The sequence below is a fragment of the Camelus dromedarius genome, chromosome 16 (assembly GCF_036321535.1).
Source record: "Camelus dromedarius isolate mCamDro1 chromosome 16, mCamDro1.pat, whole genome shotgun sequence".
Lineage (NCBI taxonomy): Eukaryota > Metazoa > Chordata > Mammalia > Artiodactyla > Camelidae > Camelus > Camelus dromedarius.
This window is the reverse complement of record NC_087451.1, coordinates 15719639-15939873: the sequence shown is the minus strand read 5'-3', so window position 1 is coordinate 15939873 and position 220235 is coordinate 15719639. Positions and strand designations below refer to the sequence as shown.

The 220235-nt window shown below is 52.3% G+C and overlaps 7 protein-coding genes and 2 non-coding genes across 19 annotated transcripts; 7 read left to right on the top strand and 2 right to left on the bottom strand.

Annotated features, from left to right (window-relative positions):
- The first annotated feature begins 14647 nt into the window (after window positions 1-14647).
- On the top strand, window positions 14648-53912 carry ATP2A3 (ATPase sarcoplasmic/endoplasmic reticulum Ca2+ transporting 3). Of its 3 annotated transcripts, none has more exons than XM_064495045.1 (21): window positions 14648-14942; window positions 24139-24156; window positions 24416-24498; window positions 25995-26099; window positions 26287-26425; window positions 26709-26789; window positions 26879-26964; window positions 28443-28907; window positions 30482-30570; window positions 30731-30833; window positions 32051-32182; window positions 32562-32687; window positions 33807-34025; window positions 34136-34471; window positions 36209-36429; window positions 37308-37510; window positions 38106-38191; window positions 42753-42886; window positions 43343-43460; window positions 43984-44101; window positions 53776-53912. In XM_064495045.1, exons 1-21 carry the CDS (start codon window positions 14825-14827, stop codon window positions 53802-53804), a joined length of 3009 nt encoding a protein of 1002 aa, XP_064351115.1. In that variant the 5' UTR covers window positions 14648-14824; the 3' UTR covers window positions 53805-53912. The 3 variants fall into 3 exon arrangements, with proteins under 3 accessions (XP_064351115.1, XP_031325357.1, XP_031325356.1); XM_031469497.2 differs by lacking the exon at window positions 53776-53912 and adding an exon at window positions 47159-48580; XM_031469496.2 differs by lacking the exon at window positions 53776-53912 and adding an exon at window positions 47156-48580 and having other exon boundaries at window positions 14649-14942.
- A 119-nt stretch (window positions 53913-54031) lies between these two features.
- P2RX1 (purinergic receptor P2X 1) lies at window positions 54032-69031 on the top strand. 2 transcript variants are annotated; one of them, XM_010987926.3, is made up of 12 exons: window positions 54032-54168; window positions 62362-62509; window positions 62815-62886; window positions 63230-63299; window positions 63641-63737; window positions 64060-64140; window positions 64407-64548; window positions 66273-66400; window positions 66826-66916; window positions 67334-67399; window positions 67699-67800; window positions 67917-69031. In XM_010987926.3, the coding sequence occupies exons 1-12, from the start codon at window positions 54032-54034 to the stop codon at window positions 67980-67982; spliced, it is 1200 nt and encodes a 399-aa protein (XP_010986228.3). In that variant the 3' UTR covers window positions 67983-69031. The 2 variants fall into 2 exon arrangements, with proteins under 2 accessions (XP_010986228.3, XP_064351117.1); XM_064495047.1 differs by lacking the exon at window positions 54032-54168 and adding an exon at window positions 54609-54710.
- Window positions 69032-72596: 3565 nt separating this feature from the next.
- On the top strand, window positions 72597-99807 carry CAMKK1 (calcium/calmodulin dependent protein kinase kinase 1). Of its 3 annotated transcripts, none has more exons than XM_010987928.3 (16): window positions 72597-72712; window positions 79327-79726; window positions 80622-80669; window positions 81105-81158; window positions 81526-81577; window positions 81831-81964; window positions 82390-82426; window positions 83266-83287; window positions 84529-84617; window positions 87696-87895; window positions 90195-90248; window positions 91110-91183; window positions 92940-93027; window positions 93237-93365; window positions 95476-95579; window positions 97823-99807. In XM_010987928.3, the coding sequence occupies exons 2-16, from the start codon at window positions 79367-79369 to the stop codon at window positions 97893-97895; spliced, it is 1518 nt and encodes a 505-aa protein (XP_010986230.2). In that variant the 5' UTR covers window positions 72597-72712; window positions 79327-79366; the 3' UTR covers window positions 97896-99807. The 3 variants fall into 3 exon arrangements, with proteins under 3 accessions (XP_010986230.2, XP_031325364.2, XP_064351114.1); XM_064495044.1 differs by lacking the exon at window positions 72597-72712 and adding an exon at window positions 78463-78553; XM_031469504.2 differs by lacking the exon at window positions 95476-95579.
- TRNAG-ACC (transfer RNA glycine (anticodon ACC)) lies at window positions 96419-96491 on the top strand. Its single transcript has one exon. It is a non-coding gene; the product is annotated as a tRNA-Gly (tRNA).
- Window positions 99808-104150: 4343 nt separating the features above from the next.
- NCBP3 (nuclear cap binding subunit 3) lies at window positions 104151-137377 on the top strand. 4 transcript variants are annotated; one of them, XR_004142135.2, is made up of 16 exons: window positions 104151-104382; window positions 106270-106335; window positions 108259-108364; window positions 116021-116146; window positions 117997-118125; window positions 118346-118422; window positions 119124-119232; window positions 121528-121627; window positions 121914-122017; window positions 124018-124309; window positions 125664-125818; window positions 127323-127484; window positions 128276-128438; window positions 128899-129061; window positions 135825-135896; window positions 136340-137377. XR_004142135.2 is itself a non-coding variant. In XM_064495043.1 (14 exons), exons 1-14 carry the CDS (start codon window positions 104200-104202, stop codon window positions 129005-129007), a joined length of 1881 nt encoding a protein of 626 aa, XP_064351113.1. In that variant the 5' UTR covers window positions 104152-104199; the 3' UTR covers window positions 129008-129302. The 4 variants fall into 4 exon arrangements, 1 of the variants encoding a protein (XP_064351113.1); XR_010384462.1 differs by lacking the exon at window positions 135825-135896 and adding an exon at window positions 129589-129628; XR_004142134.2 differs by lacking the exon at window positions 135825-135896.
- Window positions 137378-138393: 1016 nt separating this feature from the next.
- ITGAE (integrin subunit alpha E) lies at window positions 138394-188719 on the top strand. 2 transcript variants are annotated; one of them, XM_031469536.2, is made up of 31 exons: window positions 138397-138543; window positions 147626-147746; window positions 154873-154964; window positions 156143-156210; window positions 156566-156683; window positions 156910-157062; window positions 157445-157560; window positions 158153-158304; window positions 159067-159220; window positions 159812-159962; window positions 160445-160512; window positions 161256-161391; window positions 162183-162322; window positions 162627-162767; window positions 163443-163679; window positions 164648-164778; window positions 166143-166273; window positions 167453-167616; window positions 169066-169194; window positions 171049-171122; window positions 174478-174610; window positions 175950-176048; window positions 176563-176642; window positions 177276-177353; window positions 177828-177891; window positions 177975-178082; window positions 181516-181572; window positions 181871-181966; window positions 183032-183127; window positions 187353-187463; window positions 188378-188719. In XM_031469536.2, the coding sequence occupies exons 1-31, from the start codon at window positions 138510-138512 to the stop codon at window positions 188471-188473; spliced, it is 3528 nt and encodes a 1175-aa protein (XP_031325396.2). In that variant the 5' UTR covers window positions 138397-138509; the 3' UTR covers window positions 188474-188719. The 2 variants fall into 2 exon arrangements, with proteins under 2 accessions (XP_064351112.1, XP_031325396.2); XM_064495042.1 differs by lacking the exon at window positions 187353-187463 and having other exon boundaries at window positions 138394-138543.
- On the bottom strand, window positions 178317-181342 carry HASPIN (histone H3 associated protein kinase). The gene has a single exon (XM_031469500.2). The coding sequence runs from the start codon at window positions 181301-181303 to the stop codon at window positions 178943-178945; it is 2361 nt and encodes a 786-aa protein (XP_031325360.1). The 5' UTR covers window positions 181304-181342; the 3' UTR covers window positions 178317-178942.
- TRNAA-UGC (transfer RNA alanine (anticodon UGC)) lies at window positions 185721-185794 on the bottom strand. The gene has a single exon. It is a non-coding gene; the product is annotated as a tRNA-Ala (tRNA).
- Window positions 188720-200450: 11731 nt separating the features above from the next.
- Window positions 200451-217100, top strand: P2RX5 (purinergic receptor P2X 5). Of its 2 annotated transcripts, XM_031469508.2 has the most exons (13): window positions 200451-200685; window positions 203837-203987; window positions 204553-204624; window positions 204868-204943; window positions 205029-205125; window positions 205404-205484; window positions 205733-205871; window positions 206399-206535; window positions 206970-207063; window positions 207195-207260; window positions 209826-209908; window positions 210797-210955; window positions 212336-217100. In XM_031469508.2, the coding sequence occupies exons 1-13, from the start codon at window positions 200549-200551 to the stop codon at window positions 212403-212405; spliced, it is 1362 nt and encodes a 453-aa protein (XP_031325368.2). In that variant the 5' UTR covers window positions 200451-200548; the 3' UTR covers window positions 212406-217100. The 2 variants fall into 2 exon arrangements, with proteins under 2 accessions (XP_031325368.2, XP_010986232.3); XM_010987930.3 differs by lacking the exon at window positions 210797-210955.
- Window positions 217101-220235: the final 3135 nt, after the last annotated feature.

The window sequence follows — 220235 nt, the reverse complement described above, 5'->3', positions numbered from 1 at the left end:
AACCGCCGGGCGTAGGTGGCAGTGGAGGCCGGTGGAGGGAGGCTGTGGCATGGCCCAGGCTCACCTTGGAGCCGGGAATCTGCCAGCACAGATCCAAAGGGCCTAAGAGGTGGCTCGAGGAGGTCTGAAGCCCAAGGAGTTCTCCAAGGTCACCCAGTGAGCCAGGGGCAGCATCTGGGCCTCTCTGCGCCCTGCTCTCCCAGCCAGAGAGGCTGGCAGAGGAATGGCAGGAATTTCTTTCTGAGCTATCATTTCCAAGAGACTTTGGGGACAGGCCCTATTCTTCATATTCCAGGCTCGGACCTTGACTGATGCTCAGGGCAAGGAGCCATCAATAACCCAGTGACACTGAGTGTGGTTCCAAGTACTGCTTTGTGCTGTTTAGTTAAAGCCCTTCAGCGTCCCCAGAAAGATGGTAATACGTGGAAGACCCTGGCACATAGGATGTGTGAGCTCATGGGAGGCAGGCACACTTGGAAGGAAAGTATTAGAATCAGAAAGATTCAGGGGATGAATCAAACCCACGAAAGGCCACCTGTGCTCCTTTACTAAGGGTCCCTTTATTTAAGTGGATGATGATTCACTTTGAGACTAGAAGTAGAAAGAGTGGCAAGATGTGGATTTATTAATTATACTTCCTTGTGTGACTTGTAACCACATGCCTTTGGAAGTAGCTGGACCCCGGAGCCATCTCGGGGACTGGGGATGAGGTCGGTGTGCTCTCAGGAAGCTCCTGCTTCCTGTTTCTAAGAATAAGGATCAAACAGCATTTCCCTCAAGAGTCTCCCAGCCTCTCAGGAGAGAGACTTGTCCATCAAAGCCATGGACACCCCCTCAGCCCTCCGTCATCTCTTCCTCCAGCTTCAGTGAGTTGACTGTCCTTTGGGGAACCCCCCTCAGCCCTTGTGTTGACCTTTCCCCTCTCCCTGCTCCCCGCTGTCTCCCAGTTCAGAGCATATGACCGCATAGAGCCAGTTGGAGCGTGACAAAGTTTGGTTCAGGAATGGGAACGGGACTCATGGCCCGTGGGAGCACAGGATATGAGACTCAAGTCAGGGGCTTTTGATGAAGCTGTTGGCAAAGAGAATCTCCTTTCTCTGGGGTGGCCACACAAGTGAGATGTTAAAGAGAGCTCCTTGCAGCCATTTTACCACCATAAGGGGAGGACCCTCTTGAAAACAGAGCCACCAGAGAGGAAACAGCCCAGAGGCAGAGAAAGACAAATTCTTAAATTCAGAATTTGAAAACCCTCTACACTCCTGACGCCCTCTCATCCCCTGGACTTTTCAGAGAAATGAGCGAGTGATTTCCCATTTGTCCTTCAGCGCGCTTAGCTTGGGCTCATGTCCTCTGCAACTGAAAGAGACCACATCCATTTCAGGCTCTGCTGGCCCCGTGGGACCTTTCGGACGCCCCTTTCCTTTTCTCTGGAAGATCCCAGGCATATGACTGGCTTTCTGCCTGCCTACATCACTCACTCTCACTTAGACCACACAGGCTGAGGGCACCCAGGAGGCCCGGCCGGGGAGTGAGGAGCCATCAGGAGAGACCCCGGCGGGCGAGGGCGGGTGGGGTGTGGACCCAGGGTAGAGCAGGCGCCTGGTGCAGCTGGAGAGGCTTTGTGAGGCCCTGACGTACGTGAGAGTCAAAGGGCTGGTGCGACCATCCTGTCCAACCCCCACTCTCCTGGCAAGGTGACTGAGGCCATAGGGGCAGGGACTGCCCAGGGCCCAGCAGCTGGGCATGGCTCTGTCCACTCGGCGACTGTCGGGGAGCAAGTGAGACTCCACCCCAGCGCCCACCCCACTACCACCCTCACCCCATGCCCACACTGCAGACTCTTTGTGGACAGTATCCTTTGAGCAAAAACTTTTTCCTCAAACACCACAGGCCTGAAACTGGAAGGGGAGAGCCTTAGAAGACCATCTGGCCCCTGCGATACATCCCCATCCACCAGCCACTGTGCAAGAGGGGAAACTGAGGTCCAGAGAGGGGCTGGGGTCTGCCAGAATTTGCACAGCAGGTGCGGGTCCCGGGTGCAGCTGGAATGGGGACCTTCTGGCTCCCAGGCCAGGTGCATCCACTCTCTAGGCCTGGCGGGAAGGGCAGGCAGCTGGGAGTGTGAGGGTGGGCGGCCCCAAAGGCAGCAGAGCCGCTGTCTGATCACGTGTCTGTGTGTCTGTCCCTGCGTTGGGCAGAGGTTTGAACATTCTATAGCAAGTTCTCCTAGTTCCCTTGGAGAAAGAGGGGCCTCAGAAAAGAAGACAGGTCAAAGACAGGAAGGACTTGCCAAAGGTCACCCAGCAAATGGGAAGCTGGCTGAGACCTGAGCCTGCAGCCGTGCAGCTGTGCTCGGGGGAGCCCTGGCTCCCACTTCCCCTTCCAGCTCCCTCCTTCCTCCATATCGCTTCCTCCGTTCATCCGGTCCCCCTAAGGTCCCTGGGAGGACCTTGTTCAACCTCTCCTCCCAGGGGGTGCAGCCTTACAGAGGAAACCAAAGTAGGACCCTAATGGTGGGTGAACGGTCATTAGCAGGCTGCACACTGCCAGCCTGGGGCAAGGGTGCTGCTGCCCCTGCTTAGGACCACAGCTAGAATTTGCCCCTAGGGAGGCCAGGTATGTTCTCTGGCAGCTGGCAGAAGCTTCCCCAGCCACTCACCTGCCCCTCCAAGCTCTGCTATGTTCTAGAGAAGCCACCCTCCACCCCTGCAGCTGACAGGGGCCTCCCTTCCAGAGGGCAGACCGGCCCTTCTCTCCCAAGTGGAGGAGGCAGCACAAGAAGTTCCCAGGCAGGGATGTTCTGTGATGGCCCAGTTCACTGAAGAGGCAGCAGAAGCACCTGGTGGCTTCCCAGGCATCCAGGGTCCCCCTGTCCCCAGGGACTCTGTGTTTGGGCTGGCTGGGGTTTGACTGGGCATATGGTTCCTCCGGCTGCTTCCATGGGCTAGGCTGATGGGCAGGGTCCATAGTGTCCAGACTTGGAGTAAGGAGACCTTACTGTTCAACCCTGGGGCTGATATCAGGGCGTGATGCTGAGAATCCACTGAGATCTGGGCTGGGCCCGGGGTTAGATGGGAGGGTCCAGAGCAGACAGCTCAGGAAGACAAAGGAGGACCCACCCACACAGCCTGGTGTGGGGGCTGGGAATTGTCCCAGCATCCTCCTGGGCTGCAAACAGGTGGAGGTGGTTGTGGCGGGTGGGACAGGGAGAATTTATATTCTCTCAGGTTAGAAAGGCCAGATCAAAGGGTATAGACCTGGGGCTAGCTTGCTTTCCAGAAAGACAAGACCATGGTTGTTTTTTCAATTTTGTTATTGAAGTATAGTTGATTTACAATGTTGTGTTTGTTTCTGGTGTATAGCAAAGTGATTAAGATATATATATATATATATATATATATATATATATATATATATATATATTTTTAAATTTGTTTTCAGACTCTTTTCCATTATGATTTATTATAGTGTATTGAATATAGTTCCCTATGCTATATACCGTAGGTCCTTGCTGTTTATTTTATTTACAGTAGTGTGTATCTGCTAATCCCAAACTCCTAATTTATCCCTCCCCCTCTTTCCACTTTGGTAACCATAAGTTTGTTTTTTGTGTCTGTGAATCTATTTCTGTTTTGTAAATAAGTTCATTTGTCTCATTTTCTTCATATAAGTGATATAAGATATTTGCCATTGTCTGACTTACTTTCCTTAGTATGATAATCTCTAGGTCTATCCACATTGCTGCAAATGGCATTATTTCATTATTTTTCATGGCTGAATAATATTCTATCACACACACACACACACACACACACACACACACACACACACACACACACACACACATTACATCTTCTTTACCCATTCGTCTGTCAATGGACACTTAGGTTGGACAGGACCACGTTTTAATGAGCACATTCAAGAGCTTACCAGGGGCCCTGTTTCCTCCGGCCCCTGACAGGACTTGGCTTCATTACTCTCGTCAAATCTGTGTTAGTTTACTAGGCATGTAAGGGTCCCCTCGGGCTGCATGATTTGCATTATTTCAATGCAAGGAGCAGTCTCAGCTCTCTCCAGCACAGCCTGCTGCATGTGCACCTGGGACACAAGTTGTCCCTCCGCTGTGGGTGCTGGTGGAGCCGGTGCCAGGTTCCAGCACTGTCATCCACGAACAAGAGTGTGTGGCTGCTGCCACCGGCATCACCATCCCACGTGGTCCCTGTTCTGTGGCTGTTCTCTTGACATTTATGGCAGAAAATGTCATCACACAAATGTGTATTGTTTTTGTTGGCCCTCATGTATCTTCTTGCTGATAGCGTCCCCTCTTTCTCTGATATTCGGACTCCTTTCCCCCGGCGAGGCCTCGCTGTTTCCCCTAGGGACAGTCCCTGGCCTCTCTGGGCTTCAGGTCCCACCTGTGCAAAGGGAGGTGGGAGAAGATGACTCAAAGGCTCTTTTCAGATCAGATGCCCTGGGTTCTACTATTTTGTCATTTTTAGGGTGAGGGATGGAGCCACAGCCTCCTTCCCCATGGCTCCCCCAGGCAGCACCTCATTGGGCACTGGGTCCATTAAGCCCTTCTTAGTCTGTGCTTGGAATGCCTTTCTCTGCCTGGTGACTGAGCGACACCACTAAGGCTGAAGCCACTGGGAGCTGTCCTTTAGGGCAGGCCCTATGCTCAGTGCTGACACCGCCCCTCACAGAGCCACGGGACATCATGGCGTGGATTCTAGTGTTATTTCCATTTCTCAGATAGCAAAATGGGGCACAGAGCCCGTGCTCTTAACCTCCATACTACACTGCCTCCTGTTAAAACAACAACAACCACCAAAAAACCCAGTGGAGAAAACTTACAACCCAGGAAGCTAACAAGAAAGCCTCGGGGGCCGAGACTCCATGGATTCTTCCTGGTTGGGCACCATTCCTCATCACAAGTCCCAGGCCCTCCCTGTCTCCACTGACATTTAAAGTCAGATGCAGCCAGCGCTTGAGAGGTCAAGTTGTTCACCCCAGAACCTGTGTTAACTCTAGGCTGGACTCGCATGAGATCACAGGCAGACTGTTGTAGGAACAGCCTTGGCTCATGAATTAATACTGTCATTGGGGGAGGGTACAGCTCAAGTGGTAGAGTATGTGCTTAGTATGCACAAGGTCCTGGGTTCAATCCCCAGTACCTCCACTAAAAAAATACATCTACATATAAATAAATAAAATAAGTAAATTACCTCCCCCAAATAAATTAAAAAAAAAAAAGGACTGTCATTAATCACTGAGGTTCTAAATGAGCTGTGTTTTTCCCTTTTCCTCCTTTTGTTCTCCCTGGGAAACCTCTGGTGGGAGGTCAGCCCCACAGTCTGCTGGCTTCCCTCCAGCTGTTCCATCCAGCTGGGGTAATGGGCACCTCTAGCAGTTCTGATTCAAATACACAGCCCAGGTGCATAAGGCAAAAACTAAGGATGGGTGAAATTACCCTTGAAACCCTCCAGGAAGGGGTGGGGAGCCAGATGTCATTGCCTGCCGCTGGTTCCAGCCTGCTGGCTTTCCTGCCAGGCTTGGGGCAGTCTTGGTTTGTCCAGTGGAGCCCACACCCAAGGCCATCTTTGCACACTGAACTCCTGAGAGACTCAGGCCCAGCAGACTCATGGCTCTGTCTTGCTCACCCATTGAGTGGAAACGCAAGTGAAGTGACCCACACCTTGGCTTAAATTACTCATGATTCATGTACTGGGCTGGGTTAAAGTCTTTGCTACCTGGAGTGAAGTCAGGGTTCTGTTAACAAAAAGGGGGCACCTTTGTTGGGTAGCCTGCTAACAATGCCATGTATTTTCTCAGTTAAACTCACAACAGTCCATTGAGGAGGGCCTTGTTATTATTTCCATTTTACAGATGATGAAACTGAGACTAATTTAGTAACTTGCCCAAGATCACATAACTAGTAACTAGTAGCATTTTAGTCCCAGGTCTGTCTTCTGAGAGCACACTCAACTACCATCTACCAACTACCTGCTTGGGTATGTTCCAGCCGGGCCATGACCCTCTTGAGGGAAGGGACCACATTTTCCTCATCTTTGAATGCTGGCAGCATCTTGCAATTGACGAAGCCCAGTTGGATTGATTTAAACACAAAATCATTTGGTTTTGATACTTGCTGCTTTGTAATGTGTTTTATAACCAAGAGAGTAAAACTTGCCAACACTACCTTTAAAAAAAATACACCTATCTCTTTTTTTGTATTGTTTTCCACTTGCCCATGCTGGGTTCCTGAAGTCCTGGGAAGAATTCCAATGTAAATATCACCAATGATGGAAATCTGAGGGAAGGAGAGGAGGATGAAAGACTAATTGAGGCCCCGAAGAGTGTCGGTTCCTCATTAACTGTGGAGCCATGGAAAATTCTTTGTTCCCGCCTGTTGGCCTCTTGCCTCCAGGATCTGGGTGGGTATTGCCCTTGGCCAGCTTCCTGGTCAGATCACAGACAGTTTGAACAGAGGAAGGGTGTCCTGGGGAATAGAAGCAGAACCAATCTGGGCTGTTAGAAGTGGATGCAAGAAAGAGAAGGGCCCTGAACGTCCATGGCCCAGTAGACCCACACTGGCCACTGTAGAAACACAAGCTCACTTAGAACTCAGAATGATCTGTGGGATTAGGACTATCATGTTGCCCATTTTACAGCTGGGGCTCAGAGAGGTGAAGTCACTTGTCCCAGGCCACACAGCAGAGCTAAGTTAAAAACTAAATCCTAGAGGCTTCTCAGGTGGGATTCTTTCCCTAGTCAAGAGTGACTGCCATCTCAGGAACTTTGAAGAAGATTTTGATGGCACAATGGGGGCTTTGAGTCAGAGTCAGGAAGCAAAGCCCTGCACTGCTTGGGGACCCAGCACAAGCGGTATGGCACGGGGTTCAAAACCCTGTTCTTCTGTGTACCAGTTGTGTGGTTCTTACCTCATCACGCAGCTCTATAAAGTAGGGGCGTCCGGACCTGCTCTGAAGGCTGCCGGTAAAGATTAAATAGTGCACTCAGCCCCGCGCCTGGCTCTCGTTATTTTATACCCCCAGAGCAGGCCTTGCTGTGAGCTCCCATCCTTCCCTCCACCCCAGCAGCTGGCTTTGGGAATGCCCCACCCAGGAGGGCCTGGGCTGATTTGGGTACACAAATGAGGGGGGTATGATGCCAGGGAATTCAAGGCAAATGGAACCCAACTTGCAAATTTGGCATTTTCATGGAGTGTGGTTGTTGGAGGGCGGGGGATGGAGACCCTGCCCCCCTACCGCGATCCAGAGGGCCAGCCCGAGCCCGGGGAGCACACCCAGCACACCCAGCCGCTCTGGGAGTGACCACACTCGCCGTCACAAGGATTCCCCTGGTCCGCTGGGCCTGGACTGGGTCTGCCGTAAGTTATGGCCTTGGGGAGGGAGACCAGAGAAGTAGAGGACGTGCCAAGGTCACCCGCAGGGCCATGGTGAAGGGACAGAGAGCCCCGCCCGTGTGTCTGCCCAGAAGCTGGCCACGACCCAGGCGTCAGGTGTCTTGGGCACCATGCCCGGCCTGCCACGCTGGGGATCTGGGTGCCTTTGCCAACTTCCCTGAACGCTCTGGGCTCCTGGGCCCCACCTGGGGACCTGGAAGGGACCCAGAGCACTGGGGCTGATCTGGCAAGAGGCAGCGCCTAGGCTCTGGGCCACAATGACAGGATATCCCCAGGGAGTTGGGCTGGCCGCCACGCAGGGAACACCGGGGTGGAGACTGGCCCTGCTGATGAGAGGCCCAAGAGGGCACTGAGGAGGGAAAGTCAGGACAGCTGGGCCCTGAGAGCGAGGAACAGACCAGGACTGGCATGGAAACTGTGACCACAGGCAGTGAGGGGCCCACAAATAGAGACCTGAGTTTCTCCTCTGCCCCCAGCCTGGGCGCCGAGGGCAGGCCTGGGTCTCCTGCCACTTTGTCCTGACTTTGCTCCTGGGTGGGCCCTGTGAGTAAGTTCCTACTGGGGATTCTGTGAACTCCAGACACTGTTTTGTTCCACCCCTACAGCACAGAGACCCTGGGTCCAGAGGGGAGGGGGCTCTCTCAGACCCCCACAGCCAGGGTCGTGCCCAGAAGGACCCAGCCTCCCTGGAGGACTTAATCAGCCCCAGGCCTGGGAGCACCCTCTGGACAAGGCTGAACCAGCAGCCCACGCTCTTCGCACACAGGGGACAGGGTTGGTTCTCTGGGCTGAGGATTAAGGAAGATGAGACTCGCCCTCAGGTACCCCCAGGCCAAAGGCCTTTCTCCATATTAGGGAGCAAGTCTTGTCTCTCAAATTCCTTTTCAAGCTGTGCCTCAATCTTACAAGCCTATTCGGGTGTGACAATTTACAAGACAAATAGGGATTTTGTGTTTTATCTTCTTACAACCCACTACCAGCCGATGCCCTGCAGGCAAACTGGCCAGGCATGGCCTGGAACCTGGAACAGAGCCCCCTCCCTGCCAGACAGGGCTTCTTACCTCACCGGCCAAGGTGCTGATTGGCACAGCCCAACACTAGCTGAGGGACCATGCACTTGGGCCAGACATTGTGGCGGAAAAGGCTATGTAGAGCTAGGAGGGAACTCAGCCTGCTGTGTGACCCCCAGCAAATTCCAGCCTCTCTCTGGGCCTTAAACTCCTGTCCATACACAGTGAGAATGGCAGCCCTGGAATAGCCCATGGTGAGAGTGTCACAGCTCGTGGTGTGATCGCACCCATTCAGTCTGTCACTTGCCAGTATCTGTACCCCACTGCCCTTTCTTCTCTATTGCATTGACTAGACACTTGTTCATTTAACCAGCATCTTTGAGGGTCTAGTAAGTGCCAGACCAGGAGCCAGGCACTGAGATGCGATGATGAGTGCTAGGGACACAGTTTCAGCCCCAGGAGATTCCTAGGCTGGAGGGCAGCTTTCTAATGAGCTTCACGCAGTGCCCTGTAGACACCTGGAGATGACTCAGTTGCAGCTCCTGTCCTGGAGAGACACACAGCCTGGAGGCTGCAGATGAAAGTTCAGGTAAATAAGAAGGAGCACACAAATGCTGGGCCACTCAGGAGGCACGAGGTCTCTGGCTCCCGAGGGGTCAAAGAGGACTTCTTGGAGAAGGCAGCATTTGAACCTGGCTTTAAATAGTGAGGAGGGTTTAGACAGGTTAAGGATGAGAAGAACTAGTTTCCCACTACAGGTAACAGCACGGGCGAAGGCAGGGAGGGAGACAGGGCAAAGGGGCCCAGGTAAGTCTGGCAGACTGAGCTGCTGTTAATTGGGGAGACCACGGGGAGCCGTGGAGAGTAGCAGCATGGCTGCTTTGGAAGAGGAATCCCGTAGCAGCACCAAGAGGAGGCAGGCCTGGAAGAAGCAGGCGCACCCTCATGTGATGCGCTCCCCCTCCCCGAGGTCCAGGGGGTGCCTCTGTCCATCACCGGGAGGGAGAGGACAACTTCCTGTCCTCAGCCTGGCTGGGAAGATAGTGGGGCAAGGACAGGAAGTTGCCTTACGGAGCTGAGGAGTGAGCCGCCGGGCCCCAGGCCCCCACCCCAAGGCTCACAGGGCAGCCCGCAGAGGTGGCTGCAGGGAAGGAGGCCAGGCCCTTGGGCCAGGTGTCTGGGCTGCAGGCCCCTGGGTGCCTGTACTCTCCCGCTGCTGACAAACCCTCGCTTTCCCAGGTCCCAGAAGTCCAGATGTGCTCCCTTCCCAGGAAGAGGCTCCGGAGTTTTCCTGCCATAATTCAGTCAAACACCCTCCCTGACACCTCCTGGGGACTGAGGTGAGTCTGCCCTCAAGGGTGACTGAAGATGGGGGGTGGTGCAGGGCAGGCGGGATGCTGGGAGCTTGATGGGGCCATGTGGGCTATGGGAGCCTTCCTCTGGGATGAGCCGTGTCTTCAGGGCCTTAAGGACTAATAGAAATGAGTCCTAGAAGATGGAAGGGTGTTCCTAGCAGAGGGAACAGAGTAAGCAAAGATCCAGAAACAAGAAACTTTTTATTGCCTACAGGGAACTAGACATGACCCCAGTGCAGCCACGGGAGGCAGGAGGATGAGTGGGGGCTGAGGAAGTGCACACGCCTGAGGAGCAGGGTTGAGGGTGGGTGAGAGGATGGGGTCCCGAGCTACAGCACGGGGAGAGGCTGGAGATGCAGGGTGGGAGGGTGGCTCCAGGCCAGGTGGGGCCTTGGACCCAGGAGGACAGGGTGAGGGGTGCACCCTGGACTTGCACAGGGGTCCCCAAGCCCAAATGACAAAAATAAAAGAACTTGGGTTTAGGGGGAGGTAGCCGACAGGAGGGCCTCCCACTCTGTACAGCCAGCAGCCAGTCTTCCTGCCCTGCTCCAGGGGTCTGCCCAGGGGGGATCTTCCCAGGTGGGCTGGGTAGGGGCTGAGACCATGGACTTGGAATCCGTGCTCAAAGCAGTGTCTTAGGGAGCCTGGGACACCTCTCTGGCCCCTGCTGAGCCCAGGAAGAGGAAGCAAGGTTCCCAGCACTCCAGGGCTGTTTGCATTTTGAGTCACAAACCCATTTACAAACCAAAGTGGAGCAGCTGCAGGGCAACCCCAGCCTCTCCATCTTCTCTAAGGACAGCTGCTGCTTCAGTCACTCCCACTGCCAGCGCCCACTGGACAGACAGGGAGACGGAAGCCCAGAGACCAGCAGGCCCCTCCAAGGCCTCAGGGCCAAGTTGGCTTTGCGCAGGCTGTTCCTTGGCCTGGAACACCTTTCTCTCCCCTGTGCCTTCAGATTTCAGCAGAAGCTCACCTCCTCCAGGAGATCTCCTCTGATCTCTCTGGGAGAAAGCCCCCTCCCTGCCGTATCCTCAAGGCACCACTGGCACCCGCTGTCCGTTTCTGTGTGGGGGTATTTGGGATTAATGACTTGCTCTCTTCTCGAATGTGAGTTCAGGAAGAACAAGGACCATCTCCCCGGGGCTTGGGACTGTGCCTGGTGGAAGCTGGGTCCTTAAAAATATTTTGGAAGGAAGGAAGGAAGGAAGGAAGGAAGGAAGGAAGGAAGTGTGGAGGGAGTGGGGAGGGTGGAACCTAGTCCTCCTGCCTCCAACTCTCCCAGACTCTGGCCCGGGACCTGTCACCTGAACTATTGCTCAAGACCGTTCCCCAGGTTCAGAGTGGAGCCCCTACTGGCCAGGCTGTCCTAAAGCCACTCCCTGGCCTTGGAGGAGACCGCCCTGGCCTGACCCAATGGAGGCATCCCAGCAGCTGAATGCCAAGGAAGACCATCAGCACATGAGGGGCAGGACGCCTGGCCTGGGAGTTCCATCTGAAGCTCCACCTTGGCCTTCCTGGCTCCATGTTCCTGTTTGAGTCCCATCCTCTCCCCGGGCCTCAGTTTCCTTGTACAGTGGGGAGATAGGCCTTGGCCTATAGGGCCCTGTTCAGAGCCAGTCAAAAGTGTGCAGGGAAGAGCATGAGCACATGGGGTTGGGGTAGCAAGGAACTGAGTTTCCCAAGTGGGAAGAAACTTTAGGGAGAGGCGCTGGGAGAACAGTCCAGGCCGGGGGACCAACCTGGACAAAGGGCTGAAGCCAGAATGTGCAAGGACAGTTTGGAGAAATTTGAGAAGACTGGTTTGCTTGGATATGAGTAGGAGTCAACTGGTAAAGAAAGGGTTGTGATCGCGGGATTGAAGGGCTGGGAATGGGGAGCGAAGGAAACTTCTTGAACAGAAGGATGAAGTAATGAAAGCAACAGCTCAGGCAGGCAATCCTGACATACAGAGGTAAGTCTGGAGGCAGGGAGGCCAGGGAGGAGGCTGTTGGAAAAGTCCAGCTTGACTTTTGGGGCCTGAGCTTGGGCGGCGATAATTAGGTGGGGAGAGTGACGCGGGCAGGAGAAACCCTTTTCCCCCTCCACCTGGAGTCCCCCAGTCTCCACACATTCCACTTGGCCCCAAACACACTCCTTGACTCCCCTCCTCATCTCAAGCTGCTTTTCCCCCACTTCAAGGGCTGAACCCTTCACCCCTTGCTACTGAAGCCAGAAATGTGGGGGTTAACTGTCACCCCTCACTTTCTCCCACCCCTTAATCAAGTCCATTACCAGGTCCTGTTCATCACAGCCCACTCTGCCTTGGTCCAAACCTCCTCATTTTTCTTCAGAATGATGGTGGGGTCATTTCAGCTCTCCAGTTTTTTGCCCATACCAGCCTCCAGACAAAAGCTATTCTAGAAGACCCATGTGACCTTGTGTCTTCATTACTTAAAAAGCCAGGCCTTTAAATGGTCAATCAAGGTTCTCAGTGCCCTAGCCCTGACTCTCTGATCTACCCTCCTGATCCTTGTGCTCGTGCTCCTTATGATCCAGCCATGCTGAGGGATTTACATCACTCTCTATGGCACAGGGCTGAGGTTTCCGAACTTCAACTCAGGTCATTTTTGCTGCCTGCAACACCCTCTTCTTCATGTGTCCAGATCATTCCAGCAAAAACCTCCCTTTCCCCCATGCTCCATCCTGGTCCCTCCTGCCAGAGTGCTGGTAAGTTCTGCCATCATCTGTTCTGTGGGGGATTTAGAAAGAGCTGGGACTGGGTGCCAGGCCTGGAGCTCTCAGTACCTGGCAGCTGGGAGGTGGGGAGGATAGACTTGCTCTTTGGACAGCATACCTGGGACCATGTCACCCCGGCCACCGGCTGTTTGTCTAGGTGAAGCTGGAGAGCATGACAGGGGGTACATGAGCAAGGGGCAGGTAGTTGGAGAATGAAATGACTGTGTGTGATTCTGTGGGAGTTTGGAGGGATGACCAGAAGTCATCATGGTGGAGGAGGGGGCCGCAAACAGGTGGGCCTGCTGACAGGTGTGTGAACCTGCCAGGTGGGGGCCACGGTCGCCCGCAGCTGTTGGCCCTGCCCGTGGTGGTTTGGAGGCATGGTGGGGTGGGGTGGGCTGGAGAAAGGGAACGTGGGCTAGGCTGCCAGAGCAAACAGGGAGGCCTTCTGGCTCTACCTTCGAGCAAACACCGACAGCTGAGGGTGGGGTAGACTGGGAGAGGCTGAGGGTTGAGATCTCTGTGGCTAACAAAGGGGAGTCAGACCCCAGGATGTAAAAGTGGGGGAGGATGGAGAAGTTTCTAGCTGCCTGAGTGCCTGGAGCTTCATGTCTCTGGGAGAAAAGTCTATAGTGGGGAGCTGTAGGGCTCTGCCCACCTAGCCCCGGCTAACACTTTTCCTGGCAACTTAGAGATACAGGTAGGGCTGTCTTTGTGGATTGTAGCTGTGGGGAACAAAGGGACAGGGTGGAAAGACAGGGAATACTGGACTCGAGATCTAAAATGTCAGGCTGGAAGGAGCCACAGCCAGAAAACCAGCATTCCCCAGCTCCCCCACCAACAGGCTGAGACCTGGCTGAAGCCCCCGGAGTCAAAAGCAGCAGAGGGCTGGACTGTCTCTCTCACTGAATGTCTCTCTACTCAAGGAGGCACGGCGAAGGGGAGACAGAGGAGGAGAACCATGGCCCCATCCTGGGAGAGATGAGGAACTGGGGGGACACTGGGTAGGGGCCAGCAGCTGGGGAACCAAGCTGGAAGCTGGGACTTGTGTGTGTTGGGGGAGCGTGTGCAGTTGCAGTCTGGGAAGGCTTTCTGGTGGCAGAGGTACTGTAGGGTTTGGGGTTTGAACAGCTGGCTGAGTGGGCTCAATTCTGGAATCTACGACCTTCTGCCACCAAGGTGGATCCCAGAGCTCTGGGCAGCAGAGGCCAGCTTGGTGGAGGTAAGATGAACAGTGGGATGAGACCCACTGGGTCTCTCAGGCTGGAGGGGAGCAGACTGCGGTCTTTTGCTCCTCCTTTTGCTGGGATGAGTGGTTTCTGCCTTCCCACAGCTTGCTTGCCAGACCTGCAGCCCCTCCTCCTGGCACCCCTGGACCAGCTGGAGTTCAGGGAGCGCTGGAGTAAGGGTCCCTGGGTCCCTTCTTTGTCCTGGGCCAGGGTCACTCTCTCTGGGGGCCCCCGCCACAGGCCTCCACCACACACCTTCAGGCTTCCCCAGGGAGCCCCACCCCACCCCGCAGTTAACGTTTCCTGCTGGGCTGAGGGTGTGAGTCTAAGGTAACAAGACTGGTTTCCTTTCTTATATACTGGTTCGTTGTTCGAGGTTCTGGTTGTAAGGAATAACTGCTCATCACTAGACTTTAGGAAAACAATAAGAAAGCATAAACATCAAAAGAAGAAATCATGAAGTTGTCTCCTCCGGGAGACTTGCTTATTCACAGGCTTTTGGGTTCCCTTTGGACCCAGGGTCACACTTCGCAGAATTCTAGTGAGGGGTAGGAAGCCCCTTAATGGACATCTCCATTTTGCAACCTCCCAGGACCTAAGTGGGCTCAAAAGAAGGCAGCTCAGAGACCCGTGCTCTGCAGCCCTCCCCAGCTCTCTGCCCTCGGCAGCGGAGTCCCCAGGCTCTGTGAACAGGGGCAGACACCCCTCCGGACCACGCGCCCTCGGCTCCCCAACGTTCGGCGCGCTCCCTGTGGGCGGCCTCAGTTCCTCCTTCTGAAGAGGAGGCGGATGGCTCAACCTCCGCACCCCGGGGCGCTGCGGAGGCGGGGCGGAGGGCTCCGAGGGCGGCCGGAAGGGGTGTGAGTGCGGGGGCGGGCCCCGCGCCGCCCCGCCCCGGGGAGGGAGCCTGGGGCGCAGCATCCTGGCGCGGGCCCCTGTTGCCGCCGCCACTGCCGTCGGGGAAGGACCCAGTGTGGTCATGGCCTCGTGCGGCGCCCTCCCGGGCCCGAGCCCCCCGCGCCCCGCGCAATAGGCCCGCGGAGAGGCGGCGCAGAAGGTGCCGACGGCGCAGACGGCAGGGCGGGCGGCATGGAGGAGGCGCACCTGCTCCCGGCCGCCGACGTGCTGCGCCGCTTCTCGGTGACGGCCGAGGGCGGCCTGAGCCCGGCGCAGGTGACCGGCGCGCGGGAGCGTTACGGCCCCAACGGTGAGAGCGCGGGCCGAGCCGGGGCAGCGGGGGCCGCGCGCACCGCGGTCTCAGTTTCCCACCCCCTGCACCGCTGTCGCAGAGCAGTCCTCTCGCCTCCCAACCATCGGCCCCTGCGGGCGGGCGGGCAGGAAGCGGGGGCTCCGGAAACCTCTGCAGATGCTCTTGGGGCTCCCGGCCGGGCTGCGCGGCACCTTCGCGAGGGGTGGGGTGGGGTGGGGGGTGCGGGTTCCGGGTTCGGAGACCGGGCGCCTGGCTCCCCCGCCTCGCTTTCCTCCCTCCGGGCCCAGGGACCTGTGCAGTCCTTCCGAGCTTCCGACCCAACCCCCGTGGCCGTCCACTCATACAGACCCTAGCTCACCTACGTCGGCCGTCAGCACTGCGTCCTCGCGCAGCCGCATCCGGCGGGCACCGTACAGGTGCACACGCAGAGGTCTGGCGAGGCACCAGCCAGAGACTCCGAGGCCCAGCCTCCCAGCTGACCCTGAGGGTCCCCCCATACCCCCACTCTCCACCCACAGGGCTCAGTAAAACGCCCAGAAGGTGCAGCTTGTCAGCTGGCAGCCTTGGTGCCCCCACCCCCACCCCCAGGTCTTCCTCTTTCTGCAACCCCAGGCGGATGTGGCTGGCGGGAGTCGATGGAGGCTTTGAATTGCTGAAGCGGGAGACCTACCTCCCTGGTGGCAGGTTCAAGGCCTCACTCAGGGTGTTGCCTGGGGAGGCCTTTCCTTCCTGGGTGACCTGGAGCCACGCCTGCCCATCTCTGGGTAGGCAGGGAGCCTTCATGCTGTTGCTGTTTGGGTGAGAAAGGTATCCTCCTTCCTGGTGTTCAAAGGAGTGTGGGATTCTCCATCTGCCAAAAGGCACAGCCAGTGCCAGTCCTTCCAGATGTTGCCCTGAGAGGGTAGGTGTAGAGGCCCCTCCCCAAGTCGCTTTCAGGCAGGATTTGCCACCCGCTCCGTCCACCACCAGGACACTGGGCAGAGTGTTAGGGATTCGGAGAGAAATGACTCTATCCCCAGAGTGCAGCCTGGACCCACGTCATTTCAGCACTCAGGGCTTCACCCTTTCAGGGTTTCCAGCCAGCCAAAGGCAAGGTTCTCTGGCCTGAGTATCTCATTGCTCAAGGCTAGCTTGAAAATTACGAAGAGCTGTCAGAAAGGAAGCTTTGGGGTTTGTATTGGTTTATGACAACCACCTCTTGTATAAATATTATCTTTCTGGAGCAGAAATCCTTTTTCAAAAAAATTAGTTGCTATATTTAGTTGAGCAGTGGGAGGAACTAGGGAGATAAATATTATTTAATATCCCCCATTAGTGACTTGGCAGGGAGGGTGTTCTGGCTGCAGGAGCTCAGGGCTGCAGGGTCAGTCCCCCAACCCTGGGCTGGAGGTAGGGGTCAGGGCAGCTGGTTTGCGGTTCCACCGCCGCCTCTGTGCCACTGTGGCCTTCAGCTTGGGAGTCGTGATTCCCAGAATCAAACACATGTGGCCCTGTATTACCCTGGCCAGCACCCTTCTCCTTTCTGGCCCCCACGTCCTCATCAGTCCAGCAGAGGAGGACAAGCTGCGTGGGAAGGAGGGGGCCTCTGGTTCTTCCGCCATATTGTTCTGTCTGAGTGAGAGGATTTTGGGGGTGCCCTGGTTGCTGAGCATCTGTGTGGGGTGATGGATAAAGATGTTGGTGTGGTCCAGAGAAGTGGATGTGCATTGGGGGGAGGGCAGCAAGAAAAGTTGGGGGGCCATGGCTGGGCTCTCCTGATTCCTCTGTGCTTTGATAGTAGTAAAAATAAAAGCTGACGTTCACTGAGGACTTATTAAGTGCCAGGGACTGGTCTTAGCGCTTTTCACCCCTTGTCTCCTTCCTTTCCCAAAATAACTCCATGAAAGCAACAGTTGTCATCCTCATTTTACAGAGGAGGTAACTGGGGCGCCAGGAGGTTAGACAGCTTACTCAAGGTCACACAGTCAGTGATGGAGCTGGTACTGGGTGCCTGCCCCTCTCTGGGTCTCACTTTGCCTGTCTGTTCAAGGGGGTCACAGGTTCCCCAGGCTCTGGGACCTTGGTGTTGGTGCCTGTGCTTGGAGCTGGGATCAGCTAGACAGGTGCTATTCCAGCCTTGCCCCCACCCCCTCAGGGCCCCAGAGGGCTTCCTCCTCTGGGAAGCATTCCAGGGCTCTGGAAGTCGTCAGGTGAGGAGAAGGGAGCCAGCTGCCCCTTCCTGCCTCAGGCTCCCCCCTCCCAGCCTTGGCCCAAAGAGGGTGTCTTGCGGTCTCTACAGGTGCAGCCTTGGGGGTGAGGATGACAGAGTTTTGAGCCCTAGCTCTGCCCCTGTGTAGCTGTGAGATCCTGGATAAACCACTTTGCCTCTCTGTGCCTCGATTTGTTCTTCATAAATGAGGCTTTGACAGGACCCATGTCACAGGGTTATATGTGAGTGTTTGCGTACACCAAGCCATCCCTCCTTGTAACAGAAGGAGCTGGGCCAGGCTCTGGGCTAGAAGCTGGAGGAGGATGGGGACCTGCAGATGGAGGGGCACACCCTAGGGACTAGTGTACCCCCCACCCCAGGAGTCCACGCACCTGCAAGGTTGTTAGCATTGAAAACCACAAGGAAGTTATTTGCTTAAGGCCTGAAGTACGCAAGTTTTGGCAGCAGAGGAAGAAGGGAGGCAGGGGCTGGGGACCCTTCCTCCTCCCTCCTCCCTCCTCAGAGCTGGGGGAGGGGGGCCTCAGTTCATGAGTGTGTACTCCTCCCCCAAACTTGTCCCAGCCCACGCTGTGTCCTTTGAGGCCCCAACAGGGCAGTAAGTGGGAGGCTCCCAGCCTTTAGTGAACCCACCTTTCTCTGCAGGTCCCAGAAGTGCCCAGGACTCAGCTTTCTTGGGGGCTTTCTACATCCTTTCAGCTTACTTTTTGAATAAAAATATGCGTACAGTATAACACTCAAAGGGTACAAAAGGTATACCGTAAATCCTCCCCAGCCCTGTCCCCAACCACCCACTCCTGGTGGCCCCAGTGTCTCCTTCCCAAGATACTCCATGCACATCTGGGTCAGTGACAATGATCTTTTTTACACAAAAGGCAGTGGATTTTGAGGGCTCTTTCGCCCCTGCTTTCCACATGACAGTCACTCTTGGAGATGGTTCCATGTGGAGTATCCTTGGCCTTCCGAGTGCCTTCATGGAGTTTTATCGTGTGGCTGTTCTGGCATTTTCCACCCTGGCTTTTGATGGGCTCTGGGTTGTTTGCAGCCTCTGCTGTCACTCACTCATTACAAGGCAGAGCCTTGTCCCCACATCACTTCATACACTTTGAATACTGACAAAGGTTAATTCTTAGAAGTAGAATTGCTGGGTCAAAGGGCGTGTGTATTGAAAATTTTGACAGCTGTTGCTAAATTGTTCTCGTTAAAGTTGCACCAGTTGACCTGCCCGCTTCCCCACCACCTCAGCCACACAGTGCCTTTTCAGGCACCGAGCTGATAGAAAAGTGGCCTCACCTAGACTTACTTTGCATTTATCTCTTTGCAAGTCAGGTTGGGCATTTTTTCATCTATTTAGGAGCCTTTTGATCTTCTTGTGTCTGTGAATGGGCTGCCTGTCACCTCTGCTGGACATGAGCCAAGGCAGGAGGCAGGACTGGGTTGGACGTGTCCTGCCAAGCGGGCGAACACTAAAGGCCCCCCCGAGGGCCCAGTGATGTGGGGGTCAGGCGAGGTCCTAGGAGGTCTCTGTCGGGGGCACGGGTGTCTCTGTTCAGGGGAGCTGGGGGAGGGGCATTGATGGGGGCTGGAGCCCACCTTTCTCAGCCTTAACCTGCCCATCTGTGCAGTGGGTATGAGGGCTCCAGGGCTGCCAGATGGGAGGGATAGTCTGGATTTAGCTTCCTGCCAGCGGTGTCTTGGCTGTGACTTTATCTCTTGCCCTCAGCCCAGGCCCCCGCCTCCTTGGCCCCATTGTTGTCAGTAGAGCAGAGAGGGGACCCTGAGATCCCCCAAGGGCCTCCCAGATGTGAGCTGACTCTCAGATCTGGGGGGGGGGGGTTGCCTGCAGGGATTTGGAAGCTCCAGTCTTTCAGGATTCACTCTAGTTCTCACGCCTTTGTTGAGCAGACTTAGCACCTCCTTCCAGGGACAGCACCAGCCCTGCCCCCGTGGAACCCCCAGTCCTTGCAGCAGGAGCTCCCCGAGGTGGGGCCGGGTCTGCCCACAGCACAGCCAGCACACAGAGGCCCAGCAAAGCCTTCACCTCTGAGGCCAGGGCAGCCAGGTAGGCTGCAGGCCCAGGTTGTTCACCCCAGGTGGGGCCTGGAGACCCTGGCAGGCCAGGTGGGTGGGGCAGGATTTGCCCAGCCAAGGTCTCTCCCTGTCTTTTTTGCAAATGACTTAATTGCTCTGTAAATTTACCTTTGAGGAAGACCTTAGTGAGCACTGGGCTCTCCCAGCTGGAACCAACATTTAGAAGCCGAAATACCAGTTTCCAAGGTTGCAAGAAGGGAGGAGAGGAGGAGGAATTAGGGGAGCAGGTGGTGCACGGAGCCTGGGGGCAGCCCTGACCATGCTCCCTGCTTCTCCCAGGCTCCAGGCTGTGGGCCCAGGGCCCAGGTCTGAACTACAGGGCAACTAAATAAACAGTTCTATGAGGCTCTGTATGGACTCAGGAATGACTCAGCCCCTGCCCGCCCTGGGGGCGCTCTGGGGTGCGTGGTGGGAGGCTTTCTGTGAAGCCTTTCTGGAAGTTTCAGTGAGGAGATGGGGAAGTACCCTGCACAGAAGGAATAGCAAAAGCAAAATCTTGGAGGAAGGAAAGCTTTGGCAAAACCAGGCGAAGTGGTGGCAATCCTGAGACCTCTTGCTTGGCTGGCGGGGGGCGGGGGTGACTCTGCAAGGGCGGGTTGGGGCAGATCCAGGAAGGCCTTGAAGGCTGTGCTAAGGTTGGTCTTTATCCTGCAGGCCCAGGAGAGCCACTAAAGGTCTATGAGCCAGGCAGGGTCATTCATTCAGTCACAGAATTTTATTGAGCACCTACTGTGTGCCAGGTGCTGGGGCCATGGGCACTTCCACGATAATAATTATTGTTATGGCTAATGTTTACTGAGTGTTCGCCATGTGCTGTGCATTATTCTGAGTGCCTTATACATATTACATCATTTCAACTTCACAGCAACCTTGTGAGGTAGTTACTATTATCCCCATTTTGCAGATGGAGGCACAGCCGGGGTTAAAGCGACTTGCCTGTGGCCACAGAACTACCAAGAAATAGGGTAGAATTTGAACTCGAGTCCTCTGGACCAGGCGCTCTGCACTAAGCTGCAGAGTTTCTCTGCTTATGTCCTCTTTTGCCTCCCAGGCCCCTGCAGGCCAGGCCCCCATCAGGCATCTGTGGACATGGGCCGGTTCAGTCTGGCAACAGTGACCCAGGGCAGGGGTCAGCTGGGAGAGGCCACCATGTGAGCAGTCTTGTCCCAACAAGAATAATGAAGGTCACATGCCTCAGGCTGGCCCAGTCTGGGAGGGAGCACCACCTCCTGTTACTGTCTTGGCCTGTGCAGCCTGGTGGGCGGCACCAAGAGGTGGTCAGGGCCTGGGCATTCTCCCCACTTAGCAAATGGGGCATCTGGCTGCTGAGGGCCCAGTGACACCATTTCACGGGGAATTGGCTCAGGCCCCCCTTCCCTACATGCATCCTGGGGACAGCAAGGGAGAACCTGCATCTTCCAGGGATGCATGGAAGGGGAGGAGGGGTCTCCCAGCCCCTGGACCCCCTCCATGGCCCTGGGGCTTGTTCATGTGAGGGGAGAACTTGGTTGTCCAGAGTCTTGGCAGGACTGGAGTTTGAAGCAGAGTTTGGAGCAGGCAGGGCCTCGTAATTCCCAAACACCACCTGTTTTATGAGGACAGCAGAGCCTTTGGACCGAAATGATTGGGCCGGTGGCTCTGGGGCCACCAGACAAGGGCGGGCTTCTTGGTAAGGTAAGGGCATCTAGCCCAACCAGCAGAACATGGGATACTACGTTGTTTTCAGGTGACCTCGGCCAGGGAAGGCAGGGGAGCATCAGGGTGGGAAGGCAGGACAGCCTAGGAGTGGGCGTGGGAAGTCCAGAGCAGGGGCTCGAGAGCCAGACTGCCTGAGCCCACTTCCCAGTGGTGTGGCCATGAACTAGTTGCTCAACCTCTGCATTTCAGTTGTCTTCCCTGTAAAATGGGAGCAATAGTTGTATCCTCCTTCTTGGGTTGTTTGAGAATCACAAGAGAACAATATACATGAGGTGTTAGCATGGCGGCTGGCACACTCAACACTAATCATTCTGCTGTGATGATTCTGTCTGCGGAGCACCTGCTCAGGCGCCCTCCCCATTTACCCCGGGATATAGTAAGTGCTCAGTAAACGTGACTCTTATTCATATTCATAATCATGATACTCCTCACAGCAGCCCCTCAGGGTGTGGGTGGGTGCTCCATCTTCCAGATGAGGCTCAGGGCCGTACAGGGAGCCAGCTGCTCAGGCAGGATTGGAAGCCTGTGCCTCACGTGCACAGGGATGGCCCATGTGCAGGGCTGGGCAGGGCATCTGGGGTGTCCTCATGGCTGGCCGAGCCTCCCACGGGGGCAGCGGATGGAGGTGGAAGGGGAGCCTTGTGGTAAAGGCCACGTCTGGGGAGAAGAGGGCAGCGGTCAGGATCAGCTAGGTTATGCTGCAGTAACAACCCCCAGGTCTCAGTGGCTTGAAACAATGGAGGTCATCGCGTGCTCACATAGTATATACGGATGTCAGTGGCAGTTCACCTGGGGGCTCAGTGTCTCCTGACTCTGTGACTCGGGTTCACAAAGCAGACGCAAGTCACTGGTTGCTGTAGCAGAAGTACACAGGGCTCCAGACCTGCGCTGTCCCGTAGGGCAGCCACCAGCCCCGTGTGGCCCTATTTGAGTTTAAATGAAGGAAGGCTAGGTATAAGTTAAAATGTAGCTTTTCAGTCCTTCCCAGGGCTCAGTGGCTACACATGGTTACTGTAGCGGACTCTCACGCAGCTGTGGGACTCTTCTGTCTTCACAGAAATTTCCATCAGACAGCACTCTTCCACGGAGTCTCCTACCAGCAATACAGCATTCCAGCCCAAGCTGACAGGCATCCTTTTTTTTTTTTTTTTGCAACTCACACAGGGAGCTGGGAAGTACAGTCCTACTGTGTGCCCCCAGGGTGGGGAGAATCAGTAGAATCAGTCTTCCGAGAGTGGATCCTGGATGGGGTTGTGGGTCCGCAGAAGGGGAGACCCAGGTGGAGGAGTAGAAAGAGAAGAACCGGTGAGACCGGCAGACAGAAGGCAGCTTGTGGAAGGGACTAGAGCTGGCATGTCTGTCCTGGAGCATGCTTCTCAACCCCGAGCCTCTTCCCTGTCCAGAAAAAAGGCCCTGAGGAATGTGGTGGCCCAGGGGCTACGTGCCTGACTGGGGGAGGGGTTAGGGAGACCACAGGAGGGATACAGGTGAGACTCACAGAGAAACTCTCCCTTGGGTCAGGAGCCCTGAAGATACCCGCAGAGATGAAGGGTCGAGGAATCTCCAGGGTAGAGCCTGGCAGAAGCAGGCTGATGTGGCCCTGAGGCTGGGGCATGGCCGGGATAACCTCTAAAGGACCCTGCTCCATGGGAGGATTGGCCCAGAAACCAGTTCTGGCCCTCCCCCCGCCTTTCCTGTTCACTTCAGCTAAATAGATCAGAAGGAAAAAGTCTGTTTGATTTTAATCTCAACTCAGGACACTGGAGATTACATTTTCCACGGAAAATGTCAGCCGTTGCCTAAAATAGGGCTTTGGAGAAAATGCTAGAAAGTGTATTTTTAGGTTCTGTGTTTTCCTCCTGGATTCCTGCAGTCCAGTGGGCCGCTTGAGACTCTCCATGGCTCTGCTGCCAGGTGCAGACCCCAGACCTTCCCAACAGGTGGGCAGGGAAAGGGCGCCCTTGGGAAATGGTGCTGGCAGGTGCTTGAGCCGAAATCAAGTGGACAGAGGACAGAACCCGTGTCAGGAAGGAGGAGGAGGGAGGGGGAGGCTCCCGGGGGTGCGGCCTCGGATTCTGCATTGCTAACAAGCTCCCAGGTGATGCCGGTGCTGCTGGCCTGGGGACTGTCCTGTGAGTAGCAAGGGACAGGAGGAGGCAAGGCTCTGTTTGTCTCACTCTGGGAGGGGCCTCAGCAGGTCCCAAGCTTGGCCAGAGGGAAGAAGAACCCATCGGAGTCCACCCTCCAGGGCCCCTTCCCACAGACCCACAAACACGTTTTTTCCCGTGTGACCTTGTTCAAGCCGTGTCTCCGCTCTGGACCTCAGGTTGTGCACCTGTGAAATGGGGTCAATCTCCACCTGCCTCCCCTTTAGGCTGTTGGGGAGATTCCAGGACTTTAGGTACTGAGGCAGCCAGCCCTGCCTGAAACAAAGGTGCTTCAAGAAACGGAGGAGGTAAAAGTGGAGCCCGCAAAGTGGCAGCAGGTCCTGGTGGTGTTTGGAAACATAGTTCTTCAAAACGTTCTGTGGGGCCGGGCCTGGGTGTGCCAGGTGGGTCTTGGCTGAGCTTACCTGGAGCAGAGGGCCTGGGAGGGGATAAGTGGGGACTCAACCTCCAGAAACTGAACCGTGGCGGATTCCTCACTGCCTGGGATGCTGGCGGCTGGGGTCAAGCCCAGGGGGAGCCCCTGGGTAGGGTGGGGCTCAGCGGGCTGGCGGTGCCACAGACCTTGTCCCTGTGGTCCCGAGATTCAGGTGTGTCAGAGGTGCCCTGAGCCGATGTTCTCAATTTGAGGGAGGGGCTGGGGGACGTTGCAGGAGAGCTGTCAGAACTACCAACTCCCCTTGTGACCTCAGGGGTCCCATCTCTTCTCCAGGCCTCAGTTTCCCCTCTGTGCATCGGAGGAGGGACTGGGCTGGAGGGTCTGGCAGAACCTTCCTGTATCTGGTCTTGTTCCGGGGTAAGTGAGGCCACACCAGACCTTCAACAACCAGGTTGAAGGGAGGGCAGGTGGGTGGAAGCATCTGGGCTTCCATCTGTTCTGCGACCTCAGAGAGCTGTGGGGATATGTCCTGCCCATCGTGGTGGTCCTGGTGGGGATGGGGGGAGGGGCTGCTCAGACTCCTCCCAGGCCCCGCTGTGTAACCCAGCCATCTCTTGTCTCCTCATGGTTCCTGTGGCTGCCTGGATCCGGCAGAGCTCCCGACCGAGGAAGGTGAGGCTTGGGCCAGGGCAGGCTGAGAGGCCACTGGGTGGCATCCTGGGCCATTTGCTGTCAGGCTGTGTCCTCACTTCCCCGTTAGAGTGGGGCTCTTTCTGAGCTCCCCCAGCATCACCCACCTGTGCCTCTCAGGCTCTCAGGCTCTCCCTCTTCAAATGGTAGGGAGGGAGTGGGCCAGGTGGTCCCCACCCTCTGAATGGGGGCAGGTCAGTCGGGCAGGTGCCTAGGCCTCATGCAGTGCTCCTGTTCCCAGGGAAGTCCCTGTGGGAGCTGGTGCTGGAGCAGTTTGATGACCTCCTGGTGCGCATCCTGCTGCTGGCCGCCCTGGTCTCCTTTGTAAGTAAGGCCCCTATTCTACGGCATCGGGCAGCCTGGGAGGGAGAGCAGGTGGGGGCGGTGCTGAGGCCCAGGCTCTGGACCACAGGGCAGTCCTGTCAGCTGTGGGCATCCCTGGGCCCCTACCTGCCCACCGCCCTTGCCCCCAACACTGGACTCCTGGCTCCCATCTGTCCCCTCCAACCCCTCTCACACCCTGGCTGTCAGAGAGCTCAAGAAAGCACAAGTCTGACCCTGCCCTTCCCTGCCCAGCAAAGGGTTCCTTAGCACTGCTGACTTCCTGGACCAGGTAATTCTTTGTTGTGGGGGCCATCCTGTGCACTCTAGGGTTTTTAGCAGCATCACTGGACTCTGCCCACCAGATGCCAGCAGCACTCCCTAGTTGTGACAATCAGGTCTACAGATGTTACCATATGTCCCTGGGGGGCAAAATCGCCCAGGTTGGGAGCCCCTTCCCTGGCCTCCAGCTCCTCAGACAGACCTTGGGCCTTACTTAACCTCTTGCCGCCTCCTTGTGGCTGTTGCTCGCTGTTGCTGTCCCCTATTCCTGCTGCCCAGATTCCTTCTGGACCCGCAGGGCCATGGGGCCAGGGTGGAGCGGTGGGGAGGGGGGACAGCGGTGTCTTCAGTGCCCGAGGAGCAGAGACCCAAGGGTCATGCAGGGAATGGTCGCCCTGAGAGTGGATGTGACCGCTGCTCCCAGCCCCATGCCCAGCAGGGCCTGGGGAGGAGGCCTTATCTTGGCAACGTGGAGTGCAAGGCAGCAGGGGCGCTGGGTGGGACTGATTCTTCCCCTCCAGCTGTGTCTGGCCCTCCTGGCTGCTCAGTGTTCTGTGGAAACTGGGCACTTTTAGAAAAGTCTGTCCAGGCTGGTGCTCAAAACAGCTGAGCTAAAGGGGTTCTGGGCCCCCACCTCCACAGAACAGATGGACACACTGAGGCCTGGAGAGGCTGACAAGAACCCACTTGGGCCAAAAGATGGGAATAGGACTTAATAGGTCTCCTGCCTCCAGGCCTGGGCTCTGGGCTCCTCTGGCCAGTGGCCCAGGGGTGTGAATGTAGCAGGGTCACCTGGGATTCTTAAAACACAAACTGCTGGGCCCCATCCCAGAGTTTCTGACATAGGAGGTCTGGGATAGACCGTCCCCAAGAATTTGCATTTCTGGCAAGTTTCCAGGTGATGCTGCTGCTGCTGGTCTGGCCCCACACTTGGAGAACCACAGCCTGGTGGACCGTGAGACCTCCAGCTGGCAGTTGTACAAATGCCTCATGTCCCTGAAAGTTGGCAGAGTGGGACGTGGGCTGTTGCGGTCACTACGTGGGGCTGGGTGCCCTAGGCCAAGGCCTTCTCAGAGCAGCCCCTCTCTAAGTCTAGGACTCTCCACGGGTATCTGTCCTAAAGCCAGGGGGCAGATGGAGACCCACAGTAGAAAGGAAATGGCGAGCAGACCCTGGCCCACGGTGTAGCATAGACTCACCAGCTCTGACCCCGGCAGGTCCTGGCCTGGTTCGAGGAGGGCGAGGAGACCACAACAGCTTTCGTGGAACCGCTGGTCATCATGATGATCCTCGTGGCCAATGCGATCGTGGGCGTGTGGCAGGTGGGAGGCCTGGGGGTGGGCTGGGCCTTGGGGTCTCTGGCTGCTAGGTGTGACCTCCCCCTGGTCCTGGAATCCCACAGGTCCTTCTGCTTCCAGATGTATCCCAGGCCCCAAGGGTGTCACTCCAAGGGGGTGGCCTGCTGGGGCCAGCAGGAGGCAGATGGCCGGCCTGCCTCGTGTTCTGCAGGAACGCAATGCTGAGAGTGCCATCGAGGCCCTGAAGGAGTACGAGCCTGAGATGGGCAAGGTCATCCGCTCAGACCGCAAGGGCGTGCAGAGGATCCGCGCCCGGGACATCGTCCCTGGGGACATCGTGGAAGTGGCAGGTGCTTTGGGGGCTTCCTCCTTTCATTATGGGATGCTGGTGAGCCCAACCCTCTCTGGCTCTGAATATCTTTCTGGCTGAATGTGTGTGTTTTGGGGGAGACCTGTTGGATCCCTCCAAAGCTCTTTGGCCAGAACCCCATTGGACAGATAAGGGGACCATAGGCCAGGGCACAGCTCAGGGCCCTGCCTCCCAGCCCAAGCCTGGCCTCCTGGGAGCCCTCCTGGCTTTCCTGGGAGGTGGCACCCAAGGCCACACTCAGCCAAGCCTTTCTCCCTGCACAGTGGGAGACAAAGTGCCTGCCGACCTCCGCCTCATTGAGATCAAGTCCACCACGCTGAGAGTGGACCAGTCCATCCTGACGGGTGAGGCTCGGAGGCTGGGGCCCAGGGCAGCTGGGCCAGGGGGTGAGGGTGTTTCACATGGGGCTTCTCATTTCTGATTCCACGACCAGGTGAATCTGTGTCCGTGACCAAGCACACCGACGCCATTCCAGACCCTAGAGCTGTGAACCAGGACAAGAAGAACATGCTGTTTTCTGTAAGTACCTGGGATGCCTGGAGCCTTTGCCTGGACAATGATAAAAATAGTAATATTTAAAGCCTTACAGGAAGAATCTCATCAATTACTGAGAATATATTGCAAATTTATAGTAATAATAATGGCTGTATTAGCAAAGGCTGTGTGTCTGGCTCTGTTCTAAGCCCTTTACCTGTATTAATTTATTTAATTCTCGCATTGCCTTTTAAATAAGTACTCTTGTCTGCATTTTTCCAGCACAAGAGAGGTCAAGTAAGTTGCCCAAGGTCACACAGCCAGTGAGTAGCAGAGCTGGGATGTGGACTCAGACGTCTGATTCTTGAGCTTTTCCTCCTACGCGAGGCTTATTCTGCCTTAAACTGGAGAGGGGCAGACCTTGCCTATAATCACTCAAGAGAATCCTCTAGAGGGAGAGGCGTTGCCAGAATGGTGGAAGATGGCAGGAACAGCCTGTTTCTCAAATAGGAAAACTGATCCCCAAGGCAAGAAGCCAAGCCTGCCTGGCTCTTCTCAGGGAGAGTAATCAGTTCAGCTCTGGTGGGAGGGGTCAGCCCCTGTGGCCCCAGAGGGACTTAACCAGGGATGCTCACAGGCTGCTCAGCAGTAGCCTCAAGCCAAGCACGGAGGCCACAAGGATGGGTCAGGCCAGTGGGCAGTGGCCCAGAGCACAGGGTTATAAAGCTTCCCTGGAAGTGAACAGAGATGGAGAGGGGAGTGCCCAGTCTAGGTGCCCAGAAGCCTTGGACAAGCTGCTGTGGGGTTGGGGGAGCACCAAGGCGCACGCTCAGGCATCGGCAGCCGTCACTAGAAGCTTTCTAAGGAGGGCACTCTGGCTAACTGCAGGTCATTTCCTTAGCAGAGGGGCCTGTAAGTGGGGGCAGGAGTTGCCAGGACCCACGTCCTCTCCAGCCTCGCACAGTGCACCTGTCTGAAGGGGACTGAGTTATGAGCCTCCTGGGAGCAGCTGTGTCTTGGGCCTCTGTTGAACCATTTTCCAGGAAAGGACATGGAGGCTCAAGGCTGGCCGCCCTTACACCAGGACTTGGGGATCACCAGGACTTGGGGATCTTACTGGGGCCTTGCACTTAAGCTCATGTTTGCTGGAACCTTCAGTAAATACTTACCAGCTGCATACCTGAGATCCCAGTTAGCTGCACTCCTGTGTGGCTGTGCTGGTTGTTTATGAAGTGCATTTTGATGGGTTGGTGCTGTGCTACACTGGTGGATCATGCTGTCAGCACTGGCCCCCGCTTCCTCTGTTCCCAGCTCCCGGCTAGGCCCTGGGGATATGGCACTGAACCAGGTCCCGCCTTCGCAGAGCTGGCACTACCATGGCATGGCAGCAATAACTCGACTGCAGAGCTGTGTACATCTGGTAGCACTAAGTGACATGGAGAAAAAGCCAAGGAGGGGGATAAGAGCCATCTCCCAGCTGTTGGGGTGCTAACCAGCCCTTCTCTTATCCCTCCCTCGGCCAGGGTACTAACATCGCATCGGGCAAGGCAGTGGGTGTGGTAGTGGCCACAGGCCTGCACACGGAGCTGGGTAAGATCCGCAGCCAGATGGCAGCCGTGGAACCAGAGCGGACACCGCTGCAGCGGAAGCTGGACGAGTTTGGGCAGCAGCTGTCCCGCGCCATCTCTGTGATCTGCATGGCCGTGTGGGTCATTAACATCGGTCACTTTGCCGATCCGGCCCATGGCGGCTCCTGGCTCCGTGGCGCTGTCTACTACTTCAAGATTGCCGTGGCCCTGGCAGTGGCCGCCATCCCTGAGGGCCTCCCAGCTGTCATCACTACATGCCTGGCCCTGGGCACAAGGCGCATGGCCCGCAAGAATGCCATCGTGCGGAGTCTGCCCTCTGTGGAGACCCTGGGTTGCACCTCGGTCATCTGCTCTGACAAGACGGGCACACTCACCACCAATCAGATGTCGGTCTGCCGGGTGAGTGGCTGCAGCCAGCTTGGGGTCCCACTGGTGTTGCCATGTGATGCTTGACAGGCTGGGCTCCCTCTCTGAGCTGCTCCCTGACTCCTTTTTGGCCAGAGGAGGAGGAGAGGACCTGTTGGTCACCCCCATGGTGGGGAACAGATCCAAGTTTTCATGGGACAGAGCAGCAAAGCCTGGCTGGACATGAGTCATTAGAACCCACACGCCACTGCCCATCTGTGAACCTCAGTTTCCTCATCTGAATTTTGGGTGTACAGGTCCTGCCAGCTAACCACAGAGGACCAGGAGGGGGTCAAGTACAGCCTGGGCATCTGAGCCAAGCTGGATCTGGACCTGGGTTCTGTCCTGCTGCACCATGACTCTCAGTGGTCAATGCCTGTCACCAGATACACTGGCTCCAGTGACCCGGGAGGGGCGTGGGCAGGAATTATTCATTCTGTAGCACTTGATCTCAGATCCTGGGCTGCTGCCCACATCCTCCAGGGATTCTGGCTGAGACTCCAGCAGGCCCCTGTGGTAGAGGAGCGGGTGGGGTGATGGTGAGGTTGTGGGTTTCCCACCCCTCTCAGATTCTCCATTGCTCCTCTCCCACCCTGGCTCCCATAATCTGCCCACTGGCCTGGGAAACCCAGGCTCTGTATATGGGACCTTAGTCCCCCATAGAAGCCCATCAGAGGCTGCCGCAGGGGAGGGGGGCACCAGCACACTTTACTGCCCTGCAGCCTCTGACCTGGTAAAATCCATAGTATGAATTCATTTGAACAGGATGTTCCTTAACAAAGATTTGAAAAACATAGTATAGGGCAGTCGTAGAGGCCTTACACCTGGATGAGGGGCTAAGAAACAACTTCTCAGGAGCTGTGCTGGCTGGAGGGCCATCCCCTGGGGCAGGGATGAAAGGACAACAGAAGGGACATTGAGCACTTACTGTGTGCTGTTGGGCTGGCCGTTAGCTTGGGAATGTGCAGTGATGCAGTCTCTAGGAAGCAAGAATTATCTTCTTGGCAGAGCTGGCTGACAGACAAGGACATGGCCTGCCCTGGGAGGGGTGAGCCCCCTGTCCCTGAGGTGCAGGGGGCTGGGTGACCCAGCATGCAGGAGCTCACTCCTGGGACAGGGGTCTGTGCCTCAGGATGGGGTATGGGTTTCCTCCCTCAGAGGCCAGGAACTCATCCCCTTGAAGGGCAAGGAGGGGCAGCTGGTCTCTGATCCCACTTTCTCTCTGTGTTACTGGTGGAGAAACTGAGGCTCAGGTGCTCAGCCAGGGGTCACATAGTGAAATGGGCAAGGACGCAAGCTTCCTGCCCCAGCTCAGGGCTCTGTCAAGCTAGCAGCTGCCCCAGAGCATTGAAGAATCTGCCATAAGCCCCTCAGGGGTCCAGAGCAAAGGACAAGCCTGAACTGGACACACTTGGGCAGAGCAGAGACACCTGGCCTCAGCCTGGATGCAGTGCTCTTTCACAGGGGGAGGGAAGGCCACGCCCCAACCTGGGGTCAGGCTTTAATCAGACTGGCTGCACAGGAAGGAGGGAGGAGGACCTGCCTGAGCATGTCTCTGTGCTCCTCAGATGTTCGTGGTAGCTGCGGCCGAAGCAGGCACCTGCCGTTTGCACGAGTTCACCATCTCTGGTACCACTTATGCCCCAGAAGGCGAAGTGTGAGTGCCCGGAGACGGGGCGGGTTTTCTGGGTGGGCGGGGCTACTTAGGACTGCTCTGAGTTGTTTGTGGGCAGTGCTCCCTGGGGGCAGGGCCATGAGACTAGGCACCTCCCAGAGGCGGGGCCAAGGCCCCTGTACTGACCGCTCTGGCTCCACAGACGGCAGGGGGAGCAGCCTGTGATATGCGGACAGTTTGACGGGCTGGTGGAGCTGGCGACCATCTGCGCCCTGTGCAACGACTCAGCGCTGGACTACAATGAGGTGGGCGCCTGCTCCCTTTCATGACCTCCCTAGTATCCAGGAGCTCAGGACAGACCCTTCTCCCCGAGTATGACACTCTCAGGATTGGAGGTCTCTGCCCCCCTGCACACCTGGCACTGCCACCCCTCCCTCTCCCTCATACTGGCTTTGGAACCCTGCTATGGGGCTCTTGGGCTGTGGGGGACTGTAATGTAAGGGGCATGGGGGCCAGGGGTGCCTAGGGAAAGAGGTTTGAGGGGCAAGACTAGGAATGGTGTCTAAAGCAGAAGGCACAGCCCAGAAAAGGCCCACAGGCCTTAGCAGCCTGATGTGATTTAGGCATTGAACATGCTGTTCCTGCCTGAGCGGGGGTACTTGTCCAGACCAAGTCAGTCTGATGCCACGCTGAGGGCAGTAGACAGTCACCAAAGGGTTTGGAGCAGGGAAGTGATATGGCCAGGTCTTAGAAAAGCTCACCCAGGCTTCTGTGTGGAGGACAAAACAGACTGGGCAAGACCGGAACCAAGGAGCCCTGTGTGGTCATCCAGGCCAGAGAGGTGCTCCCTGAGTCCTGGCTGGGGCCTCTGGGAGAGGGGAGAAGACATGGGTTGGAGAGAGATTTAGGAGCCAAAATCCTGAGACTTGCTGATGGTTAGGTGAAAGACAGAGGGGAAGTCAGGGTAGCTTCTGCTTGCTGTCCTGGCTGGGACCGGCACTGGAGTGGCAAATATAGGGAGAGGGAGAGGTAGCCTGAGGGTCCCCAGGGAACAAAGTCCAACTGGCAGCAACTGGACATGTGGGCTTGGAGCTCAGGAGAGAAGTCACAGTTGGGCTGGACACTGGCAGTTGTGAGCTCGTGAAGGCTGGTAGAGACAGGAGGCTTGTGAGGGCTCAGGGAGAGAAGGCGGGAGGGAAGGAGCAGGGCCTGGACAGCAAGGTTTAGAAAGAGAAATCTGGAGAAAGGAGCTGAGACAAGTGGGCAGAGATGAGACAGAACAGGGAGGGTGCGTGGCCACTGATGTCAGGGGAGAAGGGATTGTGGTAAGGGAAGGTGAGCATCACTGCCAGACACCACCAGACCCCAGGTCAGCTGGCCTGGGAAGGGCCCACAGGCCTGGGGCAAAGGAGGTTACAGGTGACTCTGGCAAAGGGAGCTCCAGGGAGCGAGTGGAAGGTGAGGCTGGGGGCCTGCTGGGAGCCACCCTGCCTCTCACTCCCTGTACCTTGGGCCCTGCTAGGCCAAGGGTGTGTATGAGAAGGTGGGAGAGGCCACGGAGACAGCCCTGACTTGCCTGGTGGAGAAGATGAATGTGTTTAACACCGACCTGCAGGCCCTGTCCCGGGTGGAACGAGCTAGCGCCTGCAACGCGGTGAGCAGTGTGGGGGGCTTGGGCAACAGACCCCGGGGCTGGGGCATCAGGAGAAGGGAGAGAGAGGAACTAAGTCGTGGGAGGCTTCTGGGAGGAGGAAGGATCTCAGACACCTGGTGAGGCTGGGCTGGGGAGAAAAGAGAGGAACAGCTGAGTGTGGGCAAAGACTGGGAGTTGGGGAATACACAGCATGGTCAGGACATGGCAACTTGGGGACATTTCTGGGGCTGGAGAGGGAGATGGAGGCCTTGAATGCCAGGGTCAGCAGAGGGTGGACACCATCATGCAGGGAGCAAGAGGCTCCTCATGGGGTCAAGCGGCTGGTGAGGAAGCTGGCTCTGCCCCAGACGCCCTGACGCCTACCCCTCGGACCTGGCAGGTCATCAAGCAGCTCATGAAGAAGGAATTCACCCTGGAGTTCTCCCGAGACCGGAAGTCCATGTCAGTGTACTGCACGCCCACCCGCCCTGGCCTGGTGGCCCAGGGCAGCAAGATGTTTGTTAAGGTGGGCCTGCCTGGCCGGCCTGGGGCCTCTGTACACCTGGGGTTCCCGGAAGGGCCTGGTCTCCAGTCCCCTGAAGAACCAGCGGTGGGAGCTGAGGGAGGTGTGAGGCCCACTGTCAAAGTGATGACTCCAGAACGAGGGTGATCAGCTGCTGTGGGGAACTGGGAGGAGGATCCAGGCCTGGTGCAGATAAAGCCAGGGCCAGATACCCAGGCCTGCCCCTCACCAGGGTCCCAGCTCTGGACAGAGAGGCACTGCCTGGCCGTGTGACCTTGGGGTCACCATGCCCCTCTGTGGGCCCCGGGCTCCCCATCTGAACGACAAGGCCAGGGTGGAAGGTCTCAGAAGCCCTTTTGCTTCTGACAGGGAGTGTTGAAGTGGTTGGCACCCAACTTTGGTGCTTTGTGTTTTGGAAACTGAATCCCAAGGAAGGAAGGAACCAGCTCCTGTTCAGACCCCCATCCATAGCACTTCCTATCACTGATTTTGAACCTGAAGTAGGAATCACAGCCCCAGCTTCACCTGCAGTGGGGGGTTTTAACCTCTTTTGAAATGAAAAGCTTCTGTATTGGGAGAATTTGGAGTGCCCTTTGGGAAGAGGGAGGAGGAACTGATGGAGGATTCAGAGATTCTTCCCAGCTTGGGGCAAGGTCTGGGGTGAGATTCCCCAAAGCTGCTGAGGAGCTTGACACCCCCAAGACCACCTTCCCAGAGCCACACCCCCACATCCTGAGCACGGCTCTGTTTCTGGTCTCCAGGCAGGGCTCAGCCCATCTCCCTCTGCTGAGCACCCTGCAGAATTGGAGACCCAGTAGTGCCAGGCTGACAGGGAGGTGGGGCCTGCAGGACGGCTGCCATTCCCACCCTACCCCACAAAGTGCTGCAGTAGGCCTCAGCTGTGGGCTGGAGGGGACCCCCAATTCCCTCTGGGCTTTCTTCAAGGTGGGCCCTGTAGGTTCCCACTCTTGAGTTTTTAAAGAATGGATTCCAGTCTGTGCCTTGCCGTGTTTCCCCTTGGGTGGCCTTTCCCCATACCTGGGCCTCAATTTCGTCAACTGGGCAGGAGGGAGGGGAAGGGTCCTGACTGACGGAGTTGCCTCCCCCTCCCCAACGATGCAGGGGGCTCCCGAGAGCGTGATCGAGCGCTGCAGCTCAGTCCGCATGGGGAGCCGCACAGTGCCCCTGAACACCACCTCCAGGGAGCAGATCCTGGCCAAGATCCGGGACTGGGGCTCGGGCTCGGACACACTGCGCTGCCTGGCACTGGCCACCCGGGACACGCCCCCTAGGAAGGAGGACATGCAGCTGGACGACTGCAGCAAGTTTGCGCAGTACGAGGTGGGTGCTGGGGCCCCGGGCTGGGAGCCGTGCATCTGTCTGCAGTGGCTGGGCACGTGGCAGGTTGAGGATGGGCCTGGGGCCCACTTGCATCTGCCCCCTCCTCACAGACGGACCTGACTTTCGTGGGCTGCGTGGGCATGCTGGACCCTCCGAGGCCCGAGGTGGCTGCCTGCATCACACGCTGCCACCAGGCGGGCATCCGTGTGGTCATGATCACAGGGGACAACAAAGGCACAGCTGTGGCCATCTGCCGCCGGCTTGGTATCTTCGAGGACACAGAGGACGTGGTGGGCAAGGCCTACACGGGCCGTGAGTTCGATGACCTCAGCTACGAGCATCAGCGCCAAGCCTGCCGCACAGCCCGCTGCTTCGCCCGTGTGGAGCCCGCCCACAAGTCCCGCATCGTGGAAAACTTGCAGTCCTTTAATGAGATCACCGCCATGGTGAGGCCCTGAGGCGGGAGCCTGAGGGGAGGTGGCGAGGGGTCGGGGGAGCACCTGTCACCGAGTTTGGAAAGAACAACCCGGCAGCCCCTGCCTCTGCTTCATTGTTATTATTTGCAACATTTTATTACAAAAAATTTCAAACATCAAGAGAAATTGAAATGGTATCACCACCTAGATTCTACAAATAACATATTGTTAGATTTGCTTTATCACACATCTATCCATCCATCTGTCCTTAATCCCCCTTTTCTTAAATGCATTTTGAAGTAAGTTGCAGACGTCAGTACACTTCGACCTGGCACACTTTGGAATACATCCTCTACAGAGTACGTTTTTTGTGGTTCCAGTTCTGTTCCTTTTTGAGGTAAAACTTGCATGCAGTGAAATGTACGTGTCTTAAGCAGACCATTCATTTGATGAGTTTTGATGTATGCACACACCTGTGTCACCCAAACTCTTACCAAGTGAGGTAACATTACCATCAACCCATGAAGTCCCCTTATGCTTTTTCTGCATCAGGCCCCCTCCCACAACAGGCCACCACTGTTCTAATATTTTTTCCATCATAGGTTAGTTTTGTCTGTCCTAGATTTTCCCATGAAGAGAATCATACAACATGTGCTTTTCTGTGTCCGACTTCTTTCCTTTAAGATTTATCTGTGTTGGTGTGGGTATCAGTAGATGACTGCTCTTTTGTTATTCAGTGGCATCCCATTGTGTGGATATACCACTGTCTCTTTATCCATTCCCCTCTGGATGGACATTTGGTTTGGGCTCACATTTTGTTCTGTCTCATTCTTGATTGCTGACCTCTCTGTTAACACTGATCTGATTCTCGACATTGACCTCACCCCTGACATGGCCTCAGTTTATAATCTTGATCTCCAGCCCGACCCAGTCCTTTACCTTGACCTTAATCCTGTCGTGTGGCTCAGCCTTGACCTGGATAGTGAGCTGGGCACCAGCCTTGATTTGATAACTGTAAACTTGTTCTTGACCTTGTTTTTGACCTTCACGCTGACTTGGTCCCTGACCTTGACTTAATCTTGACCATCTTAATCTGATTCTTTACTCTGAGCTCAACCCTGTTATGGGTTCCAGTCTTGACCTGGATCCTGACCTGATCCCTGACATTGAGCTTGACCCCTCCCCAATCCAGTACTTTATGTTGACCTCAACTTTGATCTAGCCTTGAATTTTGACCTAGACCTCAGCTCCAACCTCTAACATGACATGACTCCTGATATGGACCATAGCCTTCACTTGAGCTCTACCTTAATCTAATTTTTTTTTTATCTTGAGTCCATTCTTAACCCTACTCTTCACCTTGCCTCCAACCTTCACCTTGACTACAACACCTTACTGGCCCTTGACCTGGGCCACAACCTTAATCTCATTCCTGACTTGACCTTAGCTTTTCCTCAACCTCAGTTTCATCTTCTATCCCACATCCCACCTGCATTTCACCCCTACCCTCATCCCCGTCCCCACCTCCCCATCTTCTCTGACCTTAGACTTGGTCTTCTCCCCAACTTCGCACTTGTCTGCACTCTTGCCTTTCCCTTAGCCTCGTTCCCACATCAGTTTCTAAGCTCGTGACCTCACCATTTGTTCTGTCCAGCTGTCTGCTTCCTTGAGGACATCCCCTAAACTTGGTGGTAGGCTAGGTTGAGGGGAGTCAGGGAGGTGGAAGGGAACTTTCTCAGACATGAACCCACCTAACTTGGTCCTCAGACTGGAGATGGGGTGAATGATGCCCCAGCCCTGAAGAAGGCGGAGATCGGCATCGCCATGGGCTCTGGCACAGCCGTGGCCAAGTCGGCGGCGGAGATGGTACTGTCGGACGACAACTTTGCCTCCATCGTGGCTGCGGTGGAGGAGGGCCGGGCCATCTACAGCAACATGAAGCAGTTCATCCGCTACCTCATCTCCTCCAATGTTGGCGAGGTTGTCTGGTGAGGCCCCGCTTTCCCTCCTTCCAGCCCTCTGGACCAGCTCTGCGTCCCGAGGACTAGGGGAAGTGCCTGTTCCTGGGATGGGGCTGCTGGAATGGAGGGACCCTGCCCTAAGGCTGGGCCTTCCAGAGTCCCATCTCAGGGTGGGCAGGGATGGGAGCACCAAATCATTCTCAGGAGGCCCAGATGCACCCCAGCCCCCGAGGTGGTGCCTGAGAAGTCCCCTGTCATCCCTCCAGCCATAACCTTCTTCCCACTTTCAGAGCCACCCAAGATGGGAGAACTTGCGTCACCTCTGGGCAGTAATGTGTTCGTGTGTGTACGTGTGTGTGCGCCTGAGAGGTGTGTGTACGTGTGTGCATGTGAGTTCTTGTTCATGTTTGGGCATGAATGCAGCACAGAGGTTCATGCTAGTGTGTAATTCTGGCACACTTAGGTTCACGAGTGAGGGATGCTTGTGGGGACTGGTGAGCACATTTGCCCAGATATGTAAGAATTCTGCATCTGCACGTTGGGGCAAGCGTGTAGGTGTTTGCTTGAGTTTGTGAGATTGTGTGGGCTGTGCTAGGTTTTTGCACATGTCTGTGAACAAATGTGTATCTGCTAGGGCATGCGTTGTCCACGTGTGTCTGTGTGCGTGTGTGTTCACCCTAAAGAGGAGCTGTGTCCTAAACAGGAGAGGCCTAAAGGGCGGGTCTGTCCAGGCGCCAGAGGGCAGGGGCGGCCCATTGTGAGGCAGAGCCTTGTGCATACACTTTTCCCTCCGGCACACACATCAGAACTAGCAGAGCGAGGTGGGGGGGCTCCCGGGCCTGGGGTGTGAATGAGAGCCGGACCCTCCATTCGCTGGGGGCTACAGCCCATGGCTCTGGTTCCAGCATCTTCCTCACGGCAATTCTGGGCCTGCCCGAAGCCCTGATCCCTGTGCAGCTGCTCTGGGTGAACCTGGTGACGGATGGCCTACCTGCCACGGCCCTGGGCTTCAACCCTCCAGACCTGGACATTATGCAGAAGCAGCCCCGGAACCCTCACGAGGCCCTCATCAGTGGCTGGCTCTTCTTCCGATATCTGGCTATTGGAGGTGAGTGGAGCCCCAGCCCTTGGTGGCATTCCTGGAGCTTCCTAAGACTCAGCCTGGCTTATGCCAGAAAAAAAAAAAAAAAACCCCAAAAAACAACAAAAAAAACTGGGCTCATGTAAATGAAAAGACTAGAGCATGCCTCAGGCATGGCTGGATCCAGGCCTCAGACAGTATCACTAGCGTATTTTGGCTTTGCCTCAGCTCCATTCTCAGGCAGGTGCCCCTTGGGGTGGCAGAATGGTTGCTGCAGCTCCAGCCCTCATACTTGTTGCATTACAACCCCCCAAAAAACAGACAAGAGAGCCTTTTATCCTACTGCTCCATCAGTAGTAGGGTAAAAGTCTCAGGCCTGTCCTTAGCCCACATTGGGTCACCTGCTTCTCTCCTAGCCAATCACAGTGGCCAGGGTATGGCGGATTCTGACTGCCAGTCAGGGCCCAGCACTGGCCCCGAGGGTAGGTGCTGCCAACCACCGAGCTCAGAAAAGGAGAGAGTGGTTCCCTGACAGAGATTCTGGGAATTATTAGGAAGGGGAAAGGATGCCAGAAAACCACAGGTGTCCACTATAGCCAGTTTCCTCCTGCCCTCCCCACAGTGTACGTCGGCCTGGCCACAGTGGCTGCCGCCACCTGGTGGTTCCTGTATGATGCCGAGGGACCTCAGGTCACCTTCTACCAGCTGGTGAGCAAGGGAATGGCCAGGGAGCCTGCTGGGGTTATTCTGGAGGTAGAACCCACAGCCCAAGTTGTTGGGAGTTCCAGGGGAAAGGAGTCCGGAACCCCACGGGTGGCCAGAGGCTGTCCCCCCACCCCCACCCCCACACAGACGTGCGCCACCTCAGGAGTCAAGCTCAGGAGCCACAGGGAGCCTGGAGGAGAGGCTTCTCCCTCTCCCAGTCATTCAGTTACAGGGGCACCGAGGGTCTGACTGCCCAGAAGTGTCTTACCTTTATTGGGAAACCCCCCAAACATTGAGGGCTCAGAGACAGGAGCCCCTAAATGGTGGAACTTCAAGCAGAGGGTCAAACTGAGGCAACCAAGAGTGGAGGGAAGGAATCTGCCAGGCTCCCTACTTCCATGTTTCTCAGGGAGGGGACTCGTTGGCCTCTTGAAGTCACCTGGCTGGCAGGTGCACACCATAGGCCTGGCTTAGTTCAGCACAGCTCTGGAAGCAAGCAAGGAGACCCCTTAGCTGCCGTCTGTCAGTCTGTCCCTCTGTCTGAGCAGCCAGCACATCTTTGCTTGAACAAGCCTTGACGGCAATTCCGGGTTTCTGTTTTGGGGAGAGCTGCCAGGATGCGGCATTTCCTTCCTCTGAGTGTGCCTGTCTTTGCTACTTCCCTGTAGATAGAAGAGCTCCACGGAGGGGCCCCGCTTCCCGCCCACACAGTCTTGCCCGCCCCGAGGGCAGCGTTAGGGCTCTTTCAGGGGTTCACGTCCAGGTAGAGGCAGCCCAGAGATGCTTTCCTCCACCCACCAGCCCTCGAGCACATGGGGCTCTCACTCCTGGTGGCAGTGCAGAGCCCAGACCTGCATCCCAAATGCTGGTGCCCGCCAGCCCTCAGCCCCTGCTCACGCAGCTCCTATGGGAGCGGCCGGTGGAGAGAGGGCGCGTGCTGCCCGTCCCGCTGCGGCCTTCTTCCAGCCCTGTCCCTACCACCATCCTTGCACTAGGGAGCCCAAATCTCTGACTACCTCCATCCACATCAACCGTTATTCTGAGGGCAGTCTCATATGTCCAGCTGGATACCCCCTCTGGGATGTCCCACAGCCACACTGCACTCACCAGGTCCAAAGTCAGATCTGTCACTTTCCCCCAAACAGTCCCCTCCTCCATCTCCACCTTGGTTCCACTGCCTGCCTGGTCACCGAAGCCAGACTCCTGGGGGTCAGGCTAGACACACACTCCACTCCCACTACCAGCCAGTCCCCAGTCCCCTTGGTGCCACCTTCCCAACTGCCTTCAGGTTTCTCATTTTTCCACTTGGTCAAGAAATGGCTGTTAGGCACCAGCTCCTTGGCAGGCACAAACTGCTAGGGCTACGGCAGTGACCGGGCTGGCAAAGCCTCTGCAAAGAGCTTCCAGGCTGGCGGGGGAGAGAGAGGTGGAAATGGGCAGTCACATTTCACGGTGAGAAGTGCTTCAGCAGAGAAAAGGCAGGTGGCTATAGGACTTGGAGGTGGTCAAGTGTTAGACGTAAGGTAGAACTTTTCAGCTCCAGGTGTTGGGATTTCAGCAGAGATGCCCAGAGCCCCCCATGGTTCCTGGAGGAATGCTGAGTAAAGGCAGCTGAGTGGATCCTGGGTCCCGGCTGCCCAGGTTCACACCTTAGTTCCATCCCACACTAGCTGTGTGGTTTTGGACAAGCTCCTTAACCTCTCTGTTGGTTTCTTCATCCATATAAAATGGATAATAATAGCCCCTGCCTTCTGGGGCTATCAGGACGATTACCAGAGTCAGTCCCCATAAAGTGCTTAGACCAGCACCTGGCACACAGTACGAGCTATGCAAGTGTTAATTAATGAATCCCAGAGCAGGGCTTGCAGATGAAGATAAATAGGAACTAGCCAGGGAGGCAGAGGGAAAGAGGAGGCAGAACAGTGGCCTCACCCAAAGAAACAGATTCCCTCTGGGGCTCACAATGAACCTGTGAGGCAGAAGTTCCAGCCCTGAGCACCTTCTAGTGAACAGTGCAGGAGGCCACACTGTGGCCCATGACCTGGGGTACAGTACGTGCGTGGCAGGTGCTCACTGGTGAAACCCAGAAGGTCTGAATTAGGCACCTTGATGTGTTCCTATCCTTCACATTTTCTTCCCTGGGCACGTGCTTGAGGATGCAAGCACGCATGTGTCCGAGTGGGAGGTGTGTGCCCCGTGTTACACGTACATGCAGGCATAAGGTCATTACCATTCAGGTCTGGGAGGTGGGGCCTGACGGTGGTAGCACAAGCGGCAGGAGCATTTGGTCCTCCTGGTCACTGGGTGGGTTCAAAGTTTAGGACACTTGCTCTGCCCTATGATCAGATCTGCCCTATGAAAAGGTGCACTTGTCCCAAATACCAGAGCTTGGCTTATTGGAGAAAATCCCACCGTTGATTTAAATAAGATTCTCCATCTCTTTGTTAAAATAAGAAATCTAGCCAAGCCGAAGTCTTTTATCATTTTTCATCTTGCATAAGAAGAGAAAAGTGCTAGCGGCCCCTTCTGGCTGACAGAGCCCCTTTCCCGCATTGATGCTGCGTAAGAAAATCAGGGATGTATTTTTACAGATTTCTCTTCGAGGGCTATTTTCACAGCACGTGGCCCCTGTTCTAAACCCTTAGCTTAAAGGATCTCTGTGCTCTGACGAGACTCCAGAGGCCAGATTTATATTGTTGGAGAACAGAGCCTTTTAATGGTGATGAATGTTCACATTTATCCCCTTGGTGCAGAAGAGAACAAGACAGAAGTTCTCACGAGTGCCCTCGTTTCAGCATCTTATCACAGCAGATTCTGTGAGTGAGGCTTATGGACAGGAAGAAAACTCCCCTGGGGCTGCAGGGGCGAGGGCCACTTCCCTTATCAAGAGCCCCGAGAGCTCTTTGTTTGTTTGTTTTTTTAACTTTTTTTTATTGAGTAATAGTCATTTTACAATGCTGTGTCAAATTCCAGTGTACAGCACAATTTTTCAGTTATACATGAACATACATATATTCATTGTCATATTTTTTTTTGCTGTGAGCTACAAGATCTTTTATATTTCTCTGTGCTATGCAGTATAATCTTGTTTATCTATTCTACATTTTGAAATCCCCGTCTGTCCCTTCCCACCCCCCGCCCCCTTGGCAACCACAAGTTTGAATTCTATGTCTATGAGTCTGTTTCTGTTCTGTATTTACGTTCTTTTTTTTTTTAGATTCCACATATGAGCGATCTCATATGGTATTTTTCTTTCTCTTTCTGGCTTACTTCACTTAGAATGACATTCTCCAGGAGCATCCATGTTGCTGCAAATGGCGTTATGTTGTCGGTTTTTATGGCTGAATAGTATTCCATCGTATAAATATACCACATCTTCTTTATCCAGTCATCTGTTGATGGATATTTAGGCTGTTTCCATGTCTTGACTATTGTAAATAGTGCTGCTATGAACATTGGGGTGCAGGTGTCATTTTGAAGTAGGGTTCCTTCTGAATGTATGCCCAGGAGTGGGATTCCTGGGTCGTACGGTAAGTCTATTCCTAGTCTTTTGAGGAATCTCCATACTGTTTTCCACAGTGGCTGCACCAAACTGCATTCCCACCAGCAGTGTAGGAGGGTTCCCTTTTCTCCACAGCCTCTCCAGCATTTGTCATTTGTGGACTTTTGAATGATGGCCATTCTGACTGGTGTGAGGTGATACCTCATTGTAATTTTTATTTGCATTTCTCTAATAATTAGTGATAGTGAGCATTTTTTCATGTGCCTATTGATCATTTGTATTCCTTCCTTGGAGAATTGCTTGTTTAGGTCTTCTGCCCATTTTTGGATTGGGTTGTTTGTTTCTTTCTTGTTAAGTCATATGAGCTGCTTATATGTTCTGGAGATCAAGCCTTTGTCGGTTTCATATGCAAAAATTTTCTCCCATTCTGTAGGTTGTCGTTTTGTTTCATTTATGGTTTCCTTTGCTGTGGAGAAGAGAGCTCCTTGTTAATTCTGCACCTGGCATATGTTGGGCCGCGTCATAAGCAACGGGCGGGGCTGGTGGAGCTGGATTTCAGTGGCAGAAATGGAGGGAGGGAAGGATGGAATTTTATTTAATAGTAGTGACTGAGGCCCCAGTAGCCTTCCTCGTCTGCCACCAAAGGTGAATTCTCGTCAAGTGGAATTTTGCTGACTGGTTTTTACATGCATTTACTTATTCAGTGGTCTCAGTTAATCCCCACCCCCACTCCTGCTCCTCCAGTGCTCAGGGTCCCATCCCCTGATTCCGGGGCTCCCTGCCGTCCTCCCCAAACTAATGCCAGCTACTCTCCCTCTGTCTCACCACACCCCTGCCCAGAATGGTCTGCCCTTCTCCCTGGCATGGTGCAGCCTCTCTGTCTCCATCCTGGGTGAGCGAGCCCCCCTCCCTGAGCCCTCCCTGTGGCAGAGCTGGTGATACTGAGTCCTCAGATGTGGGTGAGGGGGAGGGTGGGGCAAGGCTTCCCTCTTCCCATGCTCTGGCCCTGCTTCTGACCTCTGTTCTCCCCACCCCCTCCCAACCCCACCTGGGTGCCCTCAGAGGAATTTCCTGAAGTGCTCCGAGGACAACCCGCTCTTTGCCGGCACTGACTGCGAGGTCTTTGAGTCACGCTTCCCCACGACCATGGCCTTGTCTGTACTGGTGACCATTGAAATGTGCAACGCCCTTAACAGGTGGGCTGGGCATAGGGCCCTGGATCTGGGGTTGTAGGATGGGGGCTGAGGGTCAGTCAGGGTCCAGAATTAGGGTCAGAGGTGTCCAGGATCGTGGTCTGAGGTTCACGGGGTCCAGGATTGGGGCCTGAAGGTCAGAGGAGTCCGGAAGAGGGAGACCCAGTGGGGGCCAGAATTGAGATCCAGAGGACAAAGGGAAACATAATTGGGGTCTAAAGAAATAAAGGGGCCAGGATTGGGTCTGAGGGACAGCGAAAGGGGGTCCAGGCTCCTGGGGACTGAGTGAGCAGCAATGACACAGTCCTCTGGGCTGCAGTGGCCTCCCAGGAGCGCTCCAGTCCTTAAAGGGCAATGCTGAGGCTCAGACCTCCCCCACATCTCCACGGGGTTGGGGGGTGACCACAGCAGGGCCTGCCCGCATCCTGGCCCGAGGTGAGCGCCCTGTGCCCTTGGCAGCGTCTCGGAGAACCAGTCGCTGCTGCGGATGCCTCCCTGGCTGAACCCCTGGCTTCTGGCGGCTGTGGCCATGTCCATGGCCCTGCATTTCCTCATCCTGCTTGTTCCACCCCTGCCCGTGAGTCACTGTCCTGCCCCGCTCCCCTTCTCTGGCTCCTGGGGTGACAGGGTCCAAATCCTCCTCTGACACTGGACCTTTCTGGGCCCCTTTGTGATGGAAACCATCTGGGGGCTGGGGTGGAGGGAGATCTGATGGTGCTTAGTAAATGCAGCCTATGTCAGGACCCTGGCCAGCCGCTGTCCCCTAGATGTGTTCCCCACTTTGGGACCCCCCCCACAAAGACTTGAGGAACAGAAGAGGTGGGGAATCTCCCAGAGCTGGGCAGGTGGAAAGACTACACCCTTTCCTGGTGCAGAATCCCTCCCACTTCCCAACAGGACAGAGGGATTCGGTCCTGCGGGTGAGGGCAGGGGAGGGCACCTCAGGCAGAAGAAACAGGGTAGACAAAGATCTGGAGGTGAGACCTTGAGAGGCATCTTAGATGTGCTTGTGAAGAGTCCCCTGCGGCCTGGGTGGATGAAGCGGTGGATTGTGGGGGCTCTGGGCAGTCCTTCCTTTAACCAAACCTCCCCTGCCCCAGCTCATATTCCAAGTGACCCCGCTGAGTGGGCGCCAGTGGGTGGTGGTGCTCCAGATCTCCCTGCCTGTCATCCTGCTTGATGAGGCCCTCAAGTACCTGTCCCGGAAGCACGTGGATGGTAAGTGGGAGGCCCCAGACCCTCTCCACCCTCCTGGCCTCCAGCCTGCCTCTCTGCCTACCCCTGCTCCCAGACTGCAGCGGGCTGGATCCGGGTTCAGTCTGTACAGGGGGAGGTGTTCTTGGATTGCCAAGTGGAGGCTGTGTTAATTGCCAGGTGGGGTCTGGTGGCTGTGACCCTTGGTGTCTGCAGGGGTCGGGGCCCTGGGCTTACTGAGCGGCCAGCAGGAGCACTGCTCAGGGTCCCGCTGCTTGCTCCCCTCACTTGCCACCAACCCTGCACAACTGGGCCTACTGTGCCCTCCTCTGGGCCTTGGCTGCTGACTTCTCTGAACCTGGCCTGTCTTTATCCAGGCATTGTTGTGACAGCCTCCCTGGGCATGGAGTGGGCAGCCGCTGATGGCCTCCCAGACTCCAGACCACACCAAGTTGGCCTCTTTGATGTGGGTGGGTGGAAGGGGGCAGTTCTCTGTTTCTGAGTTCACAGCTCTGGGTTTGCCTGAGGACAGCATGGCAGGGGTCCAGGTGAGGGGCAGCGTGTGGAGGAGCAGGCTGGGGTATGGCATCCATGGGGCAGGGTGCTCAGAGAGTGGGCGATTCTGAACCTCCCCAGAGCAAGGGAGGCAGTATCGTTCTCCCTGTCCAAGCTGCCCAGATAGGGAGGAAACAGGGGCGAGAAACTCTGTTCCTGGGAGTTTGTGCCAAGGCAGTAGGCCCATGGCCAGGTTGCTAAGGAGGGCCTGGGTTAGGCCCAGAGATGGCTGAGGCCTGCTCTGGAGCAGCTGGGTCCTTGAGGGCCACCACTGGCAGGAATGTATCCTCAAACTAGGGGAGGGTGCCTTGAGGGGGGTGTTATAAATAGATCACGTGCTTGTCATTCCGCAGGGGCCAAGGCAGGCAATCAGTCCCCATCTCCCACGCTGGCCAGCCCTCCTGGGAGCTGCCAATATTTTATCTTATTAAAAAGGCCAAAACAATTGGCCTCCTCTCTGTGGAGAAGCTGGCCCACCACGGGTCTGTCCAGAGGGTGACCAGACACGTGGCGAGGGGAAAGGGGGCCAGCTGAGGGTGGAGGTAGGTGTTCAGTGAGGCCTGTTGGAGCCCATGGGTGGGGAGGAGGAGGGAGCTGGACAAGGCATTCTGCCCTCTTTGTGGTCCTTTCTGGTCCACCCTCGGACACTCCTGGGGAGGCGAAGGGTGGAAATGGCTCTGTCACCCGAAACTCCACCCACAGGAGCCCCAGCTCTGGCTGGAGCATGGAGGTGGTCCACCAGAAAGGCCACTGGCCAGCCTTGACCGCAGTAACTCCACCTGCAGAGCCTGGCTTCCTGGGGGTGTGGGCGGCTTGGACAGTGGGCAGCTTGGACAGCTTCATGTCTTCAAGAGCCTTCCCTGGTGACCCCAGCTGCCAAGAGATTCTGCACATTTTCTCAAGAAAACTTAAAACATTTCTCAGCCAATGGGAAGAGCCTAGGTCTTGGGGACCATCGAGCACATTTTCTTGAGAAAACTTAGAACGTTTCTCAGCCAACGGGAATGGGCACCGCCCAGCACTGACTGCTCGGTGATGGCAGATTCCAGCCCAGAGAGGGGGAGGGAAGCAGGCCCCTCGCAGGCCGGGACAGGTTGGAAGGGCTGGGGAGGGAGCAATCCCTACAGGGCTGGGGTTGGGGGTAGTCTCTAGAAGAGGTCTGAAAGGGGAAGATTGGGCCTGGTGGAGAAGGGGCTGGGCTGGCATGGCTTGGCCTCTCTAGTGGGGCTGGGCTCAGAGTGCAGGGTAGAGAGGTGAGGCCAGACTGTGGCAGGGGCCTCAGACACCAAGGTAAGGATCCTGAATGTTATCCTCAGGGAAGTGGGAGCCGCAGAAGGGTGGAAGCCTGGGAGGGGCTGGGTTGACCACAGAGGGCAGATGGCGGCGAGCGGAAGGGCAGGGAGGCTGATGGGCCTTGTTGAGCTGGTCTTGGCAAGGAGTCACTGAGGCCCAGCCCAGGGTGAGCCAGTCCTGGGCAACGCCCCCACCTCCACTGTTACCCTGACATGTTGACTATGCTCCCAGTGAGACTTGGCTTGAAAGCGGGGTTTGGAGAACTCTGGTGTCAGGAGTGGCTGTGGAACCCACAGGATGAACATAGGCTGGACATCTGTGGCCACATCTGAGAGGTGGGGTGGAGTGCGCCCACTGGCAGCCCAGACAGCTCTGCCCCGTGAGGCTGTGGTCCCTTGGGCCTCCTAAAGGCAGACAGGGCCGGAGTGAGACAGGGGACCCTGTTACGTTCCCAAGCCAGCCTGGTGGCCTTTTAGGGAAGTTTTGCTGAGGACTGATGCTCATGGCTTCCCCGTGATTTACGAGGGATGTGTCCTGGAGAGGATTGTGGATGCTGGGTCAGCCCAGGGGGGTGGGGGGCTCCTCTTGCCCCACCTCCTGGCTCTGCCCAGGTGTGGCTGAGGAACCGTCAGGCGGAGGCCTGTGGGCTAGACAGAGGGGAGGGGAGGCCTGGAGAGACTGGGTGGGACAGATCTGGGAGGCTCCAGACATGGGTGGGCTTGGAGTTTATTCTGATGGCAGTTGGAGAGCCATCAAAGGGAATGACGGGCTGGATCTGAGTGTGACGCCAGGGACAGGGGAGTGATGGGGAGGTCAGGTAAGGTGGGACCGAGGGCGCTTGAGGCCTGGCGGGGGCAGCAGAGGACCAAATGAGCTCGGGAGATGCAGGTGGTGAAACCAGCAGGCCTGGGTATGTGGGACGGGCGAAGTGTCAAGGATAGCCTTGGTTTCTGGGCCTTATGATGGTGGGTAGTGGTCCCCCAAACTGGAAACCAAGAGAAGAATCATCATCGGGTGGTCAGGGATGGAGAGGGTTGACAGGTCACTCAAGTGAAGGAAGCCCCAGGGACATCCAGGGGGATGTGGCCGGGCTGGGGGCTGATCGAGAGATGCTGTGGGGGAGTGGGGCTGTCCCGGGAGAAGTGGAGGATGAAGGGGTCAGAAGGATGGGCCTGCCTGGACGTATGCTCTCATACATACATCTTAACACGCTCTCGGTTTTTCTTCCAGAAGAAAAGGGCCAGAAGTGAGTGTCGGGAACAGAGTGGAGTCTCCATGTACCTCAGAGTGACAGTGCCCAAGCATGCCCCCACCCCTGCCCCACCTCCACGCTCGCCCGCTTACTCACTGGGCCCGGCCACGGTCCGAAGGGCCATCCCCAGGCCCCCTCCCAGGGTCCCTGTCCCCACTCGCATCGCCTGGGGGCTCTGTAATTCATGTCTCTGGGGCTTTCCTGGGAAGTTCGTCCCTGAAGCTCTGGCCCAGGAGCTGCAGCCCGGGAGAGGCCTGCCCAGAAGCCCGAGCTCGTGGCAGAACCAGCGATGCGGAGCCCCCACCCCCAAAGCCACAGGCACATTCTGGAGCCTGCTGCCCCGTGCTCAGCAGCTGGGCATTTACTTGCTGACCTGCCTTTCTGCACTGACGGAGGACTCCTGGGACCCGCTTGGACCTCTCTCTCAGTGCCTGGTCTGGGGCCTGGTCAACAGGGTGAGGAGGGGACATCTGGGCCCAGCTGTGCACAGCAAGGGCAGACAGCCCCCTCCACTCTGCCTCCACAAAGCCGGCTCCTGAGGGCTTGAGCCTGCTTCTGTTTATATGTGTGGGGCCTGTTTCTGTTTATATGTCAGAGAGAGGGACACAAGAGTGGGGGGTGGGGGCTGAGCAAGGACCCCCTCCCCTGGGAGCCAGCCAGCCAGCCTGCCTGAGCTCAGCGCGCTCCCAGACCCAGGTTTCCCTGTCCAAGCAAACGAGATGTGCCAGCTCTGTGCTGTGATGCCCGCTCTGCCAAGCCGAGGACGGATTTGCCTCCGTGTCCCTGGCACCTGAGCCCCAAGACGTCCTTGGGCCCCTGACCACTGTGCCCTACAGCCCACCCGGTGCACCGCCATCTCGAGGTCTGCACAGCTGGGTGGTTCTGAGTCCTCTGGACTCTTGGCCTTGCTCTGTGCCCCTCACCCCACTCATCCATGAGCTGAAAGGGTGTCACTAAGCATGGTTAGTTACCCAGGGCACTTCCTCTCCCTCCCTCCTTGCTGGAGGAAAGCATGTGCTTGTGGATCATGACCGTTGATAGGAAAAGAGCCTGGAGGGACAGAAATGTCTTAACTCAGCTTTTCCCCTTTGGCAAAAATTAGCTAGGCGCAGAAGAAGGCAGTGAGGAAATGGCTGCATCCTTGCCCCTCCTGGAGAGCGTACAGTGGTTGTTTTATATGTAAATCAAGACTCACATCCCTGCCCTGGGCCCCAGAATCAAGAGCCCCCTCAGCCTGCCTTACACACAGATGGGCTCCCCGTTCTGTGGGGCTCACCCGCTGCCCCCAGAGATTCTCCTTGTCTTTCCTGCTGGGGGCAGGGGGATCTGAGGAGGGCAGGGCCCTGTACCCACTTGCGGACATGCTGTTGGGCAGAGAAATAAAGGTTGAGTGTCTAGGGCAACGAGGGCCATCAGAGTCTGTTTCCTGGAGAGCTGTTCCCTTCTGCCCCACCACCTCATGTCTACCTGGGTGCTCCCACCACCTGTGCAACCCCCCACCCCACCCCCGCCACTGCAGGAGCCGTGAGCAAAGCTCTGGGGCTCCCACGCCGCCAGCCAGCTGGGGATCCTGTCCTCTGACCAGGCCCCAGGGAGGCACTGACATCCGGAGCCACACCCCAGTAGCAGAGGCGGGACTGCCTTCTCGCGTGCACAGCACTTGACAGTTTGTTCACGTGATCAAAGCCCTTTACACACATAATGATTCCAGGAAAACAGAGGCTGGGAGGGGTCTGTGACTAGGTGCCCCTGGAGCCTGGAGGGGCCCCAGCCCTGGCTGTTCCATGGGTACCGCACCTCCCCAAGGTTTTTCTCTTGCTCTGTTTTCCTCTCCTCCTTGGATCCCAGGATGCCTTCCACCTCGTCCTCCATCCTTTGGGGCCCAGCTGGAATGCGCCTCCCTGAGGCTTCCCTCAACTCACATTGTCCTGGGGCCTTGGGGCCTCATGAGGCTGCTTGACATTAACTCCTGACTTGCCCACGTGGCCCTGCCCTCCGGGAGTGGGGGCTCTGGGAAGGGAAGAGCCTAGTCCCCCTACCTCCTTTGTTTCCTCTTCTGAAGGGAGACTTACAGAAGTTCTGTATCTCTTCTACGCAGCTGTCCTGGGAAGGGGATGCGGGCCCTGTCCATGCAGCCAGAGGCAGGACCACCTATATATTTGAGGGGTTCAGTGCAAAATGAAAATGTGGAGCTTCTTGTTCAAAAATTAAGCATTTCTTAATGGTGGCAGCAGAGTAATAAACCAAGTGCGGGGTCCTTCTGAGCACAGGGCCCAGGGCAATGCGTAGACGGACCGTCCAGGAAGCCAGCCATGACCGGAGGAGACAGGACCTGCTCTTAGGAGCTCCCAGGTTTTATTTGGGAGAGAGGATTTGACCCACAGCTTGCAGTGGGAGCCAGGGATGGGCAGAGGGATTCCCCCAGTACAAGATCCACCTATACCATTTCTCAGGTCACAAAGCCTTTTCCCACACCTCATGCCAGGGTCCTCAACCAGCTCTGTGAGATGGACCAGGCAGAGGGTAGGGCTCCGCTTTACTGATGAAGAGCCAGAAGCCCTCCGAGAGCCTGAGCATCTAGCTGGCCCTCATCCTGACGGACAGGCAGCGCAAGGTGCTGAGATGGGCCTGGGGGGTTCCTGCGGGGGCAGGCGGGCTCCAGTGCCCCCGGCAGCCTCTGGGGCTTGTGGCCAGGCCTGCTTTGCCTCCACCCCCACCCAGGCCTGCCCAAGCCCGGCCTTGTCCTGCTTGCAGCACGGAGCCCGACAGGCCGACAGGCCAGGATGGGGCGGCCAAGGTAAACAGAGGTTTCCTACCTCACGGCCACTGGCCCAGGAGGGAATTCCAGGGAAAGCCCCGGCACACTTATCACTGGCTCGGGGATGACAGCGTAGCCTCCCCCTGCCCCTTCCAGAGGCCTGGATTTGTGCCCCTATCCCCGCCACACACTGCATCCCTCACAGGGGTGAGAGTGACCCCTCCTTGGGGCCGCGTTAGGAGAAATGGAAGGGCGAAAATAGAAAATGACGTACGTCCACATGAAGACCTGAACCCGAGTGTCCATAGCAGCTTTAGTCATTATAGCCCCAAACCGAAAACAACCCAAATGCCCATCAGCAGGGGAAGGATAAACAAACTGTGGTATGTCCGTACAGCAGAACATTCCTCAGCAATAAATAGGAGCATCCTCATATATGCCGCAGAATGCACGATGCTGAAACCCCTGGTGCTGCGTAAAGGAAGCCAGAATCGAAAAGAGCCCCTACTGAGCTATTCTACCTCCATTAAGTTCTAGAAGAGGCAAAACCAATCTGTAGCAACAGAGCAGATCCGTGATTGCCAGGGCTGGGGGTTGGAAAAGATCGACAGCAAAGGGGCGGGAGGGAACATTCTAGGGTGATGGATTGGGTGGGGGAGGGTAGTTGCATGCTTTTGTCAAAACTCATCAAACTGTATGCCTAAAATGGGTACATTTTATTGCATGTAAATTATACCTTAGTGCAGTTTGATTTAGAAGAAAAGTGAAAAGAGGTAGGAGCCAGAGGTGGCGGGCCCGCGGCTGCCGTGGGTGTAGCGGTTGCAGCACCAGCAGGAAGTGGGGCAGGAAGAGGCTGAGGACCAAGGGGAAAAGGCCCAGAAGGATGGAGGGGAACCAGGGGTGTGTGATGCCTCGGACACTCGGGCAGGGGGCCTCCAGCCGGGTCATGGTCCGTAGTTGGGTGAAAGAATCCAGAGCCATGCAAGGTCCAGGCAGTGGGAGAAGCCGGCTTGCGAGCCCCTCCTGTGGCCTCCCCACGGATGCCTGCTCTCCCCCAGCCTCCCCGAGACAGTCCAGTTGGGCCAGCCCAGGGCCCTGTTCCAGCCAGCCTGAGAGGCTGTGTGGCATTGGGTGAGTCCCTGGGACACCAAGTCTGGCCCAGATGGTGTGGGGAGGTTGGACTGAACCCCCCTATGGGCAGAGACATGGCCCCTGCAACCTTGGGACCCTGAGTGGCCAAGGAGACCCACTGGAGCCTATGCCGACCCCCTTGAGGGCCCAGGCTGGCCTCCAGGACAGGCACGGGCACCCTCCACGCTCACAGAGCCACTAAATTTAGCCAGGCAGGGGAGGCCATCCTGGGGCCGAGTGCTTGGCAGCACTGCCTTGTCTCCCTACAAGGCCTGGCTCAGTACCCGAGCCGGCCATCCGGCCTTTGGGCTTATAAGGCAGGTCTGGCGGGTTTTAAGAACTGGAGTCTTGGGGTGGGCTCTGGTCCAAGATCTCAGACTTTGGGGAGCCTCCTTCCGAGCCACCAGCAAACATGGGAGCTACTTGCTGTGTGACTTGGGCAGTGCACTCACCTTTCAGAGCCTCGGTGTCCCTTACCTGCGAAATGGGAATTCTCGGACCTGTATCATGTAGCTGCTCTAAAGAAAAACCTGCAGAATTCCCGGTTTCCCTCACTCCCCAACATGCCTAGAACAAACACAGAAGTCTGTCCCTGGGGATGCTGAAGTCGGGGCCAAAGGCGGGAAAGCAAAGTCCATGCATTTTAGAACCAATGAAAATGGGGGGAGCTTCCTGCCTTACTCTGGCAGAGATATTCTCAAGGAAGGGTATTTGGAGAAAGAAATGTGATTGCTTTTATTTCTCTTTCTTTTGGGCACTTTTCGGTTATGATAACAACCCCGAAAGAGACTGTCCTCTGGGGCATCCTGTTTTCCAAGTGTCAGGGTCAGAACCAAGGCTGTGACAGGAGCACCTGTGTGTGCTCCAAGCAAGTCTGTCTGTCCATTGGTCCATCTGTTCGTCAGCAATCCTGGCTCCCTGGAGAAGGAAGAGGAGGAGGGAGAGAGGAGGGAGAGGAGGGGGTGGAGGACATGGTGATGATGTGAAAGGGACAGATATAGATTGGAGAATGACTCCCTGACTTCCCCACACCCCCCTTCTCCCTCCCTTCCTCCTCACCCCTCTCCCTCCTTCCTCCCTTCTTCCTTCCCCTTCACCCGCTCATTTAGTCCCTGCCACCCTCCGAGTGTGGTGTGCATGTCTTGAGAAGGATGGTGGATAGGGACACAGAGATGCTCTGACAGTGTCAGCATCCACCCCACTCCCATGGCAAGAAGTTCCTGTCCCGGGTCTGCTATTCCAAGGGCCATGAGGTCAGCTGGGAAGGGGACAGGCTCTTTTGTCTGGGGTCAAGGTCAGGCCAAGCGGATGTGGCCACCACAGCTTTGGCTCCCAGCATCTCTGGATTTTTCTTGGAAAAGCTCAGGACGTGATTCTCACCAGCCCCTCTTGAAGGTAGCATCATCGGACAGACAGCTGAGCCTGAGATTGCTGGGAACTCTGCAGGAATTGGCCTGGGGAGCAGGAAGGGGCCGTTGGCCTGCCCTCTGTGGAAGCCCCCTTCTGTCCAGCAAGCGGCTCTACTCAGACAGGAGGCTGGGATTCCCAGCCCCGGGGCCTGGCTCCCTGCCCAGAGTGATTTCCCAGCTAAAGGCCTGCCAGAAAGAAGCCTCCTATCAGCCTTCAGGGTGAGGCAGCTTGGACAGGGGGTGTGAAGGGAGCCCCGAGGACACCCAGCCTCGGTTGAAAGAGGGCCAGGGAGGCCTTCCTGCTTCAAACTGGGGCCTCCTGTACCACACAGGGTGAGCTTGGGCAATTCATTTCTCCTCTCTGAGCTCCAATTTCTTCATCTGCTAAATGAGGGGGAGGTTGGGGGAGGCCTCCAGTTCTGGTGCTCGGAGAGCTAACACAGGAACTGCCCCGGCCCAGCCCTGCCTCAGGGCCTGGTTGGGGCTGAGGGCACGGGCTGCAGAGGAGCTGTACCCCAAGTGCAACAGTGCCTCAATTTGAGGAAACTTCCATTATCGCCACCATTTCACAGATGAGGAAGCAGATTCGGGGAGTGAGGCAACATACCCAGGCCCCCATAGGCAGCAAGAGGCATTCACCCAGGCAGCATGATGCCAGGCTCTCCCTGCTGGTCTCTGGGAGCCCAGAGCTGATGTGTAACAGATGTGGCCCTTGTCTTGTTGGGGTACCTGCCCCCCGTGCTGGTTTCAGGGAAGGTAGAGGTGGGGTTAGGATCAGAGAGGTGGGAGAATGGAGATGCAAGCCCAACACTGAGGTTGACCGGGGACAGACCAGGCTGGGACCCAGAGGGACAGGTGGATGGAAGATGGCCTATAAGGTCAGGGTGGGTGTCCTGCCACAGGTTCAGGAAGTGTCAGGCAGCTGGACCGGGAGCAGCCCTCCTGCCTCTCTGCCCTCCTGGCTGCAGACCCCCGGGGCCTGAGCTTTCCACCTGTGGGCCAAGGTAGGGTGGGGAGGATGTTTGGATATGGGATGGGTCCCTGTTTTGGGGAAGGCTCCAGCCTGTGGCCACTCCACCCACGCCCTGGCCTGAGCCCCCATCTCTGTTCTACCAGGTTTGTGGGGGACTGACAGCTTTATCTTTGGCTTGTGTTGGGTGGCCCATGGTTTCCTGCCAACAGCTCCCGTTTCCGGAGGCCCAGCAGGGCCTGGGCGGATCCAGGAGGGGCAGTGGGGCTGGGCCTGGGTGGCCCCCCTGGCCCCGCCCCCATCCATCTTGGGGAATTTATTTGTCCACAGGCGCAGCTGTCCCACGGTCCATTGCCTGACAGGAGCCTAGAGCTGCTCTGACCGCCCGAGGACTCTTCCTCTCAACCCAAGTGCTGCCAGCTGACCTCTGACTCCTGACCTCTGGCCCCACCTGCCCTGCCCTGCTCTTCTGAAGGCGCTAGGAAACCCCTAGAAGCTTTGCCATAGACGTGGGTGTAGACGCCGGGCTCACCCCGGAGCGGAGGCTGAGCAGGGGGCTGGGTTCTCAGCCCCCAGCCCGGCCACCATGGCGCGGCGGCTTCAGGATGAGCTGGCCGCCTTCTTCTTTGAGTACGACACCCCCCGAGTGGTGCTGGTGCGCAACAAGAAGGTGGGGGTCATCTTCCGCCTGATCCAGCTCGTGGTTCTGGTCTATGTCGTCGGGTGAGTCCGGACCCCCTCCCTGCCGCCCGCCTGCCCCGGCCCCCAGCCCGGGCCTGTCCTCCAGGCTCTGGGATGCTTCCCATGACCCCAAGGAGCCCCTCTTTCTCTCCCTCGGCTGTCATCCCTCCTGACAACCATTCTGGTGCTATTCAGAACGAATGGAAGCCTGAGAGTTACCATAGCCGAGATGGGGGCACAGAGACCAGGGCTGGCCCTGCCCCGGATCATCCAGTGAACAGGAGGCGAAGCCGCTGGGCTCTGAGGAACTGACTCACTGCTAACGGTCCCCTCAAGTGGCAGGAGGCGTCGGAGTCCAGGGCCCCAGTGAGCGCCAGCCAGAGCCCGCCTACCTCCCAGCCAAGCCACGCCGCTGCTAAGAGACGGAGGCCGCACCCCACTTCACAGGCCAGAGCGAGGCAGGACTGCTCCCACCGGCCCCACCTAAATTAGAGGCCTCCTGGGCCATTCAAGACCCTGAGCAGAGGAACCTTCAAATTCAGAACAGCTGGTGACTTAATGGTGGCAGTTCACAGAGGTTGGAGGTCGGTTCTGGTCCCAGGGATGACAGCTCCTGTCTGGGACCTCTTCCAGTGGCTGAGGTGGCTGGGTGCCCTGTATGGGGGGCATGGTGTCCACCCACAGTGACTCCACAGAGAGGTCCTGGGGGCCCCAGGGCCACTGCGGGGGTTCAGTCCCGGCCCCTCTAGTCTCCACGTCGCCATTTTTGCGATGAGACCAAACCAGGGTAGGCTGACCAGGAGGCCAAACAGTGACCACCTAGTCCTGGTTCCCCCAGGGCCTCTGGCAAACAAAGCAGCCTTCCCACTGCCCCGTTGGCCCCCGAGGCCTCAGAGCTGTCAGGGGGACCCAGGGCCGGGACCCAGCCCTCAGACACATTTTGGCCTCTGCTCCCTCCTGTTCACAAACAAATTAGCTGCAATGTCATGTGAGCTTGTGAGGGAAACTGAGACCCAGAGGGGAACAGTGGGGTTTCCAGGTCACATAGCAAGTCAGCAGCAAGTCCCAGTTAGAGCTGGGGCCTCCTGACCCCCGGCCTCAGCCCTGCCTTCTCCTTTCCCACCTCACAAGGGCTCCAGGAACCTTTCCAATGGGGCACTGAGGTGAGGCCACCATTTGCTGCACTCCTGACCCCCCAGGGAAGAGAGAGGTTGCCCGCCCACCCCAGCCCGTCCCTCACCCCAAGAGGCTGTCCTCACTGCAGCCCCTGCAGTTCCCTGTTTCTGCTTTGGGGTCAGCACTGGGAGCAGTGCCAGGGCCCTCTTGCGTGCTGGTCACAGACTATCAGAGGGAAAGGGTCAGTCCTCACACCCCACCCCAAGCTGCAGCGTATGCCGCAAGCCGCCATCCAGTCCTGAACACGCACTCCAGTGACCCGGATCTCACTGCCTCCCTCTTTCCCTTCCTCCCTCCCGAGATAGTGCGTTCAGTTTCCAGGTGGATGGCTTCCTCAGCATCAGCAAGACTCAGAGACACTGAGGGACTTAACCTGGGTCTCACAGCTAGAGAGAGGCTGAACCAGGATTTGAATCCAGGTATGGGCTCCAAAGTCGGCTTTGATGTCCTGGAAAGGGAACATCCTCAGCCTGACCTGCCCAAGTCACAGAACAGAGGGAGGAAGGCAGGGTCCTTGGCAGCATCCGCTAACTGGGTCCTCAAGCCCAGGCTCCAGCTGGGTCTGCGACTCCTACTGTCTCTGGCGCCCTCGTCTGGCCACTGCCCACTGCTGCACTGACCGCTCAGCGAGGCGCCCACAGCTGCAGACCAAACCCAGCCTGGCCTTGGTCTTAACAATCTGAGGCTTCAGTTTCCCAACTGTTCCACGGTGGGGGGACGCCCTCTAAAGATATTGCCCTCAGGCTCAACAATTTGCTCTTTCCTGAGGAGAGATGGCCTTTCTCTAATTATGCTCCCTTCCTAAGTCTGACCCTCTGGTCCTGTGGGCATTTCAGGGGGACAGAGTGGAGCACAGAAGAGCCAGACACCCCAACCCTAGAGACAGGGGGGCGGTCCAGACTGGGGACGGGCAGATGCAGAGACAGAACTGGACAGAGGGACAGACATTGGAGCACAACACTCAGATGAATAGAGAGGCTCTGAGATTTAGAGATGGAGAGTTACTGAGACAGCCAGAGAGGCTGAGATGCTGAGAACCCAAACTCCAAGGAGGGAAATTGAGGCTATGTTCTCTATTGGTCAAACTTCTGAGAAGTTGAGGGCCAGTGGAGGGAGCGAGTGGGCCTGAGGCCCTGGTGGGCTGAGCTAAGATGTCACTATTTTTGGCTCAAATTAAGATGGTTAGTTTGCAGTTAGAGCTGTCTCATGGGAGGTAATGAGCTCTCCGTAATGAGGTGTGCAAGCAGTGGGCTGTCATCCATGACCTAGCAGCCTATACAAGGGGTGTGCTGGGACATGTCCCTGCCCAGGGGAGCTCTGGTCAGGGGAGGAGAGAGGTCTGGCTGTGCACACAGGAGGGTTCTAAGGGGATTTGTGAATGCTGCTTGGGGAGTGAAGCCTGAGAAGGCTTCCTGGAGGAGGTGACACAATGGAGGAACCAGGTTTGAGCAAAGGCATGGAGGGTATAGTCCAGGTAGGCCTGCTCTTAGCTTTCCCTCAGGCCTCCTGTGTGCCCCTACACAGAACACTTGAAATCACATGCCTCTGATCCTGGAGCACACCAGTCTGCACTAAGGAGAGATACAAATTACTGCTGGGAGAAACGCATCGGGGACATTTCCACAGCATCTTCTCTGTGCCTAGTGCTGTGTTGGGTTCCATGGGACAGAAGTCAGGTGCAGGGTGGGTGGTGGGAGAGGGAGATGCTGAGGATGAATTAGCTGGAACTTCTTGATTCCTAGTGACAGAAACCCAATCAAAATGGATTTAAAAGGAAGAGCGGGGGTATTGATAGGTTTGTGTAACTGAAAAATCAGTGCGGGCTCCAAGCCTGGCTGGATCCTCTGTGACGAGGGCGCAGGAGGAGCGAGTTCTATGGACAGATGAGGAATTCAGGTTGGTCCCACTGGGTTCTCCCAGGAAGCTAGCCACCGTCTTCTCCTCTTCTTGGCTCTGCTTTCCTCTGTGGAGGCCTCATTCTGATGCAGGCCCTCTGTTCCCAGAGTGGCAGAACCAGCAGCAGACATCCCACTGGCTTAGCCACCTCTGGGGCATGAGTGTCTCTTTCAGAGCTAAAAGACCCAGGTCCACCTCTTATTGGGTGGGATTGGGTCATGTGCCCATCCCAGAACCAACGGTTGTGGCCAAGGAAAGGGAATGCCCTGATTGGTGGAGCTTGGTTGGATGCCCACCTCGGTCCAGGCGCTCCTGCTGGAAAGCAGAATATGATCCAAGGTCCTGGGGCAGGGAAGGAACAGCAAAAGAGTCACTAGGACTAGGTGGGGGAGCACGAAAGGAACCAAGGGAGAGGAGATGGAAGAGTGAGCAGGGCCACCAGTTCAAGCCTCTCAGTGCTTGGCTGAGGAACACAGGCTTTCTCCTGCAGGTGGTGGGGAGCCACGGAAGGGTGTCTAACAGAGGAAGGCTCGGGGCAGGCAGATGCTGGGGTGGGAGTGGAGGCCGGAGGCAGGACAGCTGTGAAGAGGCAGCAGTGATGAGAGGAGGGGGTGAGGCCAAGGCAGAAGGAGTGAGCTTGGAAGACAGGTCATCATCCTGGCGGGCCCCGCACTGGGGTGGCCACTGCTCGGCTTCTGCCCACCATCACTGCGGGGACATGTGCCCAGCATGGCCCGAGTTCCTGATTTCTCAAGAGCAGTGGGAAATTGGAATTTATGGGTGAAAGGACCATCTCTTGGTTTTTAGAGGTTAGCATTCAAAACACTTAAAGACGTAAATCATCAACCTGACTTGTCTGCAGATTGCCTGTTGATTAACCCCTGAGCCTCCAGAGTAGGGGGACCCAGGTCTGAACTCAGGCCCTCCAGGGACTGGAGTCTGGTCTTGCCCCTCCCAAAGGATCCTCTATCCGATAGCATGTGCTCGTCAACTCCTGCCTGTGGCCCAAGTCTGCACCCTGTGTCACCAGCCACACGACCTGTCCTCCCAGCCCCACGCCAGAGCTGCCCTGGCATCTGCCCCAGCTTGTCTTGCATCTCAGCCTCCCAACAAGAAGCCTTCTGGATCCTTTGATAAAAGCCACGTGGGGACTGGAAGGATGGGTGTGATGGAGAGGGAGGGTGTAGGGTTCGAGCCCAGGCCGTGTGCCTGCCGGATGGGGTAGCTATGGCGCCACAAGCAAGTTCTGTGGGGAGATGAGGTATTCACTTTAGTCTTGTTGAATTTCTGTTTTGAGATGGAATTCAGTTGTCAAAACATTCATCTTTTAAAAATATACAAGTTGGTGGTTTTCAGTATAATCACAAAGGTTGTGCAACCCTCACCGTTATCTAATCCCAGAGCATTTGCTCTGCTCCGAAAAGAACTTCATGCCCCTTAGCAGTCACACCCCACTCCACCTCCTGACACCCTGCTTGGCCTTTTCTGGATATTTCATGCAGACAAAGTCACACAAGATGTGGGCTTTGTGTCTGGCTTCTTTCACTTAGTATCACGTTTGCAAGGTTCACCTGCGTTGATTGTAACATGTATCAGTACTTCAGTCCTTTTTGTGGCTGAGTAATATTCCATTGTATGGAATTTCCACGTTTATCTGGACATTTGGGTTGTTCCCACTTGTTACTTGTGAATAACGTTGTTGCGAACATTTGTGTGTAAGTTTCTGGGTGGGCAGGTTTTCAGTTCTCCTGGGTGTTCAGTTCCTAGGAGTGGAATAGCTGGGTCAAATGGTTATTCCATGTTTGCCTTTTTGAGGAACTTCCAGACTGTTTTCCAAAGGGTCAAGTGAGGTTAAAGGTACCTGTGAGATGTCTGGGCAGGGATGCAGGGCAAGGGGTATGAGAGTGTGTCATCAAACAGTTGGAAGTGTCAACATTTATGTAAGTTCTTTGAGTGCAGTTTGGATTGTTTTGTTCTTTTCTGTATTTTTCATGCCTAGAACAGTCCTTGGCACATAATAGGGGCCTGAAAAGGAAATATTTGTTGAGTGACTGAATGTGTGGAACTGAATCTGAGAGGAGAGTACAGATGTGGAGATAGAAATCCGGGGACACGATGTGTCTGTGCCAGCTCACGTGGTTCCGGTGTTCTGCTTGGGCTGAGAGTGGAAGCTGGGAGGATGGGGACAGACCGACATTTAAGGGGGAATTAGTGAAGGAAGACTAGAGACTGTAAATAAATAGGATTATTTATTACGGCCTGCCGCCTGCCAAGCATGGTGCTAATTTCCTTAACAAGAACTCACGGGAACCTCCCCCAGACAATCACCTAGGCTCTTTTTCTTCCTGGGGCCCGGCGCAAGGCTCAGTGAATGGTAGGGCCTTGTTTGTACTTGTTAAATGAGCAGCTTCTTTGAGGTAGTTGCCTTCACCTCCATTTTGCTGAGACATCCAGGGCTCAGAGAGGTTTAGTCTTCAGCCTGAAGCCACACAGCTGGTGAGTGGTGGTGCTGCTACGTGAACCTCGGCCTCTGATTTCAGAGGCCACATTCTGAGCCACTCCACCACGTGGCCTCTTCTCCAAGGGGCCACTGAAGAAGAGAGACCAGGATAGTTTGTTGCTGAAAATGAGGAGGAAAAAAATGGGATAGAGAATTTCTGGAAGGCAGAGGGCTTCTGGAGATGCCAGTGTCTTTGGCATCAGTCCCCCTTGGTGGCCTTCCCAGGTGGTGACCACAAGACCAGGTCAGGATGAGCAAGGCTTTGGAGGAGCAGGCCTGGAGCCATGGTCATTCTGTTAATTGTCAGAACTGGGGTCACTGATGTCAGATTTGGCCCCCAGGACTGACAGCTCCTGGGCACAGACACAGCCCAGAATGGCTGCATCTGCCCCAGCATGCAGTCTTAGTGTGGCTCCTGGCAGACACGCTGATGCCAGGTTGCTCAGTGGAGGAGGGCAGAGTCCTGCACTGGGAGCCTCCAGCCTGGGGTCTGCCTCTGACTTGGGAAGAACACTCTCCCAGGCCTCAGTTCTCCATCTATACTGTGAGGAGTTGGTTTTGGGGAGAGAAATGCCACTGGGAGGTCAGGGATGAGGGCTGCCAAGAGGGTGGCTGATAACCTCTCCTGCAAGGGGTTCAGAGCAGGGACCAGGTCCCTGTGATCCTCCTCCCCACAACAGAACTTGAAACCTGGGCACGGAGCCAGAGGCCTTCCTGGAGTGGAGGAAGGAACCTAAGGAGAGTAGGGGGATGGGCGATGACCCTTCCCCCTGATGGGGCTGGAGTCAAGGAGGCTGGCTCAGCACACGGAGGACAGGGAGCCTTTGTTGTGCCCCACCGGTTGCCATTTGAGACCTGCAGGGGGCAGCAGTGACCATCCTTAGGCTGGGAGAAGTTGTCTGGGCTCCAGCACCAGGTTTGGGGGTGGTGGTGGCAGACGGGCTTGGAGAAGGAGAGGAGTGAACTACAGGAGGGGACAGGAGGACACTGGTGGGCTGCCTTCCTGGGGCCTGGGGCAGCGAGACAGCCCCCAGAGAGCTAGTATTGACTCTGACTAAGAGGCCTGGAGAATTCTGTTACTGGGCCTGAGCTCTGGGGAACAGAAGAGAAGCCCTGCTTTGGACAGGTGGGCTAAAGGTAGGGTGAGGGTGATGGGGACATAAATACACCTCCTCACAGTCAGACACAGCCGCAGGTGTGCTCAGATGTGCCCTGAAGATACACAGCTACACAATCTGATGGGGACCATAGACAGACAGGTAGACACACACACGCACTCATGCACACATGCACACAGTTACAATGAATTGCCATGGAGATTCTTTCCTGAAGGAAGGGGACCACACCCTGGAGAGAAGTGTTATTCAGGACTCTCAGTTGTAAGCAACAGAAACCAAGCTCAAACTGGCTTAAATAAAGGAAAAGAATTTATTCACTCGTGTAACTAAAAAGTCCAGAAGCAGATTTTCCAACATGCTTCAGGTATGGCTGGATCCAAGTGCTCAAACAACATTGTCAGGTGTCTGTCCCTCTCCTTCTCCTGGCCTGGCTTTTCTCTAAGTTGGCTTCATTCTCAGGCTTGCTCTCTCCATGAGGGAACACAGATGACTAGCCATAGTTTTGGTCCTGTAGCCACCCTGCTTAGCCACCTAGCAGAGAGGATGTTTCCTTCCCAGTAATTCCCAGAAAAATCCTGGCCTCATTGCTGAGGGGACTCCCCAGGGTTGTGTGCTTATCCTTAGACCCATCACTGTTGCTAGAGTGATGGAACGTTGATTGGCAAGCCTTGGTCCTGTGCCCCCACTTTGGGGCTGGGAAGGAAGTTGCCCCACTGAATCTCCCAGACTGAAAGTGAGAACCCAGGAGGACACGGGTTCTTGATGCTGGGAGGGGAAGGCCTGAATTTCCCAAGGAAGCTGGGAGGCCTCCAGCCTGAGCCACTCCCATAAGGGCCTCAACTGGGGCCAGATGCTCTGAGCCCTTCAAAGGACCACCTGCCTCTCTAGTTTCCCTTCCAGTCAGTCCCCCTCCTCAGGAGCTCCCAGCATGGCTGTAATGATAATAGCTAATGTCTGCTCAGTGCTTACCCCATGCCAGCTTCCATTCTAAGTGCTTTTGTAGATGTTAACTCAACACAAGTATGATTACTGTTTATAGTTTACAAGGGAACTGAAACAGAGAGGGATTGAGTAGCTTACTCCAAATCACACAGCCTGTGAGATTCAAACCCAGGCTTTTGGACCCCAAAGGTCAGGCTCTCAGCCATCACGTTCTGCTGTTTCTCAGTGGGTGGAACTCAGAGAGGGAAAGAGAGAGGAATGAAGGTTGGGGTCCAAGAAGCTTGGCCTCCAACAAATCCTGCTCTTGGAAAAGTCTCTGAAAGAGTACTTCATTGACTCTGCTCCCTGGGAATAAGTGTTTTCATAGTGAATGAATGGTGGAACTTCAGGCCCAGGCCCGCAGCGGGAGGCAGGTAAGGATCTCCTCCTCCAGGCCAAGATGTAGCTGTAGGAGCAGAGAGTGGTTCCGAGGTGCATCTGGGGGGAAAGGACTTGATATGTCCAGCTGGTGCCAGAAAGGGCAGTGGCCACATAGCCACGTGCTGTCCTTGAATGTCCCCACTCAGCTCTGGCCCCTCTGCCCCCCCCCCAACCCCCCTGCAGGTGGGTCTTTGTCTACGAGAAGGGCTACCAGACCTCGAGCGGCCTCATCAGCAGCGTGTCTGTGAAACTCAAGGGCCTGGCTGTGACAAGGCTCCCAAGCCTGGGCCCGCAGGTGTGGGATGTGGCCGACTACGTCTTCCCAGCCCAGGTGAGCTGCTGTGGGCGTGCACCTTCCACCCACAGGGCCTGCTGTCTCTGAGCTGGGTTAGGCTCTATCCCACCTCCCTGTGGGACCAGTCTAGCTCTTCTCTCTCTCTCTGGGCCTCAGTTTCCCTAACTGTGAATGAGGGGCAGAAGCAGCTTCATAATATCACCACACTCTGACGTCAGAGGGTGTAGAGGCTGCTGGGTGTCCTGGGGGTTCTGAGAGCTTGCTGGGGCTGTGCTTGGGTTCTCGGGCCCCTTCTGCCAGCTCAGAGCCCTGCCCTCACCTCTCCTGCTTCTCACTTCCAGGGGGACAGCTCCTTCGTGGTCATGACCAATTTTGTCGCGACCCCCCACCAGGTTCAAGGTCACTGTGCAGAGGTGAGAACTGTTGCCCATCCTCCCTTCTTGGACCCACAGGGAAAAATAACATGGAAGAGGAGGTCCCTTTGGGTGGGAGGGGAAGTTGGATAGGCTTCCTGCGGGGCTGCCATGGTGGAATTTCAGGCATGGATTCACACAGTAACAGCCCACTGTCATCGACAGTGCTGAGGCTTCCCTCGCAGCTGTGTGCCGAACAGGGGAAGGAGGCTGTGAGCAAAGGTCACCCCAAAGGGGTCCGAGACTCTGCCGCACACCCTCCTTAGGGCCCTGGGGGTGGGAGGGGAATCTTCTCAGGACCCTACCCAAGGGGCCTGGGGCCAGTAGCTCTCCCCTCCTCCAGCACCCGGAAGGGGGTATATGCACGGATAATAGCAGCTGCCCCCCGGGAAAGGCAGAAAGGAAGGCCCAAGGTAAGGTTGGCCTCCTCCTGTCGCCCTCCACAGCCCCTGCTCTTGAAAAAGTCTCTGAAAGAGTCCTTCACTGACTCTGCTCCCTGGGAATAAGTGTTTTCATAGTGAATGAATGGTGGAGTCCTGTGAGCTCCAGGCTTCCTCCACCAGGAAGTCCTTCCTGCTCTCTCCCCGGCTGCCCTGACTTTGGCCTCCCCTGTCCCAGACCCAGCCTCATTTCTGTCCTCAGGCTTCTGCTCTTGGGTGCCCCATCACTGGGAGCTCCTAGGAGTGGGGTCTGGGGGGGCCTCCTCTGCACCTCCAGCTTGTGTGGGCACCCAGGGGTTCCACCCTCGCTCCAGGCATCCGCACAGGCAAATGTGTAGCCTTCAATGATACTGTGAAGACGTGTGAGATCTTTGGCTGGTGCCCAGTGGAGGTAGACGACGACATCCCACGGTAATGCCCTGTCCTTCCAGGGAGCTGGGGGCAGGGTCCTCAGCCCAGATAGAGAAGCATCTGACCTGGGCTCTGGAAAGGATCTGTCCCCACTTCTTCCAACCCCACCCTCACCCAATCTGTGCGGCCCAGGCCGAAGATCCCCCGGCCCATGGTCAAGGAGCCTGAGAGTCCACCATCACAGCACACCCACCCCTCCAACCACCCAGGGCCACAGGAGGATCCCATAGGCCCTCACACCCCTTGCACACCAAGCCAAGCTCCGGTGGGCACACAAGGGACTCCTGGGGAGGGGGTGGTGAATGAGTGCGGTCTCCTCCAGCCCTGCCCTTCTCCAAGAGGCCGAGAACTTCACTCTCTTCATCAAGAACAGCATCAGCTTTCCACGCTTCAAGGTCACCAGGTTCGTGGGAAAAGCAGGTAGACATTTAGGCGGCTCCCGGAGGCTGCTCCAGCTGGTCTCCACGTCACCTGTCACCCCGCACTCAGGCTGATTTCATTCTGGAGGCAGAAGCTCGGGCTGGATCCCTGGGGCGGGCTGCCTTCAGTCTCCAAGGGCTGTGGAAGGGGCATTTCTGGGGCCTGGGAGGGGTCCCCAGAGTTTCAGGGCGTGGTGGATTGCCCTCCCGGCTGGCAGATGGTCGCCACCAAGGCCCTCGGTCCCCACAGGCGCAACCTGGTGGAGGAGGTGAATAACACCTACATGAAGAACTGCCTCTATCACAAGACCTTGCACCCGCTGTGCCCTGTCTTCAAGCTCGGCTACGTGGTGCAAGAATCGGGCCAGAATTTTAGCACCTTGGCTGAGACGGTATGGTACCAGGTGGGCAGGGAGGGCTGCGCCCCCAGATCATCAGGCCATAAAAGGCTTTTCAGGCCCAGTTAACCACCACTCCCTCAACACGTCCCTAGTGTGGGCCGAGCATATACACAGATCCATCCCCTTATACTGAGGGCCCCTGAGGTTCAGGCCCATGTCCTCAGCTGGGCCTCGCATGGGCCTAGCACAGAGGAGGTGCCCAGAATGAATGGCCATGAGCAGATGTCATCACATAGATGTCTTCTGAGGTCCCAGTGGGTTTTAAATATTAGATAAAAGCAGCTTAAATCCCATAGACTATGGCCCTGAGAACTTCTGTGCCCTGCCCAGGGTTCCCGGGAATTCTAGAGTCACATGGGGTTCGAGGAGAAGCAGTACCTTCTAAGGAGCACAAGACTGTGTGACTGGGTTCAGATCCTGGCTCTCCCTGTAATGAGCCATGCGACCTCAGACAATTCTCTTACCTCCAGTGTGTCTGAGTGTTTGCACCTGTAAAGTGGGGGCAATAATAGTACAAGTCTATCGAGGTTGTCCTGAGGATTGAGTGACTTCATGGATGGCACAGCACTTCAGTGTGGCCTGGCCCCAGGCACCCTCAGTCCATATCCCCGAGTGGTCCTTATTGTCCAGCTCTTGAGAGACTCAGGAATGGAAATCAGCCCCTTTCTGTGACGTCACACACTGAAACAGTTCACTCACCATGACTTTATCTAGAGTTTGTTGCCGGGGTCAGCAAACTTTTTCTTTAAAGGGCCATAGAATAAGTATGGACCACGGGCCACATGGTCTCTGGTCCAGCTACTCAGGTCAGCAGCTATAGAGCAAAAGCAGCCACAGACAATAGGTAAGCACATTCAGCCCTCCAGCCTCGGTTTGCTGATCCCCGGAAGGGGTTTACACTGTAGCAACACACAGGACCAGAAAGCTGAATGTTAGTTTTCCCCTCTCCTAAATATCCCCCTGCCACCCCAGCTAGGAACTTCTCACCCACCACCATCATCTACAGGCATCTAGCCCCGCCCCTGCCCCCCCCCCACCTAGCTGCCCAGCTCCATGGCTACTTTGACTGCCACCCAATTCTCCTCTTGCTCACCCCGCTACCTGTCCCTGATCCTTGCCTCGCCCAGAGGAGCTTCACTTTCTCAAGTTCTCTCTGCCCAGCTCATGTCAATACAGGCTTACTCTTTAATTCAACAGCTATTTACTTGGCCTCCCATGCTGTGACTCAGTGACAAACAAGACAGACAGCCATACCCTCTGGAGTTTACAGTCTTAAAGAGTTTACAGATTTACAGATGGGTTAATAATCACACAAAATAAATATATGATTATAAAGTGACACATGCTCTAGAAGTAAACACAGAGGGAATCACAGGGACATATTTTAGACCAGGGGTGGTGGTCAGGGAAGGCCTCTCCGGGTAAGTAATCAAAGCACAAGAAAGAGCCAGCCTGTGGGGAACTGGGGGGACTTGGCATGTGCAAAGGCCCTGAGGTAGGAAGAATCTGGTGTATTCTAGAAACCAGCAGAAAGCTGGAGTATGACGGGTGGGAGGTGGGACCAGAGTGACTGGACTGCAACCCTGAGGCAGCTTCTCAGTGTCTCTTCTCAAACAAACAAAAATGTTTCCTCTTTAAGAGACTGCTAGCACCAGCCATAAGTCAGGAGTTCTTGATCCTACACCCTGGATCTTAACCACCTGTGTCCCTGGCAGGGCGGGGTGGTGGGCATCACCATCGACTGGAACTGTGACCTGGACTGGCATGTACGACACTGCAAACCCATCTACGAGTTCCATGGGCTGTATGAGGAAAAAAACCTGTCTCGAGGCTTCAACTTCAGGTGCCTGCCAGGCCCTCACCAGTGCACCCTTCCTGGGATCCCATAGGCTTTTCTACTCCCAGGACTCCCAGAGGCCAAGCAAGTGGCCCAGGGAGGGGAACAGAGGAGCCTGGGAAACTCTCATCCTTCTGCAACTGGCCAAGCAGGGAGCCAGCAGGGAAGAGGGGCTTAGAGGCCTGAGCCCCGCCTCTGGCTCTCGGTCCCTTTGAGGCCCAACTGGCCAGGATCAGCTGGAGAAATCGCCAACATCAGGGGTTCGGAATGAGGCCTGGGATCCTGCCTGCGAGCCCCCTTCTATATAATGTTGCGGGGCAAGGGCTGTCCTCGTGGACCTCTAAGGGCTCCTGCATCCCAGATTCTCTGGGGACTCTGAACCCAAGACAGTTCTCCATCACCCTCTCCTGAAAACTTCCCCCTTCCCCAAGGTTTGCTAGGCACTTCGCAGAGAATGGGACCAACCACCGGCACCTCTTCAAGGTGTTTGGGATTCGCTTTGACATCCTTGTGGATGGCAAGGTGAGTGTCGGGTGTGAGGGGCAGCCAGAGACATGGTCAGTCCCTGCGGGTGCCTGTTGGGTGTCTATGGTTGTTGGTGATGTGAAGTTGGATGTGCCTTATTCAGCACCTCTCTACCTGATAATCGAGGGACCCGGGTGCTGCTGATGGCACAGTTTTCCTGAAGCCTACTACCACAGCTCCTCTGCTACCTCCCTGTGTCCAGGGAGTCAGGGCCAAGGTCAAGCCCCAGGGGTCCTGACCAGACACTGGGTTTTTGTGCAGAGCCAGGGCCTGGGAAGTGGGCCGTGGGGCCAGCTAACAGTGCAGGGTGGGGAAGTCCCTTGCCCAGGCCTGGCCTTAGGGCTCCTAAGGAAGGCCTTTCCCACCCGACCTTTGTGGCTGTTAACCCTTCTTTCCCCCGGGCCTTGCCAATAGGCTGGGAAGTTTGACATCATCCCCACAATGACCACCATCGGCTCCGGGATTGGCATCTTCGGAGTGGTAAGTGTGCCAAGGTCCGGGGGTCACTGTGCTGGGGTCAGTGCCTCCCCTTCCACGCCTCAGCGACAGGTCTTCCGCCCCCAAAGCTGGTCCACTACTACTGAGCCCACCCCACCTCCCTAGACCCGCAGTCAGGGCCTGAGGAAACCAGAGTGGGGCGGGACTGAGTGGGATGGGTCCAGGCCCTGAAAGGGGGACAGGACCCCACCGGGCCCCCGCCGTCAGCAGGGACCAAGGAGGGAGGTGGAAGGTCCTGTCCTCCCTTTCCTGTGCTCTGTCCACCACCTGCCTCCCCTCAGGCCACGGTTCTCTGTGACCTGCTGCTGCTGCACATCCTGCCCAAGAGGCACTACTACAAGCAGAAGAAGTTCAAGTACGCAGAGGACGGGGGGCCAGGCGTGGTAAGAGAACTACCCCCAGCCCGAGTCCGCCCTTCAGAGGCGCAAGGCCCGCGAGCCTGCGCTGGGGAGCCCACTGCTTCCCGGGGCTGACTTTCACCCACCCAACTCATACACAGGGTGCACGTGACCCTGCGGCCACCAGCTCCACCCTCGTCCTGCAGGAGAACATGAAAACGTCCTGACCTCCGCCCCCGACTCCTGACTGACCGCGGCCCGTGGTGTCAGGCAGGGGCTCTGGTGGGGTCCCAGCCAGGGCAGCAAGCTCTCCCCAGGAGCTCACCCACCCTCACCGCCAGGTAGACACCAGGTTGCCGGAAGCCCAGGGTGGACACTGGGAGAGACCTGCACAATTCTGGGCTCTGGTTCCAACTCTGCACCCACCCAAGGGGGCCTCACCCTGGCCTCAGCCTCTCCACTGCCTCATGTCTCCAGATCTGTGCTCTCCCGTACGGCAGCCACTAGCCATGGGTGATGATTTAAGTTCAAATTAATTAAGACTGAATAAAATAAACACTTTCGTTCCTCACACTAGCCACATTACAACTGCTAAATACACACATGTGGCTAGTGGTTGCCCTATTGAACCACATAGAACATTCCCAGCATTGCAGAAAGTTCTTTTGGACAGCTCTGCTTGAAACCTGTTTCTTATTGGCCCCAGAGTGCCCTGGGGAGCTTATCAACAGTGGGTCCACCCCAGACCTCCCGAACCAGAATCTCCAGGGCTGGTCACATGGTCGGCAAGGATAGCAAATCTTTCAGGTCATTTTCAGGACTTAAATTTGAGAACTGCTCCAGATCAGATATCAGACTTAGCTGGGGCCTGCGTCACCTGTGTGCTCACAAGCCACACGGTGTCTCACCCATGCCCCTCATGTGCACAGGCACCTGCATACACACATCCCCTCCCATCCACACTGTGTATTTGAACAGCTTGGGTCCTGCAAACACAACCATCTGAACACACCTATACCCCCAGGCACAGACTCAAGGTCCATGCCACATCACCCCCATGGGGATGTGCTTCTCCCCGAGTGTGTCAGGCCAGGACAGCCCCTTCTAGTGATGAGTTCTGACTCAGCTACCTCCCGTCAGGGTGGGAGCCTTAGCTGAATCTGGGGCTCCCTGCCTGTGACCCAGCGCCAGTTCCCAATGCCTGCCCGGCTCTGTCTGAACACAAGGTCTGGGAAATCAAGGGGTGGCGTATAATAAAAAGATGAATAAGTTCAAATCTCTGCCTTCTGCCCTTTCTTCCCAGCCCTCTCTGAAACTCAGTGTTCCCATCTGTGAAATGCAGGGCCAAACTGAGCCATCTTCCAGGCCCTTCTGGATCTCTCCATGGGATGTTGTTAGCCTACACTTATGCCCTGAGCCCAGCAAAGGGATTGTGGCAGGGGGTCAGCTCATCTCTAGCCATGGGCCGCTGTCCTGGCACAGCCCGAACGTTGGAGCTCTTCCCAATCCTCCACACACCGCTCCTATGGCTTTGAAAAGCCAGGCACTGGGACAAGCAGAGATCCCAGGACCGGCCTCATGAGAGCAGGGATAAGGAAGGGGCTGCCTGTCCCAGGAGAGTGATCTGACGGAATCCCAAAGAGGGGAGGGTCTTGAATGGAGACAGTGTGGAACGATTCTCCAGGCACCCTGTTGTGGGCATGACCTGCAGTCTGGACTTAAAGCCTGGAAGGGGCTTTGGGCAGCCCCATCACCAGGCTCCATCTAGACCAGTGTTGTCCAACAGCAATGACGGAACGTTCTCTATGTGTGCTGCTCAATGTAGTATTCACATGGGGCCATTAGGTATTTAGAATGTGGCTCAGACAACTGAGGAACTGAATTCTTAATTTTATTCACTTCTAATTAATTTCAATTGCCATGTGTGGCTAGTGGCTATCATACTGGACAGCACAAGCCAGCCCTTCCCCTCTACCTCAGGCCCTGTCCTTCTCGCCTCTTCCCCAGCCAAGAACCATCCTGCAGATTTTACAAGATAAGAACTGCCTCTTCTTCCCTCCCTTTCTTCTCCACACCTACCTGCTTTTGCACCTCCTGTCCCCTTCCTTCCAGAAGGAGCAGAGGATTCCTCCTTGGCATCCAACTCTTACCCGGCCCAGAGACCTCCCAGCAGAGGCCGCCTCTCCTCTCTCCCATTCTGGCATCTGCTCCCTTCTTCTGCCTCCTCCTAGCCCACGTTCCCCTGCAGCTCTGCCCACTCTCCCTTCACTGCCACCATTACAGAAAGACCAGTCTTCCCGCTGCAACCCACCCTCTACAGTTGGCCTCCAGCCCCTAACCATACTTCCAGATGCCCTTGCCAAGGTTACCAGCAGCGCCTGGTTGCCAAATTCAAGCAGACACTTTAGCCCATATCCTGCTTGGCCTGTCAGCCTCTGACAGTGTTGACCGAACCCTCCTTTGTTGAAAGATTTCCTTACAGCAGCTCCTAGACCCACCCTCTCCTGATTTCCCAGCCAGGCTGGTGTGTAGGGAAAAGAATTTTCGATTGCAGCTCTGCCATGAGTCACTATGTGTCCTTGGGCAAGTTGCTTAACTCTCTAAGCCTCCTCTGAGAGTCAGGGATAATAATAGCCTCTACTCAGGTTGGGGTAAGATAAGATATGTAAAGTGCCTACCTTGGAGCCTGGCACAGAGTAGTGCTCTGCCCCGCCATCTATCCTCTCTTTTAATGGTGGAGTCAGCTAGCTATCCCTGGATAGCTATTCTCTCTAGAGTGATACAATCTTTGGTTCTTGGCTGGGTATGTGGCTGCCTAGAATGGAAGCTGCATTTCCCAGCCTCCTCTTATAGCTGGTCATGTGACTAAGTTATGGCTAATAAGATGTACGTGGAAGTATCATGTGACACCTTCTGGGAACTTTCCTTAAAAGACAGCTGGTGCAGATCCTTTGCCCTCTTCAGCTTTGTCTCCATCCCACTGCCTGGAATGCATATGTGATGGCTGGAGCTCTAGCCACTATCCTGAGCCCTGAGGACAAGAGTAAAATCCAGAGGTTACTGCAGCAGTGAGTGGAAAGAGCCACCTGGGAGGTCTTTGTGGAACAAAGCTGATGTACTGTTACCCAAAAACTGGGTTCACGTCTTCTTCTTCTTCTTTTTTTTTTTTTTTGGAGGGGGAGGTTATTATGTTTATTTATTCTTAGAGGAGGTACTGGAGATTGAACCCAGGGCCTTGTACATGCTAAGTCTTGAGATATACCCTCTCCCTGGATTCACTTCTTGGTGGGTGTCGAGCCAAAAGACCCAACCAAGTCAAAGAGTAGGAGAAGGAGGGACTTATTACTTGCAGTATATAAGGAGAATACTGAGGATCTTTCCTAAAGCAGTATCTCCCTGAACAGCAAAATTGGAGAGGTTTTAAGGTAAGGGTACACGCATATTCATGAGGCGGCTTGGGCAATGTACACATCATAGAATTGTGGCAAAGGCTGACAGAGTACAAGATTTAGTTGATTGACGTCACGAGGGTCATGTGTTGCTAACCCACACTAGGCAGTGAGATGATCATACAGAAAGGTTTCTGGCAGAAGGGGCACTGAACCAAGCCCTGAAAGGAGTCAGGCAAGTAGTAAGGACTCAGGTCATGGAGGGTCTGATTAGATCTATTCTCAGGATACTGGTGAGTCATGGAAGATTCCTAAGCAGGAGCTGACTAGCTGGACTTTTGTTTCTGAAATATTCCTCTGGCTGTCAGGTGAGGAAAAGCAAGTGAGTAAGGGTGGGAGGCGGTGAGGCTGGATTGAGGTGGGAGGTTAATGAAGAGGCTGCTGTAGCAATTCAGGTGAAGAAGATAGTAACTGAACTAAGGGGAGGAGCAGATAAGTGGAAACAGGTGGATGCATTCCAGGGCTATTTAAGAAGCAGCAGGGGCACGGCATGGTGATTGACTGTTTGAACAGGAAAGGGGTAGGCTGTGAAGACTCCCAGGTTTCTGGCTCCAGATTGGGGCAGGGAGACAAGAGGCGAGGTTTGGGGGAATGATATGAAGCTATGTCTTGTGCAAGTGGTGGGGTGAGGTGCAAGAGGTGGGGTGAGGTGCCAGATGACACGCAGTGGAGAATGTAACTGAACAAAGAGTTGATGAGCTCTCCAGCGAAGAGGTGGGGGACAGAGTCCCCAGAAACAGCTATCGTGAAGGTCAGGATGTCCTCTTGTCCCCCCCATTCTCCCTGCTCCAGCTAGGCCATTCCTGTCGCCTGCTCACAGAGTCCTTCCCCAAACAAGAACCTAACTATGACCCCAGCAATCTGTTAAAACCGCTTCCTGTCTCCCCTACCCTCACCCCCACCCCCCTCAGCGGAAGGCTAAACTCCTCAGTTTACCATTCAAGGTCTTTCTCACTGGCCGTCGGCCTGGGCCCCATCCCCTGTTGACCATCTCGCTTTGCCCCTCTGCTAATACACACTGAGCCTCATTCCCCCCAACCCAGGGGGGGGGTTCGTGCGCCTTTGCCCCTGCCAGGCCGAGATGGTTGGGGCACAATGGGTTTTTCAGGGGAAGCGCCCGTATCCTCTAAGCCTCGCTAAGGGGCCCATGCCACGGCTTGGAGGGAATTCGGGAACCCCAGGCGCCTGCAGCAGGGTGACGGGGGCGTGACCAGCCCAATCCCGCCGCAGGAGGAGGTGCCCCTCCCGAGCCACCGCCCGCGGCCCCTCCCCTCCAGGAGCAGGCGGGAGTCCTGGGCTCTGATTGGGTGGTGCCGGAGGGGGCCGCGCGGCCCGACCAATGAGCACGGGCCGGGCGCGGTAGCGGGCGGGGGAGCTAGCGCTGCCTGGAGCCGCGGCGCAGGCAGTCTGAGCTCCGCGATCTCGGCCCGGGCGGGGCGGGCAGGGAGCGCGCAGCGGGAGCGAGCCTGGCCGCCCGCCGGGCCGCGGAGACCGTCGCAGGCACCCAGGTAGGGGTCAGCTGGAAGGGGACCTGGGGCGGGCAGCAGGAGAGGACTAATGTCTGAACGTCCGCTCGGAGCCTGCGGAGGAGAGGGATGGTCTGCGAGGCTGCGTCTGCAAGGACATTAGAGACCTCGTCCATGCGGGGATCCTCCCCCTTCGGTCTGCGGGGCCCGGTCTGTGGGGTGCCTCCCGGAGCCTGCTTCTGTCTGCGCTGGCACCTGGGATCACATCTATGAGGGCGCCCCGCCGTCTGCGTCCCTTCCCCAGCGCTGGTCTGCGGGACCGCGTCCATACGCGGCGCACTACCTCCGCCCCAGCTCTTGGTGGGAGGCCGTGTCTATGTGCAGTGGGCCCAGACGGGTGCACCCACGTGTGGATCTGCGCGGAGCGCTCCTCCCACACGGCCCTCCCGTGAGCCTTCCTGCAGGAGCTGTGGCGGGGGGATGAATGGGACAGATGCGGCGCGCGTGGCTTTAGCTGCGCAGTCCTCCCAGGCTGGGGCCGGGGGGAGGTGGGCGGAGGAGGTGGACGCTGCGGTTTCTGAGGCCCGACAGCACAGACAGAACTGGTGGCTCGGAGGGTGCACACGTGCGCGGTGACCTGTGTGTGGTGTTTGGAGGCGGGTGTGCGTGTGTCACGTGGACACGGGAGTGTGCCTGTGTGTGTGAGGGGGGTGCATTACAGGATGGAGTGGTGTGTGAGGGCGGGTCACGCGGACATCGGCGTGCGCCTGTTCCGGGAGTGGGGTGTGTATGTGTGTGTGTGTGTGTGTGTCTCTTGAGGGTACAGGGGTGTGTAGAAAAGGTTATGTCCCAGGTCACAGGACTGTGCCTTGGTGGGCACATTTGGGGTTGTATATTTGCCAGGTGGGCTGGGGAGTCGGGAGGGGCGCAGAGCTTGTGTCCTTGAGGATGCACTGGCCGCCCCCACGGCCCTCACTCCTTCCTTCAGCACATACGGACTGAGCACCCACGATATACCAGACCATGTCCTAGGCCCGCAGACTCTAGGGACCTCTGCCTTTTCCTTGGCCTCTTACCTTCAGTCCCAACAGAAGGCAGAGGGATCACTTTAAAACCTCATCCATCTGAGACACTCCCCTGCTCAAAATTCTCCTCTGGCTTTTGAGATCTCCTGGTCTCTGTCCATAAAGCATCTCCACCCGACCCCAAAGCCACGTTCTGAGTCCCAGCCAGGAAGTAGTTTTCTGTCATGCACAGTGTGAACTTCCATCCTCTCCTCTGAAATCCTTACTCAGCGGTCATGAAAGATCGTAAATGCCACCTCCTCCTGGAATCCTTCCGTGAGACCAGGCACAGTGAATGACAGGGCCTTCTCTTTCAGGTGTCACTCTGCCTTGCCATTGGGCTCCTCTCACATGTGGAACGCCCCACTCCAGCGACCCCTGCCTCCTTGCTGATCCTCAGACAGTAGTGCAAGCACTCTCCCCTCACAGCCTTTGCAGTTGCTGTGCCTGAAATGTCCTTCCCAGATGTCCATGCTGCTCGCGCCCTCACTTCCTTCAGATTCTGCTCAAATCCTGCATCGGAGATGTTAACTGACCTCACTATGTAAACAGCGCCCCCTAGCGCCTTGCTCTTGATCGCCCTTATACGATTGCATATTTTCCCCGTAGTTTGTAGGGCTTGACATACCGTCTGTTAATTCCTGACTTTCTTGTTTGTTGCCTCTTGCCCCGCTAGAGATTAAACTTCGTGAAAGCAGGAATTTTGTCTTTTTGGTTCACCGTTTTATCTGCCAATACCTAGCACAGTACCTGGGCACATACAGCAGCTGGTCAGTGCTTGTTGCATGAATGAATGACTCTGGGTTTGTGTCCCAGAAGTCTGTGTCTCTGGCTGCTCCCCAACCAGTGAGCCCCAGTCTGAGGCTAGGTCTCCTGCTCTTCTGTCTCCCAGATTCCAAGATCCTGAAGGCCAGGTCTGGAAGAACTGTGACCAAATTGGCATGTTAGGAATATTCCTTCTAGCAACCGGTACAGAGGATGGGGTGAGGTGGGGTTGGGGTGTGAGCCTGGAGGCGGCGGCCTGTGTGGCAGAGCAGTGGGAAAGGACAGTCGAGGTCTAAATCTAGACTTTTTAAGGCGTTCGATTTCGTTACCTAACCCAGTAGTGGGGAGATCAGGGAGGGCTTCCAGAGGAGGAGATGTCTGAACTGTCCTGGCAGCAAAGGAGAGGGAGGTGTGTTCTTGGCAGAAGGCACAGCTTGTACAAAGATCTGGCAGCTGAACAGAGTCTGCAGTTTGGGGCGCTGTGAGTACTGTGGAGTGGCCAGGGTGGAGAATAACTGTGGGGCTGGGGGAGTAAGGATGGGTGAGAGGGAGAAGATAGATGATAAGGAGGGCTGCTGGGTTTCTGGCCTGGGAGAACTGGGAGGATGGTGGCCCTTGTTTCTGTGATGGGGACAGAGGAGGAAGAGCAGACTTGGGGGAAATGCTGAGTTGAATTTGAGCCACGTTGGAACAGAGCTGCCCAGGAACATGGAGGGGAGGAGGCAGCCGGCTGGAAAGAGTTGGCCTGGAGGCACAAACCTGGTGTGGAGGATGTGGAAGGGCAGAGGGAGAGGGAGCAACCAGGAGACCATCAGCCAAGGGGTGCTGAGGATGTGCCGAGGGTTGCTGTGCTGAATCAGGCACAGAGCCCGCCTCAGTGCCTGGGGCCTCCCTGGAGATGGTGGGAGGGGGGCGTCCTCGCAGCAGGCGTCCTTAAGCATGACTTGGCACCAGATGCCTGGGCCTCCCTCGAGAGGACTGAGTCATCCCAAGCGGGGGCGGGAGCCACGGAGGACACCCGTTGCCAGGGCCATCCACACACTTGTCAGGAGCATAAACACGGCTCCTGTGAGGCAGCCCAGGGATGTCAAGACCACTTCTGTGTCTAGCCGGGGTGGCTCCACTGCCTCCTTATGGCTTTCCCTTCTGGCCGGTCCTCAGCCTGTCAGGGCTGCATCTTCTCTTGCCTAGGTAGCTGGTCCCCTGCTCAACCTGGCCTTGAGGTTCACAGCAGCCTTCCAGAAGCTCAGGGTGAGGCCTGACGAGTGTCTGAAGTCATCCCAGGCAGGGCTGCTTGAACAAGCGTGAGTGAGAGCAGGATGTGCCTGCCCTGTCCTGCTCTTGGCCTCCTCTGAGGGACCCAGGTGGATAAGGAGGAGGTCTGGCCAAACAGGATTTGGAGCCAGACCCCTGGGGCTGAAGGACATAGCCTGGGAGGAGAAGCCTGAGCGGCCAGGCCGTCCCAGAGCCATGGGGCAGATACAGGGTTGTACTTTGTAGATCAAGGCTGTCTCTCGGTGGCTTTGTGACACCCCACACCGCTTAGGTACCACCTGCTTCAGTGTCCACAATCTCATCCACTTCCTCCCATAACCCTGGGAGTTGGCAGGGTGGCGGCCACCGATCCGATTCACGTATGAGGAAACTGAGGCTCCAAAGAGGTTCAATGACTTGTCCGAGGTAACACATCACAGTCTGGGAGGATGGACTAGGGTAGCTCTTCCCAGTAAGGGAAGGCCTGAGCCAGGCCGTTCTTGGCTGGAGGACTAGGCTGGTCCCTAAGAGGCTCCTCATGCCCATAGGGGTCCCTGCTCTGCCCTGGGCCTGGGTGCCAGCCTGTCTGTCCTTCTGTTTGCTCACGTGGCTCCTAGCTACCTGCCAAGCCAGTTCCTACATAGCGTCTACTGAGGCCTCAGCTTAGGGTGGGCCTTGAGAGACCTGCTGAGTGAGCCTTGAGAGAGGGCTGCGTCCTGCCCAAGACACACAGCCCAGCCCAGCCCAGCAGGCAGCCCCAGGCTGGTGGACTGGTGACCACATGGGAGGTTCAAACTTGACCTTCTGAGATCAAGTTCCCATGGTCCAGGGGATGCAGTTCCCACCCACCCGGCCCCTAGTCCTGGGGCACACGTACACGGAGACCTAAAAGCACCGAGTGCGCATGAATACACTTATCCGCGCATATAGACCACAGCCATAGATGTTTGTCTCCATGCGGATGTGCTCCTGGGTGCGGACCCCTAACACACACACACACAAAGACACACACTGTCACCCCAGCCGTGCTCACACGTATTCTCTCACTCGGACACACAGCCTCATACGCATAGCCTCCAGTGTCAGGACCTGTCGCCTGGACACGAGGCAAGAACCTGGGGCCTCCCCGGGGCTGCCTCCCGCAGACGTGCTTAGTCACCTGAATGTGATCCAGGCGGGAGGGAGGGAGGAGGGCCTGACGTCAGCCCTCACAGCTGCCTTGTGCCGCCCGCGCATCCATCTGGGCCACCCTGTGTCCCAGGCAATCACAACAACAGCAGCACAACAACTCAGTTTTACGGGGTTTCTTGAGCGGCAGGCTGGGGTTCTGAGCCCAGTAAGGGCATTCACTACTTTCCTCCTCACAGCTGCTGGGAGGTGAGGCTGCTATTAACCCCATTCTGTGGCTGGAGAAAACCTAGGCACAAAGGGCAGTCACCTGCCCGTGGGCACACAGCCAGGAAGGGGAGTAGCCTGGCAGTCTGGCTTCAGCACCTGGGCCCTAAACCAGGTGACAGGTCCCAAACTGGAGCAGGAAGACTGCCCTGACCTGCTGTGTGACCCCAGGCCCATCCTTGCCCCTGGCTGACAGAAGAGCCTCAGGGAAATCATATGCAAATGTGATTGGGGCAGCCTGTGGTCTCTGCCTGTGGTGGCTCTCAGTCCCTCGGTCCCTGCCCTGGACCACAGGGCAGGAGTTCCTGACACTGCGGTTCATTCCCTGGGGCCTTAGGCTTGTTGGGGTTCCCTCTCTGAGGCTGCTTTCCCTTCTGTCTAGTGGGGCCAGGACTGCAGTGATCACTGTGTCAACCACGCATTCATTCCACAGATATTTATCAGGTTCCGACTATGTGTCACGCACTTCTGCAGACATCAATGACCTTATGAAGACAAGGCAGACAAGTGCCCTAACCTATGGCATTTATACTCTGGTGGGAGAAATAGGGCCTACAGAGTGAGAGGGAGGGGCAGCCAGCGTAGGCCAGCTAGAGGGAGGAGTCGGGGGGGTGGGGTGGGCCAGGCTTGCAGGGCTCCCTTTAGCCTTGGCTGCTTCCTTCCTGCATGCAGCCTGGTTCCCAAAGCCTCTCTGATGCTCTAATCCCATTCCACCTCCTCCAGGGAGGCCTCCCTGAGGCTCTAGCCTCACCAACCCCCGCTCCCCTCACTCCTCTGGCTCCAGCCTCCATGTCTTTTTCTGTTGTCAGTCTGAATTCCTTTCCCCCTTCCCTTTCTACATTCCAACTATCAGCTCCATCACCTCCAGGCTTCCACTTATTCAGTGCACTGTGCCAGGCACTCGGGGTCTGGACCACATTCTCACTTACAGTCCATCTCCAAGCCTTGCTGTGGTCCTAGGGAATCTGGGAAGGTTCTGCTTCTGTAGTACAGGTGGGGAGACTGAGGCTCAGAGTCGGGAAGGAGCTTGCCCAGACAGGACTGGAACCCAGCCCAGGCTCCTTCGGCCAGTGGATTCCAAAGAGCCCTGCCTCCTTGACATCTGTCAAAGCAAGTTGACGGGGGAACGAGGGGTGGAATGGAGACCGTGTTCTCAAAATTGTTGTGTGATTACAGCGCAAGTCACCACCAGACAGGAAGGGCAGAGGGTCAGAAGGCCCTTACTTCCTTTTCCTGAGAAGATGCTGAGACTGGCCCAGGAAGAGGGAGGGGCACTGGCTGGGGTGGGGCCAGTGCTCAGCCTGGGGCAGAAACGGAATCCCAGCCTGAGTGTCCGGTTTAGCCCCGGGTCAGGGATCAGCCCATGGTTGTGGTCCAGCATGAGGGCTGGGACTGGACACTAGAGGTTGGTTTAGGGTTCAAGCTGGAGTTAGTCCTTGGCGCGAGGCCTGGTTGGGGGTGTAAGGCCAGGGTGGGTGTAAGGCCAGGCCAAGGGGAGCGTCTCAGCCTGAGCAGATGTGGCGACTTGAATAAACTGGAAGGAACAACCAGGAGAAATAAGTGCAGCGAAGTCTCCACAGCCACCAAAGCAGCCGTCCCTTCCCTAATGGGCCCCGTCCTGGGCTGCAGGCTCTGCCGGGGCCGTGATGGAGTGGAGGTGGGGTCCTGGGGCACCAGGACAGCCTCTGCATTACCAGTGCCCAGCTCATCCCAGCTCAGCTTCTCGGCATCATTGGAATGCTCTGCTGTCCAGGGGTGGGGCTGTGAGTCACTGCACTGCCTGCAGGATGGGGGCCTGAGCTGACCCTGGGCTGTTTCTCCCAGCACTGCTGGGCCTCCAGTGTTCTGTCCGTGTTTGTCTGTCCTGACTCCAGAATATCAGATTCTCCCTGCTACCCTGTGAAACCAGCAAGTCTGCCACCGTGATTGTACCTGCTTTACAGATGGGGATACTGAGGTCTAGAGGGCTGTGTACAGTGGAGCCAGATGAGTTCCTGGAATTCCTTCAGTTAGCAGGCGAACCTGTTTGGATGCTGGCAGCCCAGGCAGAGGGAACAGGCAGGGCCAGGGCCTAGAGGTGGGACCCACAGATTGTGGCTACAATAGGAAGGGGGCCTGGAAATCTGACCTCCTTGCTCTGTGGCCAGGATTGAAGCCTTCTCTGCCCTCTTTTCTCAGGTTCCCCATAAGGCTGCACAGAGGACCCCCTTGACTGGCGATGGAGGGGGGGCCAGCAGTCTGCTGCCAGGACCCCCGTGCAGAGTTGGTGGAGCGAGTGGCAGCCATTGACGTGGCCCACTTGGAGGAGACAGATGGCAGCCCAGAGCCCACCAGGAACTGCGTGGACCCTCCACCGCGGGCCAGAGCTGCCTCCATGATCCCCGGCAGTGCTTTGAGACACCCCGCAGCCCGGCCCAGCCTCTCAGCCAGGAAGTTCTCCCTGCAGGAGCGGCCAGCAGGGAGCTGCCTGGAGGCCCAGGCTGGGCCTTATGCCACAGGGCCTGCCAGCCACATCTCCCCACGGGCCTGGCGGAGGCCCACCATTGAGTCTCACCATGTGGCCATCTCAGACGCAGAGGTCGGTGGAGCCGAGCTAGCGGGTGCTGGTGTGCTTTTCAGTAGTCCACGATGAAGATCTTTTGCAGTTCCTATCCCTGCCACACAGCTGTCTAGCCTTTGGTCTGCATACCCTCAGAGCTGAGGAGCTCACTACCTCACTCTATGGCCTCTTCCCACCCAGAGGGGCTCCATCTGAGCCAACTGCTGCCTCCTATAAATCCTACCATTCCCACGCCTACCCCAGGCCTAGGAAAGAGGCCCCTCCCTTGTCCCCCAAGAGTCCTCATAGACATTTGAAGACAGTGTGTCCTTCTATCCCCCAAGCCTTCCCCAGCTTGAGCCCACACCTCTGATCCTGCCTCCTAGAGTCTGCTCTGACTCAGAAGCTGCCAGCCCACTGCCAGCTTCTGCTCCCCCGGCTCCGTCCTTGCCACTTAGATCTGAAAGTAAACTCAGGTACCGAGCAATCTACAGACTTCAGAGGCTAAACTTTTCATGCCTGACCTGGGGCTTTGGTCTCTTGTCCTCAAGGCCCTCCTCATCTTTCTTGTCCATACAATGTAGACCTCCTCATTCAGCTGCTTTTGGAAATACTTGCTCAAGGGTTTCCCACATCAGGATCTCCCAGACCGCAGCATCCAGGCAGGAATCAGTGTACTTTTCCACCACTTCCTAGGAAGCAAAGCATAGGCATGGTTCACCATTCATGTTTTCAAATGTTATCCAGGTCTTGTCACTTTCGGTATCACTTTTGGCCTTAGTACCACTGCCTTTCCCTATCCAAACCTGAAAGACTGATGAGACCCAGGGTCTAGGAGTAAGGGGCCTGGGGCTAGGACTGGTCTCTGGACGTGCTCCTGTAGTGGTGCTGATTCTGGATCAAGCTTTACCTGATGCCCCTCCTCTTTTCCCAGGACTGTGTGCAGCTAAACCAGTACAAGCTGCAGAGTGAGATTGGCAAGGTAGGCCTGGGGGCAGGCCAGGAGCAGTGGGAACTTGTCCTGGGGCTTTGCAGAGTAGCCTGTCCGGATCCTCTGCTTGGCACAATCCTCTGGCAATGTGAGGCTGAGCCAAGAAGGCCCTAGTCTGGAAGCGAGGACAGTTTTGTCCTCTGTAGGAAATATTGGGGTAGTGGGTGGGAGAGGACTCCTGAATCCTGACTCCCCAGAGTCTCTGATGGGAGGGACTGGGGAAGGCATAGAGCTGTGTTGAGCCTGGCAGGGGCAGTGACCAGGGCATAGGAGCCCTCTCCCTGCCCACCTGAAATTTATGTCCACTGGTAGCAGGGGCGGAGGTAGGATGTGGGAGGAGGGGGCTGGAGCTGTTCAGGCTCCCCTTCTCCCAAGCTAGTCCTGGGGGTGCCCTGGCCGGGGGTGCTGACCTTTGCCTCTCTGCAGGGTGCCTATGGCGTGGTGAGGTTGGCCTACAATGAAAGTGAAGACAGGCACTATGTGAGTCTGGGGATCAGAGGGAGGTGTTGCCCAAGCTGGGCCCCAAAAGCCTGGGGGGTGGGCAGAAGCTGTGCTGGGAAGACAGAGGACAAGGCTGCCTGTGAAGGGAGTGAGCTCCCTGTTGCTCAGGGTATGCAAGGAATGAACTTCTCGACCCTGGGAATATGCAAGCAGAGGCTGGATGCCTCCAAGGGGAGAGCGCCAGAAAGACTTGTTGAGGAGAATAGGCGTAAGACCTAGATTTAGATATGGCCACCCAGGTCATTCCCTCAGTGCCAGTGGGAGATGCCTGTGTGCTTTTCTAGATCTCAGTCCAGTCTGTTCTAACCCCTGCACACAAGTGACAGGTGCACCCCTCCCTCCTCAGGCAATGAAAGTTCTTTCTAAGAAGAAGTTACTGAAGCAGTATGGCTTTCCACGTAAGTATCTGTCTGGTCCTGTATTTGGGAGCGCCTGGCCAGGGGGCGGAGGAGGAGGAAACCTTGGAAGCTAGTTTTTGTTAGGACTAGGGGTAGACAAGGGAGCGTGTGAGCAAAGGTCTGCTAGTAGGAATGTGCTTGGTGAGTTGAGGCCATGGCCGTGGCCTTGCAAGAGTCTTGCTTGAGGCTGGTTGCAGGGCCGAGGTGAGGCCCAGCCTTCTGCAACAGGCTAGACTCCCCTTCTTGGTCACAGGTCGCCCTCCCCCGAGGGGGTCCCAGGCTGCCCAGGGAGGACCAGCCAAGCAGCTGCTGCCCCTGGAGCGGGTGTACCAGGAGATTGCTATCCTGAAGAAGCTGGACCATGTGAATGTGGTCAAGCTGTTCGAGGTAGGAGCTGGGGGTGAGCACTCGGCACAGACTGGGGATCCTGCTGAGGGGGTGAGGCTGAGGCCTCTGAGGACAAAGCCAGATGTGGGGTGGGGGCTGCCAAGAGGTTTCCAGGGTCAGTTTAGGCTGATCTGGGATATTCTCAAGTTCTCATGGAGTGGGAGGAGCTGCCCCGGAGGCAAGAAGTGAGAGTCCCCATCATGGCAGGAAGAGAGAAGGGCTGGGTGCCGAGTGCTGGGCCAGGGTTGGGGGCCAGTGTTTCTGTGAGTCCTCATCTGTCTGGTGCCTGCATGGTTCCTGCTCCACTGTCCAGGGTGGCTGCGGACCATCCTAGGGGTCCTGAGGCTGGTGAGGACAAGGAGGCCTGGGACCCCCCACCCCATGCCTCTCCAAGCCCTGCCCCCATGTCTGCTCCCTCTCACCAGGTCCTGGATGACCCAGCTGAGGACAATCTCTATTTGGGTGAGTGACCCAGCTCATTCCCAAAGCAACTTACCTGGGGTGGGTCCGACGGCTCCCCGGGGACACACTTGACCTTCAGATGGGCAGTGTGAATGCACTGACCTCCTGGGGGCAAGGAGAAAACTCATGTTCTCAAGCCCCAGATTTTCACCCAGCCCTTCTCAGCCAAGCTCAGAATATCCAGTTAGATTCATCAAATATTCCCAAGCCCCTACTCCACTATCGGAGAGATAGCGGATCAGATAGATGCAGGAAGTAGGCTATGTAATGTGGATTCCCAGACCCTATCTGCCTCAGTTTCCCCACCTGTAAAGTGGGGATAATAATGGTATCTACCTCATAGGGTTGATATGAGAAGTTTATAAGTTATATGCAAGACAGTATTATTATTAGTAATAATAATGTTGTTAATTATTTAAGTCCTTGGTGCTTGATTCAGGGCTGGGCTTAGAGGCTCTCAGGGAATGGGGCACAAGGCACACTGGCTTAGGAATTAGAGGCCAAGGCTTTAGTTTCCACTCCCTTTCCTACCTGCCTATCTGCTATGACCTTTAGGAAAAATCCTGCCCCTTCTCTGAGGCTCAGTTTCCCCCCTGTAAAAGGGGTCCAGGCTGATGGTCCTCACCTGGCACCTGAGAATCTGATAAGGCAGGTCCATAGTAGACCCACTGTCACCTGTTTACCTCCTCTGATACCCTGGGACCCCTGTCCTATTCCTCCCGCAAGTATGGCTAGATGCCTGACCCCGCCTCCCACCCTCCAGAACGGGGAGGGACCTTGCCTTCGGCTGTTCTTTCAGCCTGGCTGCACTTACCTACTCTTCTTCTCTTTTCTTTCAGTGTTTGACCTCCTGAGAAAGGGGTGAGTTCCCCATCCCAATCAGGCAGGTCAGGCCTTCCTTTCCCTCCTGTATCCCTCGTCCTAGGGTCAGCTCCTCTAGGAGAGAAAAAGAGACCCAGGCTCTGTCCTTGGGGAGCTGGGGTCTGGGGGTGGTGGGGGACATGAGAGACCAAGAGGACAATTCTTTGAAGGCTGGTGGGGTCAGTGAGGCTGGAATAGTCAGGGAGGCCTCTGGAAGAGGGGGTGGATTTTGAGCCAGATGTTGAAGAACTGGAAAGATTTGACGGAAGAGAGGGAGAGAGAAGGAATATTACTCCAGCAAAAGTGTAGTGCTGGGACTCAACTCTCTCCTGTATTCAATGACAAAGAGTTCTTTCAGTTTTACAAGTTTGTGAGTTGGGTGGCTGGGACTCCATTCACTCCCACTTACAAGAGGGGAAGCTGAGGTTCAGAGAAGGTAAGTGGCTTGCCCAAGGTCACACAGCGAGTTGCTAATGAAATCTGGGGTTCTAACACATGTCTGCCTTGCTGGACCTTCTCAGGGTATGTGCAGAGCTGCAGACATGGAGTAGTGGGCACAGGGCTGGGTGGACTAGAGACCCTAACTGCTGAGGCCTTGAATACAGGCTGTGGCTTGTTTCCCTGCCTGGGAGGCTACCTAAAGACCGATTTGGGAAGAAGGCAGGAAGTGGTGTCCTTTTAAGGCTCAGGGGCTTTCAGCATTTTTGACCTCCATTCAATGTAATAAATACAAGTTTGACATTGCCATCCATCCATATCTATAATTGAAACCAAAGTTTTATAAAACAGTGTATATCCTTATTACATATGATATATCTGAGATATTCTACTTCATTATAAAGGAAAAAAAAAAAGCAGTAGCCACCCACTAAATTGATTTCATGACCCTCTGTTGGTCCTACAGTTTGAAAAACACTGCTCTAACTGGCATCTTCACAACTGTTTGATTATAGATAATTAAGTGCTTAGAAGAAGGAATACCAAGCCAATCAGAAGTTAAGATAAAGCTAATTTTAAACTGTAATGATTGAAAAGGGATATTTGCGTCTAAGTGTGTTTTCAAGTTTTCACCATATGGGAGAAGAAGCTAATATCTTGGGTTCTAGGCACCTTTTCGAACACAGAGGGCTCCTGGGAGGTCCCGAGGGGTCTGTGGCCCAGCCCCTGTTCCCCTTCACCTGCTGTCTGTTTTCATTCATCCTGATTCCCACAAACACCCCTCCTCTCCTCCCTCCCTATAGGCCGGTCATGGAGGTGCCCTGCGACAAGCCCTTCCCTGAGGCGCAAGCTCGCCTCTACCTGCGGGACATCATCCTCGGCCTTGAATACTGTGAGTGAGGGGCTGCCTACCCTCTAGGGCTGGGGACCCGGGAGCGGGACACAGAAGGGGACGGAGCCCAGGCTGAGCCTGTTCTGAGCAGTTCCTGTCAGTCAGCGCCGATCTGCCAATAATCTTCAGTTGGGGGGGGTGGGAGAAATGGATCTGTGGGCGGGTCTGAAACCTCAAACAGGTAGAAGGTAGCGGCTGACTTTACTGGGCATGCGCCAGGTCGTCACTAAGGTCGGTCTGCGCCCTAGATATTCTGCCTCTCTCTCTGCGGAATTCTTAGCCAAGCTTAGTCTCTCCACAGGCAGGGCTGTGGGAAGGAAGAGATTTATGTCCAGCTGCTCAAGGAAGAGTCTGTCCTGGTATGGGGCCCATGGGTGGTGGCCGAGTGGGTTTACTGTGGGAGCTCAGGAGGGAAGGTGTTGGCTTAGCCTCTATCCCTGGAATTCATTCATTCATTCATTTATCCATTTACAAATACCCACTAAGTGCCAGCTGGGGGCATGTCGATGCCAAAGACCCAGAAGCAATCTCAAGGATCTCACAGCCTAATGGAAGGACAGGAATCTAAACAGTGCCTACCAAGGCTGGGGAGGCACAGGGGCTGTCAGAGCACTAAGAGACCAGGGGAGGCATCTGGAGGGGGCCACTTTGAGCAGGGTCCTGAAGGATGGGTAGGAGTTCATTGGCCAGTTTGAGGGGTGGTGGGAGGGAGTACGCCAGGCGGAGAGAACTGCATGGCAGTGGCTCAGAGAGTACAGGACACGTACTATTTGAGGATGGGGAGAAGTCCAGTCTGGGGGCCTAGGATAGTGGAAGGTGATGCTGGAAACGCTGTCCAGGCTGCACCATGAGGGCTGGGAGTTCCTCCACAGAGGACTTTCATGACTTCATCCTGTCAGCATTGTGAGTGCCTAAGGGCTTTGAGCAAGGGAGGGAGTGATAGGATTTGTGTCTTAGAAAGCTTGATCTGGCAGCTGTGTGGTGGCTGGATGGAGGGTGAGAGGCAGCCAGCTGATTAGGGAGGAGGCTGGTTCTATAGCCCAAGTGACAGATGGTGAGGCCTGGATTAAGGCAGTGGCAGAGGGGAGCAGATGTGAAGGAGGTGGGGTGACCAGCGCTGGGTGACTAACTGGTCACTGGGAGGGGGGGTCCCCCAGACACCTATGTAGGGTTCTGGCCTGGTTGGGGGTGGTGGGGCACTGGCCATCCCTTTGAAATCTCAGCTTGGTTTATCAGAAGTATATTCTTTCCCTGGGGGAGCAGGTGAGGACCAGCTGAGGTCTGACCTACAGTGAATTCCTTTATCTCATTTGAGCCACTCCAGTCCCCTTAGATTAATGCCATCTTTGTACATATGGGGAAACTGAGGCACAGAGAGGGGAGGGCTTTGCAGAAAGTCCCCAGCAAGGGCCTGGAGATGTGGGAAGGGAGCATTTCACCCTGAATGTGGTCGGCGGCAGGTACAGCCCTGTACCAGCTTCGCCTCCACCCTCTTCCTGTCCAGGGCCTGTTGTCTCCCATTCTCCCTCCTGGCAAAAAAACAAGCTAATCCCATCTGGCTCTTGGGTAAAGCCTCATCAAGACCCAGATAATAGCAGTGAAGGCCTTCCTGGAGCAGATTGGGCAGCAACAGGGGCTGGACAGGCAGACAAATGGACAGGCAGCACGTGGTGAAGACCCGCCTTGATTCTGGTCCCAAGCAGGGAGATCTGAGGCTGTCTGGGGAAGGCTCTGTGTTCCGGGAAGCTGGAGCCTGATTCTTACAGACAGGGCCAGTGCAGACATGCAGGGATGAGAAGCAGTCAGATCTGGACTATAAATTAGAGGTCCAGCCCATAGGACTTGCTGATGAATTGGATGTGGGGTCTGAGGTGGGGAGGAGTTGAAGGTTTTTGGCCTGAATAACTGGTAACATGGCCCTTAACTGAACTGGAAAGACTGGAAGAGGAGCAGGGCTTTTCTGTTTCATTTGTTTGGCAGTGGGGTGGCGGGGGTGGGGCGGGGTTGTTGTCACAGACCAAGAAATCAAGTTCTGAATTAAACACGTGATTGAAGACTTTGGGGATATATGTTGAGCTGTCTACTGGATATTCATGTGGGTAAAGAGCTCAGAGTTCAAGAGAGAGCCCAGGGTTTGAGATAAGAATTTAAGCCCACTTTCCATGGTCAACTACACAACATCCTGAGCTCTGATGGGTGTGTGTCAAATCCCTTGTGTGCACCTGGCACACAGGAGGCAGTTGCCATAGGGCCATGTTATGTTCTTATTGTTTTGACACTCAACCCCTCAGCCCCCAGCCTTCCTCTCCTCCTTTTACCTTCCCTCCTTCCCATTCCATCTTCCCCCTCCTCCAACTTCCCGGGATCTGTTGGTCTAGGGGAAGGTATTTGGCAAGGGGGGAGCCCATAGGTGGCTGGCTGAGAGATGGGTTAGTGCCATTTCAGCCTGAGATGCCTGTCTTTTCCTGGCAGTGCTGGACCCAGGAAGCAGAGAGGGCCCCCAGCCTACTAGAGAAGGCTGACTCTCACCCTAGCCGTGTTCATCCTGGCAGTCCCAAGGCCCGGAGTGCCCTCCCTCTCCCTAAGGCTGAGGCAGTACCTCTGCAGGGTCCCCACAATCTCAGTCTCATCCAAGGAGCAGGGACAGCCCTGACAGGCTAGGTGGGGGATGGAGCTGGGGAAAGGCTTTGATGGGCTTCGAGCCTGCAGACAACACTCTCATTGGTGTTGAGGTGGCCAGAGGTGGCCTATGGAGAACCATTTCCCCCAGTTTCCTCTGACCTCCACCCTCAGTGACAGGTGCCTTGATTGCCATGAAAAGAGCACTGGACTTGGAGTCCAATGATTCCTAAGAGTCCAGTCCTGGTTCTATTACTAACAGTCTGGGTTAGTGTCTTCACTGAATAGGAGGGCAGGGGGCCCTGAAGTCCTCTTTGAGGTCCTCGTGAGATGAGTGTGTGCAGGCGCCCGGCTCCATCTGTCCTGGAGTTTGAGGCAGGCCCCCCGGCCAGGTGAGGGCAGGTGGGGGGTCTGGGCGGCCGCGCCCCAGGCCGGCACTCGAGCTGCCTCTCTCTGCAGTGCACTACCAGAAGATCATCCACAGGGACATCAAGCCGTCCAACCTGCTCCTGGGGGATGACGGGCACGTGAAGATTGCCGACTTCGGTGTCAGCAACCAGTTTGAGGGGAATGATGCTCAGCTCTCCAGCACGGCCGGGACCCCAGCGTTCATGGCCCCCGAGGCCATTTCTGATTCCGGCCAGAGCTTCAGTGGGAAGGTGGCTGCTAGGGCCCGGGCTGGGGTGGGGTTTGGGTGGAAGGGTGGGATAGCATGCCACGGGGCCTCATTTTCAGCCGGAGGGTGCCAGGGTCCTCATGTCTCAGGAGTGAACGCTGAACACGGTCCCCTCCCTTGTGTTTGCTTCTTCCTGGAGTCTGATAAAGCCCCCAACTTTGGCCTCTCGTTTTCCAGCAAAACAGCCCCAAGTCTTCCCTGTAGGTATTTCTGCCAATCACCCTGTGCTGAGTTCTGGGCTGGGCTGTGGAACAGATGGAGCCTAGACAGCCCAGCGCCCTGCCCCTCTGGAGATGGTGAAAAGGGCAGGAGAGCCCATATTTGAGGGGAAAGCGGAGGCTCCCCTGATTTCTTGGATGCGGCAGCATTTGAACTAGGCCTTGAAGGATGGGGAGAATCTGAGTGGGAGGTGGAGCCCAGCAAACTTACAAGACAGCTGAGGAGTGTGGGGTAGGGGGCCGGGTGGGGCTTAGGCAGAGTTTAGAGAGTCTGGAAGTTTGGGCTTTCTCCTAAGTGACAGAGGCCGTGGGCAGAGCTTTCTAGGCACGGGCTGCAGTTCTTTGTGTCCCCTGGCACATCCTGTGCTCCCCTGCGGAGTGCTAGCTGCCCCACTGTGGCCCTGCCACTAAGGAAATGGTCCAGAGGTATTTGGACATGTGTGTGGGTGTGGAGCTCAAGAGAAAGACGTAGGGAGAGCTTCCTTTTTAACTTTTAATCTTGATGTAATTCCAAATTTACAGAAAAATTACAAAAAACTCCATGCATCCTTTTACACAGATTCACCAATTATTGACATTTTGTCCCATTTACCTTGTCACCGTCTTCCCCCATATTTATATGTGTGCACATTACATGTTTTGGAACCATCTGAGACTGAAGTGGGGGACATTATCCCCCCTTTATCACTATATACCTCTGCAGATATTTTCTGAGGACAAGAACGTCCTCTTATGTAAGCTCAGTACAGTGATCAAAATTAGGACATTTATCATTGATAAAAGACTGTTATCTAATCGACCTTATTCAGATTTCATCCATTGTCCCAGTACTGTCCTTTCATGCATTTTCTTCTTCTGGTCTGTGATCTGACCCAGGGTCAGTCATTGTATTCACTTGTCACATCTCTTTGAGGTCCTTTAATCTGGAAGAGTGGCTGGGCCTTGACATTTCTGAAGAGAACAGGCCTGTTAGTTTTTTTTCTTCAGTTTTTCAGCTTTATTAAGTAGAATTGTTACAGTTTGACTGCACATATACAATATATTGCATGTAAATACATATACACAATATACTGCACGTAATTTAAAAATTTACATATAGGTACTATTCATTGTTTCTAAGAATGTTCAGAGTTTTAGCTTTTTAAACTTACATAGTTATCAAAGGAATAAAGCCAACCACAAAAATAAGAATTAATTCAAAAAGATACATACACCCCACTATTAACAGCAGCATTATTTATAATTGCCAAGACGTGGAAGCATCATAAGGGCACATCAATAGATGAATGGATTAAAAAAGATGCAGTGTATATATGTAGTGGAATACAACTCACCCATAAGAAAGAAGAATATTTTACCATTTACAGCAGGCCTGTTATTTTGTAGAATAATGTCAGTTTGCATGTGTCTACTGTCCCCCGGTTGGATTCAGATGAGGCACCTATGACAGAAATCTGTAGGTAGAGATCTGAGAATCACTCACATAAGAGAGAAAGCAGACTTGAGAAGAGGTGGTGTTCATGAGAGGGACATGTGAAAGAGGACATGTTTGAACCCATGGCATAGGGGACTCCAAGGGGTTGTGGAGGTGGCCAAGGGCTGGGGGCTGTTCTGGTGTCAGAAGGAAGGTGGCTGGTGGCTGGTGGCTTCTCCAGTGGATCATTAGGAAATGGGGTGACCTCTCAAAGCCAGAGCTGGTTTAGCGAGTGTAAGTTCAGTACATCCTGTCATTTCTGGGGTTCACCTGTGTCATGAATACAGCAAATGTGACCCTGTAGATGAAGGGGGTTTTGCACCTGTTGAGTTGAAAACGTGTCTGGTTTGGGCCTGTTCCGAGGAGACTTGGAACCCTAGAGGGCAGGGGCTCTGCTCTGGTCATCCCCATGTCTCCAGTGCTCAGCTCAGGGTCCAGCATGGAGCAAGGGCCTGGGAGTGTTTGTTGAGTGAATGCATGACTGAGGAGGGAGTTTCCCTGCACGTCCTCCCCCACAGTCCACTGAAACTGGATGGGCAAGGGGGGTGGCTTCTCTTTGGGGGACTGATGTGAAGCTGTTTTTTTCCTAGGCCTTGGACGTGTGGGCCACCGGGGTCACACTGTACTGCTTCGTCTATGGGAAGGTAAGTGCTGGGTGGGCTGGCGGACTGGGACAGGCCACACCCCTGGCACCAGGGGCTGGGCCAGCTGAGCCAGGATGATGACAGGTGCAGGCCCTGCCTTTGTGTCCTTAAGTAAAGTGATTTTTTAAAGAGCCCATGGGGCTGGGTATGACTCAGTGGTAGAGCTCATGCTTAGCATGCAGGAGGTCCTGGTTTCAATCCCCAGTACCTCCATTTATTTATAAATAAGTAAATAAACCTAATTACCCACCCCCCACCCCTTCAAAAAAAATAGAAATGAAAGAGCCCAGCCAGCTCAGAGAAGAGCGAGGAGGAAGGGGCTTTTCTGCTTTTCTCTGGGCCCCTGGGTGGGGGATTCACGTGCAGGAGTCCTGGGGCAGCAGGACATCTCAAGGGAGCTGTAGATAGTGGTGTGGCCACCACTCCACCAAAGTGTTCCCCATCCTTCTGTCCTTGGTTGCCATTCATTCATTCACACATTCACTCACTCGTTCATGCATTTAACAGATTGTCCTTGGGTCAGGCCAGACACCCAGCCTTGATGTGGCTAAGTCCCCGTCCACAGGTGCTCCCACTCCAGGGACCGCACCGAGAGCCAGGAGGGATTCTCAGGGAGCGTATTTCCAAACCTTAGGCCCTGGCAGTGCAGGCCTTGCTGTGAGTGGCTGTCCTGCTGGCGGGTACACCCAGCTTCCTAGTCCCAACCGTGACTTATTCGTTCAGTCCATGTTTGTTGAGCGTCTCCCATGTGCCAGGCCCTGAACAAGTTACATGGGGCACCCCTCATCTCACAGGGAGCCCAGAGCTGCCCCAAGGGAGTCGCAGCGCTGGGCCCCCATCCGTCATCTCTCCCCACCGCAGTGCCCGTTCATTGATGACTATATCCTGGCCCTGCACCGCAAGATCAAGAATGAGGTCGTCGTGTTCCCAGAGGAGTGAGTTGTCCACCACAGGGCCCCGCCCACCCCCAGGGAGGCATGCCTGAGTTTTAGCAGAGCTTTTGTCCTTTTGGGGGAGCCCACCCTAGCCTGCAGATCTGGAGGTGGAGATGCTGCTCCCTGGGAGGGGGCCCCTGAGCAGATGGAGGGGTGGGACTGTGAGTGGGGTCTCTGAGACATTTGGGTCGGATCTCATTGTGCAGAGGGGAACTCTGAGGCTGGGAGTGAGGCAGGGATGGACTATGCACCCTATCCCTTCCCTGAAGGACTCCAGGAGATCAGTGGCATCAACCCCATGCAGACCCTGCACCCACAGGGAAACTCCACCTTCCCCACGTGGGTGAAGGAGTTTCAAGATGCCAGTGCCCTCCCCCATTTCACAGATGGAAGAGTGGAGGCTCAATGGGTCTGGGATGTGAAGCCACTCCCCCTCCCCGCCCCTTCCTTGGTGACTGAGGTCTCTGAGCCTAGACGGGCTGTTTGGAGAGGTGTTCCCACTCATCCACGATTCTTCTGATTGTGATGCCAGCTACCACGGCAGTCAGCCTGAGCCCCCCACCCAGTGCTTCATTCTTCACAGCTCTTTTGCCATCTGCTCCAAGTGCCCGGGGCAGGTCAGAAACCAACCTGGAAGTTGCCGGCCCCCTCATGCCCACTTCTTGTCTGGTCCCCAAGCCCTGTTGAGTCCACCTCTTATATTTCTCTTGGTTCCATCGCCCCCTGCGGCCCTGGTGCCCCCTGCCTAGTTCAGGGCTCAGCTCTGTCCAGCCAACTCCTCTCTGGCCTCCCAGCTGCCAGTGTCCCTCCAATACAGCCACCACAATCAGGTCAGGAGGACCCTGATAAAGCACAACAGATCTCACCGTATCCCCTGCTTTAAGTTTTTCCAAGGCTTCCCAAAGACTGCAAGAAGAGGCATGCCCTGGCCCATGCATTCAAGGACCCTTCTGTCTTGCCACCTGCTCATCTGCCAGGTGGCTCCATTGTCCCTGCCGCCCCACCCTGCCCAACTCACATCACTCCTCTCCCCCATAGCACTAGCTTCCTAGCGTCTGTCCCTTTCCTCTGATTGCCTGTCTCCTTCCCTCCAGCTGTAGCCCCTGCCAGGGATATCCTCCCCAGCCTAGGCGTTTTAAAAGGGATTAAGTATCTAGGTCAGCAGAGGGAGCCAAGGTGACAATCCCAAGATGGGGTTCCTTCTCCCAAGAGTGTAAGTAGCAGTGACGCCTGTAGTTTGGGCACAGGCCGTGGAGGCCGGTGTGAGGCTGAGTCCTGCTCCCGTCCCCACCCTGAGTCCCAGCCCTGCCCTAGCTCTTCTGGGCAGGATATGGGGTTTGGTTTCCTCCTCGGTCAAATGAGAATCGTCCCCAGCCACCTGCCGGATGGAAGAGAGATTGGGATGGCCAGTGGGGGTGAAGGCCTCGGGGTCCCATAAAGCGACTCTTCTCACATTATCCTCACCATCCCTGCCCCCCAGGGGGTGTCCAGCACCCATGGGACTCCGTTTGTGTTTGTGGCCTCTGCCCACCGAGGGAGACTACTTTCCATCCTATTCAGGAGAGAAGGGTAGCCACATACTTGTTGTGAAACTCTCCTTCTCCTTGGTACCTTGGGTGTCCCTTCTCTCTGAAGGGTTGGCGGTGTCTCTGTCCTGTTGGGTGCTAATCAGGGAAGCCTGGAGCAGGGTAGAGTGGAGAGGTGGGAAGGAAAGGGACCTCAACTGCCTCTCCTTTGTCTCTTTCCACTTCTTTAGGCCAAAGGTCAGTGAAGAGCTGAAGGACCTGATTCTGAAAATGCTAGACAAGAACCCTGAGACGAGAATTGGGGTGCCGGACATCAAGGTTGGGCTGGGCTGGGCCACAGAAAACAGGCCTCAGTTTCCCCTTTGGGGGAGCATCACACCAGGGACATGGGCATGTTAGGTTTGGGTTTGGGGTTTATGTGCTTTGGGACCCTCAAGGGACCTGCTGGTGGAATGCCCAGGCCCCGTGCTGGCTGGCATCTGTCTGCCTGTGGCCCTGACCTTCCTCAACCACCTTCTGCTCCACAGTTACACCCCTGGGTGACCAAAAATGGGGAGGAGCCCCTTCCCTCAGAGGAGGAGCACTGCAGCGTGGTGGAGGTGACCGAGGAGGAGGTCAAGAACTCAGTCAAGCTCATCCCCAGCTGGACCACAGTGGTAAGAGGGTGGGGTGGAAGGCGCTGAGGCCTAGAAGGGTCAGAGGTTGGGGGGCTTGTGGCTGCCACCTGAGACTTGCTCTGTGCTGGGCCCTGGTGGGACAGAGGGCTGCCTGGTCGGCCAGTCCTGATGCTGGGCCCCTGAGGCCACTGTTCCACTGGAGGCTATGGCAGGAATGAAGTCACGTTCCTCAGCCTTGTGGTGGGGAGACCAGAGGCGTGGGGAGGACAGTGAATGATTTAAATACGCTGCCCTTGCTGCATGTCAACATTCACCTCGACCAGAGAAGCATTTCCTTCCTTCCTTCCTTCCTTTCTTCCTTCTGAACATTTATGGAAATTCTGCTGTTCTCCAGGCACTGGACAAGGTGCCAAGGACCTGACAGGGGAAAAGGCCTAGGATGCCTTTGAATTGGAGAAGTGGTCCCAGCCCCTGCATTTCAGTCGTGCATCACCTGTGTCCTCCCTCCACTCTCTCACAGTTTAGCTTTTCTCGTTTTCCTCTGGACATCTTCCACGTTAACAGCTGGAAGTTATTCACATAGCCCTTAATGGCCCTCTGGGTTTTCTGGGGGGGTCACTGACAGCCATGGCCTGCCCTGCACTGAGGTTTCATGGCGAGTTGGGGTGAGCGCATGGCCAGGAGAGCGAGCTGGGGCCCGTGCCAGGGGTGGGGTCTGGCCCTGGCCTGTGCGTCCACGCCTCCCTGCTGGGTTCAGGCCCAGCTCGGGCCAGCTGGCTAAAGTCCCTGTGCTCTACAGAGCTCCCGGGCTCTGTGGAGTCCCTGGAATTGTCAGCCCCGGCAGGGTCCCTACTGCCACTTCCCTGGTCTCATCCATCATCTCGCTCCTAAACCACTGGAATCCCCTCCTAGGCTGTCTCCACGCTTCCACCCTTGCCCTCCCTACAGTCAGTGCTCAACTCAGCAGCCCGGGTGGTCCAGTGACCTGATGATGTCACTTCTTAGCTCAGATCCCACTTACTCAGGCTCCCATGTCACTCAGAGGAAGAGCCATAGCCCTGACTGCCTGCCAGACCCTGCATGAGCTGCCTGTCCCCATTTCCCTGCCGACCTCCCCTCCTCCCTCTGTTCACCCAGTGTCAGCTGCTGCCCCAGTACCTTTGAATATCCCTTCCCTCCACCTGGGATGCTCCTGCCCAGATATCCACAGGGCTGCTTCCTCACTTCCTCCAGTTCTTGACTCCAGAGTCACCTTCTCAGTGAGAAGTGACCTTCCCAGGCCTCTGATCTAAAATTCCAACCTCCTCTGTCGTTCCTTATCGACCTTCTTTTTCTCCTAAGTTTTATTTTTTTCTCCACTTTATTTTTTTCTCCTGAGTCCTTACCACTAACTAACGTATTATATATTTTACTGATTTGTCTTATTTATTGTCTGTCCCTGCAATTAGAATATAAGCTCCATGAAGGCAAGAATTTTTCCCTCAGTGTGGTCCCGGTGCCTAGAATAGTGTCTGGCATATGCAGGTGCTCAATAAATATTTGTTGATGGAAGAAAGGAGGGAAGGAAGGCAAGAAAGAAGGAAGGAACAAGTAAAGCATCTCTGGCGCTATGCGTGCGTGTGTGCGTGTGTTTGTGTGTGCACGTGCGTGCATGCGTGCGTGAGAGAGAGAGAGAGTTTGTGTGCCTGTGGGCAGGGGGATGGAGCTGTCCTTGTGGCAGGAGGAAGGACAAAGCCAGGGCATAACCGCCTGTCCCCTTTGGACATCCCATTGGGCCACTGCTGCAGCTCCTCTCTGGCTGCCTGGGACCACCTCTCTTCCACTCCATCCTTCCAGCGTACCAGAAGGCATTTCCTAATTGCACTCCCCAGGCCCTCAGCCTGGCGGTCCAGACCCTTCCTGGTCTGCTCCTGGCCTCTGTGCTTCCCACGCACCAGATGCACCGGCTCCTCACCATCCCGGAATCCGCCCTCCACCACCCCTGCTCCAAGCTCTTGCCATTCCTTCTGCTTGGAGTGCTCTTCCTTTGTCTGCCTGTGCAAAGGGCCCACTCAGCTGCGCCCCCACCAGCCTGGGAGTCAGAGTGGAGACCGCCTGTGTGTCTGGGAACCTGGGAGCCTGTGTTCCTCACCTGACATGTCCTTCCCAGATTCTGGTTAAGTCCATGCTGAGAAAGCGTTCCTTTGGGAACCCATTTGAGCCCCAGGCGCGGAGGGAAGTGCGCTCCATGTCTGCTCCGGGAAACTTACTGTCGTAAGTACTGGGGGGCTGAGGCCTACAGCATGCTCCCCGGGGTGGGGTGGGGGCACATCCCCAGTCTCACTGTCATCACGCTAAGCCTGGAGCCTGGGGACTTGGCCAGGCCTCGGAGCAGGAGCAGGGCCGTCGCTGTTCTCAGCCCACGGCAGCCTCCTTGAGGTTGACAGACAGGCCTCAGGTCTGTTCCTTGTAGAAGGCTGGCACATCTGTGGAGGGGGGAACACTTCTGCTGCCTCTTCCTGGCTTGGGGGAGTGTTCACTGCTCTCTTAGTGGCCGATGCTTCCCCCAGCCATCGCTGAGGCCGTGAGCGCAGTCAGCACTTTGTAAATGCTCATCCAGCGAGTAAGCCCGGGCAGGCTGGCTGCCGGGGCCAGGGAAGAGGAACCCCCATTGCTGGCGGCTCCCCACTGTGAACCAGGCATGCGCATTCACCACCTCCCAGGAGAGGGCAGAAAAGCGGTTTCCCAGCCTCATACCCAGCATTTCCACCTTCTTTCCTCGAAATAAAAAGTCAATGAGGCCTGCTGGAGCTGGTGCACAGACCTGCGGAGAGAAAACAGTGAGGGGGTCCTGGATCAGAATGTGGCCCTAGGACTTGGATTGCCTTCCTCTAGTCCATGAAGGGGGCTGGGGGGAGGTGCTGTACCTCCTAGTCTGCTGGGTAGAGGAGCCACATTCCCCAGAGAGGGGAGCGCTGGCCACCATCCAGGTACCTTGGCCTCTCAGGAAGGAGCAGATTCACTTGTGCCGTCCAGGGGCCCGGATACTGGTTTCATTTGTGTGTGACCATCCTCTTGTAAGTGGGCTCCTTAAGAAGTATTGCATCCCTGGAGGAGGGTAGAGCTCAGTGGTAGAGTGCATGCCTACCATGCATGAGGTCCTGGGTTCAATCCCCAGTACCTCTACTAAAAAAAATAAATGAATGTATCTAATTACCTACCCCCCTGAAAAAAAAAAGAAAGAAAGAAGAAACAAAGAAGTATCGCAGCCCATCGTGGTGGACACGCTGGTGTCTGCTCCCTGCCAGAGGCTGGCTGCACTCAGGGAGGTCCAATGACCAACCTCTTGCCTTCCTCTTGACAAATTCCCTGGCTGAAGTGGGGTGAAGGGTGGGGCCTGGGAGAGGCCTTGACAGTCCGGAGCTTACTTCCTCTTCTCTGTCACTTCCCTAAAGTGGCCAGGCCCTGGGGGAGGGGGTTCCCAGGGCTCTTCTAGGTCTGCAAACCAAGATACTGAAACTGGACTTGGTGTAGGGGACCACATTATTTTGCATCCAAATGGAGCCACTTTTGAGAGTGAAAGAGGAAGCTATTAACTAATTAGACCAGGACAAAGGCAGAACCAGGATTTTGAGGAGCAAACCTGGACAGTGCCTGTGGCTCAGTGCCCTCTAGCGGTGGGACAGGCCAGTCACAGGCTAAGGACACATCCAGCACCTAGTCCACGCCGGACACAGGGCTGGGGGCCAAGAGTCCAACTGCGCAAGGCAATCGTTGTCCTTTTATGGACATGTTAATGGGGAGACAGGTCAGTTTCTTCATTTGGACTGTGACAGAATTGAGCTGAATAGTTTCCAGCTATAACATTCTATAATTCTGTGACTCAAGTTTCATTTTGGAAAGCAGGTTTTACCTCATCAGAGCCCCAACATTGGTCCTTGATAGACTTTTATGCCTTGGATAATTGTTGAAACTCTACAGCAGAGTTAAATGGGATTGATCGTTTTTTAAGTTATCAAAAGCCATTCATTGATCATGTTAAAAAGAAAGGTCTAAGGGGGAAAAATCAGATACAAGACTATTGGATATGCAGATAGGTACACTTTGTCCTGTGAACAAAGAAAGGAAACGCAAAACTGAAGCTCCTCTACCCAAGACCCTGGGGGCTGATCCAGGCCAACAGGGAAGACCTGTGATCTGGCTGGTCCTTGAGGATGCAGGGAACTCAGCTCGGGAAGGTCAGATCGGGAAAGGCTCTGGAAGCCAGGCTGGGAAGTCTTTGTCTCCGGGCAATAGGGAGCTGTGGAGGGTTGTGGGCAGAGGGCTGAGACCAGGGGTGGGGAAACTAGCAAGGGGCCACAAGGCAGGGGGGTGAGACTGAGGGGAGCTTGGGGAAGTGAGTGAGGGGGGATTTGAGAGATGTGGATACAGAATGCCTGTGGGTAAGTGTGAGAGTGTCTTCATGCATGCATGTTCTGACCCCTGAGGTCCCTCTACCCCTGGTGTCCCCTGAACAGGAAAGACGGGTGTGGCGAAGGAGGTAAGGGCCCGGAGCTCCCTGGCGTCCAAGAAGACGAGGCTGCGTCCTGAGCCCCTGCATGCACCCAGGGCCGCCCGGCAGCACGCTCATCCTGCGCCTCCAAAGGCCCACTGCCTTCATGCCAACAGCCGCCCCTGCGGGCAGGGGGCTGGGGACTGTGGCTCCTCTCCTGGCCCCCCTCCCCCGTCGTGCTGCATGACCTCCGCGTGTGCGTTCCAGGGACAGGATTGGAATGTGTGTCATCTGGGGTTTGGGGGGCAGGGGTCCCACAAAAGGGGTCTCCTCATCCTGGCTCTCCCTGGTGGGACCCATCGTATGGGGAAGCTGGGTGACCGTGGTGCCTTAGGAACCCCACCTGGCTGGTTGGCAAGGTCCCGGGGCGGAAGGCAGGAAACCAAGATGGCAGGTGGAAGCCTGGTTTACCACCACTGCAGAGACCTCCGCTCGCTCAGGGGCCGGGTGGGCGTGGCTCATCTGCCACACGCACATGGAGGGGTGTACCCTGCCCCCCTCGGGATGCTGCCAGAGCTCTTACCTACTGAGAACACTGACGTGGAGGCTCTGAGCCCTTGGTGGGTGTTCCTGGGCCTCACTGGGCCTGGGGCCAGCATTGGAGAATCCAGATTCCATTTTTGTTATCTTTTACTTTTGTCTATAACTTGGTGCGGGAGCTGGATGCCACACTCTGCTTGGAAACATGTAACAAGCTTTTCTTCAGCTTTGGGTGGTTCCCAGCGCACCCACCATGATCTTGGCAGCCAAGTAGACTGGACTCACCTTCCTGGATTGTGTTTCACTCTTGACATTGTCCGGAGAATGGGCTAAGTTGAGGGTCTGAGCAGAGGCCTGAACCAGGAACACTACCCTTCCCAGCCCACCTCCCTCCCTCCTGCGTGGCTCCCCAAAGCTATGGCTGCAGAAGACACGAGGGGCTGACATCCACCGAGGGCCCTGAACTCAAAGGGCTGTGGCCTTGCAGATGCTGAAGTAACTGGAATCCAACCTCTGATCCCGAGCTGGCCTCCCCATCTGGCCCTGGAAGCTGCCCTCACATTCCAGTGATGAAGGACCAACTGCCCAGGTTGGAGTTTGCACTAGAGGCGGGACCCTGGTGGGGCATGCACGCTGGCAAGTGGCCTTGGAGAGGTGGGCCTTCCGCCACTGCCTCACCCCAGGACAGTCACCATTCCGCCTGGTTGGAGCTGGAGCAGACCTCTCTCTGTGATCAGTGGCTGGCTGGCTGGCTTGGCTTTGATGGACCAAATGCTCAAAAGACTGACACCCTCCAAAGGAAAATAGAGCAGGAATCAGATACCTGCCCTGAAATCATGGGCCAAACAAGGGATTTCAGTCACCTGCATGAGGTTGCCATTTCAGGAGCACTTTGTCGAGGAGAGGAGGCGGGGCTGGAGGAATGCTGCGTCCCGAGTCTCTGTGCCTGTGGGTGTACGTCGCGCCTCCACGCACATACCCCGTGCGTGCCCATCTGCTGCACACAGCATGTCTTGCACTGGCACATGCATCTGTAATATAGTTTCTATGTCTATTTAAGGCTCTGAGCAGAACGTGGCCCGTTGTCACTGGGTCCACATTTCTCCCTGCTCCTCTGCACTAAGGCATTGTAACCCAGGGCTTAAACAATAATTCGGAACTGTTCTTAGCACTTTTATAGAGTTCATGGGAGACCATTCATCCATCAGCATGTTTTCCTGGAGCATCTCCATGCTGGAGCTTGGAGAGTGGGGGTTTCAGGGACCCCCCTGCCCCTCACAGAGCCCAAAGGTGGGCCCAGCTTCATGGCCCGTGTTGGAGCGCCAGTGGGGTGGCTCACTCCATGGCTGAGGGTTTTGGTTGGTATCATTGTTTCTGAAGGTAGCACAAGGGATGGACAAACTCCGTAAGAGTGTTTTAAAAATTAACTTCCCAGGAAGTGAATTAAAAACAATAAAAGCCCTTTCTTGAGTTTAAAAAAAAAAAAGACAACTTGGTATGGACATTTTCTGCATCTGGGTATGTTCTTTCTCAACAGCTGGCTTTGCTGGCTTTTCCTCAGGGGTCTGAGTAGGACCATAGTGACAGAGCTCTGGGGGTGGGTAGGGGGAAGAAGGTTTTGTCTGGAGGGTGAGGGGCTACAGTCCAGGATGTGGCTCAGTCTCCTGGGTAGGTCCTGTGGCCCCTCTTTGGGAAGAACAGGGTGGGAGCCAATGGGTTGTCTAGGAGGGCATCTCGCCTGTTTTGCAGGGGCCCAGGGAGGCTGAGGTCTGGTCCTTGGGGGCCCACGCCACTCCTCATGGGGCAGAAGCCCAAGTGGAGACTCACAGGAGTCCCTGTGATGCAGGCCCACTGTCCTCCCAGTGTCCCCTTAGCCTTCAGCACTAGTTCTTGGCATTTTGGACCCACAGCTCCCCGATTATTGGAGGGCCCTCCATGGCCATGATGAAAAGAGCCATCTTTGAGGTCAGATGGCCTTCAGCTTGAATCCAGGCTTTGCCTTTTACCAGCTGTGTGCCCTTGGCGAATCATCAGAGGAGTCTCAGCTTCTTTCTGGTATAGTACAGGTAGTATCAGCACCTCTTCATGGGGTTCTTGTGCCAAGCATCTGACACAGTGCTTGGTACATAGTACTCACCAAGTGAGACCCTTAGGGAAAAAAAGCCAAAGAACTTTCTGCCCCTGGGGCTGCCTTAGAAACCACTATCTCAGCACATCCTGTATGACTGGTATTTGCTCATTTATGGAGCTTCTCGCCCGGTGAAACCAGGGACCAACCAGAAGGAGATCAAGCCAGAGGCTGTCCCTCATGGTGATCAGTTTTTCCCATGTGAGAAATGGAGACCAAAGCTGTTCCTGCCTGGTTCCTGGTCATCCTGCAACGGTCCCATGAGGGCTGCACCAAGCCCTCTGCAGGAAGGGTGCTGGTGGCCAGGCAGAAGTTCCCCAAACACTAAGACCAATAAGCAGTCTTGTTCACACTCTTGCCGCCCCTCAATTTTGGCCACTTCCTCGTTGGTCTCCAGTCTTGGGCCTCAGCACTCCAGTCCATCCTGTTACAACCTGCCAGAGTGATCTGTGGGCCCCCACCTGACCATGTCCGTGCCTCTCAGGACCCTTCCATGCTCCCTGCAGTGCTCAGCCATTGCCATCAGCCCCGCAGGCCTCCCCAGATGCTCTCCTGACCCATGTTCCACCCACCCACTTTCCAGGGTAGGCCTTCCCCCATCCCTGCCTCTGCTTGTCAATGTCGACTGCACCCTCCAGGGTCTATTCTGCAGACAGAAAAACCCCAGGCTGGTTCAGTCCAGGCATTGGTCACCCAACGCTGGGCCTGGGTCTGGCAGTCCAGATCGTCATGTGTAAGAGCTTAGAATAGGACCACAGTACATGATGTCATTTCCCCACCAGGATGACCACTCTACGAGGCACACTAAGGTGGGGGAAACTGAGGCTCAGAGTCACAGAACAAGTTAGGGGATAGCCAGGCTAGAGCCCAGGTCTCCTGCCCACCCACTCCATCCGGGTCTTCCCACATCAGCTGCCAGGAAAACCAAGAGCCCTACGCATGGGGAAGGAGATCTGGGAAAATCAGAGATGGAGGTTGCACTTCCAGACCTAACCACACGGGGGGAGCTGAGCCCAGGCCAGGGTGTCCAGCTGTAGCTGGGGTAGTGGGGCGGAGGCAGTCCAGGGTTTGCCCTAAGAGGTCCTGGTTCCTCACAGACAATGCCTTTGGGCTCTGGATCCCACAAGCACTTGGCCTGGTCTCTACCCGCCCCCAACTCCTATCATCCTGTATGGTCTTAGCCTGAGGGAGAGGAGAGAGGGCTGGTCAGAGCCACTGAGGGTTCCAGTTTTCCCAGGGAGACACCGAGCCACATACTTTGCCCCATACGAACACCTCACAGGTTATGGAGTCACACATACACAAAGGCAGGCCAGCACATCCTCCCCTCGGGCAAACAAGCAGGCCTCTCTATGGGACTGCCTCCTGGGCCACTGTAATTCCACGAGAGAGGCCAGGGGGGCACGTAGTGGGTGGGACTGGTCCCTGGGGGTTAACTGAGACCCAGGAGGAGACCAGGAGGGGCTGGGAGGAGCCCATCCTCTGTCTCACCTGCAGAACAAAGCCTTGGCCCACTCCCTGGACCGCTGCAGCCTCCTGATAGACTAAGTGTCTGTGGCTCCAATGACCATCTCCTGCCCCTAGTCCCTTCCTGGGCACACATAGACCTGGCTTTGCCCTCCGGGGTCTCAGACACATCCATTTCTCTAGCCAGGATGACCCAGGGAATAAAATCTGGGTCCTCTCACTCTCCAGGGCAGCTGCCAGTCCCTACCCAGGTCAGACTGGCCAGTTTGTCATTAGTCCAGCTTTGTGGTGAGCTTTCCTTCCCTCCCTTCTGCCTAGGCCCCCACCATCTCCAAGTCACCTCTTCCAGGAAGCCTTCCCCGATTCACAGCCCCAGAGGCACCCTTGGCATGTGGTCTGGTGCCTGGTCCATCTCTGATAGGACTGGAAACAGGGCCCAGGAATTGCAGCCTGGCCCACTGGCTGAGTCACTTTCACAACTTGTGTCTGCCCGCTCACTGATCCGCCACGATGAAGGGGGCTCACTTTGTCCCATCCCCAGCAGGACCATCACTGCTTGTCCTAGTGACAGTGATTGGCTGATGCTCTCTGCATTGAGAGCCCTTTGACCCCTCGGTCGTCTTGTCTCCCTAAGACCTGCCCCCCGCCCATGGCCAAGGCACAGGTCCACACTGAAGGAATGAAACGGGAACAATGTGGAACCACAACATGGAAAGGGGCTGATTAAACATCACCCTTGGTCTCCCCCAAAGTCCAGGGGACCAGCCCTAAGGCGCTGGAGCTGTCGAAGGAGAGGATCCCCATGCCCTCAGGCGCTCTCTCCTTCCAGGTAATCTGTGCCAATCTCCACTCACCTCCCTGGGAAATGTACCCCAAAGCTGAGAGAGGACTCCCAGCAGTGGTCTGCCCCCCTCCCACTCCCAATTCAGTCTAAACAGCAGTTGTCAGTCTGGCTACATGCTAGAATCTCCTCCTGAGCTTTTAAAAACTCACCCACCCTTAAAGATTCTGATTTGATTGGTCTAGGATGTAGTCTGGGTGTCAGGTTTTTTTGTTTTGATTTTTTTTTTAAAACAACTTTATGTTTTGGAACAGTTTTAGGTTGACAAAAACTGAGTAGAAAGTACCGGTTCCCATACACCCTCCCTCATCCCCCTCTCCTGCCCCAAAACTTCCTGTTAGTAACATCTTGCCTTCCTGTGGTACATTTGTTACCACCAGTGAAATAATGATACATTATTGTTAACTAAAGTCCACAGTTTACTCTTTGTATTGTACATTCTGTGAGTTTTGACAAATGTATGTCATGTATTCACCATAATAGTTTTATGCAGAATAGTTTCACTGCTAGTAGGGCCTCTGAGAACCTAGGATCCCAACTTCTCCCTCCTCAGATAGGAAGACAGGCCCAGAAAAGGGCTAGAACTAACCCAAGGTAACCCAGGGAGGAACGTGCAAAATCAGGACTCAAAGCAAAAACAGACCAGTGGGGCCCTCTGGAAACCCAGAGATCAATCCCCCTCTCCCAACCAAGAGCTTGTTAGAAATGTCTGCAAGAAACCATACTCAGAAGTCTCCAGTTGACTGAGCCCTCGGGAGACAGGAAATTAGGGTTCAAGCTCTGGCCTCCCTACCCTCTTGGAGTCTCAATTTTGCGGTATGTAAAATGGGCCAATTATTGAGAGACTTGAAAGACACAAAGGTTGTCATGGCAAGTGTGTTTTAAATCTGTGGATTTGCCCAGAGGTGACAGACCAAGGCTCATTCTGGGCTCTGGAGCCAGACTGGCTGGGCTCGTATCTGGGTTTTATCCCTTAAATAGCCTGTCACCTTGGGTCAATGTAAACGCCTCAGCTTCCTCATATGTGAAATGGGGGTAGTAATAATACATAGGATTGTTGTAAGGATTCAAGCGCTTGTAACGGTCACTGGTAGGTAATGATCAATCAGTAAAATTAACTTTTATTACAGGTTTACGGCTTCAGGTGTAGCTATTTTCTACGCCCAGACTGCAGCGAACTGCTCCAGGCCCCGCCCCCAGCAGGCCCCGCCCCTGTTCCCTCTCGGTCCCGCCTCCTCTTCACCAGAACCGGCTCCAGCCGTCCCGGGTTCCTCCCACCATCAGGGGCGTAGGCGCTGAAGAGGGCCTCTAGCCGCAGCAGGCGACGCTCTAGGTAGTGGCGGCGGCTGCTCGGTGGCCAGTGGCAGCGGCGCTCTAGCCGGCGGTGTGCGGGGCGGGCTCTTAGTGGTGCGGCCGGCGGGCGGCGATGGCGGCCGTACGGGGCCTTCGAGTGTCGGTGAAGGCGGAGGCCCCGGCGGGGTCGGCCCTGGGGCCCCTGTCGCCTGAAGCGGAGTCCGGTTTGGACCGTAGCGAGCCGGAGCCCATGGAGGTGGAGGAGGGCGAGCTGGAGATCGTGCCGGTGCGGCGCTCACTGAAAGAACTGATCCCGGTACGGGCGGGGGCGGGGGCGAGGAGGAGGTCTAGGAGCGAGTGTCCGGAGCCGGAGCGGGCCAGAAGGGGAGGCGGCCGGGGCTGGGGTCCCAGCCGGGAGAAGTCCGGCGAAGGGAGAAGGGGGCGAGGCGCCAGGCTTGAGCAGAGACGGGGAACGAGAGAAAGGACGCCCGGGCGCCCGGAAATCCGGGTGTTGAGGGGGCTGGAGGGAGGTGGGGGAGAGCTGGAGGGTAGTTGAGGACACCCCCTTCGCTGCCCCTCGGAGCCAGTCTGTGCAAGCGGATGGCTGAGGAGGGAATGGGATTATCTGGGGGCTTGAGATAAAGGGGAAGCCCCGGGCGGGAATACGACCCGGAGCGGCCCAGAATCAACTGTCGGATGGCACCGGCATCCTGATCTCCTTTGGGTCCTGCTCCGGTAGAACTGGTGTATGTTAAACGCAGCACTCGCGGTTTCCCTTGGAAGGGCTGGCCTTGTCAGCTGCAGAAACTCAGTGTTTCTGTTGTGACTTGAGGGTCATCTTGTCCCCGCGCAGCTCCACTGCAACACCGTGGCCTCAGCATCTGACCTTTAATGAAAGCAAAGCAGCTTGAACCGGCAATGGTCCTTGGTCCGTCTTTTATCACAGTGGGGATGGTGAGAGGTGTTTTGCTCGTGGTTTGGGGGTCCTGTGTCCGGTTCTTAGGGCTGATCTCAGGCCTGCATGGCTTCTCTCATGTACTTAATTTCTCACCTAACAAGAACTTCTTTTTAACACACGCCTGCAAATCATGCTTTTAAACTGAAATTATGGGAAAAGGTAAAGGTAGGGGCACAAAAGATAGCAAATGATAATGATTCTGTCAACAACAGTTAAGATAGTGGCATTCTACCATTTACTATGTTACATCGTTTAAATATCACCGCACTTGGGAAGTAGATGTCCCTCCATTCATTCTGTTCAGCATGTGCTTTGTGCCAGACACAGTCCTAGGCGCTTGATCAAGATCAAAGTCAAACTCCCTCCTTGCTGTTTTTGTTCCACTTGAGGGACACAAGTAAACAAATAAGTTCGGATAGTGGTGAGTGCTCTGACGGGAATAAAACGCATTAATGGGGTAGGAGTGTGCGGAGGACAGGGAGGGAGTGCAGAGCTGGAAGCAGAATGGGATAGGATGGTCAGGAAAGTGACATTTGAGCTGAACCCTAGGTGACAGAAAGGATCCAGCCGTGTGCAGACTTGGAAGAGAGTGTTTCCAGCAGGGGCAACAGTAAGCACAAAGACTCTTGAGATGGGAACAAGATTGTTTTGTTGGAGAAAGTGGGAGAGCAGTAAAAGAGGTCAGAAAGGCAGGCAGAGACCACGGAGGAAACCTAGGCCCAGCGAGGCCAAAGGAATTGTACAGTATCATGTAGTCAGTGATGTCACAGCTGCGATTTGAGTCCCCAGGCTTCCAAATCCCATCCTGTTTTCATTGCACTGTGCTGTGTTTCCCCCAGGAGGTCTAGGTGAGTCTGGACTTCCTGCAGTGTGGTGAAGACTTACGCTCCATCTGGTGACCTGGCACAATGAATTTGTCCCATCTGGGTGGGGAAGATAAGTGTGCCTCGTCTTGAATGTTTTTCCTGAAAGCCTTGAGATTTTCATTTATATGGGTGACGTCGTAGATGGAATTACTTTAGCTTTTGGACAGGCTCTGATCTGGAAAAGACTTCTCATTAGAGTGGTGTGTTGCTACCCCAGAGTCACTGGGACAGGCTTCCTCATTATAAGGGGTTGTCAGGGGCAGGGAAGGATTGCTGAAAAGAACGACTCTCCAGAAGGAATCGGTTGTCGGCTTGTCGTTTATCACGAGTATTTCCTCAGTTACTTGTTAGCGTTTCTCACCCACCCTCTTCGTGTTAGGACACAAGCAGAAGATACGAAAACAAGGCTGGCAGCTTCATCACTGGAATCGATGTCACCTCCAAGGTGAGACAGACCTTGATTTCCTTATTCATTTTGAGAAGTGGGTGAACTTAATGAACTTGGTCCCTAGGACTTGTAGAACAGCACTTACTCTTCACCTTCTTTTTCCTTTGGTTGCTGGAGTGAAATTTTTTTTTAATTTAAATTTTGTAATACACAGTGATGCCTTCACACATCCTGAAAACATCCAGGCAGCATTTGTGTGTTCTCAAATCCATGGGAAGATAAAATCACTCTCCCTCAATGCCTGTCCTTAACCATGTCCAAGAAGTTCTACACTGGGAGTGCTTTTTCATGCTGTCCATTCTTTAAAAATATGTAAACTATTTCCACTCTAAATGAAGCAAAACAGAAAAGTGCCTGGCACATTAGTAGGCCCTTAGTAAAATGTCTTTATTCCTCACTGGCTGCTGGCCTAGAAAAATAGGATTTCCTGATTATGTGGCTAAACTTTGAAGGTCAAGTCAACTAAATTATTTTCCGTACCTGGGAGTATTGCCTTTTATCTAGTTAGTGCTTTAACTAGATTACCAGCTTCTTCGTAACTCCTCACAGAACCAGGCATATCATTTTCCTTATTATAAACAGAAGTACTTATTTGTTGCTTTAATTGGTGATATCCAGCTAAAACCTCTCTTCTGATTTTAGTGTGTACAATTAAGTTTGGAACAGAGCTTGAATGGTAATTCTGAATAAATAATACTGTATTACTACTGTATTGGATGTATAAAAGCAAAAATAAAATTAAGTATGTCATGCTTACCTTTTTGTATTTTATCTGGGTCTCAACCTGTCTCAGATTGCTTGAAGGCCAGAAGAAAGAACTGATCATCTTTTTTGACAAAATAGAATAAAGTGAAGATGTTTTCTTATTGTAATTGAAAAAGAAGTATATTGTACTATTCTTAATCCTACGCAGTTTACCATTATGTGAAACATACGCGGGGGAAAGTGTGGCAGCCCAGAATTGGTACTTCGGTCGTTACTAAAGGAAGGCTACAAAGATTAGTTGTTTCCACTGGGAAGACTTCAGTGAAGAAAATTAGCATAACTATTGGGAAATAACAGAAGTGTTGCTGCTTTACCAATCCCCACAAGCTTTCTGTAGTCAGACCTTCAATTAGCGTGGCAAAGTCAATATACAATTAGTGAAGGTTCCTAAGAGCTATCAGAAACCCACAGTAGGACCTGGATTTATTTTAGCTCTTGGGGAAAAAAAAACTTAGGAAGCTGATTATTTTGTTTTTCAGCAAAGCATCAATGCTTCTTGTCACTTCAAGACGAAAACTGGCAATTCCATGGACACAAGTTTAGAATAGAGGGAGTTTCTTTGCTTCAGTGTTATTTTTAAACGCAGAAAAAGCTTTAGGGACTGGACTGCTCAGGCAGACATAATGTGATAGGTGTGATTACCATGCACACAGACGATGTGAAATGAGGGTGGTGGTGGGGCTTCTAGAAATAGTACTGAGATCACAAAGATCTGCCCCCTTACTTGTGGAAGTGCCTTTAGCAAACCTTGTAACTTTTTTGTGCCTCAGTCTCTGCACCTGGAAAATTGAGATGTTAAGATGCTTTAGGTGTAATTTGTTTGCATGATTGCTAATAATAAATGAAATGTCAGAGAACTAAAGCATTATTCATTACTCATTAGATCAAGAAATATTCATTGAATTCCTACTGTGCCCCAGGTACAGTGATAAGCACTGAATCATCATGGAGATTATTACAGTTATAACCCTAATAGTGTACACCCTCCTAGTCATTGACTGTGAATATCCAATTCTCTGCAAAAATTATTGAAGGCACAGTATTGCTTATTTCTTCTGAGTTATTTTAGGCTTGTCACTAATGCATCATTTTGTGTTCGTGATTTAACTTTCCTCCTCCATGTTTTACTTCTTTGGCTTTTTCTGTACCTTCTAGGAAGCAATTGAAAAGAAAGAACAGAGAGCCAAGCGCTTCCATTTTCGATCAGAAGTAAATATTGCCCAAAGAAATGTCGCCTTGGACCGAGACATGATGAAGAAAGGTACAGGGTGTTTGGGGAGAATTTTTCCACATTCTTCCAGAGAATGACTTTTCCCTGCTGTGGCCTCATGCTTCTGGTCTTGCCTTGCCTGTCCAGTCCTCATCCAAATATTCCCAAAGGAAGGAACTTGTGAGGTCTCCATTTCTGCGGTGACCTATTTAAAGTTGAGCTGTTAGCTGTGTCTCAGATGTTAGAGCTGGAAAAAAGGGGATTGTCATGTCTGAGGAGCCCCAGAGAACGTCACCTAGTTGGTGGCAGAGCTGAGATTAGAACATACTTTTGTGGACTCTTTCTCATTTTCTGCTTTTATGATAAAAGTGTTACCTTTCTTTGCCTTTAAATGTGGTGGGAGTGTATCACAGTGAGACTCTCCATGAGGGGATTCAGGTTTGGGGATGGGCGGGAATACCATTAGTGCTTCTCTTGATTCAGGCTTGTGATTTTATTTAATTTTTGTGTTTTGTTAGGTGAGTATTTTGCTTCCTAGAACTCACCCTGAATTGTCATATATAATAATATACTCCAGTCTTCAAAAGCGATTTATAAATAGAAGGAAAAATTATTACTACCCTTTTAGTGAGTTCACAGCCATATTCATTATTCCATGAATGCAAACAGTTTCCTTCTGCTGTATTTGCAAATTTGGGATTTGTGCAGGGTTTAATAGGCAGCCCTCTGAATGCACGTTAAAGGTCTGTGCTCTGCTGTGTGACTTTCTCTAGGCTTGCTTGTTTGTTAAAAACATGCTGAATGAGGGGGGAGGGTATAGCTCGGTAGAGTGTGCGCTTAGCATGCGTGAGGTCCTGGGTTCAATCCCCAGTAACTTCATTAAATAAATAAATAAATAAAATCCTAATCCCTGCCCCCAAATATAAATAAATAAATAAATAAATAAATAAATAAATAAATAAATAAGCAAGCAAGCATGCTGAATGAAGGAAGGAATAGCTACTCTTTGTTGGGAACTTGCTTTCTTACCAGGCAGTGTGTTAATTAGCACGTTACATATTTGTTTCTTGTTCATTTCTCACAACAACCCCATGAAGAATATATTTTTATTTTTATTTTACAAAGACGGAAATAGGCTCAGAGAATGCTGAGGTTTACATAGCTTGTGCAAGTGAAGTCAGGATTAGAACCCAGGTTTATCTGACTCTAAAGCCTTGCTCTTAACTACTTTGCCCTGTTGCCTTTTAATATGTGACATGATACCAGAGACCCAGATCTCCTCAGTGCATCCCAGTGGACAGAGTAGCTTGGATGCAGAGCTCAACTCTGGATGCTGCTTTGCTCTTTTTTCTGCATCATGAGTTCAGTTTGGAAATACAACCTTGCTTCCCTTACAGGCTGGGTTTCCAGGCATCTGCTTGAGTAGATTTCTGTTTCAGGAAAAGTCCTGTGAAAGCCAAGGCCAGCTGTGCAGCTCGGCACGCATGTGCCTGCACAGTCTGGGCCCAGGCAGATGTCTGAGGCCTTGCGTACAATTCCGCCTGGAAAGCATAGTGGTTTCACCACACCTGTTTACTTCTAGTCCTGTGGGCATTCCTCGTGACATCTTGCCTCTGATCTTGTTCATGCCTATCACTCTGTACTTCCTCGTCCCATGCTTCGTCTGGTTCAGATGTCACTTTCTCCATGAAGCATCCCTAATTACCCACTCCATTCTCTCCTCCCACTTGCACTGGGGCTCTTTAGGGTGCTGAACCCTCCTAAAATCTAGTCTCAGTTCCTTAGTGAACATAAGCAAATTTAAAAAAAAAGAGGGAATCTTTTTAGGTCTTGCTCTCCTTGTTCGACAGTAAAATAGGAATGTGTTACCTGCCTGAATAAGATCGCTTTAAATGTTAATTAAAAAAAATTGTTTTTTTGAAAAGCAGTCTCCATCTCATGGTTCCAAAGATACTCATAAAAAACAATACATCTGCCTGGAACATCATCTGGGGAAAGTTGCTCATTACAACCTGGTTTTGATTCAGGAGGTGGTGTGGCCTTTGAGTGTGTTCCTGAACTCTAGAGAACCCTGCTGCCTTTCCCAGATCAATTTAAATTACAGAAAGGGTGGAGGGGTCTGGGTAGATCTCAGAGACAGTTATTATTTTGATATCTCCCCCAGGTAATTCTAGTGTATAGTCAGGATTAAGAACTGTTGATATTGTGGTTAAGAGCTGAGTTCTGAAGCCTGATGGCATGTATTCAAATCCTGACTTGTCATTTTCTAGCTCTGTGACCTTAAGCAAGTTATCTAGCCTCTAAGAACCTCAGTTTCTTCATCTGGAAAGGCAGGTTAACGTTGGTTCTTATAGGGTTGTTGGGATGCTGTAACAAAATGTGATTCTTAGAGTGGTGTCTGGCACATAGTAAGTGCCCAATAAATGTTAGTTATTATTACAGTTATCTGGCATTCCCCATCTTCCAGTCATCTAAGTGGCCCAGCCTCTTGGGAGAATGGGGACGTTGGAATAAACATCTTGATTCCTGCAACCACTATAGCTGTCAAGTTTTTTTTTCTTTTTCTTTTTCTTTTTTTAATTAAAGTTATTTTTTCTTATTATTAACACTAATAGTAATACAATATACTATTTGATAGATGCTTGCTATGTGCCAGTCACTCGGCTATGTGGTTAACTTACCCTTTCAACAACCCTGTTTCTGGGAAAGTATCGTTTCTGTTTTACTGATGAGGAAAGGAAGGAGCCTTGAGGTAGAGAAACTTGCCTGAAGTCCCGCAGCTAGTAAGTAGCAAGGCTGGGATTTGAAGGCTGGTCGGACTGAAGCCTGTGCTCCTAATCTCGGTGCCAGCTTCAGGGATGTAGTTGGGATGTGCTGCAGCAGACCAGTCTGCTGCCCTTAGTGAGTCAGTGTTAAGCAGCTTTGGCCTCCTTATCTCCAAGATCAAAGTGCTTGTGTTTGGAAGGGACCTTAGAGATCATCTAGATCCCACCTCCTACCCAGTGCTGCAGGCCTCTTGGGAAGGTTCCCAATGGTCCTTTGGCCTCTGAACGTTTTCTTCATAAGAACTATTTATGTGGCGGTCAGTCTTGTTTTTGGATACCTTCTCATGTTAAACAGAAGTTGCTTTCTAGTGATTTCTGTCCATTGGTTATGTGTGACTCTCAGAACAACGTTAAGTCCTTTCCTCATTCACACGATGACTCTCAGGTGAAGGAATGGACAGCCCATTCCCTAAACTTTCTCATGTGACATGACTTTTTGGTCTCTCTCCTTTAGACCCTTCCTAGTTTCTAAATGCCCTTCATCAGGTGAGGTGCAGATTCCAGAAATGGTTGGATTCGTGGAGAGCACGGCAGAGCGGTCTCTGTCCTGGCCACGTCATTGTCTAGTCAGCCTTCATTGTCTGGTCAACCAGAGCACCAGCGTTTCCCCCAGGAACTGCACCCATCACGACAGTCTTTCTCATCTTGTTCTTGAGGCACTTTTTATTGATCTCCGTTAAATTACACCTTGTTGATTTCAAGACTCCATTTTAGCCTGCGGAGTTAATTTTCATCTTAACTCTGCCTTTCAGCATTTTGGCTGCACTCCTCACTTTGGTATGCGTGGCTTCTGCATCTTCATCTGGTTGTTGGTAAATGTCAAACAGGATACTCCCGCACCATGCCGTGACACATAGACCCGTGGATTAGAATCTTATTCTGTTATTGGGTTTATTATCCTGAGGAACTAGATTACATGCCTTAATGAACTCAGGATAGAAGACCATCTGCGGTGTTCTTTGAATGTCCTGGCCTGGAAATCTGATCAAAAAAGAGACTAGGTGAGCTGGCTTGTTCCATAGTGAACTCATGTCATTTCCTCTGGGAAAGACTTGGTTTCGTAAAGGATCATAGGTTCTGTCTGATAAGCTATTTTTTAAAAAAATTTCAGAGAATGACAGTCTTTTCAATTTGTAGTTTTGGAATTTCTCTTTTCCTCTTTTATGAAAATCAGTGCAGGATTAGTCCTTCTCTAGGCTTTACGGGACTTTGCTCCTTCCCTGCAACTTCTTAGGGATTACTACCTAGTTCTGAAATCAGTGCTGTGTGTTTTAGTTGTATTACAGCAAGATTCAGTAATTCTAGACGAGAAAGTTTAAGTCTATTAAAACTAATTCTAAAGCTGTTATCACCTGTCTTGGGTTTTAGTCCTTACTGAATGATAGCTGTTCTACTGTTAGTTAGTAGCAGAGCGAAATAGATCAACAGCTCTGCCCTTTTTCCGCATCATCTTCCCAAAACAATGTTGCTCCAAACATTTAAAAAAAAATGCAAAAACAACCGTTAGCGTTTTTGATGAACGTATGTACTCTGGATTATAACCTTTTTTCCATTAGGTATCAGACAAACAATTCATGTCCACCAAAGAAAATTTGGAAAGTAGAGTAAGAAGAAAATTTGTCCACAGACCACCACACAAACCCAGTCATTGTCGCATTGTGTGTATTTCCTTTTAATCTTTTCTGGGTGTGGACTTTATTTTTGTTTTCCCCTTTGTAGTCATACTGCTTTCTTCCTTTTCACTTGACAGTCTGTCATCAGCATTTTCCGTGGCATTGTGTAGCCTTGTGTTACTCTTGCAGTTTCCTCGATTTCTTATATTTACCCTTCATCCATCTGCCATTTGTGTTCTTTGGTGAGTTGTGCTCACCTAAGCTTTGCTGCCTTCTCTTTTCTTGGGATCGCCTCTTACACTCTGAGTTACTGTATTTCTTGTCTTCCAAATTTTTCATCATTCTAATGAGGCTTTGGGATTGGCTACTTTTTTCCTGCATTTTCAGAAATCTACTTTCCTAAAGATTCGAGTTTTGTGTCCTGTCATTCATTGTCTTCTTTCTGTTAGAAAATCCAAGATGACGCCCTCACCGTCTCACTTGTAGTCAGCACTCGGTAAATGCCCAGTTCATCTCTTCACTGCCGCCTCAGCTGTTAGTCCTTTCCCATCAGTTGGGCATAAATCTAGGTGCCTTCTTTGTGGTTTTGTTTTATTTTAAGCAGCAGCATTGTCAGCAAGGTGAGGTGGTGTTGAGCATTGTCCTTTGGCAGACTTCCATCAAACCTTGAGCTTAGCAAAGTTCCCATCTCCAGTGGATCTTGCCACACTGTCAGTTTGGTTCTCTTCTGAGAGTGAACCTTTTTTATCCTCCAGCTGACTGAGTCTAGTTTCTCTCTTCAGTGATACGGCTTTTGTATGTCTTTCTTATTTTTACCGGCTTTTTTTTTTTAAATTGAGGTATAATTGGCATATAACACGGTTTCAGGTATACAACGTAATGATTTGATATTTGTATACATTTACCTGCTTCTTTTGAACATGGTTGTCCACTGTCTGTTTCTAGATGTGTATACCACTCCCTCTACATTAAAATTTAGACGTCTGAGGCCAGGAAGTTTTGTTCCTTATACTCTTTTACCTTTTGTTTTTAAGCTCTTTCTTCACCTGTAGAGTTGTTTTTTTTTTTTAATGTTGATGTAGTGTTTTATTAGAACAACACTATGATACTCTTGGTATTTGTTTTTGTCATTTCTCTTGGTTCTTATTTTCTCTGCTTGTCTCATATATGATTCAATTCTTCGTATCATATCAGCATCTCCTGCAAGATTTTTTCTGCCTGCTCCTCACTCTGTTTCCTCCATCATCACTAAGAGTTCTCCTTGTTGTTTGTTGCCTTCTTCAGAACCATCTCTTTACTTCCCATAGGATTTTTCCCTCCAAAGTCATGGCCTTTGGCTTGAAGAACTGAGAAGGCCCCCTGGGCTGACCCCTTCCGTTTCTCATCCTGCGTGTTAGAGTGTGGCCCTCCATCTCATTTGGGCCTCTGTTTTTTGTTGCATTGCTTGAATTCATAAGTCTTGATGAATCTGGGTTGTCAGGAAGGTACTTACCTGCTTTATCCTGGCCACACCTCATGGGCTCCCATTAGACCTATCTTTTACTCTTCAAAATGCCAAAAAAAAAATTAAAAATAATTTTCATCGGAAAGTATTCACATGTATTTCAAGTTCATTTGTTATAAATAAAATATATGATATATAAAAACATACTTGGGGGAGTAATGGACATTGAATTCTTAACAGAATTATTCTGGAGAAGGCAGGGAGAGAAGGGATGTGGAGAGCTTACACAGGCCCTAGTTTTATATGTAATACTATATTTGCCTCAAATCTTTAAAAGGAATTATGCATAAAGCTAGGTGATGGATATACAGGTATCTGAAAATATTTTTTCTTATTGTTGACTTAATTGACATTTCACAATTAAAAAGATAAATGAAATAATGTGCTTAAAGTATTTAGTGAAAAATTAACACAATTCTGGTAAGGCTCTAAGTTCCTTTTTGACCGCAGCCTTTAACCTTTCTTTCTCTCCAGAGGTACTAGTTATTATCAGTGTGGAGTGAATTCTTTTTATAGGTATTTGTGTACACAGATATGTACCCTTAGAAAATATATGGTGGTGTTTATGTTTTAATGTTTTTGTTTTCTTGGGGGTGAGGTAGTTAAGTTTATTAATTAATTAATTATTATTTTTTAATGGCGGTCCTGGGGATTGAACCCAGGACCTCGTGCATGCTAAGCATGTGCTCCACCACTGAGCTCTACCCTCCCCTTAATTTTTTTAATGTATGCATTTTTCTGCTCTTGCTTTTTTCACTCAATAATATGTCTTAGAATCATTCCATAGTATATAATAAATTATCTCAATGTTTTTAACTGCTTAATATTCTATAATATGAATAATCCATGATTCATTTAATATGGATAAACCATAATTTATTACTCTAATAGATCGTGGGTTATTAAGATAGTGCTGCAGTGAGCATCTCCACGTGAGCCACTCTGAACCCACACGTATTCAGGGTCAGTACTGAGGATTCCTGTGCCTGTAGGGCATAAGTTTGTAGTAGACACTCCCAGCTGCCCTGCAGAGGTGCTGTGCCAGTTCTCACTGCCACCAGCAGAGGGAGCAGCTCTTTGCCCCACACTGCCACTCATTTGTTACTAAAAAGACAAATTAAGAACCTGGTCAGTGAAAACTGAGATCTTGTTTTAATGTGCATTTTCCTGATAAGTAGTGAGGCCAACCATCTCTTTATATGGCTGTTTTCCTTTTCTGTTTCTTTTTGGGTGAATTCCTTGTTCGTGTCCTTTTGCTCATTTTTATTTGGGGCTGTCATTTTCTTATTGAATTGTAGGATTTCTTTGCTCTAGTTTCACACTTTGCTTTCCATCCAGGGGCAACATCTCTTCTTTTCAGAATTATCTTGACTATCACACATTTCTCTTTGACATAACATTTAAAAAACTTTAGAATCAGTTTATCAAGTTTAATGGATAATCCTGTTGAATTTGGGATTGTTCTAATTACTACAGGTTAGTTTGAGGGGAAGTATCATGTATATTATCAACACCACTTGTTTAGTCTTTCTCAGCCTAATAGACCTGTCCTGAATTAAGTTATTTGTTCAGTACTATTATTCTGTGATAAAAAGTTAAAATAGTTTACCATCAAGTCTCATTTTCTTTTGAAATATTTGTCAGCTCTTTCAGTTTATTTCTTTTCTGAACACCTATTATCTGAACTGTTACGAAAAGGTACTGGTGAGATGTGCAACAGCAGATAGGAAAAATCTGTCATCTTTTCTGTGTCTTGTTTTTCTAGCAATCCCCAAAGTGAGACTGGAGACAATCTACATTTGTGGAGTAGATGAGATGAGTACCCAGGACATCTTTTCCTACTTTAAAGAATATCCCCCTGCTCACATCGAGTGGTTGGATGATACCTCCTGTAAGTACACTCGCATGTTCCGTTGACTGTGCTTTTGTTTATGATTATAAGAGAGTTCTTACCATCTCAAATGGTGAATGATTGAGGCCCAGACTATGCCCTTAGTCTAGGAGAGAAAGCATTGCCCACTGACAAGAACCAGAGTGTGTTAACCAATCTGCCAGATCATATCCCAGGAGTGTTCTGAGTCAGCTCAGAGGTGGTGATCAGGCCTTGAGGAGGTTTGTTGCTGGCATCCGAGTCTAGGGTACATGACTGAGGCCTCTCTAACAACCACAGTTTCCCACCAAAGGAGTGGGTCCAAGTGCGTAGACTTGGGGCTGCGTTTTCCGGGCTTCAGACTGTGTCATTGCAGCTTGCCATACAGCTCTTCAGCAGGCTGTCTCTGACCTGGATACTAGACTAGAAACCTCTGACGCTGTGCCAGACCTCTTGTTTCTGCTTTCTTTGGACTGTGTTTTCTAGAGCTTCATCTGCTTGCCCTAATCTGGGCTGTTCAACTTATGAGCTAACTGTAATTTTTAACTTGCCTCCCAGTCCAAGTCTGTCCTGACCTCTGGTAACGACTCTGCTGGCTTCTTCTCTAGACTCACTTCTCCTCTGGCTTTATTCACCACCAGCTTGCTGACCTGGTTTTCCTGGTTTCCTGGTTTTTCCAGCTGCTTTCTTTAGATGTTAATTCAGTGCTTTCATTGAAAGAAGAACAAACATGACTGAGTAAAAGATTTTTCTCCTTTTTTCTTTTTGCTTAACTTAGACCATCCAAATCAGGGGTTGGCAAACCTTTTTTAAAAAGGGCTGGGTAATAAATATTTTAGGCTTTGCAGTCTCTGTGGAATCTGCCCAGCTCTGCCAGTGTAGCATGAGAGCAGCCATAGACAATATAATTGAATGAGCCTGGCTGTTTTCTGTAGCACTTTATTTACAAAAACAGGTGGTGGGTGTGTAGTTCATTGTACATTAGTTATAACTAAATACAGCTGGTACAAGTATAAATAGATAAATGGATGAATAAATAAATAAATAACAGACGGTTGGCTGGATTTGGCCCACTGATTATAGTTTGCTAACCTCTGAGTTAACTCATTAAACCGGTAGCTAAGGGATATTAGAGTCAGGGGGACCCTTAGAATCATGCAGTTCAGCTACCTCATTTTGTACATCAGAAACTGAGGAGCAGAGGAGGGAAATTATTTGCTCAAGACCATGTGGCATATTATTAACAGAAATGAGAATCTTTAGACCTTCATTTCTCAAACTGAGACATAGGGATAGCATAAGTTTGAGAAGTGCTGCTTTAAAGTTAAAGTTCTCAAAAACCTTTTTCTTGGGTAAATTCTCTAAGAACAAAATTAAATTGGTTGCTGCAAAACCAAGTGGCTGTCACGCCTCCTTGTATGTATCCCATGGGCGCCATCATCAGCCACACTTTATAACAGGGGAAGATCATTTAGCATGTCCAGATGACAAGGGACAGCAGAGGGCTTCCACGGAGAGGGCAGAAGAATAAGGGATAATCCAAATTTCTCTGACAGTCGTCATCATTGTCAAGAACTGCTAACAGTTGTGCGTAACACTCACTGTGTGCCAGGCGGTTTTAATATACAGAAGCTCTTTTTCGTGGAATACTTGACCATTCTTTTGTGGAACCCAGCTTGGGAATGCAGCTCTGGGCTAACTTTATCAGAGGTTTTGCTACCACTTTCTGTATACTTCCTTTCCTTAGTTGGTTTGTACGCTTACTGATGCCAGCTGAATGACACTGTAGCGATGAATATGATATATTCTCTGCCCTCAAGAAAGTTACCATTTGAATGCGACGTTCAGTGTTATTTTACATCTTATTTTAGGTAATGTGGTTTGGTTGGATGAAATAACAGCCACACGAGCCCTTATCAACATGAGCTCCCTGCCAGCCCTGGATAAGATAAGAAGCAGGGATGCCAGTGAGGACAAGTCATCTGAGAAAAGTAAAAAAGGTAACTGACCACGAAGGAGGGGCTTTGGAGCTGCAAGTCCTGTTCTTTGCAGTTTGAGTTTCTATGCAAAGTGTTATATAGCATCTCATCGCCAGCTATTTCTGAAATAAGCTATGATGCTTTGGGTCATTTGTTAAGAGGAGGAGGAAATATTAGACTTTTAACGTATATGAGATGGAGTTATGTTAAGGTTCATCTTGTCCCTCACATTCCGTTTTAGACAAACAGGAAGACAGTTCAGATGATGATGAGGCTGAAGAAGGAGAAGTTGAAGATGAGAACTCAAGTGATGTAGAGGTCAGTAAGAGGACAAAGATGCGTGGAAGGTTGCACTGTAAACACTTGCTTCCTGTCGCGTTATTTAAGCCTTAAAGACTTAGCGAGTTGTGTTCTTCCTCTGACTTCCACCATTACACCTTCTGAGAGGGCACCAGACTCTTGGCCTTGAAGTTCCTGTGGCTGGAGTGAATGCTTTGTCTTAAGATCTTAGTACTCACACTTCTGTATTAAAGAAATGTTTTTATTGAGAAATACTTCAGTGTTATCTCATCAGTAAAATTAAAGAATATTGGCATATTTCCTAATGGAGTATCTATTATTGTTGGAAATATTAAAGTGTATTCATTTAAAAGTTATTTATTGAATATCTTTAAATATACCAGATTCTTGGTGCTGGGGATATAGCGTCAAGCAGATCAAAGTCCTTGCTCTGCTGGAGTCTACATTTTAGTGGAGAGGACAGACAATACACAGCACGCAGGTATATAATATAATGTCCAGAAGTGATGAGTGCTGTGGAGAAAAATAGAGAAGGGTAAGCGGATAGAGAAAGATGGAGATGATTAGACAGGGTGGTCAGGGAAGACCTCTGACTTAGACGTTCTGCAGTAATGCTGGTGGGTATTATTAAAGGCAGATTGCTTCCTTAATAATTTTGCTACTCAATAAATATGAAAAAAGCGTTAATTTTTGTATTGAAAATGTTCTTTTCTCTTAAGCTGGACACGTTGTCTCAGGTAGAAGAAGAGTCTTTGCTAAGAAACGATCTTCGTCCAGCTAACAAACTTGCTAAAGGAAATAGGTTATTCATGAGATTTGCTACAAAAGGTAAATGTGGTAATTGGTATTGATTTTTATTTTTAGTGAAAGTGACCTATTATCGAGTGACATCCTTCTCTTTTGAATCGGAAGTTAGATCGAGTAACTCAAAGATCCTTTAAACTGTCATATTCTGTGCTTATAAAATTGAAGGCTTGCTGTCTGAGTTGGAATTTCAGACTTTGAAAGTGAATATTAGCTATTTATATACTTTTGTGATTTCTGGCTAAGGTAAGTTATTTTCCGTTAAAGCTGGTTTGCCCCATGTGCTTTTCAACCAGTTTTTCATCTGAACTGTGAAAACTTTTTAAAATTGTATTTTATGTATCACAGCAGTATCTTCCTGGAAATTGCTAATGGTGACATTCAACTCTAATTCTCTGAGGAATTAAATTAAGAGCCTTTTAACAATTCATAAGGCTTTTATGCACAGTGATTTTGGTATGCGTTAATAATATATGTATATGTGTATTTTGAATCAGTTGAGAGTTCATTGGAGATGACAGCCCTTACACCCCTGAATACTTCAGTACATATTTCTGAAGAACAAGGACTTTGTCTTACACACAGTTATCAAAATCAGGAAATTTAACTTTAATACAATGCTATTACCTAATCCATAATCCACATTCAGATTTTACCAGTTCCTGTAGTTCCCCCTCTCTTTATATTAAAACTGCCTGTCACACAGGGAGTGCTGTGTAAGTGTTAGAAGTTCTTGTTGATGGTGATGATTGTCAAATAAATCTGGATCATTCTTTGTACTACTCCCCCACTAAACTAGGATCCACTCCAGGACCGCGTGTTGAAGTATGCCATGTCTCCTCAGTCTCCCTGAGTGTGGAACTGCTCCTCTGCTTTGTCTCCCTTGACTAAGACATTTTTAAAGGGGACAGGGTCATCAGTTTACAAGCTGCCCCTCAGTTTCGGTTTGTCTGATGTCTCCTCATTAGATTCAGGTTGTGCACTTTAGGCAAAAATATCACAGAAGTGATGTCGTGTTGTTTTCATCACATCAGCAGGCACATTGTATTTATTTGTCCCATTTGTGGGAATGTTAACCTTCATCACTTGGTTAAGGTAGTGGTTGCCAGGTTTCTCCACTGTAAAGTTACTTCTTTTCCATTTATAAGTTTAAGATTTGTGGGGAGATACTTTGAGATTATGTAAATAGCCTGTTGCTCATCAAACTTGCATGCAGTCGCTTTAGCATCCATTCATGATTTTTTAAATTTCTCTTTTCTTTATTAGTTGGCAGTCTTTTGTAAGGAAAAAATGTTCCCATTTTTACCCATTTACCTACTTATTTATATCAGTTTAGATTCATGAAGTTTTATTTTATTTAGTGAGTCTCAGGCATTCTATTGCTGCTTTGATTCACAGATTATCTTGGATTTGGCCAGTAGCTCCCCTTCAAGCTGTGTTCCTTTGACATGCCTGCCTCTTTCTTTGAGCACTTTCTTCCTTTATGGCACAATAAAACATCTTGTTTTTCCAGACTCAACTTGTACTGTCCCTGCCCCAGATCTGGAATCAGCCATTTCTCCAAGAAGCTGGTGGGCATGTTTTTCCTAGGGTGAAACTTCTGGTTTGTGCCACTAAGTTTACCTGCAGCACTGGGTACTTCCTCATCCTTGCAGTCAGCGGGTGCCTGGGAAGCTGTCAGAGACCTAAAATATGGATGGTCACCGACCACCTGTTCTTCCTGTTAACTTTTTAACTTGATCAATGGGATCTTTTCTACATTTACTTATTTGAGGGGCCATTTGAGTGCATTATATAGATCTATGTTGCTATGCTGTTTTCCTTTAGCTGTTTTGAGGAACATCACAGTCAAATGGAGAAAAAAATGGCTTCCCAAATATATGGACTTAGGTATAATCTGTTTCTTTAACCCGAATCTGTGTTATTGGAGTGTTTTCATTCTGGGGGGCAGTGAAAATGCTACCTCTTCTAAAACCTTTTTGATTCCTGAACACTAGTAATGACTGAAGCTGTTTTACGCTTCTTAGAACCTACTATATTGTATTGTTTCAGTTTTTTAAAATAGTATTTCTCTATGAGGTCAGTCAGCTCCTTAACAGCAGCTTAACCTTATTCATCTCTAAATTTCACTCCACCCTCTCCACAATGCACTGCATCAGTAGGCATCCAGAGAGTGAATGTGTACCGTGTGTCTTCCCCTTTTGTTGGCAGATTGTGCTGATCTGATCCTAGCTCTGTAGAGCATTCTTTTTTTTTTTTTAAACTGATTCAACTTCACACCCACAGAAAATCGTCATAACTGTTGTAATTAATTTTTAGATGACAAAAAGGAACTTGGAGCAGCGAGGAGAAGTCAGTATTACATGAAATATGGGAATCCAAATTATGGAGGCATGAAAGGAATTCTTAGTAATTCTTGGTGAGTCCAAAACCTTAAAATGCAATAATTTAAACGGTACTTAAGCTTTTCTCAGTCCTTCCTGGTATTCTGCAGTGGGATGTCATACCATGTGTGGCCTTGAAGGAAGACAAGAAGAAGGAGTTAAAGATTTTTAACTATGGTAAATGGTGTGAGAATGCTGAGTTTCAGGTTCACTTCAAATGTCTCTGTTTCATTACCTAACATTGTGAAAGTGTGTAGCTGACGTTAATTTGTGGATTTCAAGGTTGGTTTTTGATTGTGTTCTTATTTTGGCAATGTGCAGGAAGCGAAGATACCATTCCCGTCGCATTCAGCGGGATGTGATCAAGAAGAGAGCCCTGATAGGGGACGACGTTGGCTTGACGTCCTATAAACACCGACATTCCGGTAGTTGCCTGCTCAGCTCTTGGGTAGACACATGTTTGGCTCCCGAAATCGTATTTTTATTCTTAACACAGTCTTTTAAGGTTCCAAACTTTATCATCCTCTCTTCCTTGCCCTCACCCTCTGCCAACATATAGGAAAGTAAGTCAAGTCACAGTTAATTTTAAATTGCCCAAAGAGGTCAAATGATTTTATAAAAGCTGTTCTAACAATAAAGGCCAAATGTAGGGAAAATTAAAGCTTTTCTTAGGAATCTCATTTTTCAATTAACATCAAAAGCTGCACGAAAAAAATTGTTTAAATTTATTTTGTCAGATGAGTTGATTTTATTGTTTCTTTGTCTGATGATGAAAACAGGCTGCTCTGTCTAGGGTTCCATGCTTGTTGGCTTGTGCACGTGACTGCCTCAGTAAAGTGGGAGACCATGACTTGGGTTTCATTTAGTTTCTTCTTTCTTTCTTTCTGTTTTTCTCCCTCCCTCCCTCCCACCCTCCCTTCTCTTTTTCCTTCCTTTGGGTGCTTGTTGTAAAAGAACCATTTTCATTATGCTTTATAAAAATTTGTTTTAATTTTGAGAGATATCTGTGAGTCCTGTGAGATCTTCTATGTGCTTTGTAGAACCAGCCAAGTCAGCATACAAACATGGAGTAACGTGCATTCACATTTATCATTGTAAATAGGGACAGGGAGAGGTGAAATCTATACATTTTAATTTAATGTGAATATCCAAACTTGTATATTTGAAATCTGCATCTTTTTTTTCTTTAATTCTTATTTTTTATTGAAGTGTCATTTACAATGTTAGTTTCAGGTATACAGTAAAGCAGTTCAGTTACACATTTACATACATATTTTTTTTTCAGACTCTTTTCCATTACAAATCATTATATGAAATCTGCATCTTAATGCAGGTACTTTTCTGTTAACACAGTTTTGCTTTTCCAATTTCAGTTGCTTTAAGATATTTTCATCATGTAATTTTTATATTCATATTAAAGAAATTAAAAAGCAAATTGCCTCTAATTCTAGTGCTCTGCAATAACTGATTTCATTTTACATTTTTCCTATTTTCTTTTTTCACAATAAGTATTTTAATAACTGTTGAAGACATCTGTTTTATATTCTACTTCTTCCACTTACAAGCATTTTTCCATGACCTTTAAACGTACAGTTGATTTTCATTATTTGTGGTGGTTATGTTCTGTGAAATCACTATGATCATAGAAGTAGCAAATACCAAACCATTCAGAGACTCTGGTCACACTATTTTCATCAACTGATCAACATACAACCTTGTTTGGTGTGTGTTTCTGTTTAAAGAGACCTTATTTGATACATAGGTTGGTTCATTAGCATTGGACTCATGGCCAACAGCACTGTAACGCATGCCCGAACAAAGCTTATCTGACACACGGGTTTTCTCCATAAAGCACATCATAGCCTGCTTATGCTTGGTAACACTAGACAGCTTCAGAACTATGCTTAGAGGCTGTTTTAAGCAGTGAAATCACCAATAAAAAGCTACAAAAATGTTAAAAAGCAGCACTCACTAGGCTGCAGAAAGGACACTTGTTTCCAGTGTGAGAGATGGAGACAAAAAGGCATGGCCTTGTTTGCCCTCTGGTGGGAACATGCGTGTCGAGTGCCTCAGATTTTCTGCTGCTCTGTGCATGTCCACAAGTGACCACAGAAGCACATAGGTATTGATTCTGGAGTTATGAATGGATTTGGAAAATTCCCAAGTATAGAATCTGAGTAATGATGATGGACTGTATTTTAGATAACTTCACAATACTGCATCAGGCTGCTAGGCCCTACTTTACCTAGCTGTTCTTGTGTTGTAGGGGTCAGAATGGTAACCAGGTTAGCACTACTATAGATAATGCTCCAGTAAACTCTTAGGATGGGAACCCCATCTTTTAAAGCGTTTACCGACATAGAATAGAAAATCGGACTTGTTAGTTTTAACACTTTTCCTAATGTTTTTTGGTTAAATCCCTTAGGACTAGTGAATGTTCCAGAGGAACCCATTGAAGAGGAGGAAGAGGAGGAGGAGGAGGAGGACCAGGACATGGACGCGGATGACAGGGTGGTGGTGGAGTACCACGAGGAGGTCCCAGCCCTCAAGCAGACTCGGGAGCGGAGCACGTCGAGGCGATCCAGTGCCAGCAGCTCAGACTCCGATGAAATGGACTATGATCTGGAACTGAAAATGATTTCCACTCCTTCACCAAAGAAAAGCATGAAAATGACGATGTATGCTGATGAAGTGGAATCCCAGTTGAAAAATATCAGGTAAAAATATTTTTTCTTTCTATCGATGCTAGCTTTTAATTTGATTTAAATGCTAACTTTTTCTTAATTCCTCCTAATTTTATAATCCCTTATATCTATTCAGATTTCAGTCCTTTGTAGAATTTGAGTAAAAGCGTCTGATTTTTCCCCTTGATGTATAAGAAGTGATCCTTGTTATAAAAACTGTAGACTGTGTAGAAAGTGAAAGACCTGGAATCTCATCTTCTCCTAAGAGGATTGCTGTTAGCAACTGGGTGAATAACCTTCCTGCTGGTTTTATGTGTACATGTAACACATGGAGAAATTACAGCTACATTTGTACAAAAATGCAGTTATACTATTTACATTGTTTTGAAATATGCTTTTTCCATTTAATTATTATAGATAGCTGCTATTTTTTCAACCATAGGTAGTTCATTGTTTGAAAGTGCCATGATTTATTTAACCAGTCCCTAACTGACAGACGTTTAGATTTCTGTTTTCTTACTGTTGCACTAACGATAAGCTTCAGTTATTGCACAAAATGGTGTATGTTTTAAAATGTGGTATTGCTCCTCCACTGCTAAATTTCCTTGCAGGAAGGTTTTACTCTCTTGCATTACCACCTGTTACCTGCATACTCACCAACCTTAGGTATTATCACTTTGATTTTTGCTATTCATGAGCAAAAAAAGTTACAGTTATTTTAAAATGCATCTCTTTGATGACTAGTGAAGCTAAGCAGATTCCTGAGGGCAGGTCGCCTATGCACAGCTCAGGGGTCTGGAGCCTAGGGGTACTCTCGCTAGGTGTTCTTGATGATGTGTTTGGGAAAAGAGGAAATCAACTTTCAGGCTGGTTTGTTTGTATGGCTTTGTTCACATCCTTACTTTTAGCTTGTAGAGACCTTTCTGATGGGGAATGCTGCCAGCGTATGGCTCGTCCCCTCAGGGAGGTGTCTTTGACAGAGACGTCTGCCCTCTAAAGACAGGCATTGTAGACTTGGTCGTATCTAGACTGCATCCAGAGCACAGCCTGCGTGAGCAGGGGCTGCCAGCCCTTTGCAGGCCTCTCCTTAACGTCTGTCCTGGAGAAGAGGACTCATAATTACTCAACAGTAGCGCACAGGGGCCATGTGTGGAAACCACCGCAGAAAACCCAAGGACCTGCTCGCCCCAGCTGGCCTCTTTACAGCCGGCTGATAGTGACTTTTATAAGCAAATAACTATTGGTGTGTGGTATTTGTAAGTGAATGTTGGCCATATTAGATTGGGTTTCTTAATTTGTTTTTCCCAAAGCCTATGAGATTGTTGTGTGAGTGTTATCCCACAGTTGAAATTGATTTACTGTGCCCTCCCCACCCCTTTATTTAAAGGAACTCCATGAGGTCAGATACTCTATCCACAAGCAATATAAAAAACCGAATTGGTAACAAATTACCATCTGAGAAATTTGCAGATGTCCGACATTTGTTAGATGAAAAACGTCAACACCCACGTCCACGGCCACCGGGCAGCAGCGCTAAAACAGGTATTATTGGTCAGTTGTGTTCCTGGGTTTCATTCTGAGTTCCAGAAAGCAGATTCAGGCAAGGATAGGTTCTTGGATTAAACACTGTCCGTTGTGGACCAATTTAGTTGTCCTGATTCATCACTTAAAATTTCGGCTTAGATACTGGAACTTCAGGGTATGAAATTTAATCAGACATTTGCAATACCAGCTCTCAAGATTTTTTGTCCCAAGTAAGTATTCTACTGTGAATGTCTTTGGTGTATTTTATACATAAGGATAACAGAAATTAAGTTGGGTTGTTGTATAAATAGTCAAGAATTTAAACTGGTTAGTTTATGTGTGCAAACACGCACGTGGTGGGTACTTGGCCATGCCTGCAATGTGCCACGCTAGGTGCTGAGAGTGTTAGAAGTCCTCGCAGGGGATGCAAAGTCCTCGTAGAACTCAAATGGGAAAACATAAAGGCACACGTTCAGATAATTCCACCCAAAGCAGAATGAAGTAAGTGCCCTGAGAGGGCAATGTGCACAGTGGGCTGTGGGAGCAGAGAGGGGAGGTGGGTCTGCTGGGGAAGGTCTGTTGTGGAAGGCTTCTCAGAGAACGTGGCTGTGGAGCAAGGCCTTGAAGAAGAGATAGGATCTCAGTTTTTTGAGGTGGGAAGTAACCTAATCTCATGTCTATTTTGGAAAGATAACTTGATGACAGAGTAGGATGCGATAGAGAGTTAAGTAAATGACAAGGGCCTGAACTAGATTGGGAACAGAATTGACGAGAGTGTCAATCCTTCTAAAGGAGGAAGACTTGGCACTGGGAAGTGTGGGAGGAAAGGGAGAGAAGCCAAGGGGCTCAGCCCTGAGGGACTGAAAGATGGGGATGCTATTCTGGAGAGAAGCAGCAACATGGTGGGAGCCCAGCATGATGGCTTGCTAATAAATGTGCTTTTGTTGCTGTTATTGTGAGAGGGAGCTCCTCAGGACAGGCAGATTTCTAGGCTGAGGATTGGTGGTGGGGGTGGGTGTTGAAGGAAAAACAAATTTGATTTGGGACATCCTCCCTTGATCCTTTGCTTTTTGTCAGTCTCATTACATTCATTGTTCAATGTAATAGCTTATTGAGAGCTTCTTATTGTTCAAAGATTGCAGCTTCTGCCCTCAGGGAGCTTGCAGTATTTCTTGTTAGCTGAAATGTTTGTAAATTAGTTACTCTGTTTGATTCTACTGAAAACAAAAAAAGCCACACAAAACAGTCGATTCTGCCTCAGAAATTCCTTTCTGGAGCAGTCAGCCTAGATTCCCCCCCCCCCCCCCCCGCCCCCGCTGCCATCTCCTGGGGGTTCTCATTTGAATTTTCATGGGGGAATCCAGACTTACTGCACAGAGGGAAGGCTCTTAGAAGCTTGCTGTGTCAGGCCCCTTATCCTCACGTGGGGACGTGTGGCTCCAGGTCCTGGAGGGACCTCAACTTGACAGTACAGACTGCAGAGCGTATGTGCATGGTCACGGTAGTACTTTTCTTTTTCTAGATATACGCCAGCGATTAGGAAAAAGACCGTATTCTCCGGAAAAGGCTTTTAGTAGTAACCCAGTCGTTTGGAGAGAGCCCTTTTCTGATGTACATAGTAGGCTAGGTGTTCCCAGGCAAGATGTTAAAGGCCTCTACTCTGACACTCGGGAGAAGAAATCAGGTTGGTAACACTTAAACTGATGGGCATGGGAACTGGGTGAGTACAGAGACAGTGGGTGTAGCAGAGGTAGGAAACAGCATATACCAGAAGTGAATTTTCCCCTTCCGTTATAATCATTGTCATCATCATCAGTATGGAAAATTTAGAAAATGGGAAAAAAACATCCTTGAATGTTTCTGTTTAGTACAAATGCTTTTTTAGTTTCGTGTGTACTCTTCCAGTCTTTGTCCATATACGTATCTTGCTTTTTTCATACAGCATTTTATCATAGTCATTTTTCCACACTGTTATAGTCTTTACAAATGAAACTTTTAATTGCCTTGTAGTATGGCTAGGCGATGAAATTCTAAACACGTATTTCTCTATTGTTAAATATTAATACTTTAAAAATTAATGGAGTGTGGACAAAATCTGAAAGTGTGCAGCATAGCAGGCCCATCAGTTTGCAGAATGTTGTAGTTGGGAACAAGCTGCGACGGCCCACTCCGGACACGGGGTGGGGAGTCTCCCCAGGGAGGGGCGAGGGTAGCACAAGCCTCCTGCCCGGTGATTCTGAGATGCCTAGTGTGGGGGTGGGGGCGTACCTGTACCCACACTGTAAACTCCCCTGCTGGGTCCAGTTCTCTCAGTCTGCCGGCAGGAGGCCACAGCCAGGGAAGTGAGATGATCTGCCCAAGGCCACCCCGTGGCTGCTAATGCCACAGATCCCCCAGTGTTTCCCCTGCTTCCTCAGCACCAGCCTGTTCCTCAGCAACCACTGCCAAAGCTGAAATACCTTCTCACCCAAACAGGTGGTTTATGGACTCGCTTAGGATCTGCACCCAAGACCAAAGAAAAGAACCCGAAGAAAGCGGATCACAGGGCTCCCGGCACTGAGGAAGATGACTCGGAGCTGCAAAGGGCATGGGGGGCTCTGATTAAGGAGAAAGAACAGTCTCGCCAAAAGAAGAGCCGGTTAGATAACTTACCATCTCTCCAGATTGAAGTTAGTCGGGAAAGCAGCTCTGGTTCAGAGGCAGAGTCCTGATGCCCTTGGGGCCAAGGCAGCTGCCCTGAAGCCTGACATTCTTGCGCAGGGTGGGGCGCACAGTAGGAACCCTCTCTGTGGGAGTTGGCGCCCCTCCCGATCTTACGCGGTCACCCTCGCTCTTGCTGCTTCAGCAAGACGTCTTAAGAATGTGACGTGTTTTGAAGGGCATCTATCTAGTCTTTTGCTGCAGAGTGATAGTTCTGGGCCCTCAATTCTTTTCCCACCACCCCTCAAGCTTTACCCTTTGAGGAAAAGGCAGCCCTCCAGATTTTGTAGACATTTTTCTTAATATTTTTAACATTGTGTCTTTTAAAAGAAATGTTTTACACAGTTCATCCAAAGAGCAGAGAACTGAACTTCTCACTATTGCCTTGGCCCTGACAGCTGTTACCAGCACCCTTTTCCCAAGAAAAGTCAATTCCCAGGTGCTTATTGGACAGCCTTCGAGGGGGAAGATGAGGGAAGCTGCCAGCTCACCCTTCCAGGACCCTAGTGTGGGGGCCGAATCTCATGGACCTGACCTCAGAGGTGCAGCCGTGCCGCCCAGGTAGATACGAGCCGCAGCGTCACCCGCCCTTCCTCCCTCCCTGGGGGTCTCTGTCAGGGGCCTCTCGTTAGCCATCAGCTTGAAGTGAAGATCAAGTTCAGTGCTGTGGGATTTTTAGGAGCAAAAAACTGTGACTTCTGGATTTGGGGTGGATTTTTGTGCTAGGGGCGGGGTCATGGGTTAATGTTGAACAATTTTTATGTCTGTATTATGTTGAAAAAATAATAATGATTTAAAAGTTTAAATTTTTAATTTTTATATGTGAAAATACTTCCTGTTGGCTACAAGGGAAGCTGAAGTGGTGTCTTCTAATGTGCTGTTAAATATATATTATATACTTTGGAAGAAGGCAAAGAGAGGAGTCTCATTATTTTTAAATGATCCTAACTGTATAGTCTGTTGTATGTAGAGTTCATCTTGCTTTGGGGTCACTGTAGGGAAAAAAACCCATCCATCTGTGATGGGAACCGGGTGTTTATTGCTACTTCAGAAGTGACACACTGATGCTTACTCTTTCTGTCTCTAAGTTCTGGCACTTGAAGACATCATTCAAAACTGGCAAATAAGGTAATAGTGATAGAAATTTTAGTTCGTTTATTTCTAACACTTCTTTCAAATGAGTTTACCACAAAAAGGCAGTAGGTTATTTTGTCTTCCTATCTGATTTTTATATTGAAGTGTTTTAGTGTTTGTATACCTCTGCAGGCTTAAAAATAGTGTTTCTCTTCAACTCAGTAGAACTGAGGAGTTAGAATAAGCCTCTGTCCCTTTTGTGATGTCACAACTCCTCACCTGTCTGGAGTGTTTGGTGCCTGGTGCAGCTCTGGGTTGTAGAGATCTTTACTCGTGGCTGAGCTCGTGGTCCCATTGACAGTTGCTGGCACTGTGGTGTGACTGAAGGCAGAATGAGCGCTGTTGTTAGAAAGGAAAGGGCTGTGAGACTTGAGGGCTGCCACAGAAGCTGTATTGTTCATGTTTTGTTGTTTAACCTGCTCTCCCCTCCCTCTAGGAAGATCAGAGTGCTTAGCCATGGTATGTTTCAGCTTCCTAATAGGATTCTAGGAAAGAGATGGTTCTGGTTTCTCTGCCAGTTGAGACCTAAAGTTTCTGAGGTTTCCCAGCTGTTTGCCTGTGAACACACAGATGAGAGCCAGGTCCTTGAGGCGGGGGCAGGGTTTTGGGGGTTGGTCAAGTGAGAAGTGCAGGGGCTGGAGAGTCGGACCTGGATGCCAACCCCTGGCTCTGTTCCACAGGCCTGGGCCTCAGTTTCCCCATCTAGCAGGTGAATGGGCCGGTGTCAGAGCTGCTGGCTCTGCTGGTGTGTCATGGCGGTGCTTTGCTCTTCCCAGAGCTGCGGCTGCAGTGGGCTGGCCAGTGCTGCTTTCTGCTGCAGGTGCAGGGAGGGGCGAGGAGACAACTGAGGGTGTGCGCGAGGTTGTGAACGGGAACTTACCCCCACCCCATTCCCATCCCAGTCTCTGGTTCTAATTGTGAGACAGAGGTGTCCCTGTGGCCAGGGTCCCCACTGATATGGTCTCTGTGGGGTTCAGAAAACGCCCCTTCTTAGACTTCTGTGTTCCCCACCAGTTGTTCAGGCCCATGTGTCCCAGGCTTTTTAGCCCCTCACCAGTCTCCCGCTAGATGTCAGGGAAGACTTTGAGGAAGGGTGGTGGTGTGTGGTTAAAGCTGGGTCTTTAACCCAATCAAGAAAATGCCCACTTCAGCAGCCTTGCAGTTCTCACAAACACGCAGAACCTAAAAAACCACCTTTGGAGACGTTAAGAGTATTTCCCAAAGTTATTGGCCTTTGCCTGTCGCTTTTCAGCCCATATTCAGGCTCTCAGATCTTGTAACATCTTCCACATGCTCCGGATACCCAGGCCCTTTCTTAGGAGTTTGGGAGCGAGGATGGGCAGGCAGGACCGTCCCCTGGTGGCAACTCAGCATGCTTTTATCTGGATGCTCTTGGTGCCTGAGGGCAGCAGGGCTGCACACTCTTCGTATTCCTTTTAGTCTTCACACAGTGGAGATTTTAGATAACGTTTTTGCTGCTTGGTAACAATTGCAGATAACCTCATTTCTGTTTTCCACTCTCCTTCTCAGGAGAGGTACCAGCTACCCGGGAGAGCTTGTGAGGCCCTGGCCGCCTCTGGTCTGACCCCCTGGGCCCCTCCCCTGTGTTCAGCCACTGCCTCCTCCCCGGCCCTCCCTGCAGCAGCCTCTCGACAGGTCCCTCAGCCCTGTCTCTCTCTCTCCGTTCTGCACGCTGCAGCTGGGATGAACTTTTGGTGGTGTTAGCAACTTTATTGAGATATGATTTACATAGCATACACTTTCCCTATTTAAACTGTACATTTCCATGGCTTTTAGTATATTCAGAGCTGTGCAACCATCACCGTAATCAGTTTTAGAACATTTTCTTCAGCAGAAAGAAACCCTGTACCCATTAGCAGTACCCCATTCCCTCCTTCCCCTGGCAGCCACTAACTGCTTTTTGTCTCCATGGGCTTACCTATTCTGAACACTTTATATAAATGGGAATCACACTTTGTCGCTATTTGTGACTGGCTCTTTCACGAAACGTATTTTTGAGGTGTATCCGTGTTGTAACATGTATCAGTACTTCATTTCTTTTTACTGCTGAGTAATAGTCCGTTGTGTGGATGTACCACATTTTGTTTATCCATTCATCAGTTGATGGACAGTTGGATTGTTTCTACTTTTGGGCTTTTATGAATACTGCTGCTATGAAAATTCATGTACAAGTTTGTACGTGGACATACGTTTTCATTACTCTTGGGTTACATACCTAGGAGTGGAGTTTCTGGGTCATGTGGTGTCTCTGTCTTCAACCTTTTGAAGAACTGCCAGACTGTTTTTCCAAGTGGCTGTGTCAGTTTCCATTCCCCCCGCAATGTATGAGCGTTCCAGTTTTTCCACATCTTCGTCAGCGTTTGTTATTTTCTGGCGTGAATTGGTATCTGATTGTGGTTTTGATTGCTTTTCCCTGGTGACTAATGGTGTTGGGCATCTTTGCATGAGCTTTAGGATGAACATTCTGAAGAAGGTAGTCCTGTTATTCCTCCACCTAAAACCTTTCCAAAGCTTCACCACTGCCACTGGAATAAGTTCTAAACTCCTTTAACAGCTCACAGGACTGGCCAGCAGCTAGCCTCTGGCGGTGTCTCTGGCCGGTTCTCCCCACCCTCCCCTGCTCTCTGCTCACTAGTTCCTGGACCTGTCTTGACCTCACCAGCCTCCCAGGCTCTGCTCAGTGCTGTTCCTCCCCCAGCGACACACCCCTTGGTCCTCTCCTCATCCCACCTCACCTTTGCCTTCTCTTCTCCCTCCTCCTCAAGGACTTGCAGACCTCTCCAGGAAGCCACTGCGACTTCCAGACCCAGTGTCCCCCGTACCACCACAAAGGAGTCTCGTTACATTCCAGGGTTAGGTTAGAAATCACGCCTAAGATAAGCACTGAGTGTGACCACAGCTCCCCTTGGAGCCGGTGAGGAAGGTGCCACGTTGAGGACCATGGTCGCGAAGTCCAGCCCAGCTGGTTTCTGCCCGTGTGGGAGAAGATCATGGTTTCTTTGGTTGAGCACCAGGAGAAGTGGTTACCCTGCAGTTAGGGCCGTGTTGTGCAAAAAACGCTTATTTTAGGTGTTAGACTCACACTAGGTGAGCAGTTCGCTGTTGAAGAGGCTCTTGGGAACCGAGTCAGGCCACAGGAGCAGCAGGGGCAGCTCGCCGCAGGCCCTCCTGCCCGTCTGCCTGGAGGGTGGAGGGCAGCGGCAGTGGCCCAAGTGACTTAAAATTATTTTCCTTTTTCCTTGTCTTTTTTCCCCCTTACTTTTTCAGACAAATACCATTATGTTTGCCTAAGTGAAATGTGTGTGTCATGCCAAATCTCTGTACCCCCAAGCCAGCACCCCCGCACCCTGCATTGCACTTCCCTGCTCCTGCTTTGTCTTCTTGCTAGTCTGTGAGCTCCGTGAGAGCAGGGCCACATCCGGCTTGTCCCAGGGGCTCCCAGCCCGAGGGCCTTGCCTGGCAGCTGGCAGCCTCCCCCTAGACACGCGCTGACTGTAAACCCCCCAGCTGCAGGAACGGCTCTGTGCTGAGGCCCCAGAGCCCTCTTACAGGCTGCTCCTCGTAGTCCTGCCTTGTACGCACGACACCGTATTTTCATGTTTATTTTTCCTTGCTGGCAGCCCCTAGTGAGCAGGCGTCCTCGTGTTGTTATCTCTGTTCCTCTCACCCGGCCAGCCCGGAGGGAGTAAGTGGTGCCTAGAAAGTGTTTGGTAAATGAGTGAATTGCAGTAGCCCAGCCCAGCCCTGGCACCTTTGTCTGCAGGCTGGTCTCCTTCTAGCCGAGACCTCCAGATTCAAAAAGAGGAAGATTCTTCACAAATGCATAAATTGCACTGCGTAAGAAACAGTCTCATTAATTAGACCCCCATAAAATCAGATTTCGATGATCTGGCCATATCTGAGCTGAAAGTGGCCCAGCTCTGTAAAGAATTTGCTGGAGAATCATGTAGGTGGCCCAGAATGTTTTTTTAGAAAGCTTTCACCTGCCCCTAGGAGGGCAGGAAGGAAGCTGGCAGGTGGATGAGAGGCCCCAGAGAGGAACTGCTGGGCCAGTCTCAGCATCTGATCCAGATGGGGAGGAAGGTGACAGCAGTGCAAAGAAGGCGAAAAGAAACGGAACGCATTCCGGCAGCAGCTCCTTTGCCTCAAGTAGCCTTCCCACTCTCAGGCCGAGCGGTTGCAAAGTTTTGGTGAAATGCTATGAGCAATTTGGATTAAAGTTAACAGCAAATCATGACTTCACAGATTAATTAATTACTGCACAAATGAGTTTGATGTATAAATATTTGCTTTTAAATCTTACATTTACTAGAAGTAAACGAAGTTAAACCATTTTTTTTTCTTTGAGGAACTGAAAGGACAGAATGTCTTTGATTATCTTGAGAACAGCGTACTGGCTTCAAGGCAGACTGTTGTTGTGTAATCTGCCCGACAATAATGTAGAACTTTTCTTACATGTTTATAAAATAAATCTTAGAAGAAAAAAAAATACGGTAGCATTTTTTCTAAATGAAATTCTACGAACATCTCACAAAACTTTGATGTTCCTGGGAGCAGTTAGGGAAATGCTGGCTTTTCAAGAGCTTATTTCAAATAGTTGAGAGGCATTCATCCCAGCGGGCTTTTGCTGTGCTGTGAATACGGCTCCAGGGTAGGGGTGGCATTTAACCCACTGAAGTCAGCACCCGGCCCCAGGGTTCTCACCTGGCTTTGTTGGAGCAGTTTTCGAAAGATCCTGCTCTGGGTGACAGTCTTCAGTGGTTGAGACTTTGTTACCTCAGACTGTCTGTCACTTCTGCCCCCAGATCAATGTAGGTTAGTGAGGGCAGAAAGCCACACCATTGACAGGATAGGCGACATGACCTTCCTGTCCCTTGTGGGGCTGTCGTGTGTTTAATCCCCTGATGCGTCCTCTCGTTATTTGTGAGGGTTCGTCAGAGGGCCCGTGGGCAGGAGGCAGAGCTTTTTGCTCAGGTAGGATGTCCTTTGGGGGAGGGTGAAATAGGATGGTGGCTGGGCCTGGGCCCCGAGCTCTGGGGACTCATTCTGTCTCATACACAAACTGGAAAAGACCAAGCAAGTCCCTTCACTTCTTGGGACCTCGTTTCCCCTTCCTGTCCGGTAAAGGGCTAGGGTGATGTCCAGTGTCCTTCTGGTGCTAATGAGTTCTGGGATCTTTGCTGAGCTTTCCCAACAAGCGTCAGGAGTGGAGTTGGGCAGGAAGGAGTTGAGGGCAAGCAAGAGGCCTAAGCCCTCGGACCCTTGGTTCCATGACCCAGGGCAGCACCTGCCTCCCCAGCCCCTCTGTTATGAAAGGACAAGGGGATGGCTCCCTGGCTCCCTTCCCTGCTAAAGCTGACTTCCCCACCACACACACGTACACATGCACCATTCAATGTTTTATTTGGAAGATTTTTTAGGAGGAGGCCCAGTGTTTTGGTCAGCTCAGGCTGCCATAACAAAATACCTCAGACTGGGTGGCTTAAATAACAGAAATTAATTTTCTCACAGTCTGGAGGCTGGAAGTCCAAGATCAAGGTGCCAGCATAGTTGGGTTCTCAGGAGGCCTCTCTTCCTGGCTTGCAGATAGCATCTCACTGTGTGCTCACACGGCCTTCCCTTGGTGTGTGCACGTGGAAAAGAGATGTCTCTTCTTATTCTAAGGTCACGAAGCCTGTTGGATTAGGGCCCTGATCTTAATTACCTCCTAAACACCCTAATTCCAAATATAGTCACATTGGGAGTTACGGCTTCAACATACAAATTTGGGAGAGGGAACACAGTTCAGGCCATGGCACCCAGTAACACAAGGATCCCTGTATATGCCAGTGGAATGAGGTCCCAGCCTTTTAAAAGTTCACGAACTGGGAGGGGTTTAGACCCATGGGCCTGAAAGCAGTAGGGTTTGTAGTTGTTCAGGGTCCTGGTTTTGGAGGAACCAGACCTGTCAGCCAGCATCCTCATCTGAGAAATTGAGAGAACCAAGTAGGTGCTTGTGAGGATCAGATGAGGGCTTTCAGGGGAGGCCCGGCACCAAGTCTGCGCCCCTACTGAGCGCTCAGCCAATGGGAGTGATCCCTGCTGCTCTGCCGTCTCCCCCAGCGCCCCTTGGCCAACCCTGTCTCTAGCCTCAGCAACGTCCTCACCCTTCCAAATGCCCTCTCCCCAGCTTCCTAGGACTTAGACGGCAAGTGGGCAGTTAGAAACATCACCTGCATCTGGGAACAGCCCCCATCCACCGGTGAGTCATTGTGCTTTTAACTCACTCTCAGGGCGGAGCAGTTAGTCCTTTGACCTCGTGCTGAACACATCTCTATCCTGTAACTTACAACTTTTTATGGTGAAGTAATTTCAAAATTATGCAACAGTTTCAAGGCTAGCACAAAGAACGCTTTGCCACATTTTATCATTCATTCTTTCCTTCCTTCTCTCCCTCCTCCCTCCCCCCAATCATGATCGATTTGAGTTCTTTGAATCCCCCATGTCCCTTTACCCTCTGAATGTTTTAGTGTACATTTTCTAAGAAAAGAACATTCTCTCATGTGACCAGAGTATTATTATCAAATTCAGGAAATGTATAAGTTTATCTAGTCAGTACAGTAGTATCTAATCTGAGGTTCATGTTTCAGTTTTGCCAACTGTCCCAACAATGTTATTTAAAGCAGTTTTTTTTTTCTGTTCTAGGATCCAATCCAGGATCACACACTACATTTAATACCCCCTCTTTAGTCTCCTTTAATCTGGAACAATTCCTGAACCTTTTTTGCCCTTTATGATATTGACATTTTTTTTTGAAGAGTTCAGTCCACTTATGTTGTAGGATGTCCCAAGTTGGTCCCTTAATATTTGTTTAAAGGAAGGTGAGTTAGGAAGCCGTTTTCACGTCCTTTTGGGTACGTACGTAAGTTGCTGAATGCCCCGCCTCGCACTAGGTGCTGTGAGCACAGCCTGGCTCTGCCTTGGGACTTAAGTCTGGGTTTGTGGGAACAGCAGTTACTGTCAGAAGGGCTTGAAGGGCCCCGGGCTGCTCATGATTAGGGGTCTGCCATACTGGCACCGACAAGCTTGGAAAATACATCTTAGATGGATGCAGGAGGAGTCGGCATTCTGGAAGTCTCCAAAGATGTAGAAAATGGCCCTGCACCTGTTCCAGCATCCACTTATCTACTTCGCCTGGCCTCCTGAGGTGTCCTGAAGTTTGCACACTCCAAACCGAAGTCGCTTCTCAGAAATCTCCAGTGAGCTGCAGTCCTGGGTTCTAGACTGTCCCTGCTGCGGCTCCCCTCTGGGCCAGTGGTGGGAGAGGAGCCCCTCCTGGCTCTGCCAAGTGTCCCTGGCATTGGGAACAAGTTGGGGGGGGGGTACAGTCCCTGAGCCTGGAGTGTGGGAAGACAGCCAGGACCCTGGCCTATAACAAAGTCAAGCCAACTTGGGATGGCTTGTGATCTGACAGACAGCTCGTCAGACCCGGAGCCTCGCTTTCTCAGCTGTTTAACGTCTCTGTTGGACAGTATATAGTACGGAAAACAGCGAATTGTAATTTCTATTCAAACAACTGTGTAACGTCAGGAAACTATCATGCTAGTTGGAGATACTTTGTCAGACCAAAGCAAACAATGCAAGAATGTTTTAAGTGACATCAATCTTCTCAAAACTTTGGCCAAGCCAGCTTTCACTGTGTGAAACAAAATAAAATTGATTTTCATCTGGTCATTAAATCAACATCATTGTCTGCTGCGTTTTAACACATTCATACTTCAAAGTGCTCTCCCTGGGGCTGCAGTCTTTCATGTGAGAGAGACCTACAGTCCCCTGCTTTTTTGATTGTAAGTTAATTCAAATTAAATAAAAAGGAAAATTCAGTTCCTCAGCAACTGGTGACGTTTCAAGGATTCAGTAAGCCACAGGTGGCCGGTGCGCCCACGCTGGGCCTTGCAGACCTGGACCCTCATCGCAGAGCTCTCAGCTCTGCTCCGAGCTTCCCGCAGTCTGCGGGGCAGGAGTGCAGGAGAGACTTACTTCTGCCACAGACTCGGTCACACAGGGAAAATTTGACAACAGGTCATGAAGTTGGCATTTAAACATGACTGCAGGCTATTGGCAGTGTGTCCTCTGGGCTGCTGGGTTGGATCAGAGGTGTGCTGAAAGACTGATGGAATTTCACTTCTGTTGCTCGGGAAGCCCAGAGCTCTGTGAAATTGTTTCCCCCATCATGGTGCTGTAGTCAGGTTTTAAAGAGAATGCGGCCAAAGCCGAATGGAGGCGGTGATTCAGTCAGTACATGGGTCTTTACACTCCCCTGGCCCTTTGTTGTCTCAGGGCCTCGAGGGTGCAGGCCCGGGGCAGGAGCCGAGTTTCTGGCTATGGGGGTGCTTCCTGTGGGAGGGGGACCCCATTCCCACTGCTGAGAGAACCGCTGCCAGGGACCCTAGGCTGGGCGCTGGGCTGAGGTATGGTGGTGGATTCCAGAGCAGGGCAGGGGCTGGGACTCACCCATGTGGATGATAAACCACGGCCGGATTAATACTGCTCCCACATCTCAGACATCTGCTGCCGGGGACATTCAGCTCTGTTCCCAGGCCAGACTCCACTCGCCGGTCCATGAAAGTGTGGGTGAGGGGGCAGGGCTGGCAGGTGTCTCTAAGCTCCCAGGACCCAGCCCACAACTGCTGAGGAAGCCACGCAGCCAGCCGTATACTAGGGGAGCGTCTGAGTCTACTTGAAAGTGCCTGTCTGCCTGTGGTCCTTGCCTGTGTGTGCGCCTCTGTCCCCGCCTCCTGGCCACCTCAGCCCAGGAGCCGAGGAGGGAAGCTGAGCGGCCGAGGCTCCCGCCGCTGCCTCTGCTCCAGCCAGGATGTGGCTCCTGCACACTCTGCTCTGCGTGACCAGTAAGTCAGCCTCCCCCTGCCCTGGGGGGCGGCTTTGCCCTCAGCACAGCCTTTCTTTGTGTCTGGTGGGGCTCAGGGCCTGAGGTCAGAGAGAGTATGGGGACCCCCCATCAGGAGGGGTCCCCACACTCAGGGTGTCCAGACCCCCAGGCTTGCTGGGAAGGGCCTCTGAGGCTCTCTGTTGGCAGAGTTGACTGCCTGTGACTTTGTGACTTCGGACTCCAGACCTCTGCCCTTTGTTCCTCCCGCCACCTGCCCTCCCTCCCTGGGCCTTCTCCCCCAGCACCCACTCCAAGCAGCTCCTCACATCTGGGCCGAGCTTGTCCCCTATGTGCAGAGGCTGGCGATGCCCACCTGCCCAGCAGAGCTCCCTTCTCTTATAGACCAGGGGTTTGGCTGAGGAGGGCAAGGACCCTGTGAGCAGGTGGGCGTTGTGTGTGGCAGAGGGCGAATGCTGGGGGGAGCCTGCTTCCTGTTCCTGACGTCAGGGCCCACATGAGAACCTGTGTGGGGAGGGGATGCTTCCTCTCCACACTGTCTGGGGTCCTGTTCTGGCCTTTAAAACTTTCATGGAAGCCCCTGGGGGCAAGCCAAGCCAGGAGCCTGCACCCACCCACCAGGCCCCAAGGATGAGGTTGAGTGTGGTCAGCAAGTCCCCTGGGGCTGCTCGGATCAAGCCTGAGGCCAGGGTGGTCCTGCCTAGTGATCTGGGTGGACTTCCAGGGGGGCCTCCTACACTGGTCAGAAGATGGAGGGAAGAATGAGATGGACCGCAGGCAGGTGTAGTTTCAAGGCTCCTGGGAGCCTGAGTTCTCCCTAGGAACGGGACAAGTGGGGTGGGCAGTGAGTGAATGCCAGATGGTAGCTGAGAGCTGGGGCAGAGCTGGCGGGGGTCAGGGGAGGCTCAGAATTAGCACCCACCTCGGGGCCAGATCACCCAAGAAGCAAGCAAGGTGTATGTGTGTAGGGTAGCAGCAAAGCATACATTTTATACTTATAATATTTGACATTTCAAAGACATTACAATAATCATCATGGGAAGATCAAAATTTTCTTAAAACTTCCTTATTTTACAGTTTAGACTTCCCTTTACTTTCAGTTACATATGGGGTGTGGAGAGAATCTTATGCCTCTTATGGCTTATGGCTTTGATCCCCCATCACCAAGAATGTCCAGGGGAGATGCTTAGACCAGACCCTAGTCGCCCCCCTCCCCTCCCAGTACAGAGGAGGGGACTGAGGCCCAGAGAGGGGCAATGACTGGCCAAGATTACAAGCAAGTATTGGCAGAAATGGGGCTCAAGCCCCTGCCTCTACCTGTCTCCAGCTCAGTAGAATACCCCACGGCCCGGGACACTAGCCCTGCTGTCACTCTAGCTTCCTGCTCATCCCTGTCTCCTGTGGCCTCTGAAACAACCAGCCATCTACTCCAGCAACTTTTTTAGTGATGTCAATCCAGATGACATTTATCAAACCCCTTCTGAGGCTGAGGCACTCCCTAGGCTGATGGACAGCAGAGAGCAAGATGGAGTAGTCATGGAATGAGATACAGCCTGAAGCCTGGCTAAGCTATGGGCCAGGACAGGGGAGAGCAGGGCCCCAGCAGCTCCAGTCTGAGTGGGAGGAATGGAGCTGTGACACTTCTGCTCCATGCTGTGAGGTCCTGAGACTTAGGAATGGACCAATTCTGAAGAGCTTCCTGGAGGAGGTGAGATTGGCACTGAGTCTTAAGGACCGGGGAGAGTCTGCGAAAGTGACAAGGAGATGCCGGGGAGGGAGGAGGAACCCCTCAGACTGTGACCTTAGGTCCAGGGCCCTGCATCCTGTGCCTGGCTGGGCCTAGTTCGTCTGGAAAGAATCCAGACTGTTCCTGGCCTGACCCTGACCTTCCACTCTTTCCAAGCACCTACTGGGCTCCTCACCTGTGGGAGCAGATGAGATGACATCAGCTGTCTCAGACAGTCAGATGCAGATACATAAGCACACTGAAAGTCTGGACCTGCCCATCTCATCCTGCTACCATACGGCCTGCTGTCCCCAGGTCAGTCTTCAACTCTGACTCATCCTGTGACCACAGCTGCTGACTTCTCCCTAGGTCTCAGAGACTGAGTCTACATGGCTCGTGGGAAGAAGGGACCTGTGCTCTCAGCCTAGAGAAACTTACAGAGGTGAAGGGGCCAGAAGTCCAGGCTGCCTGCTCTGCTGTTGCACCAACTTCAGGCTGGGACCAGGGGTCCTGCTGGGCCCTGCGGAGGGGAGCAGGGAGGTGGCAGAACTGCCGGGGGCACAACCGCAGACCTGTGACAAGTGTGTGATAGAAAGCCTTGGTCACTGAGGACGGGGGCTGTAGTGTCCGAGGTGGCCCTGGGGCTGGGGGAGGTCCTTAGCAAGTCTAGACTGGTGGTGGGAAGGGAGAGGGGGCTTTCCGTGTAGGAGAAACAGAAGGACAGCGATGTGGGGTGTGAGGGGTCTGTTTCAGAAGATGCAGGGTGACGTTTGAGTGGGAACAGAAGGCTGTCTTCTCTGACGTTGCCTGCCCCCCACAACCAGGACACGCTGGGCCCCGGGGTGAGCAGGCTGCTTGCACACAGTGACCCTCCATCCCCAGCACACAGGAGGGCCACTGAGGATGCCTTCAGGTCACACACAGGGGATGGGGAAAGGGCATTCCACGTGGGCGTAGAAAAGTGCAGTGTTTGGGGCCCGCCAGGTGTGGGGTGTGGACCTTGTTGGGGCCAGACGTCTCCCACCTTCTCTGGGAGGCTGGCTTGTGGAGTGTAGACAGGGGTCAAATTGGCGGTCAGGCTGGGGAGGTCCAGGGGGGTAGTGGGGAGTTAGGGGCACCCAGAGTGCCAGGCAGCGGGAAGCCTGGCAGGCCTCCAGCTGTGACAGTGACAGACTGGTGTGGAAGGCGGAGTCCTGGAGAAAACAGAGGCAGAGGGGCCAGTGAGGAGGCTGCTGCCGTGGTCCAGTCAAGGGGAGCTGGGGCAGGTGGACAGGGGAGGAGGAGACATTTATGAGAAATATTCAGGAGGAAAATTGGCACGCATTTAGCACAGTGCCCAGCAGCACAGTCTGCTGCAGATCTGCTGGCCACAGTTGCCAGGCGGCCTGTGAAGGGGGCCCAGGGGGAGAGGCTGAGATGATGAGGCTGGATGTGAGAGACCGAGGTGGGTGGTCAGAGGGTGAGCTGCCCCCCGGGACAGGCGGCTGCAGACAGCTCTGAGGCATGAGCCCCCCAAGGCCTTTCTGGGTGTTCTGGGCTGGGCGTCAGGACAGCTGTCTAGTCCCAGTTCTACGGCTGGGCTCCTTGTATAAATTTGGGCAAACCAATGCCCCCCACTGCCCCTCAGCCTCAGTTTGCTAAACCAGGAATAGTACCATGAGAATGTGTGTTTAAAATGCCCGGTGTAGGGGAGGATATAGCTCAGTGGTAGAGCACTTGCTTAGCATGCAGGAGGTCCTGGGTTCAATCCCCAGTACCTCCATTAAAGAATAAAAATAAATAAAAATAAAATGTGATTGGGGTTGGTTGGGGGAGAAGTGGTGGCTGACAGGGTGGAGGGAGGGTCTGACTCAGTGGGCCCGTGTGGTGTGCTGGGACAGCTTGGGGAGGCAGCCCTGTGGGTGGTGTGGTGACAGACGGGTTCAGTGGGCTCTCACCTCTGACAGCACGAGAAGGGGCTTGAGATTGCAGGCAAGGTCATCAGAGAAAATGTGACAGGCCCTCCCTTGTGGTTCTAACACTGACATTAGCACCCATGTACTGAGCCTCTGAAGTGTCAGATGCTGGCCGGCATCACCCTGCTTGTCTGCAGGGCCTCGTATCACAGGTGGGGAGACAGAGGTGAGGTGCTTCAGGGACTCTGGCAAAGCGAGAATTTGAGCTCCGGACTGCCTCCCTCTGGGACCCACGCTCCTTTTCTCTGAGTCTCGGTGGGAAGGGAAGGGGTCACCTGGTGCAAGGGCAGCCCAAGCAGAGGGGCAACGGCAGGGGCCTGGGGGAGTCTGCATGAGCGAGGCGGCTCACACCTCGCGGACCCAAGGCACAGCTGGCTCTCTGGGGAGGCCCAGCAGACCCCGTGACACCCCTCCACACACACACACATTCTCACGCCCCGCGCCAGCCAACATCAGGGTTCTCACTGACCTAGTTACCAGCTCTCTAACCCAGCTCTGCCCCAGTTCCCCAGTTCTGCTAGCCCTACGGGGAGCTGTGCCCAGCAGGAGCAGTGCCCAGCTTCTGCCGACCATGTGTGACCCCGCTGTCTGTTTACACCAACCCCTCAGTGCCTCCAGCTTTTACTAAAGGCTTCAGAATGAGGCAGACCTGGGCCCCAGACACGAATTTCTATCTGCTGATGGGCCTTGAGCAAATCACTCGAACTCTCTGAGTCTCAGCACCTGAGTGTGGCGCCTGGAAGACAGCAGGTGGTGCAGGAAGGTAGCTGTGATGGTCTCTGCTTATCTGCTCCCCTTTCCCACCCCTCAGGGATCTTGCACCGAGATCCTTCAGTTGAACAAAGTGAAAATGGGGATGGGGGTGTGGGATGAGGATCAGGAATCTCTGGCCCCCTCTGACTTTGCCACGATACTTCATCCGGGCCTGGCTCTGTGCTGAGCGGGACTTTGTGGTTGGAGTGGGGGGGACTGGTGTCATGGATGACTCAGATCAGATTATAGTTTTGGGGAGACAGACTTTATCACAGATCACTCTAACCCAGACAGGATTTAGTCAGAGCCAGACAGAGACACCACAGGATGCCAAGGGGGCTCAGGGACCATTGGGTTACTCTGGCAAAGAATCTGGATTGGCTCCTAGGACAGGGAGTGCCTGAACAGGACCCCAAAGGATGAAGCAGAGGGAAGAGCTTGTGCAAAGGCCCGGAGATGGGAGTGTGCAGATGGCCTTCAGGAAGTGGGGTATCAAGGAGCCGGAGAGCAGACCTGGCAGAAGGGGCATCGGGCTGAGTAGGGAGGTGCCACGGATGCTCAGGGGATGAGCCTGGACTTATCACTGGGTTTCAGTTCATGTCTGTAAGTCAGGCAGACAGTAGAAAAGGGAAAGAAGGCCTTCCAGTCGCCCCTTGTAAGAAGCGGGTAGTTCTCACTTTTTAGTTTTTTTCACCCACCCCATTATTTTAAGACGAGCTTTATCTCAGTGCATTGCAAATTTTTACGAGTCACTACACCATCCTTCTGGGCAAGGCAGAGGTATAAAGGGAAAGGAATAAAGAACAGGTGTCTATTTTGTGCCAGGCTCAGGGAAAGGGATGGAGAGTTGAGAGAGAGCAGACACAGGGCACCTGTTCCACCAGCCTTTAAAAGGGTGGTTTTAAACAAAGTTTTAAGTGTGTAAGGAAAATGGCAATGATACACCCAAAATGCGTACCACCCAGGTGACACAGCTATCAAGACCTTGCCGCCCTTGCTTTCATTTCACTGTCCCTTTTTTATTTCCTTTACCAAAGTATTTTAAAGCCTTGCTGCTCACAATTTGGTCTGGGGGATGTCAGCCCCACTCCCTGACCTGCTGAATCAGAATCTGCATTTTGAGAAGATACGTGGGTGATTCATTTGCACATTGATGTTTCAGAAGCATTGTGTGAAAGCAAATCCCTCATATCAAGTCATTTCACCCTTAAATACTTCAGTATGCATTTCTGCAGTACAGGGATGTTGTCTTAAACAGGCACCATGTTCTCATCACTGAACAAAATTAACCAGAATTCTTTGGTATTGTCTAATACCCAGTCTGTATTCAATTCTTTCTGACTGTCTCAAAATGGCTATTTTTAAAAATCCGGGTGTTCAAATCAAGAGTCGGACAAGGTCTGCACATCCCGTGCGGTCGCTAGGATGCCTCTCTTAGTCTAGAGGGGGCCCCTGCCACCCCCACCCTTTTTTTTTTATGGTTTATGAGTCTTTTTCAAATCTTTCCTTTACTGCAGACAGAGCTCAGTCACTTGTCTTGTGGGACATCTTCATTCAGGATTTGCGTTTGCTTCCTCTCAATGTGTGTATTTTGTCCCTCAACCCCCTACATTTCCTGAAACCTGGAAGTTAGGGCTAATGCCTTCGCTAAATTCAGGTTTAACTTTTTTGGCGAGCATCCTTGAAACAGTCAGGAGGATTTTGCCATCCTTCCTGCATTTATCTCGCTCCTCCTTTCTGTTTCCTTTGCTAGGGTACTTTAAAGACTTGATTTTCGAAGTGTGGGCTGATGACGGGCACGGCAGCCTGGTCATCACTTGGGATCTTGTTAGAAATGCAGTCTTGGGCTCCAGTAATCTTCCTAGGGGGTCACGCCAGGAGGCACGCAGGCCTGGGGGACCCACTCTGAGGGATGGTAAGATGAGCCAGTGGGCTCAGGGGGTGTCAGCCTAATTGCAAAGTGCTCTGTCGAACTTTCATCTAGTAGCTTTATCCATGGATGATTGTAGACAATTAATTACTGCATTTCATTGTGCCTTACAAAATTGTGTTACGATTCTGTTATTCCAGCCACACTCATTAGTAATGATTCTTCTGTGAAGAACTTTTTCTCGTCAGCTAGGACTATTTGGTGACCCTGAAATGCAGCTCAGATAGAAAAGTCTAGAAAAGTGCTTAATATTCTTCCTTAAACAGTCAGTTTTCAGAATAAGGGGGTGATGCCCTCAGTACTTCTAATGGTGGATAATACAGCGTTTTTTTTCCTTTTAATTGAAGTACCATCAGTTACAATGTGTCAATTTCTGGTATACAGCATCATGTCCCAGTTATGCATGTGTGTATATATATATATATGTAAAATATATATTATATATATACACACACACATATACACATATATTCATTTTCATATTCTTTTTCCTTAAAGGTTATTACAAGATACTGAATATAGTTCCCTGTGCTATACAGAAGAAATTTGTTTTTTATCTATTTTTTATATATAGTGGTTAACAATTTCAAATCTCAAACTTCCAAATTTATCCCTTCCCACCCCGTCCCCCAGTAACCATAAGATTGTTTTCTATGTCTGAGAGTCTGTTTCTATTTTGTAAATGAATTCATTAGTGTCTTCTTTTTTCTTTCCTTTCTTTTTATTTTTTAGATTCCACATATGAGTGATATCATACGATATTTTTCTTTCTCTTTCTGGCATCTTCAATGCCATGTTTTGGTTTGTTTTTGTTTTCTCTCTGTCTTTTGCATATTATTATGAATCCCTGGAATTTTTATATATTCAATGTGCTTCAAACACTTGCAATTATTATCATTAATTTTTAATTGAACTATAGTTGATTAATACTATTGTGTTAGCTTCAGGTGTACAGCAAAGTAATTCAGTTATATATGTGTGTATATATGTTCTTTTTTTTAGATTCTTTTCCATTATAGGTTATTACAAGATATTAAATATAGTTCCCTGTGCTATATGGTAAACCCTTGTTGTGTATCTATTTTATATCTAGTGGTGTGTGTCTGTTGATCCTGAACTCCTAATTTATCCCTCCTCCTCCTGCAATTATTTTTTAATGTAAACTTTTTTTTTTGAAGAGAACACACACAAAAATGGAGAAATTCAGATTAGTGAATTTTCAAATTAAATGGAATCCATGTGCTGGTACCCCTTTCGAGAATCAGAGAATATTACCAACATCCAAGAAGTACCTCTCACAGCCCCTCCAGCCATGACCTTACCCCCAAGGGTAACCACTCTCCTGACTTCTAATACCATGTATTAATTTGCCTGTTTTGAGCTTTGTATAAATAGAATTATACAACGTGTTCTGTTTTGTTTCTGGCATCTTTTATCCAACATTGAGTTTGTGAGATCTACCCACTTCATTAATTATTTTCGTTGCCTTAGAGTGTTCCCTTGATGAATACACCACAGTTTATTCATTTTCTTCTATTGTTGACGTATATTTGGGTTGTTGCAGTCTGGGGTTATTATAAGAGGTGGGGCTGTGAACATTTTTGTACATGTCTTCTCGTGAACATATGAGCACATTTCTATTGGGTTTATGCCTAAGAGTAGAATTGCTGGGTTATGAGTCACATGTATACTCAGCTTTTGTTGACACCGCCAAAGGGTTTCTAAAGGGATCAAACTGCAGACATCAGTACAGGTCATCCCTAAACATTTCAGCATACCTATCAACTAGAGGTTGATATTCAATATTTGCTTATTGGGTTTTTTTTTTTTTTTGAGGTAAAATTTACACACAGTGAAAAGCACAAATTTTAAGTGGACCATTTGATGTACTTTTGACAAATGCACACGTTTGTAATCCAAACTCCTGTAGAGATATACGATACTTCCATCACCCCAGAAAGCTCCCTCCTGTCCCCTCCCAGTTAATCCTCACCCCCGACTCCCCTAGGCAGTGTATTTTTTACTATAGATTAGTTTTGCTGGTTCCAGAACACCACATAGATGGAATTCCGCAGTACCCTTCTACATAAGCCTTCTTGCACTCAGCACAGTGACTGTTGTGAGTCACCCCTCCTGCTGTGTGTTAGCTGTTTGTTCCTTTTCACTCCTGAGCAGTAGTCCATGTTCTGAATACACCACCGCCAGCTTATCTGTTCCTCAGTTGATGCACTTTTGGGTTGTTTCCAGTTTGGGATTGTTACAAATAAAGCTGCTATAAAAATTCTTTTTTTTTTCAGCTGTTTTTGAGGACATATGTTTTCTCTTGGGTCACTTGGTGGGGGTCACGTAGACAGAATGTATGCAGCCCCTCTCCCGGGACCCATAGTCTGTTTGAACTTTGGTCCGTGACACAGTGTTGAGCATGTGCTCTGTGGCAGGTGTAGAAAGTGCACAGTGGGAGGTGGGAGAAGGTGACAGTGCTCTGGGAGATAACCAAGGAAGGCCTCCTGGAGGAAGGGGCCTTGGTGCCAACACAACTTGGTTTAGTAGGAGGATCAGGAGCTCGGGTCAGACACGCCTTCATGCCAGCCCTATTCCCATGGGAAAAAATATCCTTGGGAATCTTGCTTTTTTCATCTGTAAAATGGGGATAACCACACCTCAGGATTTGATGGAATAGTGGTGCCTCTTTTGTTAAATATTCTTTTTTTCTCCTCAGGCCTGGCTCCTGTGGCTGCCTTCAACGTGGATGTGGTCCAGACCTGGGTGACTCCCGAGGGAGGCGCCCCCTACGTGCTCAGCTCCCTTCTGCACCAAGACTCCAGCACCAACCAGACCTGGTGAGTGGGGTCTGGTGGACAAGAAGGAGTGGGGTGTGAGGACTAAGGGGTCCTGTTGAGCCTGAGACGGTCCCTGACAAGGCCTTGGCACCCCACCCCACAGCCTGGGGAGAACCTCCTGTTAATTTCAGGAGGGCGTGCAGGAGACAGCCTGTGAGCTCAGGGCCAGTCCTCCCAGCCAGAGCCCCTCTCCTCACCCTGGACCCCCTTCACTACCAGGGATGAGGGGGTGGGGGGACTAAAAAAACTCTCTGAAATTAAAGTTTATTAAATTCCCAGGGGGAGGGTATAGCTCAGTGGTAGAGCGCAGGCGCCTGGCATGCATGAGGTCCTGGGTTCAATCCCCAGTGCCTCCATTAAATACATAAACCTAAGTACCTCGCCCAAAACAAACAACAAAATTTTTTTTTAAATTTCCCAGGGATCAAAGAGAAGTTATCATTTACTCAAAAGGCTACAAAATAAAGTCATCAAATAATTTTAAAAAATTTATTAAGGCTCTTTTGCCCCTTACAAAAGTAACACATGCTCTATATAGATGTTTGGACAAGTGACAAAAAGTATTTTTTTTAAATGGAAAATATGAGGCAGGCCAGAGCGGTTACGAGGCACGCTGTGGGTCTGGTCACTGTGGTTCAGAGACAGCTTCGCTCTAGACTTACAGCAGCCTCAGTTTCTCATCTCTGCAGTGGGGTGATATTTTCTGACCTCACCAGGTTGTTGCAAGGATGCTTTGAGTTAAGGCACCTAAAGGATTTGGCACAATTTCTGGCCAAGTTTAAGATCAATACACATTACCTTATATTTTAAAAATATCACCTGTACCCACCCATTAGATCAGCAAAACAGTTTAAATCTGACACCATTCTGCTGGTAAGGATGTGGTGAAGCAGGAGCTTGTGGGCGTGTGAGTTGGTAGAATCACCTTGGAGCACCATTTTGCCACTTCGGGCAGAGCTGAGGATGCACGTGGCCTTTGACTCATCGATTCCACTCCCAGATACCAGCCCTAGGGACATTCTCAGGCACACGTAAAGATGTTGATTGTGACATTGTTTTGAGCCATGAGAGGCGGGAAATCTGCATCCTTGGAAACTGGAAGGAATAAGTGGGATTCATCCGACATGATGCTAAAAGCAGGTTCGATGAACGAAATGAGTGCAATGGTTATGAACTGGATCAATCTAAGATGAAAAAGGCAAGTTGTAGAATAATATATACCACGGCCATTCACGCCACAAATGTTTATATGGAGCACCTACTGTATGCCGGGCCCTGAGGATACAGCGGGGAGCAAAGTAGACACAAATCCTTAAACTCAGGGGAGACAGACAATAAGCAAGGAAGTCCACAGTGAACTCCGTCAGACGGTGAGAGTGGTGCTGATGCGGAGGCACGTCTTTGGTTTTAGGAGAAGTTCTGCCGTGAAGGGTCACGATACACATGCCAATGTCCCCCTGTTGTCACCAAAACGACTTTTAGAGCTGCTTTGTTTTGAAGCCTGGGTCTGGTCAAGGTTCATGCCTTGCATATCTTTGCTGTCTCTTTGGTCACCCTCAATCTAGAGCGGTCCCTCCCCTCCCCCCTCTGGTTCCTGCGGGTCATAGGCCTCTTTCTGTGCTTGCAGCTGCCCCAGGCTGGTTCCCTCCCCACCCCTCCCCACCCCCGCTGCTTTGCTTCTGGCCGATGATCCAGGGTTTCCTTCAAACCCAACACACCTGAACCGTGAGCTCTGGGGTCCAGAGGGCTTTGGGGCAGAGCCCGGTGAGGTGCTCGGGGCTCCTGGCTGAGCAGAGCTCTGTTTAGTGGAAGATGGGTGGACGGTGGCAGCTCCTGGGGCAGCCTCACAGCCCTGGACCTGGGCTTGGACCCCATGCTTGGTTTCCTCATTGTACAGTGAAGAAGCTGGTGACCATTAGATTTAAGTGGTGAGGGCAGGGCCCATTCACTCATTCATTCATTCATTTAAGGAGCACCTACTCAGTGCCAGGCAAAGCTGCGGGGAGAAGACAGTGAAGGAGACACAGTCCCTGCCTTCATGGAGCTCCAGGCTCATGCGGGAAACAGACAAGTCAGGCGATGGCAAGAGGAGTGATGGCTGCTCTGTGGGGACGTCCAGGGAGTTTTGGGGATGCAGTGGCACGTGTGTCCTTCCTCCAGAGACTATGCATCGACACTGGGAGTTGGGGGCCAAGTAGGGATTGGTGTGAGAAGGCATGAGAAGGGGAGTCGGGGCTGAGAACAGCTTGGGTGAAGTCTGGAAGGCCTGAGTGAGGTTGGGGAGCTGGGCAGGTGTAGTGGCTGAGGCTGAGAGCCATGAGAAATTGGATGGAGGATGTGGGCGGTGCCTTGTCCCCCACCCCGGCACAGAGGGTTTGGGCAGCCAGAAGGCTTGAAGCAGGGAGGGTGATGAGGTCCTTAGGAAGTATCTGGCTACAGGAAGATGAATTAAGATGAATTCTGGTTGCCACACAGAAAACTGCCCACGTCGTCCGCGTGCTGCTCAGGAAATGTTCACGAAGTGAGCCACCCACGGATGCGGCATCCAGATCAAGAGGCAGAACAGGGCCCGCCTATCATAAGCCCCCGGCAGCTGTGTGCTCCCCTCCAGGCACAGTCCGGGCGGGGAGAGTTACGCACTGTCCCCGCCATCCATCGCCACGGACCGGCTCTGCCTGTTCTTGGGACGTGTCATAAACGAGGCATGCAGTAGGTGCTCTGTTACGTCAGACTCCTCTCCCTCAGCATGCAGTCTAGGAGTCTGACCTGGCGTTGCCTGAGGCGGTGGTGCTCATGGCGGTTGCTAGAGTTTTCCTCTGTGTGAACGGTGCTAATGAGGAGTGTTCTAGCAGTTTCCTTGGGCCATGAGGAACAGCACAGCTCCGCACTTTCTTTTGCTGGGTGAGGGCACTTCTTTTTTTTTTTATCAGGCACGTATCCAGCAGTGGAACTGCTGGATCATACCTTCTGGGTTAGGTCAGCATTCAGTTTTGCAAACTTTGCAGTGTGTGAGCGTTCTGCTTGCTCCCCCGACTTGTCAAGGCCAGATTTCAGCCCGAGTTATTGGTGACCGTCTCCTGCCCAGCCCCCTCCCACCAGTACCCCAGCAGGGCCCTCACCACACCAGCTTCAGGCCCAACAGTCCTTAACGTCCCCTGCCTCAGAAGCCAAACTGAAAGACCACAGTGGATGGGGGACTTTGAAGCCCTCGGAGCAGAAGGCTCTCAACCCACCCAGCGGTGGCAGGGAGAGCCCAGCTGCGTGCAAGAAAACCTCCCCGAACACCTGCTGAAGCAGAGTGGGGGGCTCGTGGGTTTGAACATGCAGGGAAGGAGGATGTGGTGGGAGGCAGTTCTGGGTTCCTGATGCAGACACTGGAGCCTGAGACCACAGGCTGCTGCACAGGGCAGGAAACGCACTGCCGGCCGCCCCGGAGCCACAGAGGAACCAGCTGGGCTCCCCTTGTGAGGATGACACGTCCCTCTCACTCCCTCACGTTGTTTCTCCCTAAGATATAACAGCCTTGGCTGGCTGCATTGGGAGCTGCAGCGGGGTGGAGTGGAATATAAAGGCCTTCCCCCTGGGCGGGATGGGAATAGACTCTGAGGACAAAGATGGGTTATGGATGAAGGTAGGCAGGAGACGTGCTGTACCCAGCCCAGGTGTAATAGGGTCCCTGGGGCTGCCAGCTGATGGTTGTTCAGTTATTGTTGAATTTGTTAGTCACTCAGTCGATAAATCTGGAGCTCAAGAGACCACCCACCACGGTGGGGGTATTTAAAAGGCTAGGCTGCAGGGGCAGCCCAGACTGGGCCCCAGGCCACAGCATAGCATGACCAATATGTATGGCAATCTTGGGTTCTGCAGTGCACAGCCTGTGCAACTGTACATGGTTGTCTCTCGGGAACTCGCAATCTACATGGGAACAAAAGCTAAGAATAAAGGAAGAGTGAGGGCTTCCTGGAGGGCTTGGATAGGGTCAAGGTGGTCCTACTTTGGGGGCGACTTCCTGAGGAGCTGGCATTTGGGATAACTGTTCTGCAGGAAAAGAAGGTAAAAGGCATTGCAGGCAGAAGAAACAGCTTGGGCCCAGGGCCTGAAGGAGGAAGGAGAGCCAAGGCTATTCCAGGCCTGCACCTACCCTAGCAAAACATGGTCCGAGCGGGAGCAAAGTTCTGAGCCCACCTTTGTGCGGGAGGAGAGATTAAGGTGCTGGGTCCAGGGCTGAGGCTTAGGCTGGGGAGGGGTCTGGGGAAAGAGGCAGGTTGCTGAGCAGGCGACCTAATTTGGGAGCTCAGCTGCAAGCCCACAGAGCTCAGCTGCACCCGCCCTCCACCCCTCAGCCCTGCCCCAGATTGGCCCCCTCACCTGCTACCTGGGCTGCCATTCAATAGTCATTCAACAAATATTTACCGAGCCCCTGCTCTGTGCCAGCCACTGTTCCAGATGTTAGAAATAACATGGCGAACAACACAGACAAGATTCCCTGGGGAACTTACAGTCTGGGGGCAGGGTGGGGGGAGATAGGTAATAAACACACAAACAAGTCAACAGGACGCTCTCAAATGGGGACAAGTTCTGAGAAGGAAATAAACAGGGTGATACAAAGCAGAATAAATGGGTTGTGAGGTGGGGCCGGCTGGAGAAGCGTATGTGAGGAGGTGACAGTTACGCGAGGCCAAGGGATGAGAATGAGCCAGGCTTGGGGAGAGTTGGGGGCACAGCAAGGCAGAGGGCCCAAGCTGGGGGCAGTCCCGGAAGAGGAGCCAGCCAGCGTGGAGCCAGAGCTGGGAGAGCAGAGGAGCGGGAGGGGCGTCTCAGAGGCGGGGTGGCGCTAGATGGCTCGAGGCCCCCGCGGGCTGCGGCGGACTCTTTTCTTAAGTGCGTGGGAGGCTGCTGTAATGGGAGTGACATGGTGTAACTTTTGAGAGTAAATTTTAACCCCTCCCCCAAAACCCAACCCCAATTAAGAGGCTGTTGCTATAGACCAGGCAAGATGATGCTGGCAGGGGAAACAGACAGAAGAGATGCTCTCTAGGTGTAATTTGGAGGAAGAACCGACAACCGACGGGGTTTACTGATGAATTTGATGTAGGCCATGGGTGAAAAGATAACGTGAGGGTGTCCCCGAGCTTCAGACTCCAGAATGCAGTGGTTGGTGGTGCTGCGTTGTGGCCGGGGAGGTGGAAAGGTCCAGCACAGGAGGACAGGGCCGTTGTTCTGTTTGGACTTTCTAAGTTTGAAATGCCTATTAGACGAAGGGCAGTTGTTATTTATCCATTTCCTAAGGCTGCTGTAACAATTCACCCCAAACTTAGTGGCTTAAAACAGCTCAATTGTATTATCTTGCAGTTCAGGAGAAGTCCGAAATGGGTCTTATTGGGCTGAAATCAAGGCATTAGCAGGGCTGTGTTCCTCCTGGAGGCTCGAGGGGAGAATCGTTTCCTCACCTCTTTTGGCTTCTGGGGAGGCTGCCTGCCTTCCTTGGCTTGTGGCCTCTTGCTTCATCTTCAGATCTCTGACTCTGACCCTCCTGCCTCCCTTTCATAAGGACCCTTGTGATTACATTGGGCCCACCCAAATAATCTGCCCCATCACATGATCCTTAACTTAATCAAACCTACAAAGCACCTTTTGCCCTAAAAAGTAGCTTCTTCACGGTCCTGGGCATTAAGGCCTGGACCTCTCTGGGGCGCTGGGTCATTATTCTGCTTTCTACAGCTATGCTGGTCTGGCTTCTGCTGGAGGGACGCTAGTGCTGCAGATACAAAGGCGGGAATTTCAGCACTGACAGGTATATTGAAGCCAGGGGATTGGAAGGGATCCCTAGAGTGTGCTGGAGAGGAAGACAAGGACCCAGCCCCAGGACACCAGTGACATTTAGAAGTCAGACAATGGAAGGAGCAAGCTAAGGCATTTGGGAAGGAGTAATGAGAGAGGTCAAGGGAAATCAAAACGAAAGTGTTTCAGGGAGGAGATGTTTGCTTATGTCCAAGGCTGCTGAGAGGTTGAGGAAGATCAGGACAGAAAGGTGTCCCTTGGATTTGGCAAGGTGGGGACCACAGCTGACCTTGACAGGAACCCTATCAGAGGGCAGGAGTCAGCTTGGGGTGGGGTGGACTGGCTAGGGCACGCACAGGTGTGGATTTTATTATTCTTCTGTAAACCGTGGAGATAAGTGAATGACATATATCATAATTTTTTTAAGTGTCCAGTGATGGGAGGTGAGGAAGTGGAAACAGCACCTCGTTCCTGCCCCCTATCCACCGTAGCTCACTTTTACCTTTTCATCATGTTTCCCCTTTATAAACACGGACTAATCATGCACTTCCCCTTTACAAAGTCCTCTGTGGCTTCCTACTGCCTTCAGCATAAAGACCTTGAACTTGGCTCACTGTTACCAAGCCCAGTCTCAGGGCGCCTTCCCCAATACTCACAACCCCTGGGATGGGGAGCTCTCTCCCTGTCTTGGGGCAGCCCAAACCTCCCTGGGCAGCAGGGACAGTGAGGATGTTTCGGCCAACACTGGCTCTCTGCTGTCCTCCTGGGCTCAGGGCAGGGGGCAGAGTCTGCCATTAGCAATTACATCTCTGGAGGCTGCCTTAATCAGGCTGAGGTGCCCACCCACTGAAACCTCCAGTTTTGACCAACCCATAGGCTAAGGGCACCAGTGTACTCTTCTCGGGAAGCACTGTCACTGAGGCCAGATGGCGCAGGCCCCCGGCCACCACTAGGAAGCCAGCGCTGCCCCCAACAGAACCAAATATGCTGCTGGTGGCTTCCTGGTTCCCCACTGCCACCAAAGAGCAGAGAGTCTTTCTGTACCACAGGTATCGCCCCCATGTCTGTCAGGGTGGGCTAGCAGGCAGAGAGGGGATGCAGTTAACCATTTCCTGCCTGGAGCTGTGCAAAGGTAGAGGTTGAGCAAACGCCTCCCACGTGAAGCAGGGTCCGCCGTCCCGGGCTGGAAGTCTGCCTGCCTTTCCAGGTCTGGGCTTCTCTATAGATTTCCAAACAGAGAGCCTGTGGGTCTGTGGGCCTGGAATGGGCAGACTGGGCCTGGGCAGGCAGGGAGGAGAAGAGAATCATTGACCAGATCAACTTTGCTGCCTACCCATCTGCTCAGGCTTCTGGTCACCAGCCCCAGTACCAGCAGGACAGCAGAGCCCCTGCATCGATGTTCCCTTGCCCACGATGAGCTCCATTGCCAACCAGTTGGTAAGTCAGCCCTCACTCCAGGGAATGCTCGAGGACCTCCTTTCTAGGAATCCCACTCATCCAGCCCAACCACTCCAGCCCCAGCCCCATCTAACCCAGTCCCTCCACCCCAGGCCCCACCACCACCACCGACAGCAAGCCTTCCACCCTGATGCCCAGTCCCATCCCTTCCCAACCCTCGTTGCCAACCCACCATTCTGGACCCAGTCCTAACAGCAAAAATGATACCTGAAACGTGTGGAATACTCCATTCTGCTAAGTGCTTCATATACCTTTAACCCTCAAAACCATGCCATTTTACAGAAGAGGAAGCCTTTGGTTTCCAGCATGACTACGGTCACGCATCTGGGCAGCACCAGAGATGCAAACCCAACTCCACCTGATTCCGAAACCCAACCTATCCCAGCTCATCACACCTCAATGCAATCCACCCCTTCCCCTCCCGATCTAACTGTGGCCACCCTAGCATCTAGCAGGGGGCTGCCCTAGATGAGGCACTCAGTCACACTGATCAACAGATGAATGGACCTGGTTCACTCATTGAGCAAACTGTCCCCACCCCACCCAGTCCTACTGAAGGCCCATCTGTGCTGATGGCTGTGTAAGGAGGAGTCCTGGGCTCTGTGAGACCCCAATCTCTGCCTCAGAAGGGGACATGGTCCAGTAGGGTGACTGAGTGATCCTGTGACTCAGAAATGAGTCTCCTGAGGCCCACAGTGGAGAGCGGGGAGCAGGAGGAGCTACATCTCTGCCCCTGGGGGTGTGGGGCAGTAAGAGTCCCCAGAGACAGGACTGTGAGAGAGAAGGGCTCATCGGTTTGTAAAGCTGGTCCTCCCAGCGCCGCACACACCGCCGGCTGGCACTTCTCCACCTGCCTGCCCCAGCAGACCCAGGGCCCCTGGAGGACAAGGAACAGGTCTGTTTCTCTGGGTCCCTGTCACTGTCTACACAGGCCGGGCACAGAGCAGACATCATGGGGCCTATGCTGAATGAGGCACTGGATGAGCCTGGGGGAGAGGCCTGTCCCTGAAGGCCCCCCTATCCAGCTTCTAGAGGCTGCCCAGAGGGGCTACTGGTTCCTCATGGGGCCCTGACCAAGATGGCCCTGTGCCCTCTGACCTTGGCTCCTAGGCTGCTTCACAGCATCCCTCCTCCTTACCTGGGCTTACCTGTTTCAGAGCATGTCCCCATCCCAAAAAGGAGGTACCGGGGAGTGACAGCTGTCCGGAACCAGCATGGTGTTTTGGTGAGTGTGCGTGGCATGGGAGGATGGAGGGCTTCAGGGAGGCTGGTGCTAACCCCTGTGTCGACCCGTTGTGGGTACCAGTCCTGACTGGCATGTTATTCTCGGGGCTGAGCCCAGCTGTCTCCCTGGTGCCAACCCCAGGGCTGATGGTGGTTCTGACGCAGGTCCTCATGTGACCCAGCACACCGGTCCCAGCACTGACTCCTACCCCTGCTGAGGAGTGAGGAAGCTGTTCCTGTGTCCCCTGCCTGGTTGAGGCCCTTGGTTCTAGCATGGGGGTGAGGGGATGGCTGCGACTAGGGGCCCTGGGCTGGGGTGACCCAGGCTTTTCCCTCTCCCTCTCCCCCTCCTCCAGATCTGCATTCAAGTGCCGACCCGGCAGCCCCACAGCCTCAGCTCAGAGTTCACGGGTAACTGCAGCCTGCTGGCTCCTGACCTCCAGCCCCGGGCCCAGGTTTACTTCTCCAACCTTGGTAAGGACTGGACCCTCTCTGGCCTTGGACAGCTCTGAAGAGCTCTCCTTAGGTCTCCAAGAAGAGGCACCAGCCCACGGCAGGTGCAGAGGGACACAGAGGCCCCGAGAGGGCCAGCAGGTCTAGGCCTCTGTGAAGGGAACCAGGGCAGAGCTAAGTGTGGGCTTGCCTGGAGGTGAACAGGAGGCCGTCTGACCCTGGGCTCGTCCATGTGTACTTTTTAAAGAGAGTCTCCTGGATCCCGATGCCCATGTGGATGCTGGAGTCTGCTCCAGGAACAAAGAAGGCAGCACGGAGAACAGAGCCAGGCAGCGCCGGGCTCTGAAGGTGGAGAAGGAGGAGGAAGAGGAGGAGGAGGAGGAGGAGGAGGAGGGAGCAGGTAAGAAGAGGCAGATCTAGCTTGCTCCCAGAAGCTGTCAGAGCTGACCCCTAGGCTGGTGACCTCCAGGGATGAGGGGCCCTAGGTCTGGGAGATGGGGAGCAGTGGCTGGATTCTACAGGCTTGGCCAGTCCCAGCCCTGCCCCACTCTCTCTTACAGGCGGGGAAGCCGAGACCCAGGGAGTGGGAGTGTGAGGAGTGACACACAGCTAGGGCCCCAGCAGCCTCTGACTGTCTCTGCCCCTGAGACAAAGGCTTCCCTCTTGGGAGCATCATCGACGTCCTCCCTGAACTGAGCCCTCAGAGCTTCAGTGGGGTGGGTGCCCTCACTCCTGCCCCGAATGCCACGCCCACTCCTGACCTGCTCCCTGTCTTGGCCCAGGTACCGAGATCGCCATCATCCTGGATGGCTCAGGAAGCATCGATCCCCCAGACTTCCAGAGAGCCAAAGATTTCATCTCCAACATGATGAAGAACGTCTATGAGAAGTGCTTTGAGGTGGGCTTCCCTAAGGGTTGGACTCACACAGCCTCTGGGTGACCCACCGCAGTGAACCCGCCACCCCAAAGCACCCCCCAGTGACCTGCTCATATTCGTGGGTCAGCTATTTGGGCTGGGCTCAGCAGGGTGGTGGTTCTGCTGGAGTTATTCCTGTAGCTGCAGACTTCTGGTTTCTTGCCTGGGGGGCCTAAGGTACCATCACTTGTCTGGGTCCTGTGCCTTCAGCAGCTCAGCCCAACTCTTTCATGGCAGGCACTTTTCAAGCCTCTGATTGGATCACATTGGCTGATGCCCCATTGGCCAAAGCAAGTCACATGGCCTATCCTGGAGCCAGTGTTGGGGAGGGGGACTACACAGGGATGTGGATTCAGGGAGCAGCCTGTTACTCACTGGGAGACATTACCATCACACCTTCCTCGCCCCCTACTGGCTTAGAGATTTCCCTCTGCCTTGGCATCTCCTCTGGCCCAGAGATGAGGAGGAAGGAGTGGATTCTGCACTGCCTTCAGGGGGAGCCATCTAAGGGGTGGAAGTGGCCGTGGGCATGGTGACTCTGCCAACTTCCTCCCCCCTTGGCCCTCCCATCCAGTGCAGCTTTGCCCTGGTGCAGTACGGGGCAGTCATCCAGACGGAGCTTGACCTTCAGGACAGCCAAGACGTGACGGCCTCCCTCGCCAGAGTCCAGAGCATCACTCAAGTGGGCAATGTCACCAAGACTGCCTCTGCCATGCAGCATGTCCTGTGAGTGTGAGGGCAGTGGGGATTACCTGCACACCTGCTGGGTGCCGGCCCATGGCCCTGCCCAGAGGCTCTGAGGCATCCGGACTGGAGAAAGTGGCTGGCCAGAACTGGGAAGAGGAGAAGGTCTTCCTTGGCTGAAAGGGGACTGTGAGGTCCTCTAGTCCAGCCTTGGCTGGTAGATGACACCCTAGGACAGTCCTCCAAAAATTCCTCCAAAGGTTCCTCCCGCAGCGGCAATCGGGCACAGTGCTTATAGGGAGGGGCTCAGTGGCCAGGCTCCCTGGGTTCAACTCCCAGCTCTAGTTGTGAGACCTTGGGCAAGTGCCTAACCTCTCTGTGCTTCAATTTCGTCACTGTTAAAATGAGAATAACGGTAGTACTTGCCTTATAGGATTTTGTAAGGATTAAATGGGTGAAAACTTGGACAGCACCTACAACAGTGCCTGGCACATATGTGCTACATAAATCTCAGCCACTGTTATTAATGTCATTATTATTCCTACACGTGCATGCGAGGAAGAGGCTCGAGTGCTGTCCAGCATCTTTCCACTGGGAGCAGGTGCGGAGCAAGAACATGTGCGTTACAGCCTCACGTCCACCTGCCCTGCTGTGCACCGTAGGGCATCACCATCCCTCTCTGGGCCTTTGCTCCCCTCGGAGGGCTCCTTAATCCTCTCCAATTCTATAACAGCTCAGTAAAATCTCCCCCAGGCTCAGTCGTCCTTTTGGCAAAGTTCTCTCCATTTATTCTCCCCGACTTAGAGACAACATCTTCACCCCAAGCCATGGCTCCAGAAGAAAGGCCTCCAAGGTCATGGTGGTGCTCACCGATGGGGACATATTCGGGGACCCCCTCAACCTCACGACTGTGATCAATTCCCCAAAGATGCAAGGTGTTGAGCGCTTTGCCATTGGGGTAAGAGCCAGGAGCTGGGGGGTGAGGGGGTGGGTACCCTGTGACCTGTACAGCCTGGGGTGGGGAGGAGCCAGGGTTCCTAGAGGGACTTCGGTAAGCAGCTTACCCAAACCCTGCTCTGTTCACACTCACCAAGTTCTCTTCTCTCAGCCCCGCCATGTCCCCTGCTCCCTCCAGCCCCCACCCACCTCTGGGTCTTCCCCCAGTGGGCTCGTTTCCTAACAGTGGACATGGCTCACTGGCCCAGCAGTGATGCGGAGAGTGGTGGACACTCTGGGAGCCACGGGAGGGATAGCAGGAAGATTCCTGGAGGAGATGGTGCTGAGCCGAGTCTTGGAGGACAAACGGGAGTAGCTGACCTAGGGCACAGGGGAGGCGTGAAGGGCACTGCAGGCAGAAGGATCAGGACATTCAGGGGTGAGAAGGAGCCCAGTGTGTTCAGGAAAACCCATGCAGAGTGTGTGTGGAGGAGCACAGGGAGCAGGTAAAGAAGGGAGAAGGTGGAGGACCTCAGCCAGCGGGGGGGCTCAGCGCTCTCCCTGGGCCTGGCGAGCCCTCACACGCTGACCACTGCCCGGGGCGTCTGTGCAGGTGGGAGATGCGTTTAAGAATAACAAGACCTATGAGCAACTGAAGCTGATCGCCTCAGAGACCCCTGAGGCCCACGCCTTCAAGGTGACCAACTACATGGCGCTGGATGGGCTGCTGAGCAAATTGCAGCAGAGCATCATTCGCGTGGAAGGTGAGGCTCCAGGGGCCGCAACCAGCCCGCGGCAGCCCCCTGAGCTTTCAGCGGGAGGCCTGAGACCTGCGCTCCAGCCCCGCCCTGTCCTACCTCCGTGTGGCACTCTGGACAACTCCTGTCACCTCTCTGAGCCTCAGCTGTTCCATCTCTCAAAAGGCAACAGCATCCCCAGCCCTCTTTACCTCCCCCAGATTCCATGAAGCTCTTTCTGGTACAAGGCCGGAGAAAAAGGCTGACTGGGGTGTGGTTCCTGCTCCCAGGAGCTCACAGATGAGGAGACCAAGGCCCAAAAGGGCGAGTGGGGGATGGGGGCTGCCCAGCCTGCAGTGTCAGGACCCAGATCTCTCCTCCAGCCTGGTGCTCAGCCCATTGTGTGGAACATCGCTCCCCTGGGAGCGAGGCCAAGCTGGACCCTTCTCTGACGTGGTTTCTCCCTTCACCTCAGCCCACAGCCGACTAACTGGCTTCTTGGCTTCCAGGCACGGTCGGAGATGCCCCCCACTACCAGCTGGCACAGGTCGGGTTCAGCGCCCAGATCCTGGACGAGGTACGTGGCCGACTCAACACCGGGCAGGCTCCCCACAGAGGAGGGCGCCCCCACCACCCCCAGGAACTCAGGGACCTCTCGCTCTCCCTGCCCTCCTGTGGTGATGCCTCTGAAGGAGCCATTTTAGGACAAAGTTTCCTTGCCCCAAAACTGGACCTTTGAGGTCAATGAAAGTAAGGCCCTACTTATAAACAGGAGGTTGTTTTGTCCTGTGTTCCAGGATTAAGCAGTGTCCCTTAGCATAGACACGGGTTTTGGCCTGGATGGGCTTGCCAACCAAGTTGAGTACTTCTTCCGACCGGAGGCCCTGTCCCCCACTGATGGGGAGACATGTGGGCACAATGAGGACACTGTCCATGTGTGGGGTGGAAGCTGGGCTGGCACATCCCTCACTGCAGGTGGGCCTTGGGCCCCGGCTGGGCGGCCTGTGGAGATGAGCCATGTCTTGCTCAGTCAGACTTTTTTTTTAACACTCAACATCTGGGCCCCGGGTTGGATTTCTGCCCTGGGGGGTCCTTGGTACTGGGGGGACAGCTGCCCTGACAAACTCATGGGTACAAGGCAGGAACCTAGGGTTTGCCATCTCACCATCCTCCTGCACCTCTGGCAGGTGGGACACAGGCATGCTGAACACCTCCCGTCCCCTCTGCAAGGCTCACTGCATTGGCCGGTAGACCCTTGGCCACCGTGGCTGGCCCTGGGTCCCTCCTGCTCACAGGATCACCAACCCTTGTCCCCTGCAGGGACAGGTGCTGCTCGGAGCTGTCGGGGCCTTTGATTGGTCGGGGGGTGTGCTGCTCTATGACACAAATAAATGTCGGGGCCATTTCCTGAACCAGACAGTGGTGGATGCCAAGGCTGCGCAATATGGTTACCTGGGTGAGGGCGGGGCCTGGAGGCTGCCTGGGTGAGGGCGGGGCCTGGAGGCTGCCTGGGTGAGGGCGGGGCCTGGAGGCTGCCTGGGTGAGGGCGGGGCCTGGAGGCTGCCTGGGTGAGGGCGGGGCCTGGAGGCTGCCTGGGTGAGGGCGGGGCCTGGAGGCTGCCTGGGTGAGGGCGGGGCCTGGAGGCTGCCTGGGTGAGGGTGGGGCCTGGAGGCTGCCTGGGTGAGGGCGGGGCCTGGAGGCTGCCTGGGTGAGGGCGGGGACTTGGAGGCTGTCTGGGATACTGAGATTATACCTTAGGCTGCAGTAGGCTTCCTAGTCCAAGAGGGCCCTTGTCGATCACACGGACTAAGGGATGGGCCCTGGTTAGGACCCTGAGGCTTAGAATTAGGCCTGCTCAGAACTGAAGTGCTGGGTGGCCCTGGGTGGCTGCCTAGGGAAGGAGAGAGCCTTGCCGTTAATAATAGTGGTAGGTGAACCTTCATGCCCTCCTCGGTCTTCCTGTGCTGTGTGGGTAATGAACGTGGGCAGTAATTGTAGAGTACATTTTGAGCGAAGCTGTGTGTACGATAATGTGTGTACATCCCATCTGTGTGCTGGGGCCCATGTGTGTCACTGGCCACAGTGGGTAAGTGGGAGCAATCCCTGACGAATTTTTAAAAGGATGAGAAAGACCGTCTCTCCAATTTTGCCTCCCTGCCCAGGCCACTTCGAGGGTCTAGTTGGGAAGGTGGGGGGCTCAAAGGAGTCAGGCGGTGGGGGCTCCCAGTCACAGTCCCCAACCCCCAGGTTACTCGGTGGCTGTGCTGCACAAGCCCTCTGGCCTCGCCTATGTGGCGGGGGCTCCACGGCACAGGCAGAGAGGGGCTGTGTTTGAGCTCCAGGAGGGCAGAGAGACTGACTTCGTGCCAGTGCTGGAGGGCGAGCAGGTATGTGCTGGAGAAGACCCTCCCGACCCCAGTTAATATAGAGGAGGGGTCTGGAGACCCCACAGGGAAAGGGGCGGGCTCCAGGGCACCCATCCTGGGCAGAGCCCCAGTGGAACTCAGCTCCTGCCCCAGCTCTGCGTGTCTCATTGGGGGGGAGGGGCTGTTCACCCCGTCCCCTGTGTTATTCCGGTGAACAGATGAATCTGGTGTGACCCCAATTCGGTGGTCCAGGAAGGGCAAGAACAGGGATCTAGCCTTGCCGAGGGTCTCAGCCCTCCCCATGACTGTTCCTCCTGCAATGTAGATGGGGTCCTATTTTGGCTCTGAGCTGTGCCCTGTGGACATTGACATGGATGGGACCACGGACTTCTTGCTAGTGGCAGCTCCATTCTACCACGTTCAAGGAGAGGAGGGCAGAGTCTACATGTACCGTGTGAACAAGCAGGTGGGAGAGTCTCTGTCCTTGCAGACTTGCTGAGGCTGTGGCCGCTCACCCTGGGGCCAACATGCCGGAGGCTGAGAGCACCCTGGCCCTGCCTTGCACCAGAGGGCGGTGACAGGGAGCTCAGGGTGGATGGTGGCCTGGGTGGGGGCGGGGGGCCACTACTGCTCTCCCTCCCCTCCCCCACTGTCTCGCCTCCCCTACCTCGTCTTCTCATGTTGAGGATGACCACATCCCAAATCGCTGCACAGTTGACACAGCATGTTTTGTCTGTGATCTCATTTGTTTCTCACAGTCACTGTGGGAGGTAGCTGTCCCTCCCATTCTACAGATGAGGAAGCTGAGACTCAGTGACGATGAGACTTGCTTCAGTATATAGAGCAAGTGTGTGGTGGAGCCAAGGCAAGAAGCTGGGCCTCCTGATGGCCAGTCTAGTCCCCCAGTCGTGGGAGTTGGAGGGTGGGACGGCTCTAGCTCCTGAACTGCAAGGCAGGAAGACCCCAGCTTCACCACTCGTGCACTGTGTAACCTTGGGAAGGTCTCTTGCCTTTTCTGAGCCTCAGACTCCCCAACGGAGAATCAGAGTCACCAAGTCCATGAGCACGCCTCCTGGGTTGGCGATGAGGTGGGCACCCTGCAGCCCTGTCCTGAAGGCTGAGCTGCCTCTCTGCTCTACAGGACGGTTCCTTCTCCTTGGAGCACGAGCTGATCGGGCATTCCAGGTTAATATATGCCCGATTTGGCTTTGCCATGGCAACGGTGGGGGATATCAGTCAGGACAAGCTCACAGATGTGGCCATCGGGGCCCCCCTGGAGGACTTTGGAGCAGATGATGGCGCAGGTTTTGGCAGCGTGTACATCTACAATGGACGTTCTACCAACCAGCTGGTTAACCTCTCTACCAGCTGGTCACAGGTGACCACAGGGCTTCTACTCTAAGACTCTGACCTTCCCAGATATGATGGCCTGAGACCCAAGTCAGCTCCAGTCCTAAGTGCCAGGCAGGTCCTAGGGGGCTGGGAGTGCCCGATGAAGGACAGAGTCACTTGGAGATTCTCACCCCAGACCCTTCCAGTTGGGCGAGAGGTCATGGCAATGTCCGTGCACTTTCCTGACCTGCATTTCCCTCCTCCTCTGGCATTCCTGACCATGGACCTGCCTCAGATCCTCTTTCCTCTCTCTCAGTCCCTTCTCTGGCTCCTGTCCCTGACCCCACCCTCCATGCCTCACTCTCAACCCCCAGGGCTCCAGTGCCCACCTCCACGCTACGTCTCTTAAGGGCACTTTCACCCGCTGTGGCTGCCGCTTTTCTGCAAGCTTCAGTCCTGTGTGTCCAGCTGCTTCTGAGCCTCCCACCTGCACGGTGTCCAGCATCTCACTTTCTTGATGCCCAACAGAAAGCACCCTCTCCCCAAGACCTGCTGCTCCTCTGGGCCCCTCCTCTACCCCTCACAGCAGAAACCCTGGGTAACCCCAGACACCCGGCTCAGCCTGTCAGCCTCCCCCATCCAGCCCCTCCTCTCCATCCCCAGCACCCCTTCCCTGGCTCCCGCCTCCTCCGCATCTTCCACCCTGTGTCTTCAGTGGCGTGTCTGAAATTCTGTAGTTCTGAGTAGACACCCCCACTCTGTTCCTTGGTTTCACATCAGGCCTCCTTTCACCCACATCCCCCCTGTTCCCACCACAGTGGCCCCTGGCTGTTTCCTTGGATGACCTTGCTCTTCCCCACCCCTCGCTGTCCTCATTCTCCTGGTCAAACCCCACCCTCCTTCAAGCCTCCATTCAAATGCCTCTTCCCCTGGGACCGAGGCTGATCTGCTGACTGAGTAAAATGGAAGGAAACCCCATTCCCTCTCTGACACCTCGTGTCTCTCCCTCCACAGAGGATCAGAGCCTCAGCAGTGGCCCCAGGACTCCACTACTTCGGCATGTCTGTGGCCGGTGGCTTGGATTTCAGTGGCGACGGCCTTGCTGACATCACCGTGGGCGCTCTGGGCCGGGCAGCTGTGCTCCGGTAGGGTCTGCCCTGCCTCCTGGGCAGCTTCACCAGTTGCCCTGCCCTAAATGTTGTGAGAACACCAGGCACTGATGGGGGGGAACAGGCGCAGTGGTGGAGGGCATCAGCTCTGGGCTCTGCCCATCTAGGCTCGAACCTGAGCCTGCACTTAGAGGGGTGGCCTGGGGTGGGCTACTGATTTCCAAGTCCCAACGGTCTCATCTATAAATGGAGTAACAACGCACCTACCTCACAGACTTACGAGGATTAATGGAGAGAGTCTATGCAATTTAGCACAGTGCTCAGTGATGGCTGCTAGTGTTTTTAATTTCAGAGCCTCTGTGCTCTGTCCCTAGGTGAATTATCAAGTCCCGTGGCTATAAATAAGCTGACAGGGCACCTATCTGCCCTGTGCTCTTGGCTAAGCTCCAGACTTGGCTGTTTACTCAACACCCTTCTTGGCTGTCACTCACGGGCATCACAGAGCTCACACGTCTAAAAATGGCTTCATATTCCCACCCACCCCTCGTTCTCTCCACCCTGCCCCTCCGTCAGCTTCCCATCTCGGCAAAGGGCACCATTTGCTCAGGACAAAAACCCAGGAGTCACCCTTGATTCCTCTTTCCCCTTCCCCTGCCACCCCATCAACAAGTGTGTGTTGGGCTCTGCCTCCAAAATACCTCCTAGCACATGACGTTGTCACCTGGCACCTGGACCACTTTTGTGGCATCCTTCCTGGCTCCCACTCCCTGTGCTCCACTCTCCACACAGCAGCTGGAGAGATCCCTTCCTTCTGCTGCTTACAACCCCTCCGTGGCTCCCACCTAGAGTAAAATCCAAACTCCTGACCATGGCCTGGCCCTGCAGACCCTCCATCCCCCTCTCCTGTTACTGCCCATCTGTCTCACTAATTCTGCTCTGGTTATGCTGACCTTCATGTTCTTCAAACAAACCAAACTCATTCCTACCACAGGCCCTTGGTATTGTCTGTGCTTTCTGCCTGGGATGCAGTTCCCCGAGATCTTCACAGAGTTGACTCTTTCTCGTTAACAGAGCTCAACTTAAATGTCTCCTCATTTGTGAGGCCGTCCCTGACCACCCAGCTGAGTAGCCCCCAGTCTCTATTGCCTTATCCAGTTTTATTTTTATCATTGCATTACCTGGACCTAGGGTTTTCCTGTTTCTTCTTGTTTATTTGCTTATTGTTTGTTTTCCCGCCCGAGCAGGGCTTGTCTCTTTCCCTACTCTATCCTGAAGACTCAGAACAACACTTGGCACATGAGAGAAGTTTTATAAATATTCCTCGAATGAAAGAAAGAGCCAAGCACCAATCCAGAAGGCCTGTGGTCACTTCTCACAGTCCTCTTTGCTGTCCTGTTTAGCTCAAGACCTGTGGTTCCTCTGAAGGTGTCCATGAACTTCACCCCCAACGCACTGCCCATTGGCTTCAGTGGCAGCGTGAATGCATGTTTGTGGTTTGAAATCAGCTCTGAGACCACAGCTGCCAAGTCAGGTAACAGGCAGCCTAGCTGACGCGTCCAGTGTTGCGGTCAGTTCCTGTTGGCTGCAGATGGGGCAGGGAGAGAGGGCTGGGGGGGGGCGGGGGTGTTACGAAATCCTTCTGTTAGACCTTAGCTCCTGTGACCCTAGGTTCTGTTTAATGGGGACTGCCCCAGAAAAAGGTGATCCACTGTTACGTCCACACTCTGAAGGGGTCTGCCTGACCCTGCTGGGAAGACGGGCATTAGACAGATCCCCCTTCTTGGGGGCTGAAGGGTTTGAGTATCTGAAAGAAGACCTAGAAAAAGGCAGGCCTTTCTCCATCTCCATCTGCTGTGCCCATGCGTGCTCGTGGCTGCAGGGCTCCTGAGACATGCCCTTCCTCTTGCTCTCTGATTCTCTCTGATTCACATCTTCCTTCGCTCCTCACCGAGTTTCCCTGGCCCAGTGGGGATTGGATAACCTTCTGAGGCCTGGCCTCTCTTCCTGTCCCCTTACCTGGCCCTGGTTGGGAGACTTTCCAGAAGGCAGAGGGTGGGCATGGCTTTCAAAGCCCAGGTACTTACTGCCAACCGAAGAGGTCCCTCAGCCACAAGGTAACAACCCCAGAGATGTCTCTCTGCTTCCCGCAGGTCAGAAAGCTGTCTCTCAGGTGGGGTGGCGTATGAGGGTCAAATGTGAGGGTCAGACATGGCAGCCCTTTCAGTCCCAGCTGTACAGGCTGACAAGTTCAGGCCCCAGAGTCTGAACAGCAGCTGCTGAGCAGCTGTGTGACACTGGGCAGGTGTCTTTCACTCTCTGGACCCTGCTTTCCGTTCTCAGCGGTGAGGGAGTTGGCCCAGGTGATCTACCAGGTGCTTCCAGCTCAGCTGTCCTCAGGTTTTACTCTGTGGTTTCTCCCTCCATTCCCTGAATTTTTCCTCCTCCTCATTTTCTCCCACAACTCTATCCTCCTCTCCAAACCGTCCTTCCCCTGGGGAAGACTGGCTCAGCCCTGGGGATGTGCTGCTCTGGGTTTGGGGTTGGGGTACCAGGTGCTGAAGACATGAGAAAAATACCTTTGAAATGAGGAAGAAACTCAGGGACGTGCCCGTGTGGGGACACCAGTCAGGAGGGGCTCAAGGGGGCCCTCCATCTGGGGCTTGCCCATCCCATCCCAGCCTCATCAGGAAGATCTGGTCTTCATTCCCAGGCCTCAGAGAGACCGTTCTGAACTTCACGCTGGACCTGGATGTGATGATGCCGCGGAAAAGGCTGCAGTGCTTGGACGAGAGGGCGTGTCGGGGCAGCCTCCAGGACTGGGACGCTGGGCCCCGTCTCTGCAAGCCTTTCCTGCTCATCCCCACAGAGGGACAGGTGGGTGCGGGAGTTTCGAAGAGAGTTCAGAGGTGTCTGTGTGGTTGAGAAAGGAACCGGGTGCATGCAATGAAGCCCCCACACCCGGACACACAAATAGGCAACTAAAATAATCACAGGAGATCAAGAACCACATGATGGCATGGGAGATGGGAGTTATGATACCAGAAAGCCAAATTAAAGAAACCTACTTAGGGGGTTGGGTACAGCTCAAGTGGTAGAGCGCATGCTTAGCACGCACAAGGTCCTGGGTTCAATCTCCAGTGCCTCCTCTAAAAGTAAATAAATAAGTAAACCTAACTACCCCCCCACCAAAAGAAACCTACTGAAATCAACCACTCAGTAAATCTCGGAGCTTCCTTGAAGCTGACTAAAAGGGAAATACTTTTTGTTTGTTTGTTTTGAGCAGGGAGGTAGTTAGGTTTGTTTGTTTATTTTTAATGGAGATACTACAGATTGAAACTAGGACCTCATGCATGCTAAGCACATACTCTACCAGTGAGCTATACCCTCCCCCAGGAAACGCTTCAGTTGCTGACATTCTTCTTGGTAATAAGTTGGAAATAACAGGGCTCCCTCCCTCATGCCACCTACTCTTACGTGGTAATAGGAGTGGGGCACAGGGACTTTATTTATGTGGGTCAGCATCAGAAAAATTGAACGAGGGAAAGTAGAAATAGAAAGACAAAGGCTGTCATTTATAGACATTTACTCCCAACCAAGGTGCCTAGAAACATGGAAAAATATGTATTTGTCAGGACCCAGTGCCTGACAGGACCCAGAATTTTGGACCTAAAAGGATCATTTATTCCAGTAAACTCATAAATTATGCTTCTGACTGCACATCTGTTCCCACATCTGTTCTGATTGTTAATTGGATTCAGGAAGAATTTTTAGCAAGTCTGTGGCTTCCTTACATACAAGTGTAGCTACCTTTTGCACCTGGGAATCATGTTCATCTACTCTCAGGCATTCACAGCTCCTAGCTGGCAGGTCTCAATAAACAAAGAGAATGGCAGATGGCATCCCAGGCCATCTCTTTGCCTTCAGGTTTTATTTCTTTGATATGTGCTCCATGCTGCTTCAAGAAAGATCTTTGTAAACACAGATGAGATCACGACTCTTCCCTTTCGTGGCTCCCTTTTGTCCTCTGAATAAAGTCCAAGCTGGTTTTGAACTCCTGATGGCCAGAATCCCTTTGTGGATGGCAGGAACCATTAGGTGTTATAAGGCCTGAGGCAGATCATGGGAGATTTTCCCAATGCTCTTGGCATCTTGGTTGAGGGAAGTGTCCCTTCAGCCTGGCTTACTGGGAAAAGGCTTGGGGCTCTGGGCTCACCAGTGTCACTGTTTGTTTCCTGTTATGACTATATTCAAGTTAAAAGTTTTCTCCTTGCATCTTCTCCCCCACATCCAACTCCAACCCTGCATTCCTTCGTGACTCTGCAGCTCTGTCAGGAGGACTGCTTCTCCAACATCAGCATCAAGGTCAGCTACCAGCTCCAGACCCCTGAGGGCCGGAGGGACCACCCTCAGCCTGTCCTGGACTTATACACTGAGCCCTCCACCATCTTCCAGGTGACTCAGCTAGGACCAGACTCTCCTGGGAGCATTCCCCCCCAAAACACCTGCTCCCCCAACTTGAGAGAATGTTAAAGTTGGGAGGGTCTTCAGACAGCACTTGGGCCCCTCACTGTACAAATGGGGTTAGAGAGCGATTGAGATGACATTACTTTCCCCAGGGCCTCCCTGATGGGTAACACTGGTCTCCAAACCACCCCAAAGCTAATTCTTTTATGTTCACAAAAAGTGCTTGCGATGTATTTAATGAAGCATATGAATACCCGGCTTGGCAAGGGTCTTTGATAACAGTGTGGTGGGGGATCCTGTGTAGGGACTGGACTGGAGCCCACCTGCCCTGCTCTCTAGAGAGGATGTGCTTTGGTGCACCTGCCTACCCGGTCCTGGCCAGGGGCTTCAGGCTGAGTGGCCCACCAGACCTGCACCCCAGCAGGCAGGTAGTATCACAAGAAACTGTTTTCACAACTGCAGGAAATCAGAGGGGGAAAATAAACAGTCAAATTTTGATTCTATGATATCCCTTTGTAGTTAAAAATATCTTATGGGGAGATCCTTTGAGCTTATGTGATATATCCTATGATATATCCTGTCTAACACCCATTCATGATTTTTATCTTAATCAATGATTACTTGGATGGTTTGGCTAAGAGATTAAAAAAAAAATGGGTGAGGAGAAATGATTTGGTGTTAGGTTAAGCACACAGATGTTTCCAGAGGATGAGCTCAAGCTGGGAGCTTAGGATATTTTAGTCCTGCTCTCTATTTCACTCTAGTGAAAGAGAGCAGGCTGCTTGGCTATACTAAAAACAAAATGAAAAAAAAAAAAAAAACAAACCTGCCCCAAATTGTTGACCCTGTCAGAGAGGGCTCCAAGCTTGGACTTCTGCAAACTGCATCTCCCTTCTCGGAAAGCAGAAGGTTTCCTTTCTAGCTCTCTGGGCACACCCTCTAGCTCCAGGTCATGGAAACGGTCCTTGCACAAAGCTGCTGCCATGGTCCCTGGCTGCCAGGAAGGCAAAGGCAGAGATCCTCCAATTAGGGAGCTGATTGTGTCTCCTTCATAATAAAAATAGACCTAGCTCCTTTAGAAAATTTGATTTTTCAACCTAAGCTGGAACTTTTCAACCTTGACTGGGCCTTTGGTCCCAGGGTGACTTTCTGAATTAGCCTGTTTTGGTGTAGGCAGGATTGCAAAGGGGATATTTAACCTATAGAGACTAGCCATGGGGGCCGAGGGCCTTGACAGTACTGGGTTAGGTCTGTCCCATTTGTGCCCCTGTTGTTCCTGCCTCTGCTTAAAGGGACAAAGGGAGCTTTTCTTCACATGGGTTTTCCTCCCTGAGGTATTCCAAATAGTGAGTTGTGGGGGGAGGTATAGCTTGGTGGTAGAGCGCATGCTTAGCATGCATGAGGTCTTGGGTTCAATTCCCAGTCCGGCCATTAAAAAAAAAAGGAGTGGGGGAGGGTAATTGCTCAGTGGTAGAATTCCCCCCTTCAAAAAAGGCAAAGTGGTGATTTGGGAGTGTTGCTGCTTAATGAGCATGATATGAATGTGACAGTTTCTCCCACCATTTCACCAGGGCCACCCTGTTTTTGACCTTGGTCAGAGGCCTGACGCATGGTGTACCTGTGTTGTAGGACCAAGCATACCCCCATCCCTGACAGATCAAGGAACATCACAGTCACACCTGTCACAGCCACGCGGACACAGCCTCAGGCTGTCAACCTTGCCTGCACTCCTCGGAGTGAGCAGGAGGGACAGGCAGGTCCTAGGGAGAAGCTCAGGAGGCAAGACTGCTGGCGGGGGCGGGGGTCCCTGGGCTGACCCTGCCCCTGTCTGTCTGCTTACAGCTGCCCTATGAGAAGGCCTGCAAGAATAAGCTGTTTTGTGTCGCAGAGTTACAGTTGGCCACCACCGTCTCTCAGTGAGTTGGATCCAGCATCATAATTTTTGCAGTTAACTTCCTCCTGGAGGCTCGTGTGGGCAAACACCTCACCAGGACCGATCGCTCACCTCCCCCACTTCCCCTCATGGCCCACAAAGGGTTTTTGCATTGATTGATTGACAAAGTGAAAAAGAGCTGCTTTATTGCTTAGAAAGAGAGGGAAATAAAAGGCAAAAAAGAAGACACTTAGGCGGGGAGCCGTTAGCCAGGTGGCCAGCTGAGACAGCTCAGCCCCTGATCAGGCCGCAGGGTCTTTTGTTGGAAGGCTCTGCCATGTTATCTTTATTCAGTGGAGCCAGTCACCTTCTGTTATCTCCTGAGTCCTCCATCACCCAATGAGGGAGGCAGGACACAGATCTGTATTCCCATTTTATAGATGAGAGAACAGACTTGGTAGTGGAGGGCCCACGTGGGGTCAGGGGGTCATCGGGTGGCCTCAGAGCTGGGTCTCCTGACATCCTGGACAGTGCCATTTTCATAACCCAGTGTCTCTCACTCTAGGACCACCTCAACAGTAACTTCTTCACTGGCTCGTCTCTAAACCAAATTACTTAATTCATTAAATATTTACGGAGCATCTCCTCTGTGCCAAGTACTCTAGGTGTTAGAGATACATCAGTGAACAAAAAGTCCTCTGGTGCTTTTAGGGGGAGAAGATAATAAATGAGCCCACTTTTTGTTGATGAGATGTACTATGAAGAAAAATAAGGCAGGGAAGGTGGGAGGAAGTGCCTGGTGGAGGCAGGGTTGCAGTTTTAAGTAGGGTGGTCAGGAAAGGGCTTGCTGAGAAGGTGACATTTAGGTACAGGCGAGAGGAGGTCGAGCAATGAACCACGCGGGTGAATGAAGGAAGAGCACCTGTGAACGCCCTGAGTTGGGAGCCTGGAGGTGGGAGGCGGGGCCGGGACACCAGTGTGGCTGCAGCAGAATGAGGGAGGGAGAGGTGATGTGAGGGGAGGAAAGGTCATTTGTGGCTGCGTCTCCATAAAGGCTTTTTACCGTGAGCTGGGAAGTCAGGGGAGCGGCCGTGATCATGCACTCGCGGCTGTGTTGAGAATAGCCTGTGGGAACAAAGGCGGAAGCAGCGATTTAGTAAGGAGCTATTGTAATAACCCAGGTGAGAAGTGATGTGACTTGGGCAAGGGTGTTAACGATGAAAGTAGTTATATTTTGAAGTCAGAGCCCACAGGATTGGATGACAGACTGGATGATGGGAGTGAAGACAGAGAGGGGTCTAGGAAGTCTTTCAAGGTTTCAGCCTGAACCTCTGGATCTGTGTGTTCAATACAATAGACTGGTCAGATTTGGTTACTTAAATTAAAATTAATTAAAATCAAATAAAATTTTAGTTCCTTAGTTGCATGTGCTCCATTCCCACATATGGCTGGCTGGTGATACTGAACAGGACAGAGAGAGACCATTGCCATTACTGCAAAGTTTTACTGGGCCACACTGAATACTAGAATGACGGCGATGCCAAGAATTGAATTGGGGAAGCTTTTGGAAGAGTGGTTTTGGAAGGCAGGGTGGGGAGGAAGAGATCGTGACTTTCGCTTTAGATACGTAGTGGTCTAAAAATGCCCTCCCTGGCCCCTAGTGCTGTGTGTGTGACGTTGCACTGATGGCCAGCTGGCATCTCTGGGGAAGAGCACTGTTCTCTGAGTCCTGGTAAGCCCCCTCGTAGACATTTGCAGGACTTGTGTTTCAGATGTGGATGGCTTAGTGCTGCCCCCTCTCCAATCACTAAGGATCCAATTCAAGATTTTTTTAGTGCTTTGGAATCCAGCCTAACAAGTAGATGCAGTTGTTTCCAACAGGGAGTTAATTACCGCCAAGAATGCCCTCCTGGCCAAGTCCTTGTGAAATAGCCATCGAACAGCTGGCCCTACACCACCCCCTAGTGTACACAGCTAGCAGTCTCTTCTTCAGAAGTATTGAGTCTAATCATTAGCATCCAAATGTCTCCGTGGTTTTGACCTTTCTGTGGACTTGGGTCTCCTAAAGAGTCTAAAGGAAACTACAGACCCTTCTCCCTGGAAGGTAACACATGGCGTACATGGGTGTTTGCATTTGGGGCCCTCTGAAATTGTTCCTGGCCCTCAGGTTAAGAACCTCTGGTAAATATTCTGATGACTCTCAGACCTCTCTCCTGGGTTCAAGAACAGGATACCCAACTGACACTTCAACATCTAGGCCTTTCTATCCTCTTGACACCTCTCATCACACCCCGACAGGCCTCATCTGGTCAACTTCCGCCCTCTGGTCTTCGCTGTGTTCTTGCCCTCATGACTAGCCCCACCCGGTCGTCCAAGCTGGGAATTCAGAACACATCCTGACTCTTCTCTCTTTTGGGCTCCGCTTGCAAACGTGGCCTTGTCAGCCCTGGTTTCTATCACCCCCACCCCCCACTACTGTCTATTTCGGGCAGGTGTCATGTCACAGTTGGATCCCACACGGGCTCAGTCTCTGCCCCCTCTGGCCTTCCAATCACTCTATCCTCTTCTCAGCTGTGATAAAAACAAAACACAAGACATGTGTCAGCATTACTCCCCAGATCCATCTTTGAAATAGTTCAGATGGTGACAAAGTTGTCTTTGTTATTGTTGATACATTTTCCTGCAGCGCTGGATTTCTGACTGGTTCTGCACTCGGGGGCCCCACAGTGCCTCAGTGGACTGAAGGATGCTCTCACCCATCCCCAGGTCTTCTCTTCTCCAGGCGCAACAGACTCGTGTTTTAAACCACAGCCCTTAAATTGGGAGGGACAGGATGATTTTGCAGGTGGGAAGGCTGGGGTTGAGATGGGGCAAGGGCAGTGTCTGTCTCCTGCCAGCTGTTTCTCCCATGTTGAGCAGGGTGCCTGGCACAGAGAAAGTTCTCTGTAAATATGTGTGAAATGGATGAATTTGTGTTACCAGATACATTGCTTAGGGTCACAGTGTTAGAAGGAAGATTAGGTCCACTTCTCCCAAGTCCCTTTTGAGGCTGTTAGACCTCAGGCAAGTTAGTTAGCCTCTCTGGGCTTCTGTTCTCTTCTCTATAGAACGGAGAGTAACCATACTCTCATAGGGTTACTACGAGGATTAATTGAGCTTGTGAAGCGTTTAGCACAGTCCCTGACACTTGGTAACCATTAGATAAATGGTCACGTCACACAGCAACTGAGGTGGGTGTGGCAGTCCAGGGGTTTGCTTCTGCTGAGGGGAAGAGAATCAAGGCTAAAAATATCCTTTAGGCAATTTATGTAAGACGTTCGTTAAGCAGGCGCTGTTGTATTGCACTGACGTTTTTACAGACTAAATCAACTGTTTATCTATTTGCCTACCCTGTGCAGGCAGGAATTAGTGGTGGGTCTCACAAAGGAGCTGACCATGAACATCAGCCTAACTAACTCCGGGGAAGATTCCTACATGACAAGCATGGCTGTGAAGTACCCCAGGAACTTACAGTTTAAGAGGATACAAAAGGTAACTGTGACAGCCATTTTGGAAACTTGCCACCAAGCTCAAGGCTTTCCCCTCCCCGCATCCCTGCTTTGTTAGGGCAACCTCCTAACTCTGCCTGGTCTGCTCAATAAGGACTATTAACTAGCTGAATCCCCTCCAATCAACTACATGCCGTGGGTCTGATCATGTCATTCTGAGCCTTAAAAATGTTCAATGGTGCTATCTGCTGCCCAAACACTCCTTTTGCTTGCAGCCTTTCTTAGCCAGGGTTCTGGGAGAGAAATCATCTCTAATAAAATAGCTTGGGCTGGAAAGTAAAAGTCTGCCCAGCCTTTCATCAGCCCGGGAGCACAGACTCAAAGCCAGCTGCCCGATGCTAGGAAGTGGTATTTCTCCCAAGGACACCTGCAGCTGTAAAGTACTGTAGCACCGAGAAATTTTCTTCCACAGGCAGCCAGCAACTTTGCTGTTTGAAGTTATATCTGTAATTATGAAATCATCTTATTCTCGCCTGGAGAATCTAAGCCACTTGGACAAAGAGAAGCAGCCTCATTTTCCATCTGAGGCTTGGAACTTCAGATAAAGTGTTTCTGGACATAACTTTTCACATTCACCTTAACAGTTCCCAAGGAAATGGGTCCCAGGGTCCATCTTGCAGTCCAGACCTCATGTTGAGTGGCCCTTTGGCACAGCCCTGTTTTGTCTTGAGTCTCCTGCTTTGTTTGCATTTCCCCTGAACTCCACCTCTCCCCGGAATCCTTTACTGTCTTTGCTTTTGTTTGGTGCGATGGACCACAGTGCCTTCCCCTCACTGTAATGAGTCAACAAACTTGGCTTTGTCGAACTGTGGGTTTGTCCCTGGAGGCCTGAGGCTATCCGGCCTATGAAAAGAACACTGTGATCTCTAAGCATCTAGGATGGAATTGGATGTACCGTCCTTGGGAGAATTAGGGAAATGCAGTCACTCGAACCACTTTCTGTATTCAGTGGTCCAGATGAGGGACCATGGCGGACGAAGGCTGCAGGGCAGTGCCTGGCCCGTCTCAGTCCATGACGTTGGCGCTGGTCTGAGGCCCAGTTCAAACATCTCCACCCCTACGAAGACCAAAATTCCTGCTGGCTGTATTTTGTCTTTCTCTGCTGCTTTTCTCTGTACCGCTCGCTCTCACAGAACCCCTCTTTGGGCCTTGCATTTTAATTCCTCAGCCATCAGGTACTGAGCCCTTCTGCCCAGCTTGTGAGGAAGACAAGGACAAGGTCTGATTTGTGTCCCCAGCTCCCAACAGGGTGTCTGGCCTGAATTGGTGTAAGGAAATGGCTTCTTTTTTTGCCTTTAAAAAAGTGTCTTTTGTGTTAACAGCCACCTTCTCCAAACATTCAGTGTGATGACCCTAAGCCAGCGGCTTCGGTCCTGGTCATGAACTGCAAGATTGGGCACCCCATACTCAAGAGGTCATCTGTGAGTCTGTTTTGACTGGCTGACGCTTCTCACTCACTCCCCCGGGGTTGGTGTCTTCTGCTCCCGTCTCACTAGAACCTCTTAGTGGCAGTCTCCACATCCACAGCAGTGCTTAGAGCTGCCAAGCGTGCTCTGAAAGCAGGGAGAGGTGGGGTGGGGGCGGCAGCCACACAGTCAGCTCACCCTAGGAGAGCAGAGTGAAGCTGGGCGCATTATGGAAGGAGCATCAGATCCAGCGTTATCTGCCCTGAGGCGAGTCCCTGATCTGCCACTGGTGATCTCTTGCTGTGGGAAATCTCTGAAGTGGTTCCTTCAGCTGTAAGCGCTGTCTGCCCTGCTTACTCCCTCCTGACACTGAGGCTTACCTGGAGTAACGGGCCTCGAAGGCCCCCGTGCTACAATAATGGGAGGCATTAAAGTTCTGTCTCCCTGGTCTGTTTAGTCAGTAGGAAGCAGTTTGAACTGTGAGTGGTATAAAGGGAAATTGAGTGACTTTTTTTTTTTTTTTTAATAGGTAACCCTTTCATTAGCTTGGCAGCTGGAGGAGAGCACCTTCCCAAACAGGACAGCCAATATCACTGTGATGATCAACAAGTAAGCAGTGCCTGTGGCTCCCTCACCGCCCAGAAGGGGAACCTCTGTGAGCCCAGGGAAGGCCCTGGATCCCCGCAGTGACTTGGCTTTCCCTTCACCATCACAGATAGAGATACTGAAAATCTTTTTATTGGCACACAAAATAAAACTAGGGTATAGCCTGGTAGGATGAGCCTTGGACTAGAGTTCTAATTCTGGTTCATTTAACTTTAAGAAGCTATGTCATCTACAAAACTTCTCTGCTTGAGAGTATGGTCCTGGGAAGAGTTCTCAAATGGGGATGATTCTGCCCTTCAGGGGCAGAGCCTGAAGACACCTGATTGCCACGACACCAGCGTGGGGTGGGGGTGGTGCTACTGGCATCTAGCGGGCAGAGGCCTGGGATGTCGCTAAACATCACACAACAGACAGGACAGAACTACCTGGCCCCAAATGTCAATATTGTCAAGGCTGAGAAACCTTTTTAAAAATCAGTTTCTCCAAGTACGGTCTTCCAGCGAGTCTTCTGCACTCTTAACTGCTCACCTCCAAGAATCTTTTCTGTCTGACCCCCAACAATCCCGGGAAGCCAAGGTAAGAAGCAGCTGTCTGTACAAAGCAGGTATGCTATCAACCGACACTCTTATTTCCTAGTTTCAACGAAAGAAGGTCTCTGGTCAGTAAGACCCACAGCCTTCAATTCAAGCATGCCTTCATCGCAGTTCTTCCCAAGTAAGTGCTTCCAAGGGGCCGACAGCTGCAGGACAGCTTCAGCCATTTTCTCCTGTGGAAGCAACTGGTGTCGGGGGGAGGTGGGCCCTGCCCTTCCTGAGAGGAGGCTGCTTAGAACCCAGGCTCCCACTCACCTCTAGGGCACTAACAGTTGGGTCCTAGAAACCCCATGGTCATAATCAAAGGAGGAGTGGTGCCAACTGAGGAGGGAAGGAGAGAGGGGCTGTGGGATTGGGAAGAAAGGAAGGAAAACAGCAAGGCCACACTGAGGAATGATAATCAGATCCAGAACTAGCCCCAATATACAGAATTCAAACAGTCTAACTTGATCTTAACTGCCTGACCACTTTACCTTGCTTTGATCCCTCTTAAGGATCGGGTGCCCTGGGTCCTAGTGTATCTAATTGGTAGCACTGAGGCTTATTTAAATAAGAAGGGGGCCTTGAGGTCTAACCCACGTCCTCTCAACTGCAGGCCATCGGTGATGTACATGAACACAAGCCGTGGGCTTTCTGACCACAAAGAGTTCCTCTTCAATGTAAGTGCTGGACCCGCCACTGCAAAGCCCCGCGCGGCCAAGCTGCACCAGCCATGACTTCCTGCTCTGATTTTATTCTGCAGATACACGGGGAGAACCTCTTTGGAGCAGAGTTCCTGCTGAAAATCTGTGTTCCGATCAAATTACAAGGTCTTCACCTTGTAAGAGTGAAGAACCTGACCAAGACTCAGGTATGTAGAGGAGGGTCTTGAGCAGGGTCACATCTCTCTCAAGAGTGACTATGGATTCTCAAAGGTATAAAAACTAGAGTTCTGGGAAAGGAGTAAAAACAAGATTAGTTAACGTGGGAACACATTAGGAGTAAATTACCAAAGCCATGCTCACAGGGAATATTAACCGCTTGGCCTTTAAAGTGACATTTCAGTTTTTTTCCCTTGATGGAAAAAATAAGCAAAAATTCCGACTTTTTAAGTAGACATGGAGACATTTATTTTCCCTTTGAAAATTGGTAAATTCTGCTTCTCTGTGATTGGTGAATGAGCTTGATAAACATGTGGCAGTTCTTGCACTTCTCCCTATAAACTGTCTCCCATTTTCCTTTCCTCTTGCCCTCCAGCCTGTCTGCCTTGGACTCTGCTTTGCCACAGCCTCTCTGCTGTTGGTTGATGCCTCACCAGTAACAGTTCCCAAAGCCAGCCTGTGGTACAGCAACAGGCTCTGATTGGGGTGGCAGCTGAGGCCTTGGGCTTTCCTGATTTTTTTTTTTTCCTGCTCAGGCTACAGAAAGTATCAAGGCTCAAAAAAGGAAAACACGGAATTTACAAAACCGAGTCAGCTGACAGAAAGAGGACTTTTCGGTTGTAAACGCTTGTTCTCACAGTGTAGTTTATCTTCTGAGAATATTTGTGAAGTTTAAACATTTCAACAAACATTTGAGTTTCCGCTTGGAAACAAAACTCTCGTTTTGAAAAGCTGATTGGAAACCTGTCAGAATGGAACTCCCATCGTGCGCTGGGGACAGAGGTTAACAACAGCACCAGGGGCTCCCAGGCCAGTGCCCTCTGGCTTTGCGGTGGTCAGCGCCCCCTGCTCACTTAAACAGGCTGTGCTGGCAGAGCAGGTCCGTGGCAGAGCTGAAGTTCAGCATGGTCCTGTGGAAATGCTGGATCTTTCTCCTCACCTGCTTCATGGCAGGGGTATTGCACTTGGACTTGAAGGTCATCTGCTTCAGAATCTTATCTGTGAGGTAGTGCAGCCAGAGCACGTTGTTATGGGGGTGGTATTCGCCCCAGCAGTTGTTGTTCTCCTTCCTCATTAGCCTGTAGATCTCAAACTGGTAGTCACCTTCTCCCGTAAACAGGTCCTCGTCCGTGGAAATGTCACAGAAAACCACGATCCCGTCCCGCTCCAAGCGTGACAGGGTGTAGTCAATGATGTTGACTTGCAGCCCACGGGTGGGGATGGCGCTCGTCTGCCCGTTGAGGGTGTAATGGAGCTCTTTGAGGCTGGTTTTCTTTAAAAGCACGTTCCCCCAGTGTAAGTCTCGGTGCTCAAAGTGCAGGGATGCCTCCGCCACGGCGAGGGACGCAGTGATCTGGTGTAGGATGCTCTTTGCAGTGGCGATGGAGGGCAACTTCGTTCTCATCTGCTCTAAGTCGATCCCTCCAAACTCAAATTCCAGCACAATGAAGAGCTGGTTGTCCTCAAAAAAGTCAGGCCGGTCATTCGCAGACCCTTTGGCTGAGTTATAGCGATCCCAGGCTTGGAGGAGCAAGGGAGGGTAAGACCCTTGAACACAGTGCACCGAGTTCAGCCCAATAAAGCCATCTGTGCGGTTGTGTGCCTCATTCGACAAGAGGCTCAACTCTTTGGAGATTATGATCTCAGGCAGGATTTCCTCAAAAGTTTTTTGATGAGCTCCATTGACTAACTCCGGCCCCTCAATAGCAATGATTTTTAGGGCTACAGGTGTGTGATTAGCAACTGTTTGAAACACTTCGCCAAACACCCCTTCGCCAATCTTCTCACAGCATTTCAGTTTTTCTGTGGACAGGCAATAGCTGAAGGGGACAGGCCCCTCCTGATTGCATTCCCTGTAAACCTTTTCTGCATCAGATGCCTTTTTGTCCGTGACATGTAGTATCTTTAAGGGGGTTAGCAAATACATGGAGGAGGAGTGCCAAGGGGACAGAGCACTGTTTGTTCTGTTCGTGACAGGAGGGTTTGAAAATTCTGATATGAAGGACTCAGAGAGAGAACTGGCAATGGTGGAGGTGCTGCACAATTTTGACACAGCAGTCACGATCTTCTTCTTGTGGAAACTGAAGGAAGCCCTGGCTTTGGTCCAAGAGCAGGCATTCTGTACATGAGTCAGGTCCTGGGTGACAAATGAATCTTTTTCCATCTTTTGGCCCTTTTTAAACTGCTGGTGATGGAGGAGGGAGGTATCTGCTGTCTCCTGATGCTTCCTTTTCCTGCTTGGCCCAGTTCTCTCAGGCCTGTTGATTTTCCCAGGTACAACACCTCCTCTGCACCCACGGGTCTCCTCATATTCCATCTGGACAGCCCCTTGAGACCCAGTCTCTCGACAACAGTCCTGGCCTGTGGCCATTTTCTTACCCATGCTTGATAAACCTGGGCTCTCCAGCCTCCTTCCCACTAGTTCCCTTTTACAGCAGGACTCCCTCATATTCTTCCCATCTGCCCCAAATTCAGAATCCTCAGGATTTCCTGAGTCCAAAAAGCTAAAGAGAGCTGACCTGAGGCTGGCATGGGCTTGGTGGGCCAACTTGGTGAGCCTGCCTCCTGCTGTCGCTGCCTCCTGGGAGCAGGGGAGAGATGCCTGGTCCACGGAGGCTGCTGGGAGCGGGAAGCCGCTCAGAACTTCAGAGACTCCATCCAGAGAGGCGGAGGAGTTGGTACAGATGCTGCATCCTGGCGCTGGGGACCCAGGGCCAGGGCCAGGGCCAGGAGAGGCCGGAATGCTGAACAGGGAGGCACTGGTGCCCAGCTCGCCGTCGTCCCTAGGCTGGCTGCACACACTGAGGTCCGGGCTCAGGCGGCCCGGGTTGCCTTCGGGGAAGGGCGGCGGTCCGAGCGGGCCGCAGGGGGTGCTGCACTTCTGCCGGCACCGCGCTCGCAGCCTCAGACGTCTCGGGGTCGCGATCAGACTCGGCGGGTCCTTGGAGAGTCGGTTGCCAGCGCGCCTCCGCGGCCGACCCACCGGGCTGCCGGGGAAGTCGGGGTCGTCAGGATCGTCAGAGGCCGCGGACTGCGAGCGGCCGCCCCCGCTGGCGTCGCTGCTACTGCTGCTGCTGAAGAAACGTTTCCGGTCTTTCGGCGGGAACCACTGCACGGCTGCCTGGCCCGGCCGCCGCCACGGCCCCCCGCCGCCCGCAGCCCCATACGTTCGGAAGAGCCGACTCCCGGGTCGCGGGAGTGACGCCGCCATGGCCGGCACCCGCCAGCTTGTTCAAATACAAACACCGCGAGACTTCCTCGAGACGCAGACGTGCCGGCCGGCCAGCCGGCCGGCCTGCCCGGCGGGTCCTAGCGCCGGGCCTCGCGCCTGCGCATTACAACAGGTGTCGCGGGATGTGGGAGAGGGCGGGTAACTGGCGGCTTGGCATCCTCAGTTGGTCGCGGCCGTGGCTCTCGTTTCAGGCTCACACTGTGTGCACTCAGACCCGGGAGCGTGTTTGCGGGAGCGATCCGGTTCAGGTGAGCGCGGCCGACCCGAGAGGCCGAGGGAGGGAGGAGGGCCTGAAGCGGGTGACATGAGACGCCCGGATACTATTTTTCCGAGGTATCCCCTGAAAGCACAGGCAGGGCGGTCCCAAAGCTCTCTTTAGCCTCTTCACCGGTTCACGTTTGGCAAGGATGCCGCTTTGCTCCAGCCAAGTGAGCGCGGAAACTGCGCACACCCTCTATCCTGGGCCCGTGAGGTGCTCTGTGTGCTAAGTATTAAAATTCCCAGCTTTTCCACCCGTAAAGGGATTGTTCTAACATCCTTTTCCAGCTTGTGGAAGAATGGCATTCAGTGAGCTGTAACATCTCCTCGGATAAAGAAAATGTAACCGTGGCTGCAGAGCTCTCCTTCAGTCAATCAGAGCAGGTACTTGAGATTTGATTATCCTGCTGTTTCACTGGCACCTTCCCTAGAAAGGATAATAGCGTCTTCAAATATGTCCGAAACAGGTCTCTTGATCCACCTTGTTACCCACTTACTCCGAGTAACTTACAAGGGTAACTTACTCTAGTTACTTACCAGGAATTTGAGGAATTACTTTCGACTCCTCTCTTTCTTTCACCCACTCTGTTCCAGAGCAAGCCCTGTCATTCTACTCCTCCCGCCCCCAAATATATTCTAAATCCACTCACATCTCTCCACCTCCACCGCTACTCTTGTAGGTCAGGTCGACATCTCTTGTTGGGTTTATGGCAACATAACCCATCTTGCTCTGCTCATCTTGCCTCTGCTCTTGCCATGCCCTCCAGAAATGTTTTAACAGCAAACATTATGCTACTCATCTACTTAAACAAAAAAGTTGGAATACACTCAGACTGAAATTCGTACGTTTTCAGTGGTCTGCAAGGCCCCCTATGGTCTGGTATCCGCTTACTTCTTGCCCTTCATCTCCTAGTACTCTCCCCTTCCCTGCCTCCAGCTTGCCAGTATTGTTCTGACCACAGGACCTTTGTACTTGCTGTTCTTTCTGCATGACACTGCTCTTCCACATCTTTGTGTGTGGTTTCTTCTTATATTTTAGCTCACATGTTACCCTCTTAGAGAGGCCTTCCCTGATCACTTATGCAGAAGTAGGAACTCCGATCTAGTTTAATGTCTTGCAGTGATCCAGGTAAGAATGATGAGATCTGAACTGAAGAAGTAGCAATGAGGTTGGAGAAAAAGGGACAGGTGCAAGAGAGGCTAAAAAAGAATTGTCAAGAACTGACTTGGGGTGGGTGGATGGGTGGGGGTGTGGTGTGAGCTAAAGGGTAAGGGAAAAGTTGAGGTATAACTGCAGGTTTCTTGCTTGGGTAACTTTGTGGTTGCTGAGGCCATTCACTTGACTAAGGAATACTGGAGAAGTAACGCGTGTAAAAGGAAAGATGGTGAGTGCTGTCCCAAAACAGTAAGTCCATGTCTAAAATGTTTTGTTTCCTCCCCATCTTATAGTTACCAAGAGATGTAACTGAGCTGCAGATCCTTGGTGAAATATCTTTCAACAAGTCTCTCTATGAGGGGCTGAATTCAGAGAACCACAGAACTAAGGTAATCCCTGGCTGTTTTCTGGTTTTCTGGGTGGTGTCCTGGGAAAGCTGTGTCCGGCCTCAGAGCCCCTGTACTGGCACTCGGCTGTTGTCCTCTTCCTGTTTTCAGTCTTACTGCCTTTGATCTTGATTCTGCTACCACCTACCTCCGTGACCTTGAGTTACTCAGCCTCTGCCTCAGTTTTTCTGTCTCTGAAATGAGGTGATTGAATAAGAGGCCTCAGCTGAGTAAGTCTAAGTGGAAATAGCTAGGCAGTAGTCAACAGCCACATATACTTTGATTTGAAGATTTTTTTTTAATTTCCTGTGAGAAATTATTTTTTTGTATATATTAACCCTCTTCTTAGTGTGTAGTAACTGTTCAGTTACAATAGTGCACAGTTACAGTACTCAGGGATGTATACGTCTTTATAAGTCTTAGACTAAGTACTAGAGCTCTTGGGTTCATTTTGTAGAAATATGACTGCAAGTCAAACTGACATCTGTGATCTGTGGGCTGACTGCGCTGTGTGCCACCCTGAGTTGTCATCCTTGTTGACACTCGTCTCAGCTTGCTGCTGGCATCAGAGATGGTCCATCTGTGAGCTCTTTGGTTAGGCCTGATTCCAGATCCAAGAAAGAATCAAAGGTGTGAGACTGGATCGCTAAATACTAGGTCCTCTGATATCCTCCCTGGATGAGGAGAAAGTCACAGTTCTCTAGACATGTCAGAAATAACACTTCCTTTTATTTTTAAGTATTTCTAACACAGAGAATGATACAGAAGAAAAAAAAGTGCCCCATTATCCTATTGCTCAGATTTTTTAAAAATAGAAAAGCGACAAAGTCCAAGCTTTACAGAAAAATCCCAACTGAAAAATAGTGGTTCCTTCACTCCCCATGCCCTCATTTTCTTCTGTCTTCCCAAAGAGGGCTACTGTTAACATGCACATTCTTAAATCATTTATTTCCCCCTTTTGCTTACTGGTGCTTTTATTCCTGTAGTGTAGATTCCCCATAATTATTTTCCTTTCTTTAAATTTAGTATCTGAAGCAAAGAATTTAGTTTCTGGTAATAAGCACCTGACTTAGAACGAATCTACGAGTATAAATAGCCTTGTATCCAAGTGCATTTCAGCTGCAAGTAAGTGAAAACTCCCACTAATGTACCATAAAGTCATCTGTTGTTTATCTGAGTGAGGGAGGCGGACCAGGGCCAACGGCCTGGCTCCTTTGAATACTGTGTGCTTCTATCTGTGTGTTGGCGATGCCTTCCCTCGTGGCCAGCACAGAGTTTCCACTTCTCCCAGCGCTGTATTTTCACGGAATACAAAAGCCAAGAGGTCAGTAGCAAATGGAGTTTTTCTTCATCTGCCTCCCCTTCTCAGGGAGGAAGAGTTTCCTAAAAACTCCCAACAGATAATCTCCTTGCATCTTTTTAGTGAGAACTAGATCTGGTGTCAATCACTGACCAAGGGGCATGGCTTTGTCATGATTAGCTTAAACCAGTCATGATTTCTGAACAGAATCTGAAAGGAGAGAATGGCTACTGGGTCGGCCACCACCAGTGTTTGCCAAAGCAGTGGTGTCCTCGACCTGCTTCTCCCTTCACCTCTACCAGGACAGATCTGGGGCACTTTAGGAACCTGTGGGTGTAGAAGAGGAAAAAGGGAAGAGGCGTTGAGAAATGGGAGCATTTCTTCTACTCAAATCTGTCCTGTTAACAACACTGTCATCTGGGGACTTCCTTCCATTAATTTCCTAAACCTCAGGTTCTCAAGTCCTCCCCCACTCCTCCCCACTTCACTCTTTCCTGAAGGAGAAAACCAGCTCCCTTCCTGTTCCTCCCTCTCCATTGCTTTGCTCCCTCCCTATTTGCAAGGGAGGGTCTACCCTACGAAGTGTTTATAGTGTTTATAACGTCATTGAGAACTCAAAGGTAAATTTGTCCAGCCTTCCACCCCATGCAGAAATTCTCTCCAAAGCATCCCCGACCTTGGTGCTTAAACACTTGCATGAAGGGAAGTCAGTTTTCGGGCAGGCAGAGACATCGTGATGGCCCTCTGGCCCCACTTAGGTCCTGGGAACATGCTCTGGCCATGGGCTGTGTGCTGGCCACGACTTGGGAGCGCCTTATCTGGGTCTCACTTGGGAAGCACATCCCCTGAACTCTCCAGCTGACTCCTATCAGTAAGAGGAAGCTCAGACTTGAGGAATGGAGAGAGCCTTTGGACGGTCGTGCTGGGGTGGCTTCTCATGGGAGAGCTTTTCAACAGTACACATGGATGCCATGTTGCATTTATTATCATGCCTCTGACATTAGTCTGGTGAAAAGCAGACCCGTATCTTTGTCATGCATCTCATGTGGGAAAAATGTCCCATCAGTCGTTAGGCAAGATCAAAAAGAGTTGTCATAACAGAGCTGGAAGGGACTTAGAGATCATTAAAAATAGGTCATCATTTTGAGATGGAGAGCTTGGGGTGTAGCTGGATGTGGAGTCTTGATTTTCTGTCTCTCAGTGTTCTTATTTTTTTTAATTTCATGTAGTCTTTTTTTTTTTTCCTTCAGTTTTCTTTTGGAGGGGAGGTAATTAGGTTTATTTACTTATTTTCAGAGGAGGTGCTGGGGATTGAACCCAGGACCTCATGCATGCAAAGCATGTGCTCTACCACTTGAGCTATACCGTCCCCCCAAATTATTTTATTTTTAAAATTTTTTCAGGTCTTTTTTTGTGGGGGGAAGGTAATTAGGTTTATTTATTTATTTACCAGAGGTACTGGAGATTGAACCCAGGACCTCGTGCATGCCAAGATGGACTCTACCACTGAGCTGTACCTTCCTCCCCAAGTCTCTATAACCTAGAGACCTTAATTCTTTGGGACTCTCTGTTAAACTGTCAGAGACTCCATAACAGAAGGTCACAGCCTCCTGGCAGACTTAGCTCTTCTAGATAAGAGACTAAAATAGTTTCTATAAAGTATTTTGGTCATAGGATAATTTTCCTGTGCTCTGGTTTTTTGGTGTTTTTTTGTTTTGTTTTTTTCCTTCAGTATTTGTTCTCTTTGCTTTCGAGGGCTCTGTTGATACATGTAGCTCAGAGATTTTTTTCTCAGCCGGTTCCAGTTTCCTAGTGAGCATGTCAAAGGCATTCTTTATTTCTATTATGGCTTTTTTTTTTTTTTATCTCTAGGATTTCTTTTTGGTTCTTTGTTAGGATTTCCATCTCTCCGCTTACATTGCCCGTATGCATGTTCCTTGTCTTTGTTCTTGCGTGCTGTCTACTTTATCCATGAGAGCCCTTAGCATATTCATTGTAATTGTTTTAATTCCTGGTCTGAAAGCTGGACATGATGTATTAAGTAAAAGGAGCTGCTGTAAATAGACCTTCAGTAACATGGTGAGGTGCCGGGAGGGAAGTGTTCCATCATTCTGTGATTAGGTCTCAGTCTCTTAATAAGCCTGTGCCTCTGCACTGTGACCAGTACAGCTATTTCTGTTTTTTTTTTCTTCCAAAAACAGAACAGCAAAACAATACCCTTAGGATGGCTAGAGTGGGCTTGAATTAGGTACTTCCCTTCCCCCAGGACAGTTAGGCTCTGCTAATACCCAGCAGGTTAGACTGTGGTTAACTAGTTTCCCTTGAGGGCAGGCCTTGTCCTGAACAGAGTTCTCTGGCTTATTTCAAAATGATTCCTTTTTCCCTTCTCCTGCGGGAAGCACGAATGGTTTTTTTTTCCTCCAGTGTTTAATGGGGAACCTGGTTAAGCCCCTGGAGGTAAACCTCACCCCAGTGACGGGTTCCCTGGAGTTTGTAAGCCCCAGAGTTGTCAGCAGTATCCAGCGATCCCTCCCTTGTAGTTCAGGTTTCCTGCCCAGGTGTGGCGACCCTCTGCTCTGTGTTCACCTGACTGTCTCTCCACTCGGGGGCAGCAGTTTCCCTTGTGTCCTCCTTTCGTATGGATCCAAGAAGAGTTGTTGATTTTTCAGTCTTTTCAGCTCTTTACCTGTTAGCATGGAGTGGTGACTTCCAAGCTCTTTACATATGGAACTGGAAACCAGAAATCTCATTAGATAATTTTAGATGCTGCATCAGACGATGTTTAGCTTTTGCTTTAGTGTCATCAGCCTTGATCAATACACTGAATGCTGCCAGGTTCTCATATTTTGCTCCTTAAAATAACATGTAGAATTATTTTCTCATTTGGCCTTACCCGATTTATTGGATGATCTTTTTATCTTGTTCCAGATCACTGTCATCTTCCTGAAAGATGAGGAGGCATATTCCCTGCCTCTCATCATTAAAAGCAGTGTTGGTGGCCTTCTGGTTTTGATCGTGATTGTAGTCATCCTAGTCAAGGTCAGTTCCACTTATGGTCATAAAGGCTCTGGTGTTGGGCCCAGTTCTCCTTAGGACCTCCAGCCCCTGACTTCCAGCAGCTACCCTGGCCTGGGGGCCACTTTTCCCTCTTCCTTCACCCGCATACCTGTTGAGACAAATAAGTAAGAGAGTTTCTGTATGAGAAAGATAAAGATCTAATTGAAGAGATTTTCCCAAAACAGATCTGGCCATCGTTCTCCTGTTTAAATCCTTTCCTTCCCCTGCTTTAGTGTTCAGACTCTTTCACTGCTTTCCAAGACCCTCCACTCTCTGGCTTCCACCCATAAGTTCTTGCTTTTTTCTCCAAGTACATTGAGCTAAGTAGGTTCGTGTCTCTGTGCTTGCCGTCAGGCTCCCTACACCCACCTCCCGTGCCTGTTCCCTCTTTCCCTCTGGCTCACACTCTCCCCCTAAAACTCAGCCCTGGAGATTCCTGAGTCCTCTGAGCCAAGTTCCATGCTTTTCCTCTGAGCTGCCCTCTAGAAACCCTTCCAGCCGGCAGTCGTCACGCTGTCCTGTCATTATTTCTCTTCCCACTCGATTCTGCGTTTCCTGATGTGGGAGGCTGTGCTTAAGCCCCTTCTGTCCTCAGCCTGGTAGGCTGAGCACTTTTACATAAATAGACCCAGTACAGCTGAAACTGCAGCACTTTGCAGAACTAATTAGGTTAAAAAGATTAAAGTGCTCTGGGGGTTCAGAGGAAGGTGGAAGATCTCTTCTGACTGGGGACTGAGCACCAGGAAAAGCTTGTGGAAAGGTCTCGAAGGATTGGATTATCAGGAGAGATTCAGAGGGAGCATGAGAAACAGGGGCCATCTTGGCAACAACCGGAGAAGTGATTTTCTAAAACAGGTATCTCAGGCCTGTAATCAGGCTTCCCTCCTTCGTTTTAGTGTGGCTTTTTTAAAAGAAAATACCAACAGCTGAACTTGGAGAGCATAAGGAAGGACCAGCTGAAGTCAGAGAGCCTGCTCGATGAAGAAAATTAGGACCGGCTTCTTCATCTGGTGGGAGAGTATCTGCCTGTCCCTGAACTTCTGGAGACCTGGTGTCATACTGGCTGCTTTTCCTTTAGGGTGATGGAGAGCAGGAGCTAACAGATTGTGGAATGTTGTTTTAAAACCATACATTGTCCCCAAAGTGTCTGTGTATTGTGCAAAAAAGAAACCGGGGAAGCATTTGGTATTAAATAAAGTTACACTGTTTTCTTTACAGAAGCACCTTTCGTAAGTAAATATGATATACTTTGTGATTTTTTTTCGCCAAGAGGAGGTTATACAGCATTTCTCAACCATATCTGCCTAAGAGTGCTTTTTTCCTGCTGTTTCTGGTAACACCTCTCAAAATACCATTCCATGAAGTACATCTTAGGGGGCAGTGGTTGAAAGCAGTTTCTGGTTTGGCAGTTTTAGGTCCTCAGATATGGCTTGTTATTTCAAGTAAGGCCACAAAAAAGCACCTCCAAAGCAAATATAAAGGGTAGAAAAACAAAGGTCACCAAACAGGAACAAGGGGGGAAAGAAGACCGGGACTGTGTTCCGAAGCGTCACTTCTGTTGTGTCTGAACGTGTCTGTTTAACACCCCGTGCTGCCCTCACCTGGCTTCCTGCTTAGGGAGCTGCTCGGGGACCTCCAACCCTTAGTGAGTGCTGGCCTCAGGAGAGTGGGCTTGTTCGCAGGAGGGCGTGGGACCTGGCCTGGGAGTTGGGGGCACAGAGATTAGGGCCTAGTTGCAGGCTGGTTTTGCTCTTAGTATCTTATGTTATTTAATTTATATGCCCCATGCTGTTAAAACTTGACCACGTCACTCCATTCCCAGCCCTACAGTGGCACAGTCTTTGTTTTTGTAGGTTATAAAAGTCAGTGCAAAAAATTAAATGGTGCAGGAGTATACAATGTAGAAATCCCTCGGTAGTCTATGTCTAATTCAGGTGGTTTCATTATTATTTCTTTAAAATTTTAATTTTTTCCTGAAATTTAGGTGTATATAAGGTGTGAATTAGGAAATTTAACCTGAGGTTTTTTTTTTTTCCCCAGAAGCATAACTGATTTTTACAGCACCACTTGTTGAAATAGTTCATCATCTCCCCTGCTTATCCTCGCTCTCCCCGAACGTACTGCAGGGGCTGGAAGGCTTTAGCCACTTCCCAGACCCGCTTGCAGTGGGCTCTGGTTAGCTTTTGCAGCGAGAGGCACTTGCATGAGACGGAAAGGAGGAGAGATGGGAGAGGGCTTTCTCCTGATTCTGGCAGCGAGGTGGCAGCAGATGAGGGCGGGCCGCCAAGCGGCAGCGTGGTGGGTCTGGGCTCTGGTGGGTCTGGGCTCTGGCCCAGGTGGTGGCTTCCTGCATCCCCTGACCTCTGGGCAACACCAGCCCTCCCATTTTTATTTTCCAGCCCTCCCAACAAATTTGAAACTGAACTCCCAGTATTAAGTCACTTTCTGTTTAAAATATCTGGAGTGGTTTCCGTTTCCTTGATGACCTTGAGTCTAACTGTCTTATTCTAAATGAATCACGGTTGTCTGTATCATTTATTGAAATGTTTACTGATGATTTGAAGTTTTGCTGAAACCATTCATGAAATTCATAGATGGTATATATTTAATATATGTGTGTGTATATATATAAAAATATCTTGGACATTTAGTTTCATCCCACTGATCTGTTTGTTCCTGTACCAGTACTACAGTTGAAGGAACCACATTTTTTTTTTAACTTTATACAAATGATAAATTCAAAACAGCACATAGGGGTCTAAAGCATGAAAAGTAAGTCTCCTCCTTCTTTCTCACCTCTAATGCCTCTTTCCAAAAGCAACCATGGTTAATGGTTTTTCAGGTTTTCCTTCAGAATACTCCTGTGTACACACCAGCGTAAACTTTTTAGTGGAATTAGATTGTAGTGTTCTGCCCTGGCTTTTTCATCTCATAGACTTTAGGAAGATCCTTCAACACCAGCACCTGCATGTCTACCCCTTTCTCTTTAACTGCTCCATAATTTACTGTGTTATATGTGGATATGTCAGAATTTACACAAGTCCCTACAGGTGGATATTTAGATTGCTTCCATTTCTTTTTTTTATTACAACGAAAAGGTGTGATGATAATCTTTAAACAGGTATCCTGGTGTGCTTTTCAAGTATATTGATGGTTAACTTCCCTGCACAATTACTGGCTCAAAGGTTATGTGCATTTAAAATTTCCATATAGGATGTAACTTAACTTCCAAAAAAGTTTTTGCTGGTGTATACGCCCACTTAGAATATACGTAAGTGCCTTTGCCACCACTGGGCACCCTCAGATTTTAGCTATTTTGCTAATCTGATCAGTGTAGAAAATGGTATTCTGTTTTTGATGCTAGTTTTCATTTTAACTTTGCAGTAAATTTTGATATCTGTTAGGTCATTTTCATTCAAATCATTGATTGTATTTTTTTTTAGGTAATTCTTAATATCAGTTTTTCAGATTCCCAAAAGAAACCCTTTGGTGTTTTAGTTTAAATGTCCACTTGCTGAGATTTTTAAAAACACACTACAACGAGATTTTGTAATTTTCTTCAGAGAGGTCTTAGTTTACAAAGACTTCAGTTTCTAGCTGTATTATATTTTGCATTTATATTTTTTATTGCTACTGTGAAAAATACCTTTTTTCCCCTTGACTGATTTATACAGAGTTTGTATTTAGAAAAGTTGGTTGTTTTGAATGTTTATCTTATCTGCTACTTTACTGGACTCTTTTATTTTTTAATAGCTTGTCTATTGATTCTCTCGAATTTTCTAAGGAGAAATTCCTATCTGCCCATAATGGTACTTCGGAGTCTTTCTGATATTTATATATTCCCCCCTCCCGCCGCCCTTATTTCTTTGACCGGTTTTTGTAGAGCTTTGAGAAGTTAACTCTGCCTGACTTTCATGGGAGCTTTGCATACCCTCGTCTGCCTGCCCTCCGGGCATTACTGGGGCTCAGTTGGGGTTCCCCCACCTCTCATGGAGCCCCTCTCCTTCCAGTCCCGCATGATCAGCCTTCCTGTTGGTGGGCAGCCACCTGCTTCATTGGTTTCATGAGTTCCTTTCTGTTTTGACTCCTCTGTTACCCGCTCTGTTGTCCATTGCTGCCACAGGCTTCTCCTCTCACAAGCAGACCTCGTTTTATTATGCTTTGCTTTATTGCGTTTTGCAGATGCTGTATTTTTCACAAATTGAAGGTTTGTGGCAACCTAGTGTGGAGCAAGTCCATCAGTGCCATTTTTCAAACAGCGTTTGCTCACTTCGTGTCTCTGTCACATTTTGATAATCCTTGCAGGATTTCAGACTTTCTCATTATGTTTGTTACGATAATCTGTGATTTTTTTTTTTAGTTGAGGTATAGTCAGTTTACAATGTTGTGCCAATTTCTGGTGTACAGCACAATGCTTCGGTCATACATGAATATACATATATTCGTTTTCTTATTCTTTTTCACCGTAAGCTACTACAAGATATCGAATATAGTTCCCTGTGCTATACAAAATAAACTTGTTTATCTGTTTTATATATACCAGTCAGTATCTGCAAATCCCAAACTCCCAATTTACCCCTTCCCACCCTCTCCCCCCGGCAACCATAAGTTCGTTTTCTATGTCTATGAGTCTCTTTCTGTTTTATAAATAAGTTTGTCTGTCTTTTTTTTTTAGATGCCACATAAGTGATATCATATGGTATTTGATAATCTGTGATCTTTGATGTTACTACCATAATTGGTTTTTTGTTTTGTATGTTTAATTAAGGTCTGTACACTGTTGTTTTAGACAGTGCTGCTGCTCATGACCAGACTACAGTGTGAGCGTAACTTCTCCGTGCGCTGGGTAATCAGAACGTTCGTGGGACTCGCTGTATTGTGATGCTTGCTTCATTGCGATGCTCTGGAACTGAACCTGCAGTATCTCTGAGTTACGCTTTGAAGGGAAAGAAAGAGATGAGTTTGCTCAGATGTTTCCCTGTTGCTGGGCTCAGGAGGTGTGTCCAAGTTTTCATTATTATAGGGGACTTGCAACCCCTGCTTTTATACTTCTTTTTATTGCCAGTAAGACCCCACTCCCATTGTAACGATGAAGCCTTCCATTGACCATCTAGGAGCTACTGACTGACTGAGCTGATGTGATCTGACTGGTGTTAGACCAGTGCCGCTGTAGTCAGGAGACTTCATAAAGGGCCAGTCTGTGAGGAGGAAGAGACTTAAATGGAGACACGGTTAGATTGTGCAAATCCGTGTGCTGTGGCTTGAGCCAAAGCCTCGTCTGTCTTCTAAAAGATGCCTCTCTGGTGCCAGGCCTTTCCCATTTCCTCTGCACCCTCCTCTGCCTGGGAGCAGTAAGTGCCAAAGCTTGCGTAGATCACAGGACAGTGGGTCACGTCACAGGGCCGCCGTCCTGGCCAGGAAGGGACTAAGATGGGGCCAGCTGGACACGAGCGTGGGGAAAAGTGCCCCTTGTGGTTTCTCTGTTCTCATTTCCCTTGTTACAGGCTGGTGAGAGCTGATTCAGATAAACTTTTTCTCTCTCGGTAACATCTGAACTGTGAACTGGACTGTTGAGGGGTGAAATAAGCAGATGGGAAGATCTACATTGGTCAAACTGTTTAGGCCTGATTAGATTTTGAGAAAGGGGCATTCCATTCAGCCGAGCCTGGCGGTCTAAAATTATCTGCACTAGTGTATTTTTCCAGGCACACCGTCTCTCATGCCTTTACAAGGAGGGATATTTGCTTAAGATCAGGCTTCAGGTATTTTGGGGTCTCCTAGCCACAATTATAACCTTGTAATTGTGCCAGAATTTGACCATAACTAAGGACAGATCTAGTGAATGGGATCGAGGGAATCTGCATCACTCCAGGAGGAGCAGTTGTTCAAATATCAGAATTCAGGAGGTAGCTGGAGGCACCTAAACACAATTCTCAACTGCAGTTGATTTTGTTTTGCTTAGTGCAAGGACACTTTGAAAAATACATATGTAACACATAGATGCATTCATGGTAAAATCAGAGGAAAGAGTGAAAACTTGCCTCAGTCACAGCCTTGTCCCCCTTTAGAAGCTGACGCGTCCTGGTTTAGCACATATCCTTCCAGGCCATATTGTGTGCTTTGGTAAATATTCACATAGGTACACAGACAAGTACATAGGTTTTGGGGTTTTGTTCGTGTGTGTGTGTGTTTTACATAAATAGGATCATATATTCTCCCATTTGTGATCATTTTCAGGGAGCCGGTGTCAGAGACAAAACACTGCTTCTAAACGCGGGGTTGGTAGCCCTAACCTCCCCCTGATAGATTACTTCTTTTTGATTGTTAGCAAGACTGTGTATTTTCCCACGAGATGAGATTTTTTTTTCCCTCTATGCTTTACTTTTTCTTTCTTGTCTGGTTAAAAGGTAGCCCCGGTGTTTTCTCTTTAGCCCTGTCTGAACTGCACTATCTTCTGGGATAGAAGAGGTGCGTTTTTTCCCTCTGAACTTAGGAGTCTCAGGGCAAGTAAGGGTGATTTGACTTAGAAAGAATTAGGGAGCAGTGTGTGCTCCAGAATAGGGGGACTGGGTCGTGCAGAGTTGCTGATGGGTGTTTAGCAGCCGTCCTCATTGCTGCTGGTGGTCTCTCTCAAAGAGGAACTCTTCCTGAGTATCACAAAGAAAACAAGACCACAGTGCCAGCCTCCGGGGGAGCCAGCTGGAGGCTCAGCTTCCCCCCACCCCCCACGTGAGGCCAGGATTCTCCTAGGACCCTATAGCCAGCCTCGGTCCCGGGGCAGAGCAGTCAGGGGGTTACAGGTGTGACGTCTTCCTTCTAGCGATGCCTCGTCTCTCCAGGGCCTGGCAAGGGGGCCTGGGCCAGCCCTGATCAGGGTGTTGGCGGTTTTCAAGCTCTTGGCCTTGGATTCCTGGGTTTGACTAGTGTCCTACTGTGGGTTAATCTTTCCTGTCTTTAGAGTGGTGAGGTCTGAGACTGAGGTTGGACTGCTGGAATGGGAGAAGACACACTGGCCCACTTCAGTTCTGCAGACCTTTTAGATTTCCTAGTCTAGGAAAAGGCGACCAGCCTAACTCCTGGGTTTCTACACTGGGACTTGGGTCCTTTGCCTCCTGGACGAAGAACTCACCAGTGGATTTGCTAGTGAAGGGCACTAGTACCTCTAGGTCAGAGGCTTCTAACTTTTGTGTGTGTCTCGGTTCTTTGGCAGTCTGGTGAAGTCCAGGGACCCTTTCTCAGATTATTTCCCAACATTGTATTGTGAAAATGTTCAAGCATAAGAAAAATTGAATTTCACAGTGAACACCTGGCTTCTTCCATTAACATTTTACTCTGCTTGCTTGATCATGTATATTTTCATCTTTCCATCCATCAGCTTGTTTTTAAATATATATAAGTTTATGAAGAACCAATTATATTGAAACACATGATCAGAATATTAGAAAAATTTTATGATCTAGAGATACATGTGCTGTTTTATTAACGCATGAAAGCAGCAGGTGTAATAACTGCTTCTTTCAAAGTAGTGACGAACTTAACATGCATTTTGAGGTATCTGTGATAGCTGTAATGTGATGGGAAAGTATCTGTAATTTCTGTTGGCGTTAAGATGCAGGTACTGCTAATACTCCTATGGTTTGTTGCCTACATTCATAATTGCAGGAAATGTTAAATTTCAGATGAAGTGTAGTAAAAATAAATATGTAGCATTTTTTCCATCCAGCTTCCCAGACCTATTCTATATACCCTGGGCCATTTAATAAAAGCACGTGTCCTCCCCGAGGCTTTATACCTTTACACCTAGTCTTAAGATCAGCCTGGGCGGCATTAGCTGCTTTCGAGGAGGAAACAAGTTGCCTGAGGCCGCAGGCCGCTAGTTTAAGGTAGAATCTCCAGGTCTCATGTTTTCCCACAGAAGCTTCATTAGTGAGTGGGCAGGGCGGGGGTGAGTGGCAGCCCGGGCCGGGGGGAGGCTGACAGACTTCGTCGCTGGCGGAGGAGGCACGGGTGGAGCTCAGCTCCTCGGTGGGTTGCCAGCCCCACCTGCTAAAGGCACTGACGCTCGAGCCCGGCTTGGGCCTGGGAATCTGCTTTTTGGGAAAGCACCAGGTGATGTTTTGGTGCAAGAGCCACACCCTGTGAGAAGCTAGGTATGAGAGCAGGGCTTGTTCATCTGATGACACTTAGTCAAGGGGCGGCCCTCAGCACGGTCTCGGAGTCTTCATGACTCAGAAGGTACTTCCAGAGACAAATTTAACATAATGCTCTGGTAGAATTATCTCTGTTGAAATCTTCTAGAAATATACACTCAAAAATAAAGGCTTAGTCACTCTTCTCTTGACACTTCAAATGTGGGTAGAGGCAGGGTGACCAGGAATCAACCTTCCCTCCCTCCTCCTTGTCCCCCCAGCCCTCCCATGGGTGACCACCTACCTCACATCAGCCCGTGGTGCCGAGTGGTAAAGTCATTTCTGCCCTCTCAGCCCTGTATGACCTAGGAGCGAGGTGCCCTGCTGTAACTCCCTGAAACGTGCAGATCCTGTTCTTTGGGAATTTAGAGAAGGAGAGGGACCCAGGAGGCCTCCATGAAGGAGACAGACCCCTGTGAGCTGAGCCTTGAAGACAGGAAGTACCGAGGAGAGTCTGGCCTGAGCAAAGGCATGGGGGTTGAAAAGTGCAGGGTATGATCACGGGTGTCAGCCCATTCCCCTGAGGCCGGTGTGCGTCATGGGGACTGTGAGGCCAGAAAGGCAGGCGGGGACAGTGACTGCAGTAAAGAATAAGAATCTAGAAGGATTGAGTACAAGGAGCCGGGGGAGCCCCAGCCACTCATGTTTCTTACAAGGATGTCCCACTTGCTCTCATTTCATCACTGCCATGGTCCTGTGAACTCGGGGATGGATGAGAGCCAGGGCGTGGAGCCCGTGGGGAAGGAAACCCGTGCAGGGAGCAGGAGCAGGAACGAGACGAGCTTTCCCTTCCACGTTCCCTGTTGGAGCTGGCGCTGCTCTGTGGGCTTGGTTGACTGGAGTTTGAATCTTTGTCCTTCTCAGTGCCCATGGGACCAGCGTTTGATAGTTTACTTTTTTTTTTTTAATGGGACAGTTTACTCTTCTGAAGTGATATCTCAGTGGAGTTTTTCCCCTGGTCACACTCACGAGTAACAAGTAACCACCCATCAATTACTGTGGGTCACAGAGATGCTGATGGACTCGGAAATGCTCCCCACAGAGACGGGCTTCCTTCTTCCTGTTGACTGTATTGGAGCAACATTAATAATGCATCTGCTATTTCTTAAATGGACCAGTAATGTCTATTAATGGAATGTGTTTATCATAGCAGGACTCCTCGAAGCAAGAGGAAAATTAAAGGATGAACTGCTCTGTGAAACCCTTTCTGTGGCACGCCTTTCCCACTCTTGTCCTTTCTGGGCCATGCACGGTACTTAGGAGTCTGAAGGAGGACTCTCCTTGTCTTGTGATGACTTCCTTTTGCGCCCTAGGACAGATTCAGTCTCCTGTCTCAGGTGCTGCCTGAGCCCACCTCTCCTCTGGGGTGGGGAGTAGAACCTCGTTCATTAGGTATAAGTAACCTCTGCTCCAAGAACCACAGCATTTTATGGGACTTGTGTTTTATTTATTTCTAGTTTCCTTCCTTTAATTGTGAAAAAAATGTTTTAAGTTCATGTTATAATTCCCCATCACCTCACTGCAGCTGCCTTAAATCATCCAACTAGACAGTCCTGTGCACCAGGTGAGATTGGTCAGCCCCTTTGCTGCCCTTTCCTGCAGGTGGACAGCACTCACTAGTGTGAAGCATGATGTGGACTCCTTCTGGGGAGGAGATGGAAGGGGCTTTGACTACTCTGAGGATGAGCCATTTGCCCCCTGATCACCTGACGCAGGGGGTGACAGTCCAAGGCACCCAGTCAGTTCTCTGCATGGCAGGGTGGTGCTCTTGGCCCTGGCAGCTGTGGGAGCCAGTCTGAAAAGGCTACAAACTGTACGATTCCAACCAAATGACATTCTGGAAAAGGCAAAGCTACAGGAACAATAAAAAGATCGTGGTTTCCAGGGGTCTGGGGGGAGGGAGGGAGGGGGGTAGGGATGAATAGATGGAGCACAGGGGATTTTTAGGGCAATGAAATTATTCTGTATGATGCTATAGTGGTGGCTACATGTCATTATGCATTTGTTAAAGCCCATAGAATGTACAACATCAAGAGTGAACCCTAATGTAAACTATGGACTTTGGTTGATAATAATGTGCCCATGTGGGTTCATTGATTGTACCAAATATGCCACATTGATGAGGAATGTTGAGGGTAGGGGAGTATATATGTGTGGGTGGGGAGGGCTATGTGCGAACTCTTTTTCTGCTCAATTCTGTTGTGAACATGAAACTGCTCTAAAAGAATAAAGTGTATTAAAAAACTAGACCAAAAAAAAAAAAAGACTATTTCTCATGTGGTTTGGACCACGACCCATGGGAAAATATTACATGTCACAGTGTCATGTGCACACACTCATACTTTAAACAAAGTGTCACAAAACTTCTACCTTTGCTTCCTTAAACACACTCTGATATTTGCTTTTTGCTGGTTGGAAACCCAGTAAATTGATGTTATGACCCACTGATGGGTCCAGATCTCACCTAAGAAGCTGTGAGGGAGCCCACAGGGAGGGGTCTGGCCCTGGCCCTGAGAGCCACTCTTTCCCCTTGGGATTGTCCCTCACGTGGTCTCTAAAGCTTCAGGGGAGTTCTGTCAGAAACTGCAGCCTGGTCTGGGCTGGGCCGTGAGGGCTTCAGGAGGAGCTGCCCACACTGGAGGGCAAATAAGAGCAGGGCCCCTCCTCTGAAGCCTGAGGGGCAGTGGTGACGACAAGCGTTTCAGCCTCTCCAGCAGCAAAGGGCGGATGCTCAGTAAAGGCATGAGAAACCAGAGCAGGGGAGCGTGCTCTGGTTTGTAGGCTGTGACCTGGGGCCTCAGATGCAACACCTGCAAAACCAAAGCCCTGGTCTCTGGGGGATCCCCCCGCAGAACAAACAGGCCTGGCCACACTCCCTCTGGGGAGTGGAGAGGCCCAGCGTGGCACCATCCCACGTGCCGCTTGTGCAAGGGTGGCGAGTCCTGTGGGGGTGATGCTTTCCAGCCTGGACCTCTTCTCCAGGCTGGACTGTGAGACCCCGAAAAGCCACCTTCTTCTGTGGGCTCTTTGTGACTGTGATGCCACTCCACTGAGGCTGTGTCTCTGTGCTGGAGAGCTGTGTGAGGGAAGAGCTGGCGGGAGAGTGAGGAAGGGAGGTCCGGTGACATCCTAAGCCTTTCCCCCAGGATGATGTCAGCTTCCAAAATCCCCAGTCATGACTGGAACAGAGTGGCAGCTGAAGTCCCCTCCCTGTTTAAAAAATCAGGCCCAAGTCACTCACTCAGCAAGTATGTACTGAACTATTATATGGCAGGCATAGCGGTGAGCATGGGGCACAGAGATGTCCAAAGGCAAGGTCCCCGCCCTCCTGGAGCTTATGGTCTTTGTGGGGGACACAGTCAATAAGCAAATGAGATCAGACCCAGGAGGGACAGGTGCTCTAAGGGAATAAGAAGAGATAATGGGATCGAAAGTGATGGGGCGGAGGCTGCTTTCGGTGGATGGTAATAAGAACAGGCCTTTTTAAAGCAAATGGCATTTGAGTTGAAACTGATGAAAAGTTACAAAAATCTGTGCTTCTGAAATGACTGTTTGAGAGCAAAGTACATATTCCCAGGCCCCATCCTAGTCTTAAGAGAATGAAAAAATTAGGGGCAGGACCCAGGGATCTGCATTTTTCTTCCAAATGATACACACACTCACCCAAACTGGAGACCTACTGCCCTGGGGGTTTTACTTTGACAGAGGATCATACCTGGTGAACTTTAGGGTCCATTGCTACTCCGGACTCCCAGAGCCTGTGGTTCAGGGAAGGGAACTTCTCCTTGGTGTGGGAGGGCCAGGCTTGGGAGAGGAGCAGGACGACTCTGCAGGACGGCAGGGAGTGAAATGCAGAAAAGGAGCGTGCACAGCCCAGCACACACATGCACACATGCACATGCACACGCACACGGAGCTCACCCAGGAGTCCTCCTCTCTGTGGTCGTCCCAAGTTCCAAACCTGATCTCCTCTGAGAAGCCCTCATCTTGGCTCCCACCGCCTCTAATTTCATTTCACGTGTTGTGAGGGATGCAGATTTAGCAGCTTAGATTAGGTCCACCTCTTGCTTTGGGAACATTTCAAATAGTTGGCACCCGCCCTCTCTCCAGGCATATTTTAAGATCCCAGGCCTTGCTTGCCTGTCTCATCTCCGCCACCCCACGCGCCCTGGGCGCGGTAGAGTTCTCCGTGTTCTGGCTACTGGGACCTACTTGGCCGCTGACTCCCCGGGTGTGGGGCAGAAACCGGCCGCAGCTGCGGCAGCAGGAACACGCACTTCATTCCAGCGGACACAAGGCGCAGGAGCCGCGGGTGGCACCGGTCTCTAGTCTCCCCCAGCCTGCGAGGGGAGGGCCAGGGTCCTCCCAGGGAGCAAGAAAAATCAAGAAACCTTTTTGTATCTATCTGTCAATGCGCTTTACCAGCTCTTCGCCTCCATTTCCTGTGCTGTAGGCCCCTCCCCCGGCCTCAGTTTCCCGTCTTTTCTATAGGAGGAACCCGGGCTATCTTTGGGGCTGCTTCCAAAGGAGCCCTTCCTCTCGCCTCACCCCTCCGGCGCAGCGATCTAGGAGCCCGGGCCGGGTGGCTGCGGGAGGGCCCTCCCGGGCCAGTGACCGGGCGGCGGTCCGGCGGTGTCACTGTCAGCGGAGGCGGCGGCAAGGTCGCCGTCCCAGGTCCCCGCCCGGCCTACGGCGGCGCTGCCGCAGCCTCGCCGACTGCTGGCCCCTGCCCGCTGGAGCCGCGCACCCGGGCGCTGCGGTGCCCCAGCGGGGGCCGGGCCGGGCCGGGCCGGGCCGGGCGGCGGCGGCGGCAGGAGGGGGCGGCTCCCATGCGGCACATGTGTGGCGGCGCGGCCGGCGGGCAGGTGAGACGGCGCCATGGGGCAGGTGGGCTGGAAGGGGTTCTACCAGTCGCTCTTCGACTACAAGACCGAGAAGTACGTCATCGCCAAGAACAAGAAGGTGGGCCTGCTCTACCGGCTGCTGCAGCTCTCCATCCTGACCTACCTGGTGGTGTGAGTTTTCCGGGGCTCCTGGGATGGGGGGAGTTGGGCCCGGGCGGGGATAGGGGCGGCAGCCGTGGCCTCGGGGGGCTCGGAATGGGCCTGTGCGCGCGCCTGGGGTGCCCTGTGGCTGCGGACCCTGCTCGGGGAGTGGACCCTGCTTGTGCCCTTGGGTGTCAGGGTGGGGGGGTCAAGAGGGAGTCCTGTACCCCCGCACTGGCTCTGGAGGTGATGAGATGCGGCAGGGGCTCCTGAGTTTCCCCATTTACGAGGCTTCCCATGGTCCGGACCTTCCTCCAGAGCTAGAGCCCCCAGTGTTGGGGCTTCGGGAAGCGGGCAAGTATGCAGGGGGCTGGGCTGCCCCTGTCTCGAGAGCCTCCCTGGGCCCTGGCCGGCGCTGGCCCAGGCACTAGGTAGTTTATTTATAATCACTGAGCTCAGAGCCAAGCTCCCAGCTGGGGCAACTCCTGAGCACGTCCAGAGCTCCCTTCTGGTCAGCCCACCCCACTCGTGGCTGGCATCTCTGGTATCTGGCTGGGGGTTCTGGAAACCTCCCTTCCCTGGCTCCCAGCTCGCCTGTCTGCCTCCCCCACCCCCTAGCAGGAGCTGGAGCCATCAGCTGAGGGGTAGCTCCTTGGGGTGGTTCAGCCAGGCACTGTTCACAGCTCTCACTCCCAAGTAGGAAGGGGACAGGTGGAGAGGAAGTGACACCAGATGTCTGCGATGCAGAGGCATCTCTTTCACTCCTCCAGTAAATGCGCCGTCGGGCCCCTCCTGCTTCCTGACTGGGGAGCAGCAGACACTCCTCCTTGCGGGGCCGCTGTGATCTTACCTGGCTCCACCTGGAGGCGGGGCATTCCCGGAGCTTCATCCCGAAGGCACCTGGCTGCCTCCCACCTGAGGCCCTTTCGTTGATACTGTTCCTCAGCCGGGCATCCCTTTCCTCTTGGTTGGTGCCCACTCCTCCTTCCCACCTGGTTCTCACTGGCTCCCGCACAGCATTCCCGCAGTGTAATTACATGCTTATTTGGGGGGTCACTTGCTTAATGTCTGTGCTGACTCCCTGCCACTCTGGGGGCGCCGTGAAGGCAGGGCCTGCCTGGCATCACCTCAGTGCTTAGGGAATAGGTGTGAAATGAATGAACAAGTGAATGAATGTTGTCCCTCGAGTATTTGCTGAATGTTTCTGTCCAGTCCAGGCCCGGAGGGTCCCTACTAAAGCACCTGGTTGGTTCAAGGGTCACAGCCCAATCAGACATCCTTGGAGATGGGACAGCCTACAGCCCAGGACACTCCAGTTCTGCCGCTAGAGATGAGGGTGGAGGCATCCTGGTTGGCTTACTGACACCCTGGGAGGGGCACTGCTGCATGACCTCTGGAAGGTGGCTTCCTGCCCTCTCCCAGCCTAGTATTCCCACCTTTACCGATGGGGGTTGACCTGGACAGTGTCTCACGTTAACAGGGACATCAGTCATAAGCTGTTGTAGTCACTGAGCTTTATGTGCCTGGTGCTCGCTGTGCTAAGAACTTTACACACGCTATCTCATTTAAAAAGTACTTTTTGTATTTTGACATAGTTTATACTCACAAAACAGTTTTAAAGGTAGTACAATTTTTTTTTAGCTCATTTGATCTGGAATCATTCCTGAGTGTCTTTGTCTCTCATGACACTGACGTTTTTGAAGAGTACAGGATTTTTTTTTAACCATTTTTAAATTGAGGTAAAATGCACATAGCATGTAATTCATCACTTAGCCATTTAAAATGATACATTTCAGTGGTTTTTAGTACCTTCATAATGTTGTACAACCATCACCCCCAGAAGAAACCTGTATCTAACAGTCAGTGGCAGTTCTCCCCTCCCCCCAAACCTTGGCAACCACTAAGTCAATCTACTTTTTTTGTCTATAGATTTGCCCCTTCTGGGCATTTCATGTAAATCAAATCATTACAACATATGGCCTTTTTTTGGCCTGGCTTCTTTCACTTAGCATAATGTTTTCAAGGCTTATCCACGTTGTAGCCAGTGTCAGTAAACCATTCCTTTAATGACTGAGTAATAATAGCCCATTGTATCCATGCCCCACATTATGTGTCCATCTGTGGATGGACATTTGCACTGCTTCTACTTTTTGGCTGTTATGACTAATGCTGCTAAGGACATTCGTGTATGAGTTTTTGTGTGGACATGTTTTCAGTTCTCTTGGATATAAACTTAGGAGTGGAATTGCGGGGTCATGTGGTAACTTTCTGAGCAATTACCGACCTGCACTATTTCACATTTCCATCAGCAAGCACCAGTTTCTCTGCATCCTCACCACCACTTGTTTTTTTCCATTTTTCTGATTACAGCTGTCTTATTGGGTGTGAAGTACTACCTCATAATGGTTTTGATTTGCATTCTAATGACTAAAGATGTTGAGCATCTTATTATGTGCTTATTGGCCATTTGTGTATCTTTCTGGGAGAAATGTCTGTTCAAATCCTTGGCTCATATTTAAATTGGGTTATTTGTCTTTTTTATTGCTGAGTTGTAAGGCGTCTTTATATATTCTGGGTACTGGACCTTTAGTGGTTATGTGACTCACAAATATTTTCTCCCATTCTGTGGGTTTTCACTTTCTCAATAGTATCCTCTGATGCACAAAAAACGTTCTTAATTTTGATCATATCCAACTTATCTGTTTTGTCTTTTGTTGCTTGTATTTTGGGTGTCAGAGGGTACAGGATTCCACACTAGAATTTGGTAGAATGCCCCTCAGTTTTGGTCTGTCTGAGTCTCATGAACAGTTTCAGGTTATACACTTTGTCCTTTGACCATCCTCACCCCCCTGGCAGGTGGCGCAGCTAACCCTGTGTTGCCCCCCAGAGCTCACTGGCTTGCCTGAGGTCACATGGCCAGTGTGGTGAGCAAGTTTCAGCCCAGGCCTGCCCAGCTGCAGGGCCTTGGCTCTTGAAAGCAGCAGCCCCTGGCTCTGGAGTTGCTGGTCACCTCTGCTGCTCGCAGGTCTGGCTTTCAGGCAGCAGTGGAAGTTGTGACTGCGGCCTGGGAGCTGGCGGGAAAGGTGGGGCCCCAAGCCGCTCCCCTTGCACCCTGGGGGCCTGGGGGAACTTCTTGAGGGCAGCAACAAGGCTGATGGCCACCTGTCCCCTCTTCCTGCAGCTGGGTGTTCCTGGTGAAGAAATGTTACCAGGATACCGACACGTCACTACAGAGCAGCATCATCACCAAAGTCAAGGGCGTGACTTTTACCAACACCTCAGAGCTGGGGGAGCGGCTCTGGGATGTGGCAGACTATGTCATACCACCGCAGGTCTGAGCCCCACCCAGCCGGGCGGGAGGGTCTGGCTCGGGGTGTGTCACGTGGGCAGCTGTGGGACCCAGGGACCTCTACTCACTGCAGGGAGAGACCCTGCCCTGATCCTTCCCCCTACCCCAGACCCCTGCCCTCCCTGACTGGGGGCTGCTTTGTTCCCAACAAACCCTGAGCCTGTTGAGACCAAATGTGACCCAGAGAACTTCCAGGTCAGTGTGAGTTGGGTGGCCTGGTACAGAAAGCCCTACTCTTACATTGGCCATCACCCTGGGAGTGGTTCCTTGGGCCCAGCCAGGCCATCCCATTGCTGCCCCTTCTCCTGGACCTGAGCTTGGGGCTGCAGTCAGAATGGTTTGGGGTGGCGGGCCTGGAAGACAGCCATCAGAGGACACCTACTCAGGGACTCTGAGGTCAGTGGGCACGTGGGTGGGATCCATTGATCTTGTGGCCCCAGTGTCTGCAACACCCATGCAGAGACCCCACTGTCTGCCAGGCAGCCCTGGGAGGAAAGGTCTCCAGAGGGCAGAAGGGACCCTTCCTCAACCCCACTCTGGTTCCTCAGGGAGAGAACGTCTTCTTTGTAGTCACCAACCTGATCGTGACCCCCAACCAGCGGCAGGAAACCTGTGCTGAGGTGTGATCGGTGGAGAGACCTGGGCGGGGGTGGGATGGGCTGCCTGAAGCAGGGGTGTCTGCCCCTCCAAGGGCCCCGGGGGATGTGTGCACCTGCTGGTACCTGCATTGCTTGGGGGAGAAGCAGGTTCTCAAGGGGAGCGTGGCCCCAGGCCAGAGAGGAACCCCTGTCCTAGCTCCTGGGGTGGGACCCGGCTCTGAGACCTGCAGGGACCCCACCCAGACGCCGTCTCCCTCCTGGCAGAGTGAAAGCATTCCAGACGCCTCATGCAAGGAGGACAGCGACTGCCCTCCTGGGGAGCCTGTTGTGGCTGGAAATGGTGAGGCCTGGAGAGGCCAGGGCTGGGGGGCGGCAGGGGGCTGGAGCTGGGAGGTTCCCGGCATCGTCCTTGTCCACCCCTGCAGGAGTGAGGACTGGCCGCTGCCTGCGGGCTGAGAGTGCACCAAAGGGCACCTGTGAGATCTTCGCCTGGTGCCCGGTGGAGACAAAGTCCAGGCCAGCGTGAGTGGCTGTCGCCTCAGGACCCTGAGGAGTTACCCAGTCCCAGGCAGCGCAGGTCCCAAGGGAACCTGTCCACTTGGGATCCTCATTCTGGGGGCGGGGGGCAAGACACCCGACAAAGGCCTGGGGACCACCCCGACATGGTCAAACTAACTGTCCTTGGCAAAGGCTCCAGGGGATCCAGGGAGCAGGTGGGCTTCAGCCTTAGCACAGGCCCCGGGAGGCCTGGGGGGTCAGGGCGGGGCCTCCTGAACATGCTCTCCTTCCTTGGTTTTCAGGAAGCCACTCCTGGGCAAGGCTGAAGACTTCACCGTTTACATAAAGAACTTCATTCGCTTCCCCAAATTCAACTTCTCCAAGTACGTGAGGCCATGTGTGAACCACTGGGTGATGCGGGGCACCCTTCACCCTTTCCCCTGTGTGGCGGTGGGGCTCTGTCCTTTTTTGCAGAAGGATGTTGGGGGTGGGGAAAGTACCAGGACTTGATTAGGGGCTAAAGTCAGGGGCTCCATCTCGCCCAGCCGAGGGGCCAGTGACTCCTGGGTTAGGCCCAGTTTCTGGCTTGAGAACAGCCAGTCTCACCTTCATTTCACTGGCCTCTACCCAGGACCAATGTGCTGGACACCAAAGACAGAGCTTTCCTCAAATCATGTAAATTTGGCCCCAAGGACCCCTACTGCCCCATCTTCCGACTGGGGTCCGTGGTCAGCTGGACAGGGAGCAACTTCCAGGAGATAGCTTTGCAGGTGGGTGGTGTGTGCTCAGGGGGTCGGAGGGCTCTGGACTTGGGCTCTGCAATGAGGAGCGGGTGGGAGGAGGACCCATGGGAGGGGGTGGGCCTACCAAGTCACCTGCCTGGGGACTCACTGTCTCAGCATTCACTGTGATGCACAGCTGGCTGTGCTGTCTGGTTCTTAGTCCTCTGGGAATCAGCTGAAACTGAGCCAGGAGGAGCCTCACTGGCATGTTGGCGCTGATGTTGGGTGCCTGTCCCACAGCACACATTCGCCCTGATCGTCCCCGTCTCCCCTGAAGCACCGAGCAAGAGGATATGGGCTGTCAGCCACGCGCTCTGCTCAGCCACCCCAGGGTGGGGCCGGGGTGGGGCTAGAACCTCGGGCCTCTCGTTCCTCCTGGAAGATGCTCTAGCCGGGCCTCCCTCTCATCTGAGCACTTCCCCAGTCTAGTCCAGCTACCCGTGAAGAATGGGTCTGTGATTTCTGACCATCTCTAGAAAGTTCTGTGAGCTGATTTTTGTCTCTTTTGCATCAAGGGTGGTGTGATAGGAATTCAGATTGAGTGGAACTGTGATCTTGACAGAGCTCCCTCTGAATGCAACCCGCACTATCACTTTAGCCGTCTGGACAACAAATTTTCAGAAAACTCTGTCTCTTCTGGGTACAATTTCAGGTAATTGGGACGAGGCCTGCCACCTTGTGACCTTTCCTGGGTGCCAGCACTATGACACTCCCTCCTGGGGGCGGGCGTGGGAGGCAGCCAGGGGGCCTCTGGGAGAGGAGAGAAGCATCGGCTGTACTTGCCCTGAAGGTGAGGCTGGGCTGCACAGCTGGGTCAGATCCGCCAGTGCCTTGGTGGCCCCAGCTTGGCCCAGCAGTAGTGGGAAAGCCCTTGTCTCATGGGGAATGTCTGGCAAGGACTTCAAAGGCCTGAACACAGATCTTTAGCTTTGTATCAGCAAGGGAGTCTCCAGACTGTCCTGGGAGCTGCTGAAAGCCAGGGTCCCGGGATGGAGGGTTATAAGTCTCCAAGGCAGCTGAGCCTGTGACGCCAGACATTTGGGAGGCCCAGGCAGGCCGAGGTCTCCCCAGCCTTGTCTCCCCCAGGTTTGCCAAGTATTACCGAGACACCGCTGGGGTGGAGTTCCGCACGCTGTTTAAGGCCTATGGGATCCGCTTTGATGTGATGGTGAATGGCAAGGTTCGTGTGTTCTGAGGCTGGGCAGGCACGTCCTGGGTGGGTGGGGTGCTAGGAGGGACCCCGGGCTTCTCTGGTGGAGTCCCTGGGATCCTGCTGTCCGCCTCACCCCACCTTGTCTCTCTGTGCTCCAGGCAGGGAAGTTCAGCATCATCCCCACAATCATCAACGTGGGCTCTGGGGTGGCGCTTATGGGGGTGGTGAGTACCTCTCCCCCACTTTACCCTGTTAGGATGGGCAGGGCAGGGGCAGGCGGTGGGGGGACAGTGCCCCAGGGGAGCTGTCCTGAGGCCCTGGGAAGAACCAGAGCTGGGGGGGGTTCCTGGGAGGTCCAGGCAGACCTGTGGAAAGGCCTTTCCAGGACTTCACACCCCTCCGGCGGCCCCCCAGGTGGCAGTGACCACCTGGGTTTCTCTTTCCAGAGCCAGAAGGGCTTCTGTTTGTGTCTGAGGGTTCTCTGGGATCCTGGGCCGCCTTGTCTCCACTTCTGCTAAAAAGAGGCAGGATCTGGCTACTTCTGGGTTTCTCAGCCATGGCCCTGTGATGTCTGGGGCCAGGTAATCCTCTTTTTGTGGGGCCGTCCTGCACGCTGTAGGGGGGCAGGCAGCACCCCCAGCGTCACCCACCAGATGCCGCAGCACCTCCGCCACAGCTGCTGTCACCGAACATGAGTTCCTGTGCCCAGCACACAGTGAGGCCAAACTGAAACGTCGGAGTTTGGAGCAGAGAAGAGTTTACTGCAGGACCGAGCAAGGAGGATGGGAGGCTTGTACTCAAACCCCCCAAACTCCTTGATGGTTTTTGGGGTGGAGTGATTTATATGCAAAATTTGGGGTGAGGGCTGCAGGGTGTGTGACTTTCTTCTGATGGGCTCATGAGGTTACAGGGCCTGAGTTACCATCCTCCCCCTGGGCGGGGGCCTTAGTTCCTGCAGAAGAACTCAAAGATAGTCATATCTGTCCCTGCAGGAGGAACCAAGACCCTGCCCCAAGGCTACACTATTGTTTTTTGACTCCTCCTCCTCTCTTTCTGCATTTCCTCACTTCTCTGAGTAGCAAATGTTTGAATCTGCTCTTTGGAACTCAGGGAAATAATCTAGGAGGCTGAATGAAGCCTATTTCCTACACGAAAGGAACGGGGGACACAAAAAGGATTTGTACCCAGGGGGCCCTGGAGGGTCCTGCCTGGTTTTCATCATGACAACCAAAAATCTCTCCAGGCATCAACAATCTGCCCCTGGTTGCGAATCATGCAGCTAAGGAGATGAGAGGCAGGGAAATCGGTCCTCCCTCAGATCTGTCCCTTCAGCTGGGCTTCGAGGGGCCCACAGGAGAGGAAGTAGTGGCTGGAGGGCAGGGAAGGATTCCCCTGGATCTCTTTCATGCCCTTTTGTTTTTGTGGAAGTTTTTTAAAGACAGGGGAGTCATCAGTGAGTGGCTTGTACCCACCCCAGGAGGCCCCTTGCCAAGGTTTCTGGCAGCCTCACCCTGGGTTCCTCTGCCGGGCAGTCACAGCAGTCCCATTGGAGGCTTCTAGCAGGACCTAGGACTCCTGGAGACCAGGAAAACTGTCCTGTAGCAGGACTCAAAGAGGCCATGCTCCTGAGAAGTGTGGTCAGTGGATGAAAGTGTGCCCCAAATGACCCCCCCTAACTGCAGACAGCATTGTTGGGGAGCCCTGCATGTTTGCATGTCTAAATTTCCTAGAGAAGGGCCCCTTCGGCCATCACTTTCTTATAACGTGGGTAAATCAGAACACAGGGGCATCTGGGGGACACCTGTGAAGTGAAGGTAACAGGGAAAAAGTGCTGGTTGAGGGTGGGTGGGGGTGGGAGGAGTGTTCTCTGTCAAACAAGGAATTAATAGCTTTTTTGACACAGGGCGGGGAAGATGTGCAGCGCCCAGGTCAGAGGACCCTGTGGGGCCATCCATCAACCCCCTCGCACCCCCTCCCGCTCCTCAGACTTTCAGGAAACTCCGCCCCTCCCTTCTGTGCTGTGAGGGTGGAGTCGCCCTCTGGTGGAGGAGACTGGTATTTGCACCACCTACTCTGGTCTGAAGAGGGTGTGCTCAGGTGTGCCCGCAGGTCCACTGGGTTAGCTCAGGCCTCACCTTTCCTTGACCCCTGCCGTTGTGCCCTTGTTCAGATGCTCTCCAATACATCTCTCTCACTGACTACTGGAGAGAGCTCCTAAAGTGCTACAGTTCTGTCCCGCCCCTATTCCCAGGCATGACGAGCTTGTGCTGCCTCTGCAGCGTCCTTCCTGAGCTTTTTTTCCCTTTTATAAAATCTTATTCAGCCCTCAAGACTCAGCCCAGATGTATCTCCCAGGCAAAATAAAGTCCCGTCTTCTGTCTGCTCCCCTGCACCTCTCCCCATCGTAGGACATGTCACTTTGGGTCGTAATTTACATGCTTGTCTCCTGTGCCAGAGGAACGGTCCCCACTCCTCCCTGCACCCCAGGGCAGTACCTGGCACCCGTGATGCTCAGCAGACGCTGGCTGAAGACCTGACTCAGTGGGGTCAGGGGAGTGCGGGGGTGCTTGGCCTGAGGGATCAGTTGGGCTGCAGGCTAACTCTGGCTCTACCAGGGACCAGCTTTGTGGCCTTGGACAAAGGCACCCCTTTCTGAGCCCAGTGTCCCTGAGATGGGGACCATGATGCCCCCTCAGGGGTTGTCGGGTCAAACGGGGTGTGGTTTGTGTCAAGTAGCCGAGCGCTCTCTGGAAGTCGATTCTGAGTCAGGGACCCCAACTCTTTTGCAGGGGTCTTTCTTCTGCGACCTGGTGCTCATCTACTTCATCAAAAAGAGCCACTTTTACCGAGACAAGAAGTACGAGGAAGTGAGGTCAGTTAAGTGTCCTCCCAGCAGCCCGAGGGGCGCCCACTAGGTCATCTCCCTCCCTGGCTGAGAACCCTTACCTTGGTTTTCTGTTGGTGTTTGGCGACGGGGTAGAGGCAGGGCCGAATGCGGGCAGCTCCCCTGGATAGGCTGGGGAAGGCGGAATGCTCTGAATACCTGCTCTAGAGGACTGGATTCTGCTTCAGAGCAGCTGGCAGAAGAAAAGCCACTCCAGGTCGTGGGCAGGAGACCTGGTTTCCAGACCTGGCTCTATTACTATCTCCCCAAGTGACTCTGGACCAGTCCCAGGCCTCCTTGGGCCTCAGTTTCTCTCTCTGTGAAATGAGAGTGTTGGTTTACATACGGCGCCTTCCAGCACTGGTCCTGGGGGCTGGGGTTGAGGCGGGGCTGGAGTGGTAAGGGAAGGAAAAGAATGGATTTTTCCCTCCAATCTCGGGGCCTCTTGGCCTTGGGCTTGCTGGGCTTTGGGTGTGTATTTAGAGGAGCAGAACACAGTGTGCATGGAAAATCGTAGTGGTTGGGTGGATGGGAAGGGGCGAGGGGCTCTGGCCCAGCCTTTGGGGAAGGCTTTCTGGAGGGGCTGGGATCGGAAAGAGGAATTGCAGATAATGGGCTCTGGACGGGCACTGGGCACTTCCCTAAGCTCCACTACAACCTGGGACAGGGCGGAGGGCCAGCCTGCATCATTCGCCTGGACTGAAACCCAGCCGTGGTTCTCAAGCTGAACCCTGAGCCCTGACTGCATCTGCTTCTCCCACTGAGCTGCTGGGGGAAGAGGGGCGCCCCCTGCAGGGCAAGTGGCTCACCAGTTCCCGGGGAAGGGGTGGCACCCAGGGCTTGCAGGCCAGGGTTAACAGGTCATGTCCTGCCTAGGGACCTAGGGGTCCTCGCCCAGCTGGCGGAGTCCTCGCAACACAGCGTGGCCCCGGCCGAGGTGGGAACGGGGCTGGCCGAGCAGCCCGAGGCGCAGGATGGAGGCGGTGGCCAGAAAGAGAATGGCTGTGTGTGCCAGCAGCTCCTCCAGCCCGCCAGGTGAGGGCTGCCCAGCCGAGGGCCGGGAACCAGGCCTGCAGAGACAGCCGTCTGCTACCCTGCTCCCTGCTCCGGCTGACCTGGCCACAGGCAGGACGTCCGGGACCCAGCAGAGCCCATTCAAGCTGGGCTCTGGGTGGAGGGGTGCTGGTGGTGCTTTAGCCTCCCCACCAGTCCCCGAGTGACCACAAATGTGTCTGCTTGCTGTGCCGTCCCAGCATTAAGACCGTAACAGTGCTGTCACTCCCTCAGGCTTACTGTGCGGGGCGCTGCTCTGAGCTCTTTGTGTATGTGACCTCATTTCAGCAACCTAATGACGTGGATGCTAATATTCCCCATTCTACTAATGAGGAAACCGAGGCACAGAAAGGTCAAGTAACTTGCTCAAGTCACACAGCTAATAAATGGCAGAGCTGGGATTTGAATCCAGGCAGTGTGTCCCCCTAGAATCCATTTCTTCTCTATCAGGTTATTCTACTTTACTGAGCCCCCCATTCCACCACTCCCCTCAGATGCCTTCCCTAAGCTCCTCTTTGATGTGGAAATTCTGGAGTTGCCCTAGCTTCAGGAGGGTGGTGGCTGCTCACAGGCGGCCTGCAGGCTGCGATTCCCTGGAGCGCAGCCCAGAAGCCCTGGGCAGCCTGGCAGTTTCTGCAGATCTGACCACAGCCTGGCACAGGGGGTGCCCCGGGCTGAGTCGGGAGGCCAGCCTTTGGGCCTGCTCTTCTCCTGCCTGCCTCTGTACCTTCAACAGGTGCCCGGCCCTTTCTGGGCCTGTTTTCCTTTTCGTTCTAGTGGGGGCTGAACACAGGGGGCTGGTTCCCCTCCATCGGTAGGTAGGGTCCCATGACTCTCTTCTTGTCAGCTATGTCAGAGGGGTTCACTGACCTGGGCTGGCTTTCCTCTGCCTCGAGCTTTCATTCTTTGCTGACTTAGCTATTGGCAGCCTCCAACCTGGAGCTGAGCCAGGGCAGGGAAAGAGAGAAGTGAGCTGGGATGGAAAGGGGAGGCAAAGGATGGAGGGGAGGCAAGAAAGACGGAGAGGCTAGGGGATCTGCCGGGGTAGGCCCGGCACCCAGCAGCTCCCAACATGCTCCTTGAGCCGATTGTCACTTCCTGGGCGCCCACCTGAGTTCCTTCACCTGCGAGAGGGAAGAGTGGCTGCCCTGCTGGTCTCAGCATAGCCTGAGGGCTCACTGCTGGGGCAGCTCCAGAGGCCTGGGCCTGAGCATCTCCCTGGGCCCGGGCTTTGGCCAGAGACCCTGCAGGACTGCAGTGCTGCCAGCCGGAGGCTTCTGCGAGTGGAGTCTGCCTCTAGCGAGGCCGTCCCCATCCGCAAGGCTCCCAACAGTCCTCTGTGCCCCACCTGCCCACACACAGGTCCGGCCACCAGGGGAACGGAAAGGCGAATGTGGAGCAACTGCGGAACCTGCAGACCGTGGAGGCGTAGCCAGAGGTGTTGGCTGAGAGCAGATTTGGTGAAGATGTTGGAGGCAGAACTGCCTGCAGCTCTGAACCAAGAAGAGTCGTCCTTGTCCACAATGGACTGGGGCTTCCAGGCACAGCCACCTCTCCTGCACTTTGGGATCTTGCTACAAGCTTTTCACTGTTTGTGTGGGGAGGGGAGCCTCCCGGTGGCCAGAGTGGCTCGTGCAGAAGAGGCCTAGAGCGTTTTCACTTTTCTGGAGAGCCTAGTAGGGCATTCACTTGTCCATTCATTCATGCAGTAAACATTTTTTGATGCCTGCTGTGGGCTAGGACCTGTCCAAAAGATGCTTGAAGGAGACACTGACCTGGCCTTCAGGGAGGGGAGCACACGTGTAATTCCCTCCAGAGCCGACAGACATGACAGCTGGGCCCAGCACGCTGGCCTTCCTCTAGCCTCTGAGACTTGCACAGATCCCTAGGCTGGATGACGACTCCTTAAGAGAATGACCTTGGCCAACATCCAAGGGGACACTTGGCCTTGCCCCCAGGGGTGAAATGTAAAGGTGTTCAAGGCGGCAACTGGGAGAGGGCTGGACCTGTGGGGAGGCAGCTGGCCATGAGGGGAGAGGCAGGCTCCCAGGGCTTCTAGGCAAGACGGCGGAGCAGTAGGACTACGAGCTCACTTCCCCTTGCGACTACAGCAAAACCACAAGTGACTGCTAAACAACTATTAGGGGGAAAAAAAAAAGACTGGAACCTAGCAGAAAAGATTATCTTCAACTGGAAACATAAAGAAGGAACCACACTGGGATGGTAGGAGAGGTGTGCTCGCGATGTAAACAGACCCCATACCCCTGGGGTGGGCGACCCCCAAGCTGAAGAATAATTAAGTCGCAGAAGCCTGCCCACAGAACTGAGAGTTCTGAGCCCCACGTCAGGCTCCCCAGCCCAGGGTTCTGACCTTGGGAGGAGGAGACCCCAGGACATCTGGTTTTGAAGGCCAGTGGGGCTTAACTCCAGGACCCCCACAGGACTGGGGGAAACAAGACATCCTTCTCTTGGGAAGCGTACACAGAATCTTGCGTGTGCCAGGTCCAAAGGCAGAGGCACTGATTCATAGGAACCTGGGCCAGACCTGCCTGCTGGTTTTGGAGGGGCTGCTGGAGACTTGGGGGATGGCTGCGACTCACCCAGGGGACATAAAAGCTGGTGGTGGACATTCCGGGAGTGTTCATCTACATGAGCTTTCCTGGAGGCTGACATCTTGCTTGTATCTTAGCACCAAGACCTAGCCCCACCCAAGAGACTGTAGGCTCAGGGGCTGGGAAGCCTCAGGCCAAAAAACATACTGGGTGGGAACACAGCCCCACCCATCAGCGGACTTCCTGAGCCTCTAGGCATACCCCTAGGCACCGGAGGTCTAGGAACAAGCTGCACCCAGCAGTGGGCAGGCACTCCTGGAAGGAGGAAGAAACCTGCATAAGCCTGTAGTCCAGCCTCATCCACCAGGGGGCAGGTACCAGAAATAAGAAAACAACAGTCCCAAAGCCTGTGGAAGGAATCCACAAACATAGGCCAGACTCTACACTGGGACCACCTGGACCCTGGCTGTTGGGTGCCAAGAGAGGAGTGTACTGCTGGGACGCACAGGACGTCTCCCACAGAGAGCCACTTCTTCAAGGTTGAGAAACATAACTAACTTACCTAAAAATACAAATAGAAAGACAATATGAGGCAGCAGAGGAATATCTTCCAGGCCAAGGCACAAGATAAAATCCCAGAAGAAATAAGTGATGAGGAGATAGGCAATTTATCTGAGAAAGAATTTGGAGTAATGATGGTGAAGATGTTAAAAGAACTCAAGAGGAGTATATAGATGCACAGAGCGAAGTTTTTAGCAGGAGTTGGAAAATATAAAGAATACTCAAACAGAGTTGAAGAATAAAATCACTGAAATGAATAACACACTAGAAGGAACCAAGAATAGACTACATGAGGCAGAAGAACGGATCAGTGCTAGAAGACAGATTAGTGGAAATCACTACTGCAGAACAGAAAAAAGAATGAAAAGAAATGAGGATAGTTTAAGAGAACTCTGGGACAACATGAAGCACACTAATTGCATTACAGGGGTCCCAGAAAGAGAAGAGACAAAGGACCTGAGAAAATTTTTGAAGAGATAACCAAAAACTTCCCTAACTTGGGAAAGGACACGGTCACCCAAGTCCAAGAAGTGCAGAGAGCTCCACACAGGATCAACCCAAAAAGGGACACACCAAGGCACATAGTCATCAAATTGACAACAATTAAGGATAAAGAGAAAATATTAAAATCAGCAAAAGAAAGGCAACAAATAACACACAAAGGAACTCCCATAGGTTATCAGCTGATTTTTCAGCAGAAACTCTACAAGCCAGAAGGGAGTGGCATGATATATTTAAAGTGATGGAAGGGAAAAACTTATAACCAAAAATACTCTATCCAGCAAGGCTCTCATTCAGATTTGATGGAGAAATCAAAAACTTCACAGATAAACAAAAGCTACAAGAATTCAGCACCACCAAGCCAGCTTTACAACAAATGTTAAAGGAACTTCCCTAGTCACCAAACCACAAGAAAAGAAAAAAGAAAGAGGTGGGAAAAAAAAGACCTATAAAAGATTGCTTTAGCAATTTGGGGCCTTTTGTGGTTCCATATAAATTTTAGAATTATTTGTTCTAGTTCTGTGAAAAATGTCATGAGTGTTTTGACAGGGGTTACATTGAATCTGTAGATTGCTTTGGGTAGTATGGCCATTTTAATAATGTTGATTCTTCCAATCCAAGAATTCATTTCTTTGTATCATCTTTAATTTCCTTCATCAGTGTTTTACAGTTTTAAGAGTATGGGTAATGTCCTTGGTTAACTCTATTTCTAGGTATTTTGTTGTTTTTGATGCAATGGAAATTTATGCCAGTTATAAAATTCTGGTTCTTGAAGTGCAAAAAAAAAAAAGTGAATGAAGGGCCACAAATGTCAAAATATCCTTTTTTTGTGGGTGAGCTGTATTCCATTGCATGTGTATACTACATCTTATTTATCCATTCATCTATTGATGTTCATTTGGGATGCTTCCGTGTCTTGGCAATTGTAAATAGTGCTGCTGTTAATAGCAGGGTTTATGTGTCTTTTTGAATTAATGTTTTTGTTTTTCTCAGATATATGCCCAGGAGTGGAGTTGCTGGGTCACATGGTGGTTCTATTTTTGGGTTTTTGAGAAACCTCCATATTGTTTTCCATGGTGGCTGCACTGGTTTACATTCTCACCAACAGTGTACAAGGGTTCCTTTTTCTCCGCATCCTTGCCAACATTTGTTATTTATGCTCTTTTTAATGATGGCCATTTTGACAGGTGTGAGATGGTGTCTCGTGATTTTGATTTGCATTTCCCTGATATTAGTGATACTGAGCAACTTTTCATGTTCCTGTTCACCATCTGCATTTCCTCTTTTGGAAAAATGTCTATTCAGTTCTTCTGCCCATATTTTAAATGGATTGTTTGCTTTTTAGTTGCAGTAGTTGATTTAAAATGTGTTAGTTTCTGGTGTACAGCATGGATGGACTCGGAGGGCATCATGCTAAATGAAGTAAGTCAGACGGAGAAAGACAAATACTGTAAGATATCACTTACATGTGGATTCGAAACAAATACAACAAACTAGTGAATATAACAGAAAAGAAACAGACTCACAGATGTAAAGAACTAGTGGTTACCAGTGGGGAGAGGGGAGAGAGAGGGGCAAGATGGAGGTGGAGGATTAAGACGTACAAACTATCATGGATAAAATAAGCTACAAGGATGTATTGTACAATGTGGGGAGTATAGCCAGTATTTTATAATAACTATAAATGCAGTATAACCTTTAAGAACTGTGACTCACTATCTTGTACACCTGTAACACACACAGTATACATAAACTATACTTCAACTTAAAAATACAACATTGTAAAATAAATATATAAATAAATAAAGTTTTAAAAATGTAAAAAAAGAAAAGAAAAAAAAAAAACCTCAGAAAATAACGAGTGCTGGTGAGGATGTGGAGAAACTGGCATCCTTGTGCTCAGCTGGCAGGAACGTCAGATGGGGCATCTGTGGTGGAAGCAGTCTGATGGTTCCTCAAAAAGTTAAACAGAGACTCACCACATGATCCAGCAATCCCATTCCTAGGTACTGGGTAAATTCAAGACATATTTTCAAACACGTATGCAAATGTTCACAGCGGCACGATTCACAGTAGCTGAAAGCTGGAAGCAACCCAAGGGTCCACAGACAGATGATGGGTAAATGAATGTGGTCCATTCACACAGTGAAATCTGATTCCACCTTTAAAAGGAAGGAAATCCTGGCACCTTCTACACCATGCACGAACCCAAAGCACGTGATGCTCAGCGAGAGAAGCCAGACAGAGAAGGACAAATACTGTGTGATTCTTCTCCCTAGAGAAGTCAGAGTCATAGAGACAGAAAGTAGAAGGTGGGGGCTGGGGAGGGGCTGTTAAGGGGCACGAGGTTCTTTTTGAGGTGCTGAAAATGTTCTAAAATCCACAAGGGTGATGTCTGTACAAACCCATGAATACATCAAAAACAACTGGATCACACACTTTAAATGGGGGGTGTGGTCTGTGAGTTACAGCTAATAAAGCTGTTATCAAAAAAAAAAAAAAAAAGGGGGGGGTGGTGAGGGAAGAGGAGGAAGCAAAGAGAGCCTCGGGAAGCTCGGGGGATAGCGTCTCACCCAGATGGGAGACGCACTGCCTGTAAGGTTTGGCTCTTGCTGTCCTGTGGGGCTTGGGTGTCCCTGCCCACTTCCCTCCCTCTCTGCTCTGAGGCTCCATCTGAAGGGCTAATGAGATGATGATGGCACTCACTCCGCAGGTGGAAGTTGCCGCTAGGGAGGCCCTTGCTTCCCTCACCCCTGAGCCTCCGCCCCGCCCTGCCGAGCTCTGCTGCTTCCCTCTGTGTGGTCCGTGGACCAGCAGCATCGACATCACCTGGGGGCTTGTTAGAAACGCGGTCTCAGGCCTCTCTCCTGTCCCTAAATCAGAACCTGCGTTTCAACAAGACTCCAGGTGATTCACACGCACTGTAAAGGTTGACAAGTGATGCTTGAGGAGATATGCAAGGGCTGCTTCCGAGGGAGGAAAAGGCCAGCTTTGGTGGGTGATGCCAATTTCCAGATCAAACTTACTCTCAAGCTACCCTGAGACCAAGCAGATTCCCCCCCCCCCCTTTCCTCGCTCCAGGAAAGTAGCATTATGCTAAATTCATTCAAATTAAAATATTTTGACTAGGCCATACTTACGTGATCCAAAATTTAAGAGGCACAAAAGAGCAGTGAAAAGCTTCCCTCCCACCCGTTCCCCGAGGCAACGTGTTACCAATTCCAAGAGTCTCACCTGTCTTGCTGAGACTCTTCTTAGTTACTCACCTCTTCCTTCAGGAAATGAGCTTTTCCTGACGCCTGCACGGCAGACCGAGTCTCCTCTGTCAGAACGGACGCGCTGGAATCTGCTTAAGCTCCGGGTTGAGAAGCTGGCCGGCTCGCTTCTCCCTCTGCGCTGGCTGAGAAGCCCCTGCCCCTGCGTAGACGCAAAGGGAGGGGCCTAGAACTCAATCACTTTTGTTGGATCCACTTGGCATCCAAGCCAAAGGCAGCGCTGCCCCTCACCCAGCAAGCCCAGGCGCTGGGTGGGCAGCCGCCTTGACTCTAGGGAGCCTCCTCTCTGGGAGGAGTATGGTTCTCCTCCGCACAGAGGGGGCAGTGAGCATCCTTCCACTGCGACCTTTGGAGGACAGGGTTAGAAGGGCCCTCAAGGTCCCTGGTGAGGCCCCGCCTCTGGGGCAGAGGGGCGTGGTCCCCAGAACAGGACCCCTTCTAAAGAAGCAGCTCCTTCCCTTGGGCTGCCTGGTGACCAGTCAGCAAGCCCAACCTGTTCTCTGAAGAAAAAGTGAAAAATCTGGGTGATTTGCTATGATGTTGACTTTTCCCTAAGGCAAACCCTTGGATTTGATAACACAGCATGTGACTTGTACGTTTGGGAAGAAGTAAAAAAGGCAGGGGTTACAGCTGCTTAGGAGTTGGGCCTGGCTTCTTTTAATGATTTTGGAATCGCCTGGCAGCAGCCATATAACGTGGGGACAGTTGTGCTATTTTGTATCGGAGTGGAAATGTCTCCCTACAGTTATTCAGGCAGTACTTGGGAAAAGCCCCTTTTCCTCGAGGCACCAGCTGCCTCATCAGGAAGATGATCACCAGCTTCTCCTTTCCATGCTGACATTTCAGGATCACAGGAGTTGTCCATGCTTATGTTCAAGCCCTGGCCTAAAGCCATCTATCTAGGACTTCCCTACCAATTCTGCTATTCCTTGCCTTGGGAGTATCATGATGCTGGCCAACGGGAAAGTTTTAAATTGGGTGCTATTTATGTGACATCATGGGGACCAGCCATGAAAGAGCTAAGTGCCCTTTACTCCTGATGCAGGGGTCACCAGGACTGACCAGTCTTGGCTGCCTTTTGTACCACCCCCAACCCCATCAGTTCCTTTCTCAGAGGCTGCCTTCCCCACTGGGGGACCAGTCATAAAGGGGGAATGTGACTTCCTCCAGATGTCCCTAAGTGCCCCAGAAGTCCTTAAATCACCCCACTTGGAACTGCATCTTGCATGTCTGGAAAAGGGCTCCATTTAGTTCCAGCCTGCCCCCCTCCCCGCAAATGATTCAACTCTCCTCAGAGCATCTTCTCCAGTGGACACAGGAGCACTCTCTACAAGACACTTTTCTTCCACCTGTTTCCCCTTAGGCCTGTGGACAGAATTAAAAGGGAGAAGGAGAAGATGGGAAGCATTTTCTGGGACCTACCCAACATATGTATTTTCTGACAGTTTTATTTGGTTATAAAATAATAAAAGGTGTTAACTTTAAATGTGTCCTGATTTTCTCCCCTTCGTATCTTCATGGTGACTCTGTTTTAGAGGAAATGTTTAATGGCGTAAGTTTTTTTGCCTTGCTTGGCTGTTTTCCTTTCTTTCTTCATTTTCTCACTTCTCTGATTTAATTTATTCGTAAGAGCTTGGGGAAGGCGTAGCAGGCTAGTTTTTCTACATGTAAGAGGCAGGCGGAGGAGATTCTGTCCTGGGAAGGCTTCATAGGGTCTTGCTCGGTTAGTTTGGCCTTGATACTAATAGCAGTTTGGGGGAGACTCTCGAAGTTTTAGTCAGGAGTGATGCGATTAGATTGGCTTTGTTTAAGCCATTAAAGTCAAGGACCTTTAGTTCCTCCTCAAGAGCTACAGATAATATTCTGAGCCATGTCCTTTGAGCTGTTTTGCAAATACTGAAACCCCCACCAGGTGCAAAAAGTTAACCATATGCTGCTCAAAACCATAGACCCTACTGAAAGCAGAAGGTTGATGTTGACCCCTCGTTACCTCACCACCAACCAATCAGAATATGCACAAGCTGATCACGAAACTCAAAACCTTCTCCCTCACCCTGTCTTAAAAAATCTTTTCCTGAAAGCCATTGGGGCGTTCGGGACTTTTGAGCACTAGCTGCCTGATCTCCTTGCTTGGTGCTTGCAATAAACACTGCACTTTCCTTCAGCACAACCTGGGTCAGTAGATGGGCTTTACTGCACGAGGTGAGAGGACCCAAGCTTGATTTGATAACAAAACTCCCTACTGTGGTCTACCTCATGGCTTCTTCTCTAAACTCTTCAGATATGAGCCAAACTCCTTCCTTCCCAATGACCCTCACACATGTGCTTTCTTGCCAAGTAAAACCTGACTGTTACTCAACCTTTGGGTCTCAA

Excerpts from the sequence above, each read along its gene's own strand:
- ATP2A3 (XM_064495045.1), top strand. The coding sequence starts at position 14,825 with ATGGAGGAGGCGCACCTGCTCCCGGCCGCCGACGTGCTGCGCCGCTTC. Across the intron at positions 36,430-37,307 it reads AATGTTGGCGAGGTTGTCTG|CATCTTCCTCACGGCAATTC; the intron begins GTGAGGCCCCGC and ends CTCTGGTTCCAG. Across the intron at positions 37,511-38,105 it reads CCGATATCTGGCTATTGGAG|TGTACGTCGGCCTGGCCACA; the intron begins GTGAGTGGAGCC and ends CCCTCCCCACAG.
- P2RX1 (XM_010987926.3), top strand. The coding sequence starts at position 54,032 with ATGGCGCGGCGGCTTCAGGATGAGCTGGCCGCCTTCTTCTTTGAGTAC. Across the intron at positions 62,510-62,814 it reads ACTACGTCTTCCCAGCCCAG|GGGGACAGCTCCTTCGTGGT; the intron begins GTGAGCTGCTGT and ends TCTCACTTCCAG. Across the intron at positions 66,917-67,333 it reads ACATCCTTGTGGATGGCAAG|GCTGGGAAGTTTGACATCAT; the intron begins GTGAGTGTCGGG and ends CCTTGCCAATAG.
- CAMKK1 (XM_010987928.3), top strand. The coding sequence starts at position 79,367 with ATGGAGGGGGGGCCAGCAGTCTGCTGCCAGGACCCCCGTGCAGAGTTG. Across the intron at positions 81,578-81,830 it reads GAAGCAGTATGGCTTTCCAC|GTCGCCCTCCCCCGAGGGGG; the intron begins GTAAGTATCTGT and ends TCTTGGTCACAG. Across the intron at positions 81,965-82,389 it reads ATGTGGTCAAGCTGTTCGAG|GTCCTGGATGACCCAGCTGA; the intron begins GTAGGAGCTGGG and ends CCCTCTCACCAG.
- NCBP3 (XM_064495043.1), top strand. The coding sequence starts at position 104,200 with ATGGCGGCCGTACGGGGCCTTCGAGTGTCGGTGAAGGCGGAGGCCCCG. Across the intron at positions 122,018-124,017 it reads CTATAAACACCGACATTCCG|GACTAGTGAATGTTCCAGAG; the intron begins GTAGTTGCCTGC and ends TAAATCCCTTAG. Across the intron at positions 125,819-127,322 it reads GGGCAGCAGCGCTAAAACAG|ATATACGCCAGCGATTAGGA; the intron begins GTATTATTGGTC and ends TTCTTTTTCTAG.
- ITGAE (XM_031469536.2), top strand. The coding sequence starts at position 138,510 with ATGTGGCTCCTGCACACTCTGCTCTGCGTGACCA. Across the intron at positions 161,392-162,182 it reads TGCGCAATATGGTTACCTGG|GTTACTCGGTGGCTGTGCTG; the intron begins GTGAGGGCGGGG and ends CCCAACCCCCAG. Across the intron at positions 166,274-167,452 it reads GACCACAGCTGCCAAGTCAG|GCCTCAGAGAGACCGTTCTG; the intron begins GTAACAGGCAGC and ends CTTCATTCCCAG.
- HASPIN (XM_031469500.2), bottom strand. The coding sequence starts at position 181,303 with ATGGCGGCGTCACTCCCGCGACCCGGGAGTCGGCTCTTCCGAACGTAT.
- P2RX5 (XM_031469508.2), top strand. The coding sequence starts at position 200,549 with ATGGGGCAGGTGGGCTGGAAGGGGTTCTACCAGTCGCTCTTCGACTAC. Across the intron at positions 204,944-205,028 it reads GCCTGTTGTGGCTGGAAATG|GAGTGAGGACTGGCCGCTGC; the intron begins GTGAGGCCTGGA and ends CCACCCCTGCAG. Across the intron at positions 205,126-205,403 it reads GAGACAAAGTCCAGGCCAGC|GAAGCCACTCCTGGGCAAGG; the intron begins GTGAGTGGCTGT and ends CTTGGTTTTCAG.